Source organism: Carassius carassius, chromosome 13 (genome assembly GCF_963082965.1).
Source record: "Carassius carassius chromosome 13, fCarCar2.1, whole genome shotgun sequence".
Classification (NCBI taxonomy): domain Eukaryota; kingdom Metazoa; phylum Chordata; class Actinopteri; order Cypriniformes; family Cyprinidae; genus Carassius; species Carassius carassius.
In genome coordinates, this window is record NC_081767.1 from 28,924,238 (window position 1) to 29,212,595 (window position 288,358).

At 37.0% G+C, this 288,358-nt stretch overlaps 3 protein-coding genes across 5 annotated transcripts; 1 reads left to right on the forward strand and 2 right to left on the reverse strand.

Annotated features, from left to right (window-relative positions):
• Positions 1-14,070: 14,070 nt before the first annotated feature.
• LOC132156291 (tetratricopeptide repeat protein 38) lies at positions 14,071-22,394 on the reverse strand. Its single transcript, XM_059565231.1, has 14 exons — positions 22,264-22,394; positions 21,634-21,711; positions 21,462-21,543; positions 20,992-21,163; positions 20,033-20,206; positions 19,681-19,756; positions 19,105-19,224; positions 18,917-18,976; positions 18,734-18,772; positions 17,867-17,948; positions 16,461-16,626; positions 15,585-15,744; positions 15,430-15,503; positions 14,071-14,249 (listed from the first exon to the last, which is right to left on the reverse strand). The coding sequence occupies exons 1-14, from the start codon at positions 22,291-22,293 to the stop codon at positions 14,162-14,164; spliced, it is 1,401 nt and encodes a 466-aa protein (XP_059421214.1). The 5' UTR covers positions 22,294-22,394; the 3' UTR covers positions 14,071-14,161.
• A 3,088-nt stretch (positions 22,395-25,482) lies between these two features.
• Positions 25,483-132,658, reverse strand: LOC132156292 (protein-methionine sulfoxide oxidase mical3a). Of its 3 annotated transcripts, XM_059565234.1 has the most exons (49): positions 132,558-132,658; positions 112,573-112,799; positions 74,928-75,305; positions 74,576-74,783; positions 74,012-74,128; positions 73,733-73,834; positions 73,373-73,528; positions 72,163-72,263; positions 67,731-67,988; positions 67,202-67,317; positions 66,415-66,541; positions 66,097-66,190; positions 65,933-65,959; positions 65,410-65,557; positions 63,389-63,585; positions 63,126-63,244; positions 62,977-63,048; positions 62,704-62,880; positions 59,857-59,943; positions 58,675-58,758; positions 57,960-58,070; positions 57,345-57,434; positions 57,065-57,184; positions 56,635-56,733; positions 56,319-56,429; positions 55,862-55,960; positions 51,927-52,113; positions 51,428-51,519; positions 51,191-51,281; positions 48,601-48,796; positions 47,208-47,440; positions 45,163-45,252; positions 43,830-44,006; positions 43,088-43,150; positions 41,903-41,980; positions 41,455-41,568; positions 41,155-41,237; positions 39,163-41,038; positions 38,389-38,483; positions 38,084-38,290; positions 37,415-37,465; positions 36,491-36,598; positions 36,272-36,365; positions 34,688-34,738; positions 33,961-34,011; positions 30,321-30,386; positions 27,391-27,490; positions 25,811-25,884; positions 25,483-25,731 (listed from the first exon to the last, which is right to left on the reverse strand). In XM_059565234.1, exons 3-49 carry the CDS (start codon positions 75,201-75,203, stop codon positions 25,547-25,549), a joined length of 7,458 nt encoding a protein of 2,485 aa, XP_059421217.1. In that variant the 5' UTR covers positions 75,204-75,305; positions 112,573-112,799; positions 132,558-132,658; the 3' UTR covers positions 25,483-25,546. The 3 variants fall into 3 exon arrangements, with proteins under 3 accessions (XP_059421217.1, XP_059421215.1, XP_059421218.1); XM_059565232.1 differs by lacking the exons at positions 30,321-30,386; positions 43,088-43,150; positions 43,830-44,006; ... (8 more) ...; positions 59,857-59,943; positions 65,933-65,959 and having other exon boundaries at positions 132,558-132,656; XM_059565235.1 differs by lacking the exons at positions 30,321-30,386; positions 34,688-34,738; positions 38,084-38,290; ... (10 more) ...; positions 59,857-59,943; positions 65,933-65,959 and having other exon boundaries at positions 132,558-132,655.
• A 1,605-nt stretch (positions 132,659-134,263) lies between these two features.
• Positions 134,264-142,952, forward strand: LOC132156294 (RNA-binding protein 28-like). Its single transcript, XM_059565236.1, has 19 exons — positions 134,264-134,605; positions 135,196-135,363; positions 135,446-135,564; positions 135,667-135,742; positions 135,862-135,954; positions 136,130-136,201; positions 136,326-136,404; positions 136,489-136,664; positions 136,905-136,971; positions 137,125-137,234; positions 137,325-137,401; positions 137,484-137,619; positions 137,749-137,813; positions 138,107-138,262; positions 140,777-140,926; positions 141,548-141,622; positions 141,737-141,969; positions 142,050-142,167; positions 142,713-142,952. The coding sequence occupies exons 1-19, from the start codon at positions 134,488-134,490 to the stop codon at positions 142,860-142,862; spliced, it is 2,238 nt and encodes a 745-aa protein (XP_059421219.1). The 5' UTR covers positions 134,264-134,487; the 3' UTR covers positions 142,863-142,952.
• The last annotated feature ends 145,406 nt before the right edge of the window (positions 142,953-288,358 follow it).

Here is a 288,358-nt window from a genome sequence, read left to right on the forward strand (position 1 = left end):
AATCCGTGAGGATGTCATGCAGCGTTTGTAAAGAAAGACAAAACTCAAGGTTCATGTTTTAACTGCATCTTTTAATGATTGTGTAATTTCTTGCATCACTTCTCTCATCTGCCGTAGCTCATCTGCAACCCTGTTGACAGCGTTTATTGTCTCTCGCTGTAACTGCAGGACTGCGTCAGTGAGTACCCGACCACTTTTGGACGTGCCAGACGCAGAAGGGGCACTGCTTTGAGCCGGACGCTGTGCATCTGCATCTGAGAACCCCTCACCCTGAACCTCCTGTTCATTTACAGCTTCAGACTCCGGAAGGACTGGAGGACAAACAATTGGCAACATTTATCCATTTATCACCCCACACACTCAAATGTACAGCGTTAATGATTAAAAATCGGTTTAACCTTGCTCCTCTGTGGTTTCAGTCACGTCAGTGTCTCCCTCCTTTTCCGACACAATACCACACACGCTGACCTCCCCAATTATAGCCGCGATTTTGCTGTCCACTGATGTGAGATCAGCTGTACATGGGCCCCCACCAGTTGCAGCCACGCTCTGGCGGTGGGAGGACAGTTTTCTCTTTGCCTCCACCTTGAATGAATGAGAATCTTTATTTCACATATTTTGCATACTGTAAGCACATGTAAATAAAACTTTTTGAAAATCAATATTGCTATTTATATAGGTATATAGCCTAATAAAACACAAATGTAATATGTTGGTAAAAAAAAAATTTGTATACCTTCAGGTCGGACCATTTTTTCTTTAATTCTGCAACTGTCCGTTCTGTCCCACTGACACAATTGACGGCAGAAGCAATACTTTGCCACTCGCACTGCTTCTTTTTATTAGTGACCCCACTGCTGTGGCCACCAAATAACACAGTTTTCCGAGCCTCCACCTCCCCTACAAGTGTTTCAATCTCAGTATCTGAGAAATTACGTTTTTTTCCTCTTTTCTCACCTGTCGCCATTATTAAAATTAGGCTAACAGAAATGCACGTTTTCACTTTCTTGGATTAATTAATTGGCGGGTCGCATGCCAGTTTTCCAGGTATATATGGGATTCCACTCTCATTTACATGCTGATCAGCAATCATGAGGTGATTTGCATTGACTATTTATGGTTAAAAATGGGCGTGTACAGGGCGGGATATGAGGCTGGTTCACGTACGCACATCTGCGGGTGATCTGTGATTTATAAAGGGAACATTGCTTACAGGTGTGCGTACGCACGGTTTTATAAATCGGAATATTTTTTGGCGTACGCCATTTTTGGCTTTTGGGCGCACGTAAACTTTTAGTAAAGATCCTACGCATAGTTTTATAAATGAGACCCCTGGTCAGAATGAATTCTCCCAGGCACCCCCAACCTGTAGAACCACTCAGTAACCAGTACCTGAGCTACTGTCTCAGCCCGTTGATCCCGGGTAGGAACCGCAATAGTATACTTTGTAAAGACATCCGTCATTACTAGAACATTCTCCAATCCCGAACAGGATACTTCAAGCTGGGTGAAATCGATGGCCACAATTTCATTTGGTCGGGAAGCCAGCAAATGACCCATAAAACTACGGGCACCCGGCTGCAGATCTTTGGCAGCCTGGCACCTCTCGCACTCTTGACACCATTTCGCCACCATGGCCGACATGCCTGGCCAATAACAGCGCTGGCGCACCAGTTCTGTAGTGCGTTCGATACCCTGGTGCCCGTGCTGCTGGTGTAACCCTGTTAAGACCTCCACCTGCAAGGCAGAAGGCAGCACTAATTGAAAGAGCTCCTCGCCACCATCAGAGCGGAAAATGCGACGATATAATACTCCCTCTAACTCCATCAAACGATCCCACTGACGAAGTAAAGTCAAAGCATCCCTAGGGAGCTGCCGACGCTCATCAGGCCCAGGGAACTTACCCCTCCTTAAAAAAAATAAGACCTCCCTAATCACTGGGTCTCCCTCTTGTAGTGAGCTCAAGTCGGTGGGGGAATGCCCAGGCAAGGCCACCACAGAGGCTTGGCTGACAAAAGGGACAGACCTTGGTTTCTCAGCATGCCGTATGGAGGCAGGAACCGCCGCTCCTGGCAGCATGCTGTCCAACACCCCTCTACTTGGGGGCTAGCATCTTGATAGGCCGTCAGCATTTTTATTGACCCTGCCTGGTCGATACTTGACCTCGAAATCAAAGCATGCCAGTTGTGCCGCCCACCGTTGCTCGGTGGCACCAAGCTTCGCCGTCATAAGATGGCTGAGAGGGTTATTGTCGGTGAACACTACACATTTATTGCCCAATAAATACTCTCTGAATTTTTCGGTCATGGCCCATTTGAGCGCTAAAAATTCAAGTTTCATTGAACTATAATTCAGCATATTACGCTCGGGGGGCCTAAGACCGCGACTTGCGTACGCAACAGGTCTCACCTTCCCATCTTGTTCCTGTGAAAGGACTGCCCCCAACCCACTCAGACTGGCGTCTACGTCTAAAATAAACGGTCGGGAGAAATCTGCGTAGGCAAGCACCGGGGCCTTAACAAACATTGCCTTGAGCTCAAAGCTATTTTGACACTGAGCTGTCCAAGCGTCAGCAAAACTCTGCTCCGCTCGCTTCTTGGGCCTAGCACTTCCACACTCCGCCACCACCCTATGCAGAGGGGCCGCCAACTTGGCAAACCCCTCCACAAAGCGACGGTAATAACTAGCGAATCCCAAGAAGGAGCGGAGCTCGGAAACACTGTTTGGCCTCGGCCACCGAGCCACCGCCTCAACCTTTCTTGGGTCAGTTGAAACGCCGTCCGCTGATATTACGTGACCAAGATAGACTACCTCTGGACGAAAGAATGAACACTTCTCTAACCTTGCTTTAAGGCCCTCACGCTTCAGCCTACTCAGGACGACCTCCAGGCGCTCCAGGTGCTGTGCCACAGAAGATGAAAATATTACGATGTCATCTAGGTACAATAATAGTGACTGGCACTGTTGGTCACCGAACAACCGTTGCATGAGGCGTTGGAATGTACCGGGGGCATTGCACAGCCCAAACGGCATCCGGTTCCACTCAAACAGCCCGAATGGTGTACAAAACGCAGTCTTAGATTTATCCCTTTCACTAACAGGAACCTGATTGTACCCGCTGGCTAAATCCATAGTGGAAAACCAGCGGGCACCTGTTAGAGCATCCAAGGACTCCTCGATTCTCGGAAGGGGGAAAGCATCCTTCCTAGTCTTGGAGTTCAGTTGGCGGTAGTCCACACACATGCGCAGACTACCGTCCTTCTTTTTAACCAAGACTATCGGGGAAGCATACGGACTGCAACTTTCCCTTATAACCCGTGACTCCAACAGTGTATCAATGTGGGCCTTCACTACCTCATACTCTGAGGGTGGTATCCGGCGATAACGCTGCCGAACAGGGATGTCATCCAGCAAAGGGATGTCGTGTGACAGTAAACTGGTACACCCCAAATCTCCCTCATGAGCAGAGAACACACCCTGATACTCCAGTAATAAGGCCCTAACCTGGTCCTGATCTTGCAATGACAAAACAGATAGGTCAATAGACCTAATCTGTTCCTCCATAGTGGAAGCAACCTGAGCACTATGGGAGCCAACAGCAGCAATGACAGAGCTAACCTCAGTAACCCCCTTGGGCAAACTCACCACATAAACCCTTGTGAGAGAGCCCAAGAGGGTTCGAGGATATAACACTACGTCCGTAGTCCCCACGTTTACAACTGGTACGGAGACAGTTCCGCGACTCACCCGCACCAACGATGTTGATGCTAACAATCCAGCTGGTAGGCCCGACTCTGCAGGCTCAAATAACACAGTCTCCTTCGTGAATTTCTCAGAACAAGTTGCCAGTACTAGTTTTAACGTACCACCTGGAATACGCCATGCTCGACGGCCTTGCATTCTGACCTGACCTACCCGATCGACATCCAAACGGGCACCCACCTCATGACAGTGTTGAAATGCCTGTGTTACAAAATTGGGGGCCTGCAGTAAGGATGGTAATTCAAATAGAGCAGGACCATGTTGCCCAAAAAGCTCCTGGTAACAACGACTGAGAATATTCATTCCCACAATACCTGGTACTTTAGAACACAAGCCGCCAGGGGGATCCCTGACCACAAGCACCCCACAATTTGACACTAACCTGCCACAGAGTTCTACATCCAATTCTACGTACCCAATATAAGGGATGTCCAAACCATTGGCCGCCCGCAACTGCAACCATTGGCACGAACGAAGGCGATCTTGACCCCATGGCTCGAAATGTTGTACGAAGCAACTCTCAGTAATGGTGGACACCATAGAGCCAGTGTCTAACAGACAAGGCACCTGAACCCCCCCAATAAGAACAACCAAATGCGGGCATGACGACATCAAATGAGGCACCGGACTGTTATTCTGACAAACGTCTAAGCCATTCTTTTCCCCAACCGAGCTGAGGCTCTGCAGCCCGGTGGGAATTAGTTTTCCGACGGCCGCTGAAGATGAGGCTGCCCACTCCCCCCTGCACGAGGAGCCGTAAAGGGAGACTTAGAACGAGAAGGGATACGTTCCCCATCACACTCCCTAGCAAAATGACCCGGCTGCTGACATCTTCTACAGATTACCGGATTAGTATTAGAAAATTTATTCCGTGGATACGAGGAATAACCCACCGGGTGAGGAGATTGACTCCGAGCAGCAGGGGCAGGACCCTGTAATAATACCAAACCCTTAGTGAGCTGATCCAGCTGTACCTGTTGGGATTTTAACATTTCCCTCAACTCACTTAATTCAGAGTTTGGCATCAAACTGGTAGTAGTCGACGATGATCCCCCCTGTACCCCATATTGAATCAAAGGGACTAGTGGAACGGACTGACTTCGCCCACGTGCACCACCCGGCATCCCCTCCCGCTCCCATCTTATTGCTTCTCTACGAACCTCCAGCAAACTAGAAGTAGGTTGGCGGCGTACTAGCTGTTTAAGTTCACGACGCAGAGAACTATCCACTACATGTTCCACAAATTGGTCGCGTAACAGATTCTCAGAATTTGACATTACGTATGGGGACTGTTGCTTAACGCCCTCAAGGAGGCTCATTAGAGCGAGGGAAAACTCCAACAAAGTCTCCCCTTCCCGCTGCTTTCGTGAGAAAAAGGCCTCCTGTAATGCCACATATGATTGAGAGCAACCAAATACCTCTCGCAATGCGGAGAGAATTTTGTATGGGTCCCCTTTTTCAACCGCGGAACGGTGCCGGATCTCCTCCCGTGCCTCCCCCTCCAAATGGTCAAACAAAAAAAATGCCCTATCAGTCACAGAGAGGTGACGCAACTGCATGCACGCTTGTACTTCCTCAATCCACTCCTCAATGCTGATGCCCGTATGGCCATTAAACTTTGGGCACCTTCGATCTCGAGGCACAAAAACAAATCTTTCCGGCTGGGTGGCACCCGTACCCAAGGGTACGGGTGCCCCCACAGGCATTACTGGAGCACTAAATGCTGCACTGGGACCCGGAAATTCAACAGTACGTTCTTGATGGAGCTTTTCATTATCAGTTTTTAGCTGCGCCACCAACTCTCTTAACTGTTGCAACTCTTCCTCCATAATAATGCACTCACCAATCGTAGAGGGAAGCCAACTGACAGGGGAGGTCCAGTTCACACCAACTACGCCGCTGTTTTGCCTCAAAAACAAACAAACAAAAAAAAAAAAAACACAAGATACAAAACACACAAGTATGCAAAAGTATTTCTTTTTTTTTTTTTTTTTTTTTTTTTAAATATACATAGTCACGTCCTCACCCAACACACCCAAAAAAAAAAGTAACCCTGCCGACTACGCCAATTTGTAACGTGGCGGTACAAAAGCAAAGGAGGTCGTAAGGGTGTTTTCTCACACTCTTAACACAAAATATGCATATGTATGACAATGTATGGTCGACTACGCCACCCCAGACCACTGGGGAAATAACAGCCCTAAGGGCACACAGGTTCGTCTTGAATGAGTGGGTGAGGAGACATGAATAATATAAAAAAGTTTATTATGTTTGTCAATATTGACCAATAAATAGCTAAAAACTTCCAAGTGAAAACTCTACATTGGCCATATAATAAACAGGAAGGCACACCATCAATCTGCATCTACACACACACAATAAATCAATTCCCATTAAAGAAAACCAAATGGCCAACAGGAGCGGTAGCTGGGGGTCCGGGGTCGGCTGCCAAATTGTAGAACGAACCCCCCCCCACAATAGTCCACTACAAATACCCAAATGCACACGTGCAAGTTAGATGGCAGCAGGCACACAGCACTATAACGTGAACACACCACACAAATGGCAGCCTCGCCTTCACCCCCCAGAGACCCAGCTCCTATAACAGAAAAAAAAAAGAAGAAAACACAAACTGATAACTACAATCTGACAGAAACTCAAAGAAATAAATAAAACAAAAATAACAAACGTTTATACAATACAATACCCCCAAATAAGTAAAACAAAAAAAACAATGTCACAAAATAAATCAAATAATTCAAGAAATTAAACCACTTAGCACAAACAAAATAGCACAATGTAACAAAAACAGGTTAACAGTTTGAAATAAACCAAGTTCACTCCGGTTTACAGTGCTCAGAGATGAGGCACGGACTGAACGTAAACCAAGGAAAACCAAATAATCAAACAACCACACGGTAGACACGAGATGCTGATTCCAAGTTAGACCAAGGGAATTCCATATGCGGCGGCCCGGGGAGACGTTCAGCCTGCCCTCGAAACCATGCACTACACCCCGATAGCAACGTGAATCAACCGCTGGGTTGCTATCGTGATAAAGGTCGAGGCAAAACAGCGACGCAGTCGCGATCACGGTTCAGTGTTGATGCTCACTTCCCACTAATTAGCCCAAAAAGACTCAGTTATGCAGGAGAGCCCTGCAGAGCATAAGGAAACTATATTAAAACAGGAAAAGAAAACATTACAAATACGCAAACTATAATCCTACATACCACGGGATGATCCTGCACGCAAACCGCTTCGTAGTTGCACACCATATTCAATATAGCGGCTCAATCAGACCATATGAGTGACGTGCTATCAATGCCACTGAGGACAAAACCAATCATAAATAGCCGAGTCGCAGTCAATTACTTGTTATAAACAAAACTATACATACCGGTGAAGAGTGGGCAGCCAGCACAAAGCAGCGGGAAGGAAAAAAAAAAGAGCAACTTACAATCCAAGCCTGACAACAAGAAAAATTCTCATCAACCACCTGCACAGAACGAGACGCACGAGTTCACCCCAAACAACTCACATACCTGTGGCGACCACGGATGACGTCACGAGGGAAATACAAGGACGCATGCCAAGTGGCCATAACATGTCCTTTATATATCTCAAACCAAATAAGGAGGAGGGGTTACTAAACTAAGCACAGGTGGATGACATTCCCTACAGTGGATTCAACCACCCTGCTACATTACTATAAACTTTTTTTTAACAATTTGTTTATACTTTTTTAAAATACTTTTTAATAAAATATATATAAAATAAAAAAGAATAAGAAATAAAATACTGCTGCAAAGTTCTCCACTAAATAAAATACTCTCAGTCTCAAACCAATATCATATAATAAAATATAATGAAAAATATAAATAAATAACTATGATTACAGTGCAGCATTACCAATCCCAGCTTGTAGGTCTGCTCATATTTAAAAAATGTATATAAATTTTCCAAAGTGTAAAGTGCAGCATCAACAGTTTCAGTTTTTAGACCTGCTCAGATTTCGTTATTGCGTTAGACCGATCGGAATTAAGAGCAAAGGTCTGTTTAAATGCCGACTTGAGCTGCGTTTGAATCACGGTTGTTTTTTGCCTAGTTGTAGTGATGTTCACACTCACGTGATGCCTTTTGAAAACCTTAGCCCGGTGACACACTGGAATATTGCACCTGTCAAACATAGTCTATTTTGCCGTCAATACTGGTGACGGTGTCCTTTATCAGTAGGCTTTATATTTATGCTCAACATGAAGTATAGATATTGTTGTCGTGAAGACAAGATTCTGGTCTGTCGGCGGTCTCCCTCTATGTCACCTACAGTAGCAGCAGCGCGCCAGCACCGTGTCAGGCACGATTCTGGTGTGTAAAGACACAGAAAACACGTAGCAGCCGTCACGCAACTGACACGCCACGCAGCCAGTGTGTCACCGGTCTTAGAATCAGCTGCAGGGCGGGATTTGCACTGAACGCGAGACTTCCGCCACTTAATATGTTCGTTTGGAAACACAAAAATGTACCTATGTTCCGCACACAAAATATTGCTTTCGGTCATTCGGTACACACGTGCACCATACTGAAAGCCCTGTACCGAAACTGTCCGGTACGAATACACGTACCGTTACACCCCTAATATATATATATATATATATATATATATATATATGGTGTATGGCGCAGTTTTTTTTTTTAGCTCCTTAAAATAGCAATGCGCCCGAACACACCTCTTTTTTTAGACCAGCACACCCATGAGTGCACTAATGAGCCAAAATGCATTTGCAAATTAAACAACGTGGCGCTGGACGGGAAAATGCGAACGGCGCCGGACTGAAACTAGCAAACACACTTTCGCTGCGCCTTGCGTCGCATTGCGCCGGGTGTATGATAGGATCCTTAGTCTTCTGGGAAACAAGCAGGCCTATCTTCTGTAGCTTCTGAAGGGCAGTACTAAATTAAACAAATATGATATTTTGGCAAAAAAAAAAAATACACAACTTCCTTTTGAAAAATAAAACAAACAAAACAAAACAAAACATAATTTTACCTTCTGGAGCATCAATGAGCATTTGAACTTTTTGAGATCGTTGTGTATGTGTCCCTCAGTTGTTCTCAGGGTTAAGAATCAAGCGTTTTTAAACTTTTGAACTGGGTCAATTTTATAAATTCAACTTTTTTCTCTTGTGGACTATAAGTAAATGTATTTCAGGTTAAATATAGTAGGCAATATTAAATAAAAAATAATATGCATTTTGGATGATCCCTCTTATTTTAGTAAAATAATTAACATTTTGGCGATAATGCAAAGTATTTGTAAAATTTTGACCACAACTGTATGACAACTTCACTAAAATTAAAAAAGGGGAAAAAATATACAAAAATAAATAAATAAATTAATATTTTTTTTTTTTACAAAAGCACATAAAATTACTAGAAATGAATGAACCTAAAATACAAAATTAAAAACTAAACATTAATGAAATATCAGTAGCCATGTAGCCATGACTTTAAAATGTCTAAAACAAATCTGCACAGTGAAATATTCACTGGAGTTCAAAGCGTGACAACTAGCCCCAGTCTTCCCTATACATCACAATGTAACCAATTATATAAATAGCTGTTAAAGACTTTTTTTTTTTTAAATCACTTCCTTGGTTTTCTTTCTTGTTCATCTCTAGTTCTCATTTAGTCTTACCCTGGTCTTTCTAATCCAAATGGTCATTGCGTTCTTGGGCTTCTTCTACTCTGACCAGGTGGGCTTTCACTTCGTGTATAAACTAGACTGGTTTTCTGCAGCACTGATACAGGATATGGGCTATCATATGAAACATATTTCATTGTTATGACTTTCACACACAGCAGGTTGTTACAGATGAATTGAAACATTAGGCTTTGGCTCGGTTAGGGAGGGTTAACCACTTCTAGCAGTCATCTGTCAGTCTCCAGGTTCATCTCATGGGATAACAAGTCAATTTAAAAGCGATCCACCATTCACTTCCACTGTTCATCTTATCCTTAATGTCAGTTCCCGCTATAGAGCTTCCTATTATTCTACAATTACCTCATCCAACCAGTGAACTCATGAAGTTCTACAGTCCAGGAGAAGGTCCCATCGAGTGTATTACATCACATTATACTTCTCCGTCAGAGCGCAACCCACACGGTTAAACAGGGCAGTTTAAGGACGTCGCTACAAGCATCGTCGCTGCTTAATGATTAAAGAGCTTTGCCACATCAAAGTGGAACCAAATGTTTTGTTTCAATGGAGGCTTTCTAGGAGGCTTCCTGTTAATGACATTCAGAGGTTCTTGAACATGCCAGCGTTAGAGGAGCTGACAGGGGAGAAGCAGAGAGCTCAGGGGGCCCCTAGAGTTAATTAGCACATTAAAGCATGTGTTATGAGAGAAGCCATGGTGAATTAGTGCTGTCGACCTGTCTCCTGTAGCACAATTACATATGCGTATACAACCCAGATGTAAGTGTTTGATTTTAGGTACATATGGAAATACACTGCATGAAGTGTCATGTTCACCGTCACGCAATGCTCTGGGGAAATTTGTTTTAAAAGCCATCGTGCACTATCGAGATGACCTGGACCTTCAAAACCTCATGGACTTCATCCAAAAAGAGACAATGTACTAATTTCTTCAGACTGCACACATTTTTCATGCATCAGGCCATGCCATTTGCATTTCTACAACCAAAATTAAAATTAAAACAAAGTCAATAACTAAAACACCCTCATGTATACACGCAATCTTCCTTTTATTCAATTTTTCTTTGTTTTATGTGACAAATATACGTGTAGATTATAATTATATACATACATATTTGCCATGGATTTGTGAAAATGTAATGTTTCGAAAATAAGTTATTATTTTTAACAGAACTGCATTTATTTGACTAAAAATACAGAAACAGTCATCTTTTGAAATATTACAATTTGAAATCGGTTTTCTATTAATTTATTTTTTCAGTAATAGTCTAATTTACTCCAGTCTTCAGTGTCACATGACCCTTCAGCATCATTGGTGCTTAAGAAATATTAAGAATCATTATCAAAGTTGAAAACATTTGTGGTGCTTAATATTGTTTATTTATTTATTTTGATAGTGTTCAAAAGAACAACACTTGTTTGAAATAAAAATCTATCAATATAAAAGACTTTCCTGTCATTTTTGGTCAATTCAATGCATCCTTGCAGAATTAAATGATTATTTATTTTATAAAAATCTTAGCGACCCAACACAAATCCTTTGAACCTACATTATGGTGTTTTTTTTTTGTCATTTTTAGTAGATTGTCTCAGCTTGGACATTCTGAAAACATGTTATTTTGTTCAGATTTGGGTAATGTGAACATGCATGACTCTCTAAATTAGAAAATGTTCTACTCTCCCATACAATACAGTACAGTACAGTATTTTCTCTTGCCCTTGTCCTTCTTACAATTAAAAATCTTATGGGTCCAGCAGACAGAAGGTGAATATGTCATCTGAGAGACAGTGTCTAAAAATACTATCTCCCTCTCCCTTCCTTCCACGCTTCTCTTTACAGTTCAAATGCTGTGGCTGGAACAACTACACCGACTGGTCCTGGAACCTGTACTTCAACTGCACCCCATCAAACCCCAGCACTGAGAGATGTGCGGTTCCCTTCTCATGCTGCACTCCTCAACCAGAAGAGGTGAGAGCCAAGCACTAACTGGTTTAATCTAGTAACTTTTTAAATATTGTTTTATATTTCCCCAGTTTCACCGCTTCAAATTTAAAACATTCTCTCAAATGTTCTTAGTGGCAACACATGTACAGTAACTGTATTATATATAATCGTCTTTGCATAATTGCCTCGGAAATCCATATATTGGGAGAATAAAAATAGCACTTCAAAGTTTGGAGTCAGTAAGAGTGTTGATGTTATTGAAAGACGTCTCTTATGCTCATCAAATCTGCAGTTACTTCACCAAAAATACAGTAAAACTATTATTGTGAAATATTATTACAATTGAAATATAACCCATTATATTTGAATACATATAATTTATTCCTGTGATGCAAAGCACCCATTACTCAAGTCTTTAGTGTCACATGATCCTTCAGAAATCTTTGTAATGATTTGGTGCTCAAGAAACATTGTTGTGCATTGGTGGCAACCATGAAACATTTTTTCAGGATTTTTTTCTTCTGATGAAGAGAAAGTTCAAAATAACAGCGTTTACTTGAAATATAAATATATTATAACATATATTGTTACTGTCACTTTTGATCAATTTAAAGTGTCCTTGTGGAATAGAATCTATATTTGATTGATTGAGTCAAACTGGAGACATAAAGCATATGTGAGATTAATTTGTGGTGCTAGATACAGAAAGTATACAGTAACTAGTATTACTATATCTCATAGCTCAGTCTTTGTTAATACTTTAAACTTACTTGTTTAATATATAACGTATATTATATGAATCATAACATAATTCAGAAGTTTAAAGTCTTTTCTAAGAGATCAGAATCAATTTTCACCTAGTGGATGATGAAATGAGTTTAAAACAAAAATGCCACCAGGACAATATAACACATATTGGATGAGGAACATCATAGAGACTTACTGGTCCATGTTCAAGAAACCATTCAGAATACCCTAGCAGCCACCTTTATCCACTGCAAAACCCTTACAACCACCTGAAAGACTCTAGCAAACACTGTAAGGCCTTTCAGAAATGTACAATTTGAGTTCAGTTATACAGTGATCCTTCATTTTGATCCTTTATTTGAACACAATCCCTCCCCTTTTGTTCTCAGTCTTTGTAGTTCTCAGACTTTGCAAAAGTAAAGTTGTATTATTTTTCATCTAATCACCTCAACAAAACGGTATGTCGTCATTGGTTTATTGCACTCTGCAACAAAGTGCCACGAAAGACGGATTTAAAATGTCAAGTCAGCGTTTGCCTTTCCTCTGTGCCTTTATCTTTAACGATGAAGGCCTGTGCCGCTAACTACCCCAGTTATAATCACATCAGTAAGAGCTTTGTGAAGACTGGGTTTACCAAATATATCAGTAATACAAAGATTCAATTTCAACACAGTTGCCACAGCAGCAACTCGAGGAGAATTTATGAGTTCTGAATTGCTTTCTTGCCTCTCAAGACAGTGAATGACCGCTGCTTGGCTGAAATGCTAAATCTGTGAAACGTGTCTAAATGCTGATAAGATACTCAAACTGAACATAGATCAGTGATTTAGAGCGACTCCTTGGCAGACCTAAATATTATGATCTCTGTTCCCTTGGCAAATGTCTACGGTGATTGCTGGATAAACACTCTCTAAACAGGACAGAGCGGATGAAATGCAATTCTTTAAACAAAAACAGAAGAAAATATGTCACATTTAAGAATGAAAAGCTGTGTGGTTTATGAGCTTAATTATTTTCCAGTATTCAGATGTATTGTTTGACGTGAAAGGAATGGCAGAAAATTCTGTGATTTCATCCAAACAGATGTTCACATGGAGATGATGGCACTGTACATATTCTGTTGAAGGTGTCAGAAAAGCTTAAAGTCACAACAAATAAACCTCAAGAAAAGTGTTTGCAACAGTGTCTGTAATAAATCATGAATCAACATTGCATAGCATAGCAACACATTTGCTGTTCACTGACTAGGTTCACAAAACTGTTTATATTAGTAACAGGGTCAATTTCTAAACAGCCAAGCCAAGTTATATAGTTATAACTGTTTCACCTTATCTGATAAGAAACACAATCATTATGACTAGTGTCAGCATTGCCAAACCTTTGTACATTTATTTTAACAATTGTTGTCAAAACAGCAGTGGCTTATACTTGCTCAGCAGTGCGGCTCACATCATCAGATTCATCTGTGCAAAACAGCGGCGCCAAAGCACAACTCAAGTAATGACCACACAATGTTCATCAACAAGTAACTAGTAGTTTTATGCTCAATCTACTAGGATGCACATTGTGTATCAACCAAAAAAAAATTGTCTTTGAGCAAGTTTTTCAATCGTTCTTTAAACCATTCAGAATCAGTGATTCATTCAGAAAGGAAAAAAAGTATTTTCTTGCCGTTTGCAGTGAGTTGCACTAGTCCATTCTGCTGCGGATTGGTTATAAACTATTCTCATTGGTGGAGCAGAAACTGACAAAGTAACTGGCCATATTGTGTCTGTTATTACAACTCAGTGAAGCATATCTGTGTGTGACCTTTTCAATAATTCATGTGGAAGGGTTAGTTGTTAGACAACGTTGGGCAAAAACTGAAATTATGATCCTCTCTCCATATACACGGCTCTCTGATCTGATGTCTATAGTCAAATGTGCTAGGAAAGTGGCCTGTAATTAAACTGACAGAGAACAGGCTGTGTAGGGAATGGGGTCTGAATTTAAACATGTAAGGAGTGGGCTCTCTGGATCAGCCGGTCTGTGAGCGGGGAGTTTGGCCGCACTGCGTCTCTCTCGATCAGCATGGATCTAGGGACAAAAACACACAACACCTGCTTCCTCAGAAAGTGTCCAAGGAAGTTCCTGCAGGAGAACATTTCTGTCTGAATGAAGCATTTGAAAAATATTCACATGCACTTCATTTTATGCACGACCTGTGAAGAACAGGTGGGATTTTTGCAGTTTAGAAGGGTTTCGATTTATGAGCACTGCATACTGATGAAATGCATCATGTAAATTTCTGTTTGAATCTGAATTACACAGAAATACCTGGCATCTGCGGACAGTTTGGTTATAATTAGCACATCAACTAACATGACAATTCATCTTTAATGGGAACCCTGTGGGCTAGTATGGGAGTTTTTACTAATTTCTACATGAAAATTAATGTTGTGTGCCTTTGTTCACAACCAGTTCAAAGGATGCAGCGCATTTTCACAGATTTATTCTTTTTTGAAAGGCCACGGCCTTTTGATCTATTATTTTGATCTTCAGTTAACTAAAGTGTATATTTTTTTGCTTGGAAATGCATCTGTGTTAATAACACTGATTCGTTGATAGCGACTAGAAGGGGAAAAAATTTATCAGTTCCCTTAAAACTCCCAAGTTAAAAAACCCAGGTAACCCAGGTAAGAAACATTCTCATAACAAAACTCAAACTCTATCAAATGCAATTTCAAATTCGATTTTTTCCACCCACAACAAACAAAAAAATGCATGAAGTATATTTATAATTTCTTTTACAAATTAATATTAATTTTTATTTTAATTTCTATTTCACTGTGAAAACTAAAACATAAATATATATTTTTTTATTGCTGCTGAAGCTGTTTGACAAATACATTCATATATTTAACCAGACAAATAATATTAACCGAACTGAATGATTTGTTTATTTTTTATTAATTTAATTTATTAATATAATTTTTTTATTGTTACTTCGTGGAACACATGAACACACCTATTATGTCAAATAAAATTATTATTATTTTTATTATTATTATTATTTTTGATCTCACTTCTATTTTCAAAATGTTTTAAGTATCTTCTAGATTCTGCCAGAGGTATGTAAACTTAACATTCTTTCTACATAAGGACAATGTGTCTCAAACTTAAACTGTGAGCTTAACAACTCCTTTAAAGTGCAGCATAAAAGCACAAAAGACAACAAATTAGTTATTTGAAAACCATTTTCCACTGTCATGTTTACCTGGCAAACCGTTGGTGTTCTTTGTCTCCTGACTTCATGGCAGCATGAATAAGGATCTGACTGAAAACATCTCTCTGCAGAAGAACAAATGAAGAGGTTGTTTAGAATGGAAAAACTGCTTATCTTATATGTATTGTAGTGAAGCGGTGGAAGACCTGAGCGTCACTGCCCCCTATCTCTACAAAGCGGTCTTTGATGGGTTTGAGCAGCTCCACGGCCTGACTGTAGTTTCCCTGCTCATACTCCAGCAGAGCCTGACACATGGGCAGCCCCACACGCTCGGTTATCTGGAGCTGATGGTTCTCTGCCGGGTCTCTGGAGGAGGGAAAATGTTAAAATAGACATTTCACAGAATGGGTATTTGTGCACAGATTTCGCAGTGACTTTCAAAAACGTGACATGCAGGACACAGAAATAATATTTTTTATTTTTTTTAAAGACACTGCAAAAGATTGGAGTTTAGTTTGTTGATTTTCTTCAGGTTTATTCATTTATCCAAACATTACTCCAATGGTGAGTAGAAATAAAATACAGTGTCAACCCAAAGGTCTTATTTTATTTTATTTTTTTTATTTTTTTGAGTGTGTGTGTCAGATTGTTACCAAAAGACTAAATATAAAGAGGGGGTAATGAAAAACCTTGTGCTATTAGTGAAAACACTGCCTTCTTTGAACAGGTGCTTTACTGAAAATACAGCTCCCAGAGGATTCCTCTCCATCATGTCATCTTATAAACCAAAGCATGCTGACATGGAATGTATTTTTGTGCTTGGTTATACTTTCGATACACTCGGTGTTCATTCGGTTCAACTTTTACCAAACGTTTGTTTTGGCTGCTATGACAAATTGGAATAAATATGCATGCAGTGCATCAGCCTAGAAAACCCTAGTCTTCCCCGGAGCAGGGAAATTTCTAAGAAATCAAGACACGCTACATTCATCCACAACTCATCCTCCACAAACTCCCACCCGTGAGCAGAACCTGGCTGTAATGTAATCTCTTGAGTGGGTTATGTAATGTTTGCAGCTCACTTAGCTAGTTCCTGGAGACTCTCCAGCAGGCGCTGAGTGGTGGTGGTCTCCTTGCTACCCAGGGAAACCATGAGGAAGTGAAGGTCATTGAAAAGTAACGTGTGGTCCTCGGTATGTGGCTGGGTCACCTGCAGCAGCTCTCGGTAGCGGTCCTTCACGCTCACACCTGAAATGAAAAACATTTTATACACACAGCTGCACAACTTTTGATGCATTTCAGCCCGATTATTCCTCTTATCAACCAACCACATTCAGTTTCTGAACCATGCCCACCAGCAGCAAAACCAGCAAGACAGCGAGGGACGCTTCACTGGCTGCTAAATGTATTCATAGAACACACAAACTAAAAAGCTTCATGGTTTGCAGGGTAATTGGCATGCTTTAAAAGTCTTCAGATGCTACTTCATTAATAACAAAATAAATAATTGCACTATTTTTTCTAAATTAGCATTATGACTAAATACTGATTAGTATTTCTAGTTCATGTTTCTGTAAAGTTGTTTTAAAAATGTTTTGTGAAAAGCTTTATAAAACCTGACTACACGCTTTTACCAAAGACCTTAAATGCATCCTTGAAAACAGATCATGATGTCAGTACTTCGACTGTGCCCAAAAAGAGGCTTAATAAAATGGAGCAAGAGCAGTTTTATGTAACGTAAGCCATTTTTCAAATCAGAAGATCAAGGGCGGAAAGGTGGAACTTCCCTTTATCTTCTCTGTGGAACGTCACAAATCCTCATGTCCCAAAGGATAAAACATCTTCTAGATGACCTGAACTTTACAGATTGCATAATGCATGCATCTTCGTTCAAGAAACATGAAGAGAAACATGTTTTCTCAAGCCTTTCCAAGGAACTTGATAGCAAAAATGTTCTTAATCAGTACTTTTGCATCGTCTAAACTTGAGATAGTTTTAAATAGTTTTTCATTTTTCAGAGAATGTATCACTTTTTTCTTACAAGGCAAAATTATTTTAATCTTTTTTTTAAGCATAAATCAGGATTTTTTACATATAAATTACATAAAGATTAGTGTATCTTTTATATTATCATTATTATACAAAATCAAACGAATTCCGTTGTCTTTTCTGTTTAGATTTAGCCCAGTCCTGTTATTTACAGTACAAGCCATGCCCACATTTTCTTTACCAAAAATACACTGCTTCAGAAACATGCCTAACAATATTCATATATTTATATACTATTATTTAGATTTATTATATTCTCGCACAAACTTTAGACAACCTGCACTGATTAAACGCTCAAATGCTAATGTGTTCAGCATGCCCTGGCTATTGATGGATTCCAAACAGAAATGGACTCAACAGAAAGATATCTCTGCTCCTGCTCAGAGACCGTGAGGTGGATTCTTTTCCATCTCTATTTTGAGTTGGGATGATATCTCACCCTCCAGCTCTAGTCTGTAGAGCAGTGAACAAGAGTCTACAATGTCCAGCATGGCTCCAGACTTCACACAGCGCTGAGAAACCTGGAGAAAGGTTTAAATGTCACATTACCACTAACTTCAATTGCACATTCATCTCAAAGTTCTTTAACATTATCACATAATCTTATGAGTCTGACAGGTCATGAAATCAATTCATACACCACAGGATGTATATGGACACTCCTTTATAATCAAAAGGTTTGACAGTTTCAGCTAAGTCCATTGTTAACAGGGGCAAAAAATCAAGCCATACCAGATAAAGATTTTGAAAAATAAAGAATTATCAGTTATTAAATGAAAAACGTCAGACTTCAAGATTCTAATCATTTACATTCTACCATTTACAGATGGTCTGTTTACAGGGTGTCCCTACAGTAAATGAGTGAATGATTCCTATAAAATGTTTTGCACTGACACCCATATACTCTTGTATAAATCAGTTCAACTTTTACCAGCCTGAATCTGTCACAATTCGTACTGAACACATGACATGATTTACACTTCTCATCTGGTATGACTAATTACATTCACTCTCTGCCTGCAACATTTATCCTACTCTTGAAACAAAAAGTGTTGTAGTGGTACCATCAGTATTATTAGATGGCACTATCTTTGATATACACTGAATGTTGTAACATATTCAAGTACCTTGGTACTGACATGGTACTCCAATGCATTTTAAAGAATACCATGCTATTACCATGATACACAGAAGAAAAAAACAAACAAAAAACATGGTATTAAATTGGAAACCACTGTAGTATTATGCCACTTCTTTGTTAGTAAGTATAATGTTAGTAGCATGTGCACAGTAGTAGTGCACTAACCTGCTCATCAAAAATCTTCAAAGCGTCTTCATAATTCCCCTGTGGAAGAAAGAGAATAAATCGCATATATGTAAAAAGAAACATATTTAATGGGTTTATGAATTGATTGAACATAAATAAACAAACAAATGGATAAAAGTACTTTTTGTAGTGGTTATAATTTTGTTGCCTTTTCAAAATTACCTTTTCGATGTGATATAGAGCCCAGTGCCAGTAATTATGACATGCCAACATGTCACACACCTTTAAAGGAGATAAGAAATCACATGACCTGGAATTGATATAATACACTATTTGCTACACAGTGTGCTTCTACATGGTCTTCTACATGTTAATCTTTCTATGTTCTCTGCAGTATTTCTGAGACTGACCATCCAGTCTTTTTCTGTAGAGGCCATGAACTTCAGTCCCTTGTCCATCTCTGCCTTCATCTCATGGACATGAGCCACAGCGTGGACACTCCAACCATCCTCAGGGGTCAGAGCCAGGGCCTGCAGGCATAATGCATTACAATAATGGTGCATTCAATTAATAAGGAATTATAAAGTTATTTTATATAGCAGATAATACTTTAATAACTACTTTAAATGTAATTGTATTCACTTATTTGCTGGTTTAATATTTTAAGTAAAAAAAAAAAATATATATATATATATAAGACATTTTTTCTGTGTGGGGAACTATAAAATATTCATTGTCCAGTAGACAGGACTTAATTGGAGTTGAGAAAATGGTTATTATTATTCTGTTTGTTTTCACTTTTGCAAGACAAGCACAGCAAATTTACTCTGTCTACTGTATGAAAAATGTTTATCAGATAAAATATTAATACAATTATAATCAATACTGCATGTTTAATAGCCTAATAAGTCATTTATTTACATTATAGTGTCATAACATTAAAAAGTAGTGAGCAATACTAATAAACAACAGTTAAACAAAACTACCTCTTTTGCCATTTTTTCAGCTTCATCATACAAACGAGTCTCAAGAAGCCCAAAGGAATACATTCCTTTAAGATAACTGGAGAAAAACATCCAATAAAAACAACATTTTATATAGAAAAAAGTATATAGTTAAACATTTCATTTTAAATTTTACATTTACAGGATATTATAAAATAGTTTTAGTCACGTAGACCAATGTTGACTTTTGAAAGGTATAAAGAAATTAACCTAGTAAAATGAAAAATAAACAAAATAATTATTAATAATTATCAAAGTATTAAAAATCATCACATGGTAAAAAACACATCTAAAGCCAGCATTTAGATTGGTTGAGCACTGGCCAGGCACCTACCTGTAAAACGGCATATGTGGTTTCCAGTGCGGCAGAACCCTGGCCACAGAGTCTCTCATGTTGGTCTGTTCACCAAGGTAGAAGAATCCGTCATGGGCAAACTTGAGTGCCAGCATGTCTGTGGGGTGATCCACCAGAATCCCCTCCCAAACCTCACAGGCCTTGTGCAGGGCTCTGAAACACACCATTCCGTCTACTGTACTTCATTCATAACAATTCATTTGACATTTACACTACAATGTTTTTTATATACTATTATAGTATTTATACATATTTGAATTAGCTTTTATTCTTAAATTTTCATTTATTCGTTTTTTTTTTTATATTCTTAAATACTTCTATTTACCATTGTAATTTTAGTAATTCAGCTTAAACTTACTTATTTCAGCACTACTAAGTTTTTTTTTTTTTTTTTTGGTTTTTCATTTAATATTTATATTTTATTTCACCTTTATTTCAGCTAATGAATATGATTTTAATAGCTTTATTTTATAACACTGCATTACAGTCAAAAGTATCACAAATCGCTTTCAAACCTGACATTTATTTTTTTTACCGGCTAAAATGTATAAAATATGTTAGTCACCTCCAAACCCTCTTTTAAACGTGATTTTTTGACTTTTGGTTTTACTAAATTAGTGCTGAGAATTGAAATTATGGGAAAACTTCTGTAAGAAAGGCTTCTTTATTCAAGAACTTTAATCAGACCTAAACTTTCACACGACAGTCACACTTTTTATTGCCCAAGGATACAGTGAAGATGAATCTCAAAAGAACCAATTCATAACTGCTTGTGAGCCAAAGGCAGCTTGGCTTAAAAAGAGTCAGAAATAACTCCATTTATTACATTTGCTTCAAAATCTTCATACCATCCACCTCCTGTGTGGGCGGATGTGAAATGTTTGTTATGTCACCAGTGGAGTGCTCTTGTACACTCGGTCTGCTTTGTGTAAACTCACCCTTTAGAGAAGAGCTCCACGGCTTTCACATGGCTCCTCTCTCTGGACGTGAGCTCCTGAGAGTTCGCCAACTCCACGGTCCTCCTCACTGCGCTGGCCAATCTCTCATCTCGCAGGACTGAACTTCCTGTTCCCACCAGCTCCAGCCCAGTAGAGATCACATGACCCATCACTGCAGCACAGATAAGAGACTAATGAGGACTTAAGAAAGCCGTGAATGGCTTGTATAACCGTGAAGGAGCATATCTTGCAATAATAATCAGATGAATGTACATCATCACTTATTAAAAGGCTCCTGAATAAATAAATAAATGGACATTATTGATTTCTGAGATAAAATTACTTAAAATATTATATGGGAAATCACTGTGGAGTAATATATAAAAACATTTTTACAGGACACTACCATTTAAATCCAGAGGCCATTTACAACATTTTTACAGTGACTGTTAAGTGTTGCAATCACATACCAAAGTCCGGGTCTGCAGCTTTGACGGATGTAATACAGCCTTCTATTCCTCCCAGTGTCTCATTGTTACGCCAGGTCACATACTGATCACCAGAGACAGTAATATTCAGGTTATTATATATGCAGCAGCAAAAGCACTCAGTTATCACAGTATCAGTATACAGTATATGTACCTGAGAGAGTATAGCATCATATAGTTTACAGGCCTCATTACTGCTGGTGGACAACGGCAGACCTTCAGATTTCCATGCCTGACAACACATGCACAACACAGATGATATTCTGTATGAAGGGTAATTGAAAATGTTGGCCATGTAAGATTGCTTGAGTTCGTTTTGTGCCCCCAAAGCAATATTTAATACAATATCTGTTGCAATATACAGTGCAGAACAACATGCAAAACACATTAACTCTACTTCTTCTACCAAGGAGGAATTGATCTATTGTGATAAAGAAACTGCTGACAATCCGAAACCCTTACAGTGTGCATTACGTTTGTTTTCTTTTCTTTTCTTTTGCATTTATTCTTTGCATTGTTTACAACGCTAAGTTAGTAGGTGGTATTTTATACAAAGTTTTTGTCCTGTCTGTAAAGTGCACTGCAGACATGGTGAAATAACATTTCGTTTCAAATTTCGAGTGTTTAATAAATCAAAACAAGCAAACGCTTACGAGATATTTGTAACGAATTTGGATTTGCAGCTTGCTACTTTTATCTCGATTTAACCCATAAAAAGTTGCTTGCGAAAGCGTTAAACATGAATTGCGAAATACAATATTTTGTAAACAAATTCCTAACTTACCTTGCAGTCTCTGAAACTCGCGACGCTCATTCTCACAGCCAGAGGTTTCCTTCAGCGATGAAAGTCTCGTGACGTGAGTCCTTTAGCTTCAGCGTTTGAAGTTGGACTCGGATCACCCTGATGAATCATTTGGATCGGTTCACAAAAACGGTCTGAATGATTAATTTAGGAATCGGACCGAGTTGGTGCGAGCGGATCTCGAGTAAATATGCTCTCTTTTGAACACGGAAAAAAGTTCTGAAATAGCATTGTGAATCGAAATGGGACATATAAAATCACAACAAACACAATTTAACAATAAAACGTAATCAAAAATGTGGTACTGGACCATTGTAGAGCATATAATATGCCAAAATATCAAGAAAAGTGATCAAATAATTCACCGAATCGTTTACTAAAACCGTTCTTTGAACTGTGTAAAGGTGAAATGAACTGTTTGAAGGAACCGATTCGAGAAATGAGTCAGATTTCCCACCGCCATTATGAATGCACAGGGTTAATGTTAAAACTGGAAATCGAAAGTTGGTTTTTGTGCTGCATAAGAATTTTTAAACGTTACCTACTTCCAAAGGTCAGGATTTACAAAAGTTTCCCTCTTATATGCATTTTATCGTTTAAGTCTAAAAATATTGGCTTGATTTTTAAAAGATTTGAATAGCCTTTCCCTTTCCTCAAACACTAGTACTTGCAAAGGTGCAAATGAACAGTGGCAAGAGGTAAGTTTCAGGTTAAAATGTATACTATATGTTCCTTTGTCTCAAGTTGTAGAGCATTGCGTTAGCAACGCAAGGTTGTGGGTTTGATTCCCAGGGAACACAGGTTAGGTAAAAAAATGTTAGCCTGAATGCACTGTAAGTGGCTTTGGATAAAAGCGTCTGCTAAACGCATAAATGTATTTATTTAATTTAATTATGTATGTATATATATATATATATATATATATATAGTCAAACATTGAAATGCTTGATGGATAGTTACGTAAAATAATAATAAACGCCACAATTACCTATGCAAATAGATATTTAATAAATATTAATATTATATATATATATATATATATATATATATATATATATATATATATATATATATATACACACACACACACACACACACACACAGTACAGGCCAAAAGTTTGGACACACCTTCTCATTCAAATAGTTTTCTTTATTTTCATGACTATGAAAATTGTAGATTCACACTGAAGGCATCAAAACTATGAATTAACACATGTGGAATTATATACATAACAAAAAAAGTGTGAAACAACTGAAAATATGTCATATTCTAGGTTCTTCAAAGTAGCCACCTTTTGCTTTGATTACTGCTTTGCACACTCTTGGCATTCTCTTGATGAGCTTCAAGAGGTAGTCACCTGAAGTGGTCTTCCAACAGTCTTGAAGTTCCCAGAGAGATGCTTAGCACTTGTTGGCCTTTTTGCCTTCTGTCTGCGGTCCAGCTCACCCCTAAACCATCTCGATTGGGTTCAGGTCCGGTGACTGTGGAGGCCAGGTCATCTGGCGCAGCACCCCATCACTCTCCTTCTTTGTCAAATAGCCCATGATGCCTTCAGTGTGACTCTACAATTTTCATAGTGATGAAAATAAAGAAAACTCTTTAAATGAGAAGGTGTGTCCAAACTATTGTTCTGTACTGTATATATATATATATATATATATATATAAAATGTATTAAAATATTCATATGCAGATATCACAATCTTAATGGGTTAAATCTTGAAAGCTGACCAACATTGCAAAAAAAGCACACCAAGGTAGAATACATCTGAATAAAGTCCGCACATTAAGTTGGAAGTTAATTCGCAAAAAAAAGTGTGAAAAAAAAAACTTTCAAGCACTGTAGTCATTTGTAACTGCATTGTTTTATTGCCTCTGCATACATCCAATACCCAATATGCAAATTAGCAACATGAAGCTTTTTCAAGAGCCAACAACATTTTTAAAAATTAGGATTCATTTACTTTACATATAATACATTTTTTCACATGTTAATAAATACCATAAAATCTGTCAAACATTTTAGTCTAAATAACTCTTTGACCATGTGTATGTTTTCATTCACAGTTATCTGTACTTAAAAACAACAACAAAAAAAATCTGTGCCCATCTATACAGCATAACGGTGACTAAAATGAAATGTACACTTAGGAAAAAGGCATGTTCATTTGCAATATTGATGTTACGAGCATGACAACGTGCTCCCGCTGTTAATCAGCACCGGTGTCTGTTGACAGTGCTGAAACGATTTCTCGTGGTATAAAACTTTACAAAGACAATTATAAATAACACACTCTGCAAACATAAGAAAACTCTGTGGATGTGTAAAGCTGTTGCATGAGAAGTTAAAAAAGGCATGTTGCTCCAAGCCTGGAGAAAGTGGAATATGACACCAAACCTTGGTGGTAGATAATTAAATGTGAAAATGGGCACCAATTCTTCATCTGCTCTGATACCAAATAAAGTCAGAAAAGCAGTGGGTGCCTTAACTGTTCATAAATCCAATTACCAACCAATAAATGCACAACGCACTTGATTGTACATCAATGCATATTGTGTGTAGATAGATATTCTTATGAATTATCTGCATTGAGGAAGTTTACATACTAATATATACTTCACTGCTTTTTGTAAACTATAATACAAGTATCAGGTATTCATGGATTATAAATGATTGTAAACTGATTTTAGGATATATGTGTGGCAACGCTGCTCGAGACAAATGGAAACAACAGTGAAGTGCGTAATATTGAGATCGTTGCGTTCCCTGCAAACACCAGTATCTCTAATATCAGGTGGCTACTGACAGATTTGAAAATTGTGCAATTGTTGATGCTACAAACACAACGTGTCGGTCGCTGAGGATGTCTGTGACAATTACAGAAGTCTACCACATGCTTATCTGTGAACCACACCTAAAGACTTCATTCATCTGTTTCATGGAGGTCTGTTGCTTATACGTTTATCCAAAAACCTTTAGTCCATGAAAACGTAACCGGTGATTAAACCAGACGTTGTCTGAAAAACAAGACTGGCTTTTCGTAAGATCATTAGTCTCAGACTTCCTCAACATCAGCAGGATTGATATGTCCCTTTTCAAAACCAAAAAAAAAAAAATCATTCTGAATGAGAGAACGTCTTGCACAAAACCAACGCCCTGAGTCGTGCCAGGAGAACTCGTAAACATCCCAAACAGCATTTTTTTACACTCCCTGCAGTGAAACTGGGAACGTCTGGCAGTCAGAAGCGTTTCGCCATTGTTATGCTAAGCCCAGTTGAGGCTGAATCCCTTAGAGAGCACCACCGCCTCCAGGTCTTTATCCTCTTCTTTCTCCCGGAGTCTCTGCTCCTCCAACAGGGCCACCAGAGAATCTCTTTGCTCGACTACCTCCAACATTTCATTCAGAATCTGTTTCTCCTCTGCAAGTTCCTCCTCGGTCTTCAGATGGTCTGCAGAGAGTGAAAAATTTATTGTATCACTTTTTTTGGTTTAATAGTATGATCAGGCCTATACTGGAGCACAAAGTACCATCTACTGCCATGCGTTCTCGGAGTTCCTGCTGCAGTCGACTCTGTCTGTCCTCCAACTCCAGCTCACGAGCACTGCGGAGAGGAAGGAAGAAGTAGAATTGAATGGAAGAAGGGAAAAAATGTCTATTAAGCTACAGAGATCTTTGATGTTCAAAGATATTGGATTCCTTGATGAAACATGGAAATTAAGGAACCATCTGCCATTAAAGCCTCTTGATGTTTGGTTTAAGCTTGACGGTCCAGACAAACACGAGGGTCTGGATGAGCAGATGTACTTTTAAGTCATGTACTTTGAGAAGAACTAAAGCAAACGTTAAAAGCACTGTTGGATCTTCTTTTATTTGGTTGATCAGTTTTATTGTTAAACTTCTTGCACTGTTATTAAAATTCTATTTAATAATTACATACTATTTAATAATTACATACTAGCAAATTCTCTCTAATAATTATATTCATATTAAGGTAGCTTCACTACCTTAAAATGTACATTGTAAAAATGGATATTCATTTTGAGATTTGCTAAAGATTAAATTTAAGTCTTATAAAGTTATAAATGCATTTAATATTAACTCTTAAGTGAGCACTTCTACATTCTGGAAAATCTAAATGTAAAAGCAGGGGAAACAAGCACACGTAGTTACATATCCAATACTGTCCGACTGAACTTAAGAGTTGATGACAAATGTGATGCAGCCAAGAACTGCAAAACTGTTAATATCTCCCTATGGAAATTCCACAAACATGGTTTTTCTTTTCTTGATGAAAAACACTTCGTAATTTGGGTTTTGTTGATGAAACTGTCCTTTCGCCTGAACGTATGGGCCATTTGGTGCTCATCTTTGAGTCACAGTTGATTACATCTGTGGCACAGTCACTATGTAATTGGATCTCGTATCCACACAATGTAAACAGAACAAAACAGATTTAAATAAATGCATCTGGTATAATATTTCAGCACCATCTTGTTGCCTATGGCGAATCTGCCTTTTAGAGACCATAAGTTCTTGTTTAGAAAGACTAAGCATTTGTTCCTTTTGTCGAATAAAAACATCCAGACAACTTCAGACAATACACTAGAGTTTGTTAATATTACATAGGAAAAATAATAATAATAAATTAATGAAAATTAATAAATAAATAAACAAACAAATAATTAAGATTCACATACATTAAAATGCTTATTCTTAATTTTTAACTTAAAGGTTTTGGCTTATTTAATACAGTTAAAAAAAAACAATGTCAGAAAATTATCACAAATGTAAATGTGAAAACACCCTTCTCCTAAAAACATCAAGCTGGTTCAGCAGATATTTTTTCCCACTTTTGGCTGTTGTTTTGGAGAACAGTGTAATGGAAAATCTGTTGATTATATACATTTTTTTTATTCTCTGAGAAACATTAACATACAAGAATATGAGTTTCTTTTTAATGAATAAATAAATAAAGCTCTGATTTATTTTTATAGTTTGAAAAAAGTTATGTGAATAGAAATGTGGACAGAATAAAAAATTTAGTTAAAATTAAGAGTATTGAGCCATGGGAAATGGGCAATGAATCCTAAATTGGGTGTCTACTCACAATATCATCAGCTCCGATTCATAGCGCACCAAGGCATTCTTCTCCTGGACCAGTTTAAACCATTCCTGCATCAGCTTTGGATCGTCCTTTTTACCCATTCCTGCAAGAAGCAAAATGTAGAAGCATGAGGAACCTGGCAGTTAACCACTCGCTGACACCCACACAGCAAATGCGATGACAGCCAAGCCAGGATGTCTTTTTCAGGACAAGAGTAGGGTGGGAATGTGGAAGACCATGATGAGGTCGAGCCTGCCGGGTTCACAGAGGATGGCGTGGAGGTACGGCTTCTGATTGGACAGCATATCATGATCAATGCTGATCAGACTGGACTTCTGAGGCATTTGGTCTTTTTCAAGGCAGTGGATATTGCTTCAAACTTTGAAACCCTTTTTTGTAGGACTACATCTATTAATCATGAAAGCTACCCAATAATCCAAGGCAATGTCACAGGTATATGTCAAAAAGTGTGAACATCTAAATTCATCTAAACTTGGTTTTATCTTTGTGGGTAGTTTGCTCCAAGGAGGTTTACTCCACAAATTAAGTTACTCAACTGTATACAATTTTAGCCCAATGGCATGGCAATAATTACAGCCTATCATAAAGAAATGTTTCAGTTTCTTTACAAGTTCAGCTCTGACTGAATAAGTCAACAGCTGACTGTATTGGTGGCAAAGTGTTAGAAATAATTTGGACTCTTATAAACAATATTATTATTATTATTTACAACCTGGAACATTCCTTTAAAAAGGGCTATGGGTTAAACTTGTGACTCAGTTTTCTTCACCTGCAGTGCAGTTAGACGTTCCTCTAACATACTGCATGAGGTAAAAAGCCTCATGCCATGTGCTGAAGTCCATGATCAATGCAGAACACTGTCAACCGGCTGTATGTGGGAACAACTGTACATGTCAGCCCATGCTAGTACAGTCCCAGAGATCTATAAAAATCCCATCCTTACACTCACATACATAAACACACTAGTGAAGCCAAGCACTGAGATGAGCCATCACACGGCAAACCTGGATGCAACATGACGTACTTATAGCTGACGGAGAGCAACACAAAAGGGAAAAAGACAGTACACACATAAATCGAAAAGGCTGTGCTCGCGGTTGCTGGCCTTGATTGTTTTAAACACACAGAGGCAAAGTAGAGGTCCTCAGACATAAGAACAGTGAGAGACAGGGACAACGGAGGACAGGGAGGCTAAACTTATCCAGAGGGACGCACTGTGAGTGGCCTCCCCCACACTCAGCCCCATGCTTTTCCCAAGAGGAACAGAGAAAGAAGAACCACAGTTAGAACAGTCATAGAACAGCCACGCTAATGTCGTGCCAAAAGAGCAGTTTTATACAGGCATAGTTGCGGTATTTTTCGGACTATAAGTCGCACCTGAGTATAAGTTGCATCAGTCGGAAAATACGTCATGATGAGGAAAAAAACATATATAAGTCGCATTGGACTATAAGTCGCATTTATTTAGAACCAAGAATCAAGAGAAAACATTACCGTTTGCAGTCGCAGTACCAGCCAAACTATGAAAAAAAGTGTGACTTATAGTCCGGAAAATACGGTACACACATCAGATTACAAACTGACAAAAACACAATGTTGCCAAACTTTTGCGCTACAGCATGTAAAGTCAACATGAAATGTAAAAAGCTTATTTATTGTGATATTTCAACCAGAAATGTACTGAGAACAGAATATATGTAATAATATCAGAATATATATAAAACACAAATTTATAAAATAAAATGTCAGTCAGTTCTAATTAAGTTCGTGTTGACTTAAAATTTGAATGTAATGGTAAGACAAAGACATAAAAATTACTACAAAGTTTGGAGACCTCACTTTCCTATTGTGTTCCCCTTACACATGCTATCCTTCATAACAAATTAACAGTGTTATGGAAGCATATGAACACACAGTGAATATATATTCGATGGATTACCACAATACAGCTCTGTAAAGGTGCTGTGAGGTTGGGACAGTTTTAGAACTTGGTTTGAGCTGATGACAATCATGCTGTTAATTAAATTCACACTTACAGTCAGCAAAGCAGTTTCCCCCAAAATAGACACTAATGATCTGTGTCATCATATTACTGTAGGTCTGCTCTAATGTACTAATTAAAACTCCATATATGCTCATCCTCTTTAGAAAGTCTTAAGTGTATATAAAATAAAAGTAGAAACTTGATCAATTAGGGAACCTAAATATAGGCCTAACTTAAGCAGCTACTGCTGAGGGCTGGGCGATATACCAAACATTTACCACATATTCGATTTTTTGTTGGTGATATAGAGTTTTAATAACATCTAATCTCAAAAACTAATTCTTTAAAATTTCCTGATTCATTAGTCAATTTGGGGCAGATGTTCATGAAGATCCTTGAATAGGACACTACATGTTTTAAAATATAATAAATAGCATTCCTGATTATTACAATGTATTATTTCTTTAGATATGAATGATTTTAATTATAAATGCCACTAAATAATAATGACTTTGTGATACCAAATCAAATAAAAAACTGAAAAATAAATTATATAAAATATATTTATATATTAAAAAACATCAAAAGTTAAATTAAAAAAATATATATATAGATAGATAGATAACATATTTCACAACAGAAGCATCAATTGACTCATGGAATCGAATATTGGCAAAAGACTGAAAAATATCGTCCAGCCAGCCAGTTGTTCACCTGCTACAAATTTCTATTTGTACATCAGAAGCACTGACGCAATCTGCTGGGGGAAATCCACTAAGCCTGGACACACATGGGCAGGGGAGAGGACTTTGTAGTTGAAGGGAAAAAGCTGTACTCCACTGGTCCAGTGGGTTGTCAAAGTAACGCTGCTGGCCATGTTTTAATGGTAACAGCTTGCCGGTGGAAAACATGATGGGGTTTACGTTACCTTCAGGGGCACAGCAGGGGCAGAGGTACAGGGCTCTTCGGCGAGGGGTCCCGACATAGGGCTCAACTTCCACAAGAGAGGAAAGTTATGTAAGAGAGAGAGAAAGAGAAAGAGAGTGCAATAGCAGAGAGAGAGAGAGTGAGCAGAGCGTTGGAGGTGACCAGGATGAAATCAAGAAAGAGGAGAGAAAGAAAGAGATGTGGAAGAGAAATAAAAGTGAGGAGCGAAATCAAAAAGAGAAAGAACTATTGGGAGAAACTGAAAGCAGCAGTGTGATGTGACGTATTGGAAGGAAATGACACAGGACAGAGCGCATGAATGAACATGAATGAACTGAGAAAGAGACGTGAAATATCATGCTACTCTTTGAACTTTTCCTTCTGTGCACTACTGAGGGCAAATAAGTGGCAACTCAAGAGCAGACCTAATGACTTCACGGGCTACATCAAAGAAGTACAGTATGTAACTGCAGCTCTCCTAAAAGCTAAGGTTGAATTATTATATCATCTTTGGGGATATTCGTGGGTGCAAAATATATTTCTCAATCCTCTCACTACGTCTGATGTGGAAATCAGCAATCTATACGACGGGTGTCAATTCAGCCACAAGAGGAAAAAGAGCTCTAGACAAAAAATGCATCAAATGAACGTTAGAAGAATGATTGGCACCAGAGTAAATGATTTTGCCAGTGATGCATGGGAGCAAATTAAAAGCCTGATCCTTGTACAATGCTTTATGCTCTGCAAAGCTAGGGATGACGGAATGGTCTTTAAAATGCTGAAACAATTAGATGTCTGGCAATTTACAACAAGGGGCCATCACAGAGGAGTTTGTTAACGCAACCCTTGAATGCTCAAATTCGACATTGTTTGCATTCAGAAGTGGCTGAAACTAATCAGCACTAATGTAACAGTCTTATGTGAAGGCTGGTTTAGTTTCCTATTCTATGCAAGTGAGCACTAGTCTGACCCTATCAACATGTAAAAAGCAAATAGACATTAAAAGGGGTATTTCATTCAAAGGTTTTGCATCTAATATGCACTGAGTACTCATCTCATTTTGCTGGCTCATTCTCTGCAGTTATGGGAAGAATTGGTAACAACTTATCCATGAAAAGCAACAAGCTCACATTCTTTTGCAGACATGCATGGAAACAACCCACGGGAAACAAGCCACAAACTAATGTACACCCATGCAAAGTTACACAGAAATCAACAAAATCTTTCTAGGTTTGTTTTTAATTTTTTTTAAATCGACTACAAAATGGGGACAACTTTATTGTTTCGAATATGACGACCAAGTTTTCCCGCTATGCCCGAGTGTGTTTTTGAGCTAGGATTACAAGAAATCCACCAACTGTTAGCAGGTCCACCACCAACTAGGTTGTGATGAAAAACCTCGCTTTTACAGGAAAATCAGTCCAAGCAAACAGCACATATATTAGCCATTTAATCTATGTGCAACATTTACAAAAATTAAAGAAAACGTAGCCACAAGAAGCAATTATGGGGTTGCAGCATTAAAACACCAAACAGAAGTCTTATCAACTTTAGTAAATTTTGCTTGCTTTAGGATTTCATATGCTGTTTCCATCAAAATCTTCATATAATTTACCAGAACATTATAAAATGTGAATATGTTGTACTTACCTGGGTTTTCTAATTAAACAATTGTTGATATATACTCTTAGCATGTGTAAAGACCCATAAACTAATGCCTAAAATAACCCTTATTACCTTGCAACATCTTGTTGCATTGAAAAAGATTCAGAAGATGGTTTAAAGGTCCCCTTTTTTGCGCTTTTTTGAAGCTTTGATTGTGTTTACAGTGTGCAATATAACACACAATTCACCTATCTGTATACCGCTGTTTTCACTGTCATAAAAACGGCTGATGACTTCCTTGTTCTATAAAGTCCCTCCTTCAGAAATACGTAACGAGTTCTGATTGGGCCAGCGGTTCCTCTGTGTTGTGATTCAACAGCAGCTTAGAGCACGCTGCCCTCCTGGAAACGCGCGATTGGGCTAGTTTTGAGAAGAAAGTGGGCAGGAACATGTGCTGGAGATGTACTTATAATCACAGGAGCGTTTTTACTGACGAGATGCGCATGAAAATCGCATTCGTTTTTTTGCACAGCCCTAACATCTAGTTAACAAAGCTAAACAGCGTTGCCCTTTGTGTAATAAGTTACAGAAACTGTTACACGCAACTTAAATAATAAAATACACTTACCGGTTGTGGTCCATAAACAACGCCTTCTCCAGACAAAGAGGGAACTGCTCCATCTTTCAAGAATAATCTTTGTGCGAATCCGGCATCAAACTGATTGAGATTGAGGAAGCTGTCCTCAGCAAAATGTGCTGCACATAGTTTTACATGTGGATTATAATTTTCGGGAACATAAATTGTAACCATTAATCTCCAAGTACAGCGTCCCTGGGAAGCCCAAACAAAGATGATTGGACTCCATGATGAAAATAACAGCGTTTCAACGACATGGCAAACACAAACGCAGCTCTTCCTCTTCTCCATCGGAGCGCAACAAGACCATGCCCCCCTTTTTGTGAATTCATGTGGATGGAGGTTAGTCAAAAAACGGTTCTAGTGACGTCATTACTGCAGGAACTAGAGGGCTGTAGTCCAAACGGGTCATTTTTTGAAGGGGATTTCTGTTAAATAAAATCTCGCTTGGCATTGAACTTTGAGCTTTAGAATTTTACAGATATTATTTATACTCTAACAAGAACATTGCACACTAACTCAAGTTTAAAACATGGGATCACGAAGAAGGGGACCTTTAAACAATGCCTCAATGTCCTTTGAAAACAATGGGTAATTTATACACCATCACAAACAGCGCTCCACGCTATCTTCTGTCTGCGTGGATGATCTTGGCATGGCTTGCCTGTAACTTCACAGTGTGATCAACAAAACACCACAAGACAATACAGTCATTCAAACAAGCACTCAACAGATCCACAGCATGAGATATAAGGTTAGGGAACACAGTGAAGACGAGCCACACGATTAGATCAATTGCAATCAGAAATGATGCACTGAACACTGGGATCTCTCGGGGTCTCTATGCAACTGAGCAGGTATGGGAGGAAAATATGAAAGCTAAAGTGCTGGCGGCTAAAACAAACAGCCATAGGCAGCTACAGAAGACTAGAGGGGAGGGGCTTAATCAGGATTGCAAGCTAGCTACATTTATTTGATTGTTTAAGCATTTTGGATTTCAGATGCTGCTATATACTAATGGCACATTTTTAGTTTGCAAACTTTGATTAAAACTAAAAACAAGCAAGTATAATGCCAGAGCCATTTGCAAGCGACCAATTTTTGGTTAAAATAATAAATAATAAATGTTTGGTTTAATAAATAGTTTATAAAAATGATACAATCCTTAAAACTGAAACATGTGTATATATGTGTGTATATATATATATATATATATATATATATATGTGTGTGTGTGTGTGTGTGTGTGTATATATACATAGTATATATTAAGTGAATTAACATTACATTTTGCAGGGCATGTGACAGTATTTAGGCAGAGGGAAGACTCAGTAAGTACAGGGGGAAAAAAGGGCATCAGATGTTAGTCCATCTCAAGCAACAGATTTGAAATACATACCGCCCAGATGCAAATCCAGGATCTCACTGTAATTAGACTCTCCCCAATAGTCTATAATAAGGATATATTAGAAACATGTTACTGCACACACAGGCACAGCCAGTAGCTTCAAGTGATGCATATGTTGCACACAAACACACACACGCTCACACAGTAAGGTATGCTGAATACACACATCACACTTGTTATTTGGCATGTGAACACATGTAGTTACTTGCATTTATATTGCATGTCCTGTAATGGTAGATGAGCTCATGGATTTGTTGCATTGCTGTGTTCCGCCACAAGAAAAAAACTAATACGTTTTTCTATCTAAAACCCTTGTTTTAATTAAACACCCTTCTACCTATTTATCTAGAATCTATCTAAAACTCGTTATTCAATCTATATCAGGCATTTTAACTCTAAATATTACAGATAATCTGTACAGTTTGTGAATATATGATATACTAAAGAACAAAACATGAATATAGCATTTAACAGATGACTTACAACGATAGGATCCACAAAACAGAATGATATAGATTAAAAACTGAAGAAACAGACTATTTATCATTTATAGTGGCTCACATCCAGTGAGGCAGCATGCAAATCTATGTTTGGCATGACCGGACTGACGGGGCATGCAGTTGAGACACACATGAGGAGAGACCAGGATGTTTGTCTTGAGAATGGCATGATATGCAGAGATGACTACAACAACTACTAAAGTTATGACCATGGATACCTGAGCGCCTCTTACGCTGTTTTGGACTAACACTAGTACCTTTATACAACCCTTAGAGAGAGTAAAGAATAAAAAGAGATTAAGAAACACTAGATAATAAAGATGTGATGGAGGGGAGAGAGGAGGCAAAATTGATCATTTTTCTTCTACTGCCTATAATTACCCTACTGCCAGAGAATCACAAATCACAGATCCATACATTTTAATTTGTTACAGCTACAGCTACTTGATTTTGAATCCAATAATGGAAGAGATTTGAGCAATTCTCTCAGATGTTACTGTAGTACATATCAAAAGGAAAATCCAAATTTGTGATAGCTTGTCATGTGCAATTAAATGCAGAAAACACATGAAATATAATAAGAACAGCCATTTAATTATTTTACAGAGATTTCAGATATACAGCCAATCGTGTGTCAGGTACAACACCTTGGACTAAGTAGTTTTAAATATATATATATACAGTACAGACCAAAAGTTTGGACACACCTTCTCATTCAAAGAGTTTTCTTTATTTTCATGACTATGAAAATTGTAGAGTCACACTGAAGGCATCAAGGGCTATTTGACCAAGAAGGAGAGTGATGGGGTGCTGCGCCAGATGACCTGGCCTCCACAGTCACCGGACCTGAACCCAATCGAGATGGTTTAGGGGTGAGCTGGACCGCAGACAGAAGGCAAAAGGGCCAACAAGTGCTAAGCATCTCTCTGGGAACTCCTTCAAGACTGTTGAAAGACCATTTCAGGTGACTACCTCTTGAAGCTCATCAAGAGAATGCCAAGAGTGTGCAGGCAGTAATCAAAGCAAAAGGTGGCTACTTTGAAGAACATAGAATATGACATATTTTCAGTTGTTTCACACTTTTTTGTTATGTATATAATTCCATATATAATTCCACATGTGTTAATTCATAGTTTTGATGCCTTCAGTTTGAATCTACAATTTTCATAGTCATGAAAATAAAGAAAACTCTTTGAATGAGAAGGTGTGTCCAAACTTTTGGTCTGTACTGTATATATATATATATAAAACAAAAATAAACTATATTGAGATTCACTGGCAGCTCAACTGGAAAGCTCAAAAAGCAAGTTTGACAAATAATTTAGAAAAAAAAAAAGATATCCACTACAAAAAAAAAAGTCTATGAATTTCAAGGTTTTAATAACTGTCATTGCCTATTCCAGGCCTGATAATCACAATTCCGTGACATTTCCAGGTTTTCTGTAACCATATGAATGTAATGGAAATGTTATGTCTATGTTGAGCCTGGTGTCACAAATTTAGTGATTAAATAAAACCTACTAGCAAGGTTTGTATATGAAAAAAAGGCATCACATTACTATGCATCAGAATACTTATCCTAGTTAATCATAAGGCAAATAATGCAAAAACATCATTTTAAGCCTGCACTGTAGTTTGAAGCTTGAATCTAGAAACAACAGCAAGCAGCGCTCTGACCTAAAGACCAAAGTATTACTACAAAGAAAAGCATGAGATATGAAGATCTGCTCCAAGGCTTTAACCCTTCAGCAGCACATCTGAGGAAACATTCAGATTGAAGTGAGACTTAAAGAGAGAAATACCTGCTTCCCCTCGCAACGCCTTTTCCACAGCAACACCTCTCTCCTCTAACTGCCGCTGTTTCTCTTCCACTTGCTCCAGCTGCCTCTGAATGATCTGAGGAATCAAAAAGCAGCTTCTTGTTAATTTTTTAATTTTACACTCTTTTCTTCTGCATAGCTATGGCTGAAATTCAACTTTCTGACAACCTCATGGAAAAAAAGTCATTAGTATGCTTTCACCTGGGCTCTGTGGAGTCTCTTGAGCTCCTCTTGCTTGGCCTGCCTCCGAGCAGCTTTCTGTACTCTTCTTGTTAACTTGGCATTAAGTTCCTCCTCCGTGTATGTTTTCTGCAATAGGAAATTAAAAATCAGATCCTGCGCTCTTGTAACCAGTGTCCAGTTGCAGATGGATCCTTGCCTGGCATCTCATAGATGTCTAAGGCAGGGATTTGTGGAATAGAAGACTACAGCAGAGTCTAAAACAGAGCCTAATGTCAAAGCTAGGAACTGCTACAACATACTAAATACTTTTGACTGACATTTCTAAAGCACCTCTAGATGCGATTTTAGCATTATAATCAAGTCACAGAAATTAAATATAACTTTTTATCACAATAATGGTACTGTTTATGTATTATTTGCTGGAAATTCAACAAATAATTAAAAACACTTAAGTATGTTAAGTACTCCATAAAAAAAAATGACTACACCTTACATAAGCACAAAAAAGACTCAAAACAATACAAACAAAAAAGACTTAACTCAAACTTTAAATTTGCAGACTGACAGATAGATAGATAGATAGATAGATAGATAGATAGATAGATAGATAGATAGATAGATTTCTTTGTGTATTTCATTGGTATATTGCACAGAGCCAATAAATTGTAACAGTGTAAGACAGACATAGACTGAAAAATTATTGACTGGAGTTTCTTCAAGAAAGTTTAGTAGAAGCTATGAAACAAGAAAAACGAGTTGGTACACAGTATAGAAAACATCCTCCAACAGAAAGGGGGCGCTTTAGCCTTCGCCATGCTGCAGAAAATGGTTAGTAAAATAAAGCAAACATTGACCAACAATAACAGATGGGGGGTTAGGCATGACGGTGTGATATGGCAAACGTAAAACGGGTAGACCAATGGGAATGAATGAACACACTACCTTTGTGGCATACGATCTCTTGAACGCCAGTGCATGAGGTACATAAACAGACTTAAATAAATTAAAGAAAACAAACAAAACAAAAATTATGTGATTAGATGGGTTAATGTACAATTAAACAAAATCAGGATTCTATGACAACAAACAAAAACAAGAGTTAACATTTAAGGATGCTGGGATGAGTGCAAAAGTACAAATTAATGCGACCGTGTTTTGTGCAACACAATTAAACTAAGGGTCCAAAATTAACCCCCGGTAACTAAACTGAATATTTCACAGACAGAATGTGAAATATTCATCACATTAACCAACAAAACTAGTAAGAAATATATATATAAGTTATGATAGTCAGATGAACACTGCACTCTAAAAGTGCCTAAATATATATGTCAAATTATTTTTGGTGGACACCAGAATATGATTTTTTTTTGTCCTTCTACACATCTAGCCCCAATCTGTCTATTCACCTTCAGACAAACACAGCAAGGCTGAAGAAACTTGATTTCTTACAGGTTACGAATGAAATACAATACAGAAATACAAAATAGAAAAATATTTTTTACATGTGCTTATCTAAAATATTTACTGGTTTGTTGCCATAGTGTTGCAATCATGTTCTGTCTGAAACCAAGTAGCTTCTAGCTGCTGTGCAATACATCACTGAAATACCTCCTCCTCTTTTCCTTTCTCTTTCTCCACATCCTTCATTTTCACAATCTTTTCTTTGACTCTTCGTTCGTTCTCCCTCTCTTTTGACCTTTCCTTGCCCTTCTTTGTTACTCTTTTTCCTTTTTCCTTTGCCCTGTCCTTATCCTTCTCTTTGGATTTCTCATCTTTTTTCAAATCTGATACCAAGTCAAACAGGTCCATATGACGCTGAGAAGAGTAAAAGATTTCATTAAAATCGGAGACTCTGCAGAGAGAAAACATTTGACTCAAATGAGGAAAAACAGCCATTTATATTATATACTTACATCACCCTTGGACTTCTGAGAGGATCTTTCCAGTACATCATCACAGGAGAGATCAGAGTCCTCAGAAAAGCTCAGATTTCTCCTCAGACGTAAATCTACATCAGTAAATTAGAGAGAAATTTGCATAAGAAAATCACCAGATAAAAGAGTCTTTGAGAAAACATGTGTAAGTCAAAATATACTCATTAATATTCTGCAAGATTTTAACACAACACATGAGGGTCTGACGTGAGCCTGAATGAGAACTGGTCGGCATTTTCACAGGCATGCTTCAGGCATGAAGGTATGGAATTTAATGATGCCTCTTAATATACTGTACCTTGCATTGACCAAATTCTAAGGTACATATTACTTTTTTTTTAAAGGGGAAACCCAGAATGCACTGCAACAATTACAGGAAACAAATACATCCAAATATGTGGATTAGGAAAGATGTCGATTAAAGACCAACAAATCTTTCAAGCAACACCATGAAGTATTAATAGCTCAATGTGTGTGTGTGTGTGTATATATATACACACACACACACACACACACACACACACATGTTGTGCAATGCACTTTTGCTTATTATAGGTACCACAAAATTATTTTAGCAATATGTTAACAGTAGAGTCTGCTGGAATCATCTGAGAGTCAAATCGAAGGTTTTGATGCTGTTTTGGAAAGGAGCTGCCTATTTAGGATTTATACTAGATTTTGGAATAGAGCTGGTATAGACAATGATGAATTCTGACAAAGGGGAGTTATTCAAATGAAAAAATTCTAGCTGACCTGAGGACCTGTCCAGTGGTGATTCTTTCTTCTTCCCAGAGTCTTCAGTTGTAGAGCTGGAGGATGTGCTTAGGCATGACTTGTCGTCTTTTTTCTTTTTGTCCTTCTTGTAACCAGAGAACACCGCCTTCCACAGGGACTTGTGTTTGGGTGGGGTCTCTTCTGTGCCAGAGAGCCTTTCATTTTTGGCTTTCTTTTCTTTTTTGTTCTTGCGCGGAGAAAACAGTGAACTGCGCTTCTTGCTTTTGCCCCCTGTTGAGCTTTCTGAAGATGTGACAGAACTGTCCAAGGTCTTACTGGTCGGTGTGGTGAAGAAACGGTCAGGTAGTGTGTCTGTCTGCTTTTTGGACTCCAAAGCCTTCACTGCAGAGTCCTTGGGTGTGTTTGATTGCTTTTTGCTTTTCCCTGTTGTCTCAGGAACATTCCATGCTACTTTTGCCACAGCACCCTTGGCAGCATCTGATTCTTTCATCTTCGTAAGCTGCTTGGACATGGCGTCTTTCAGAGCTTGGCTCTTCACAGACTTTTCCCGCGCCCGCATTCGCTCTTCTGCAATCTCCTTGGCTTCAGGAGAAAAACGTTGGGGACCCTTTGCTGTCCGGGAAACACTACCAGGTATGTTGGGCTTGCCATTCTCCATTGCCAGTGCCAGGTGCAAAGGCGGCTTCTCACGGTTGACCTTGCTGGTTGGCGGGGTGTAAAATTTTTCCAGAACACTTGTGTCCGGAGTGCGGTCATCATACGTGTCTTCAACGTCGTCAGCAAATGGTATTTCTTCTACACACTCCACAAAAGACTTTCTCACTTCTTCACGTCGTGGTTTATTCGGTTCCTTAACTCTCATAACAACAGGTGGGTTATTTCCAGGGACTGGAACTGGAGCCACAAGTGGTTTTGGTTGAGGAGGACTAACTGGAGTCTTAGGTTTAGGGGGTGTAGTCTCAGGTTTAGGCTCCTCTGTGACTTCAAGAAGGTTATCCCAGGACACCTGGGACCTTTTGTTTTGGAAAGAAGCTGGTTCCTCATTAGGTGGAGGTGGTGGGGGACTGGAAGGAGGGGTAAGCATGGTAGAATCAGAGTTGTTGTAGCTGTCACTAGCTACTGTCTGACTTGTAGTCACGCTTCCATTAAGACCCAACCCTGAACTGCTGCTCAAGTCCTTCTTTTCAGAACCGCTACTCTTAGGTTCCACCGGAGATATAACCTGACCCTCCAAAGTAATGTTAATCCTGCGTATGACAGAACGGCCTGTGAAAGAAGGCTTCTGATCTTCAGACAAGTCCTCTGGGGTGTAAGACTTTGGAGATGGTGATCCAGGCGTTGGAGTTTTCACAAAGCTCTTCTCCACTGATGGTTTGCTTCGATCCAGAGGAGAGAGTCCTAAACTCTTTCTGATCTCTGCACTCTTCAACCAGAACTCCTCAATGAGGTCCGTTTTCTTGACGGGGGTTTCCTCAGGCACTGAATCTTTCAAGGGTTCATTGGTTCTCTTCTCAGAAGCAGGTTTAGCCAAAGGAGTGGAAGTGATAGCTGGGACTGGCTGAGTCCTGACAGGGGAGCTTGTGGAGAGGGGTGAGGGTGGCTCGTTGCAGGGTTGTGACTGAGTACATATTGGAGACAAAGGATTACCTGTTGGAGAGCAGGCACAAGGCTCATGCTGTACAGGAGATTTAAGAGACGTTGTTTCTGGTTGTGGAACAGGTTGGGAGCAGATGGGTGACAGTGCAATAATTTGAGCAGCAGGTGAATACGGACTTTTAGCATCAGGGCTAGGAGGCAAGGGAATGTTCGGTTTGACATCATCAAGAAGATAGGGCTCAGGAAAAAAACGTGCACCAGGAGATTTAACTAATACTACAGGAGAAATGTCTTTTACCTGTAGAAAGAGAAAATTAATGGTAAAATTTTATAGTATGAAGAGGCTTTTATCATTTTTAAATACCCAGCATACAAGTCAGACAAAGACATTTAGATCCCAGAGCCCTGTATCACCTCTTCAAATGGTAATGCAGGTTTTTGGATTGGGGACAGCACAACATCCACAATCAATTCCCTTGGATTTGCAGACGGTTTCTCTGCAAGGATAAATAAAACTGGCTCAAATATTGATGGACATTGAAAATCCCCTTGTGTTGAGATTTTAATCATCAAAGCCTGCGTAATTATGAAGCAATTGATTTAATGTGTTCAGAGACACAAGTTATGCAAGTGCATGAACATTTGCAATCATCAGTCTCAAACAGAAATGGAAAAGGCATGTAATTTATTTGATTATGATTAGGTTATGAATACCAGTGTTGGAAACGTGTCCCTGGATCTCTGCTTTGCCATTATCCACTGGAAGCATCACCACTTCATCTATGCAATGTGAGCGAGCTTCAGCCTCTGCATCTGAGGGAATGTCCTCTGTGATATTATAGAATTTAAAACATACATTTTTAAAGCAAACATTTTGTCCGCATGAATTTACAAAATGTATAAATAATATAAATTTAATAAATTACAAAAAGAGATAGTAACACAATCTTTTCAAAGACCAATGAAAGTAACTAACTTACTGTATGTAAAACAACATTATCTTATGTTTTTCAGTAGGCGACGATCTTTAAATGTAAAGACTGTTAACCTAATTTTATGTAGCAAAGTAGTGAAGGGGCTTTCAATTAATTAAATTCTAACAGTTAACTTTCTAAAGGCATAATGATATATCACCATAAAATGGCACATGGATTTGACAAACCTTGATCTATTTCAGTGCCTGGCTCAAAGTCAGGACTGCCGGCTTCTGCTTCTGGGTCATTATCCTCTTCACAGGGCTCTGGGATCACAGGAGAAGAAAAATAAGATGAATACAATGGTCAAAAGTCTAAAAGAAAAGGTAAAAACTATTAGCTATACTCAGGAATATTAGAAGTCCTTCAACATGCAGAAGGTGTTAGCAACACAGAACAGAGAAGGAATGAAGAATGTGTGCAAAAAACTAAAACAAGCACAGAATGTATCAATCATTTAGCTAACAAATGATGGTCTTGAGGGAACATTAAGTAAACACACAATGAGTGCACATGACAAAATGTAGAAATAAACAAACTGTATTAGCAGTTAAAAGCATGCAGGTCCATTTACACACAGTCAAATGAATGGGGCTCAAAACCAGCAGCTGTTGAGAAGGGGTGAGTAAAGAGTATGAAATGCAATGACACCAAACTGACCATTACAAACATAAATAAAGAGGGAAATTTAGCTGAGAGACCCCCTTCCACACACCACCACTTTTTTTGCATACATTAACTGTGTTATTTGAACTTCAGCAGAGATTATTTGCAAGCTTTGGAATCATTTGCAACCATTTTCAGTCTAATTCTTTCCTGCACTTCTGTGACATGCTCAAGGCTGTTGTATTCAAGCGTTTTGTGTGTGTCTGCTCTCTGAGCCAAAAAATACTCCGAAATGTTTTTAGTTCATTTTGGTTATGACCTCTCTGTGGCCTTGCACAGTACAGATATAGTGCCTTGTAATTATGTCACAACAAGCTCTTTGCATCCTCCACAGATGCACCACATGCATCCTGGGACAAAATAGATTTACACCTAAGATAATTTTATAATTTATACTATTTCAGAAGGAATATGTCAGATCAGATGCAGTGTGTGTTTGGATTAATATGAAGGATCTAAACACACCCTGCATGTCAGATGCAGTCTGTGTTTGGATTGAGCTGTAGGATAATAGCTATCACACCAGACATGGTTTCGCCACTCCAGCATGCAGTAGCGTCAACTTGTTTTTGCATGTTATGTTTCAACATGCAATCAATGTTCAACAATGATTGCAGTGGTGTTACATGTTCAGTAGTATTGTCATGCACTGATGTGTGTATGTATTAGCACTAATATAATGTGCTGGACTTGTTTTTCTTCTCTACCTCCAGACATCGAGTCCAACCAGGCTCTGACAGACTCATGACACATGGATTTGTGGGAGGGGGCTACAATTAAACCAATGGAAAATGAGAATGGGAACAGATACATGAAATACACAGACACAGCAAAACATAAAAACACATACATTCAAGAATAAATCAAAGAGATCCACAGAAAAAGGGGCATGTACTTAGTGTGCAATAATAATGCAATGTCACAACAATGACAAAGTGTGATATAGAAAAAATATTAAAGATGAAAGATTGCAGAAAGTATGATAAGCAAGCAAAACGGTATAGTAGATGAAACCTGATAAATTTACATCAACAAGCAATCACACACACACAAAAACCTCCTTTACACCTGGCAACATTCATCTCGATTGATCCAGCTAAAAGTGAACAGCGGAAAACACTAGGAGGAATTTTAAATTCTGTCAGATTCTGATAATTATTTGTATGCCAAATTTTTAATTCTGTACTATTTTGTCTAAAGAAATGCAATTGGGGATTAGGCATTATGAGACTATAATGTACAAAATTAAAAATAAATTAGTTTTTAAAGAGTAACTTTAAGTAAGTGCCACAGCAGATGATGGCAAAGGTAATCAAAATAGTGAAAAGGAGCAATGCATATTTAACATAAGATATCTATTGATGCATGTTAATACCAGGTTTAAACTGCACCATCTACTACCCCCTAAAAGCCACAGGCCACAGGCATGACTCCTCCACATGGGGTTACCTGTGGAGGAGGTGGGCTGTGTGAGCTTGGTGTTGTTCAGCGAGGGCTGAGAGCCTAAAGGTGACAGCAAGGGGACCCCAACCAGTCCTTCAGCGGGTTTGGATGTCCAGTGGTTGTCCATCTGGATGGCCAGAGGGTCTACTGGATGTATGGCTTGCTGGATGTGCAGGTTCCTAGCTGCATGGTGGCATTACGGGTAGCCATTAAGGTGACAGTCATTTTGTAGGATAAATTGGTGAGTCCATTAGCACGTCAAGAACAGAAATCCAATTTGTTTAAAAAGTAAAAAGGGTCCAGGTCACAAAAAGTTCCCATAGGCAGCAATGTGAGCAGAGAGTGAGATTCAGCAGCCATAAATGGTCAGACAGACACATTGAAGAAGACAAAAAGAGAGGAAAACATTATAGTTTAGAATAGACTGCGCCAATTTAGTATATACTTTAGAAAAGTAGCATGCATTAGAAAAGGCTCCTTCAAATATGACAGCAATTTTTTAAAAGCAACAATCAACTCTGTGGGTGCTTTCACACTTGAGCTTTTGTATCAATTTTAGTACACTTGATGTCAGGATTCAGTTCATTTATCTGGCGTGAAACCACAAACCATGTCTGAGTCAGCTTGAAACTGTAATCTGGGATATGGTTCACAAATGGATCACAGCCAGGCCAGATTAGTGAACTGCTAATGATAACAATTTGATCATTATACTAGGTCTATAATTCATTTCTCACACCTTCGCTGCAGAAATTTCATGCATTCTTGCATGCATTATTTTTAATAGACTCGAGCAGACCTTAACGCTGTTCTCTGTGTGTTAAATGAGTTTACCCAAAAATGAAACTTCATTTACTCACTCTCATGTCATTCCAAACCTCTACGACTTGTATGGCTTTATTCCATGAAACAAAAAAACAAAAAAAATCTATTTTTCTGTTGTGACCATATAACATAATCAATGGTAACAATAATGGTTTGGTAACCAACATTCTTCAAAATATCTTTAGCCTATGTTACACAGAAGTCAAGTTTGGATAATCAAAGCAAGTGTGGAAACACCCTGAAAAATCTCATTCAAAACACCACGGTGGTGTGAATGCATGCCACTTTAACCACAAACAGCATTACTGCAGAAAAAAAAGAGCAATTAACAATTATGTTCATGGTAAAAGCTCCATAGCCTTGTTAATTTAAAACAACTCAATAGCTAATAAGAAAAGAGAAGAAAAGCAGGAAAAAAAGGTTAATTGTGTTAGCTAAATAACTTTTCAGTTATTGCTGAAGTTATGAGGTATCGCCATGTGCTAAAGCCAAACGCATCCACAGGCATCACTACCTTTAAATACACCCATATCCTCTTCATTTGTGAGATTTTCCAACCAAAGACCTGACTGAAGCTCCCTGTCCCAGGGGAAATACTCTCCCGCTGTCATCCCATACAATTACCCCAGCACACACACATACACACAGACACACAGTGATGGAAAAGACAGAGCAGAGGATCAAGAAAAAAGTGGCAGGCAAAAGATGAGGGGAAAAATGATAGTCACAATACAGTAATGACACACAGAACGAGAAACCTCCAATAACATTCAGAGACCAAAGTACTGAGGACTTCAACCGTAGTATCAGATACAGTATAGACTTTTGGCAGTATACTGATTGAATAATTTGGGTAATGAGTTACTTATTTTGGGGATTTAATTATTATTTTTTTTTTTGAGTTAAAATAATCAACAGACAAAATATGGCAACTCTTTGGAATGATGTAGTACAAGCAGGGGTGCACATAAGTGGTCCGCAGGTCTGCATGCGCGACCAAAATAAAAAATGTGCTGTATAAATATGTTCTGACAGCGCATTTGCGTACCGACATGGTTGACAGCGGTTAATATACAATTACCATTTTAGATGACAAACTGTACTATATAAGTTTTATTTTCAACCTGAAAGCATAAATCTAGGCTATGCCATGCCGTTTTCAAAGCACAATACAAAACTGTGACATTCATCCACTGACGCTCTTTAATCAGCAGTGCTAAATCCGGAAGCGCGTATACTTATTGCCGGCAACATGCCAAAATAAAAGCCTGCTGATTTTAAGTTTGAATATGATGAAAACGCTTTTATTTATTTATTTGTAGACGCTTTCATCCAAAGCGACTTAAAATTGGGAAATACATAAAGCGATTCTTCTTAAAGAGGCAAACAAAGAAAGCAGTAGTAAATATTAGCATTTTATTTTTAAGTTTACTATAAAATAAATGTATTTGTATTTAATACTAGGACTGCCTTTTATTTTTAATAATATTATCACACACTATTATTTAGTTTATTTACTATTATTTTATTAAAAAAAAAAATAAAGTGCAATAATATTATTATAACTATTATTAATTCGTTTTTTATAGTTATATTTAATGGGTCACGGTATATGCAGTGTGAGGACCAAACCAAATCTCCAGGTTTTTTTATGAGAACCAGGCTGAAAAAATTATGTGCAGCCCTGAGTAAAAGAGTATAATACAAGTACCAAAAAGATCTATATATATTGTTGTCTAAAAATATTAAACCATGGTATTGTACTGTCCTGATTCTGATTGGGTGACAGATGTTCAAAAATTTCAACATTTCAAAAGTTCTTCACAAACTCTTCCTCAGCTATTTGATAGATTTTACCCTGTACAATAGCTTTGACTCTTGTTAAAAAGTTTGTCAAAGAAAGTTAAAAAAGGTTATTTTTACAAAGGAGAAATACAAAAGACAGAGTTTAAAAAGGAAAACTGGTTGATTTGCCAGAGATGCCGCAAACATCTGAAAATGCCGAAAGGTTGAAAAGGCGAGTAACAGTAGCACATTAGTATAAACAAGTTTAGAATCGCTGAATGATTCAGCGTCTCGCTGATGACACATATCACTGTTAAAAAATTATATACTGTATCAGGGACTGAAGCTCTGGGCTTCGAGCAATCTCTTGGGAAATCTTTTGTCTTACATTTTTCATCAGAAAAAGTCTTACTCAAAGAGAAAATGTAATTTCAGAAGTTCTCTGTGAATATGAGACAGCAGACAACCCTGGTGAACGTATAATATCTAATCAGGGGAGCAAGACACCACATACATAAAGATGATATGAAGTGGACAGAGCAAATGAGAGTCTGCAGAGCAAACACATTACAGTCTTTCCATTCCTTTAAAATTATCTTCTAAAAAGAAAGAGAATATAAGCTACTTCAAGTTTGCCTTCTATAATCAAATGAACCGCCATCAAATAGGCCATTCTGTCCAGGACATCCATCTACATCCATTATTCATTGTGGCGAGACACTTTGATCACCCTCACAAGCACAATGAAGCCACCAGCACTGAGGCGATGCTTACCATCACTCGACTCCTCTTCTTCCTCCTCCTCGTCTTCATCTTCCTCCTCCTCTTCCTCCTCGTCCATCTCTCCATCATGAAGGCCATCTTCGTATTCAGCTGCACCGGGGTCACTTTCTCCTTTTAGTTTAGCGTGGAGCTCCACCGCCTCTTTCCAGGGAACCCCACCCAGATCGGATGGGCCGGCTGCTTCCGGTTCTTCATCCTCTTCCTCCATATCAGACTCTGAGCTGCTGTAGGGATGGAGAAGTGTGTACAAATCACCAAATGACCCCTGGTTGCTCTTTTTAGTCCCAAATAAACACTCTAAGCAAGTTACCTTTTTACGTGCTTTTGAAATAAGTCTCGTCTCCTAATCTCACCAAGGTTTGATTTATTGTTTTTAAAAAATACAGAAAGTCCATAATATTGTGAAATACTATTAAAATAGAAGTGTCATTTAAATTAATAGAAAGCTGAATTTTCAGCATCATTATTCCAGTCTTCAGTGTCACATGATCTTCAGAAATCATTCTGATGCTGATTTCGTGCTCAAGAAACATTTCTTATTATCAGTATTGACAAGTCATTGTGCTGCTTAATATTTTTGCGGAAACTGTTAAGCCATTTTTCAGAGGTTCTGTAATGAATAGAAAGTTAAGATAAATGATTTTTTGTTTTTTAATGTAAATGTTTTTAATGTTCACATTTGATCAATTTACTGCATCTTTGCTAAATAACACAATTAATTGCTTCCAAAAAAAAAAAAAAAAAAGAAATCTAACAAAAGTTTGAAATAACAAGATCACTGTATATAATTATAGAGTGGAATGATAAGTGTTGTATAAGAAGTTTGTTAAATAAGACCAGGAATGAGAATTTAGAAAACTATTTTGATTTCATGTTCACTTTAGGACACTTGCCTGCATATTTAAAAGTTGTGATTCCAAGCCAGAACATTTGAAATTCAATAAAGATCAAATGCAATGGCAACACTGTGTCCTCAAATTATGAGATTCAAAGTAGAAAAGGACGCCAGTCCTTGTTACTTCAAAACACTTTTCTTGAACAAAATTACCATATGACACATGAAAATTAATTTTGGCTTCCGCATTTAAAAAAAAAAATTCCTAACTCATTTCTATCATGTGAAACGGGAACAAAAGAGTGTGGAAAATGCTAACATTGTAACATTTTAATTACAGCAGAACTATATTAGTAAAGTACTACTAAGTGATACTAATAAACAAGCACAGATTTCATTATATATATATAATTACATTATTATTAATTAATTAGTAAACAAATTAATGGTTGAAAATTAAATGATAATTAGTGGAGCTCGCATGATAGAAACTGCATAGCAACACCCTAGAACAGCGTAACCAATATGATATAAAGATGAGAGCGATACCTGGATCCCTCCTCGATGTCGGTGGCTTTGTCCAGCACACTGCTGAGGTTGTGCTCGGCCAGCGTCTCCTCGGGCACCTCCTGCAGCTCCTCCTCTCTCATCATAGAGAGACGGTAGTTCTCCAGCTCAATCCTCTCAGGAGTCCCTTTAAGACGTTTGGCCACGCTGGGCTCTGTCACCCCGTTCACCTCTGTGACTGTGACGGACAGAAAGGGAGGAGTAAAGAGAATGTCATACATGTAAATAGTTCATATGTAACAGACAGAAGGTGGCTCACAAGTGTTATGCATGGCTGCCATGGTAGCATACTTTTTGCATTATAATCATAACTCATAAATTCTTGATTTAAAGCAAAAAAGCATCAGGTGTCAATACAGAGATTTATAAAGTATTATTATAATAAATATTTCATATAATTAATATCTACAGTCCACACACCCTACCTTCTTTTAAGGCTGTTTTTGAAGGTAACAAATCACTGCATATGGATTCATTTCCACTCAGACAAATGAGACAAACACAGTCAAAGTGATAACTCTAACTTTATTTACACAAGCAGTATTTGTCCTTCATGACTACACATATATTCTAGATTTAAATAGATTTAAATACCAAGTTGTCAGTAAAATACTCAATAATAAATAATATATCCTTCGATAATAAATACAAGTTATGGTTACCTTGCCTTTTTCCCTTCCTATTAAAGCATATCAGATAAAGAATTTAGTTTAAATATTAATGAACTTTTTTTAACATTAATGAACAGGTGGACATGTAAATGACTAATACGTCTATCCAGTGCAAAGTCACAAATCAAGCCAGTGAGAACTTTTTGTGGATGTAATTAAACATGACTATGGTGGTGGAAATGGTTAGAGGAATGAAGCAAGCAATCCGCTCAAAAAAAAAAAAAATTGATTGAAAAAAAAAACCTCATCAACTGTAACCAAATTTCAGAGCTCACTGAATAACGAATATGCCTCATATAGTGATTATAAAGTGACAGACCCCATGAATAAAATAGTGTGTCATGTTCACTTGATGCATATCAATGATTTTAGAGTAATCTGATCTTATCACCCAAATGCTAAAGGAATACTAAAAATAAAGGAAATAAATTACATAATATTTTTATTCTCACACATTGTACTAGTCTAGAGCCTTCATATTTTACATTTTTCAGCCATATTTACCCCAAAATCTAAAAGTATGAAATAAATGATTTTTGCATGAAGAAATTTAAGTCTGTTTTTAGACCAACTATATGAAGTCTAAGTCTGTAACACATAATGATTTATAACTTTTAGCACTGCAATGAAAAATATAAATAAACAGGTCAGATGATACAATAATAATAATGCTATTTTCTTATTTTTTTAGGCATAACATTTATACAAGTTATATATATATATATATTTTGCATTAAATAAAAGCTAAGAAAACAATGCCACAATGCAACACATCTTTACAGTCCTAAAAATAAGCTTTTATTTTCTTTGTCATTGTTATTTTTAGGTGAAATGTAGCTAAAAAAAACAATTATTAATGAGATTAAAACCTCTAAAATTTCTATGACTAGCTCTATGATTAATATATTAATATTGCTAAAACTTCCCCCCAAAAATAAATAAAATCAATAGTGTAAAAGTGTAAAATCATTCACACTTTATATTTTTCACCCTAGCTGTTTTGCATTGTAAATCATTCTCCATGATACACACGAGCAGTGGTGTTAGTACTATGCAGAGGAGAATTAAGAGGTGAACAAACACCTGGTACAGAGATGCAAGGACTTATGGGAGTGTAAACCAATCAGAGGCACAGATGCAGGCACTAACTCAACAACAAGCTGCTCTGATAGGAGAGGGGAAAGGTAAAGCTTACAGAGTGCACCAATCACAAGCACCGATATGAGCACTATGTTACAAAAGGTGCACAGATCAGAAATTACAAATCACAAACTTAAAGGCACTCATCACAGATCTATACAGTGGAAGGACGGAAAGGAGAGTAACAAAAACAGGCAATGCAGGCAAAAAAGGTTCATTATTATTACACTTAATGTTATTTGAAATAACTTAAGATATTTCTAAGCCACCATTTGAGCCACTTCAAACATTTTAAAAGCTGTACATTATGTATTTGATTAATTAACAATAGCTAACACTTAAATGATATGCGTTTTAGCCTGGATGGTTTACTCATAATCAAAAGAAGAAATTTAATTAGGCTGCACCACTCAGAATAATATTCTATCCATCCAATTGATTTACAATGAGTTAATAATTTGTGACATCATCAGGGATACACAAAACAAGCACATATTTCTCTATATCACAGCATGTGAGAGCAGGAGGTGCTCCGATTAGCTCAGAGGCTGGAAGGGGGTCATGCTAGAGAATATTGAGCATGATGTTGAGAGTAAAGCAGGAGAGCAGATAAACGCAGTATGCAAGGAGGAAAGGAGAATCTAAGGGATTGTGCGCCACCTGGTGGCGGGTCCAAGACATTGCTCGCCGCAATGAGTGGAGGGTGCCCCCTGCTCCCCGAAAGAGGCACAGAACGGGGCCTAAAGAGGAAAGGCGGGTACCTGAGGGCCGGCGTTCCACAGTGGCCTGAGAAGTTACGGCTTGGCCTGGGGCATCCACTGTGTTGGGGGTTAATGCCAACACCTGGGGCTCCTATGACCACAAAAAAAAATGTCTGAATATATTATAACTTTTTGTTATCAAAAAAAAAAAAATCATCCTGGGAATACAGTGTCAAAAGAAAAACCCACTGATATAAACATGGATTTTTCCCCAAACTCAGAGACAAAAGTCAGAACCTTGGCATTTACGGGAGCAGGAGCAGCAGGCCGCTTTCTTTGTGCCAGACCAGAAAGTCGGTAGCAGTAGTGTGGTTTACAGTAAAACTTCCCTACAAGAGTGAAAACACACACAAATGTGCTCCATTAGCATCTGTTTCAGGACATAAATCTGAGAAAAAACCCAAATGAGGCGATTTATCAAATGCAAAATGCAACAAATGTGGTTGATTTCCGCCTAACATGCATATCTGTAACTACGCAATGTGGGAGGTTACAGAACAGCTCACAGTTAATAAAAAATGGTTGATGATGAAGAGAAAAGATCCCTCTGTCATAAACAACAATATCCCACTGTGTTGGTAACAAAGCACATCTCATGACAGAAAACTATGAGCAAACAGGAAATTAAAGAGACAGTTAATAATTAAACGTAGAATAAAAACAAAGGTAACTTATAAGTAGCTACAGTATGAATAATATAATCAGGAGGGATTTTAATTCTGCTTGGATTTCATACCGTCCTCAACATCGAAGGCGTAGGAGGACAGGCGGAGGGTGGTGCCACAGTAGTCGCACTTGAAGCAGCTGCGATGGAAAAACTTTCCCTCTGCGCTGAGACGCTCCATCACGTAGACACGCTTCCGACAGAAAAAACACACATCACTGCCTCCAATGTTCTGAGGGAACTCCTTCCGCAAGGAACCCTGCAGAGAGGAAGATATAGAAGAAAAAGACACATGTCTTTTTTTAAATGAGAGCACGGAGTGGCACCTTAACAGCTCTTGTGTAAAGTCTGGTACATGGCAGCGTCAATAATTACCAAAGACAAAATAAAACTAATCAAATCTGTGTAAATCAACACTAATATATTTACTTATTTTTCAACATTGACACTTAAAAATTCAATTATATAAATTAAGCACATTTAGAAATTATAAAAATAAAAGATTTAGAAACAATTTAGAAATTATAAAAATTATTTACCAATTATCAAACTATTCTAAATAAATAACGATAACGTACTATAGTATCTTACAGACGAGAAAAAAAGTCCAGTTCACAGTTTCATCTGTAGCTCAGCATTCTCACATCCTTTCACTTGGAACAAAAACTGTTGCCGTATAAGGCTATGTTTATACGACAATGATGTAGTCAAAAACGGAAACGTTTTTCCCTTGCGTTTTTAAAAGGTTTCATGTATACACGACAACATTTTCAAAACTATTCACGTTTACACATATCTGCAAAAACGGCCAAAAACTCTGTATTACAATGCCAGGCCAGTAGTTGGTGCTGTCACCTTGTTAGTAAACAGTACCTGTGGGGAAATGACGATTATATGTTATGATTATTCTGAAGAAGCGTTAGCAAATACTTGAGCAGCAACAACAGTATCATGTACCGTATTTTCCGGACTATAAGTCGCACTTTTTCCATAGTTTGGCTGGTCCTGCGACTTATAGTCAGGTGCGACTTATTTATCAAAATTAATTTGACATGAACCGAGAGAAATGAACTAAGAGAAATGAACCAAGTGAAAACATTACCGTCTCCAGCCGCCAGAGGGCGCTCTATGCTGCTCACTGCTCCTGTAGTCTACAACTGAACAACATAGAGCGCCCTCTCGCGGCTGGAGATGGTAATGTTTTCTCTTGGTTCTAAATAAATGCGACAGTCCAGTGCGACTAATATATGTTTTTTTCCTCATAATTACGTATTTTTGGACGGATGCGACTTATACTCAGATGTGACTTATAGTCCGAAAAATACAGTACTCCGCCTTTGTTGTGTTTACACTTGCCTTTAAAATCGACACGTACTCCGCATGTCTACATACCTAACATGTACTACACATGCGCATGATATGATGTCACCATTTTCAAAGATTCCTGTATTGGGTGTTTACACGGAAACAATAATGATGGCATTTTCAAAAACTTGCACTTTGAAACCTGTTTTGTAAAACATGGTTTTTCAGTCCCCAAAACGCCGTCAGACGTTGCTGCCGCTGTGTCTTGATCCAGTTATCAGTGCACTGAATCATGGTATAGGCATTGTGATCAAAGTGTTAGTGATACCCAATACTTCAAGTTAGCCATGTACCAAAACAAAATGAGCTATGCAGTCTCATTTGTGTACGCCAATACCACAATACACTCCTAATTCTTACCAAATCCCTTTTCTCAAGCAAGGGCCTAGGGTCGTCCTTATCCTGAAGCTGATTGGCTATTTGCTCAGCCAATGAGCTTACACCCCCTGTGTACATCTTTACATAGTTCTACAGGTGGTGAACAGAACAAAGAATGTTTTTAAAAGCATAAATGGTTGAAAGCTGAGTGAGATGCTGTGGCAATTTTCAAGACTATGTAAAATGTAAATAAATAAAAGTTCAATTCAAATGTTCTTGCGTGGTTATTTGTGTAGATGATAGAAGGCACAAGGTGTAATCCATTATGGTTTACACACCAATATTTAACATTACAACCATTTTTCTACACTGATAATAAGAAATTATTCTAAAGCACCAAATCAGAACATGAGAATGATTTCTGAAGGATCATGTGACACTGAAAACTGGATAATTGCCTGCTGAAAATTCAGTTTTGAAATGACTGAAAAATTAATTAAAAGTTAAAATATATAAAAAATATAAATTATTCTATTTAAAGATATTATTGTTATTTTAAATTGTAATAATATTTCATAATATTACTGTATTATGGTTTTGGCCAAATAACAGCAGCCTAAGAGAGCATAGGGACATCTTACTAACCCCAAAATTTTGAATGGTAGAATAAGTGTTTCAGGGTAGAATAAGTTAAATGCAGATATTCTTGCATGATTATTTGTGTAAATGAGAGAAGGCACAAAGTATAATTCAGCTCAAAGCAATGCATAACGAAGCAGTCAATTTGTACCAAGAGAAACTGTTAATTAAAATAAAACCCTTCAACATAAAATTATACTTTTAAACAGACTTGAAGATGCAAACATTTTATCAGCACCTCCTGAAAAACTCACCCTGGGATTTAACTATCATGTTTGAAGCATGTTAAATTCAAATTAAATTAAAAATGTCAATGTTGCATGAACATGCAGATAAGTTAGTATGCAGCTCATGAATATAGGTCACATCCAGCTTACAGCGGTGTTGACCGTATTTTCCGGACTATAAGTCGCACATTTTTCATAGTTTGGCTGGTCCTGCGACTTATAGTCAGGTGCGACTTATTTATCAGAATTAATTTGACATGAACCGAGAGAAATGAACTAAGAGAAATGAACCAAGTGAAAACATTACCGTCTCCAGCCGCCAGAGGGCGCTCTATGCTGCTCACTGCTCCTGTAGTCTACAACTGAACAACATAGAGCGCCCTCTCGCGGCTGGAGATGGTAATGTTTTCTCTTGGTTCTAAATAAATGCGACATAGTCCAGTGCGACTTATATATGTTTAATTGGCTGGTCCTGCGACTTATAGTCAGGTCCGACTTATTTATCAAAATTAATTTGACATGAACGGAGAGAAATGAACCAAGAGATATGAACCAATAGAAAACATGACCATCTCTAGCCGCGAGAGGGTGATCTATGCTGCTCAGTGCTCCTGTAGTCTACACTGAAGACATAGACGGTAATGTTTTCTCTTAGTTCTTGGTTTCTAAATAAATGCGACTTTTAGTCCAGTGCGACTTATATATGTTTTTTTCCTCATCATGACGTATTTTTGGACTGATGCGACTTATACTCAGGTGCGACTTATAGTCCGAAAAATACGGTAAGTGTTTGGCAACATACAGTACTAGTCCATTTTTTGTTGTATTTCAACATTCTCAGCTTCACACACTGATACATACATCTGGTTACACACGTTAGACTGGAGAGAGACACCTTTGAAAAAAGGTTCTCTTCGTTTGCACAAAATGTCCTCTCTATTAAAGGCTGCACAAATTGGAATAGTATACCAACGGTAATTAGAGAGAGCCCCACTTTTGTTTCATTTAAGAAACATCTTAAAAGATGGCTGAATAATAATAAAAAATGTAATCATTAAGTATGCAGGTAAAATTTGATAGGTAGTTTTATTTATATATTTATAATATAATTTATAATTCTAATTATATATTTATAATAAGGTATAGGAACTTTTATTGTTTATTTAGCTATATATGTATTTTTGTTGATATGTATATTGTCTGTTTGTTTTTTGGTTTGTATTTGTTTAGGTTTGGGACTACGGATAGAAATTAGCATTGTGCTAAATCCCGCGTATTTACGTTCAACTTTGATTGTACGTTCATGAATATGCACTGTCCCATTTAAATAAATAAATTGAAATTGAAAACGGCAGCTCTCCACCATTAACAGTGTATGTTTGATAGTGTTACAGAAACACATCCATGCACACACACACGACTCAAGAACACAGCAGTCATTAGATGCATCACTGCTACCTGCCGGAAAGAGCTGGGAGAGTGCAGAGGGCTAAAAGAGCTGGCATCACGTGTTCTGTACCACTGCTCTGTGAAGAAGTCTGGGGCCTTTTTCTTAGACTTTGAAATATGTAAAGACATAGAGAAAGATGAGAGATGCAAAGGAAAGATGACGGGAACAGCAGGTAGGCAGGCAGAAAGAAAACTAGAAGTCAAATGATTGATTCGTTATAAAAGCAATACGCCACGAGAGGCCATGTTACATTGATTTTACCACACTTAAGGAGTGCTTTACCTATGAACACAACATGAATAGGAGCTTTATTTAAGCCAGAATATTCCTTGAAAAGAATTTCCCCTCCAGCTTTGCTAAATCTGTGTTGTGATAAGGCCAAAAGACTGCTTAACTGCTAAAATGCAACAACGGATTAAGGCTGTGCATGGATGTTTTTTCAAGGACAGCCAGTGCGGAGTTCACCTTTGGCTTTGCTGGTTTGTCTTTAAACTGAGAGGCTAACCTCTCGGCTCTCTCCTGAATACTGGGGATGTGTAAAGGCAGGTGATCCTCAGAACGCAAAACCTCCCTCTTCTGTGAGAGAGATGCAGTCTTAATTCATGATGCTAGGACAAGAAAGATTTCTTCAAGACTGTGAATAAAATCCATTAGGAAAAACCTTTTTAGTTGTGTAGGGTTACGTATAAAGCATTCAAACCATCATAGGTTAAAGGAACTGTGTGTTTAAAGGTACAGACGAGACGTCCATGCATATCTCTCCATGCCCAGGCAAGGCTACCTGATGCTGGGGGTCAGAAGGGTAAAAGGGTTGCTCGGGACTGAGGCGGTGGGTCAAAAGCCACTGCTCAATAAAGAATCGTGATGGCTTTTTCAGAACCTTCACAAAGGAAGATGTGAGGACAAAAAAATAATAATAATAATTTTGATATGTTTGGAAAAAGGAAGAGCATAAATGTTCAATATAAGACTAGTCAAGGCCACGACTCAAGACATGGTGTCCTTATTGTCTTAAACCTGGTCTTGACTAAGCTGTCTGATATTGTCCATCATCTGTTAGTTAAAGAGATAGTACTCCCAAAAATGACAAATCTGTCATTTACTTCACCAGCAACAGTTTGAATCAACTTGAGATTAAATGAAGACTGAATTTTCATTTTTGGGTGTACTATCCCTTTAAGAGGATGCTGTTTTGTCTTGAATTGCTCTACCTGTGGCTTGTCCTTTCTGTCAGGCTTGCCTTTAAACCTAGCCACTAGAGTGTCCACTCGCTCTTGAATACTAGGGATATGTATGGGCTCTGGCTTGTCCACATTAGGCTGGTTATCTTCCTGTAAACGGAAAGGCTGATGAAACTATTGTTTGGGTTAGAAATCTCTTCTGGATGTCGTATTGTAGAGCGCAGCAGCTGTGACGTCAAAACTCAGATGACTAATTCGTTTTGTGGGTTCCCTTGAATGGAGCAAAGCCCCATGCAGTTGTCATGGTTACCCTGTAATAGATTGAAGGGTCCTGTATCTCATTCTCTTCATCACCACCACCACCATTACACGTGTTTATCGCTGACTGGTTAACATAATGCTGTAGAGAACAGACATGAATCAGTTCAACCCTATCATTAGCTAGAAGATCTCAGACTAAACTAACAATCAAAACTAGAAGGGTAACAGCCCCATATTTCTGAAACCAAAATACAACAAAGGCATGGTGGTCCATTCCAGTATTTTCATTAAAATGATGCTAACCAAATACCATTTCAACTTTATCAAACACTATAAAACACAAATTTCTGGTTTCCAGAACTGCATGAAATACATGTACTTGTAAAGGTATTTGAAGCTTAAAAATTGTTTCCTATGTGGTTTTTGTACAATTGTTGGCAGAATTCAAACCATTGAAGTATAAAAAAAATAAAAAAAATTATTGCTGATTTACATGGACGTTGCCATAAATATGCCAGGATACATTGATCAAGACAAACAGCTCTGCACCATAAAGTCTAAAAACATACAAAAACCTCATCTCAAGAGACTGCAAGGAAGTTCTATTATAACCAACCCATGAGAGAGATGCTGAGGCTAGTACAGGAAGACAGGAGAGTGTCACCTGTGCATGTGGAGGAAACGATGAAGAGAATGAGGAAGATGAGGGTGAGGAAGCAGAAAGGAGAATGGTTTTCTTAGGGCAGCACCTCAAGACCTCAGTCCCACTGCTGGCCTTCAGAGAGACAAGAGAGGAGAAACCAGTTCACATAAAATTAACACAAGTACAAAAATCTCTCACACACACTCCTCAGATTTAAAAAAAAAAAAAAAAAAAAACTGATAATACCATCCAAACATTCAATCACCTACTACACACAAACACAACTGTAGTGATGACAGACAAAAGCGTTGTGTTAGAGAACAAACAGCGTCCCATTAGAAGCAAAAAAACACAGCTGATAATCAAACCCAGTGACTTAGTGACACTTAACACACACAAACAGACCTCCCATGCACAAGGAATGTCTAACAAAGCTATCAAAACCACATCTGAACCTCTACAATCTGAGAATGAGGAATATCAAAGCACCAGAACAATAAGCAAAGCGTTCGGCTCATTCGTCTCAATCAAACAGGAAACGCAAGCAAAGAACACCGAAGCACAGTTTCTCCAGTGCATGAACACGTCAAACAGGAAACTAACAACAACAACAGACAAATACACAGGGGACTAAATGAACACCTCGTGGGACTATCTTCTCGTTTACTACACAAAGAAGGTCAAAGGAGACACTAAATTGTAGTAATATAAGCAGGGCTTTTCTACAGCTGTGTACCTGCTCCTGTTTGATGGGGAGAGTTTGACACTTCAGTCTTTCCTTATAGCGGAAACTCATCTGCTCCTGTAATTGTGTGCGCCTCTGAACACACACATAAAGCATGAATTCAAGTGCCATGCATTCCTCTCACACACCACAAGCCTTCATGTTCATAACAGTCGTCTAATTAAAACAAACAGAAATAGACTATTCTCGCTAACTCATATTAATAAACCCATTAATAGACCTTAGAGAAGAGTAAAAGCTGCATTACCAGGTCAGGTAAGGTTTGGGGTCAGTATTGAATTTATTTATTTTATAGATGACCTGTAATCAGCAAGGATGCATTTACTTGATGAAACGAGACGGTAAAGACATTTATAATGTTACATGTTTCTGTTTCAAATAAATGCTTTTTTTTTTTACTTTCGATTGTGGTGTTACTTTCGATTCATCTCTCTTTTTCTCTCACTTTATTAATTAGTGGCTTATTATCATGAATATTACTAGAATATTAGCCATTTATTTGTACTAATTAAGCAGATATTAATGCCTTATTTAAACTTAAAAACTACATTACTAACTATTAATAAGCAGCCAATTAGGAATTTATTGAGGGAAAAGTTGTAGTTAATAGTGAATAAGTGTTCCCTATTCTAAAGTGTTACCTACAATACTTACTGACATAAAACTTTGGAACCGTAGCATATATTTATTTTGCAAAAGAAAACAAGGAGGGAAGGACGCATATTCTGTTCAGTCTCTTGTGGTATATAGGGAAGATATATTTTGATGCCTGAAAGGCATACAATAATTCATGACACATGAGCAGAATGAATTTCGTTGTAAATCGTTCAGAAAACTACCTTTGGTAGGCCAATTTAGTATGTTAATTTACATTAAGAAATGGTTTCATGCAAAATCCACTTCTTTTAGACCTTAATTCCATATTTTTTAACAGAATTTTGTCAAATATATATCTATAAATGTTATATGTCAAATATAACATGTGTAAGGCTACTTCACCTCAAACAAGAAACAGCATTAAGACTAAATGCTAAAAACAATTAACATGTAAAACCCAGTTCATTTAGTCACAAAGACAATGATAAATATGGATGAGTAGAGAGGTAAGTAGGTACTTAGAGTATTAATGGTTGATGTGAATCTGGGAACATGGGATTGTGCTACACTCTTTACCTTCCTCCATGCAGGGACTGGAGCCAGCCGCACTGACTCTTTCAGAGAGGGGGTCAGTATGAGCCCCAGATCGGGCATGGAGTTCCCCTGTAACCAGTGGCACGTGCATGATGGGTGAAGTGACCAATGAAAAGTGAGGAAGTGCCAAAGCCATTATCATCCATTGGAGTGAGAAAGAACGGAAAAGGGGGGAAAAGATAAATAAGGATAGGCATGCAGAGAGAAACTGAAAGTAAATGACTGAACTGACTGCAGAAAAAAAGACCTGTAATGTGCCATGCATGAATAAAACAATCTACTAAAAACATGTGACCAGAGAGTGAGTTTGAAACTACTTCATGCAGAGAGCAGAAGGAAACGGATGAATGAGCATACATCCAAATGAGCCAGTCAATGAACACTTGAACAAAAACACCACCATTCAAAAGTTTGGGGTCAGATTTTTTTTTAAATGTTTTTGAGAGCAGTCTTTTATGCTCACCAAGGCTGCATTTATTTAAAAAAAATACAGTAAAACAAATATTTTTTAAATATTATTACACTGAAAAACAAACCTTTTATATTTTAATATATATTAAAAAAGTATTCCTGTGATGGAAAAGCTGAATTTCCAGCGGCCGTTATTTCAGTCTTCAGGAAACATTCCCTATTATCGTCACAGCTGAATACTCCTTAAAGGTACAATTTGTAAGATATTTGCAGTAAAATATCCTAAAACCACTAGGCTAGTGTTATATATTTTGTCCAGCTGATTACAAACAATATCTCTAATGTTTTCAAAGAATTGTAAATCATGAGAAAATTCCCAATATAAACAGTGACACGGGGCAGTGCAGTCACCTGTCAATGACGTTAGTTACCCTTTGTTACCACCTTTACTGACGTAGAAACAACATGACAACAGTGTCATGGACAAATGCGAAAGTAGTGTCTAGCGTCCAGCAAACCACTAGCTTGCTTCAAGCAGTTCCTTATTTACTTCTTCTTTTATTTAATTTATGGAACATAATTACTGTTTACCATCTGTCGCTGGTTCTGTCGACAAGGACAGCTTCCGTAAACGTAAGCGTATGGGCCAACCAAATGACCCAAGAAGAGTTTGGGACAAGAGGAGAGAAAGAGCGAGGATCAATATCAGTGACAAACTTCAACTAGAAAGAGATGCCTATCTCGATTGTGTTTTACTCCAATGGTCCCCAACCCCCGGGCTGCGGACCGGTACCGGTCCGTGTGTCATTTGGTACCGGGCCGCACAAGAAGGAATAAATAATTTACATTAAAGCTGCAGTTGGTAACTTTTGGTGCTCGCATCTGGCAGAAGAACAATGTAGCCGGAGCTACTTCTCTCTGTTTACTTCTATTGCGAGTCACGCAGGTACTGTGCCACTCTGCAGCATTGCCGACCCCAACCAGACTAAAATAGTCTGAATATAAACACTTATTATAGGTGTACCGTAGTGATTCAGGATAAGAAAAAAACGGTTTGGAAAATGGATTCATGATGTACTCGCTCATTATATATATTTTTACATTTTCAACCAACTGTGGCACAGCCCTGCGCTGACTGGACCAGAAGAGCCGTGAGCGGTGGATTTTTGCAAAACAAATAACAGGTGGAGGTAGAAGTGCGCTGAGCCATAACGATCTTTTATTTTGGAAAAAGGCCCAGTGCTCTGTGTTATTTTCATGGATTTTATATCCGTTTTTGTGGTGCATCTTATTTTTTAGGCATGTTTAAACGTCACCATAGTGACCATATTCAGTGAAAAAAAGTGGGTTGGGGGCAGAGAGGATGTTATTCATGTTATGTTGTTGGCACGATGTTAAGAGGACGCTGCTAATAAAGTTTTATACGAATACACAGTGGATTAATGTTTATTGTTATATTTACAATATACCATAGTTTTTATGCCAGTCGTATCATTTTATTTTGTATTTATCCATCACACCTTAAAGCCCGGTCCGTGAAAATTTTGTACCTGTACCTTAAAGTTGTACCGCTTAAAATTTTTGTGGAAAGCAAGATACATTTCACTCAGGTTTCTTATATTAATAGAACAAATGTATTCATTTTGAACAGGAGTGTAAAGATGCATGGCTCCAGTAGGTAACGGTGTCAAACACATCAGCCTCACACTGATGCAGAGCATCAGGAAGGGTTTAGCTTTCTATAAAAAGCTCCCAAATCCTCTCTCATGCCAGTCATTCTTTCTGGCTACTCCATTAGAATGGATCAGCATTATTCGGAGTCAATTATCCTGTTGAAAACTGATCATATCAAACAACCCCTGAATGCTGTGCACTTTTAGCAGTAAGTAACAGCAGTTTAAAAGTTTACATAAAACTTGGTTAACTTGGTTAAACAAACCTTAACAAACCCTAAACAAAACTATGCTTCTCACATAAGTCAATTTGTACAGACTTAAGGGATAAAGTACAAAAAACAAAATAAGTTGATGTACTAAACTTATTTAAAAATTAAGTAAAAACAAAAAAACAATAATAATAAAAACGACAAAAGAACATAAAATTAAAAAATTAAAAATACAATAAAATTAAATTAAATAAAAACAGAAAATATAAATAAAGCCAATTCTAAATATTATAATTGTATATACATCATAACAAAATAACACTGGTACAGTTAGTCAGGCATTATTGCAGAACAACAATCATTTTGTTGTTTTGTAAACTTTTCTTACAAAATTAATATATTCCAACAAAGCAGTTTAGCCCATTGTTGATGAAGACTCTTCATTAAACGTGTTACTTTAAGAATCCACAAATGTCATAGAAAGTCCAGGCATTTTAGTGAGCAACTGTACAAAAACACACATTCTAACCCACCTGTCGCTTGAGTCCGGTGGACTGCGTGGGGGCGTTCTCCTCAAACTTCGCTAGCAGCTGTGTGGCCATCACCTTCACTTTATTGTTGTTCACTGCTGCAGCAGAGTCAATTTTACGCTCTGCCAGAGCTGCAGCTATAGAGGGCCTGTCGTCTCGATTAACCCTCTGCAGCTCTTCCTGTGATGTTGGAGAACAGGAATAAATGGATTTAGACAAGTACATACACAAAGCAGTATGTTACACATCCACTGATCCAAGAAGATATGGCCTTACATCCTCTGATTGTCCAGCCTGGCTGGTCTTTCGTCTTTTTCCCAGTCCATCCAGCTCCTTTTCTTTTTTATCCTATACAAAATTTGTCTAGGATAAGTTAAGATCACAATAATCAATAGTTTTGCAGTATCCAAAAGAAACTTGACTACCTTGGGATTTCGTTTGCGGGAGATGGCGATGCTTTGACCCAGTTTACTGAAGAACGAGATGGGTGATTTAGTGCTGGCAATCAACGCAGCCTTCTCCTCAGGGCTCAGATTGTGGTTTTCTGAAACACAAATTTATTGAATAATAACTACTACAATCTTTGAATGAACTGCATGCTAGGGAATAGCATAAACACTCTTATATTGGCTTGACATTCCTGCTCTGTTTTGCAGTTTTCATTCATTTTTGTAGAGCTACGACTCACCACCAGGTGGCACGGTGTCCTTGAACATCTCGTAGAACTGGCTGAGGTACATCACCATGGAGAGCTTGTCAGGCTCCACCACAACAGACATCTCCTTCCCAGTCATGATGGGAGAAATCCCAAACTCTTTTTCGGCCACGTCAAAACCCAACTGGTTGTTCTTCTCCACATCTTTCTCATCCAGTGAGTCAAAGTCACTACAGTTATAAGATATTGCAACATCAGAAACATCTTCATAAACAATAATCATGTTATTCAGCAAGTTAGACAACCATAGGGACGTGTTAAAAAGTGACGCCAGAGAACATCAATCATAAGAGCATAATCAAGAAAGCAGTTTAACATATCTTTAAATCATAAGTGTCTCAAGAGCTTCTGCTGAATATAGTTTTCAAGAGCTGTTCACACTGACAGTTATTCAAGTTGTTGTTTTGTTGGTTGCTAGCAGCAGTTATTACTCTGTTTCTGCATCCAACTGCATAAGGTTGTGGATCACACAAGCTTCACTGTCTGGACTCCAACTGCTGGGCACTGCATTGCATTAAACTTTAAAGTTGAATTTTGCTGCATTCCCAAGTTAGTGAGTATCGCTCATATTGTGTTAAGCTGGCAAACGTCATTGAAGGTTGCTTTAATGATGCAATTCTGTTAGTTTCATTCCGTTTCAGCATCAAACATTTTAGTGTATTTTAAATGATTTAAAAATATCCACATCAAACAGTGACAATATCATTCAAAATTTGGTGTCAGGTCTTTTTTTTTTTACAATAAATTGATCAAAAGTTATATTAAAGACATTTATGTTGCAAAAGATTTTTTGTTTCAAATAAAAACGCTATCATGAACTTTACATAGCCTGTTATGTAGTATACTGTACATATTATAATTGTATGAAATATATTTTGGTTCACACATAAATTTTAAGCTGCACAACAATTGTCAACATTGACAATAAGAAATGTTTCTTGAGCACTGAATCCGCATATTAGAATGATTTCTGAAAAATATGAGTAATGGCTACTTAAAATGTAACTTGCCACCAAAGGAAAAAAATTGTATTTAGAAATATAATAAAATAGAAAACATTAATACTAATTCTCAATACTACGGTTTTACTAAATTTTTGATCAAATAAATGCAGCCTTGGTAAGCATAAGACTTTCTAAAACATAAAAAAAAAATATTTCCGACCCACAACTTTTGAATGGCACTGTACAATGTATGCTAAATGGGACTACGTTGATTGGGTTAATTCACAGTCTATTTTATATGCATTATTAGTAATATACTTCCTATAGTAAATATATGAAAACTGAAGTAATACACTGCATAAGTGTCTGGACAGAGATACAGTTGTTGGCCTGGTATCCTCCTCAGAGACGCACACTAATGCTGCCTTACAATCACAAATGCAGTCTAGTTTAGCTGACAATAACAAACAACTAAGCAAAAGCTTTTAAAGGTCACTCAGCATCTGCTCTAATTGAGAGTTATGATAATGCTAATGTACGCTCAAAAGCTAATGGGGCTTTCAGCTGATCTACGTAAAAGAACCCAGTGTAAGAAGAACTAAAATGTAATGAGGTGAGGACAAATTAACTACCACAGCTGAAGAAACATTTGAGTAATATTAGCAATGACATTATCGCTTAAAGGGGCACTCAAATTTTTACTGACTCCTATTCCACAGCTTAAAGGAACAGTTCACACAAAAAAAACTTTCTGATCCCAAACTTTTGAGCAGAAATTTAACTTATTTGTCTACATCCACCACCAAAACCTTAAAACTCTCTTAAAATGTCAAAACTTTTTTTTTTAACTATGCTTGATCTCCGGTCTTCTCACACTGCGTGGGCACATGACTTACACGTCCTTTCCAATTCAACTTTTCTTATTCTTTGCATGAATTGAATCTCTGATTCTCTGCGGCAGAATTTGTGCTCTAGTCCTGCGTCTCTAAATATAGCACTGTAACAACACAGCTCTTTTGTTGGGATCAGCATGTGGCATACTGCACTTACATGAGGTCTGGTCTGTAACAGTGGATGAGCGCACACAGAGCTAGGCCGCTCTTCCAGCACGTGGTGAGATCAGACACGCTGACACCTCTGTATCCCTCCGTCTGCCTTTGACACCAGTTCAGCAGCTTACTGGAGCGCACGATGGATTCTGATGAGGGCAAGCAAAGTCAAGTGGTGCCTAAGCAAGAATGTACATATTCAGAAATGGAATGCGCCAACATCCAATCGGAGTTAGTCACATGACCAGAGCGGCGTCTGAAGAACTTTCATGGTGCATTGAAATCCTTTTTGAGAGGTTATGGAACATTCAAGACATCGACGGCATTGATAACAGTTCTCAGTTTGTGAAAATCCACAAATATTTGTTAGTGCATAGTTGCATTTAATTCTAAAGCGCCCAAAGACAACTTTTCATTCCAGGTCAAAGTTACACTTTTCATACAATAAACTGCACAATGCTTGTTGAAACGTAGAAGCCTGTCGAACATCATGCATTAGGATTAGAGTCGCCCACAAAATTTACCTTGCAATTGCTTCTCAAGCAGAATTTCTAGGATGAGAATAAATCAAGTTATACACATTTACATTTAAGTTGTGTAGAAAAACGCCTAAATAAATATATGGCAAACTAATGCATCCACAGCTGATGTGCAATAATAAAAATAATGTGATACTAAATCTACCAACCATTTTTTGTGAGTTTAGGAGTTGAAGAGTTGACCACATTCTCCATGTCGACACGCAAATCCCTGATTTCTCCGGTGTCTAACAGATGCCGTACCTGCAGACAATTATGTTGTAAAGTTTTTAGAACTCATGTTTATTCCTTAGGAGGGTCACCATTATCCAAAATAACTAGTTGTCACACATTTTTTCTGATGCCAATATCTTGAAAGAAGGCAGAAGGCAGATAAAATGGCTATATGTGAATAAAGTGACCGCAAATGAAATTTAGACAAAACTTGCAGCTAGGTTTTCTGATGGGTCAGCTGTGTGTAATCCCACCTGGTTGGGTCTGACTTGGTGAAGGCTAATGTTGGGGTACCGTGTAGTCGGGTCCACGCTGTACTGACTAAAGTTCTTGCTCACATTCTCTGGTGTCGTCTGAGGCAGCAGTCGATAGATGCTTTCCCTGAAACCCAAGGGCTCATGATTACTACACACCATGATTTCAGACCCAAATTCCCTTCGTTTTGGCGTTCCATCACATTAGTGATGTCTCAATATGAGACCCTAGAGACATTATGCAAGCTACTTGCTCGTAAAACACTTTTGCTTCCCCACAAACACGCTGCTTATTGCATGCAAGTTGAAAAGTGCTTTGACACTGTGAATCACCCTGCAGTATGCAGCAAAATAGCATTGCAGGAAGAAAACAAGTGCCACAGTAAGTGACAGCCTGCAGGGACTTGAGCTGTTTACTGCTTAGTTTAAAGACACAATCACTGTCAACCTCATCAGAAGTCGTATTACTCTGGGTGTGTTTGGAATAGCATAACACTATATTACTCACACTATTTTGACAGTATGCAATAAGTTTACATTTTCAGAGACAAATTGGATCAAAATGCATAATAATTGCATTGTTTTCATTATCATAGCTTTCCATTTCCTGAACAAGCAACATAGTGAGAATCAGCCAAAACATCTGAAAGTCTTATTGCAGACTGTATATTATGCACTATTTTTAAAAACAATTAAATGGTTGGAATATACAGTATATACTGCACAGTATACTGTAAGCAGCACACTAGCATTCCATTCAGTACATAGTATTATTTTATTTTCTTACCGTTCAGCCAGCACCTCCAAAGGGGAGCTTCCTTGAGCCCAACTCCGCACCATCCACGCTGCATCCATGCCTGCCAAGAAACCTCTTGCTATACCAGTGCCCATCGGCCAGAACGGCTATACTCACACAAAAGAAATCACATATCCATCACTTAACTTGTTCCTCATACACGAAAACTGATAAATGAACAGCTGTACAGTTCATATTAGAAATCAGTCACCTTCTGTTTGGAAAAAGATGGAAAAACTGCCCTTACAATCGTGGTTAGCTAGTGTAACGCTGTGTGGTGTTTTAACTTAATGCTTTCATTACCACAGCTTCTGAAGTGGTGGTTTCAGATTTATGTGAGAAAATGTATTTTCAGAAGTTGAAATTTGTCAAAGGAAGAGGTTGGAGAAGAACAAAAGCCAATTTTGTGGTACTTCATGGAAAACCATCTGGTTCTATTTAATTAGGTTATAACAAATAACATACTCCCTTACATGAGCATGAGTCTCATTTCCCTCCTCCATATCGGTTTTCCACTCACCTCTAGAAGACTGTCCCCCACCAGGGATACTAGCAGCTTATGGGCGTTGCGCTGGCGGACGAGTGCTGCGTTCTCTGAGGCGTACATACAGGTGAAGTCAAACATGGCGACATCAGGTTGGCCGTAATGGTTGATGGCAAAGTCCAGCTTTGGAAGCTGATGATTGGTAGAAAAATCTGCTGCTTCTCTGGCGTAGGACAGCAGAGCCATCTGGTCAACATTGGCCCTGGACAGCAGCATTTCTGTGTCAGCATAGTCCTGTACAAGAGCGAAATGTTTTTTTTTTTTTTTTTTTAAGAAATAACATGTATTTGTAATTCTATGAAGTCTCATAACAATAAAAAAAAAAATGATCGTCGGTGAAACCATAACAATTAACAATTTTATTTTATTACAATAGTGATGTCATTATAACGTTAGCCTAAAACGTTAGCAGTTAATGTTCTGCATTTCTGTTTTGAGCTGCGCGTGCTGAAGATGACCAGTAGAGTGACGTATTTGATAGCAAGTTTTTAATCAATGGGATTCAACCATAGGCGTCGATTTTGGGGGGGATGGGGGGGACGCGAAATACCAGATTTCGTCATGAGTCATTTTGTACCCACCACTATTTTTTTTTTTTTTTTAAACCTCGAGTTCAATTTAGCCGTTCTGCTGCTGCGCTGGCTACACGCTTTTCTGTTCATTAAAACTGCAACAACTGTAACATTATTTTCTCTATATGACTATCACGCTTCTTTTTTTTAAAGAATGTTTTTCAAATGAGTTGACAGTTTGGAATGGACAGTGAACGAGCGGGAACGAGGCTACCTAGTCTTTGCTGGGATTGGCCAGAATTTTTGGCGAATGTATCATAGACGAGCAAGTCATTTAGCCTTCATACAATATCACAAGGTTGCATCCTAGTGCCATGGACTATAACATATCAAAGTGATAACCTGTAGAACAAATGGATGTTGTTGTACACACAGCATGGGTCTGCAGACCATTGACACAAAGGTAAGACGCGATAACTTATGTTTATTAAGATTTGCTGGTATTATGGCTAGGTCTTGTGCATTTGCACACAAGGGATCGGCTGTTTTAATTCTTCTCTTGCAATTAATGTGACGTTAGACTTCCTTAGCCACCAACTTAATTAGCTAGTTACGGTTTGCGTTCATACAGCAAGTATTGGGGGAGATGATTGTTGAGTAGTCAGTATCTTGTTTAATTATTGCTTGAATCTATTGCTGAATTCTGGAATAGTTGTGATGATGATGATGATGAGGAATGGATCAAGTTTTAGTCAAAATGCCTGATGTAGATTGGATGGATGCATGTTGTTGTGAATTGAGAGCAGTCAGATCATGGTGTGATAGTCAATAGTGTTCATGATAGTCAATAGTGTTCATCTGTGCTACACGTATTTTTGCTTTTTCAATCTTGATAAAATTTGTAGTGCTTAAGTTGTGTTGTGTGTAGATATGGTAAATTGTACTGGGAATTAAATCAAATTATTACATGGCTTGGTTGAATTCCACTGTAGAATGAAATCTGTTATTTCTTGATAATAACACCGTTGCCATGAAAAACAGAGCGTTGCTATGGACGCGGCAGGATTCTAATCTAGAGAATTCTAATAAGAGACAGAACTATTTTCTTTAGCGGAAAGCAATACAATCGTGTTTAAATCAAACTCTTTTTTAAATCAATATTTTGTGTCAAATTATTGATTTATTTGGTGGGTAGCCATGTAATAAGCGGGATAATGTAGAGTGAGGCCCGATTTTGGGTTAGATTTTTTTCCCCGTTTTCAGTGGTTATAACAAAGCAACATGAAAGAGAAATTTGGTAATCATTGTTTAGGTACATTAAACCACGTCATGGCCATGTCATATTGTCAACATGGTACTTATATGATGATATGAAGCAGATTAGTGGGTCATATATCATATGTCTAATGCTTTGTACGGCTTTCTTCTTCATAAAACGAGTCGGACATCATCACATTTTTGTATACAATTTTTATTATTTACATTAATAAGATACAGGACGTCTTTCAAAACATGACCTGCGCGAAAGAGAAAAAAAATGCATCATTGTACCCAGCACTTCTGAAAATGCACTTCTGAATGCGTCTCTGTCCCCACCACATTTCAAACCAAACTGACGCCCATGGATTCAACTCATAATTTCATAAAGAATACGCTTCGTTATTTATACAACGTTAATATTAAGTCCTATAGGCTATTTGCAAAAAGGGCCCGAATGCACATGAACATATCTGCGGTGCTCTGAATGCGAACTCCTTTTGTGGACGCGTTCTTCATGAAACAATGTGCAGAAACACAGCAGCCAAACTCTAAAAATTCATAGCATTTTAGTATAATGGTCTTCTCATTATAATAGTACGTATATAACAGTCCCAGTCATAGTTATTAATATTCTGCATTGTAGTTTGACCTGGTCGAGCTGTGTGCTAAAGTGATATCACCGTAATACTACAAGAGCTTGACTCAAAACCAAATGCATCTTATATCAGGTAAATAATATATCCACGATATATATACACCGGCTGAAATGTCATGTCATGTCATGTCAATCACTTGTACCCTACCTGTTCAAAAAAATCCAGTCTCTGTCTGTGTCAGTTTGAGTCTTGGTAAAGTTTTAAATCCCTGCCGCCAAGATGCTCCTCTGGCGGTCACGGATTATGGAAAGTGAAACATAAATCTTTAGGGGTGGTTGGATTTATTCACGCACTTTAAAATATAATTTGAAGCTTCTTTCTTTTCAGATTCTTACAGCTTTATCACAATAGGCTGTATATTAACTTATCGGGAGAAAACCGGTAGTTCTATGTGAAATCAGTGAATATTCGACTGTTAGATTGGTAGTCAAATTAGGCTCCTCAAATCAAAGCATCGATTCGTCGACTATTCGGGGTTACCCCTAATATACATATATACATAAACACACACACACACACACACACACACATATACATATATATATACATATACATATACATATACATACATATATATACATACATATATATATATACATATACATATATATATACATATACATACATATATATATATATACATTTTTTTTTTTTTTTTTTTTTTTTTTTTAAGACAATGTTGTATATATTGTAATTTATGTAAATAAAAAAATATATTATGACCCATAGTAATGTTTGTGGCATCTTTTCGATCAAGTCAAAAAAAAATTAATCATTAAAATTTTGTAAGGTTGTTTCGATTTTTTTAAACTACGCTCAGTTTTCTGCAACTGAAGAGCACCACAAGGCATATAATTCATTCGTGAGTGGCTGTGGGTGTGGTAATGGGATATTTGAGAGGTCTTTTCCTCTCGGATTCATGTTGCTAGGAGCGAGCAGTGTTTGTTTCTGCTAACAGTCAGGCTCTTTAAAACAGATGAGGACTCTCAGCACTGAGACTCATTTAAAATGGTTTTATTCTGAGCACCATTACACTTAAGGCATAATCCTACATATTAAAACAAGTGTTTTGTCCAGTGGGATTTTGTTATTTATCCTGAAAAATACAAAGTAAGCATCCCTCTCTCTCAACCTATCGGGCTACATTAATTGGTGTCATTACTGTGCATCATTATATCAGGTGTATTATGCAAGAGTTTATGTGTGAGTGAAATGGCTGGGACTGAGACTCCCTGTTAATGATTCAACAAACTTGGCAGTACTGGGATCAGAACAGAAGAGCTCATTGTGAATAAAAGATAACAGACTGACCAAAAGTAATAATTATTTACACTCCTATTGCCAAAAGCCTTACAGAATTGTAAATTGTATCATGAAGATTTGGTACTAAATAAACTTTTCTTCTAGTTATCAATGTTGAAAACATTGAGTTATGCTACTCAATTTATTATTATTATTATTTTGTGGGAAATGTGATGGGTTATTCTGAGGATTCTTTGATGAACAGAAAGTTTAGAAAGAACACTATATTCTGTTGCAATATTATACTGTAAATGCCTTTACTATAACTTTTGATAAAAGCAATGCTTTGGCATGCAACACCCCAAACCCCAAATGTCTTAAACGAGATGTTTCTGCTAGTTTAAGATAGTTTAAGGTCCTCCAGCCTCACAAAGCTGGTTGATCAGCTGGTTTCCCTGCCTAACCAGTTGAAAAGTTTAAAAAAACATTTTAAACAGACAAACCAGAATAAAAATTAAAAACAGCTTCATCTGTTCAAGCCTTTTTTAAATTATTTTTTATTCATGCTTGTGCTGCATCTCAAATCATCTGCCTTGAGCAGAGGTGCGGTAGTACTTTTCTAAGGGACAGAGATAGGCAAACAGGAAGAGACAAAGATAACGAGGGAGGGAGAATTGCAAATAAAATTGTGCTGACTAGTTAGAAAACTGGCAGCAGACAAATTCTTTGATCACTTACATGTAGAATGACGCCCTTCTCCAGCAGGCTCTGCTTTTTGGCAGTCATTACAAAGTAGTGTGTGTCATCCTTATAGTAGACAATGTTTTCCAGGTCAATTCCTGTGGAGGCAAACCAAAAGAGAAAAAGACAAAATGAGCGAGAGGGAGGAAGAGATGTGGGAGATGTGACAGACAGCTTGTCGAAGGAGGAAAAAAAACGGGGACAGAAATAGAAAGAGGAAGTTGATTGCATTCGTTTACAGATGTATTTAAAGGGTTTGTTCACCCGAGAATGAAAATTCTACTCAACCTTGAAGCATCCTAGGTGTATGGGACTTTCTTCTTTCAGAATAATGCAATCGGAGTTATATTAAAAATTGTCCTTGCTCTTCCAAATCTTTTCAATGGGGTAAGGGGTGTTTGATGTCAACAGTTCAGAAGTCGTGAAATACGGTGCACGCATCTGTAATAAAAATGTCCCTCACACGGCTCCGGTGGGTGAATCAAGGCCCCCGGTAGCGAATCCATGCATTTTTTGTAAGATAAAATATCCAGATTTCAAACATAACACTTTTTTCTCACTTCTGCTGACTGTTGGGAAACGAAAACCGTGCAGGTGGATGTCGTAGTATGTCAGCTCTGCGTGGTTAGTGACGAGCGCGGAGAGAGAACAAAACAAAACGCTAGTCACGAATTAGAAGCACAAAATGAGGATTTGTAAAGAAAAATGTTAGAGGATTTCGAAATAAGTCAAGAGGAGACTGGTTTTCCTTTGCTAAAGTAAGGAAATTTTGCTTCCTTTGCTACTACATATCCCATACGTCTTCCGCATCCCACAGTCAGCACATGTTAGAAAAAAAGTGTTTATTACATTTGAAATCTGGATATTTGTCTTACAAAAACCCATGGATTCGCTGCAGGGGGCCTTTATTCACCCCCCTGGAGCCGTGTGAGGGACGTTTTACTACAGATGTACGCACTTTATTTTACGTCTTCTGAGCTGTTGACAACAAACACCTGCTTACCCCATTGAAAGCCTTGGAAGAGCAAAGACAATTTTTAATATAACTCCGATTGGATTATTCTAAAAGAAGAAAGTCACATACACCTAGGATGCTTTGAGGGTGAGTAGAAGATGTACGAATTATCATTCTCTGGTGAAATAACCCTTTAAGTTCCATCTGGAACATCAAGATCTGACATATATTGAACAAGAGTGCTTGTTATACCTGTGGCTTCTCTAAGGTCTTGGAAAAACTTCTGGTTGAAGATGAAGGCTACTCCACTGATCTCCTCTACCTTCGCTTCTGCAGTCGTGTTGCGGTTAATGAAGTTAGCTGTGATAGCGATAGCCAGTTTGCCCCTGAACTCCTTCCTCTTAAAACCTAAAGAGATAGAATTAATTTATTTATTTATGATTTAACACCATGTCAGCAGCAGTGACAATAGGAAACATTTCAATTTCACAATTCAGTCATATATATCATGTCAAAACAATTATATAACAATTTTTGAAGAGACAGAATAAACATTAATGAGATAGACAGACAGACATACACACACACATTTATGTAGTGTTAGATTCTTACCTGACAGTGTATTTCTCCTCCCATCTGCCCCAATTATGACATCAAACTCTAGCTCATTGACTGGATGTGTTCTGGGGTGGACCTCAGCTCTCCACCCAATTCCTGGAAAAACCAACAACATGTTCAGCAATGACAGACAAGTCATTTCTCCGCAAGACTTGGTAATTGTTAGGGATATGCCTAGGCTCTTAAGAACGACTGGTATTTATGTGGAAATTAAAACAAACAAATGGAACAGCTGAACTTTCGCGTGGAAAGGACATGAGAAAGTGATCTTACTCTCATTCTCTTGGTCTTCTGGTGGCTCAATGAGGCCTCTGAACTCCACGTTGACGTGAATCTCAATGCCAAGGAGAAGAGCTACCTTCAAAAGCATCAGCTGCAACTGGCGAATACCTGCAGTAAGAGAGATTGCAAAAACAGAAACCACATCTGAGACCCCATTTACACATGGTATTAAAATCTGACTCAAGACATGGACAAGATATTCTAGAGTAGTTTCTCTGATTATCTACATCCCTTGCACAAGTCTAACTGTTCTATCTTGCTGGCAAAGTTTAAAGGCCTTGTTTTGTCAGGTTTTCCCCAACACATCCCACAATGATTACATGCGTAAGCAGCCAATCAATGTCTGGGATGAATCAGTATGCATTAATATTTACACTACACTTGTTGGGAGTCCGTGAACACCTCTGAAGGTGGTCTGAGTAATTGAAAGTCTCAAATGTGCCTCGTAACCCATTTACATCTATGTTTAGAGCTGTCCACTTGTACTGGGATCTGTAATGAATGTCTGTACTGGAATGGTTCATTTCTCTCTATAAGAAAAAAATGTTTACTCACTGATATGGTCGATGGCTCCAGCACAAAACTTGCCATAGAACTTCTTGGCTCCAAGACCCCTCAGATCGTGAATGGTGAAAGGCCAAAGATGGAGCACATTGTTTCGGGAGAATGCATCCCTCTTCTCTAGCAAAATCACCTTGGCTCCAAGGAAGCCCAGCTCTATGGCTGTTCGTAAACCACATGGTCCAGCGCCAATGATCAGACACTGAGAAACACAATTCATGAGGAGTAAAAACAATCATCAAGCCACAAAGTCCACAAAGAATCTATTTCAAGCAACACCAGAACATTGCAAGTTTGAGAACTAATAACCAAAACTCTCTCTTTCACCCCAGGGAAACTTTCATACCTTGGTGTTGGCACAGGCCCTTCCTTTTTTGTATTCTTTGTGGCTGGCACGCTTGTCTAACTTGGCCCAGAGAGCTTTGGCTTTCCAGTAGTTGAGCTTGGACTTGAGTTTGTGGTAGAACACACGGTATTCATTGGGCTTGAGTTCCAGGAAGTCACAAAGCTCTTGAAAAGCCTTGAGAGTGCCTTTGCAGGTGGTGGCCTGGACAAAGCGGTCAAAGAGCACGTGAGACTGATTCATCCCTTCTCCCACCGCATTGACGACTCCATCTCCCATGGTCCCTTGACCCGACTAGCAGGGATTATGGGACAGGCACTGTCCAGCTTACTCAGAGTCTCTCTGTTTGTGATTCAACTTCCGCCATAGGTCATTTTCACCCTGAATGAAGCAAGAAAAAAAGATTTATCAAATATTTTAGATATACAATGCATAACTGTGGAAACGTGGAAATGCACAAAAATGAGCAGATGTAAAAATAATCATTTATTCAATATTTTGGCTAATTTTGGAGAAGTGTTGTTAATTATCAATGAGCATGCATCACTTTTCAGACAAACATTTCAGACAACTTTTTTTTGAATAAAGGGTTTGTTTTTTTATTTCACTCATAACAACCTAATGTGTGATTAAGGATATTCTGCCAATGCCATCAAACTGACGTCTTCGGAGAAGAATGCCATTCCAGACAAGACAATATATATATTTTTTTCATGGATTAACTTGCATGGATAAATCGTTCACCTCATGTTTAGCAATGTGAGCTAACAAAAGAAAAGAGTCCATTTTGATTTCATGAGGCCTTCAAGATATCACTTTATGCTTCTACAGGGCTAGAGCATTACATAATGCAGCTATGTAAAACATGCTGTGTAAAACTGGTCTATAAAATGGGTTTTAAAAGTTAACACCTATCAACAACACAGAGTGATCTGCCAAAACTTTCATATCGCCTAAAGGACCTAGAAGCTTTAATAAAGTCAATGACCACAGGAAGTCTGATGAATGCACAGAAACCCAAACAGGAAATTTTGCATTTAAATGGTAAGAAAGAGTCTCACAAATTTATCGCTACAAAATGCTGCATTCTTCTATGCAGACTGACAAAAACAAGATATCACTGACACTGGCCAAAAAAAAAATATATTTTTGATTACATTTCAGTAACAGTGCGCAGGAAACCTTTCAGAAAGATCATTTTTAAAGCAAGGTTTTCAAAGATGTGGTGGAAAAAATAGCTGAGCAATGAAAAAAAAAAGATACATAATACAGACCCATCAAAAGAAACACATTTAGACTGTTTTTCAATCGGGCCACTGAAAGTGACCACACAACTAGCTGTCAGCCTCTGAAATAGAACATCTAAAATCTCACAAATTAGCAGTTTGTCAGGTCCAAGGACATGCACATGCACACACTCCCTTCTAAACGAATTCAGACTCACACACTGCTAAGGTGTGGTCTAGAGATGAAGGAAATCTCCACCTCACAGAAAGCCGATGAAAGGGAAGGTAGGTGAAGGGTTAGTGTGAGGGCCCTTTCACTCGGTTCCAGCTCTAGTGTGCTGTCAAAACACGCTCCGGACCTCACCGTTCTGAAACTGCAGCGCCAGCAATCGGCTCAACACGGCAGCCAGCCACTAAAAGCCTCAGTATCACAAAGCCACAAGACATGATGTAATGATATCAGCCTTACACGTAGGGCTGTCACTACAATGAAATATTATCTGACAAATGATTGCAATACAAATAATTAAAATTTAAAATTAGAAAGCCCTTGGAGTGTAACCCTAACAAACAAACAAACAAGACATTTAATGCCAAAAATTATTATTATTATTTTTTTCACAAATATTTTTAAAAATACTTTTAAAATTCCTTGATTGTACAGAAATATTTAATCGAAAATGTATAAATCACAGTTATCCCCATCAGGTGATTATGAAATAACAGCCAACTTCCATTTGAAGTGCACAAAGACCTCATGTTTTCATATTAAAACATGGATTTTATGGTCATGAAGTATTTCGTCCTTTAGCTTTCTCTACACGTGTCGCATTGGCTTTGAATATTGGAAAGGACTGTGAATGCACTGCTGAGGGCAGATGGATCTGGTTACCCGTTTCCTCTATCCATTACTCTATTAAACAAAACGAATGCTTCAAATGGTAGAACTTTTTTGCAAGGCAGTGGTCGGATAAACAAATACGACACTGAAATACACCGACATTCAAGGTACAGCACATTTAACAAAGGTTGCAGAATCAAGGAAATAAAAACTGTTTTCTGTTGCAAGGTATGCAAAAATTGACCCTCGTAGGACAAATATAGAATTTTTCTGGTTGTCCTCATGCGGCTTTAATTCTGTTAGCCCCTGAAAGCCGAGAACCTCAGCACATATATGATATTAGAGCACCTAAGCGGTGAAGCTTGGGTTACACTGAATATCATGTGAAACCAGCTGTGTTATGTATCAGTGCTGACTAACCTGTTTAAAGCCTTCAAGTAGTAGAACTGCGGACACTGACTACTAAAGAGCATGAGAAAGAAGCTGGTTTCACATATACAAACACCACATGGTCAGCCATAAGATCTACACAGAATATTTTCTCTGCTGATTGTGGGGGACAAATCTGCAGAATTATGTGGAATGGATTTAAATGAATTTGAAGTTGATCCCAAAGAAAAAAGAAAAAAAAAGAAGAAAAAAAAGAAGGAATGGGGATGCACTGAACTTTTAAAACATGAAAATCATGAAGTCTGCTGAGGTTTTTATGGTATTCTGTGGATTTCATCCATGACATGGAACTACAACCGTCCAAATACTGTGAAACAAGGGGTTTAATTCTACGGAGATCATTTTGTGGAGAATATTGCCAAATTTATTTTGGCACTAGCCTAATGTTGAAGCACTGTCAATTAGAGGTGGGCAATATATCGTTTAGACGATAATATCCAAATTGTTGTCTGGCCGATATGCAAAATTGGGATATAGAATTTATCATAATTTGTATAATCCGACCCCCCAAACATGAAAAGAGCTGAAGGAAGTTAAAGAGAAAACAAATAACGCACACTATAACCTTCTAAATAATTATAATTAGCAATTTTAATAATGTAAGGGTTTGTTTGACTGTATTTTATCTTTTATTTTAAAAAATTTTTTTTACAAAATCACGATCATTCCTCAATTGCACAAGAGTAAGCTGCTACTAATTTGCAATACAACTACGGAGTTCTTACCTATGTGTTATGAAGTTTCTTAGGTTGAAGCAACAATCCAAAAACGTAAAGAGTAAAGCTGATGTACGATTAATGAAATAGCTGCTAGAAAAGGTAAAATATGCGTTGTTTGCAGACAACTGAAGTCTGAAGTTAAAAAGTTTTTCTTAAATGTCTGTGGCATCCTCGAGTGGCGAGCTTCGTGATTGCATCGTTAGAAAATTTCGTTGTATAATGATGAGTCCAAAAGATGAAATACGTTTTCCCAAGAGATCCACAGGAATAGCCTCTGAACACAAACAGGGCTTCTTTTAACTTCTAGCTTTACTTCTAGGTTTAACTTTTAACCAGTGCCAGAAGATCTAACCGCGAGACATGGATCAGCTTCTTTAGCCTGGAGATGGTTTGGTTTTGACGAAAAAGATGAGCAACAAACGCCGCGCATCTGTAGAATTTGTCGCAAGCAGATCGCTGTAAAGCAGAGCGCCACAACAAACCTCTTCCATCATCTCCGTACCACGCACAGTTTGAAGAGTATGAAAGGCTTCTTGCTGAACAAAAACAGCACTACTGCTACAAACACGGTAAAAATAAAAACAGACACAACAGTCCTTGGTGGAAACATTCTCAAAGAAAACATCATTGTGTTCTAATGTTTACATTTTGCAAAACACAACTTTTTTTAAAGAGGTAGTCACATTGTTGTTAGTCTATTACTAATAGAGTAGGCCTACTGTTTGTAAAGCACAAAGTTAATTTATTATGTACATATATTGTATGAAAAAGCACTGTTCTTGTATTAAAATAAATATTTAGTACAGTGACTTGGTTCATGTTTAAATCAATAATGTCTCATATCTTTATGTACTAGTAATTCCATACAATAATAGGTCAAATGCAGCAAGTCAAAAGACCAACTGGACCTTCTTTGCCAGTTTGCACAAATTTCTTTGAAGGATTGCAAAAATATCGTCCGAATATCAATATCGAGATATTGAAAAAAAAAAAAAAAAATCGAGATATTCATTTTTGTCAATATCTCCCACCCCTACTGTCAATAGCATTAAGTCAGTTATGATTTCTATTCTATTCTAAAATAAAATATTCCCTGATATTACAATTTCAGTTATCCATGACTGTAAAAACTGTGAATATTTCCCCTTAAATCTTTATCCACCTCTATATTTATTTATAACTTCTAATACAACATATTGGTGAAGAAACTCAGAACTTGGATTCAGTCATAAAAATGAATTCTTAAAAACTACTCCGGATAAGAGAGACTTTGATCATTCCAACAAACCAACACTAAACCGCCTCACAGCACTGAATCATGAGAAGATGAAGAGGCAGGTTATGTAACGCTGCAATGCCCTATAGCCACGTTAAAGCTACAGCATAACATAATACGAACTCCCATCATGCCTGAACATTTCCAAAACAACGCCTGCTATAATTGAATCCAGGTCTATATCCAGAGCCTCTTCACAGAGGAAACGCTGCACATTCCTGCCATGGTGTGACCTGTCACTATAGGTATATTACATTTCAGACACAGCAATCTGTGCCTCGTCACTCAGCAGTGTGGTTTTAGTTATATAGCAGCTTATAAATATGCACTTAACTTAGTATGGCATGAGAGAAACAGAAGACAGTCATTATGGACATGCTGATAAACATGACATACGGAAAAAAATAAACCGCAAACTGTTCAAATCCATTCAACATTACAGCAATGACCTGAATAACTAATCAGATAAATATACAACCCCCCTTCACTCACCTGTGAGGAGTCCGAACAGACGGTTTCAATTCAGAACACACTTTCTAAAAACACATACACAGAGCAAGCATTTTTTTACTTTATGGAGAGATTGTCACACTCTGGGCTATAAATAGACCACACTGCATGTCTGAATGGACCGCACAAAAGCTCTCTCCACACTTGGACCTCATATATTTTCTGTACGCTTCCTGTATGGACATGCGGAAAGGAGACACGTGAGAGTTTTAGCGTAAAGAGAAAAGACTTGACTCAGGAAGACTCTCTTTAATGACAAATAATAACTTAAGAAATGAAAGTCCATTTTGTGTTAGTGAGTGGTTAATAATCTCTTCATACAGGGCTCACGCATCTTTTAAATGCCCATGTATTTTTAAGTCAACTGAAAACGCCTGGATTTAAAAAAATTAAATAATTAAATTCACAAAAAAGCAATTTCTAGCCAACATAGCTCAGTATAATGAGAAAAAAAGATATTATATTCACAAAAATATTTTCCATGAAACATGGAAAGTGTTCCATGGCCATCAAAAACATAAATATATAATTGATACAATGTATAAAATAAATCCACTGATTACAAACAACCTCAAGATAATGGCATCTTTTGTTAAAGAAAAAAGATATATATTTTTCAATAAAAGATGCAAATATGTAGATGTTTATAATCAATGGCTTTATTTGATAGATTTTATCATTTATACTTTAAATTTAAATATTTACATTTTTCCTCCATGTAATTCCACTTGTTTTCTTAAATACACACACTAATCTTTTCATGTTTTATTAAGCATTCTCAGTGTGTGTGGAAAAGAACAATCAAAATTTGCACCAAACGGGTCCCATAAATGCATGATCAGATGTTTTTGCGGCACAGTTATCTGCCAATTCTGATCATCTTTAGGGCAAATATCTGCTGATCAGAATTTAGGGCTGCAGATATCTGAACCGAAATGCAAGTCATGGTGCAGTACACATTTACCACTGACACAATTTAGATAAACCTTCTCTATCTAAATTCAGTCGAATGATAAAGCTTATCATAGCCTATTGTTCTTGTTTAAAACTGAAAGTTATGTTTCCCAGGAACTCACCAGATCACATGCAACATTCAGAAAACATAAATAAAATCACTTTCACATGACAAGGCTGTGAGGGGAAAGATCACATATTTTAAGACTACTAGCCTGTGGGACATAAAGCACATAACTCATATCTCAAGATTTTAATAAACAGAACATGTCTACTCGCAACCTCCTTGTGCTAGATCAGAACTCAAAATGAGAACTTAAAATATCTCCATTCATTCGTCTCACAGTAAGAATCAGCACAGTCTCTTTAATCTTTGTTTGGCTGTGATTTTCCCAAGAGTGAAAGGGCTTGCTTTAGCACCGCATAAAACATTTGGCTGTGCCGCCATCTATTAAACAGCTGTGATGTCTCCTCCTCCTACTGTGTCTGTCCCTCCAGACGATCAGGTGAGAAGGAGTGCTGTCACTATGGAAACATCATCAAAGGAGCATGACATCATTACACACATGCTGTAATAGAGGAGGGCGACAAGTCAACAGAGCCGCATGTGGGCAGGTAAACAGCACAATGATATGGGTGAGGCAAACTGGGCCATTATCCACCTCAAATAAGCTGCTTTTCTCTCTTCTTTTAAAATAATTATTTAAAAAGTAGCCAATCCTTCCAAACTGACTTACAAAAATGCCAGTGTTAATATTACCATAATCATCATCAGAACACTATCCACCACACCTCAGTGATTGTGAACAATAGTTTGATTTATTCTTGGAGTATCACCGTTTCAATTGCAAGTTTGAGTCACGCCAAGTAAACTACAAATACATAATGTTACTAAAACAAAGATAAAATCCATTTTAAAATGGAATAGCTGAAGAAACATTGTTCACGAATACAATGATATTAAACATTTGAGAATTCTGCAATACAGAGCTTGAGAAATTAATTAAAAACCAAAAATCCAAAACGAACATGTGTGGTTATTTTTTTTTCTTCTGTGAAACAGAAAAGCAGAGTCATTGTATGGAAAAGAAAGAACTTCTGCTTTTATGTTTGACCGCAGGGTTTGGAACAACATGACAGATTTTTTTTATGTTTGGGTGAACTATTCCTTTAAGAAAATTACAATTTAAATGTATGTCTATTCAATCGATCAAGGTGAGCACATAGACTTGTTTTCTCATCAATCAGCTTTCCATAGTTTATCATTTTCCAATTTCCATTCCAGCAAGAACAGGATTAAAGGTTTTTTTTTTTCTTTTTTTTTTTCATTATGAAAATATGCCACCACAAAAATGCTGTGCCAAGAAAACAGATGACAGAAAACAGATTCCCGAGACTGAACTGAAAAATTCTAAATTGTTGTCTGGAGTGCTGATATTTTATGAGACAAATATATGAACATTATGACCCAGTTATTTGTGAGTCATCTGAAATATCATGTCTACTCTGTGAATCACAGTATCTAAGAGTCCTATAAAATAAGTAATTTTATTATATTGCTCTCAAAATTGCATGATGCAATGGAGACACATTGAAAAAGTTTATAACTGACAATATATATATTTTTTATAATGGAATTCTAACTGGTTATTACCTTTTAATTATTTTTATATATTTTTCATGAAGCAACAATAAATGCAGTCACTTATGCCCTTATGTAGCCTTACTCTTCATTCAAATAGACATGCTCATATTTGCATGGCTTTCCATAAATAGAAATGTGTAGTTGATAACAGATGTTGGCAAACAAAATTACACCAATAATCAAAACCACAAGGATTCATTCAACAAAACATTGTTTGAATTCTATCCAACAAAAGATTTGCTTGAAGTTTTAGCTAGTTCAAATACTTTAAGCATCTTACTCCAATTAACCCAGCAAAAGATGGAAACTTGTTCAGTTGATCCACAGAGAGTGCATCCAATAATAGACCTCAATATAGAACAAATCCCAACAATTTTGCATTTTGGCAACAATTTTGCAAAAAAAAAAAAAAAAAAAAAGAAATTTTGCAACACACTGATTACCACACACACTCACATACACACCACACATTACAATTAAGCAGCAATCATTGCTCAACTTGTGCAGATTGGTAGAATTCCACAACACAACACAAATTTTACAATAAATTTCAAGACAAAGGAAACAGTGAGCATTATATCCCCACTGCTCCATTTTGTCATGTGCCTTAGGGTTAATAATGGTTTAGTAGGGCCCTATGATTTCCGTGATGTGGAAAACGCAGACGGAATCACGGAATCCAGTCATAAAAACAGAATTCACAGTTTAACACGAAATGTCACGGAATTTGTCAAATTTTGAATGAATTAAAAGTAGGTCATTACGCTTAAATCAAATCGCGATATGGACTAGTATCTTTAAATATTAAGCCGCAAAAGTTGATTTAAAAATTAATTCTGCACGTTCTAATCTGTATTTCTCTATTAATGAATGGAGCAGACGTGCGGTTTCATTTACTACACACATACTAAGGCCGGGTTCACACCGCAAGCTGCAGCAGAGCGAAAGCAGCGCGTTAGCAGCAGGTAGGCAGAGCGGAAGCAGTGCGCGCCTATTTTGCTTTCACACTGGCAGCGGAGGCAGTGTGCAACTGAACAGCGGATTTTGGACAGAGTACTCTCTAATGGGTAAGTTCGCATTGCTTTATTTCCAATTAAAATACATTTAAATAAAAAGACTTGGCAAGAAGCTTTTTTAATTAATAATTTCATTGTAACTTTTGTTGCATCTTTGTTTTACTGTCTTTGTTTTCCGTGCAGTATGTGTTGTTGATAGAAGAAAGGCCATCGCGCTATATTTGTTATTAAGGAGACTATGAAAAAGACGCAGACTTTGGGTTCATCCCATTAACCGACATAGATGAGAACATGGTGCATATTACCATCTTGTAACTGGGTTTGTTTGCAAGCAAAATTACCAAAGGACACCCTGAAAACCAATTTAATACACGGTTTTAAATTCTGTGTATTGTAAATGGTTCACAGCCTTGACTTCCTGCTCATCTTGAAATCAGCATTTACTTGTTTATTATATATGCATGTATCACCTGCTTTTGTTATTTGTGTGCTTGTGTAATTTAGAAATTGTAAATAAATGTTTCCAATTGAATCAGTTTTGAATCAAATATTGATTTATTTGCTCGTGTGCCAGCGAAAGCGTCAAAAACACTATAAAATTACTTAACATCTGCAATAAGAGCCGCTGCAACTTCATCCCATGCTTTTTCCTTCTCAATGAGACGAGTGACGTCCATTATTGTCTTTCCAGGTGCACTCTGAAGACCACCGCCTGTGACACCACGTGCTGTTGTTTATGATTGTCAGCATGATGTCAGCACGGCATCCGTTCTTCTGCCAATACATAGGCCTATTTATAAGAATGCGACTACTACTAATAATAATAAATAAATCTCTAAGGCTAAACTAGCAGTATAAATTATTTAAAGGTCCCATGACATGGATTATTTCCTTTTCTTTAAATGCTTTTTAATGTTTCCTTAGGTGTACTTATATTGTTAGTATAATTTTTACATTTAAAATTTAGAAATAAAAAGCATTTTTTATATCCTGATATTAGCCCTCTGGCTTGAATGCTCTGTTTGAAGGGGCGTGTCTGCTGTGAGACTCCGAGTAAACGACAACTGTTGTGATTGGCTGACATCTTTGCATTCGAAATGGGTATGTGGAACCCCTCTCAAATAAATAAATATATAAATAAATAAATAAATATATAAATAAATAAATATATACATATATATATATATATATATATATATATTACTAGGGCTGTCACGAAATTTCCCCTGCGGTTATTATGGGTGGCTCAAAAGCGCGATATGCGGTATTACCGCAGTCTTTTTTTTTTTTACATACCTAATTTATCCTGATTTTGCTGCATACAAAGCTTTATCGTTGAGTTATGTAGCATATATTGTTGCTTTTTTAACTGACAGAGACATTTTTGTTTATTGTTAAATGCCAAACAGCAACAAGAACATGGGTTTTCCAATAAAAAAAATTTAAGAAATCAAAGAGTTCTAACACGTATTACACGTATTTGCGCGCGACTTTGGACAGCAGCGGAAATCTAGACTGATTATCGCGTCACCACTGGCCCACCAGGACAGTGGATTCGCGTTGGAGATGGAGATGCACTCCTCAAGCAGATAGCGTGTGTGAGCTCATTATCTGCTCACGCTCTCTTGGATATGGGCACTGACGCGGAGGTTGTCCGTGACTTCAGCAGGTATGCCTGTTACTTTCACGGCTGTATTTTACAGATTTCGCAAAGGCTTCAGCTACTCCTAACTGTCGGCCGGTCTCAGCTGTTCTTTTTGATGTTGCTCCACGACCTGATGCTTGAGGGGGCAGCTGCGCTGGATGACAGGGGACACTCTACGCTTAACATGGCTTAATGTACTAAGACAGTGATATTAACAGACCAAACTCACTTAAAATCATACTAATAAAGTATACTATCTATAAAAAAAATCAGATGAGCCCTGAATATGAATGCAACTCGTTAAATAACACGTTAAGCCTTTTCCTACCATAGAAAACCGTTATAAGAAAACGCTTAATGTACTAAGACAGTGATTTTTAAAAACCAAACTCACTAAACATTATACTAATAAAGTATACTATGTACAAAAAAAAAAACCCTGTGTGAGTCCTGAATATGAATGCAAGTCGTCTAATAACACGTTAAGCCTTATAACGGTTTTCTGTGGGAGGAAAAGGCTTAACGTGTTATTAAACGCGTTGAATTCATATTCAGGGATCATCTGATTTTTTTGTAGATAGTATACTTTATTAATATGATGTTTAGTGAGTTTGGTCTGTTGATATCACTGTAGGGCTGGACGATTAATCGAAAAATAATCAAAACCGAAATTCATAACCTCTAACCGACGTAATTTTCCCATGTCGGTTATTTCGGTTTTTTAATCCTGTTAACACTTCCCCCTTAAAAGCATCCTAGCGCATGTGTAGCCACATGACTCTGCTCTCCAGTCAGTGGCATAAAAGCAAAGCGGTCTGAGCGGTGAGCTTTGCGTCTTCACTAAACTTTGTCAGTTGTATTTGTTTTATGGTTTGGACATTCAAGCGATTAGATGAACGGATGTGTATTCTTATATCGAGCTACCATGTTCGCGCAGCTGCATTGTGGCACGAACACATATAAACACTAACATCAGTATATCATCATAAACGCAGCCGTTTTTGTCTTACGTGAACGTAAACAGATGAGAAAGAAAACACACATGTACAGTATTTTTGCTTAAAGAGACAACAGCCTAATAAACGCGCTGCCTGTCATTAATGTTAATCAAAGAACAAAAGAAAATCATTCACTGATCTTGACTGAATATATTTAATAACTTTACTTGATTCATCTTTTTTTATTTATAAAAAGAAAACAATGCAGTGTTTTTAAAGTTTTAATTACAGTTTCTGTATACCTGAAATTTAGTTTAGTTGTATTTATGATATTGCTAACTGATTTGTTTGTTCCTTTCTTATTACTGACCTATCTTTTTACTTGTCTTTAACATTTTAATATTTGAAATTTATATAAATCTAGTTTATGTAAATCTAGTTATTTTTGCTCATGTTATTCAGCTGCAACAGAATGCTTTGTAAAAATAATTAATTTTTTTTATATTGGATTTTTTTATCTTATTGGAATTGAAACTAGGAATCGATAAGAAACGGAATCGATAAAATTCAAACGATACCCAACCCTAGTAAGAAATGTTACGGACATAGATAAAATAACTGCTGATAGTACAAACCTTGTCAGTGAACTATGAGGGCAAAAAAAACAAAACCAAAAACCAAATAATCGTTCAATACTCGTAATCGAGGCAAAATGTTCAATTAATCGAGGTTTTGATTTTAGGCCATAATCGTCCAGCCCTATATCACTGTATTGGTACATTAAACCACGTTAAGCATTTTTCACGTTAAGCGTTTTAGAATGCCCCGATGACCTCAAATTAGATGTATTGCTGCGTCACAGGAACCTTTTTGCAGCAAATTTTGCATATCGGCTCATCTATATTCGCTGGCTCGCCCTTTTCATTGGGTTGAAAGCCAAAATGTTCCCAAACTGGCGACGTGACATTAGGTTTTGGGACGAGATCGAGCGCCTCCCATCGTTTCAGCCGGCCTATTCAAAACAAACGAAGCACCATAAAGCTACAACGGCTCGTGAGGAAATTACAGTCGGAACCATATTGTATCATTAATTTATTTAACATTAAACGCACAGTGACAAATTGAAAAAACAAGAAGGCCACAGCCTCATAAAAAAAAAAAAAAAAAACCTGAACACTGCAGTTGCCGCAGTTTCTGCGGTTGCTATCTTTCTTCTGCGGTTTGCTTGTCAATAGTGCGGTATTACAATATTGCGGTTATCGCGACAGCCTTATATACTACAGCTGTCGAGATTAACGAATCGTGGATTTGTTGATTATATAATTATTTTTTCGATCTTTTCCCATCACATGAAAGGCTGCAGTGATGAGTATTGAATAGACAGAGTCTGTTTATCGCGTGAATGCAGTGATCTCGTCATTATTGCAACACGTTTTCTCTCACAAAATGCTTTCACCACAACTAACAGCAAACACATGAATACAGTAAGAGCTTTGTTGTGCAGCATAACAGCGTCATTCATTGTAACGGCAGTTTGGGCAAGTGTGCAGATATACTCGTGATGTGTGAGAGCTCCGAAAAAAAGGGAGCGTTCTTTGATCGCTCTCTGTAGTTAAATCACAATTTAAATAACAGATTTGTTTCATGCTACTAAGAGAAACAACGTGAAGTTGATCGTTTAGTCACTGGCTTGATTCACTGATGCATAAACAGTATTAAACGATTTAGAAAGAAAGTCTGTGTGAACTTGAATGATTAACTACACATCAGAAATCACTGATCACAGATCAGGCATTAATGAACAGGGTTACTCACTGTTTGTGCCGGTGCTGTCGAATCCATATCATAAAAGTCTGTTTGTAACGCCTGTCCTGACATTGCGACTGAATTATATGTAAATATTTGGGTGGGCAAAGCAGAGAAAGGGGAGGTAACATTTCTCTTTACAACGTCACAAAGAGGAGATTCCAGATCAGCCCGTTTGAGTTTCCATTTTCTCAAAGGCAGAGAAAGATAGCAAAATCTCGATTTACACCGATTCAAATTTTTTGAAACTTGGGGACCACATACATGCTAGGGGAAGTCATATTAATGTTAAAAAACCTCAGAAAGTGAAATTTTCATGTCATAGGACATTTAAAGTTGTTTTTGTATTTCGGCAAAAAAGTACATTTTTGGACAGAACTGTAAGTACTTTGACAGATTTTGTAAAAAAAAAAAATTATAATAAAAAATAGAAAAATATGTGAATTTAAATATCATACACTTTTAATGTAATTAGCTAAAAACACAGATATCATTAATGCAAATTTTGGACAAAATTACTTTTTCGTTTCAGTACATGTGTATTTTGGCCATGATCATTGTCACTTTATCTTCTATACATATTTTTTTATATTAATTTTCTTTCCTAACATACTCCAGTTCTTGTTAAAACACCCTAGATGTGCTTATTTTGTGCATTTAGAGCACTTTTTGTGTGAAATCATATTTATTTTGTCCATCAAGGGTGTACTTTCACTTTAACTGAGCGTCAGCAGCGCAGCAAAAATAGACCTAGTGGCGAAACGATCACTTTTTAAAAAAAAAGAAAAAGGGTCGGTAGGTCGGCCTCTTTTTTTTTCAAGTTTCAATGTAAAAAAAAAAAAAAAAGTACATTTTGGTGATGCTGATGACGTAGGTATGAATTTAAACAAATTTGCATATCGTGACGTCACTGACTGGGTCTTCAACCCGTGCCTTCGGGCGCATTTTGATGTAGGCTATATAGACCACAAACAAATTTAAATCTTTGTCAAAAACATGTTTATTGAATGAATTTCAGGTGAGAAGAAAAAAAATGAGGTACTGTAATACTGTTTTACTTGCATCCACCGCTAGGTCTCAATGCAACCTACAAATGAGAGACCGTTTACTTTGCTTTCTTGGGTTGTCACTTCTGTGAAAAAAATCCTGTTTGATATGAGTGACAAGTGTTCATTGAATCGATTGTAAAATCGATTTTGCATGTCTAAAGTTTTATAAGGCAAATAACACCAAATATAGGTAAATCCACGGACAACAGGCAGGACGAATGTAAAGACCAATATTTCTGGAGGACATAATGCAGATAGTGTGCGGACGGCCGAAGTATACTTGATCTTTATCAGTGGCGCACGAGATGCGATGACGATGTATGTAGCACTGCATTATAAGGTTATGTTAGCCTATCCAGTTGAAGCCACTACAAAAAAAAAAAAAAAAAAAAGAACAATGTTCATCAAGAAGATCTTGTTTACATCAAAACTGAAACCAAGCCGTTCACACAGAACGCATATTTCGCGCATTTTCTAGAGGGACACCGTTGGACTCACGTCTCGCACAAGTGAGCCGCATGTTTAGAAAGACATGTAAAATTAATGTATTTAATTTAATCTTCTAAAAATATCTCGAGACTTTATGTTGGGTTTTTGTTCCCCATCCCACTGCATCTCATGTTTTTAAATGAAAACAATTTATTCTGTGTGACTGGATTTCCGCCCTTTTTATTTATTTAACAATGCATGCATACATGACGCTGTTTTGTTTATAGTTCTTTAAGCAACTTAATAATAATTGCTTCATAAACATTTTAAATATGTTGTTTTTTCACAGTCATGTATTCTAATGCTTTCAATAAACGTGCAGTAATATTTTGCTCTTGAGGCCTCAGAAGAGAAGCAAAAAGCTTTTCTTCACCCTAACTGAAATTATGCATTTTAAATTCGAATACAATTCGCATTTTGATCATATTTAAGTAAAAAATTCGAATTTAGTTTTTCAGCTATTTTGACAGCCCTAGGCGATTCTGTAGCCCGAATCTGTATGAGACTGTCTGACTACCAGCAGAATACACATTTCTGTTGTAAAAAGAGAAACATTTTGCAGAAGTATTATTTGCTGTCATGCGTGTGTGTCCGAAGCTGCAGCTGCTGTGTGATGCGTGTTCCAAAAAAAAAAAAAATTAAAAAAAAAATTAAAAAAAATAAATAAAAAAAAACCTAGACGCGCTCCGAGAGAAGGTCGTTAAAATCATTTTCCTATTTTAGTTTTCGAAACTTGTGTTGGTTGATTCGTGCAATAGATTTTCGAACATAAAGTGACAGTCGACACAGTCACGGTTTTAGACAAGATGGGAGAAGGGATGGGAAAATATCTGGGCACAGTTTTTCCAGAACTTTGTGTCAAGTTAAAGAGGTGTAGAGCTGTTTTAATGATTTTTTTTAGATGTATTATGGTGCCCGAACCCGTATGACTTGTGAACAGTGACCGCAAACATTTTGACAAAAAACATAGATGACGTCACAGGTTTTTTTTTTTAAAGAAAGAACGTAGTCTTCGTTTGTTGTGTAGGCCTAGGCAATTTATATATTTACAATACTTACTTAAATATAATTAATATTATTTTATTGCTTTTGTATTAGTTGTTTGAAGAGTAAAAAAAAAATTGGTCGGTCTTAATGCAAATTTACAAGTGGCAAGTTGGTCGGACTAAAAGCAAAAAAAAAAAAAAAAAAAAGTCTGTTCTAAATTGACAGGGTCGGTCGGGTTACGGCAAACAAGAATATTTTTAAGGATGGCCTAAACATGTAATTTTTGTTAAACTTGTAATAAATTGATGTGAAAATGATTCATGATTTTTATTAATTATACATGCTTTTTGATTAATTAAATTAAATTAAATTTAACAATTAAAAATGAGTTGAGGAAAAAAAACTGAATCCAGAAAAATGTAAACGGTAAAAACTGAATTTGGAAAAAATAACATAAAATGGAATTTAGGAAAATATACAATGGATTTCATAGGGCCCTAGTTTAGAGATGCTGAAATTCCTGCTCCAGTAGTTATTTTAGTATGCCAACTTTTTGAAAAGAAGCATGATATCCAAAATCTTATATCATATCATCTAAAACTCTAACAGTAACATCACATGGATGTTTTGGGCATGCTCAGCCAGGTGCAAAAACTTTTCATGCCCTAGTAAAACTTAAATTGATGATTCAGGTGTTGTTCATCATTACTTAAGAATTTTATTCATGAAATCCAGACGCCCAAATGGAAAACATTTGTTTAATGCAGAAAGGGCAACAATTTCTGTTTAAGACTCTTTAACTCTGCAATTTCATTCAATTGCAATAAAACATGTTTACTCTGTTAGGTTTCATTAGAAATGTAAATTACACCAGACACACCTTACAGACTGAAACTGGCTGTGGAAACAACCGCGTGTCATCTTACATATTATCTCCTACTTCAGCAAAGTAAACAGATGTGGTTGTTACTGTACGTGACTGTGCACAGTTGCCTGGTCTCAGAAAGAGACAACAAGACTGTAATCCGGTGGGTACGGCATGCTGATCTAATTCCACGTGCTGTGGGTGGGGTTAACTCGGACTCGCAAAGTAAACAAGCCTCCAGACAGCAAGGCTGTGACTGACGCTGACCTAGACCTGCCAAAGCTTTAGCTTTACCTACGTTAATCAAAGACAGCACACACAGCGCCAGACAGCTGTGACCCTGATATGAGATCAACCAAACCAATGACAGTGGTAAATTACTGATTGCATGGCGAGAACCAAAGACAACTTAAAGGAACAGTACACTCAAAATTGAAAATTGCCATTATTTACTCATTTGGATTTAACCAATTTGACTTTCTTTTGTGCAACATTTTTATTGTGCAACATTATTGTTATGGTATTAACAAATGAATAGGGACTGAAGTCATCAAACTCTCAAAAAGATAAAATATAAATAAAGATATAACATGATATTTAAGTATATTAAGTTAAGTATATTTAAAATTAACTACTTTTAAATATAATTATTACTTTAACCAAGTACTTAAAGGTAATACAAAAGGGAAGAACTTTACCAATCAAACTTCATGTACTTTCATTTAAACAAATAGTCCCAAATAAATATATCTGAAAACATTGCAACATCAAAATGAACCGCTTTTATTATTTACTTTCGGTCTTTTGCCGCTTTCATCTCATAAGAATTAACGTAATAACTAGTTTCCAGACTTACGAATTAGAAACTATTAAAATGATTTCTCTCACTTGACCACAGCAAAGCTATGTGAGAAAAAAACAACAACAAAATTGCAGACATTTCATTGATAACATTTTTATTGCCGGTGTAACTTAGTGCACATTTAAAATTTTGCAAGATAATACAGGAGATATTTTTTTTTTCTCTGTCATTTCCAACAAAGATTTCCACACATCCATTTAGCTGTTTGCAGTAGGACAGACATAAATAATTTCAAAGGGTGTAAATAGCACCGAGTACTGCTAATCTCAAGGTATACACTTATGCTAGTATGCATAATAATTCTTGTAATTCCAACAGGACATGAATACATCCTGACGTACCTGAGATTAACACCTTGATTCCACACTGCTCAATGTGTACCCAACTACTTCAAACAGAAAAGCTGGACAGCAGTTCAATAGAAAGAACTGTCGTACTGGTTTGACAGCTCATCTTCAGCAATCATACAGGCAGAAAGCTGCCGAAAACTCTACAGAATTCCAAATGCCGAAATTACTCCCATTGCTTGCATATTTGTTTATTCTTTACCTACCAATAAGTATGTACTGTAGTACTCTCTGCATTTTTTTTAAACAAATCATGTTTAAATCCATTCAACAAATATGTTCCTCAATTCAGTTAGCGGATTCTATCTTGAGCCTAATATGTAGGCTATTACTAGTGCAACAGTTGTTATTAATTTCCAGAAAATAACAACATGAAAAATAAATATGAGGAGCTTATGAGCAACTATTGAGAACTTAAATTTTTTTGGCCAGGCTTCTGCAGTCTTATACCTTTCCTACTTCGATGTGCATCTTACTCCAACATCTGTGATCTCTCGCCACCTTTAACTACGCCAAGAGGCCGGGGATAGATTTCTCCTGAAGTACTGCTTGAGGACCAACCTCCATGGTTCAAATCCTAACCTCAAACATTGTAAGGGAGGAAAAATGCTAAACTGGCCTGAAGTCAGGGGCTTGGGCCAACCAAGCAGAGGAAAAGTGTGGACTCCAAGTGTGTGAATGGAATACAAAATGATCTTCAATAGGCCTGTAACCCAAAACTCTCAAACAGATGCTAAGCACTTCAATGGACTTTCATTAGAAAGGAAAATAGACACATACTGAATTACATTACAATCCGACAGCAATTGTGCAAACTATAGGTGACGGGTGGAATAAAATCTTCTTTTGTGGAGTCAACGAGAGGACAGCTGCAAAAATAATGTAAACTGATCTTAAAAGGAAGACTGGCTCATTACTTTTATCCCAAAAAGCACTCACAATAACAAAAAGCCGAAATACAAACAACAAACGTGACGTCAAACAGGAATGTTGTTCATCACCCAAAGGATGAAGATTCAGTCAAAGAAAAATAAATAAATAAATACACCCTTTTGAGATAAGATACTTCTGAAGTCCATATTAAATTATATTCATTAAGATTACTGCAATGCCAAAAGCAAGTCTAAATATAATAGAACATTTTATCTGGCATAACATTAAAACAGAATTATGGGTGCTTAAAGGTATGATCATTTTTGGTAAAAAGAGCTATAAACTATGAAAACATACAGTAATTTAGACAGCTAAGTACTTTAGTCCAAAAAGACTTTTACTGAAATTAAACCCCAAATATGGATTGCACATCAGTTCCAGTTAAAATACACTCTTAAAAATAAAGGTGCTTCAAAAAGTTCCTCACGGTGATGCTATAGAAGAACCATTTTTGGTTCCACAAAGAACCATTCAGTCAAAGGTTTTTTAAAGAATAATTTCTTTCTTACCTTTTTATAATCTGAAGAACCTTCATTCGCAACAAGGAACCTATTGTGAAACAGAAAGATTCTTCAGATGTTAAAGGTTCTTTATGGAACCATTTAGACAAAAACGTTCTTCTATGGCATCATGAAAGACCTTTATTTTTAAGAGTGTATATAATATACTATATCAATAAGTGTGACTGGTTTTGGCAAACAACAAACGTACACATATGAATGACATCATTCCATTAAGCTGACTCAACAAATCAAGCAAATCAAAATAAACTCCTCCAAAATGCATGGCAAAAGTAGTGGCAAAGAAAGCAAAGCCTTTAGCCAAAGCCAACAGAATGATGTCTGCATTACTTGGTCCTGTAGGAAATCACCATTGTGTCTCTAGATTCTTCCAAATAAACAGCATGTGTGGAGACGGTTGCTTAGGAAGTGGAGATGAGGCGGCAGCAGAGAGAGGAAGGAAGAATCCTTCGCCAGTCGCTAAGAAGTGAATGTGGGCAGAGCGTGGCGGCACCCTGGCACTATAACATCTTATTTGAGTGAGACACGCAGGCATGCTGGGAAATAGACTGACCGATCAGTCGTGACACTGTCAGGAAAAGTTTTTCTCAGTTTCTGAGATAAGGGCAAAACAGGGTCACAGGGAACCTGTCTCACCCTAATGTCATTGTGAAACCTGTTTGATTTTCTTTCTTTCTTTTTCGCAGAACAGAACAGTATAGAAGCTTTTGTTCGCCATGGGATTATTATATATATATATATATATATATATATATATATATATATATATATATATATATACAGAGGTGGGTAGTAACGAGTTACATTTACTTCGTTACATTTACTTGAGTAATTTTTTGGGGTAACTAATACTTTTCGGATTATATTTAAAGATGGGTACTTTATACTCTTACTTGAGTACATTTTTGGGGAAAAATCTCTACTTTTACTCCGTTACTGTGGGCGACGCTCCTCTCGTTACTTTATCTTAATGCAATAAATATGTTATAAATAGTGATGTGCGGATCAATACTAAAATATCGATATCTCCGATACCAGCTCTGTATGTTCTAGAATCGATTATCTTATCAAAATATCGATATTTCAGTAATTTGGAGCAGATATGTAGTTTATTGGAAATAGAAAGACAGCGGAAAGTAACCACAATTACCCTCGTTTATCTGAATAATGCCAACTTAGTCGGAACTACTTGTTCTTCCGCCTGCCAAGTCATGAGCATAATATGGCACTGTACAACTGGCTGCAGTGCAGAGCACGCGTCGCTAGCAGCCACTCACACTCAGTCCGCTGCTGGCACATGTTGTTGTTCAGTCACGCTGTGTCAGTCCGGCGGATTGGACATGGCTGAACGCAAGCGAAGTTACGTGTGGAGCTACTTCACTTCCATAAACTCAAACGATGCGGTTTGTGACACGTGTAACAAAACAGTGAGGTACTGTGGTAATACCACAAACCTAATCAAACATCTACATATAAATCACAAGACAGAATATGACGACGTCATGACGAGCCGATCAGAGGAGGAGGAAAGGAGAGGTACAGGTGCTGCTAGGGCGAGACAGACATCGCTTTCAGAGTCCTTTGGTGCAGCAGGCAGGCCCTATCCAGGTACAGACTAGGGAGAAAATGAGGCGATGTGGCTGTATTTTGGGGGCTTGGGTTTTAGTGGCAATGATAAAACAACGGCAGTTCCCTGAATTCTTAAAACAAATTTGTTTTAGAACTTTGGTTATACATACAGTTTCTATTTTATAAAAAAAATGCTGTGACTCAAATTGAAATGGCTAGTACAATACATAATTAGAGAAGTACCATAATAACTTCATAATTGTCAGAACCCAGATTTTGAAATTTCTATTTAACCATCAGTCAAAACAAATGAGACGAAGAATAATACAACTGAGTATTATTCTACTGATACAATATTATCTGTCTTCTTACCTATCAAATACTTTTCCTGGCAAACGTACTGTAAAGTCCAATGCAGCCTTGTCAATGTAATTTAAATGATCTACTCTGCAGATAACCTTACCTAACTAAATGTGGGCCGGCTGAATTGATGTGCGATTATCTCAGGGACACATTTTACTAAAATAAAGTAAATAAATAAGTAATGAAATAATTAAATGACCAAAATGTCTGCAATAGTTCAGCTTGGAGTAAAATGTGAATCTTTTCAAAGGCAGGCGAGGTTGTGAGCAAAAAAAGGAGCAGACTCAAAGGAAAAACTGTTAATATGTTGTTGTTCCTAAACAAAAACCTGTGAATGAGAGAAATTTTGAGGGAAGGTTAAAAATCTTCAAGGGGACCGGATTAACATGTCACTAAACCATAAAGTGTGAATGTTTATTGTTTTATGTTAAGATGTTCAAGCAGGCGTTTTAAGATATACATGCTGCTCAGATGCTGTCAATAAATATGTAAGTTGGCTCTTTTTGTGTATGATAATTCTTCATCAATAAACAAGAAGAACCCATAATATGTCTCGTATTCAGTATGAAGTGACACTTTTGAGTACACTAACGTTACTTGTTACTTTAATTTCCCAAACAGTAATTTTTGGGCAAAGTATCGGTATCGGTATCGGATCGGTATCGCCGATACTCGCCTTGATTTTACTTGGTATCGGATCGGATAGGAAACCAGTGGTATCGCACATCACTAGTTATAAATGCTTCAGTTTATTCCAAACGCGCCGTCTACTTTTCTCTGGGCAATGAGCGATGCCCATTCGCGAATGATTCATTCTTTTGAGTCAATTCTGTTCAAATGCTTGATCAAACCAATTGGCAAACGAGTGAATTGGTTCATGAATCAGTTTGAATGAGTCGTTCAGTTCCCTGCCGCACGCGCTGAGCGTCTGAAGCGGTTCACTCGGAGTTGTAACGTTTAACATCAGCAGCGTTGAAAACATGGCTGGAACTGCACTGAATTGAAATCTGCAAAGGCTATTATTTGCTAGCGATGGAGATCCTTATTAGATGAACACCGCGTGTGCTGTCTACTGTTTAACAGGTAATAACTTGGGCTACATTCGATTACAGTACACGATACCACTGTGACATTAGTTTGTTGTACGTGTGTCGCTTATAACAGAGGGGAGTCAAGTTGAATGCAGCTTCCAAAAGACAAAAAATAGCCGATTAAGATTTTATTAATTTTAATACAATCACACCGGCGTGAGTACGTTCAGCAAGTCATATCATCATCAGCTGCTAAATTCAGATCTGTGATTTCTTGCTGGCGCTGAGCCAGAGATAGATGCGTTTATACAGCGCTGCACATTATAACCAATCACACATGATTCTTTTGAGCTTATTAAAGCATTGGCCAATCAGAGGCGCTCAGATGAGTCATCGCTAAAATGCCGGTGCTTCCTTCACTCGCTCACTGACTGAATACCTCTTTCTGGCGAATTCTCTCGTCAGAAACAACAAAGTGCAGATGTGTGTACGAATCTTTAATTAAGATATTGATTTCAAAGTGTTAACAGTTTCAGTGATTTTAATGGGAGTTTCTGAGAGTGATTGAAATCTAGACTGTCTTTAAAATTATCTTTATCTTTAATAATGTAAATGTTATTTGCTCTCTTTCTGAACAATGAAAGATTAGTAGCAATATTTATATCACATTAACTTTCAATGTTAAATTCACATTTAATATAAAGTCAGTCGTATTAAAAATATGTTATGGCATGACACCTATATCTGTTACTTAAGTAAACAGACAGGGTTTTATAATAAATTACATAAATTGGAGTAAAGGCTGATGAAATATATACATTTATACACGCACACATACATTACATACATTTTATCTATATATCTAAATAAAAATAGGCTCAGTATATATGACCCAAAGTAACTAGTAACTAACTACTTGAGTAGATTTTTTATCCGATACTCTTTTACTCTTACTCAAGTAACTATTCAAGACTAGTACTTTTACTTGAGTAAATATTTCTAGAAGTACTTTTACTTTTACTTGAGTACAGTTTTTGGGTACTCTACCCACCTCTGTGTATATATATATATATATATATATATATATATATATATATATATATATATATATGGGGCTGCTCGATTATGGCAAAAATCATAATCACGATTATTTTGGTCAATATTGTAATTACGATCATTTAACACGATTTTGAGGGGGCCATATGACCAAAACTTTGTGATTTATTGATTAAGTGAATTATTTAAAGATAGTGATGCATATCAAATATGTATTTCCTGTAAATAAGATTGCTATGACATCTACATTGTAGCAACCAGCGGAATTTCAAACAAACTAACGAAAAGTCCTCAAAATTAATAAACTAAGGAAAAATTCAATAAAAAAAGATACAAATAAAACAAACTGTGCTTTATTGTCTCATTTCAGTTTGGCTCTAATTTTGTATTTATTGTAGTTTACATCAAAAAAATTTAAATCAAGCATAGTACAGAAATGTATAATCAAATGTAAAATAAAACATAGCCCACTGTCACTTTAAGTGCCGCACGGATCCAAATTACTGTTACTGGACAATTACTCAATTGCAAGTTATGAATTCATAATTGAGAGTTTCTCTTCTCAAAATTTTAAGATAAAAGTCGCCGTTACCTTTATTTTTTATTCCATGGTGGAAACAGGTTTATACAAAAAAAAGAGCAAGTTGGATAAAGATAACTTTATAGGTTCCATGAAAGTAAATGTCATATGGGTTTTGAATGTCAATGTCATGATTGTGATTAAGCACTATCCATTTAAAAGACAAATGGCAAGCTAGTTAGAGAACTATAAGGAAGCAAAAGGACATTGGGACAAGTAAAATTGGACGCTGAGCTGGTAAACAAGGACATTTATTCTAATGTTGGCATTTGGGAACCACCTGAGACCTAATGCAGTGTATAGACAATGAGCAGCATGAAGCTAATGAACAGCTAATGTCTTGTCTGAAATAAGCTGTGTGTGCATGTATGCATTAAATCGTCTTTCCCAAACTTATGATAACAGCATTAGACATCCAATCTAGAATGGAACTCCTGATCTCATTGGATTCTACACAGGTCAGAGAGTTAAGGAGTTAATAATCACCTGCTATTTGAGAGTATCATCGAACACACTTCACCACCTGATCTTAAAGCAGTACAGCAGTGCTTCCCAAACCTGTCCTGGAGGCCCCACTGCCCTGCACTTTTTGTATGTCTCCCTTATCTAACACACCTGATTCCACTCATTAGCTCGCTAGTAGAGACTGTAAGAACTAAATTGGGTGTGTCTGATTAGGGAGACAGGTTTGGGAAGCACTGCAGTACAGCATAATCAGATGATGTCATTGAAGACGGAGTCAAGGTTATAGTAGCAGTGTAATAAGAATGATTTCCAAACAGGTTCTTCAAACACTGCCATTGATTGGACAGACAGAGTTTAGTCTACACTCAAGCCACTGGTTGAGAATAATTGCTATGTGGAGCTGGCCTGGATAAAAAAAAAAGCTTGGTGATTTCGGTGACACTGATTGATTATCACTGCTTCAGAGGACTTTTGAAAAACAAGCACACATTCCTCATTTCTGAACAAACATCCTTTTCAAATAAATCTGACATTTCAGTAGGAACTACTTCACTTTTTTATTATCTATTTCTCACAGGCTTTTGCTCATAATAACACAAGCATTAGGTCATAAAGCAAAATGCTTCCATGTTTCCCACTATTCCAACAGTATGCAGGCAAACATTTTCAAACTGATCTCAAACAGTCACAGGAAAACATGCCGGACTAACGTCTCTGGCACATTACGTGACTCATTAGATTCCAGCGATGTTCAAAAGTCAACATTGTTGAGCAGTGAGCTAGAGGAAGTGCTTGAAAAATTCTCCTAATTTAAAACAAATGTTATTAAATAAGCTGCTGCAGAGGCTGTTCTCTTCATAAGTAGGGATGGGTATCGTTAAGGTTTTAACGGTATTAGTACTCTTACCGATACTGCTTAACGGTCCGGTACTTTAAAGGTATTCGTATCGGTACTTTGTGTTGTGTTACTTTGTGTTGTGTTAGGCAGTCGAAAACTTTGCATTTCTCTGTCTGCACAAAATGCACTTTTGAAAGATGCTTTGACAGATTGCTTGTGTTTCCGCCCTTACATGCAAAAATTTATGACAACCAGCGTTGTCTGCATCAACTCTAGTGAAGTTTAACCACACTTTGGAACGTTTTGCTGTCTCCGTTATCGTCACTCTTTGTATGAACTGTAAGGGGCCGTTCACACATCGCGTCTAAAAACGCGTGGAAAAACGGCAGTTGCGCTCCTGAGGTGTCTGCCGTTGCTAAGCAACCATGACCTGCTCTCTCCATGAAGACGCGGAAATTTCAGCAATGGATAAATGGATTTGCAGCACTAAAAACTGCTTGCAGTAGCTCTGCTACTAAATTAATTTAAAAATACACATACAGCTATCAGCTGTTCCTTCATCTTGGCTGAGCTTTCAACATTGCTACGGAAAAGGTGAGGAAGTTAAATGACCTGCGGTGCGCTTGTGGCATTCTGAAAAGTTGAGATGTTTTTAACTAGATGCGGTGCGGACGCGTCTGAAAAAAACGAGCTCATCGCACTGCGTGCGCGTCGCAACCGTGTCGCTTCCATTATGAGCGCGCATACCACGCGCCTACATTTGAAATAAGGCGCGATATGTGACCGGCCCACTGATCTATATATATGACTGGATCGCTCATCGCGTTCGAAACTGCCAACAGAAAGTGAAGCCACCGGAAGTGTTCGATCCGCCATCTTACTAATCCCTACCAGCAGAGAGCACCATTGAGTCACATTCAAACCGCTGTCCTAAAATAACTCAATTTGAAGCAAATCATTCAAACGGGACTCGTTTTTAATGTTACGTGTATGTAAATTAATGTTTACTTCAGATGTTATATGCCGTGTTTACGGTCTTTGGCGGCAGGATAAGCGATACATTTAAACCGTTAAGGTGGGTGTGTCTGCTGCGCACTGACAACAGAGGTAACTGATCAAACAAAAAATGGCTTATTTCTTTATGAACAATTATTCAGGAATTATAAAACATGAATGTATAAGTATCAGAAATTGATTTGAATATATTACAATGAATAATAGAATTATGTTGTTAATATTGCTCTATACATGAAAAGCTTAACTTACTATCTTGGAAATAAAGCTTTATAAAGTTTATGTCTTTAAATCCGTACTGTATATAGTCAGTTATTTCTCTGAATAAATTCAGATTTCAGAATAAGCAGTTTGTAGTTTGTTAAATATGTTGAACTTGAGGTCGTGTCTGTCTGATGTTTATCGTGTTCATGATGCTCAGTACTGTAATTAACATAGCTTTTTAATAAGTAGGGGAAATTCGCGACATTTAAAAAAATAACCGTTTACATGCCTAGGGTGTTTGCATTGTAATAATGTACAGAAATACTTTAGATTTATAAACGCTGACTTGTTAGGTGATGTTTTCTAATTAAAATCATACAATTCCCTATTAATTCAATACACCCAGAACCGTGAATCACATTTGTTCAGAAGCATGGTTTGATGCAGACTAGTGCTGCAACGACACATCGATGTCATCGATTACGTCGATTACAAAAATACGTCGACGTGCGTGAAATGTGTCGATGCGTCACACTGTTTACATCTCGCGTAATGGCATACTGGGAATGGAGAAAGTTGCATTCTATCACAAAAACAGAGACCACTTTTATCAAATAAAAATGGCCCTTTGTTCTCTTTGCAAAAACGATATGGTGTACCACGGCAGCACAAATGCGATGCACGAGCACCTCAGAGGAAAACATCCTGGCGCTCTCCGGTGTTACGGTTTAACTGGTTACCGTGTGATCTGGTGACCAACTTACTGGTTCAGGTCTCTGCTGCAGATGTGATGGAACGACCGCAGCAGATTCAGCGATTCTAAAAGCACAAACTGATGTGATATTATTAAGTGTCTAATAAACGCAGACTTGCTCATTGCATGATTCTGATATTTAAAATGATATTTAAAATAAAAACTCTTTAAATGGTTTTGTGGTGCTCGTTGTTGTATTTTAAAACACAATTGCAATGTTTTCAAATGACACTATAGTATTAAAAATAAAATGATCCCAAACGTAACTGTGGCGCTTGTGGCTGTGCTGCGCAGTCAGTGAACCGCTTTTTCACATCAAACATTTTATGCAAGTATTATGACCAGTCCTTTTTTTGTTTGATCCTGTTCTGCAAAATATTCGATTTAGAATTTTTGCGTTCCGCTAGGCCTATTTGTTTTAAAAAATCCTGCATTTACAGAGCATTAGATCGAGACGCATGAGTGCGTGCATGCGTGCGTGCATACGAGGACGAGCGAGTGCGGGTTTGACTAGATGTATTTGGAGGTTATTGCACAGGTCTCGTTCTTCACATATCAAATGTTTGCACATTCGCAATGTATCTGAATGTTAAACTATAATATATTATATATATATATATATATATATATACAGTACAGACCAAAAGTTTGGATACACCTTCTCATTCAAAGAGTTTTCTTTATTTTCATGACTATGAAAATTGTAGAGTCACAATGAAGGCATCAAGGGCTATTTGACCAAGAAGGAGAGTGATGGGGTGCTGCGCCAGATGACCTGGCCTCCACAGTCCCACACTCCACAACCCAATCGAGATGGTTTAGGAGTGAGCTGGACCGCAGACAGAAGGCAAAAGGGCCAACAAGTGCTAAGCATCTCTCGGGGAACTCCTTCAAGACTGTTGGAAGACCATTTCAGGTGACTACCTCTTGAAGCTCATCAAGAGAATGCCAAGAGTGTGCAAAGCAGTAATCAAAGCAAAAGGTGGTTACTTTGAAGAACCTAGAATATGACATATTTTCTGTTGTTTCACACTTTTTTGTTATGTATATAATTCCATATAGTTTTGATGCCTTCAGTGTGAATCTACAATTTTCATAGTCATGAAAATAAAGAAAACTCTTTGAATGAGAAGGTGTGTCCAAACTTTTGGTCTGTACTATATATATATAATATATACATATATATATATTTTTTTTTTTATGTAAACTAGACGGAAAAGATCATCCTCTTCACATGAGCAAAAACGTCTTTGGCATAACAGCAGAGTGGACTGGTATACTACGGTCTATTTAAACTGCCCAGTGTAACCTTTTAAATGTTTGGTTGACTGTACTTTATTTTAATAATGAACAGACTGCGATGTAAGTTTGAAATTAGAATGCACTTTAGATGTTCTGTGTCATTTATACCAAACACAACCAAAAGGCTGACTCTGAACTCTAAACATTGGCATCGGCTATAGAAAAACCCATATCGGTCGATCTCTCAACCACTTTCACCTTCCCACACCCATATGAATATAAAATCTATAACAACACATTAGGCCATGTGCTACGTGATCCAGATTTACATGAGTTAAAAAAAAGCATGAGCACATTGTTTGCATCCATTAAAAGCGATAAGAGCTGCACTAAGCTATCTATGATAGCACATATATGAAATGAAGTTAACAAGAAAGAAATAGAAGAAAATATGCCTGATCAACTCTACATCCCAAATTCTGTATATAACCATACCAAATTCACAACTTTGAAAACAATATTGAAGGAAAAAAAGAAGTATTTAAGCACACTGTACATCAAGAGCAAAAGATGTTACTTTTTTTAGCACCAAATGATTCTGATTATTTTTATAGCTGACAAATTGTAAACAATTTTCGCTTGACTATCAGTTTCTATCTATCTATCTATCTATCAATAATAATAAAAAAACAATTGATAAATAAAATCTTTCTTAATCACCTTCATAAATTATCTCAAAACCACTTTCTAAATTAATTGAAGACAATTCAAATGAATAGAAAACATTCAAATATAAGACATGAACAGACATAAACAGAACTTACTTGCACTGTCTCTACATTCACGAGGACGTGTGCTTTCCCTGGAGTAAACCAATCACTTTACTTCCACTTTTCGTGACATTTCCGTTAAAACCTCAGGCAAAGCCGGTGCACTGTTTGAAAATCAAAAATGTTGGCAATAAATCCCTGCAGGTCCGCTGCCTAAACAATATAGCCAAAAGTTGCAGACATCTCCTTTTAAGGCCAGCTTAGTGCCCACAGCATGATCTTTCACTGTCTGCAAGCTTGCAAAGGAGAGCTCCATTTTAAATAAGTCACGCTGGACCTATGAAAACTATTGGGTCTTCTTACTGGTAAATGTCACTTAACTTTCAGTTAACCTGTCACAGTTGAATAGATCTACCCCACGGTCTTTTTCATGTCTGGTTTCCAGGTCAAAAAAACAAGCCGCCTCTCTCTCTCTCTCTCCCCCACTGATAGCTGTTGTTAGAAAGTAAAACATCTAATCTAATCTAAGCCTGGCGTACATGCCAAAATAATCAACTGGCTTGAGCTGAGTCAGCAAAAAGAGTCTTCCTCGCTCTGGTTTTTCACTGACCTGATAGGAACAAAGAAACAAGGATGGTTTATGGCACAAAAAGGATCCTTCAGGATAATATCTGCAACATTATGATCTTCCCAATAACATTAAGCCATTATAATGTTACGATAAGACAAATCATATTGAAATAGTAAATCAGTCAAAAGAACTAACTTCTTTATTACTTGCACATAAACAGCATGCCTGCAATGAGTCTGTGTTAAACATCCAAGATCAAATCACTAAAAAACTAATTTGCTACATAGAGGGTCTTCGAGGTATGGGAAAAGGCCCCAATATGGAAATAGAGGTCAGATTTACAGTTTTACATTATTTTTTGATTAGTCATGGGCAAACATCACAGCGTGAGGAGATTATCAGAAACACAGGCAATGATGCAACCGTAACCTTCACTAACGGGTTAGTTCATCAAGGACATAAGGACCAGAGGAATCCTGCATGGAATGCAGAAGTCTATATAAACATATAACTCACTAAATAAATATCATATTTCAAATTTCACAAGCAGTAAACCATCGTTTGTTGTTTTTGTATATCTGTTTGGTAGGGAGAAATAAATATGTCCAACTTGCACAAGCAATAAACCACCATTTTTTGCTTTTTATATTATTTGGTGACACTAACAAATGTTATACAGATGAGTTAATGTGCACTGAAATAGTTCCGCATACACAAACAGATGACTAATTACTTATCAAAGAAATATAGTTCACAGAAAACTGTACATCCCCCATTGACTCACTCGCTTCATGTTGATTCAAGCCATACATTCTTTTGTTAACAAGATATGCCAGACATAATGACGTTCATCTTCACTCTATGGAAAAGATCCAATGGATGTGAAAGGTGAATCAGGCTGTCACAAAGCGTACTTTTTTAGGTTCCAAATGAAAAATAAATATGTATACATATATTTGCAACAACGTGAAGGCGAATAAAGTTAAATTAAGAAAGCATTTGTATTTATGGGTGTATTACGTCAATATGAACATTATCATAAAATGTAAACAAACAGGCGTCTAGGTTCGCAGGAATGTGTGCGTTATGCGAGTCATTTCAAACCTAGTTCTAAAACGAAACGCTCATCAGCCGTTGAAGCTTAATAAATCACCACAGGTTTTTGCATTTTAATGTTGGTCAGTGTGTCAGAAGATTTGACTTTTTATCTCCGTAAAAGAGTTTGACAAAGCATAAGAAACGTACGCGATGTTTGCGATCTGTTTGTGAGCGATAGCGAAGTTTGTCAGTTCTTTTGGGTCGGATCTTTTAAATGAATCCGTCGAACCACTACAAAACCGGTCTGAAGGATTCGCTCACGAATCGGACTGAATTGGACCAGTCAACAACTCACTAAATCAATGAACCGAGAAGAGTTCATTTCAAACATGCCCCATTCGTAACGAACCGACAACTGGTTACTGGTCTGATGCTATGAGCATGTGGGTGAACCGAGGATTTGACAGATGGGACGAAATTACTATAACAGCTGAATCGCAGACACGTTAATAAAACGTCATCGGAACATGTTTTGTCCTCATATATAAGAAACAGTTGCTTTTAGTGAATAAATGTTAATTAAAACGTGCAAAAACTTTTTTTTTGCCATAGAAAAACATGAATTTAGTTTAATGCAAGTGCAAAATATGATTTTAGGTTCTAAATCACTTTGTTATTATGAGCTGAATCATGGCTTAACTGAGACACATGATTACAATAAACACACTTATTAATAAAACGTAATCGACAGCCATATACATTTCTGAGCCCGTTCTTTAAAACGAACTGTTCAGAAGAACCGGTTCGCTGAGTCGGACTTCAGCACCAGTCAACAAACTATCCGTTTCTGAACAACAATCACCGCAGTCGGTGCTTACCTTTATTTCATGGGTCCACTAATAAAGAAGGACACGCTTTGCTTGTTCACTTCCCCGGAGCTAATCTCAAATCAATGACATTATTTATTATTACACGTGTCCGTCTTGAGGTCGTTCCCAAAATCCCAAACCAGCGGAAAACATTTTAACCGAAATACGCATGTACTAGATCAGTCCGTTCATACTGCAGCAGCAGAAAGGCGCTAATGCGAGAAGGACGGAGGATCCCATCATCCCACAATATGGAGCAACAGAGGGGGGAGTAAACCAAATCCAACGTGAATATTTCTCTTACGAGTAAACAGTTACGTATCAGATGAGAATAATCCACAAGGCAATAAAGTAAAACTTTCCGTTTATGTTGAATTTATTCCTCTGCATTTCAATCTAAGCAGAGCGGTTAAGAAAGAACAGTAGTTGTCTTTACATCCCCCTACTTTTGGTAGCAATGGGCGGTACATTACCACAGTTTAATCTGATTGGCTTTCTACATGACGTCACCAGGGAAGGTCGTTCACAGGTTTAAAAATGATTTGGGACTCCAAAATGTTGTTTGTAATCTGTTCTGCTTCTCACTTCATTTCTGTCGTTTGTTTTAGGGTCAGTGACAAATAACTGAAATAAAGGATCATTTTTAAAAATCGGCTTGTTATTAGAAAAAAAGATATATTATTTTTTAAGTTGGTTTATATTTATTTATTTAGATTTTTTATCTAAGTTTTCAACCTTTTTCATTTATTTAATTTTTTTCCACCTTAGGCAAATTTAACCATCCCCATACTTCCCTAAATGACTAATTCACAGTATATTAAGGCATTATTTTTTTTTTGGCATTTCAAGTGTTCTGAAATGGCATATTTAAATGTGCAATTATTTAATATATTTAAGTGTGCATTTTGCATACCCTAACCCTAGTGTTTCATTATGTTGACATATTAGAGTTAAAGGTTTTACAGAGGGCATTTTTAATATCTTATTTTATCACTTCATAAATCTGTCAACAGCCTGAAAGAAAGTTTTTCAGTGTGTTTTTAGGAATAAAATGTTATCTAAATCATTGCTAAATGAATAGATACCCTACTTCAACAGTATAATGTGTCATTCAGTAAAGCATGCTCTGTCCGGACAGGGAGCAGCCTGTGTTGTCTGTGGGAATTTAAAAAGCAGTGGTTACAATCAACCACTAGGACCTCTGGTGATTCTGCCCAGTCTTATGGAGTAATAAATGCCAACTGGTTGAGAAAATCCAGTGTCCTTTCATCCAAACCGGTCTGGCAAAATGAAAATGTCTTGGTTCCTTGGTCATCCCTTTATAGTTTTCTAAACCAAATACAGGCCCAGAAAAGGCGAGGACATCTTATAAAAGTTGTATTTATCTTTCTGACAGACTTAAAGCAAGGATTCATTGTATTGAAAGACTTCAAGCAAAGATCTGGAAATCAAAAAAAAAAAAAAAAAGACGACTTTTTTTTCTTCACAAAACCAAAAAATGTCAGATGATAGAAAAGGCTGGGAAAGACTGTTGGGAAATCATAGCTCACAGGAAGCAACTGAAGAAAACAAATGTTGTGAACTACAAACATGTTTTGCTCTGAAATAAGCAATCAAAATAAAAATAAAAAAATTATGTAATAGGCCTCCTAATAAGGTGAAGGGAGGGCATGGTGAACGCTCTTGAATATGACTCAAAGGACAAATACAAAGATAGCATTATAAATATACTCACTTATCTGTTGATGTACACCTGTTCGAGGTGTTTCTGAGTATGTGGTGTACAGCTTTAAATGGAAAACTGTTCCTCTCTTTCAGTGTTGAGTTTTTATAATCGTATCGGCTAAACACCAACACTCACTGAACACCCACTTTAAAAAGTACATTGATTGCACGGGGTTGCTCCGTGACACAGAGTTTCACTTTTTAAAATAATTTCTATTTTAAATTACTCTTTAAATCTACCATTATGCCTTGAAAGATGCAGAGTATATTGGATTCAGGTTGCTATGAAAATCAGTAACATACTGATCTGTGACAAAGCGCAGTGCAGATACTTTTAGTTTATCTCTCTATGTTGAGCAAGAACATCACCTGCAGCTTTATCCTGCCTCTGTTATGCCATACTTAATCTAACATCCATTAACACAAGTTTTTCTGAACAAGTTAAACGACAAGGAAGTCTATATATATATATATATATATATATATATATATATATATATATAGTACAGACCAAAAGTTTGGACACACCTTTTCATTCAAAGAGTTTTCTTTATTTTCATGACTATGAAAATTGTAGAGTCACACTGAAGGCATCAAGGGCTATTTGAGCAAGAAGGAGAGTGATGGGGTACTGCACCAGATGACCTGGCCTCCACAGTCACCGGACCTCAACCCAATCGAGATGGTTTAGGGGTGAGCTGTACCACAGACTGAAGGAAAAAGGGCCAACAAGTGCTAAGCATCTCTCGGGGAACTCCTTCAAGACTGTTGAAAGACCATTTCAGGTGACTACCTCTTGAAGCTCATCAAGAGAATGCCAAGAGTGTGCAAAGCAGTAATCAAAGCAAAAGGCTACTTTGAAGAACCTAGAATATGACATATTTTCAGTTGTTTCACACTTTTTTGTTATGTATATAATTCCATATATAATTCCACATGTGTTAATTCATAGTTTTGATGCCTTCAGTGTGAATCTACAATTTTCATAGTCATGAAAATAAAGAAAACTCTTTGAATGAGAAGGTGTGTCCAAACTTTTGGTCTGTACTGTATATACATAATTTTTTTTTTTTTTTTTTTAGAAATTAGTATACATCAAGGACTCATTAAAATGATCAAAAATAATCAAATACATATTTAAAATGAATTTAATAATAACAATAATATGTATATCAAATCAGCATATTAGAATAATTTCTGAATGATCATGTGACACTGAAGCCCGAATTAAAGGCAGGGTAGGTAATGCATGTGTAAACAACTTTCTTCCAAATTTGTTTAAACTTTCTATATATATCAATGCATAATTAAAATGTAAGTACTCTGATAAAAAGAGAATAAAAATGGAGTGACTCTAGACCGTTTAATCTGTATTAAACACAGCTCATTATTTCCATTCGGGACGAAACATAGGATTGGTTTAGGCGTCACTCTCTCGCAACCATGGCAACCACCCTTTTGCCACACATGACCTGCCCACTTGCTCGCGCACGTTTGATTTGAGGAATTCAAGAGGCACGGATCCTAGGAATACCAAAACAATGGCAGAGAAACAGCAAGCAAAATTCACAGTACCGGCCTATGCAGTTAGTGAAGGCAAACCAGGCAAAAAAAGGAAGACAGTAACAGTACAAGAAAAGGCAATGAACAAAAAGTCTTTGGATAAACAAAGAAATAAAACGCGAGTTAATATCGGCGTGGCTTTCCAGCGATGGCGAGAACCGAGGGAACTCAAGGGGCTGAAAAGTGACTCCTTGATGGCTTTATTTCTGCTGGACAGGTAAATCTTTCTTTTTGTATTTTGATCATACATATTTTTTTGTTTATTTTTTCATGAAGCATGTGTCATTAGCACACGTAGCTGCATAATATAGCTAACATAACATTACTTTGCGAGCCGTAGTAGAGACGATAAATAATCTATAGGAGCCCAGAAGGGAGGGGGTGGAGTGAATGGAAATAATGAGCTGTCTTTAAAACAGTCGTGAGAGGTCTACAGACACTCGATTTTTATACTTTCTTTTTCAGAGTACTTACATTTTAATTATGTATTGATATATAAATAAAGTTTAAACAAATTTGGAAAAAAAGTTTTTTATAAATTTTTTACCTACCCTGCCTTTAATGACTGCTAATTTTATTTTTTTATAATCACATAAATAAATTACATTTTAGAATACATACAAATAGAGAACTTTCATTTTAAACTGAATTTTTTTTTTCAGAATATTACTGTTTTACTGTATTTTTGATCAAATAAATGCAGCCTTGGTGAGCATAAGACACTTCTTTAAAAAAAAAAAACCCAACATTTTGAAAAGTGTGCATACAGTATATAGCTATATTTAATATCTCCATAATCTATAAGTCCTGTTTACAAATCTGAAGCCCCACATCTTCAAATACAGCTGCATATTAACACAGTTTTTATCTCTACAGTAATAGATTTACAATCACACTTATATTGTCCCAACTAAATTTTAGAATGTCTAGATTGATTTAAGGAGCACTCCTAGATCCTGCATGCCAGATAGCAGATTTCACAGCTTAACTAATGTGAAAAGCACATTCTTTGGTAGTGAAGTCATTTAGAAAGAAAGCAGTATTCTCTAGAATCACTAGCACAGCCCTGTGCTTCTGCTCTAAATGCATTACGGTCCAGGTTTTAGAAAGTCAGATTTAACTAGATTTTATTTAGATCAAAATCTTTATCATCTAGAATGATGCTTGTATGTACAAAATAGCTTGCCTGGATGCTGTTTTGGGGGACTGCTTACTTACTGGACCAAGTTGAAACAAATATAGGTCTCTGATCCAATCAGTCTATTTGATTTTGCAAGTTTTCACTCATATGTACAGCACAAACAATGCAGGGAAGATTTAGTTCCCAAAACTGAATAAATGAAGTTTGCTAAAATCCCAAACCCTAAGGATGAGTATTAGTAATAGTGATACTGTTGTCAGCACTAATTAGGTTATTATTGCTTGTAGATGTATAATTTGAGGGCTTTCAACCTAAAATCTAAATTAAGTACGAGCAAGGCTAGAAACATAATTCATCTAGTGATGCTCTACATCTGTTTGGTCTTACTGCACAAAGAAAATAATTTACGGGAGAGAATCTAAACAGCATTCCACAATGAAATTACTTAATCTACAGTTCAGATTAAAAGAAATGCCTGTGCTCCTGTAAAACAAAGAAGCACAACACATCCAAAAACAAAGGCTCTTTCTTTTAAGATGAAAAGATGGACCAACAGCTGCTGCAAGATTTACAGATGCAACAGATATAAAGCTTACTGTTTTATGTGATTTACTGAGAAGTCAGAAATCAACAGAACATTACTGGCTATACTGTTATCAATCATATCCCATTACATACAATGATAAAATAGCATTTTAAATCATAGGCCTGCATCAAGTAGTATCAAGACACAAACTGACATCTTATAACATCTTAGAAGATAACAATAACTCCCTTCAATGTAGTGACAAACTTTGCTTTGTGTATGTGAAATGACTGACATCAGAATGCATATTAATACATACAGTGCCAGGATAAATGAACCCCACTCCATATATAAATAAATGATCTGTAACATTATATGTTTGTGCTTTGACCTTGTGTTTGAATATTTCATATGTGATATTTGAAGACTGAAGAGTTATATATGAGTGAATCTAACAAAACCTATCAAGAGCATGTCCATGTCATAAAAATAATAATAATAATTATTATAATAATAATAAAATTAATTGTATTTTTGTATAAATTATATAGACTGTTTGACTTTATTTTATACAAAAATGTCTGCATTCTTTAATAACAAAACAAAGATATTTTAATATTAACATTCTTAAATTAATTCAATATAATATCTTATGTTTCATTCTTCATATCTTATGTTTTACGATTTCAAATAATCAGATTCTCCAGTCTGCTGATACTTCATGCCTCAAACGATAACTATATTCAGATTTCTCTGCAATTTAACAACACTGCATCCCCCTGCATCCAGCACCACAAGGACGTTCCACATATGGATGCTCTACAGCAGAAAAGGGTGACCCAGAATTTTGCTTGTATTTGGCACAGTTTGCTAATTAAACAGCGCACAAAAGGCCCAGTCCCTCCATCACAACTTAAGAAACCGTGCTGGCAGAGAGCCGTCTTAAAAAGCTAATGGGAAGCACACATCCCACTGAGACTTCATCCCAGGTTATAAAAACGCAGTTGCAGAAATCCACCCATAATATTCCAGATAGGGATCCTAATGTCTCTTTGACAATCGTCTATGTATGCAGCCCTGTTTAACTAGCATCCCACACCAGCGCCTGCAGAATCTCATATTTAATTTAATATGTAATGATGTCATCCATCACAACAAAGCAGCCAGTAAGGATGCCTTTTATTTATTCACCAGCATGCACACTAAGCAGTACACAGTCAAAGCAAAGAAGCCAAGTGAAGGGCACTTACTGCGATCTCTGACAGCTGCTGGGACGAGTGTGTTTATTTTGGGCTGTCTCTCCTCTCTTTTTCTTTCTCTCTTCCTCCCCTGCTCATAACAGCAAGATACAGGCTGGACCAGTGCTGGTTGCCATAGTTACTGGAAGGGGAATGTGTCACATGACCAAGAGGGAAAGGAAAAGCAGGCGGTGGCCCCTCCTCCCTTCAATGTCACTGGTTTACAAAGAAAACCCTCCCTGCAAAGACACAATGGGCTTCTTGAGAAGGTGGGTGTGGCGATCTGAGGAAAGGTAAAGCTTTGACTGACTCGACTGTGTGCGCGCGCCTTGTGTGTACGAAATGTACCGGCAGCAGGCTGCCAGGATACAGAAATAACACACAAGACAGCCAAGCATTCCTGCACCCTCACAAGTGCTGCAGCTTGACCCACTGTTCTAAGCAGGCACTCCTGCCAAGAGAGGTTATTTAAATCACTACAGAAAATGGACAGATGCAGTGACAATTATACAAATATAAATACAATACAGCAATGAGAATTAACCCATTTGTGCCCAAATTTTTCTGAATGGTTTCATGCATATAGTCATGTTAATAGGATCCTATGTGAACATGTTCTGCATTTATTTTCCCCAGGTTTTAGTTTATTTTCTTGAAAATCGTATTTGAATGTGCGGCAACTACAGTTGCCGGTGGGCAAATATGTTGTATTCACCCCTTCAATGTCAAATTTGAATAGGAGGACAGCATTTGGCATCTAACTCAAAATAACTGCTTTCAAAAGATCAATCTTTAATCATAAACAAATTAATTATGCATAAAATTCGAAGAACATTCAATGCAACTCCCCAAAAAGTTGCTTCTAGCTTATAATCTCTTGAATATAAAAACACAATAAATCCATTTGTCTTAAAATCGTGGAACATAGTACAGAACAAAGAGCATCCATTAAGTTGACCCAACAGGGTACTGTGTATCAATAAATGAATTAAAAATAAATAAATAAAAATAATTAGAATGAAGGAAATCTATATAATAAAAAGGGTATACCTGAAAGAAAATTACGCATTTAACTGTTTGGTTACCAACCTTCTGCAAAATATCTTCTTTTGTGCTCAACAGAAGAAAGAAACTATGAAACAATGAAACTATGAATAGGCACATATTGATAAGGTCAAATGAATTAGCCTTGACAAAAATCCTTGATATTCATGAAATTAATGATATTCTTTTTAAATATATGATTATTTAAATAAGTATCATTTGTAGGCTACACACATGATTGTTTGTTTATTTATTTACTTATTATTGAACATGCAGGTATTTTCATTCTTAGAAGTGTGTTAAATGAAAATAAATAAATAAAAATAAATAGTATGAAGAAAATAATATAATCTATATAATAAAAAAGGTATACCTGAAAGAAAATTATGCATTTTTTTAGGCCCATAGTATTCAGTGGCTTACTGTAATAGGTGATTTCATATAATAATGTAAATTCATTACTTGGTTGAATTTCAGCATTACAATGGAATCATAAGCCACTAGTCATAAAATTAATTAGGGTCCTTGACAAATTGGAATGAACGCATCCAAACTGGATAAAGGGGCCTCAATATTTTGCCCCTTACGAGACATAATGTCATTAAAGGGTGAAAAACATGATCTACATCAATTAATCCCATGTGTTAGCTCTTTATCTTTCCAATCTTCCTTTTGTGTGACTGCCTGAAGTTAGTAAACTGCTGCTGTCACCCCCCATGGCAAAAGCAGACACGGAAGAGGGGCAGTAGAGCTGTGGAAAGATTGCTCTCCCATCTCCTCCTTTTGACAGATTTATTCCCAATTAAATTAAGGTCTACTGTACAGTAGATATGTCAGTTAAAGGGTTAAGATCTCCTGGAAGATTTGTTATGTTTGGATGATTCTAGAGACCTTCATGATTATATTGATATATATACATGTCAAAAAGAAAAACTTAGTAATATGAAAATTACATTTCTTTGGGAAGGTTTGCCTTCGCCATGCTTCCTGGAGGGGTAGGAAGTTGACAGCCTCATGTGACAGGAAGGAAGTGGATACCTTTATTTTTTCTTGAAATCCTTTATTTGGTTGTTTACTTGCATGTCAATGAGAAATATAACATGGATAACATCTAGAAAACTTACTTACAAAAAGAAAATGACAACTATAAACTGCGGCAACTATAGTTGCCGGTGGGCTTAAATGGGTTTTAATGTGCTTGATTGCCTTGAAAAACTGCTAATCTTAATAATCCTAAAGATAAACCAGAAATGTATACATTTATAACAAATATTAATAAATAAAAATGTACAAAAATCAATACTGTACATTATCAGATTATATATGATTTGATATATTAATTATAATTTGATATCATTTTGAAATTTGATGCAAAATTTAACCTGGGCATGATTTAAAAACATTCAACCTGCAAAGCAAAACCTAGCTAGACAAGATTCACCCTTTCAGTATGTCCAGCAGGCAAGATGAACTGACTGGATTGGGAAGTGAAACCCACATAGCCTACTCAAAATAGACTGAGGTGCAGAGTCTCATGTCTGGTTTAGTCTGAGATTTAAGTCTGGTCATCGTTTGTGTAATCTGTGTGCAGCATGGGAACTGAAAGAATAACAATTAAGAAGCCATGATATGCCTATCTAGTATTTTTTTTTTTTGTGTGTGTTTAGCAGTTTGAGACTGATACCATGATCTGTTCCTGTGTGACTTGTAGCAAAGTAGGGCCTGCAACAACAAATCAGTGATTATTGTTTTATCAGATGATGGTAAGTGGGAGTTTTACACAGAAATACCTGTAGTCCATCTGAATGAGCTCTTTAACACAGAAATGTTGCCTTTTTATCCTAAGATAATGCCAAAAGTTTCTTGCCACTGTTTGAGAGAAGATAAGAAACATTACACAGGATAAAATGCCAAAAAACAGGCACATGAAGTTAATGTGCTGCAATTACATGATAAGAAACAGCCACAGATTTGTGGTAATTTTACAGGCAGGAAAACTGACCTGCAGTCAGAAAGCAGAGCTGTTAAAGTCATTTAAATGCCTTGCTGAAAACAGAAAAAAAGGCATTACACACTGTGGAACTGTTTGCTTCACACTTGTTTTGAAAAAGCTTGAGTGTGTTTGTAGGAAGTGGCTTTTTGACTACACAGTAGTCACATTGGGACCGTTGTGGGTTGTGATCGGTCCAGGGTTGTGAAACAGCAAGGAAATATTGTATTCCAAATACAGTGCGAGATCCAGATCACCCTGTCAGGATTTAAAATGGATTTATTTGAGTACTCGCCAAACAAATAAATAAATGGACACAAAGGATGATTTATTTGAGTTGAAATTTTTTAGAATATTGGAAAAATGTGAAAAGAAACCATAGAAAGATACGAGACAGAGACTAGTTAATTCATTTAGATGTTTGGGGCTATATGGTCATTATACAAATATGTCTGTCAAAACCAGACAATCAGAATCAAGTATTCTAGAAAGCCATAATAAATGAAGCTGTTGAAGTCTACTTACGTTTGTGTTCACATGGTAAACTTCATTAAATAGTGCTTGGTATGCAGGTCCATGGAACCCGTGGAAGTAAATGAGGCCATTAACTTATCGCTCCACCTAAGTGCGTGTGGTTAAGATAATATTCATTCCAACATACCTTTACATTTCACTCTTCATAAAACACATTGGACTTTTTCCCTTAAATATATGCAACTATTTAAGGAAATCGCAAAAGAGATTAGGTAAAATGTGATTCAAAATGGTGGAAAACGATTTAATTCGGTCAAATCCACCTAAAATAAACACTTGTTTTTTTTAACAATAATAATAACAATTTTTCTGAACAGTTTCTTGAGCAGATAAGAGTAACTATTTTGAAGGATCATCAGAAATATGTTAGATTAGATTACTCAGATTACACTGGATATCATTTATAATAATCATTAACACAAATAAAGTCACTTTTTAAACAAAGACATTTGATAATGAATAAAAAAATAGACATCCATCAATGTCATCCATGCAAATCTATAAATCCTGCACACATTAAACACATATTTGTTTTCTTTCTCCAAGAATGAGCAATTGTAACAGTAACCACAAGAAGATCTCTCGCATTGAGAAAACACAATAGGTTGGAATGAACCTGCTTAAGTTCTTTGTTCTCTCTCTGTCCTCCACACCATGCATCACTCCTCATTAGACTAAATCTCCTGCTTCAAAAGGTCACCGTCAAGATGACCTTGCACTTGCCCCAATTTAGCGCATACTCAGACTGCAATGTATACTTTTTGTCCTTCTTGAAGTAAGCAGTACATCTGTGTGTGTGTGTGTGTGTCTTAGTGCCTTTCTCTGCCTTTTCTCACACTCAAGGCTGCATTGTGTTTAACTGTCCGTGACTCATGATGGTGCATGTTTAAGTCACCGCACTTATCATCATGGCTCCCATTTCCGAGTTTATTGAGCGGTGTGTGGGGCTAGATACATATATCAAACTAACAGAGCAGAACCCTGGACCTGTCAGGCCTCAGAACAGTGCACTTCAGAGAGACAATGAGAATATCTACCAACATCATACTGTATATAATACACTTAGTGTATTATCATTGCATATAGACTAATAGCATAAGTTTAAAGAAATATATAGCACAAACTGGAAAACAATTCACAAAATGACCTTTGTTAGGTTTCAGAATATAAAGTAAGAGATATATTGTTCAAAATGAAGACAATAAGTCTTGGATGCATTTTACCTTGCAAACTTTATGTAACATGTTCATATGTTAATATGATGAGCTACTCCGGTGGTTATTCTGCAGTGTCACTTGTGAGAACTTGAGAGGAACCGACTCCTTAAATATACAAAAAATCGCAAGATTGACTGGTTAAAATAATAAAAAATTATTGCTCAAAAAAAGTGTTTGTTCTGGGAAAGCTCTAGCGTAATTTTGTTTAATATTTTGTATCTAATGTAGGGTTTCCCAAACTTGGGTTCGGAAGGTAACTGCAGGAAATGTGGGAGTTGATCAAGCCAATAAGTCAAGCTTTTTCTTCATTTTTGTCTAAATAGGCAAATGTGACATTATCTAATTAAATATGCACTAATACATTTTCAGAGCTGAAATCTGATTCATTGGATAAAGCCAGGTTCCATTTTTTTTATTAATTTGACTGACATTACAGTTATGGGGTTTTATAGGGGGGGGATTTTGGATATCTTTTTTTCATCACACCATTAATCAGAAATTAACCATTAAGGCAAATTATATATGAATGTAGCCCTCTATAAAAACCTTCAGAATATAGATAGGAATAAAATTGTATAGTTTGAAGAAGATTTCTGGCCTAGTGCATGATAATTTTTTTTTTTTGTTGAGAAGACTAACTTTAAAGATATATTGTAATTGACATCTACAGACACAAACAGATAGAAATTCAAAAAATAAATAAATAATAAACATTTAAAAGTGTATTTTGAATGTTTTCCCCACTAGTCTGAAACAACACATTATGAAAAGCCAAAAATTGACCAGTGCATGATAAAACAAATATTATTATAATTTTTTGCCTGTATAGTGTCTTGTCTTGTCAAAATCGTACCTGCACAAAGATCTCCTAATCAGTTTCAATGTAACAGTACAGACTTTTTCGAACAGATCAGCATTACAGTCTGAGGATATATATCTGCCATATATGGATATGTCTTCCTACACACTTCCCCTGAGTTCCTTGAAACCGAACATCATTGCAAATGTTTTTGGGTCAGCCAAAGAAATAATACTCTCTCTACTCAGACATTATAATGCCCTCAAGCTGATAACTTGATAGCTCATTTAACCACATTTTTCTAGGACAGAGCAGTTCCTAAAGTAATCTAGAGGAGATTTCCAGGTTCCCAGGGGCTGTGCATGGGTCAAATGTCATTACTTATAAGTGACTGCCCTACATCAAAGTCAGAGTCAGAGAGTATTAATAGTGACACTGAAACTGAAAGTCTCAGAGTCCTTCTGTTATGTTAACTGTAACAACAAATGAGCCATTTCATTCAGACCACATGCAGGACTGGTAAATATTGATCAGGGTGTGTCAGTCTAGAAAGACTGCGAGGACAGGAACTGATTTAAAGCCGTTTGGATCATGGTTGCAGATCAATGTCAGATTGACAGAACTGTCCTGCTAAGATCTGGGCTCACAAGGGCTTACAGTCAATCAAGTCATCAATCTGTAAATTTGTTTCTAAACAGAGAGTCTACCAACCAACTAAATGCTATAATAGTTCATGGAACTATCAGATTTTGAGTAGCAGGTTTTTGAGTAATTAAATATAATGCAAATTACAATACAGTATTTTATCTTTAAATTATATATTTAATTTATTTTTACTAGACACCTTCAAATGTACATACACAACATAGCACTGGATCTCAAATGGTTCACTTAGAAAACATATCGTTTTATTTTGATGCAAAATGTGCTGCAAAGCACAGTCACTTTAACTATGCTCTGTCAGAAAACATGCTATAATTGGATGGATCTTTACTTTGTGTGGCCAACCGAATTGATGATTTATGTCATGCCTATGCAAGCACAAAAACATATTTGCCTGTATTCGGATGCAAATTGCATTTCTTAAATAATGTCCCTCTTGGGAATGTGTTCTTTATTTGATCATTCACAGCATTCACAATGCACTTCAATTCACTGCTGAATGAGTTGAGAGACTCTCACCCTCTTATCCACCCTCCCAGTAGCCAGCATTCCCGTTGACTCACTCTTACATAAATAGTACACTGTCAATCGCTGTCACTCCATTTCAACACAAGTGGTATTTTAACTGCCACTCAGCCATCAAATGTTACAAAATGAACCTTAATCACAGTTTATGGTCAAGTGAAGTATTCTATATGAAAGTTACAGCTAGATTGCAAACACTCATTTCTTGTAAACAAATGACAGGGTTAATAATATAACACAATATTTTGCATAGCCATTTTGCTTATTTTTACTAATTCTAAGCTTCTAAGTTCTGATGAATAGAACCGGACTGCATTGCAACATTTGGGTGAGCCCTCTTTGCCTGCTCTCAGTAGACTGATGTAACAATTTAAATATGTTCTGTTTAAAAAATGATCTCAAGCCTCCAAGACAAATGAGTCAACAGAAAAAAAAGAAACAAAGAAAAGAAAAATAAAACCTTAAAAGTGTGGACAAATAAGAAACTGCATAAAGCTTTTTATCATGCATTGAGAATTTTTCATCTTTCTTTCATGGAATACAATTTTTAGGCAGGAGGAGGTCTAGGATAAAAAAATAAATAATAATAAAAATAAAATAAAAAAATTAAATGATTCAACCATATGTGCAATATTTGATTGAATATAACATTAAGTTATATTACCTTGTGTGAAGAGCATACTGAAATTATGATTTAAATATTGATCATTTTCTCAATCTATCAAATGTTTCCAAAAGACTTTCAAAAATAGTGCGAACAGAGATCAGAACATAGAGGTGTATAGTCTACTTTTATGTTGCTTTTCATAATTTTAAGTGATGCCATTTCAGCAATGCAAGTGATGCAAGTTCAACTTCTAAAAATGCAAAAAACTAAAAATAAAAAGTTGGAGTCTCGGGCTAGTGGGAATTGTAGGTGGGGGGAGTGAATGTACAGCGCTCTCTTCACCTTCAGTACCACGACTGAGGTGCCCTTGAGCAAGGCACCGAGCCCCCAACTGCTGCCCGGGCGCCGCAGCATGAATGGCTACCCACTGCTCTGGTTGTGTGTTCACAGTGTGTGTGTGTGCACTTTGGATGGGTTAAATGCAGAGCACAAATTTGGAGTATGGGTCACCATACTTGGCTGTATGTCAAAAGAAGCACAGTGAAATACAAAAACATTTTCCGTGTAAATGGCCCCTTACTGGTCAGAATATACAGTAACTGTACATTCCATTACTCAAGTCAAAGTTTATTCATCAAATGCTCAACAGGCAAATTAAGCATGAAGAAATAATTGCAGGCATAGAAATGATTACTTGATTATAAAAGTATGCTAACATCATGTATACACTCAGGAAACATAAGCCTATCAGTCTTACATAAAACATAAAAAGAAAAAAAAACAAAGACATAAGATATGTTGGGCTAAACTTATACATCTGTAAAGTTGTACATGCAGTGTTCTACTGTACACAATCTCCACATCACACCCACTAACACACACTGCAGCTGTTCAAATATTGTGACATGTGATCTCAACTGGACACAAAGGGCCATTTAACCAAGAATTGAGAGACAAAAGGGAGAAGGAGAGAACAAGTCTACCATTAGACTGTCCTCTATCTTGGGAGAGAATAGGAAGCATTGTGCAGCATGCAGCACAGAAGTACACTAAAGTTAGACACACACAAACAAACAAACTGCTGTTCATCCAACTGCACAAGATTACACACATAACCGTGCTCAACACACACACACCATGACATCAGTTCATCCATAGGGAATACTGGGACACACCATTTGTTTCAGATGTTCAGCTTTTTGTTTGACAGAGAAAAAAAAGGTATTCCAGTGACATATAATTTGACATACTGTTTGCTAGCAAAGTTTACAACTAAGAATGTCTTTCCTTAAAGAAACAGTTCACCTAAAACTGAGCATTTGCCCAAATTTTACTCACCATCAGGTCATCCAAGATGTACTGTAGATAAGTTTCTTCACTGAAACAGATTTGGTGAAATTTATCATTACATCATTTTTTCACCAGTGGATCCTCTGCAGTGAATGGGTGCCGTCAGAATGAGAGTCCAATAAATGTGATGATAAAAACATCATAATAATCCACATGACTATTAAGTAAGAAGCTGTGTTTTTGTAATAAAGGGGGTGGGTGGGGGGGGGGGTACAACGGTGTCTCATGTATTCAGAGTTGTTCACAGTGTTAAAGAGATGGATTCTCATGCTAAACATGGCCAAAGTTGAAAAAAAATTATTTAGAAGGATGACTGAGAATATCTTTGCCGAAAATCTTACTTCCGGGTTGGTACAAGTTTCGTTTGTTTTTTTCCATCATGAATCTAATGACGTAGATGAAAGCGGAACTCCTTATATGAGCATTTCTTCCGGAAAAGCGTGCCCGCGCACACATTGACCAGAGGAGAGTTCAAAATCGTCGCAAGCGCTGCATAAGATTTGTTTGAGAATGCCTACAAATAAGTGTGTTTTTGGATGTGAGGGAAAGATTACCTTGTTCAGCTTTCCCAAGAACCCAGCGTTACATGAACAGTGGATGCAGTTTGTTTTTCCGGGGCAGCAACGGAGTGTATCAAGTGCATTTGTGTGTTCTGGTCATTTGAGTGACGGATGTTTTATAAACAAGGCCGAAGTCGACGCTGGATTTGCACATCATTTGCTATTAAAACATGGAGCCGTCCCTGTGATAAAAGACCCCATTCATGTAAGTACAATTGCATAAGATTTCTGTATTTTGTTGGAAATCAGCACATAAGTGAATATATGTTAATGGAAACAACACGAAACATCAGTATTATAGCTCCGCCCATGGCACGCCTCCAGGAGCTCGGCTTTTTATGGAAAGAATCGGAAAGCTGTATATTTCTTTTATAAATATGATAAAACTAAAGACTTTTTGGATATATGAAGGATGCAGTACTACTCTATAGGTATTCAAGATTAACACGAGATTAGGTGAAACTGTGTATGTTATGTACCCTTTGATGAACATATGATCATGTATGTATGTATATAAGTATACATACTTAAATGCATACTGTTTATTTAATTAATAAATTGCGCTCTGTTGTATATTTTATGTATAATTACATAGCTTTTTATTTGGCCATGATACAACTGCAGCCTTATGAGTGTGCATGGAGTGAAAACCACATATTTTATATATAATTACATAGCTTTTTATTTGGCCATGATACAACTGCAGCCTTATGAGTGTGCATGGAGTGAAAACCACATAAAAATAACCATGACACACTACTAAAAGGTCAACAGAGGCAAGTGTGCCAGTTGCTTAGAGCTGTGACACACCACCTCAAAATATTACGTTGACATGCTAATGAAAACAGCAAACCTGCATGCAACAGGTTCTTAATGAAGCAATTCGCTTTCCTCTAGACCTCGGATAGAATATGTGAATTAGAGACTATTACTTCCAAATGGATTACATTTGGAAAATTAGAAGCACATTTGAACGGGATATCCACGTTATGCTACAGTAACATGAAAACAGATGATGTCACGATCAAAATACACAGCTAAATAGATATGAGTCATGATGACAGCCAGCTAAGGAGTCCTTAAAATGTCATTCCTAATTTTGTTAATAACTCTTAGATTTAACAGAGGACAGATCTCTCATTATGGGTTCATAATATTATTCAAACAATATTTGATGTCTTAAACACTATAAAAAGACTGGAGCAATCTGCACAAACAGTGCTCTAGTTGGCTAAAACATTTGGCAGAAGAAACAGACATTTTTAATAAGTGTCTGTTTATTATAAAATATAGACAGAACTCTCCCACTCAACACACTGCCAGCGTGGGTTCATACAATATCTCACTGTCCACTGTCCCATTTTGCAGACCTATGAGAAGGTCATTCGGTAACACTGCCTTAGTCTACATTCAAAAGATAGATAGATAGATAGATAGATAGATAGATAGATAGATAGATAAATATGAATATAATATCAATCAGTTGTAGCTCAATGGAGACAATTATCAGTTAATAATGGCCTTATTTTGGTCTGCTTCTCACACAAAGGTATCATATCACTTCAGAAGACTTATAATATAATGCATGCACAGAATGTATGGTCCACTTTTTGATGCTATTATTGGGTATTCACCTCCTTTCTATGGAACAAAGTGATCAAAAAATGCAAAAAAAAATTCACCTTTTGATTTTTTGATTGTACGGGTCTGGAACAACATGAGTTAATGACAGAAATGTCTTTTTTCCCATGATTTCAGTGGTTTGTGAGGTGACTAGATCATTCTGTATGAATCACTCTTGGCACTCAGCATGGTATATGACATCAGTCTCAATGTCCTGTTCCAAAAAATATTCATCCCCGCCCTCCTCATAGAAAAGTAGAAAAGAGATGTGTTATTACTTCCAAACAAAGATGTCTTTTTCACAAGACTGTACAGCGCTGTGAGGATTCATCATTACGCGAGGCAAAGCTAACTTTCTCAGACAGGAAGATTTATGACAATCAAATTTATATCACATCATCTATGTAGAGTGAAGGTCATCTACACACAAGCAATCTGGTTTGTCTCTAAATTATTTATCATATAATAGCCATATCACCCTGGAGCCCAAGACCGGTTTCCCACTGAAGCTAAGCAGGGCTGAGCCTGGTCAGTACCTGGATGGGAGACCTCCTGAGAAAACTAGGTTGCTGCTGGAAGAGGTGCTAGTGAGGCCATTAGGGGGTGCTCACCCTGTGATCTGTGTGGGTCCTAGCGCCCCAGTGTAGTGATGGGGACACTATACTGTCAACAAGCACCGTCCTTCGGATGAGACGTTAAACCGAGGTCCTGACTCTCTGTGGTCAGTAAAAATCCCAGGATGTCTTTCGAAAAGAGTAGAGGTGTAACCTTGGCATCCTGGCTAAATTCGCCCATTGGCCTCTGACCATCATGGCCTCCTAACAATCCCCATATCTGCTGATTGGCTTCATCACTCTGTCTCGTCTCCACCAGTAAGCTGGTGTGTGGTGGGCGTTCTGGTGCACTATGGCTGCCGTCGCATCATCCAGGTGGATGCTGCACACTGGTGGTGGATGAGGAGATACCCCCAGACTATGTAAGCGCTTTGAGTGCCTATGAATTATTATTATTATTTATTTTATTCAGACAGTCAGAAATGGAATCTGCCAAATAAAAAGCTCATCTTAACCTAGAGCACCCACTGAGAGAGCAGAACAACTCACAGACTCGTCAGCACAACCAGATGATCTTTCTTATGTGAGCAATCATGGATTAAAGAAGGGATATTTTAGTTATTGGATGTTAGAGTAATCCAATTAGAATATTTGTAAAGAACCCATGAATGTTCAGTGTTGAATCAGTGTTACATGTAATTTTCATGAAGCTATATTGTCTCAAGTATATGAGAGGACATTTTTCATTTGCATCCTTTATACTGTATAGTGACAGATTTTTTTTTTTTTTTTTTAAAGCAAACATAAATTGTAGCATGCAACACCATCTGTAATGTGACACAATGTAGGGCGGTACCTTATTTTACTCATCAGGTATTTGTGGGATGGTGAAAGTGGAGTGATTTTTGCCAGAATACGAGTTTGCTAAAAGCAAACAAATAAACAAACAACAACAACAACAAAACCTGCTTGTTTAACATGTTTAAGTAAATTACATGGTTGATGGCAACGGAAAACAAATGGTGTTTCAGAGGGAGACCAAGCAATTATATTTTGAATGATTATGAAGCCAAATATTTTTATTATGCATGAATAATTTGTTCATTCTAAAATGAAATTACTCATCATTTACTCACCATATGCGCACCACACACACGTTTGTTTTTGTGAAAAGTGGGGAGATCCCATAGGCGTAATGGTTTTTATACTGTACAAACTGCATATTCTAAGGCCCTACACCAACCCTACACCTAACCCTAACCTTCACAGGAAACTATGTGCATTTTTACTTTCTCAAAAAAAAAAAAAAAACTCATTCTGTATGGTTTATAAGCGTTTTGAAAAATGGGGACATGTTTTATGTCCTCATAAGTCACCCTCTCCTTGTAATACCTGTGTCATACCCATGTCATTATGAGTTGTGTCCTGATATGTCACAAAAACAAGAGCACACACACACACACACACACACACACACACACACACACACACACACACACACACAGCTATTTTGTTTATATAATGAATTTGACCCCATTGACTTTCATTGTATAACTAAATAAATAAATAAATTACCATTACCTGCCTGCATGCCACCAATCCTCCGTCGTCTGATCTTATTGTACGTTGCATGACTGCTGAAACTTAGCACGATACAATATGTAAAGATGTCTGGGTGGAGTGGCTCTGGTATCCCGACATGTATGTGGGTGGAGAGTGGAGTCTATTCAAGTCTGTGTATCTATTCAAGCGAGGACCCTTCTTAATCATCTGTGTTTGCACTCCACCAAGGAATGTACTGCATAAAAACGAAGTGCATATATGCGTGCATACTGTACATAAAAGTAAGACTGGTTCGATAATGCAGAGAACACACACATGTGAAATGTGAAATGTGATCTTGGGATTGGAGAACAACAAATTTGCTGCCTGTAGCTCCAGTCCTGCTCTTTCTGCTAAACCAATTACAAAACTCTTTCTAGTTGTTTTACGATTCAAAATACCTTTCAGTATGTTCTGTGGCCATGGATTTGCTGATGTTGTTTTTTTCTCCTACAGATGACTTGAAGGACCTGTACATTACGGTGCAATTATTATTATTATTATTATTATTATTTATATGTTTAACTACCACAGTATCTTATCTCCGATTTGTGCCACACAAATTTGTGTTGATTGCGAGTGACGTCACATGCACAGGTGTCTGAGAATGAAAGTGCATGTCTGCAGCCAATCCCTATTGACCAAGGCACTCAGGATAATAATTTATGAGTTAATGGCCATGCATTAAGTAGAATGTAGTCATTAACTTGTAAAGATTACAGGCTCAGAGTGTCAGACTTTGATCAAACTGAATGTTTTTGATTCAGTTAAAGAATCAGCTCATAGTCATTCATTTAGTAATTAGACTACATTGTTGCCGATTTATGCTTCTGATTGACTTAGAAGAACCAGCTCATGAAGAATCCTTCGTTTCTGAATCAGACTACACTGGTTGTGCTTTAGTGTTTTTGAATTACTAAAAAGAACCAGCTCATGAGTCGTTTGTTCTTAAACAGAACTACACTGGTTGCGTTGTTGTTTTTACCTCCTTGAAAACTCAATAGAAATACTTGTTTTTTTTTTTGTAGTAGTGTTTTTTAAAGCACATGGTATACTAATTATACACTCCACTGAAAATAAATGTAATTATTTATTAATAAATAAGAATTTTCAGTCCGAATTGCTAAATTTAGCAATGATATATCAAGGTATATAAATATAAATAAACGTGCACTTGCATGCAATTATAATGAACTGTCTCTCAAATATTTCTCTTTACGATACTAAATCCACCTTCACCCGACCTTATCTTAAGGTAATGTCAACATGACTCACTCCTCTCTGTTGTGTGCAAAAGCAGAGTCAAAGGTATGTCAACGTCACAAAACTCCTGAGAGTCATTTTATGGAGGAAAAAAAGCACAGGCATTTAGTATTTCATAACGCTATGGTATACGCTGTATACACAGAGTGAGTGCTGCTTTGTCCCGCCAGAGAATGAGGCTGACAGCACTGGGTCTGGAGTTGTTTTTGGCTGAGAAAGTGCCCACTGTCTAAGGCTTTCAATGGTGGAAGTAAGTTTCTGGCCTAGACTCACAAGTTCAACAGCTATCCAATGCCACTTGACTAAACACGGACAGAAACACAAGTCATGTGTGGCAATAAAAGGCAGTAAAAAGGTAGAATAAAGTCATTTTAGTGCTCTCTTAAGTCTCTTATGATTGCATTTATTTTATCGATAATTTTATCAACCAGTCTTCAGTGTCACATCATCCTTCAGAAATCATTTAAATATGGTAAATGTGCTCAAGAAATAGTTTTTTTATTATTATAACAGTTAAAACAGTTGTGCTGTTTAATATTTTTGTGGAAACTGCTAATTTAGTTTAAAGATTCTTTGATAAATTGAGTTCAAGAAGAACATTATTTATTTTTTAATATTATTATAAAATATTTTATAAATAGTGACAGTGTAAACATCTATACCGTCAATGTTGATGCTTTTATGCATCCTTGCTGAATAAAAGTCTTTTCAATGGCTAAACATGTCAAATAAAGCTAAAACGTCACACTGGCAGCAATGTTCAGCAACATACTGTAGAAAGCAGAAGTTATTCATTTTCTTTGAGGGTTGGCAATTTAATGCCGTCTGAATGTCCCTTTACATAACCAAGTGCAAAAACAAACACTATTGATTGGGGATCGGGAACAGGGCTTATTCTGGATTGCATTAAACCACCGTAAACAAACATTCTGTCTACTTTAAGCCAGTCTAAATCTTTTCCACAGACGATCAGTTTACACTCTGAATTTTATTTTAATTTTTTTGATGCTCCAGACATCATCATAAACAGACAAAACCTTTCCAACCCAATGAGACTGAAAGACTTGGACCATATTAAACTGTCCCTCTCCAAAGCTGTCTGATTCAATTTCCTCAAAAACTTTATAATAGGGGTGAATCAGACTGATTTTGATTTAAACTTCAAGTCACGATCCAGCCTGACATGCCCACAATTCATCAGGTTTATAATTTAATCCCATGATTATGGCCTTGTAATATGATAACAGCCCCAATCTGCTGCTTAATTCATAACGATTAGCTATAAGAGATGGCTTTGGTTTCTATCAAGCTCCTACAAGCTGATTTTGAACCCAAGCACACTGCTACAGCTCTGGATAAATGGCTTCAGCCACAGAGACACAACCAAGCCAGTGATTCACAATCATTCACTACAGACGAAAATGGCCCTGAATTGGGTCCATGTGGGCTGTAGGGCTTTGCACTGGCATCTGAAGCTGACCCACAAAGGAATCGGCCTCATGGAATGATTAATGCTATTGGGTTGTGGAGGATACGGCCACAGATGGGGTTACAGCAGGGTAATTGGGGGGTTTGTGAGAATGAGTGCTGACGCAAAGAAAGGTCTGTAGGCAAGGAAAGAATATGTCTGACTGGTTAGTGCAGGGATGAGGATGAAATATGAATGGTCCACGTCATCAGGCAATCTGAAATAGCAGCCTTACAGAGTTAAGTCCCATCTGTGTTGACAATCAAAACATAAATCTGAAAACTGCATAGTGCATAGCACACACAGCACAACAGAAACAAATGGAATGAAACTGTTCTCTTTATAGACGGTTTCATCGGGCGCACGCGCCTGGACCTAAGTTAACTTTCGGTCGGTATTGTGTATATCGGTCTGGCTGCGGTGCCTTCTACAAACGCAGTTAAAGTCAAGGTGATGAGTAGACTGAAGTTGGGCTCAGGTGGTTGTGTTGCGGGATGTGTTTCCCATACATTTATTTATTTTTGGAGACTCGCCACAATTTTAAAACTGATCGATTTTCAAAAAGGCTTCGTTGAATAAACATGAGTAACGTTATGTACTGCACATTTAATAATAATAATTCCTTACATTTATATGTTTAAATGTCAAAACGAGGCACAGGTGTTTTTATATCGCTGTATTTCTGAAGGAAGACTTGCATGTTATATGTCTGATAAAGCAGCGTGTGAGCATACGAGCTCTGCTTTGTTTACAGCTGTTACTGGGGAAACCTCTATTTCTCGCGCTTTATGTCTATGCTTTAAAACATCTACTGCTGGAAAAGAATGATTTTGCATTTTCATTAAGTCCGCCTGATCCACGCAGCAAACATATTTTGTTTGTTATCAAAAAATATCTACTCTAGAGGGACTTGGCTGTTGTTATTGATTCCATATATCTATGATTGATTCTATTTGGAAGTCTACCGGAAGTTAACTTAGGTCCACAAAAGCGCGCATGCACAGTAACGTTTGTTTATGTTGTTGCCGTTGAAACCGTCTATAGGCTATAACTTATAACATTTATAATTATAATTTATATAACATGTAACTTACATTAGAGCTCTAACACACATAGACCTCCACAATTAGTTATTACTATGAACTTTATTTTTTTATTCTAAATTTGTAAGATTTTAAATGCATTTAATTACGAAGAAATAATAATAATAATAATAATAATTCAGTTTAGACTGTTGCTGGTGTATATGCTTTTTATTTAATAAAAAACCGGCTCACAAAGTGTCATTCATTCAGGAATCAGACTATACAGGTTGCACTGTATGTTTTTGAATCACTAAAAGAACCACCTCATAAGAGTCACTCGTTTAGGAATGAGAGTACATTTTTGCTGATTTGTGCTTTCGATTGCCTAAAAAAAAAAACGCTCATGAAAAAACAGTAAACAGACTACACGGGTTGCACTGTGTTTTTGATTTACTTAATAAAACAAGCTCAAAAGAATAATTTGTTCCAAAATCAGACACTGGGTACACTGTTTGTTTTTGATTCACCAAAAGAGCCAGTCATTCGTTTGGGAATCAGAGAACATTGTTACTGATTCTGCTTTTGATTGACTTTAAAAACCAGCTCATGGAGAATCATTAGTTTTGGAATCACTCTACACTGGTTACACTGTATGTTTTTGATTCACTAAAAAGAACCAGCTCATATGAATTGTTTGTGAATCAAACTATAGTGGTTATATTTTGTTTTTATGTGAGCCCATTACACCTCAACAGAAAGACTTTTCTTGAAATTGTGTTTATATATATATATATATATATATATATATATATATATATATATATATATATATATATACACACATATATATATATATATATATATATATATACATATATATATATATATATATATATATATATATATATATATATATATATATAAATATAACAGAGGCAGCAAACTCACATTCACAACTTTAGAATTAGATTTATTTTTCTACGGCCCTGAAAATTCAAGCGGTGCAGGAAACATAAATGGATAGAACATAGTGATTATTCTCAAATATGATATGTCTTTGACGTTGTTCAATAACAATTTGATGTTTCTATATACTCACAAAAACCTTCACTTTTCCATCTTGTTTTGATCTTGCTGACACCGCCCATTTAAAGGATCAAGCATGCGGCTTCTGGGAATGCGGGTCATTCGGTTTAGGACGAGATTCTTTCCTATCATCCACAGTGATTTCTCATTAGTCATTATAGCAAGTTGTGAGTTGTTGATGCTAATAGCATTATGCAGATTTATGTTGGATGACCCATAAGACCCTTGTGTAAACATCCACCCACCCTCCCTTACACCCCCACTGAGACCCTCCATATGGTCTGTGTCCCAGGAAACGGCCACTCAATAATGAACAATCATCAAGGTATTATGAGACTATGGGAGTGAATTAATGGCTTATTTTCTGTGTATCATAGGTTTTTTTTGGTATAAATGGTTTGGCAGCTGCGTATCCCCTCTTTGTAATGATTTGTGATGATTATACACACACACACACACACACACACACACACACACACACACACACACACACACACACTGTATCTTATGAGGCTCATAATAGTGTACATCAGTCAAGATGCTATCACCATTTTTGTGTCTTAATTTAAAACAGTGTATAAATAATCTACATTTCATTGTAGTCATAAACAACTATCTGACGCACATGTGTCCCTCAGATGTGTTCATTATGCAATACTGTAGACATGATTGTTCTTCAGCCCCAGAGCATTACAGCACAGCTGTCATTAGAGAGACAGCACTGATGCTCATATCACCAGTATTGTAAGTCATTGCACCCGTGACCCACATTCAATACAAACAATAAGTTGTCAATCAAACACTATGACAATTTAATTCATTTTACTATAAAGAACTATTAGAATGCATAACAAAAATCCAATCATTATGATTATTAAATAAGGTACTATAAAACCTTTTTGTAACTATCCATATTTCTAATTGTAAAATAAATTTCAGTTTTAGAAAGTCACTATTATATATTACATTAGCATTATATAGGCCCTCATCTACCCATTTTCCATACATAAAGTACAGATAAAGTAACTAGGGCAGCTTAGTAAGCATTTTCTGTCTAACAACATTGGCAACAAAAATGCTCTGCTGTGGTGGGTTGATTCAGTCAGTGAAAAGAAATCATTTGTATTCATCAGTCCCTCATCACATGAGTCTGAACTCTCCCACTCAACACACTGCCAGCGTGGGTTCCTACAATATCCCACTGTCCACTGTCCCACTTTGCTGACCTCTGACAAGGTCATTCGGTAACACTGCTTTAGTCTACATTCAGAAGATAGATAGATAGATAGATAGATAGATAGATAGATAGATAGATAGATATGTTCCACATCAGTGTGTGTTCTTTGTGTTTTTCATCTGTGTTTAGTGCTGTTGTGTTTGGCTCTGCAATGCGGCGTCCTGTCATTCAAATCAGCGCAAGAAAAATATCTTTCATAACTTCCCCTCCTACAACCTTATTTTAAAGCACCACCAGAGAGAGAGAAATGTATGACCCATTTACAGAATCTGCGTCAACACCAGGAGCATGACAGTATCCTGCTGTGATCATAAATGTACCTCACTATCAAATGAATATGATATATTAATTTTTTTTTTTGCATGTACACGTTCAAAAGGTTTCTATCCAATTGTAGGTTTTTTAAAACCTAAACCTGTTTTGCCAACATTGCAGTTTTATCTGATTTTGTTTGCATTACACCAAAACGTTACAGTAATGTTTTAAGGCTAATTAAAGAAAACCTGTCATTTTCAGTATATTTTCGCAACATGTTATTCTGGTTATACTGTAAAAACATTTTGTGACAGTTCACCCTCAGTCTTCTCTAAACACCAACTGCACCTGGACCATTATGACTTGATTTGGTCTTTCTCATCACAGCCTAAAAAGCATATGATATCAGTATGAACTACAAACATTAAGTGGACGCCCCCACATGTAGGAGAGTATCTTGATTTAAACAGATGAAATACAATAACCCAATCCACAGCATTACCACTGTGTCATTTGTGGCCTTTTAGATTCCAAATAAATAATGCACACTGTCTATATGCAAACTGTATGATAAGAAAATTGTGCTGATACTTACAGAAGGATGTGTCCAAAGTGCTAAAGCAAAGAAAACAGAAACACACTCATCATACAGGGTGATGTAAGATCATTTCTGCTGGGCACCAGTCTCTGCTATCCCACTGTTGTCTCTCGGTCTCTCTCACTCTCTTTAATTCCTGCGACACATGAACGTTTGCTCTGCTGGTGAGCTCTCTGTCACACACTATACTCACATCTTGGTAACTGTCCTTCAGAGGTAGATTAACTTACACTTTGGGCTAAGACACTTAAGACACACAGACGGGATTACAGGAAAGGGTGACAAAGGAGAACCAGAGGACAAAGCATGATGTCTGTCTGATGATCAGGTATACCATCAAGAGCAAAATCAAGATATCTGAAAATCATCACTTTCATTTTGAGCTAAATAACAGTGTATTTGTGTTTAGTTAAACATTTTGACTTGGTCATGTCTGAAACAATTAACCAATGCGTACTAATCTTGCAGACAATTCCAAGATTTCTACTTCAGAGCATACTTACATTTTAGCCTGTGCCATACTGTCATTGAGCAAAGCTTAATGGAAATAGAATAAGTTATTTAAACATTTACAAAAATGATATTTACATTTATATATTAAGATTTAAATTACATTTTATATTTTAAATTATTATTATAATTATTTATTATTTATCATTACTGATTACTTTTTTTCCTTTTGACTTTTTGTTGCATTCTACAACGTGCAAAATCATGCCAATAAGATATTATAAAATTGAGTGGATGGTGTCGCCCTCTAGTGACCAAGAGTAGAAAGACATTGAAATACATACTATTGGCAAAGATTTGACGATAAAAGCTTATTATTCTTTAAAATAGAACTTGTTTCTGTGACGCAGCAATGAATTTTCAGCATCATTACTCTAGTCTTCAGTGTCACATGATCCTTCAGAAATCATTCTAATATGCTGATTTATATGCTGAACCTGTGTTCCATAAATAAAATAAAATAAATGGAAAATAATTTTTTTTATTCAAAATAGAAATAATTTCTAACAATATCACTTTTTATCCATTTAACTTCTTAATCCTTGCTGAATAAAAGTATTCTAAAAGTAAAAAAAAAAAAAAGGAAAAAAGAAAAAATATCACAGGTCCCAAAAATAATAGCCAGCACAACTGTTTCCAGCACTGATAATAAAATCAGCGTATTAAATTGATTTCTGAAGAACATTCGACACTGAAGACTGATGCTGAAAATTCAGCTTTGCTTCACAGGAATAAATTATATTTTAAAGTATAAAATGGTTATGTTAAATTGCAATAATAGGCTATTTCACAAAATTATAAATGCAGCCTTGATGAGCATAAGAACTTTCTTTAAAAAAACGGACTTTTGAAAGGCAGTGTATAGGTTATAGGCACTATAATGAACAGTTAAATGTTCTCCCTTTGTGCAATCAAAATATGTGCAATAACCTTATACTATTTATCACCCTACATCCTAGTAGCCAACACCCCTGCAACTTTTTTTTTTTTTTTTTTTTACTATATGAATAGAATAAAAAAAAAGAAAAGTATTAGGGATGTTGGCTACTATGATGTAGGGTGATAAATAGTTACAGCACAAGCATGCGAGTCGTTTGGACTACTTTATTGTGATTGTGTGTCCTGTTTGGGCTGGACTCAAAAAAGACATACTTCTCCAGACCAGCAGGTGTCAGTGGTGTTCCTCAGCGCGCAAACAAACACAAACAGAGAATCTCCAGCATGACAACTTCCTGTGGAGCAGAAACACGCGAGAAAACGTGTCTTATTACTACTTCACTGTTTACAGGCTTTCATATGACAAGATCCTTAATGTTATCGCGACTTGTATATAACAATATCTGCCATAGTCTGTTACCAATAGTGCTGTTTTAGAGACGTTTGCTGGCAGTGAAGAACAGGTGAGCTCGTGTTGAAAATGCCTGCAGTCACACTATTTGTCAGGAGATTACCTGCAACAGCCACCAACGAACAGCTGACAGAGGTGTTCTCAGAAATAGGACCGCTGAAGAATTGCTTTGTTGTCAGGGACAGAGGTAAGAGTTAACCATTTAAACCATTACGTTATAAAATGACTTCTCTCTCTCTCTTTCTCTCTCTCTCTCTCTCTCTCTCTCTCTCTCACTCTCACTCACTCACTCACTCACTCTTTTAAGTTCAGTTAAGCTTTATTAACATGACTGTGTAACCCAGTGTTGCCAAAGCATTAACATATGTATAAATAATAATAATAATAACATATATAATCAATAAAATCTATCTAAATCAATGAAAATATAAAGTGAGTCAGTTTAGACTTAACCATGCTTAACACCTAACATTGTGAATAGCTAACACAAATTTAGCATTTTTATGTAAACCTTGATATATTTTTTTCTATTCTTTGATAAATAGTAAGTTCAATGAACAGGGTTTATTTGAAATATAAATATTTCTGAACATTATAAATGCCTTTGTCTTTTTGGATCAAGTTAATGCTAACTTTTGTATGTTAGGGTACATCAACTATTTTTCAACTCAAAAAAAAAAAAAAATTAAGAATGTAACTTTGTAAAATTACATGTATAGGTCTGCATTTCCTGCAGTCTCTAGGTTTGAAAGAAACATTAATGTGTGCTGTTCGCAGAGACCGAAAAATGTCGTGGCTTTGGATATGTTACATTCTCAATGGAAGAGGATGCTCAGCGGGCCATTAAAGAAGTCAAAGTGTATGAAAGCGAGAAGATATTTGTAACTGTGGCCAAGAAGAAGCCAGATAATAAGAAAAAGAAGAAGAAAGTGAAAACAGAAGAAGGTTAGGCTTACTTGTATTTTTTATTCATGGATTATTCACTCTTTTGTGGTCTGCAAGAAATGAGTCTGAACTGTTCATGCAGATTCAGAAGATACAAAGAAACCTGAGGAACCAACAGAAAGCAAAAGTCCTCCAAAGAGTACAGGCGTAAAGAAGATCAAACTGAAAGCTCGACTGATCATCAGAAATCTCAGTTTTAAGGCAAGTCAAGTTAATACTGTTGTTGTATAAAGGACAAATGTGTAGTTTTGACTGTTGACATCGTGTGATACTGGCTCATGCACTGATTTGGTTTATGTGCAGTGTGAAGAAGACGATTTGAGACAGATCTTCTCCAAGTTTGGAACAGTGATTGAGGCCAAGATTCCCTTAAAACCAGGTAAATGTTTGACCAACAAATGCATCGGACTGTTTATAAGCATCTCTTAAGTCCTTTTTTTACATGATGATATTTCATACGGCCGTCCACCTTATTTTCATGGCAACATGTTTGTGCAGATGGGAAGAAGCGAGGTTTTGCATTTGTGCAGTTTAAGAACATGGCAGAAGCTGGAAAAGCTCTGGCTGCGATGAACCTGAAGGAGATCAAAGGTGAGTCTTCCCTTAACACTGAAGACTGCTGAAAGTTCAGCTCTGCCATCACAGAAATCAATTACGTTTTAAAACGTATTCAAATAGAAAACAGATTTTTTTAATTGTAATTTAATTGAAACTTCTAGTTTCACTTTTTTACCATCATAAAATGTGTTTTATTTCCTTCTCACAGACAGACAGGTGGCTGTGGACTGGGCCATTGCAAAAGACAAGTATCTCGCCACCCAGTCAGCTGGAGCGGCTGGTAATGTGGATTTTCATCTGAACTCCATCAGCAGCATTCATTTATGTGGATGTTCTTGTAAAAAGCTTTGAAAGTGCATCTACACTCTAGGTTTTGTTGTGATGTGTATCTGGATATCTTGTAGGATCTGTCAAGGAAGAGAAAGTGAATTTGAATTCTAAAGGTGCAGGTGCTGATGGGAATGAAAAAGAGGCCGAGAAAAAGTAAGTACAGGAAGTGCAACAGATCTGATGATGTGTGTGAATTTGATTTCCTTGAATTTAACATAAGGTCTGTCTTGTGTTAAGGCCCACAAAACAGGAAGAAAAGGACGACTCCGAGTCAGAAGAAGAAGAGGCATCTGAGGATGATGATGAAGCTGATAGTAGTGAAGAGGAAGGGGACTCTGAATCTCAGCAGACAGACAGTGATGCCAGTGAATCTGAGGACGATGATGATGATGATGACGACACTGAGGGAAAAAGTAATTGTATTATACTTTTATTTATATCAATGTTATTTTAGTAAGAATGATAAACCTTATCGTGTTGTTTTAGTATGTTTGAATGTATTATAACTTGTATGTATTATAGTTTTCATTTATATTTAGAATTAGTTTGTACACATTTTGTTCTCACTTAAATTTAAAGGTTTTGCAAATATGCAAATTTTATGCAATTTTTTTAATGTCTGTAAATGACTCTCTATAAATCTCTCTTCTCAGCTCCTCCAAAGAAGAAGAGAGACCCTCTTCCTACAGATGTGAATGAGGGAAGAACCATCTTCATCAGGTGAGAATCATATAAATAAATAAATAAGGCACTTGTCTTTGTTTTACAGTTAGTCAAACATTTTACCTGTCACTAAGCAGCAGCCCTGTCTATAAGCAGTTGTTTTAAAAAGGAGTTCATGTTTTTATTGTCATTTTGGGTTAATGTTATCAGAAATCTGGCCTTTGACACAGACGAAGAGGGTTTGGAAGAAGTGTTGTTGCAGTTTGGTGAGCTAAAATACGTCCGTGTGGTGATGAACGCAGACACAGGATGTTCAAAAGGTAGTTTCAGTCAGCTAAATCCAGGCCTTTATGCAATCAGAGTTCTTTCTTCAAAGTAATTTCTCTCTTTTTTCATGACTGTCTGTTTAGGTTGTGCTTTTGCTCAGTTCAAAAGTAAAGAAGCGGCAGAGAAATGCATCGCTGCTGCTGCTCAAGATGAAAAAGAGGTAAGTCCACTGTCCTGCAACTCTAGAAAGAATTATACCAGTAAACACAGGATTATTGTGCTGACATGTACATGCATTTCAGTTTGGTGGCATTAGAGTTGATGGCAGGAGACTGAACATTTTGCCTGCCGTGAACAGAGAAGATGCCGCCAAATTTAAGGACAAGAAAGTGAAAACTCACACAGGCTCCAGGAACCTTTACCTCGCCAGAGAGGGCTGTGAGTAAAGCCAGTCACAAAACACTGCCAAGTCAGCTGGGCAGTAACAGAGCTTACATTGAGTTAGCCAATAGCAATGAAGCGTACATGTGCACCTAGATGAACTTGTTACCTCTTGAACTTTTCCAGTGATTCGTCCTGGATCCAAGGCTGCAGAGGGAGTTTCAGAAGCTGATATGGCCAAGAGGACAAGAGTGAGTATGGAGAGGGTGATGGGCATCCTTTATTTATTAGCTCATGGATTTGATTGACCAGTATTATATATATATATATATATATATATACATATCCACACACACTACTTTAATTTCTTTAATTGTATTTATGTGGATTACTTAACTAATTACTAAATTTTGGTTCAAAAGTAATTTTGTAAATTAGTGTGTTTTATATTAGCTTAGTAAAAAAAAAAAATGTCAAGTGCTTTATTATGATGCCAGGTGTAAAGGAGGGCAAAGTTTAACATGTTGTTTGTTTGTGTTGTCAGTTTGAGGAGCTGAAGAGGGCAAAGTTAAAGGACATTAGTATTTATGTGTCTAAAACACGGCTGTGTGTTCATAACCTGCCTAAGAGTGTCGATCAACAGAAACTTCAGAAGCTGTGCCTCTCTGCTGTCAGTGGTAAAGGGGTCCGCATTACTGAGGTAACACACTAAACACACACTTAATCTGCAGAAAGTAGTGCTCTTCTCTTCCAAATGCTGTAACCAACTAATAGAAAACCAAAATTTAAAACAGTGTTGATTTAAAAATAAATTATATAAAGTAGGATTCTCACAACACTAGAGGGCAGGACTATGTTATTTGGGGATGATCAGGAGGTGTCACGCTCTACAGTAGTTTTATTAATTGGTCATTTAGCTGACAGGAACAGTTCTTCAAGAAACCCTTTCTCTGCCTATCAGTCATTTTGCATGATGGAAAAAGATATACGTTAAAAACATGTATAATATAATTTATCATTTCGTCTGTTTTTCTTAGAAATCTTCTTAATTGTAAATAAATAAAATACACCTGTAAAGTCAAAGCATTGAATGTTTCATGCACTGCAAAAAAAAAAAAAAACTCCCTCAGTATGTTCTTTTTCCAAAAAAAAATCTAAACATCCTTAAATCAAGGTACATTTACTTGAAATGTGATTTAATCATATGAAGTGTTGTTTTCTGAGAAATTGAACAACATTAAGTGAGTTTATGCTTAAAACAATAACAGATTGGTCAATGGTGTCTGAAAAGTAGATTCTTTGAGCTAATTGGCAGTTTTTTTGTTGTTTTTGTTTTAATCAAAATTATAAAAATGTAATTCATAAAATAAAAATGTATTTAAGCATAATTAAAAATTTTGATCAGTTTCTCAAAAACAAGACTTTTAGACTTGATTTGTCATTTTGCTTTTCAAGTATATATCTTGTAAGAATTTATTTCACTGGAAAACAGTATGAATTAGGGATGTCCCGATCAGGTTTTTTTGTCCTCGAGTCCGAGTCATTTGATTTTGAGTATCTGCCGATACCGAGTCCCGATCCGATACTTCTATAATACATAAAAAAAGAATAAAGAAGAGCGAAAAAACAGATCCAGGATCTTCAATAAATTACATTTTGAAATATATTCAAATATAAAACAGCTATTTTAAATAGGCTAGTAAAACTATTTCAAAATCTTACTGTTTTGCTGTAATTTGGATCAAATAAATGCAGGCTTGGTGAATAGAAGGGACTTCTTAAAAACAAACAAAAAAAAACCTTAACAAGCTTACTGTTCAAAAACTTCTGACTGGTAGTATAGGCAACTTTATTTTTTCTCTAATTTCTAGCTTTTAATTGGCTTAGAAATCTATAAATGCTGGACAATAACAAATAATAATGATTTGTTTATATACTACAAACACTGTTTATCACATAATAATGCAGAATAGTTTCTATACTGTAATAAATACTATGTCAATCAGCACTGCATTGTTCATACTTTATTTATCGCCTGCTGGAGATGACTTGAAGAACAATTTATTGTCGTGATCGTATATTAATGTCTTCATGTTTGCATAAGTTTCTGTTTTCCTGTGAGCACCACAGCATAGCTGGACGCTTTTGTCCATATTAGGAATATCTTGATATCAGCGCGAGAGCGTGCTCCGGCTTCGAGTATGAATGAAACACACACTGCATGAGAGTTTAGCGCTCTGTGATGTTCATCTCGCTGTATCCTGGGTCCGAATGAAATATCAGGTCATGTGCAAACTATCACGTCTCTTTGAGTTTGAATCTATATTTATTCACACCAGCTCTTGAAAACAAAGTGATGTAATGCCGCACGCATTGCTGTTTCTGTGTAGAGTCAAAAGGGTCTAACTCTGTGCCACCGCATAACAAAAGATGTGTTCAAAATTAATGAGAATATATATATATATATCCGAGTCCTGATCGGGAGGTAACGTCCGATTCCGATCGAGTCTGAAACCACGCGATCGGGCCCGATTTCCGATCACGTGATCGGATCTGGACATCCCTAGTATGAATAGAAGGTACAGAAAGTTATTTCCATATGTTAGCTGTTTCTGGTGAAATAAAATTCTTAAATAGAGATCTATACCCAAGTTGTATTTTCAAACCTTGAAGCTTTGCTATTACAAAACATTTACCAGTTTAAAGACCATAGGCTACTGACTTACTGTGTTCCATTCAATTTATTCCTTAAACTTTCTTTACTTTAATCATACAAAGATCTTAGAGTCTTTCCACTCATAAAACCTGCAGAAACCCTGTGTTACCTAAATGACCGAAAATGCCTACATCACCTTTAACTGCATAACTTACAACAGTGCTTTTGATAGCATAAACTAATTATGGTATACTTGTCATATATAACAAGACTTAAGGTCTTTGCATACAAAAGTCCGAAATTTTTGCATGCGTTTTTCCGTATTCACCATCCTTTCATATCAAAATGCATGCGATGCATACGGATTCCAAAATGCAGAAAATCAAACCTGATCCGAATTTTTTTTTATGTCGGACGAAAGTTTCGGAGGCACTGTGTAAACATGATTGACACAATGTGAGGTCGTATTTATTTTTCATCATGCGAAAATTTCAGACTTACTGTGCAAAGACCTTACTGTTCCTGATTGTCTCTTTCGCTGTATATATGTACCTACAGTGTCGTGTGATGTATGACAAGAAGCCTATTCGTGGTCAGGTGATCGGCAAGTCTCTAGGATATGGCTTTGTGGAGTTTAAAGAGCATGAACATGCTCTACAAACCCTACGTCACCTCAACAACAACCCAGACATCTTTGAACCCCAAAAGGTAGACCACCTTAAATTAGTTGTTGTTTAAATTCCAAAATGAGGCCTTATTTGAAAACTTATTCTCTCTGTTTGCTTAGAGCATTGGTAAAAAAGGGATATTTGATAACCTGTTTGTTGTTCTATAAAGTTGAATTATTCCTAGAAAGACAACTAGACCACCGAGGCGACTGTTTTAATTCCTAGAAGTATGTTCAGTGCCATTGCATTAGGGAATGGTATTAGAAGATATTAGCTTTAGCATGCTGGTGTGGAAAACACACTTTGAGGGCCTTTTATTAAAGGCTTTAGTGCCAGCTTTACAGCAGTGGCATTTCAGTGTTTTACAGAAAAGGTCAAAGGAACGCACTTTAGAACAAATCACGCCACATGTGTGTCTGTCAATCTTTCCACACATCCTATAAACACTCATTTATTTGACACTCAATGGAATGTGTTTTGGTCTTTATTGAATTTAACTTCTCAAAAACAAGATGAATCGTTCTATTCCCAAGAGTCGTGGCTGTTTCACTTAATATAAATTAGAAAAAGATTCAGCATTGAGCAATAGCTGAAGATTGTGAAAGACCAGTGGTGAAGTATTAATGTTTGATGGTGTCATTTCCTGTGTTGTTCCCGTCAGAGACCCATAGTGGAGTTCTCTCTGGAGGATGAAAGGAAGCTGAAACTTAAAGCCATTCGTTTGGAAAACAGCAAGGTGAGGCTCAGCTGCATCTCAGCTCCCTGTCAATGTAATGTTTTGGAAATGTCAAAATTAAATCGCTTAAATTAAATTGTCAAAATAAAATGTCCTTGATGTCTTTTTCCATAGAAGCAACTTAAAAAAACCAGTAGCCAAAAAGGAGAGCAGCCACCACAGCAGCATTCAGAGAAGAAAGGACCCTTGAGGAAAGAAAATACAGCTAATGTTGTTAAACAGAAGGACCAAGGAAGCCAGTACAGTGGCTTTATTACCAAACCAGAGGTGGAGCATGTAGAACTGAAGGATGGCAAAAAACGGGCCAAGGTTCTGCACATGCCTTCACACAGAGGCCCAAAAATCAGGTACTGCACAAGTGAAACGTGCACCATTAATTCATTAATAAAAAACTATAACATACAATGACCCCTGCACTATTCCTCAGGAAACGCGATAAAGGGAAACAACCCATGGTACAACCCAAGAAACAGAGCAAAGGGCCCAGCAGGAAAGAGAGAAAGATGTCTACTTTCACTGAGAAATCCAACATGAACAGGAAACAGGTAAGCCAAAGAGATTATATAAATAGAATATTATATAAACGATATACTAAGTTGAAATATTATAATAATAATAATAATTATTATTATTAATAAAATTAAGTTTTTCTAATATATATTTTATAATAATAAATATAGATTTATTACATTTATATATATTCATATTAATATATTTGAAAATTAAAATTGTAATAAAAATGTATTCCTGTGATGGCAAATCTGAATTATGATCACTCTACAGCAGGGGGCTCCCACCCTGCTCATGGAAAGCTACTGTCCAGCAGATTTCAGCTTCCAGCCCAATCAAACACAGTTGAACCAGCTAATATAGGTGATCAGAGCTACTTGATCATTTCAGATGAGTGTGTTTTAGCACGGGTTGGAACTGAAGTCTGCAGGAAGGTAGCTCTTGGAGACCCCCCTGCCTTAGTGTTGCATGATTTCTTTTTCTGAGGAAAAAATCTTGCAGTGATGAGTAGTATTAGGTGAATACTTTTTGGTTCTTCCACCAGTTTAACCCATTTTTATTCTGTTGTAATTATTTCAAGGTAAGTCCCCAGAATGGCAAACCTGCAAAAAGAAAGTTCCAGAACAGAGAGGATGTCCGCTTTGACACACTGGTCAACCAGTACAAAAAGAAACTGATGGGAACATCAAACACGAAGACTGCAGTCAAAAAGAGCAAATGGTTCATTTGAACACGTGAGCTTGAAAGAACATGTAAAAATGTTGAAAACCTTTCAGAGAAGGACTACATTTAATACATTGAGTTTTTAAAAAATGAAAAAGTCAGTTTTTCATTGTGATGTTGGTTTGCTTCAGAAATTTATTTCCATTACAGATAGAACAGAATGCAGAGACTGTTCCAATACGTTACAGACTGTGTTTTGTGGGGACATCTCTTGATTATCAAGAGCTCAACGCCACGTTTCATGTGTCCTGCCGTTTGGCACAGGGAGTTTTTTTTTAACATTACCAAGTTAATGTTTTGTAAACCAGATGATTGGTCAACTGTTGTCAATATGAACTTTGCCTACATAGCTTAGCTGTCGTTTTTTAATTGCTTTTCTCAAACCTTGAAAGCAGGTGGACTTGTTTTAAATGCCAACAGGCAATTCCTGTCATCCCATGTTGAATTATGTAAAGCACCTCGTTGATAAAGTCTGAAAAACAAACAAAAAAAAAAACCTTTTTTATTGCTGTATACAAAATAAATTATACCGATATCCAACCACAGATTGTGTTTTTTTAATGACTAAAATGTCTGGAGCAGGGTTGCTTATGGCCAATATGAATAATTTAGTCTCCACAGATAAGATGTGCACACAGTTTCTGAACCGTTGTTTGATGCAATATTTAAAATTCACCAAAAGATGCTTTCTGTTGAATAAAGCTTTAGAATTTGACCTTACAAAAGCCAAATAAACATGATATTCAACTGCAGATGTCAAAATGGTTGTGTTGATTTTATTGATTTTGCTTATTACTTACAGTTAAGTCATAAGTTGTATGGTGAAAGAAAGCCTGTTGTTGATGGTTGTGTAAAAAGAACAAAACAAAAAAAAAAACATTCCAATGCTCCATTTGTCATTGGGTTTCTCTGGGAAATTATACAATGACCGACCATAAACGTGCAAATTGTGTAGGCAAACACAGAGCCACAATAAATTGCAAAAGTGTCTATGTAACTTAGACATTTAATTTATTGGTAACCTATATATATATATATATATATATATATATACACAAAATACAAAACTAGTAAAAATAATCAGGATATTCAAAGTGCATAGATTCATACTGTATAGGAAAATAAGTTTTCTTCTCTCCCATGTGGGTTGGAACTAAACTCTGCAGGGCACTCGGCAAGTGTACAATGCTGGTGTTGAGGCAAGAAGAAAAATGGGAACATGATTCCAGCTTCCAAGCAGAGTCTGACCTCGTTGCTTCTGGTAAACACAGTGACATCATTGAGCACGCTCAGCAAATGCTGATGTCATCCTGCAAACAGCATGAAGTATGACTTGGCAACGCGTGCAGGTATCAGATTGCTAGTGTTTACATAGCAAGGACAGATTGTTTGGCATGCCATCATGTCACGACAGTGTTTTAAGCTTACCGTTTAACGTAAGGGAAGTTCATACATATCAAAATGTGGCAAAATGCTGCTTTGGTCTATAAATATACAGGGTTTTAAATAAATATAATAAATAGTATATTTATAATGCTACAATCATTTCAAATTAGCAGCTTTTCAACTGGTCCAGATTAACTATCAGCTTTTGCATGAACTGTTTCAGTCTGTCTAAAGCCAAGTACCCAAGAGTAATGTGGTGGGTGGCGTTGTCCTCCAAGAATGCATCCAGTGACCTCCCATTAGCTGGCTCCTTGAGTGTGCAATGCATAGATGTCATTCTTTCCTTAAGGTAACCCAGAAGGGTGGACAAATCGCTGCGTATCTGGCTCACATGCCCCTTGGGCAGCCTTTGGAGAACCTTCTGGAAAGTAGTTAGGGTGTCCATAATAGACCCTAGTCCTTGGATGTGTCTATCAGCAGGAACCTCGGGGTAAAGTTCTGGATCCCCAATGAGGAGCTTTGGATATAGTTTCAACTGAGAGAGAAGACACAAATGAGCATGGCAATATGAATCATTATCACTTTAATAGAACAGAAGACTTGCAAAAAATGTTAACCCATTACCTTCTCATTGTGATCTTTGATTCTGAGGATGATGGTGTCTGCCTGCAGTTTGACCATGTTTTTCTACCTATCTGGATGAACGGGAATGCCATGAACCAGACTGAGCATGCCCAAAATGCAAGGGTAGAGAAGAGCTGGAAAATACATGCTTCCTGTGTTGAGTGGTCTTAAACTTTGCAACAGTGCAGCAAGACCTGCTGAAATAAAATAATGAGCATTATTTTGAATCTCTGTCAAAATGTTTCAATATATATGAAAGAAGTCTTGTATGCCCACCAAGGCTGCATTTATTAAAACTAATAATGGAGTAAAAACCGTAATCTAGTGAAATATTACAATTTGAAATAATTTTATAAAATATTTTTAAACCTAATTTATTCCTGTGACTGAAAAGCTGAATTTTCAGCAGCCAATACTCCAGTCACCAGTGTCACAGGAGATCGAAATCATTGTAAAATACTGATTTGGTGCTCAAGAAATATATATTATTATCAACGGTTAAATATGAAATATTTAATACTAAATATTTCTATGGAAACCAAGGTTTTTTTCTTCCTTTTTTTCCCCTTTTCTTCAAGATTATAATGAATTGACTAAATTTGCATCCCTAAATACAAATTATTGGCAAAATGCTTACTTCAAAATGCGCCCCCCCCCCCCCCCCCCCCAAAACGCATTCTTCTACACTGGATTAAGAAATCTTTTTTAGTAAAATTCTGTTACAAAAGGGTATTTTCTATCAAATGATAAAGTCCTGAAGCTGTGCCTAATCATTGAGCAATCCTGACTGGATGCTTCAGTTGATTTGGATTGTACAAGACACTTAATCTCTGATAGCAGCAAATCAAATTAAGACAAAGTGTCCTATAAAATTACACAACATAACACAACACAAAAGTGAGTTCCTTGCACATGAAAGAACATCTCTAATGTGAAGTTGCCTGTAGCCCTCACAATGAGCATGTCATTGAACCCCAGGCCTCTTCGGTCTGTAAAGTCAAGCAATTAAGCATTCAGCTATGTTCAGTCTCACTTCCAAATTAACTAAACGACCTGGCCTCTGTGCCAGAGTTGGGATTTCAATATCTAGTAAATTCCCCAAAGAACATGTTGCCCTTGTATAATCAATGGTTGCTTCATTCCAAAAGTCATCTTTTTTAATCCCTGTGTGGAATATTAAACTTATTTTCTTCATAATGTGAATGATACAAATAGCAATTTAAAGGCTATAAATGTAGAGTTAGATGATAAAATCATCAGTGCTCATAGGAGTATCAGAGCTGCAGATAGTGTGAGAGTGGAGAGTGAGAGAGCGAAGGGAACTTACCTTTGAGATATGAGGAGTGTATGACGCCCAGGCTCCATGAGTGGTCAGGCTTATATAGCTGATAGCTGTTGACTCATGTGTGAATCACCTCAGCCTTTCCTTCCCTGCTTCTTCCAGTGCAGAAAAGCATGAGGGGGGACATCACCCCTGCTGGCACCTCAAGCATAACACAAACCCATCTCACGCACACATTAACTACAAATATTTGTCATTGTAATATGTACTAATCATGTGGAGACTGTGGTGGGATTTTTTACAATTCTGCATGGATCTGTAGCTCATTAAACAACAAGCCTGTCTTACAACAGAATTGTCCCCATGTCATGTAATTGATGAGGAACTTGCCAAACTGAGTAAAACAATTTCACACCCACTTATTGAGCAGATCCCGATACAAATACATAATGTGGGTATCCAGAAAATATTTGTATTTGTAGTATTATTAGTTTAAATAGTGGAATAAAGAGCAAATATGTTCTCTGCTGAAATTACCAGCATGAATTTCCTGCTGCTCTTTTGCCAGTTGACGGTAGTTGAACAACATTGAAAGTCAGGGCCAGCCACTACGGTGTTTGTCTGGTGTGTGGTTTAATAAAGCAATGAATGCTGAACGGATGGAGAGGAGAATATCTAGGGAAAAATATACATATTCAAAAAATGCAAAGCTACAGTAATATGAATGAATCACAAAAGGTTCCAACCAACAGACTACCTCTGGTGCCAGTTACACTCTTTCAAAAAGAAGGTTCCCTTTCAAGGGAACTTTAAACTGCGTCCTCTAGGGGTAACTATGGGGAACACCTCATTGAGACCCATGTCTGAAGTAGAGGTCTTCACCGTTGACTGTCGACCCGACCCGGGTCATCTATATTTTAAATGATCAGCCGGGTCCGGTCCGAATTTATTACTTCGGGTCCAGGATCTGTTTAACATTGTGTGTAATACCCTTGCAATCGGAGTCATCAGACTCATAGAACACCCGGCCATGATCAGACACTGTTTGTGTTTTTTGTAACTTGCAACTTGTAAAATTAGGAAAAGAAAAGAGTGAGGCAAAAAAAAAAGCGATCTCTCTCTCTCTCTCTGCCGTTAGAAGCAGAGCGCGCGGTCTCGGAGTTAAAGCAAGTGCACGCACGGGAATAATGCTTGCACACTTGACACACTCATATTTAATATATTTCAAATCAGAAACAAGATCTGAGGTGAACTGTCACATGAATGTTTTCTATGACGCTCACATTGCGTTAAAAAGCATATTTTAGGATATAGGTTGATCCAGCTAGCACGCATGTGCAGTCTCAAGTGCGTGTCATGTTTCTCTGGCAACCAATGAGGGACACAATGACTTCGATCGCCAAACCGCACTTAATATTTTCTCCCATTTTTATAATAATATAAAAGAACCGTTTAATCTTAAAGTTTTAGTGGTCAGATTCAGACTCGACGCAGAGCAGAGACCACAGAGATGATAGCAAATAAATAATGTCAGCGGCCATGGCACTGCACAAGTGATTGTTATTACAGTTCAAAAGGGCAAACAGTCAAAGTTATTATGCAAGTTAACTCGAGTCAGAATGTACATGTGCACAGTTATATTTGTCATCCGTCACCGTGACATCAAGTGGACTTTTGAAGCTGAAATAATGAGTGGATTAAGCTTGGACTTGGAATAACGAGAAGAATAACGGATAACTTTCTTGTTTGAGGATTGTAATGCATCACAGGCAGTCAGGTACAAGGAAGAGAGACTACGGCTCCTTAAAGGTACAATTTGTAAGATATTTGCAGTAAAATATCCAAAAACCACTAGGCTAGTGTTATATATTTTGTCCAGCTGATTGCTAACAATATCTCTAATGTTTTCAACTAATTGTAAATTATGAGAAAATTCCCATTATAAACAGTGACACGGGGCAGTGCAGTCACCTGTCAATGACGTTAGTTACCCTTTGTTACCGCCTTTACTGACGTAGAAACAACATGAAAACAGTGTTGTGGACAAATGCGGAAGTAGTGTTTAGCATCCAGCAAAACACTAGCTTGCTTCAAGCAGTTACTTATTTACTACTTCTTGCACGTTTTATGGTGGATTGTGTTACTTATTTATGGAACATAATTACTGTTTACTGTCTGCCACTGGTTCTGTCGACAAAGACAAAAACGTAAGCGTACGGGCCAACCGAACGAACCAAGAAGAGTTTGGGACAAGAGGAGAGAAAGAGCGAGGATTAATATCGGTGTTGCATTTTATAGATGGAGAGAGCTTCACGACAAACTTCAACTAGAAAGAGATGCCGATCTCGCTTGTTTTTTACTCTACAGGTGAGTTGTTTTGATTCGTATCTTTACATAAAACGTATGCTATTATAATGATCAACAAGATTAGTATTATCAAAGTCCTTTTAGGCAAGTCGTGCCACTCGGCCACCATCTTGGCAATGCCTCCGGACAGCTATTTCAGACTAACAAGACCAGGCTCCTATCTAAATGAATGGGCATAGAGTCAGAACTGTATTTTCACTGGTCACCGGGACATAAAAACTGCATGTATAGAAACAGCAGTAAAATATGATAAAAAATTGCTGAAAATTTTTGATGACTGCCCCAAAATAAGGTTTAAAACGTCTTTTTCCCCACATGTTATACTTTTACTACGCATGCGCAAGGGTTTCTCAACTGTGCGCATACGTCAATGGAACCAGACGATAGGCTTAAATGATTCCCGGCTTGTCTGTTACCACTTTCTAAAATCCACACTGTGGTAAGTTTGCAGACTAGTATTCGGTGTTCTTTTCTAAAATCCTATTGGGCCCTTTCTTGAGTTGGGAAAAGCCCTGTTTATCTTGGGCACCACACCACCTATGTATCTTCAGGATACCTATTTAAACAGGGTGTTGCTACTAGGGAACTGTTGAGACAGTTCCTTCAGCAAGCTTATGTGAGAGTAAGCGGTAGCCCCTGTGTCACAGGCCAAGTCATATCCCCTTAAATAATCTATTCTTGATTCCAAGCCTTGAGCTCTACCCTGGGCCCAGGAGTTTGGGTATGTAGCCTAGCCCTTTGGCCATAAGGAATAATGTCACGGACAGCCATCTAACGTCCCATGGCCTGCACTCCACTCAGCATGGTAGTGTGGGTATACCGTTCCCCATAGTGACTCATAAAGGACGCGGTTCGAAGTTCCCTTGAAACGGAATGACTCAGGTTACTTATGTAACCATGGTTTCCTGAGTAGGGAATCACACACTCAATCCTCTAGCTTCCTGCTATGCTTTGGACGCAAGCTTCAGATGAAGAAGTGGATGACATGTTCTCCCGTTGCCTATTTATAATATATTCGAACCGGTAGTGACATCATGGGCTGTCGCCGGCCAACGTGTTGTTGTTGTTTTTCAATGTATGCTTCAGACACTGGTCACGATGAGGCGTTTCCCCTAGAAACCCCTAGAGGAAGCAGTGTCTCATTCCCTACTAAAGGGACCATGGATACATAAGTAACCTGAGATGTTTTTTTATTGGCATATGGTTCCATGAAGAACACTGTACATCAATAAAAATGCCATTCCACAAAGGTTCTTTAAACTGGAATTTTTTTTTTATTTTAAATATTCTTCACACTTAGAGAAAAATTGTTCTTCATTCACAACTCTGTGAAACCATCTTCTCAAGATGAACTGGTTTAATTGTTATATTTCCCTTACACTATAAAAATGAAGGTAAATAAAATAAAGAACCTGCAATTATTTTTATTTACCTGCAATCTTATTTTTCTAGGAATCAAATGTTATGACTCATACTGAAGCTGGTTGAATTGGTTTTCAGACTAAAATTCCAAAAAAAAAAGAAAAGAAAAGCACTTCAGAAAAGCAGTCTGCTGCATAAGTGAGAGGTAATTTCATGTTGCCAACTATGATGTGGCAGTGAGATTTGCAGTGGGATGTTTGTTCACATTAATAAAACTTCCTGTCCATTATCATTTGGTTCGTTTCCCATTTATTTTACACAGCCAATTCACTTTTAATGAGCTTATCAGTAGATTCAGGTGTGTCAAGTAAGAGAAACATCTGTTGAGTCTTCCAGGATCAGGTTTCATAAACATTACACTAATCTACAGTAGAGTATTGAGCAGTCGGACGGCCCAAATGTGGGTGGTCAGGTTGCTGTTATGGACAGGTCTTACGGTGTCTCCTGCAAGGGAGTTCACAGAGCCCCCATAATGAACACACTGTGACTGAGTTTTGCAAAGACACACCTACAGTTTTGGATTACTTCATGCAATGGAACGCCAAAATCAATTTAAAAAAGGATTAATAAAGTTTTGCTTCAAACTAATTTAATTACTCACTGTCAGATATTTGAAATATAACCTCTAATCTCAAATGAACAACAGACAAGAACAGAAAATGTTATTGGTGATAGAATAATAGATAAAATAATAGAACAAATGACTCTGACAGACAGACAGACAGACAGACAGATAGATAGCGATGAACTTTGTATTGCCAAGTACTTAATTATTATTATTTTTTCAGAAATGTATTTATTACCTGTATTCACATAATTGTGGCCATGAGTGACGGGAGGAAGATTCAAAGATTTATTATAGGAGTTGCTGGAATGTGAACATACTGCTGGGAAATGTCCTCACTAGTATGTATTATTTAACACAACATCCAGCAGCACAAAGCAAATCTCTGGAGGATCAGCCACATGCGTCCAGCTAAACCTGTGCAGCCGCATGTGCATTTAGCATTTGAGACTCTTGTTTCGCATTAGCATTATAATTAACCAGATGTTGCCTCACATCTGCTCTGTTGCACTAATTATTTTAAACCTCACACCTGGTTTCCACCATTTGCAATTAGAGTGATTCTTCATGCACTGCCAAAGTTACGGGAATCCAGAGAACAGGACCTCAGAGGAAATGTTTCCATTCCTGTAGTGTGCACTATTTCTGGTATTTCAGGGGGTTTAACTGTACATATGTTTCTATTCCTGGAGCTGGAATTTTCTTTAGGTCTCCAGAGACTGAGAGTGAGAGGAACATAGATTGTTCAGGAATTCTGCTATGAATCCTTGTGTCAGTCAAACTTTAAAACCCAATAATTGTGTATTTTTACATGCCGTGGCTCAGAAGACAATGTAAAGAGGGAAGAAGAGTAAATTTCCTGTGGACAGGGCTGGACTGGGACAAAAAATCGGCCCGGGCATTTTTGCCCAGACCGGCCCACTATATGATCATAAACACCACCCATCTTTGCACGCCCTTAATTATATGCATACCAACTCCTATTCATTAAAACCACTAATGCCATGTAATGAGTGAGTATAGGAACGAGTGAGAGTTAACAGATGAAATAGGTCAAAATTTTATATTTATTAATACAGTTGAACTATACTCCACAGCTATAAGCGGCTCTGGCATAGCAATACCAGTGTTTCTTACAGGATTTTTGTTAAAACTATGGTGGTGTGTCCTCGGTCCTTCTAGGGGGGTTTGGGGGCATGCCCCCCCGTGAGAAATTTTTGTGCATTTTAATGTTAAATTCATTAATCTGGTGCACTTTGAGAGTTTAAAAGCTAAAAGTTCGAAATTAAAAGCTCCAACCCATATTCAGTGTGCAAATTAAACAAAGAAAAATTCAAACCTCTTTTAGTTACAGTGTCTATTTACATTACACCTATAAATAGTTATAATATTAATCCAATGACAGTAATAGCCATATTTTGTAAAACAAATGCACAAAAAAATAAAGGAAACTTTCTTAATTAGTTGTACCAATTTCTATACTTGAAAGGGATAAGCACATGATCTTTTATTTTGACGCAAACTGCATCATGCTTTTATTTTGGCGGAAAACATGGTTTACAAACGCCTCTTATTAAATTTCTAGTGAATTGCGGTAATCGTCAACTATGCAGATGTGGAAATAATCTACACTCATGACATGGCCTAAGTGTTTTGAAAGTAGTTATGCTTACCGCAGGCTCTACACTTTCTCATCTCTCTCCTGATCCTCCGTCCTCACTATCATCATCTGCCACAGGAGCTGATGAAGGTCAGAAAACATATATTTTGACACAGTTTACAGTGTCTGCTTTAAGGGCCTGGTTCTATTTTTTCACGCTATTTATCTGCACATTCCTTGCGTTTCTTCTCCATCTTTTTTTACAGATACACACTGACACTGCTCGCTCACTCGTTTAAAGTTGTGATTGGGCCAGCCCAGTGTCAATCAAGAAAAGAGCCAATGGGCCGCTGATCTATTTGTTTCATGGGCTGGTCTGTCAGAAAAAAAACCTAACACTGACTTTGACCAATGCATTACACCGGCACAAACCCAGCGCCGCCAATTAAGCAAAACAAAACGAATGGGCCACCGATGTACAAATTTTATGGGCCGTTAAAAGAAAAAAAAAAAAAGTATGAGTAAGAGATATATCGGCCCAAAAAGCACGTCGGCCCACCGGGCAAATGCCCGGTATGCCCAATGGCCAGTCCAGCCATGGTATGGTACAGAATGAATACCATATAAATTATTTTTTTAATAAGCATATAATAATATTTTAGTAATACCTTAATTTAGTAATAGCTTAATTCATGATTGTATGTTACAATAAAATTCACATAACCAAACTAGTATAATTAACAATTAAAAATGCTCAAAGAAATGTAAAAGGGAAAACCATTTCTGCAACAAAATAAAAACATACATAAACAAACAAATAAATAATGTAATTATAACTTTTTATCTCACAGTTTTGAGATTCAATTCACTTTCAAATTCAAAATTTTATTTTCCAGAATAATTTATATATATATATATTAGGGGTGTAACGATACGCGTATTCGTATTGAACCGTTCGGTACGAGGCTTTCGGTTCGGTAAGCGGTACGCATTATGGACCGAACGGTTCGTTGGACTAATTAATTATATTTGGAAAATAAAAAAAAATTGTGAAATATAATGATATGCGTTCAACAAGGCAGCCCAATAACCCAAACGACATAACAGGCAACGCCCCTGACACCCCCGAAGAAGAAAAAAACACCAACTTATATGTTTATGTTAGGCTACTCAGTCAGGCGCTCGCTCACTCAGCAATACAGGCTGAAGGCGCGTTGCAAAATGGCCAATGCGTTTAACAGGGAATCCAAAGTGCACCCAAACACCAGACCTGTTGGTTATTGGAGGATCTTCTATTTCTGGTCTGTTAAACGCATAAGCCATTTTGCAACGAGCCTTCAGCGCGTACTGAGTGAGCGAGCGCCTTACTCTGTAGTGCAGTGATCCTCACTATTTTTTTCACAAGAGCCACATTGGCAGAGCAAAATCAAAAGGCGAGCCACTTTTACGACAACATACTAAGTCACCTTTGCAAATGTGCATTTCTACATATAAATTGGACATCCCACAAAAAAGAAATAACACGACCAATACATTTTCGTTTAAGAACAGATTTAATTTAATAGTGGGATGAGCAAAAGCTGGCATGCATGTCAAACAAAATGCCCCCAAAAGAAAAAAAAAATCTCTATGTTTTCAGTGCTGATGCATTCATGTAACATTTAAGGGCACCTAAAAGCTGTCACAACGAACCGGCAAAATTAATTATTATGAATAGCCTATGTAAAATATAGCAGAAGACATTTAATTGTTTTTTATGTCTGTCGGCTAGAAAGATGCTGACTCGTGATCTTCGCAGTAGCCTAGTGAACTCGCCTGAGAGAAATGCACATTTCATACGGGAGGGAGAGCAGTCTGTTTTCTTTCGTTTTGAATTGTTTTGTTTAAAAGTAGACATTTCAAGCTTTATATATAGCCTATTTGTCGGGTCTGTGAGGCAAGTAGGCTATACGCTGAGTTTCGGTTCATTCATGAGACAAACTCCAGGTTCACACCGGCTCCTTTGTATCGTGGTTATCTATTTTCTATTTACTTCTTATTAAATCCAGACAATTGGTTGATGAAACCTTGATTAAAATTAAGATACAATTAATACAAAACGAAATCAAATTTAAAGACAGGCTTTGTGCTTTCTGTTTGAGGTCTCAGTGAAAGTTTTAAAGCAGTCTTAGTGCCGCTGTCAGAGCGCTCACGTCCGTAACGGAGAACTGTGCCGTCCATAAGATTATTTATTTATTTATTTATTTTTTTATACATTTCTAAATAAATGCGATTTATAGTCCAGTGCGAGGCTAGGCCTATATGTTTTTTCTTCTTCATGGCGCATTTTTTTGACTGATGCGCCTTATAGGCTACTCAGGAGCGACTTATATTGATAGGCTACACCTGTATGAATTCTCATTTTACTTTTTGAACTCCATTATTGAGCCGAGTTTTGCTTGAAAATAGTCTACTGTTGATGACTGTGCAAGACTAATGGATTCAGGGTCAGGCTTGAATGAGCATGCTTCAGACTCGTGGTGTGAGCAGAGCGAAATTGGAGCGGGAAATGCGAAGCTCCGTCCACCGTCCTTTTGAAATTGCCGCTCTGCGCTCTGTCCAAGATCCGCCCGCTCGCTTCCCGCTCGCTCCCGCCTCACATGCTCTGAAGGCAAGTGGCAGTGTGATACTGTAAGCTACTATGCGAGCCGCCAGTTATAGCTTGACGAGCCGCATGCGGCTCGCGAGCCGCGCAATGAGTAACTGTGCTGTAGTGGAAAACGTAGGTTTTAAGAACATGCTTAATGTAATTGAGCCCTGTTACAATATTCCTTCACGAGCCCATTTCAGACAGACCGTAATTCCTGCTTTGTTCCAAAAAACATAAGCCCTATAGAGAACCAATTGAGTAAAAACACACTCAATATAAAGAGTTATAGAGTTCCATATAAAAAGTTACATCTTTGTATTTGTTCATAACTAATATAACATTTTCATTTTTTTTTTTATAAGGAGCTGTTTTTGTTTTATACAGTATGCTGCTAAGAAAACACTATAGAAGATGGGTAAAGAATAGCTCCATCATTGTTCAATGTAAAAAAAAAACATACTTTGTTAGTTTTAATAAATAAAACATTTTTATAAAAATCAAGGAAATTTATCTGCTAATTTTTTCTTTTTGCTGTATCTAAAACGTACCGAACCGTACCAAACCGAACCGTGAGACCAGTGTATTGTATCGAACCGAACCATGAATTTTGTGAACCGTTACACCCCTAATATATATATATATATATACAGTACTGTGTAAAAATCATTTAGTCTGTCTGAAGTAACATGAAGAATCAGAACAACCTGAAATACACTAAATCCAGATGAAGTGAAAAAACAAATGATAAACAAAGGTTAGTGTGACTTTTTATCTCAAAATTGTAAGTTTATATCTCACATTTTGGACTTTTCTTTGGATTTAAGATCTTGCAATTCTGAATTGTGAAATAAAAAGACTATTCTATTCTATTCTATTCTATTCTATTCTATTCTATTCTATTCTATGGCGGAATTGGGCTTCCACAAATGCAGTACTGTATGAAATAATAATAATAAAAAAACGTCTCAGGTAACGAATGTAACCATGGTTCCCTGAGTAGGGAACAAGACACTGCGTCCTCTAGGGGGCACTATGGGGAACACCTCATCATGACCCATGTCTGAAGCATACATTGAAAAAACACCAACAAGTTGGTCGGCAACAGCCTTTGATGTCACTACCGGCGCGACTATAAACAAGCACCGGGAGAACCGGTCATTCACTTCTTTGTCTGAAGCTTGCATCCAAAGCATGGCATGAAGCTAGAGGACACAGTGTCTCATTCCCTACTCAGGGAACCATGGTTATATTCATAACCTGAGACGTTCCCTTTCAAGGGAACTTTGAACTGCGTCTTCTAGGGGGCGCTATGGGGAACAGTATACCCACGCCGCCATGCTGAGGGGAGTGCAGGCCAGAATCATGGCGAGCACTAAGTACCAACTCTACCATTTCCATGGGAGTTGCCCCTGGGACGTTAGATGGCTGTCCGTGACATCATCCCTTATGGTCAAAGGCCTAGACTATATACCCAACTTACCTGTTAGGGCCTTGACCCAGGATAGAGCTCAAGGCCTGGAATCATAAAACATTTTTTTAAAGGGATACGGCAAAGAGCCTAGCATTTTATAATTTTTTTTTATAATTTTAAGTCTTGCCTGTCACACAGGGGCTACTGCTTGCTTTTGCATAAGCTTGCTGAAGGAACTGTCTCAACAGATCCTAGTAGCAACACCCTGTTTAGATAGGTATCCAAAGATACATAGGTGCAACCAGGGCCGCATTAAGACTATAAGGGGCCCCTGAGCTTTACCTCTTGAGGGGCCCTTCCAGGGCTCGACAATAAGGACTGCCTGATTACCCGAGGCTAGTGTGAATGACACTCGGGAAAGTAGACGGAACGGTCACTTGCCCTATCGGGCCAGTGCTGTAGGGTGTGCGTTATATGTAGTCTATGATATCGTAATTGTTGATTTAATGATCTGATATTATCGAGTTTGCATCTCACTTTACAAAAAACAAACAAAAACACACCCATTCTGTGCACGCATGCACTACGTGACATAGTCTAGTAGGTTATACTTGTGCACGTGATTTAGTCTTAATGCCTCAGAATTCAAATATGCCCCTGTATATATTTCATATTTATATAATTTAATATCTATGTTAACCAATATTACACAAAGAGTGCCGTTTTTCTCCAAATATTAGCATGATTACAAATGTGATGATTTTATTCAGCGTACAGTTTAATAAACAAGAACTTAATATCAAGTGACTTACATTTTAGACACCAAATCGTCTGTTTCGCTGTATTTCGCCAATTTAATTTAATTTTTTCATTTTTCTTTCATTGGATTAACATTACAGCAACAGCAACAACAACAACAACAACAGCTAGTAGCTAAATTAGGCGCGGTCACTTTAAGAGACAATGAAGGCATCCAATATAATATATATAAGATTTTTTTTCTCAACTGTTTACTTTCACTTAAGACATAACCGACAGTTTTTTCGAACATATTATCCAAGACGGGTATTTTCACAAAAAAAATTTTTTTCATGTATGTCATACAAGAGCAAAAACAGACAAATTTGGCTTTCAAGTGTTTTGAAACGACTCTCTCTGCGTGAGCCTGAACAACAGAACACTGTGGTGCTGAATTGGGCTCTTACACATGCTTTTCTGTTTGTTATACTGCGATTTTTTCGTTCAGGTGCAGGAGGAACTTAAAGGAGAACTTCACAAAGGAGAGCTCGGTTCAGTGTTGCTCTCTGTGAGATGAGTATTGAGTATGAGGCTCCGATGAGTATTTAGCAAACACTGTGATTGAGCTCTGCAAAGAAACTCACACACATAACCACAAGAAATTTAATACACACACACACACACACACACACACACACACACACACACACACACACACACATATATATATAAGTATATATAGAATGGATCATACTCACCCACCCGCGCTGGAGCCCCGCTCAAGAGGAGACCGTAATGCAGGAAGTTCCCACCTAACCTCGGTTAGGGGGAGAGCTGGTGGTTATAGGGGAATTAGAAAGGGGAAGATGTAAAAACCCCAAAGGGAGCGAGCAGATACTCAAGAATCACTCAGATCTGGACAAAAGTGATGACACCCTGTCTGGATCACCTCCCTCCCATCCTTCTTTGACCAGCGATTCCTCCTACACCTACCCGCAGGTGGGGGAGGATCACGAGCCATGACACTAGACTTCTGTGCCCGTCTCTGATCCTCAGACCGAGACGGACCAGGACCCCTATGTTGTTCGGGCAGTCAGACCTGGTTGTTCATGAAGGATTGAAGGCAGCTGAGCATGCTTTTCCTTCCCTGAATGTCTCAACCATCGTCTCAAAGGAGGTACCAAAAAATTTGGAAGGCGAGACCGGAGCATCAAGAAGAAAGCCTTATTTTCTTCCAAATATCTGCCTGGGCAGCGCAACTCTGTTACCTCATCCTGAAACTGTTTCTGCGCATCACCTCATTATTGCATACTCATATGCTAGAATCGTTGGACATGCAAGAAAAACTGCCTCTTTCATTTATACTTGATCTCTGTAAGGATATCAGGAATAAATGGAAGGCTCACCTGAGCTGGAGGGCTATGGCCAGAAAGATAACGCTCATTGAGACGACCTCGCGGCGTTACCTTCTTCGCACATTTCCATTGCAAGTCCAACCTTGCCACTGAGTGTTCCATAACCTCAGCAGCTCGAGGGAAGCAGATGTCTGCCCCTTTTTCCTCGAAAAGAGAGACAATGTGTGCCATGTGAGAGAGACAATGTGTGTCATGTGAACTGCAAGTAAAAGAGCAAAGCCTCTGGAGAGAAACATGCACTACTAGACGCTGTACACATCAATCTAAACAGTCAATGAAGACAAGGAAGAGGATGACATGTTCTCCCAGTGCTTATTTATAGTCGCACCAGTAGTGACGTCAGAGGCTGTCGCCAGCCAACTTGTTGGTGTTTTTTCAATGTATGCTTCAGACACGGGTCACGACGAGGTGTTCCCTATAGTGCTCCCTAGAGGACGCAGTTCGAAGTTCCCTTGAAAGGGAACCTTCAGATTTGTACTATTTTTATACATCCGACTCCAATATTTTAATATTTACAAAACAAATATGAGTGATAGTGTTTATATGAAATGTCATCATGATATTTGAACTGTTATAGTATCGTGAGAGACATGATTAAGGTATTGTGACAACCATATTTCATAGCATTAGAAAGAATAAAATGGTACCCCCATTGTATAAGGTAAGAAAAAACACTTATTTTTATTTTAAGTTAGCCTATATGTAAATATAAATATACTGAAATTGAAAGCGCTCCATTCAGTTAAGATGTGCAGAGAACATTTCTATACATATTTAATTTATACAGAGGCACCAAGTGCTTACATGCTAAAGTGTGGTACAGCTGTGCCAATTAATGTTTTTCAGCCTCCCACACAAAAAAATTCTTTCTTCTGAATCAACACACTGAACTCATTAAAACAGAACAATTGTTAATAAAAATTGGTCTAAGCACCAGCTAAAAATTCCAGAGACAATTTAGCTCAGAGATTTGTTCAGTGTTGATTCCGGAAATGCATAAGATGTTTTTTTTTTTGGGATTGGCCAAGCATTTCTCAGAACTGCTCATGAGATATCCATAATGTAGACTTACAAGAAAGAGAGAGTGCTGCGGAAAGTGTGACAAAAAAAAAAGTTGAGTCATGAGACCCATTATAAAGGCCCATGACTGGCCGATGATTTCTGCGATCTGCATCATTGCCGATCTCTGCTCGGTCTTTTTAGGTCACACACGACAGGAAATTATTTATTTTACTTACCTTTGCAGTCTCCTGTGAACAAAAGTCATGTGTTGCAAAATAATTGCTTTGTAATATAAACAGTAGTCCACAAAATAATCCATGATGAAGAAGCACTGGCTGAATGTTGCTTTTACAGTAAGCAACTAGTCATTAGGATGATTTTATACAAAGTGAGTGTTCTCAAACTTGACAAACAATCAGGGTTAAGTTATCTTTGATATGCATAAAAGAGGTTTATAGTATTTAGAGGTTTTAAGTATTCCAGTTCATTCAAAAAATCAGTATAAGTGTACATTGTCTCACTGCACAGGCAGACTTTTTACACTTATTTTATGTATAAAAATGTATGCATAAAATGTATGTGTTGTGTTGCTTCTCAAGTGAATTTATCTGGAATTTTTTAAATATATGTATAAAATAACTAATTAGTGAAAACTAATTTTAAAATATTTACTTTTATGCATTTAGCAGATGCTTTTATTAAACTGACTTACAACAGAGGAATATAATATAAGCAGTTTGAAACAAATCCTACAACATTTACACCAGGCTACAAAGCTTACACACACACACACACACACACACACACACACACACACACACAAATGCCTTTTGTGTCGTTACAGAATTTACCAGCAGGGGTCAATGGGGTATACTACACTCTCAGGAAATAAGGAACAAAAGTTGTCACTGGGGTGGTACCTTTTTAAAAGGTACACCTTTGTACCAAAAGAAGAGTCCATAATGGTACCTTAGAGGTACATATTAGCACATAAAGTGTACATATTAGTACCTAAAAGGTACAAAAACATAAATTTTGAAAAGGTACAACCCCACTGACAACTGTTGTCCCTTTTTTTTCGGAGAGTGAAATACATTAGTTTGGGAATACATTAGCTTTTATGCTGCTTTTCAAAGCCACTGCATAAGAGTGTAGTAATAAAAAGATGAGCAGCTGAGTTTAACTGGAGCATAATAAATGAAGTCTTATAAATGCATGCTATCTTCTTTCATATTCAGTTTGGTTCTAGCAACCACACGCATTATTCCAGCGGAACCATGTGAGCATTCTGAAATCATTACCATAACTCACAATGTTTATGCTATTTCTTTAGAAATGTCATAATCATTATTACCAAGTTTGACGTGGCAGAACTCAGACACACTAACTCGATGAAATCATCATGGATTGTAAACATGCTTGAAAAGTTATGGCACAATGCAGAAAAAACAAACTGTTACAACAATATTAGTGTGGAATTGTTTATTAATTAAAATACAAAATAAACAATAATGATCATTCAAACAACCTAATTTTCATGAAGCACCTGAGGATAACACTTCCTATGTTAATCCTTTTAGATGTAATACACTTACACATGCATACACACACAGAACACACAGTGTGGTCTATTATCCAAAATGGGACAAGCTATTAAATTATGACTTTTTTTTTTTTACTAATTACTGTAAGGACAGTAGCACCACCCTGTGGCTGATTTTGTCATGACATACAGAGACATGCTCCTAACCAGCAAAGGCAACAAGTTAGTTTTGATGTATACATACATATCATAAGTGTACAGTACATACTGCAGAAATATCTCATATGACAGACAGACAGACAGACAGACAGACAGACAGACATACAGACAGGCAGATAGACAGACAGACAGACAGACAGACAGACAGAGAGACAGACAGACAGACAGACAGACAGACAGACAGACAGAGAGACAGAGAGACAGACAGACAGATAGATAGATAGATAGATAGATAGATAGATAGACAGATAGATAGATAGATAGATAGATAGATAGATAGATAGATAGATAGATAGATAGATAGATATATAGATAGATAGATAGATAGCATTATTATGCATTTAAATGTCCAGAGGAGAGATCCAGTGTCAGAAAGAGCAAACCCTCATTCCCAAGCAAAAGAAGACATGAAATCCCATCCCCAGTGGTTAGGACCCCACACAGATACTTTTTGGGGTAAGGGCTTCCTGACTAGTGAGTTATGGAACAGCAAGCCCAGACCGCAAAAAGACCCGTGAAGGACAAGTGAGAGAGACAGAAAGTGGAGGAAGAAAGGGAAAGGAGCGGGCAACAGATGTGAAACTAGTCTTCAATGCCTCTGAAACACATAAAGCACAAATTATTAATGTGTAATAATTCTATCATACTAAGCAGCTCTATTGCAATGAAACACATGCAGTGTTGGTGTGTAACTCGTTGAGAGAACATCCGCTTGTGAAACATGGTATGTATTTTGCTAATCAATAACTTGGTTAAATACCACTAATTCTACAGGTCTTTGTGTAGGAGGTGTAATCTGTGTTGTAATCAAACTGAAAACAGCAGGCCTACATGATTATAGGAATGTTTCTGATAATATTAAAAACCAGAAAAAGTATTTATACATTAAATATCGTCATCATTACTGCTAGTCACCTATGAGTGCACAAAGATGAGAAAATTGGGACATTTATACTACAAACACTAGGATATTTACACAACATAATATAAAAACAGAACAAACCATGAGAATAAGGGGCTTTTCCAAACAATTCATAAATAATTACTAGAATACAGCAGGGTTTCACAATATTTGTATCTGAAGTGCTGACTGTAATCAAGGAACAACAGTGTAACCTGCTTACATTATTAAAAATATAGGTTCTTTATTGGCATGGATGGTTCCATGAAGAAGAAATAGAAAATGTCCATCACACAAAAGGTTCTTTATAGTGTTAAAATATTCTTCCCACTAAGAAAAAATGGTTCTTCTATGGCATCGCTCTGAAACCCCCCCCCCTTTCGAAAGTGTTATTTTAAGAGCATAGGCCAAAAAGAAAAAAAAAAAAACTGAGTACCTTGAATGAAATTTACATCACTTTGGATAAAAGCATCTGCCATATGCATAAATGTAAACTGCTTTTTTATTATGGTTCTTGCTGTCTCTATTCGTTTTCTGAACATTATTACTCCAAAATAATGAGAAGTGATACTCTAGATGCAGTATCTCGCTGTGCAATGATGATATTTCTTACATATTTACAGTATGCACATTCAGTGCTTTTCAGTTGTTTTATAACAAACACATTAAAAAACTGTGCACACTATCTCCATTTTCCAGTATTAAAATTTACATTCATGAAATTTCCAAATATTTCCAGATCAAAGTGGGTCTCCAAAAAGTAACGATCCCATAAGCTTAGAGTTACTGATCCAACACATCTTTGAGTTACACAACACTGAAACATGTTGGTAGTGTGAACACTTGTATAATTAAAAAGCTTCCAATGATACTTTGTCTGTTTGAAACATATATTTTCTTTAAAAAAATAATAAAAAAAATAGGTTTTCTTAAATACCTGATGAAGACTACATTAAAACTGGTTGTTTAGCTGATTTTCCAGGTGTGGTGTACACTAACAGAAGTGTGTGAATCTAGCTCTGCTGAGAAATACTATTACTGTAAATCAGGCCTTATTAGAAGGAAAAGCTGTGATTTGATGATTAAAATCATTTTGTCAATTTGCACCTATGACTAGATGGTCTTTGAAAGTGCAGTAATGTGTGTTTGTGCATATTCTCTCCTCATTTATTTCTTTCTTTATTTTACAATCACGCTATGGCCTTAGATACACAGATGCATTATAGTACATTACATGTGTACATGTTATATAATGCACACTGTACTTTTTCATGCATTATATATACACATTATGTACTCTATTATGTAAATACACATTTAACTTGTCACAATAATTTATTTCATTTTGATTACATTTTATGAGTTTTCAGAGTTTCAACTATTTTTTTGTTCATCAGTTATAAATCAATAAAAAACTTAAAATCAATAGCCAAAAACATGCAGTAAACTTTGGCATTTAAAATGTATGCAGGTTTTCTGTTTTAAAGGTTGTAATTTCACTACTCTGTAAATGGTCAAATATCTCCATATTTTCTTTTGTGATTACAATAACACAAAGTGATAATAAATAGATGATTGGTTTTGACATCGAACAGCATTTGCAAGAATATAGCAGGACTACTTTTAATTTAAGAGTTTACTGAAAGCTGTAAAATTACATTACTATTTTATTTCACCAAGGTTTACACAAGTTAATCATTTTAATATACATTTGAAGTCTGTATATAGATTTTTGGATGATTGGGAAGCAATGCTTGACTGTTTGACTTTGCCTTTAGTCAGTAGCCTACTACAGCATATGAACAGGCAAATCAAAGCAATATCTTTTCAATCTAGTTTAAACCAGGAAAGTGTTAGGTAATGAGAATTACTCACTCTGTGTCAGCGTGTGTGACTGATGGAGTGTGTGTATGTGCGTGTGGGCCCGGAGTGGCAGGGAACTGTCCGTGGTACTGAACCCGTCGGTAACGCCCTACACATGAGAACGAACAAGGAAAATAACGCAAAACCCCTGTTTTCCAGCAACCACATCTAAATGACAGCAACAAATAATATTACACGCCTCCAAAACGTATCTAAAGCCATGCACACGATAGTGCTCAAATTTCCAAACAAAATGTCTCGTGCGTGCACAAGCATCTGTTGGCTGCTCCTTCAGTGTCAGATGATTATTATACTTCATCATAGTAAGAATACAATATTACCATGCTGTAGATGAATTAAATGTGCATTGATTGGTATTCTGCACGCATGCTTAATGAAATGTTCAAAAATAAATTTGTACAGGCATCAGATACTTATGTATCACTATACATGTTTGTATACTTGTCTGTGTTCTCATCATTCGCATCACGTGCACTCACATTCCAGTTTGAGTTTTCAACTCATATTCTGTCATGCATTACGATGAGTTTACCAGAGTAGCATACCTTATGAATATGAATATGGGATTACACTACTAACTAATATTGGATAATCATCCCTGGTTATGATTTATGAAAAATTAAATGACCTTTTACCGATCGTAGACGCCTTCTGATTGTTCTCAGAAAAAAAACAAAAACAAACCTTCTGCATTGATGCCATCAGAACAGTAAATCTCACCTATTGAATCCCATCAGTCAATGCATGGGCAGTATGTGAGCTTTAAGATGGAGAAAAACCCAAAAGCCGCCTGGTCTTCTTCCCATAGACACCATTACTCCACATTACAGTCCAGTAGAAGGAGAAAAAGCGTCGCACTGCTTGTGCGCGTGCATTACTATAGCCGTGGTGACGCTGCTGTACATTATGCGTTTAAGTTTTATGATGTCGACGTGTATAATGTATCAAAAATCCCTCTATGTTTCAGAAGATACTGCAAAATCTAACGGAAGCGCTCAATTCCTCCAGTCAGCTATTGACCTGCATTGACGTCATTGCGTCATTAGGTTTCCCCTGGAAACACTGGCGTTCTAAAAATAGTAACACATCAATTCAGCGCGCGCGACTATTTGTATCAGTCCATAATGCCGTGTGGTTTTCATTTTTTGAACACATCAGTCTGAGTAATACAGAGCTCGTGCAATCATTATGAGATTCCCCTCTCATAATTCAAGTCTCTCATTCATGATTTTGTCATTAAAACCGTTTTGTCCATACGTGCAAATATGTTTAAATTGGAATAAAAATACATAGCATACTGGGTTGAGAGCACGGACATCCATATATATACTGGGGTCCAGACGATGTCTGATCTGGGATTCAAATATTTGAATTGGATATTGGGAAACAACAGGAGGTTGTGTGTTTGATATACTATACAATAACATAATTTTGTAATGAAAAAAATTCGAACTATTTCCATCAGTGGTTTAAGACATAAAAATATTAATTTCCCGTAATTTATCATTGGTCAGATGCGTTCACATACAGGTTTTCATGGTAATGTGTGTCTCTTTGCAATAGTATGGTTTGAGTGACTTTATTTCCTGAACCATGGACTATAGAATAGAATAGAATAGAATAGAATAGAATAGAATAGAATAGAATAGAATAGAATAGAAAAGGTATTACGCATGCCATTCCGTCCCCATCCCTAATAAAATTCATATCAAAATATTATATATATTTTTTGGTGGAGTTCAAACACATCTTTTACATTTATATTCACATTTACACATTTATATTCACAAAAAGATAATTATATACATTATATCAGATCATAATCAACTGTCCCAATAAACATGATATACACTATGTGTACATTAAATATAGTTTATGCATTTAAATCATTATATAGAATATTTTTTTTTCAGGTTATATGTAATTTCTGCGTTTTGAACATATTTTATATTTGATTATATTTTTTCTTAAAAGATAAAAATATCTGACTTAATAATAATAAATACATAGGATACTTACCTTGACACAGTCATGAGGGCCTACAGAGGTCTTCTTAGTGATTTCAAATCCTGTTAGTTTCCTTTTCCAAGAATAAAAAATGGCTCCCTACATGTTGGAATTTGTCATATAGAGGTCTTTTAAATCAAAAACCAAATTGATTAGTTGTTAAAGAAAAATCGCTTTCCTTTTAGTTACATATATATATTTACAACAATCCAACAATCTCTCTGACACATATCTCATATCCAGGTACATATATAAAGAGACCAAGTAAAAATATGAGCCATGTTGATTTTTCTATTTTATTAACATTAGTTAATATTCATTTAGAGCTTGGAAACTCTTAAACCATTGATCTGACTGACAGACGAGACTGTCTCTCCACTACTGTATGCAGTGACTGTCACACTGGGAGAATGAAGAGTCACGACTTATCTTCTGCTGCCATCTGCTGGCGGTCTGATGCAACTACACACTGTCGTAATGACTAGTTTTGTCAATAACCATTTGATCATCCATGGCTTCATCTATTATTTATCAGTTAATGCATAACACCTATTTATTTGTGTACACAAACACAGGCTAGATCTAGTAAAATCTGTCTAATGCCAAAACATAACAGAATAGCTGCATGCTGAAAAATTAGGCCATTTATACTTTGTGTATTGCAGTAACCGCAGGATCTGGTATAAGCTGAAACATTCATCTACTTATAATACTTGAAATGAAAGCAAAATGTAATACTTGGCATAATAATATTTTATTATACAATTACGTGGTTGTAAAAACAAGGATAACAAGGATGGAGAGTCTGGATCTGGATAAGAGGGAATGTGACATGTAGAGAAACAAAGAGCTTGGCAATTGGTAATGACGGATCATAGCAGCCTGGCAGGGTGAGTGTGGTTTGATGAGGGCAGTGGAAGTCCAGCACTGTATGCCAAGAATGAGTGTGTTTTGAATTTTATTCGGAGTTACTTGCAGCTACTGTAGAGACCCAAGCCGAAGTGCATTCAGGAGACCAAAAAAAGTCAAGCAGCAGTGTTTGGAAGTGCTCGAGGCAAAATATGACAGATGCAGGTGGACAGAGGAGGAAGTTACAGCGTGAAATAACCAGAGAAGACTAGAGTAGAGAAGATACCTAATTTCCTTGTGGAGCATGAAGCAGCAGAACGGGCCAGCTGTTGAATTTCTGGTCGAAAAATTGATTTCTTGCTATATTTTATGGCATTTAGAGAACATCCTAAAAGTCCTCATAACTCTTGAGTTGCTTATAAGCTGATTTGAGAGCCGAATATAGTGCTGCCTGGCCCTGGGCATCTGCAGTGTGGCAAGAGCTTGACTGGATAAACAATATAGCAGTAATGGATCTGCTTTGTGAGTAAAGAAACAGAGAAGCTGGACAAGCTGGCACAGATACTTTCTAAGAGAAACTTAAAATTACCTCCATGTCCAATGGGATCTCACAATCTACACATGTAGTTAGAAAACTCAGCTTGAGCTATAGAGTATGAAATGAGAAAAAAGTATTACTACTAGTAAAAATAAATAATTAAAAAAAAAAAAAGTTTAGGCTTATAAAGAAATTCATACTTAAACACAGTTTATATTATTATGCACAACTAATTTAGTATAAGCATAAGCCTTTTTATTGAAAAGTTATTAGAGACCAATTCAGTACAATTATGTCCTAACTTTGTCTACACTACCATTAAAAAGCCTCTTTTGCTCCAAGAGCATGCATTTGTTTAAAAAAAAAAAAGTAAATATTTTTTAAAATGTCATTTACTTCTGTGATTGCAAAGCTTAATTGTCACATGAAATTTTTGTGGGAACTGTGATACATTTGTTTCAAGATCCTTTGATGAATAGAAAGTTCAGAAGAGGAGAGTTTATCATATGTCATCTAACTGACCCTAAACTTAAAATGTATGCACTTAAAACTAAAAATAATAATTATTAATAGTAAAAACTGTTGTGTAACAGTCACTTTTGTGATTATAATAATAGCAATAATAAGTTAAGCATAATAATATAAATAAATAATTCAATATCAAATGTTGTCAAATGTTTAAGCAAGCTTGATTTCTCCCTTAATTTCATGACATAAATAATTAACTAAGATTACACTTATTTTTTAAATGAAAATGAATCACACTCAAAAGTAAAATTTGTACCAAAATGATTTGATTGGAAAATATAAATTTTATGCATAACAGATTTTACTTATATAATATTTTTTTCTCGGTTTTGCAGCATCCAATCCCACATTCACATAAAAAGGAATGCATCATCATTTCCTGCAGTAGAAAGCACAGCCTACAGCATCTCTTCAACACTAAATCACACACACTGCAGGCAGCAGGTTGAAATGTTCTCATATTATGTTCTGTCTCTCTGATTTATTATGAGGAACATTATCTAATCTCACATCCACCTGCAGGTGAAATATTGTGTTTTTGTTTGTTTGTTTGTTTATCTTCCTGAACTTAAATTACATTTTAAAACAGTGAGTGTGTCTATATTACTAGGAAAACTGTTCTTTTTCCTTCAACTTTCCTTTTTCTGAAACATGATGAGCTCCACAATACAGTGTATGCCATAAATACCATTCATGCTCACAGTATAACTATAAGACATTAGTACTTTAGTGTATTGCACTAATGCATCGACAATAGATCTTTAAGCTTATCCTATTAAGATACAACATAAGTGTAACTTTAAACAAACTACAATGTAAGTCAATGGCAGTATATCTGTTCCATTTTGGCTGTTTAACACAAAGTGCTGAATCTATATGATAGCAGCCTACTACACTTCATTAGGTGTGAGAAAGACTCTAATGGCCATCTAATGGAGGAGCTGCACTGTAACGGCCTCTGTTCACCTGCACAGGGCTCTTTGAAAGGATGCTTCATAAATCTGCTGTTTAGCCAAGCAGAGAGGTCTTTCCCCTCTGCCGGCCTGAAGGGCCCATCATCATCACAGCACCTAATCATAATGTGTCCACCTCGCTGCTTCTCAGAAATATGAGAACTATTTGTGCGATCAAAACGAGCTCTGTAGAGCACGAAGACACTTCACAGCATCACAAATAAAACAGGAAATTTTACAACACTGATGTTTTAGGTTAAAAAGAGGCAATTGTTGACAGTTAAAGATTACCATAGGCATTTTAGTTTGAATTCCTGTTATGTGGTACCAATTTCAGTCTTTTATTTATTAATTTTTTTTGTAAATGAATATTCCCTTTTATTTTTTGTAATTTAAGGATATGTTTCTGTTAAAAGGTATAACAGACCGTTAGAAATGTTCTCTTGTCAATATTATAGACCAGATATTATATTAAGATATTATATTAACCAACTTACCTTTTAAATAACTCCTTTTTGTATTTATAAAAAGATTCCCGAAAAATATGGTTCATTTGAAACATTAGCGAAAACAGTTGAAATAATAAAATGACCCCTGTAAGCGGCTCAGCACATGCTGTAAGCACACGTCCAGGAATGCCGTCTGGGCCAGCAGCCTTGCATGCATTGATCCGGCTCAATGAACTGTAGACATCTGTGGAGGAGAGTTTGAGGGGATGGTGGTCTGCTGAGAGTGTGTTCTTGCTGAAGTGAACATAAAAGTAATTTAGCTCGTTAAGGAAAGAGACATCTGTGACTGTTGGAGTGGAGTTGCTTGGCTTGTAGTCACTGATGATCTGGATGCCCTGCCACATGCGTCAGGGGTCAGAGTCGGAAAAGTGTTCCTCTACCTTTAGCTTGTAGCAGTACTTGGCCTTTTTGATGCCCCTCCTCAGGTTAGCCATGGATTTGCTGTAGACCTGAGCATCATCTGATCTGAATCAGTGTTGAGGGCTTTCAGCAGGAGTTGCACACCCTTGTTCATCCATGGCTTCTGATTAGGGTACGATGTGTCTGCTCCAGTTGGTCACTCTTTGATGGACCTCACTGATGGCTTCACATGGTTGATGAGGGGTGAATACTTAGGGGTGAGAAACAATGAAAGGTGATCAGACTGTCCGAGGTGGGGGAGTGCGGTCGCAATGTAAGCTCCATCAATGTTTGTGTAAACATTACAATAATATATAATAATAAAAGTAATTCTACATTTTAGTATGTTATTCCAAACATAGCATCAGTATTACTAAAAGTGGTGTATTATACAACATACCTTTAAAAAAAGTATTCAATACACAGTGGACTATTTTATTTTTTATTTTATGTGAAAAATAAATGTTATAAACATTTTTATATTTATAATAAAAAAATCTGATTAGTGAAGACAATTAAAATAAAACAATAAAATAAAACAAAATAAAACGAATAAGAACAAACATTAAAATGATAAAATAAAACAAAATAAAATGAATAATAACAAACATTTAAATAATAAAATAATACAAGTGATACAAAGGGAATAAATATTATAATAATATTTCCATTTTTAAAACTCAACAATATCTTTCATAAAAGACAGGAACATTAAAATGTACCCTATAGCATCAACAATCTTTTAAGTTTTTATTTAGAGCAATGTGTTGGCACATATGCTCTCATTATACCATGTGTTTCAAAAACAGTAGACGCTTGTACCTAAATCCATATTATCACACAGCTGGGAATAATGCAATATCTGTAGCGCAACCCAATCTGTTTTGTTGCCCATTAATTGGCTTGGTCTAATTTTCTCAGGTTGGCTAATAAGCAACATGCCTGATCTGTTTCTTTTCCAAACATGCATAATTACACCGTGGTGTAAAGTGGCGCTTAATTATCAATTAGCAACTTACATTAAGGAAGGGAAGGAAAAGGAGGCAAATTGAACTCCCAAAGCAAACCGGCTGTGAACTACAGATTTTGAATCAGCAAAAATCAACAGAAGCGGACCCACTTAAACACTTTCGCTGATCAGCGATTGTAAAACCTTTAGAGGGGAAAGGAACATATAGATCTAGGGTGATACATGTGAGAAAAATAGAGGTAAAAAAACAAAAAAAAAACAAGGAAAACACCAAATCGTACATAAGAAAAGAAAAGAAAAGAAAAAAAAACACTCAAATTGAGGGTAAAACCCTAAACGATGTATTTATAAAGTGTTATTCAACCATTGATTAAATTGGTTAGTATGTGCATTTATGCACATTAATTCCCAACATTTTAGGCTTTAAAACAATGCAGTTATAAAGTAAATGTAAAGTGAGGCTGAGTCCACTGAATTATGGGAAACATTATTCCACATTATACAGTGTTCTCTGCTGTGCTCAGTATGTAATATTATACAACACACCTGTAGAGAAAGTATTCAATACACGATGGACTTTTTCCATTTCTTTAAGTGAAATTCAATGTTGAATGTTTCCTATGTGTATTTGTGTTTGCCGTGCCTACGTGTTATTCCTTTGCCTGCTGTGATTCGGCAAGGGTACAACACACACACACACACACACACACACACACACACACACACACACACACACACACACACACACACACACACACACACACACACACACACACACACACACACACACACACACACACACACACACACACACATTGCTATATGTGGTGATCGAATGCGAGTTCATGGTGAGCTCCTCCTGCTTATGCATTCATTTTAATTCAAACCAAATCCAGAGGGTATTTGGGAGGTTTGCTAGGCATGTCATTAGGATTCACACAGCCTGTTTGTGCAGCAGATAGTGTGAAACTGTCAGCAGAATCATTTCAATGTTAATTCTCCCCAACAGTCCAGATCACTAGAAGCAAACTTCCCGTCAGAGAAGAATAGCGGGAGCTGCATTTTTGCTGCTGCATCAGAATCATGGAGAGCAGCCAGACACACACTTGATTTATAATCACCCTGAGTGTGTGTGTGTGTGTGTGTCTAATCGGCTGCCTTTTCTATAGTCTACTTGTTTTTCTCCCTCTGTTAGCTAGAAAAACACACAAATCTGACCCATCTGTTCTTACTCTCCCCTATAGGTTATGCGGAGACATTTCTTTATCTTTTTGCTGGTGTTTTCATCTGCACATTTGATCCCTGGATGTTTAGTGCATATTGGAGTTATCCATCAAAATGTGTTCCCCTCATCTGTCTCTTAGAAGCAGAGCTCCTTTAACTCTTCGAACACTTTTTATCAAAGCCATTGGGGTATGATTTTAAGAGGACGAAAATACTGATATGTACCAAAAATGCATTCTGAGGGAATCCATAATCCACTCACTTTGTAGTTTTTCTCCGCAGTCTGTTTATGCGAGTTCCTTACAAGAACTTATAAATATACCAATTTTTCCATTTCAAATACTTTTTAATAATATGTTTGCCCTAGTCTACTACTTGGTTAGTAATATGCATTATTTATGGTGCTTACTAAGCCTAACATGCACTTTTACAGTCAGCTGTTTAGACTCTCATTCTGACGGCACCCATTCACTGCAAAGGATCCAATTGGCGCGCAAGTGAATTCATGCTAAATTTCTCCAAATCTGTTTTGATTAAGAAACAAACTCATCTACATCCAGGATGGCCTGAGAGGTAGTATTTTCAGCAAATGTTTATATTTGGATGAAACTATTCTATTAAGATTATTTTCATTTTGGTAAACTTTTACTTCAATATTATGTTTCACAAAAGCATTTTCCTCCTTAGAATAAAGCACTATATGTTGACCAATTCCTGAACAAATCATTTAGTCGATTCTCTTCTGTAAATCAGTTTACAAACTGATGCACAAATCACACTGAATGATTCATTTGTGACTTCGACTCTTCTGATTGCTGCAGGTAATGACTCACTGATTCAATGATCCGGTCATTACGCCTTGTTTTTGCCTCAAGCAGAACTTTCTACTGGAATAATATTTTATCATGATAACTGTACAATTGAAGCAACCTATGTACATGATAACATACTAAAAAAAGTATAAAACAGCTGTGTACAATCTGACGTGAACCAATATAGTCCAAACTTAAACTAATAAAATTTTAAGGCAAGCTTTAAGATTTCATTATGATTTGCTGTTTAGCCCTCTGAGTCCATAAGTGGATTTGTGCGTTGCAGGTATATGGGTATATATATATACAGTATGTGTGTGCTTTTGTGTGTGAATGATTGATTCCCTCCTAGAGTACCACAGTCTGATATAACCCACTTACTCTGAACAGACAGACATGATTTACTGACCATAAAGAGACATTCTGAGTCATATTCTGAATATACCCACACACACAAATGAGAGAGGGACAGAGAAGGGGGTTAAGTAACAAAAAAAAAAAAACCTTGCAGTTGCAGCTTCTGTCCTGTGAGGGGCAGCAGAGATACAGAAGCTCAGACAATCACCTCTCTGTATTAATAGTCGCCCAGTCAAAACCACAGCACTGACACATACATGACGTTTTAAAACAAAACAAGACACAAGAAAGGAAATAACAATGGAAAATCCCTCAAGGAGGATTGAGAAAAGGTCATAGAAACTTCTTCGACTTTAGACGGAATGCCCCACGGCCCATTTGCCTTAAATCCAGATGAAAAATTCTCACTATGAAGCTCTTATCGCTCTCACGTTAATAAATATCTAACTGGAATGAAAGTTAATGGAATAACATAAAGAGATAATGTTGAATTCTCCTGCCCCGTGACCCCTCGGCATTTCATCAAAGAACTCAGGCGAAAGTCCTTCTTTCATCCCGAGCTTTAATAAAATGGAACGCCTGGGAAAAAGCTCAGCAGACGTGTGTGTAACTGATTAATAGCCAGTTTGGTGTTAGCCTGGGGAAACGGAACAGGTTCATATCAAAGGAACCTTTTTTATTGCTGGATGGGGTAAAAACAGAGGTATATTTGAACATATTATTTCAACAGGATTTTAGCATAAAGCGAAGAACATTTCAGAGGGTGTTAGAAGCTGAATGCTGATTATACAAATGTATTTTCCAATCCTTATTTAGAATGACTGACATCCTGTCATTCTGTCAGTTAAGCGAACAATAAAATTAGACCCTTCACGAGTAAACTACAGTCTGCGTCCTTCAAGGCCAGTCTAATTGAAGCTCAGCTTTAAGATCCTGTCTATGATGCTGATCTCTCTAAATAAAGGTTTAATGGTCTACACAACTGATTAATGGTCTATCAGCTGCAGCCACAGACAGTGGAGGCATTTATATAAATATTTCCTTTACCTTAATTCCCTTAATTAATTATATTGGGAGATGTGTTGGTTGAGCCTAGCCGTGGTCATATATTAGAAAGGATTGGTTGGTTTTTGACAGTTGTGTTGCCCAGGCGTTTATGGGCCAGTTCTCTCTCAGCTGCAGGTGACTCATCTTGCACATTATTAATGACTGACCCAGAGGGACAAACCACTGTCCGCAATATGAGAGGGAGAGGATCGCACCATTTGCTTCTAGTCAAGGGGAGTAAATGCGATCAGTCGAACCTACTGGGACAGTAGAGGAAATCAAGTCTGGGATGGAAGTTATTCATGGCACTGCAGTTGAAAGTGGTAAACAGTCTACCCCAAAACAAAGCAAATGGTACAGCTTAATATATGCACCTATTTTAATTCTGACATTCAACCAAACCAACAAATAAGAAACACTTAAATCTAAAATGTACATGCTGGGCAACCCAGACACAACATTTTATTTGTCAGATGTTTCTCCTTAAATTCCTTAAAAAGTAATAAAAACAGGCACAAGTGAGACTACTGTTGATATATATATATATATATATATATATAAACTATAATAATAATCATATATTTTATTTTTTATTATTGTTGTTATTATTAAAATTGTCATCTTTGATTTTTCCCCAGGATCTCAAATTCTATTATTTCCTTTTTAAACCAACAGAGACACCATAAAAAAAATAAAATAAAATAATAATAATAAAAAAAAACACAATCTAATTCATATGTATTTGAATAATAGAAAGAGAACACAGAAGAGAATGAATGAATTATACACTTATATTATCTAAAGCAAGGTGAACAGGAGCCGTTATTGAAGACACCATAATTAAAAGCACTTTCTTCTCTTAGGGAACACTGTTGCTCTCCACCCACCAGCTGAGCTAAATCAGGGTTTCCTCTGCTCTGAATCCAATAAAACATCCTCACGGGGAGCGATGCGGCAGCCATGTTCAGGTGGGCTCTCCACAGGGATGTGGGACAGAGTTTAGCAGCTTGTAAGAGGCACGAGGGAGCTGGGGTGGTTGACAGCGCAGTGGGAAAGTTATGCAGAAAAGCGGTGCTAAATAGTGACTGGCCTGCTGAGCCGTTTTCCCATCATCCACCGCTGCATCCTACCCTGAGCATGTTTCAGGGGAAGACGGAACAAGACACAGAGACAGAAGCGGAATTAGAGGGAATGATGGATGGGCAGGAGAGTTTCTCAGCTGGAGTATTAATTGTGAGGCTGGCAGATGGAATCAAGGTGTGGCAAACATTCTAAATATGCTCAGACTTAAAGGGATAGTCCACCCAAAAATAAAATATTCTCTCATCATTTACTCACCCTCATGTCATTCCAAAACTGTATGACTTCCAAAGGAAAGTAAGTCATACAGATTTGGAACAACGTGAGTGACATGGGATGTAAATGGCAGAATTTCATTTTTGGATGGACATTATTTAAAATGAAGATTAGTGATGTTGATACATACAAAAATCATGAACATTAAAGTAGCATCAATCATTTTTCTTTTTAAAGTGGATTTCAAGGTCATACAATGATTAAAGTTTTCTAATGTTTCACATAGATGACGAATAAACAGACAACGTTAGCCCTTGGTGTTTGATTAAAATGTCAGACTTTTATGAATCGGTAACATCACCACTTCCCTTGAGGTGTGTGATTTGGCTCTAAATTCTTTTGTGTGTGTGTGTGGGTGGGTTATATTACATAACAGGGTGTGATGGAGAGGAATATTAGCTTAATTTTTTCTCACCATTTTTCCATCTTGCTGGTTTTGAGGCATTAGCAGCTTATGTCACTCTCACGTCATGTGAGGCCACAAGCAGTTGATATAAATAAAGCATCTGAGAATATTGCCTCCCAGGGGAGTCCAATGCCTTGAACACAGCGGGAGCGACACGCTCTTCATCTATCATATCTTATTTTTAGGTGTCAGTTATACTGTTCCGTTCAAAAATCTGCAGTAACTATATTCCCATTTTAATTTTAGTGCACAAACCACAGCAAATCCCTTGGTGATCTTAGATGTTTTCATACAAAAACAATTTTCAACATTTGAAAAGACAATGAAATGTACAATATTAACATACTGACAGCATTTAAATGTAAAGCCTTCTCATGCACAACTTCAGGAACATATACTTTACCATCACATGAATAAATTACAGTTTAAAATGACAGATTTAATTTTTGTAACATTTAAATAATAAATATTACTGTTTTTATTGTTTTTAATCAAATAAATGCAGTCTAACAGAAATGAAAACGTCATGTCTCGTCGCAAAATCTAAATTAAATGATTTCTGACTCATACACGCTCTTTGATTGCAAAGCCAATGTCAAATATAATTCTTTTGTTTTCCCAAAGAAAATCTTCTAAGCAGGGGGCACATTTCTTGTGAGCTGGGCCAGGCTTCTGAAAAATGTTGTTTTCCCGACAGCCCAAGCAATAAAGCTTCCTGAACTCTTCCCCAGGATCACATCAAAAACATAGTGAACCACAGCCAAGCCCCAGCTCATGAGGGATCATCCCATTCTTCTAACCCTGCTCCCGTGTGCAATGGCCGTGTTCTCATCATTTTAAAGCTATGTGTATATGTGTATTTCATCGGGCAGCTGTGTATCTGTGTAAAAGAAGATGATAAAGTAATTTGTCGAGTTTTTAAAGGTATAGTTCACAGTAAATTACCACAACACAGCAATACAACAATAGCAGAATATTATATACAGTTTTATGTATATTTATAAGAACAATTGCTCGTTTTTTGAAGAATTAATGTAATAATTAGTAGAATAATGAAATAATACTTTTTTTTCCCACAAAATACAATTTTTCTTTATTAACAGCCTCTAAATTAAATTAAATTAAATTAAATTAAATTAAATTAAATTAAATTAAATTAAATTAAATTAAATTAAATTAAATTAAATTAAATTAAATTAAATTAAATTAAATTAAATTAAATTAAATTTTAAAAATTATAATCATGTTTCATTATTATTTAACAATTTCAGTTATCTCAACCTCATGTTGTTCCACAAATATAAAATAAAATAAAATTAAATAGCATTTTAGATTGAATTAAATAATTTGTTTATTCAAGTCATTAATACTAAAAATTCTGTCATTATTTACATCTCATGTTGCTCTGAACCTGAATGACTTTCTTTCTTCTGTGGAACTCAAATGTGTATTCTGATGAATGTTTCGCCCATTCTTTTTTAATATAATGTATGTAAAGGAAACCTGGGGCTGCCAGGGCTCCAAAATAACCAAAGATCACTCATGCACTATATATCAAGTCTTCCTAAACCATACTTTGTGGCTTTGTGTCAGAAACAGACTGAAATTTTCATTATTTACTAAAAACTTCTTGAGGCTGTTAAATGTGTGCTGCTGTGGAACTTGCATCAGCCCAACATGCTGTAGCTGCTTCACTTAAGCAAAAGATTGTGTTGACAGAGGTTTACGGGGGAATTTATCCACATGCAGTTATACTATTAATACAATTAGGAACATAAAAGAATCACTTGATCAGTGGTTAAAAAAAGAATAATAATAAAACTGATATATGTTGGGCATGTGGTAAAAAGATGAAATAGTGAACAAAAGAAAAAGAGAGAGTGAATAGAGAGAAAGCTAGATTTCCTCTGAGCATGAAAGTTGTTCATGCAACGTGGGCATTTTTTTGTAGCAGAGTGCATACATTGCACTTGTTTATATTAGTTGATTTATCCATCTATGAGGTCCAGTGATGCACTGCTGCTCTTGCATTTTAATGCAGCTGATGGTGAACTCAGCAGCACTACAGTGTTTCCTGGCTCAAGTGCCTGTCGCAGACTCTTAATGAACTTTAGGTTGTTTCTGTCTCAGGAGAATAATAATAAACAGCTTTAGGTCACCTTTCTTCTCTATTGCCAATGCACACTAAAAAAACTGTACTGTTATATCAGTGAGATTCATTTGATCTTTTAGTGATTACTTTTCATCCGACAGGGTTTAGCCTCATGAATAAGAAATTTTAGTTCTAAATGTTTCATGCTTCATTGTTTTATTGCAGATCAATCTGATGTAATAGGAACATTTAACTGTCTCACCTCGTACAGTTGTAAGCAGTAAAATCTGTCATGTTCTTTAAGATGCTCTGTAATGTAATGACATCAGATGCACAGTTCCATGTTTTATGTTCCATAAGCTTTTAAAAATCAATAAAGTGTTGTTGTTTTTTAGTGTTGTTCTTTTTTAAGGAAATGAATAAATTCAATACATAATGATTTTTCAGAATTTACATTATTATTTAAAAATGTTGTCATTATTAACTCAACCTCATGTTTAATAATAATAATAATAATAATACATCATATTAATACAATTGTTCTATTTTTAATGACATAAATACATTTAATAAATAATGATTTTTTGCAATTTGTATTATTATTTTAAAAAAGGTCATTGCTAATAACCTCACATTGCTAAATAATAATTACAATAATAATAATTAATTGTATTGTAATATTTACAAGAACAATTCTGTCATTATTAACTCAACCTCCTGTTGTTAAAACATTAAAAAGAAAATAAAGAAAATAAAACAACAAAAATAAAAGAAAATAATTTGTTGTTTCAAGTCACAAAAACTGGTCTGAATTCATTCACAGGATTGTACTGATCTGAAATCGGTCTTGAAGTTAGAAAACGTCAGTCCACATTTATTATAACTGCATAGAAAACAGCAACAATATCTCATTCATCTTTAGTCTAACTAATTTTACAAAAGCAATGGGGCTAGTCTGAATCAGAATATCAGTGATTTACAAAGCACAAATGACTCTCTGCAAGCAGACTTTGGCTTCTGTTAGATATGTTGTTCTCACAAACACTAGTATTCAGATACACATGGGCCAGAAGTAATGCTTCCCAGTTCTTTTGTAATCTCCTTGGGGCCAAGTTATTTTCTAATGCAAATGCACTATTATGGACTGTATCAGTCTGGACAGTCTGCCCTGTATTAAAGCTGACTACTGCAAATCAGGCCAGAGAGATAAAAAAGAGTTTTGACATCCGCACAGAAAATCAATCAGAAACTCTGACACAAAGACACCGATCATACCGATATCCATTTCCACCACCTGTCACGCCAGTCAGCTCCTCTATAGAATTGCACAAAACAAAGCAAATAAAAATTGAATGATGGAGAATGATGGTGCCAGTGAGTAAACATTATATTATTCTCACTTCTGGAGTTTTGCCTGTCCAGTTGTTCAGCGCTTTCTGAAACTCAACCCTTATGAACCCGCTGCATTTGGCCAGTGTAATCCCATAAGAGACGCATACTATATAAGACAGATAGCCAAAAGACATCCTGACAGTTTTTACTGTATGATCTCACAAAATGTGGTAAATCAAAATATGATGCCTAGTGTTTCTCTCTATACACACTGAAAAAATAGGTTGACTCAGAAATTGCTATAAATTTCACAAATAATTACAAAAAAGCAACACTTTGAATTAAATGTGAAGTTTGAAGTAGAAAGACCGAAATAGCGAAATTCTTGTAAAACGTACAAGTCCAGGGGTCTCATTTATAAACTCTCCGTAGATTACATGCTAAAAGTGTACTTGGGCACAAAAGCTAGATTTCGCATAATCACAAAAGTTTTCGGATTTTATAAAACCATGCGTACGCCAGAACCTGCGCAAAAATCTCCCCATAATCACCATATATGAAGCTTACAACACCTAGTTTTACTATGCATAACCTCATCTGCAAATCATTTCCATGCAAATTTCCATGCACGTGACACAATGTGTAACACAGAGACATTAAAGAAATATGAGATACGGACTATATTGCCATTTGTGCCAGTATCCATGTTATGTAGTTTTCTACCCTAACTGGCAACCTGTGATGCCGAAATACAAGTGGAAAAATTGGCAGTGGCGGGTTTCATAAAAAAAAAAAAACACAAAGACCGACACTCCGGCCCAGAACGCACATTTTCAAAGGAGAATAACTGACTGTAGCATTATTTTTCAGATAAACAAGTATGCTAACTTTGCATGTTTCTTAAATATCTGCAAACATATTATGCTATTTTTATGTTTTAATAGAGTCAAAACCTTACATACAGCACCTTTAACTTTTCACTTCTTAAACAATTTATAATGATATTGTAAGGTCCACGCACACGGCCCAAGGAAGGTATCCGGTGCTGGATGGTTTCCTGCGGGTCTTTCAGCGCGTAGAGTTATTCAATTTAGGTTAAACTCAAATCTGACTCCATTTTCTAGTAAAAGTACTGGTCATAACCACTGGTTATTGTCTCAGCTTTAATTAAGATGTACATAGTTATATAACTGTCGGGGGTTAGACAGAACGTGCTAGCAGAACCGCTGATTATTGTTTTGAGCTTTAACTAAGTTGTACATGGGTAGCTGAGGGGGACTAAACGGAAATACTATTTAAAATATGGTAAGTATGGGTAACCTATTAAATAGTATTAGTCATAACCTCTGACTACTGTTGAGACTGGCGAGTTTGTGTTCGTGGGGCACACGTGAAGAACGGCCGTCGTGGGGCACCCTGAGCGACATAGATTCCTAATGAACGAGTGGAAATAAATGTGAAAGTCAAACAGGATTGTCAAATATACACTTAAATTTAATATATATCAAACATCTCTTCTAACCCTTTTCATTTTTGGAGTCAGATGAATAAAAGAGGTAAACATATAAGAAAAATGTATTTAATCTGATATCATTGCATTGTATAAAAGGAAAGACAGCAACGCGCAAGAATCCTTCTGCCGGATCATTGGCTACCGTCATTGGACCAGTGGGCGGACCTTACAATATAAATTAAGTTGAATGTGTCTATCCCCAAATAAATAAAAATATATAGATAAATACAAACAAAATCTATGGAAGTCTGTTTCTTTTTATCTCACAAAAAGTTTTTTCTTATAATTCAGATAAAATGGAAGATATAAAAACAGAATTGCACAATATAAGTTGATTTTGCAAAAAAATCGTGATTACCTTACAATAATAAAAAAATAAAACCTTAAGAGATGAAATCTTAGAATTGAGATAACTAAAGCTTTGTAAAAGAGAGAGATATAGAATATAGCGAGATATATAAACTTGAAATTGACATGTAAATAAGGTCAAAATATTGACTTTTTGTTTTCTCAGAATTGTGAGAAAAAAGGTCTCAATTACCTTTCTAACTCTGTTTTGGAAACTGGCTTATTCAAAAATCACTATTAACTAGTGACAAGATAAATTTTGCTATAACCTCAAAACTCTGTGATGATGATGAACTCTGTAATGATGATGTTCAGATGAAGAGTCACATTCAGTAAGAGCAGTCATTCAAGTAAATGTCTGAGACTTACACAGTTGCAGCTCATGCACAAGCTTAGATATACAGAATCTTTACTAACCGTATTTTCCGGACTATAAGTCACACTTTTTTTCATAGTTTGGCTGGTCCTGCGACTTATAGTCAGGTGCGACTTATTGTGACGGTGGGTGAAAGGACAGTCTGGAAGCAAATGCGAGTTAACAAGTTTAATGAGATGATATGAATCTGAGTACACAAACAAACAGGGACGATGAGACAACGATAATCCGTGGTGATGGTGAAGAGGTGAGGAATCCAGTTGAGGGCGGAGAGAAGGTGAGTAATCCGGATGACGTCGCGTGTAGGCAGCACAGGAACTGCGGTGAACAGAGCCGAAGGTAAGTGTCCGTGGCTGAGTGAACGTGCGGAGAGTGGATGAGGTTCTAGGGAAAATACAGACATCCAAACGCAAAACAACACTGAGAGCCAAACGAACAGCGGAACCACGTCGAACATTAGACAACGATCTCACAAACACAAGACGTGAGACAAGCCATTATATAGTGGATGAGTAATGAGTGGCAGCTGTTGCTGATACAATTAACGGAGACGCCCACAACTAATCAGTGCAGACGCAGAACACACAGAATTCACCACAAAGTGTAAACACCCCGAGATCACGGTTTACCAACCGTGACACTTATTTATCAAAATGAATTTGAAATGAACCGAGAGACATGAACCAAGTGAAAACATTACCGTCTACAGCCAAGAGAGGGCGCTCTATGCTGCTCATTGCTCCTGTAGTCTACCACTGAACAGCTGAACAGTATAGAGCGCCCTCTCGCGGCTGTAGACGGTAATGTTTTCTCTTGGTTCTTGGTTCTAAATAAATGCGACTTATAGTCCAGTTGACTTATATATGTTTTTTTCCTCGTCATGACGTATTTTTGGACTGATGCGACTTATACTTAGGTGTGACATAAGCCCTATTCGGACAGGATTAGTTTAACATAGGGACGTGGGGTAAAGCAATTTTTATCAGAGCTTCTCGGTGATTTTAGTCCCGTCCGAATGCTCCATGTCAGTAATCATTACGGACAATGTCAGTAAAGATTACGGCGACTTTTACCTTCTGTAAAAAGGTCCGGAGAAATAACCTCAGGTAATACTAGTCCCGTGTGAATAGACCATCTGAAAAAATACACGGTAGTATTTCATCATTGCCTGTAATTTTGCGCGTTTTTTTAAATATGGAAGCGCTTGAAGAAGCATTCACTTGCTTTCTAGGCGGTGGAACAAATCAATGGCGAACCTCAAGTTTATCCTGCATACGACGACACAGACCATTAAAGAAAAGGTCACAAGCAGTTCTCAGAAGCACGGAACTTCTGTTTGTATTAAGTTAATTTCCAATTACCAACAGAATCCAGTCATCAGAATGTAATGAATTGCATTAATAAATCATTTAACTGGACCCAAATCTTTGTTTATATATCTTTATTAATATTATATAATATATATATATCTATTATTATTATTATTATATAATGTATAAGGTACGTGTGTGTGTTATATATATATATATATATAGTCAAACTTAAAAAAAATCAGACACCACCATCAGGGGCGTCGCTAGGCACGTGCAAGTTTAAATTTTAACAATTTACTGTAATTTTTGGTGTATTCATTTACATTGATTGAATGTGTATGCATTGCAGCGTAGTATTAACATTAGAAAAATTTTGCTGAGAACACAAAACTGACGGAGAAATCAATGTCGCACGCGACTGTGTGTTGCCAGGTCCGCGGCCTTCTGGCGGAGTTAATAATTGGGCTACTTTAAAACGACTTTTTGTGACTTTATTTTTTCAGTCGATTAAAGATGGAAGGATTTCGCTCATTATTTGTTGGTATTTGGGCTGTGGGTGGCCATTAAGTGGATAAAAGTGTAAAATTTCTCAGTTTAAACATTTGCTACGTTATCTATGTTCTATTGTGAATTAAATATTGGCTCATGTGATTTGAAAGTCTTTTAGTTTTCATTTTATTAAAATTTAAAAAACGTCCCAACTTTTCCGGAATTTGGGTTGTAGTTTTTAATGACCATTGGGCTGGTTTGGTTACGCGGATCTGGCAACCAAAGCAGCGCACACAAGTGTAGGTGCGTGTTTGAAACGAGGGAGGTGACTGCGCTGCGTAATCGTGTTACCCCTCCCACTTCTGACTGTTTTACTGAGACTTTCTAATCCAGTCCGAATAGGACATCAATATTACAGACGTCCTGTGGTAAAGTTATATTACTCCATCTACCCCCGTAAAACTAATCCCGTCCGAATAGGGCTTTATAGTCCGAAAAATACGGTACATATTTAATATACTGTAATATTATATTTTGCATTAATCCAATAAGACACGCAGCTTTCCTTTTACAACTATGATTTTAAGACAAAGCAAAATCCATCAGCAATTAACTGAATAAACATGCTAGTCAGTAAGCTATACTATATTATATTTTGATGAATACAAGTACACATTGACAATAAAGGCATTCCGTTCTATAGCTAGTGTCTGCTTTCTTGACTTCTAACTGGCCAAATGCCTTATCACCTAATGCCTTATGCCTATCACTCAAGCTGATGAGGTTTATAATATGACCTGATCAACACAAAAAGTTCAAAGGTTGCCTAATTAGCACCCAGAGTTGTTCTCCTTTGTTTTTATGATATGACATGTAGCCTACAGCTAAATAGAGCAGATCCGTTTTTTTTGCCACAGCTGTGCTTTGAGCTTGAACTTTCTGAAAGCTAATTCAAGTCGAGCGTTGTGGCAGGCAGTCATGGAGGATGAGGGGTTAAACTAAAGCAAACACCATGGCAAATGTTGACTGAGGGCCATGCAGAATCTCGCCTGTGAACGTCAGGCTAATCAGCACTACACAAGCTGGCTTCCTCCAACAGTCAATTTGTTTTGACAATGTGCAGAGAGAACACACACTTCAGCTAACACTTTGATGTTTCAGACATATGGCCTCATCCATTGATCACTTGCCCTGTTGGCTCCTTTGGATCAACTGGCATCATTTTATTTCCTGATTAAAGGTACTGAGACCACGTTGTGGTCTAACCAAGATTTCTGTTTAACTGGTGAGCTGCTCCACATGACATCTCAGTACAAACATTGTAAGTACTGTGTGTGACTACAATGATAATTGGCTTAAAATTAATTAGTCATGTTCTTCAAACAATCATCTCACAGTATTCATTAAATGCACTGCTAACAGTGACATATGTCTGTGCTGCTGTTTTCCTGCCAAATATGGTCACTTCTTGGAGAATGATAATTCTAAATAGTTTTTTAAAGACATCACAAAAGACTGGAGAGATGAAAGTAATATGAAGACACAAGTGAAATTAAATGGCATTTAAAATATTTTGTCTCCTAAATAATTTAACATTTTGTTAGAGTGAGAGAGGGAGAAAAAATTATGAAAACACACCTTGAATACTTTTAAACAAATGGCCAATTAATAATTTATCACTTAGTTGTGATATTGTGATAAAAAGAAAAAATAACTAATTTGATTTTCATCCTGTAATTTTATATTTTATTCAATATGTTAACTAAAAGTTTAGGGTGAGCAAGAATTAATTCAAGATTTTTATTCAGCCAGGACACATTTAATTGATCAAAATAAAAATAAAAAAATCCTATTTAACATAAATGCTTTTATTGTACATTCGTTTAGCAGACACTTTTATCCAAAGTGACTTACAAATGAGGAGTACTTTTTCAGGATTCTCTGAATCCTTGAAAGTTAAAAAGTATAATAATAATAATAAAAAATAAAAAATAAAAAAAGCAGAACAGCCATTTTCCACGAAAATTTTTTCTGCTGAAAATTCAGCTTTGCATCACAGGAATAAATTCCATTTTAAAATATATTTAAATAGTAAACAGTTAATTTAATTTGTTATAATATTTCACATTATTACTCTTGATTACTTTTGATTAAATAAATGCAGCCTTGATGAGCATAAAATACTTCTTCCTTCAAAACACACACACACACACACACACACACACACACACACACACACACACACACACATATATATAAATTGTACTGAACTCAAACTTTTAAACGGTAGTGTATATAATAGGAAAATTTGAATGTACTGCATAACAAGAATGACCCAGCCATCAAAATTATTGTTATTCTTGTCTTAGACAATTTAAATATATCATAAAATGTCTGGACATGTTTTGATGATTTAAATCAGCTTTAACACAATCATATCTGATAACCATCTGAGTCACACTCAATTAGGTCATTCATGGGGAAGAGTGTTACAATAACACCTAAAGCTATTCTCAGCATCCTAATAACTAACCTGCTCGCACTGTTTTTATAATTCTTTGCAAAGGTCAAAGCAATTAATGATTTATTTCCTGTCAATTAAGTGATGGTTTATGGGTGAAAGAAAGGAAAAGTAGACGAAAATAAAGAAAAGAGGACTTCGGCTAATCCCCTGTTCTGTAGACGTATTTAAACCAGCGTTGTCAGCTCATATTTATTCATGTCATTGTGTTGTACAATTACACTGACAAATGCTTGACTGATTTTCTGCCGCACTTTCATTAAAATAAACTTCCTAAAGAGAGGACGAAGATAGTAGAATAAATCGTCGTTCTATATCTCAGCCTGTACTCATAAATATTGTAATTGTCCACTGACAGAGAGTGAGAGAAATGGTAGATTACCCAAATTGATAACTTTCAGCACAGCTTGGAGCTTTTGTCTTGCCAAGCATGTAGCACTCCACACAGTAAGTGCTTGAGGATATTTATGTCAACACCTGTGGTGCATAATGGACTATATATAAGGTTTTCTCAGTTGAAATAGCTTAGCCTTACAAAAAAGTAAGTGGCACTAGCAAGGTAAAGTGATGGTGTTAGTTGGTAAAACTGTGTAACACTACAGTTAGAAAATGAAACTCTGTTTAAAATAAACTTGCTCTCAGGCCATCCAAGATGTAGATGAGTTTGTTTAATCATCAGAACAGATTTGGAGAAATTTAGCATCACTAATGGATCCTCTGCAGTGAATGGGTGCCTTCGGAATGAGAGTCCAAACAGCTGATAAAATCATCACAATAATCCAAATGACTCAAGGCAACCAATGGATGTCTTATGACATTAAAAGTCACAAGTGTGTAATAAACAAATCCATAATTAAGAATTTTTTTTCTTTATCCGTAACATTGCTTTCTCCAGAGAAAAAGTCATTTTATCTGAATCAGGAGAGAAATATGCACAGATCAAGTACAGAGAAATCAGTCCAAAACATTTCTCACGGCACTCATTTACTGCAGAAGATCTATTGGTGAGCAAGTGTTGTAATGCTAAATTTCTCCAAATCTTTTGCAATGAAGAAACAAGCTCATCTACATTTTCATCAAATTCCATTTTTGGGTGAACTATCCATTGCAGTGTAGACACAGAGCATGCTATGTAATCAGCAACAGGCCAGTTATTGAATTATCAGTAACACTGCATTGTCAACAAAGATTGAAACACAAAAAACTAAATGTTCACAGATATATTCAATCAAAAGTGCAGACCTTGTGATTTCCTTAGGCTGCTTTCATTAACTTTCAGCTCAACAAAATAGAACTGGTATATTAAAGAAATTTGGCCTCCCAACGGCTTTAATTCATCAGTGACATTGCAGACTGATCGCTAATTCAACAAAACAAGGCATCATTACCAGCAGAGAATACAAAACAATCATTTTCAGAGCTGAATCTTGTTTTGCAAGCTAAGTGCTTTGGCCATTCACAAGATGAATGTGTCTGGTGAAAATGGAAATGTTTTGTCGATGCAGTTTTGACAGCTGATTTGTTAATCTTACTCATGACTGCCCACAAAATTGTTTGCTTGTACTATTTAAGCATATTGCACTATTTGTCGGATAGACAATTAATAGGGAAACTCTTACTAAATTATGGTTTTATTTGTGCCATGAAAAATTACACTTTTGGTGATGTTAAAACAGGGACTTTAATCTTTATATCTCTCATTACAGTTTACATTTCAAAATACATCCAAGCAGAAGTGAGCTATTTGACATTTTTTAATATATATATAACTACATAAATAATATCAAGCCTGGATTGCAAGATTGCTCAGTGATTATGAACAGTTTCATGGTCTTAAAGTTTTACATAGAGATCCCTTCTTTTTGATATTGTAAATTTACTGTTGGTAAAATGTTTCAATTTTTCTGAATGAAGTCACTAATGATCAAGGCTGCATTTGTTTGATAAGAAGTACAGTAAAAACAGTAATATTGTGAAATAGTAATACAGTTTAAAATAAGTGTCTTCTATTTTAATATATTTTACAATATTATTTATTCCTGTGATGCAAAACTGACTTTTCAGCAGCCATAACTCCAGTCTTCAGTGTTATGTGATCTTTCAGAAATCATACTAATGGGTTGATTTGGTGTTTAAGAAACATTTCTTAAGATGGATTATTATCAGTGTTGTAATCATTTAAATTTATATATGAGACCATGAAAAAGTGAATCATAGTTTCCAGTGAGAAAAACAAAACAAAAAACGTAAGTATGTTCTATCTCAGGGTCACATTTCCATCTGAGTACACATTCAGAGTATTTGTGCAGTATGTCGAAAGTGCAGATACTGACCTAATTAAGAGAAGAAATTCACTGAAATACTGAAGACATGGCAAAAATACCGTATCAGTAAATGGTAATTGGGCAATGAGAGGAATTTCCATCACTTGAGCATAATGCTTTATGGATTTCCAGCCAAAGAACCTTTATCAGGAGCTACTGAAGCTGGTGAACATCAGAGAGACAGATTGAAGATCCCTTTCGGGAGCTAGATCTCAAGCATCAAAGGCTTCTGTGTATCACCTCAAAGCTCTAGAGGCTAACAGCTAACCGACACACACAGAATACAGAATCTTCCTCACATATGAAATATTCCTCATCCAGCTGATCCAGATTTTAATCATCAGAGACTTGCAATTCACTGCTGCATCTGGCCACCACTGTTGTGAGTTTTGAAACAAAGTCCTGTTTTACATCGCACAATTATTTATGTAAGCCTGTTTCTGTGATTGGAGATTTTTTTTTTTTTTTTATTAATAGCAACTTTTTATTTCATAATTCTGAGTTTGTCTTGAAATTCTGTTCTTCTTTAGAATTGTGATGTTAACAATAAAATGAATTGAGATATAAATTGCGAGATATAACAGAATTAAATATATGTAATATATAACAGAACTACCATACATATAAAAGTATTGCGAGGTATAAACTCTGAATTGAGAGATATATACTCAAAATTGCAAGATATAAACTCGCAATTCTGAGTAATAATAGTCTGAACTGTGATTTTTTTATTTTTATTTTTTTTTTACATCTAGCAATTTTGTTATTATATATCACAATTAAAAAAATTGGCTATGAATTTTGAGTTTACACCTTGCAATTCTGTCTTTCTGGTTTTTGCCATGAAATAAAACAAATTTAAAGGCAATTGTGACTTTTTATCTTCCAATTCTGCTTCTTTTCTTGCAATTGCGAGTTTCTATTTCACAATTCTGACTTTAGTACTGTTGTTTTTGATTCACCAAAGTGATTTGGATCTTTTTCATCTATTCATCAGTCAATAACTGTTGCATAAAAATGTTCTGATTTGAAAAATCATACAGGCACATAATGAGAGACAGTAAATGATGATAATATAATCATTTTTATGTGAGAACTCCCTTATTAACTTTTCTCACCAGCTTTATTTTGGTGCATATTTAGACGTTACAGTGGGAACACCTGTCACACCAATTCACCCAACAATCAAAGTCTCTCGTGCATCATTGCAGAACACCTGTCCTTTTAGAGCTGATCAGCTACGTTTTCTCTCTCTTGTGAATGCATACTCTGAATAAAGTGGGCTATGTCACAGCGTCAAGTCCCTGTTCCTGTTAGACACGCTTGACTGCTGCTTGCCGAACAGGCAGCAGCATCTAGAGAACACCGCTCTCTTGTGGGACCTGCACAGCATCTGCACGTGCCTCCCGTGACCTTCTCCTGCGCTGGAGAACAGCGAGGCAGGAAAATGGATGTGACAGGAGCAACTGTTACAATGCAAATATGAAATTTTGTGGAAAAAGACTAGCACAATGCAAATAAATAATGTAACTTACAAAAAAAATTTCAATATCAAAAACATTCTTAAAAACCAATAAGGTTTAGCATAGAAATGATCTGCATTTCCGAATAGAACTAAAAGTAGTAACACTAACCAACTTCACTAGATTTTTAAGGAGCTCAAATGTGTTCAAAACATTTGTTCAATTAGCTTTTCTGTTCTGAAAAAATAGAAAATACATCTGTATTTTTTTTTTCCATATTGTATTAAATAGCACACATAAATAGCTTTGCAGCCAAGTTAATTGGAGTAGAAATCAAACATGCTCCCTTAAACGGTGCTCTCTCATAATAAATGTTTAGGAGGTCATTAAAGTTAGTTGGTTTGTTTGCCCTGGATAGAAATGAACAGTTTTAGATGAAGGTTTTTAGATGAAGTCCTTAAGTCCTTGTTTGCAGCAAAAATTAATAAATAAAGAAAATCTCTCTCTCTCTCTCTCTCTCTCTCTCTCTCTCTCTCTCTCTCTCTATATATATGTATATATATATATGCTGGTAAACACTATGTTGACTTTAGTGACTGATAACACTGATAATATTTAATTTAATTGTGAGTTCAGCAGGCATTCATTAACCCATACCCATATTAGGTGTTGCAAATATGGCTGCCGAGTGAAGAGACTTTTCTTGAAACGGACTTTGGCCCACATCTGGTCCCAAGTTTTTTTGTTTTTTCTCCCCGAAATAACAAAACATAATAAATACATACGTACATACAACAAAAGGGTTTCCTGATAACACACATACATCACAGAAACATCAATTTGATGTCTGCATTTACATCTGCATGGTGTATTTTTTTATAGTGTTTTATCATCTGTAATACGTCTCTAAGATGTTTCCTGTCAGATGTCATGTAAACATTTAGAAGATACAGTATTCATGATTTAGAATGCATGTAAAACTGCTTTTTATATGATGTTTATCTGATGTTTTTAGTCACATGTCACATAAAACCACTTACATTTCTCATTGTCTTAATTTCTGATGAAGGTTATATGCTACTGCATACTGCTAACCTATTACAATTAATTTTAGTTAAACTACTAGTTTAACTAAAATTAATTGTAATAGGTTTTAAAGTGTAAAAAACACAAATCTAAAAACTCATCGATCTATCCTCTACAAATGCTTTCATCAACATTTTTGATTATGCTGAGAACTCAACATGAGTAAAAAAAAAAATCGCTGGTAAGCACATGAAAACCTTAAACTCTGGTCATAAAGGGCTGCAAAGCTGCTCTTGTTTGTGGGATGTAAAAGCTGCTTGCCAAGAGGCTTCAGGCTGTTATTGATGCACGTGGCTTTTGCCAGGTTTCTTGAAATAAAAGTCTCAAGTCAATTTCCCCTACCTGCTCTGAAAGCCCATAGGAACTCCAAGCTGAATTACTCACTTAATTAACCCAGCTGGTAACACAGAGAGGGGGGTAGAGACAACAAGAGAGAATGAGCTGTTATACAGGTCAGAGAGGTAGAAGAGTTTAATAATGACTTAAGAACTGGATCACCAGGATTCAGGTGCCACATACTACAGCACTTCATTTACACCCTCCTGATGGTGTTTAAGAAAAAAGCAGAGGCAGCATAGAGCACATCAAAGAACCACTGTGGCCAAACTCGAGGCTGCCACAGATATACAGCTGTCCAGCTCTTTTATGAGAGCCACTTGTTCCTGGAAATCTGCTCATTAAGAAGATTCTCATAAAAAGTAATTACCAGTAATTACCATTAATTTGGATCCAAAAGTCTTCCTGGGTCCAATAAAGCAAACCCATTTAGTTACCAACCAAATAAGCAAAAATTGCAAGCATGCAAATATTTAAACACTTATGTGGGTGTTCAGCATAGGAATAAAGGATGATATAATTTTTTTCAATATTAAAAACTTATCGCAGTTTAATATGCAGGGACAGTAAGTAAGAAATTTTTAGGTTGATTCTCAATAAAAGTCTAAACAATGTAGCTCTGTGACCCAGAAACACTGCTGAAGCTCATATTTGTCTGTTGAAGTGTTTGAGAAACCTGTCTGAAAACAGTTATTGCTTCACTGTTATTACTCAGTGCAATTCTATTTGGTGGTGTGTAATTTTTAAGCCTCAAACATTAAGTATACACATCAAAAGTGAATTGATCATTTTATAAAATGACACAACACATTTATTTTTCTTTCTTTCTCTTTCTTTCTATTTTTTTTTAAATTAACCTTAATTGAAAATTACAGTCTAATTCATTTTAACAGATCTACAAGTAAGAAACGACTGGTCACTGGAATGCCATTAACAAAAAATAAATAAAAAATATAAATAAATAAATAATTTTATTAATTTCTTTATTTTTTCCTCCAACAAATACATTTAGCATTTGGTGTAAAAGTACTTCGGTATAATATTAGTAGAAAAAAAATGCATAAATGAATGAATGAATGAATACATACATGGATGGGTAAAATTGGGCTTTTACATTGGGCTTTTTTTCTTGACTTGCATATGGTGTGGCGTCAAAATATGCACATTTTATTTGAAAAATTCTCAAGAAGTTATTATGTAGATTTGAGCCTATAATGAATTGTAAGTAGACAGTAAATGGCAACTATAGTACAGGTTAGATACATGTGTTTGTTAAACACGAATGTCATGGTTACCACTGAGACCCGGTTCACTGAGCTTTATCTGTGTGACATTGTCTGTGAAAAATTTGGTCTGATAGTTGTTTCCTTGCTGTAAGCACTTTTGGATAGACACCAATCCCCAGTTCTGTCTGTGTTCAGTGGGTCTGTCTTCCCCAGAGTGCAGCAGAAACTAGGGCATGTGAAAAATTAAAGCTCCTCTCATACCAACATATGTTTTTCCCAGGCAAAAGAATTCCTGCCCAAAACTGAGACACAAAATGTTTACTTGAAAGCCAGAGTGAGTCAGCGCATGTTTTCTGTCATGCTCCTTTCACTGGTGTGTATTTTGCTTCTTGTAATTACTTGGACTGGCTCTTTGTAGTGACCCACATCAGTTAATACGCTTGCTCGGTTTATAATTAGCTGCCTAATTTAAGAAAAAGGGGACGTCTGAATGAACTGTAAAAGCTTTTTGTATTGAGCTGGTCAGTGGATAATTGCACAGCACCTTTCAACAAAGTTTGATGGAAAAAAATAACAAACAGGAAGATGTTTAAACTGCAGAATTCTCTCAAATGCATTGCCAAGTTGCAACAAAGCAAAACACCTGCTTGTTTCCAGCCCACTTTACCTAAAGAGACTTTTCCTACAGTACCCACAATGCCAAGCAAGGTCACATGGGGACAAGCTGTGATGGGAAGACTTTAAAGGAATTGTTCACCCAAAATTTTGAATTTGCTGACAGTTTGCTTACCCTCAGGGCATCCAAGATGTAGATGCGGTTGTTTCTACCTAGGAACAGATTTGGAGAAATTGGTTACTTCATTTGCTCACCAATGGATCCTCTGCAGTGAAAGGGTGCTATCAGAATGAGAGTTTAAAAAGATGCTAAAAAATATCACAATAATTTACAAGTAATCCACATGATTACAGACTATTAATTAATGCTTGTGAAGCAAAAAGCTGTGAGTTTGTAAGAAACAAATCCATCAATAAGATATTTTACCTTTAAACTGTCATTTCTGGCCAAAGAGACTTCCTCCAGTTGAAAAAAATCCACATTACAATCCACCAACATAATTGTTTGGAACTGTTTTGGACTATTTTCACTTGTAAACGGTGCCTGATGTTATGGTGCATATTTCTTGCCTGATTCAGACTAGATGAACTTTTCAAACAACATTATGGAAAGAGGACACAGTTTAAAGTAAAAAACATCTTGATGTATATGTTTCTCGCAAACATGCAGCTTTTCACTTAATTGATGGACTGGATTCATGTGAATTACTTGTATTGTTTTCATCAGCTGTTTAGACTCTCATTCTGATGGCACCCATTCACTGGAGAGAATCCATTGGTGAGCGAGTGATGTAATGCTTGATTTCACCAAATCTGTTCTGCTAAAGAAACAAACTCAACTACATCTTGGAAGGCCAGAGTACATTTTCAGCAAATTTTCATTTCTGGGTGAGCTATTCCAAAAAACTTTGTCTATTCTGACATCTTAGGACTTTTAGGTGACATCAGATGTTGTTTATTTGACAGAAACTGATAGAGATGTGATTATCTCCTCTGGCACCTGCCAGAAGAGCATCAGATGAGAAAAATAAGCCTAATGCAAATAGGACATTAGCTGTCCAAATTAGCTTATGAGAGGAAATCTATCCAGTGAACCAATGACTAATGATATTTTTAGCCTCTATGTCCATGGGAACATTTCCTCAAACCCGTGTTACAATGGAGTACAAACATAAGCCAAAGCATTCTGCACGTTTATAAAAGCGATCTCGATTTAATCTGGCATTTGAGGGCCAGAAATGTGAGTACAAAAGGTGGGACTGTAAAAAACACAGAATGTGCACGGTCCCATGAAACATGACCCAAATTTCCTGGCTACACACAGCTCTCTTGATATGCTAATTTGCTTGAGTTATTGTTTCGGGGTGGCATGCAGGACTGAGGAATGTGTGCTGATGTAACGTGCAGACCATCCCTGAGGAGATTCCTGGAAAACAATAAAAGAGAGAGATAGGCCATTAATGCCATTTGAGAGATAGGCTGGGAGAAGAGCCAGCTCTTTTTAAATCGATGTTTAGTGGTAAACAGCAGCACAAGCTTTGTACTCTCCTATTTTCTTTCTGACCTGTGGGCTTTGATTAGAAGAATATGACATGCACAAACTCTGGCGGCGGGTTTTTATCTGTTAGCCACTAAGTGATTTGTAAATGGCAGGTTGTTTGCGAAATGTTTATGGCGTGAGCTGTCAAGCTGTAGGAAAAATAACTGTGTGCGAGTAGTTCCTTGCACCTTGGTGATGACAAAAGAGCACAGCCTGTTTTCTAGTTATTATGCTCACTGAAGTCATTGCAAAACAGGAAAACTTCAACTTTCTTGCTTAAAGGATTCATTTGGAGATATAGCAAGAGAAACCCCACTAGCATGTCAAGAGCTTTTGGCTTCTCACTACAAACTTGATGTTACCCATCCTTAAAGAAGACAAACCTCCCATCTCTTTTCCTATAACTGCTTTTTGTCATCTCACATATTGTATATGCTGAAGTTTAAACAATAAACATGGACTATGAAAAAGATGATGTTGTTTTTCCCTCCCAGCAGGCTGATTGCAGCGAGAAAGCTGGCCAGAACACACAATCTAAATCCTCCAGAGAAAACAGGGCATCTATCTTTGAGTCCTCCAGCTCAGCTCCAAAAGAGGCCCTCATCTCAACTACTGCATACTGGCCTTGGAGCTTGATTTCTTTTCCTGTATGTACAGACATTGTCTAACTAACCATGCCCTGTCTGACAGTCATGCTTTCTTCCTCTGCTCCTCATTCCTCCTTCCCTTCACACTCTATTTGGTCCTCACTCTCCTGTGAAGGCTAGGCTGCTCTCTGAGGCGGCCAGTGTATTTCCAGGTTAACTACCCTCTTTGCCACAATTGCTTCAGGTACACTTGTAACGCTCTTTTCTGGACCTTCAGATTGAAAATAAGGCCATTTTTAGACACTTGCATCCTTAAGACCCATGAAATGGCTTGACAGTCAGAGTTTTCATTCCTGTATTGATGGATTTCCTATTTCTATATTTCTATATTTCTATATATATATATATATATATATTTTTTTTTTACTTTATCATTATAATTTTTTTATATAATAAGAAATGTATCTTGAGCACCAAATCAGCATTAGAATGATTTCTGAAGGATCACGTGACACTGAAGACTGGAGTAATGACTTTGCTTTGTCTTTGTCTAGAGGAATAAAGTACTTTTAAAATGCATAAAAACAGAAACAATTATTTTAAATTGTAAAAATATTTCACAATATTACATTTTTACTTGAGCCTTGGTGAGCATAATAGACTTATTTCAAGAACATTAAAACATCTTATCAACTAAAGTTTTTAATGGTTGTTTGTAGAAACCATTCCGCTTGTGTGAATTGGAATAAAATGAAAGTGAATATTTGCTAATAATGTTAAGAAACTAGGTTGGGGCAAATACAAATCTCTTTAATGCTGGTGACAGGTTGATTTACAACCTTTACGCTGCTGCAACTATTTATCTCATTAGTCACAGTCATTGCTAAATGTCAGGCCTCTCAGAGCCTGTCTATTATTATGCTACGAAACCCTCTGCTAAAACAGTAGCACATGGCTACGTCCTCTCTGCTGGAATGCAGTAACATGGACATGTAGGGTAGTTGTTCCAATCCACTTGATGTGGACTGAGCTGGCCCGCTGACCCATGCTAACAGTAGTGTTTTCTACAAATATGAAGATATGTAAGAGGAACTACTAATTTTAATTAGGTAGTCTATTTGGAGCTGTGGTCTATCGGTTAGCGGTCATGTGTGCAATGAAATTTAAATTATGCCTATTTATCTATACAGAACCTACCTGTATAAAAATAAGCAGCAAAAAGGCCAACAATAACTAATTCAGGATGTCATTAGTAGAGATATCTTGTACCGTGGTTGTTATTCCTTATTTTTATAAAAATGTATCAGCATCAGTTGATGTTGAATATTTAATTTTGCATGCTCATCTGAATCCGAGGTTCTAGTAGAACCTCGGATTCAGGAGGAACAGTGTGGTTTTCGTCCAGGCCGTGGAACACTGGACCAGCTCTATACCCTCTACAGGGTGCTGGAGGGTTCATGGGAGTTTGCCCAACCAGTCCACATGTGCTTTGTGGATTTGGAGAAGGCATTCGACTGTGTCCCTCGCGGCGGCCTGTGGAGGGTGCTCCGGGAGTATGGGGTCCGGGGCCCTTTGCTAAGGGCTATCCGGTCACTGTACGACCGGAGCAGGAGCTTGGTTCGTATTGCCAGCAGTAAGTCAGACATGTTCCCGGTGAGTGTTGGACTCCGGCAGGGCTGCCCTTTGTCGCCGGTTCTGTTCATGATTTTTATGGACAGAATTTCTAGGCGCAGCCAGGGGCCGGAGGGGGTCAGGTTTGGTGACAACACAATTTCATCTCTGCTCTTTGCGGATGATGTTGTCGTGTTGGCCTCATCAAGCCAGGACCTTCAGCATGCACTGGGACGATATGCAGCCGAGTGTGAAGCAGCTGGGATGAGAATCAGCACCTCCAAATCCGAGGCCATGGTCCTCAGTCGGAAAAGGGTGGCTTGCCCACTTCAGGTTGGTGGAGAGTTCCTGCCTCAAGTGGAGGAGTTTAAGTATCTTGGGGTCTTGTTCACGAGTGAGGGAAGGATGGAACGGGAGATTGACAGATGGATCGGTGCAGCTTCTGCAGTAATGCGGTCGATGTACCGGTCTGTCGTGGTGAAGAAAGAGCTGAGCCGCAAGGCGAAGCTCTCGATTTACCGGTCAATCTACGTTCCTACTCTCACCTATGATCATGAGCTTTGGGTAATGACCAAAAGGACAAGATCCCGGATACAGGCGGCCGAAATGAGCTTTCTCCGCAGGGTGGCTGGGCGATCCCTTAGAGATAGGGTGAGAAGCTCAGTCACCCGGGAGGAGCTCAGAGTAGAGCCGCTGCTCCTCCACATCGAGAGGGGTCAGTTGAGGTGGCTCGGGCATCTGTTCCGGATGCCTCCTGGACACCTTCCCGGGAAGGTGTTCCGGGCGCGTCCCAAGGAAGGAGACCCCAGGGAAGACCTAGGACACGCTGGAGAGACTATGTCTCCCGGCTGGCCTGGGAACGCCTCGGTGTCCCCCCAGAAGAGCTGGAGGAAGTGTCTAGGGAGAGGGAAGTCTGGGGTTCTCTGCTTAGACTGCTGCCCCCGCGACCCGGCCCCGGATAAGCGGAAGAAGATGGATGGATGCTCATCTGCCCTATCTAGGGATGTAATGATTAACCATGAGCCGGTTGAAAATCGATTAAAATGTGACGATTCAAATCGGTTGAGATGCTAAACAAATTATGATTAATTTAGGGGTAGGAGTTTATATGAATGCATGTCTGAGGGGAACTTACCATCTTTTGAAAAGTTTGATGGTATTTTTTCTTTTCATCTTGCCTCTGTATAATGCATATTTAAGTTCATAAGTGCACCGCTGCTTCATTTACAGCAGAAACCAAGGAAACGTTTTATGGCGCATGCTGGCAGAGAGTGAATCTGTGTTGTATTGTCAAATCTGAGTGAATTTTTACATATAGTTTCATAAAACTGAAGTCAAACCATTCCGTTTTTGCTTCAAAATGTCAAAATTTAATTATTTAAACTGCTCATGTAGCAGGTATGCAGCATCTTTGTTTGGATCATGATTAAAATGCAGTGGTGGCCTCTAATTTTAAATGAAAAGAGCACATACAAAAGCCTTATTTTGTTTATATGAAGATATTTATTTTATTAGTGTTACTTTTTTTATTTGATTTGGGGCTTGTTTTAAAATTTCTATTTAGTTTTGTTATTTACATTTACATTCTATTTAAATTTTGTCATTTAGCAGACTCCTTTATCCAAAGCGACTTACAAATGAGGACAAATGAAGCAATTAAAACCAACAAAAGGCCAATAATATGCAAGTGCTATATCAGTATATTATTATAGTTAAATTTCAGTTTCACAAAGAAATGTACAACATTTTGGGCCAAGCAATAATAAAATATTTAATTCATAATTTGTCTTAAATATAATTTTGTAAAAAAAAAAATTGAATTGAATTGAATTGAATCGAATCGTGAAATATTGTGAATCGAATCGAATCATCAGTTGAGTGAATCATTACAGCATTTTCTTTAATATAACCTTTACAACACTTTAATATAATAATATCCATTTTTTATGTACATTAAAATGTTGTGATGTCTAATAAATACAAATGTAAAACTTAAAAAAAAAATTCACATTTAAAAAATAGATTAATTTAAAATTTCAAAACATTTACTTAAAATTGTAATATCTACCTTTTATCAGTTACCAGTCAGAATTTTATTATCAGTGCATCCTTAGTTGTGACAAATGTGATCATATGATATTCATCCGTATTTGGGAGGAATTACAAAACTATACCATTAAAGGAATATTTCACCCAATTATTATAATTTTCAGAAAATGTATTTACCTTTTGGCCACCCGAAATGTAAGTGAGTTTGTTTCCACAATAATACACAACTCCAGTTAATCAATTAATGTCTTGTGAAGTGAAAATACGCATGTTTGTAAGATACAATCTTCTGGCCAAAATACCAGTCCATAATCCATAATAACACTTCCTTCAGTGAAAAACTCCATCCCCTGTTGCCCTCTTTCATTAAAATCCACCAAAACAGGATTTGTTTCTTACAAACATGCAGCTTTTCACTGCACAAGTCATTAACTGATAAACTGGAGTCGTTGGACTTCTTGTGGATTATTGAAATGTGTTCATCAGCTGTTTGGACTCTCATTCTGACGGCACCCATTCACTGCAGGTGATCCCCGGGACAAGCAAATGATGTAATGCTACATTTCTCTAAATCTGTTCATATGAATAAACAAACTAATATACATCCAGGGTCACATGTATGGAAATTCAATAGATTCTCTAAATCATTGCCAGGTGACATTGAAAAGACAGCTATGGCTTAAAGTGGCAAAATTCAAGACAAGCTAAGCAGCAACTAAACAAAGCAGTTAAACCCATAAAAACTTTACTCTGGACCATTGTTGACACTGCAGTTCAGACAATTATGTGAAAATGAAAACAAGGCCCTGTGGCACTCAAAGTAGCAGCCACTGGAGAGGCCATACTGTTTCAATAAGAGTTTTTGGGACTCTGATTCAAAGTTAGATTTCCCTAAAGTGCAAGTTGGCAGTGTGAAGCAGAGAAAGCTGACTGTGGGTAGTGAGTTTGAGCTGAGAGTTTTAGGCTCAGAGGATCAGACATTGGCTCTTTATGACACCACACACCAGCACAGACGCACACACACGCTCCATCCGACCCCCCACTACAGAACTGCATCCTGGGAGGGCAGCTTCAGTCTGCTGCTGTCAGCCTAGCGGAAGGCTGACAGAACTGGGGTGGCATCCATCACCCGGTGACACACACAAACACCAGTGCACACACACTTGTCTGTCCCTGAAAAGCGTTCCGCCACCATCGCTCATGGGGTGGGACATATGGACAATGTGGTCAGGATGTGGCTGATTCTTCAGCTGAAAAAAGCAGTCAGGAATAAAATGAATGCAAAGATGAAGAGCCACAACATGGCTCATTTGAAGGACGAAACGGTCACTAGTCAAACATTTTGAATAAATAAGTAATTTTAATGTATTTTATGCTCACAAAGACTGCATTTATTTAATTTAAAAAAAATGTAAAATAATTATATTACAGTTTAAAATAGTTGTTTTCTATTTAATGTATTTCAAAATGTAATTTATTCCTATGGCAAAGTTGAATTTTCAGCATCAATACTCCAGTCTTCAGTCTTCAGAATCCATGATACACTTCCATTTACAAAAAAATAAAATAAATAATAATAATTAGAATAATAATTCAGCATCAAAGAAATGTAGCTAGTAGGAAACATTTTAAGGGAAGTCGTGGCCTAATGGTTAGAGAGTCGGACTCCCAATCGAAAGGTTGTGAGTTTGAGTCCTGGGCCAGCAGGAATTGTGGGTGGTGGGAGTGCATGTACAGTTCTCTCTCCACCTTCAATACCACGACTTAGGTGCCCTTGAGCAAGGCATCGAACCCCCAACTGCTCCCTGGGCGCCACAGCATAAAAATGGCTGCCCACTGCTCTGGGTGTGTGCTCACAGTGTGTGTGTGTGTTCACTGCTCTGTGTGTGTGCATTTCGGATGGGTTAAATGCAGAGCACAAATTCTGAGTATGGGTCACCATACTTGGCTGAATGTCACTTCACTTTCACTTTCATTTCTTTTAGATTGTAATAATATTTCACAATATTACTACAAAATGGAATCTGTAACTGCTACTAATATTATGCTATGACACACGCTGATACTCTACTTTTCCTAATACTATAATATTTTAAATGACGTTGCCACCTGCATCTGCTTATTAAAGAATGAATGTTAGGGGAAGTTGTTCCCTAATGAGCAGGGCATCACTGTTAACACTCTGGTAATTATGGGTAGGAGTTGACTGGGACCTTTCAGCATAGGGGGAGATTGATGCCCTGTGTGCCTCTGCTGATCAGAGATCAGTCTTTGGCGGTCTTCTCCTGACAGAAGCCGGCAGACTACAAATTCATCACAACTACTTAACATGCTGGAGCGTGAGAGAGCAAAACAGCAGCTATAGGAGTGAACATACCGCTCTCACAAATATCTGTCAAAATATCTATTAAACAATTATTTGCATACACTGAATTTATACTCACACAAATACACTAATCCCAAACCATCACTGTCACAAAAAAATAAAAATAGGGCCCATTATCTCTTTGTGTGATAGCAACCAAGTTAGAATATCGTCCATAATCCCCCCCCCCCCCCAAAAAATATATATACACATACAAAAAAAGGACATTCTCCAGCACAGGACAAAGGCATTGCAATATCACTGGGGCCAAACAAAGTGCTGAGTATTTCTGTGCATGTGGCCAGGTTTGCAAAGACAAAAATAATCTCTAAAACTTAGATTCTAAAAATAAATGCTGACACAGTGTTTGTAGGTACAAAGTCTGTTGGCTTTTTAAATTAGCCCCTGGTATGGGACTACATAGTCACATTCAGTCCACTTTCATTGGTAGTCAAGAAAAGAGAGTTTGCTCTTTTAAAAATTCATCGTCATGAATTTTCCACACTTTGAAACATCTGTCAGACTACTGCTGTTTTTCGGTTTGCTTGTCTTGATTGTTTTATTTTTCATTATATATTTTCCTCCTCATTTCTATGTAGGCCAGCCTACATTCTTCAAAACAAACACTTGGTGGAAGCTAAATATAACCTGGCATCCTTTAAACTTGTCCTCTATAAAACCTGGAGTTAAGCGGAGTTGCACGGTGATATTCATCTACTTTAGTGTCAAATGCTCACACATTTTTGTATTTTATTTAATTTTTTTACTAGGCAAAGTGCTGCTCATGTTTCACAAAGTGAAATGTCAACCATGTTTGTATGCTTCACCCATTCATACTAACATGTGAATAAGAGAAAATGACAGAGTTTCCAAAACAAACACTGTTGCCATTCAGTGCCAAGCAGTGAAAATCAACAAGGAAGAATCACAGTTCACTGACCCAAAACAAACCTCACACCATCTCGCGTATGACAGGATGTGTATATGTGCATAACATTGGAGAAAATATCTATTTTGAGTGAGAGACAAGTATTCAGGTGGCATCTTTTTCATTTCTAAATCAGGAATATGACTCCTCTCTGAATAAATTATGCAATCTGTGTGTATATGTGCTACTGCTTAAAATGATTATGATGACACCTGTGGCCCTGTTGCAATGGAGACGCGCATACACACACACACACACACACACACACACACACACACACACACACACACACACACACACACACACACTGAGAGTGAATCTCAAACTCTTAAAATGTGCATTTTGTTTGTGGTCTTGAGTTTCTGTTAAGCAGCCCATTGCAATTTTTCTTAGCATTCTCACAGACCAAACTAACCAGCATCCTTCATATTAATTCACTTCCTTTTGCATGCTGGTTTGCATTCTGGATGCTGTTTACAGCTTCAAAAATTAAACACCTTAAATTCCTGCTAGACATGGCTAGCATAAAGAATGTCATGAAACCTGTATCATAGACATTTTTAATGGATGCTTTCATGAGATTAATGGAACAAGCAAACAAAAGCCATACAAAAATAATGCAACGTAGGGATGAGCTAAGCCAGAGCTAAGCCACAAACAGCAAAAACAAAGCAAAACAAATAAAAAGATACAAAAGCAAAGCAAAGAAAAACTACACAAAGTTGAAGAAAAACAAGATAAATGAAAAGATTTGACCACATCTCGATACAGTACATTCTGTCTCCTGGCTACATTTTAATTTGATCACAGACTACCATATTATTATAAATATTAGTGTTAAGAGAATTTGATGTTCCGTGTGAATGAATTATGAATGAATTATGTTTCTGATGCTTTTTAAAAAAAAAACCCAAACAAACATATTTTTAACATGCTGACAGAACTAAATTGAAACTAGCTTGTTAGTCATTATTCTAACTGCACCCTTTGAAAAATGAAAAATACAGAGAGATAGGAAGTGGAAAGGCAAAGAGAAAAACAGATTAAGCGAGAGAGACTGCAAAGTCATAAAAGGAAGGCAGTGAGAGAGAGACACCACATCCTTCTTTGTCCTTCTCCTCTTCCTCATCTGCTGGTGCTGTATGCACTCTGAGACCCCCTATAGGTGACATGAACATCTGCAAGTCTCCTGCCAGTGTGGAACTGTCTGTGTTTCTGCCCGCAGCTCCAATACACCCCCCACCAGCATCATAATGCTCACCCCTCCCAAAGTCCCCCCACTGAGCCCCACAGGGAGGAACACTGTGTGTCACACATGACTGCTGGTTGGTACCTCCACACTCTTTGACAGGCCTCTATTGCTCTTTTGCCTCCACAGGAAACCCATTTTCCCTCACAGATCTTTTCAGCTGTTCTGGTGGCATGAAATCAGTTCATTTAATTTAAATCAATATGCTTATTTCTTTTTAATGCATTCAGATGAATATGTTATCCTTTCTTATATTTAACGTAATGAATTAGAACACAGTGCCTTTGTTCTCCATTTGGTCTATTTTTTTCTTTCTCTCTCTTTTCAGTTATTACATTTTCTCACATTAGAGAAATCCAAAGGTCTTCTAGGTAACCCGGAGATCAATACAAAAATGACTATTTTCAGCATAAATTGATTATTCTGCATAACTGGTCTAATTTACCACATAATTGGCCTATTAGGAACAACATCCAATAAAAGACAGGAAAGCCCTCTCCCTTACAAGGTGTAATGAATGCAAACAGACAATGAATCACTGATCCACTGAATCAAAATTTCCAATACACTGGAGCTTTTCTACAACCCGAATTCCGGAAAAGTTGGGACGTTTTTTACATTTTAATAAAATGAAAACTAAAGGAATTTCAAATCACATGAGCCAATATTTTATTCACAATAGAACATAGATAACGTAGCAAATGTTTAAACTGAGAAATTTTACACTTTTATCCACTTAATTAGCTCATTTAAAATTTAATGCCTGCTACAGGTCTCAAAAAAGTTGGCACGGGGGCAACAAATGGCTAAAAAAGCAAGCAGTTTTGAAAAGATTCAGCTGGGAGAACATCTAGTGATTAATTAAGTTAATTGATATCAGGTCTGTAACATGATTAGCTATAAAAGCTTTGTCTTAGAGAAGCAGAGTCTCTCAGAAGTAAAGATGGGCAGAGGCTCTCCAATTTGTGAAAGACTGCGTAAAAAAATTGTGGAAAACTTTAAAAACAATGTTCCTCAACGTCAAATTGCAAAGGCTTTGCAAATCTCATCATCTACAGTGCATAACATCATCAAAAGATTCAGAGAAACTGGAGAAATCTCTGTGCGTAAGGGACAAGGCCGGAGACCTTTATTGGATGCCCGTGGTCTTCGGGCTCTCAGACGACACTGCATCACTCATCGGCATGATTGTGTCAATGACATTACTAAATGGGCCCAGGAATACTTTCAGAAACCACTGTCGGTAAACACAATCCGCCGTGCCATCAGCAGATGCCAACTAAAGCTCTATCATGCAAAAAGGAAGCCATATGTGAACATGGTCCAGAAGCGCCGTCGTGTCCTGTGGGCCAAGGCTCATTTAAAATGGACTATTTCAAAGTGGAATAGTGTTTTATGGTCAGACGAGTCCAAATTTGACATTCTTGTTGGAAATCACGGACGCCGTGTCCTCCGGGCTAAAGAGGAGGGAGACCTTCCAGCATTTTATCAGCGTTCAGTTCAAAAGCCAGCATCTCTGATGGTATGGGGGTGCATAAGTGCATACGGTATGGGCAGCTTGCATGTTTTGGAAGGCTCTGTGAATGCTGAAAGGTATATAAAGGTTTTAGAGCAACATATGCTTCCCTCCAAACAACGTCTATTTCAGGGAAGGCCTTGTTTATTTCAGCAGGACAATGCAAAACCACATACTGCAGCTATAACAACAGCATGGCTTCGTCGTAGAAGAGTCCGGGTGCTAACCTGGCCTGCCTGCAGTCCAGATCTTTCACCTATAGAGAACATTTGGCGCATCATTAAACGAAAAATACGTCAAAGATGACCACGAACTCTTCAGCAGCTGGAAATCTATATAAGGCAAGAATGGGACCAAATTCCAACAGCAAAACTCCAGCAACTCATAGCCTCAATGCCCAGACGTCTTCAAACTGTTTTGAAAAGAAAAGGAGATGCTACACCATGGTAAACATGCCCGGTCCCAACTATTTTGAGACCTGTAGCAGAAATCAAAATTGAAATGAGCTCATTTTGTGCATAAAATTGTAAACTTTCTCAGTTTAAACATTTGCTATGTTATCTATGTTTTATTGTGAATAAAATATTGGCTCATGTGATTTGAAAGTCTTTTAGTTTTCATTTTATTAAAATTTAAAAAACGTCCCAACTTTTCCGGAATTCGGGTTGTATCAGTGAAACATATATACTGTTCTTTATTTCCTCTAGCTCAAATAGTAGAGCATGGCACTAGCAATGTTTGATTCACAGGGAAAGCAAGAATGCAATATTCTACAATACATTAAATCAGGGTTATGGCCATCTTTTCAGAAGTGAGGGGGACAAAAATTTCAAATAAAATACCCTTTTTTCACTGCATTATTCATTTAATTTAATTATTTCCAGGAGATGACTTGGAAAAACACACATAACCAATATATTGTTGCAGCTGTGTATTTATTGTATTTTCATCAGTCAAAAGGTTTCTGCTTTTTATTCAGCTTAGCTACAGGATAGCTGTATGCCTTTGTCCATATAAGGAATTTCCTGGGATGTCATAAGTTATTACTTCTATGAATCTGTTTTGGACTTTCTGCAGTAGAGCGTCCTTCGGCTTTGAGTATGAATAAAACATACACTGCATGAGAGTGTTCAGCTGGGAATGTTCACATTACCTCATTTTGGATATGAATGAACAAGGATGTTGATCCAGGAACATGTTGTACTTGGTCAAATCACACTCGCCGCTAGTGTTGTCAAAAAACCCGGTACTTCGGTACCAAGTAGGTACTAAAAAATTGAAAATGTGACGGTACCAGGTTTCTTTAAGTACTGGTGGTACCGAGTACCCCCTCAACCCGGTTCTTGACACATGCAGCGCTATGATTTCCGCGAAGCAGAAAACGCAGACGGAATCTCAAAATCCATTCTTGATAATGAAACTTACATTTTAATATGGACAGTCACGGAATTTCTCAAAGTTAGCATAAATTAATCAAATCAAATCTCTGTATGGACCAGTATCTGTAAATGTTAAGCTGCAAAAGTGGGTTGAAATATGAATCCTGCATGTTCTGCGCGTCTCTGTGTGAATGAATGAATGGTTTGTTTACTACATAGACTGAAGCGCGTGACGCTTGCTGTAATTTCAGCATCTGCGGTCTCAATGAGGACATAAATACATAAACTACATCACCAGAACTGTTCTGAGTCACTTCACAAGCATTTTACCATTTCATCTGAGTAAAACAAGTGTCAAAATAAAAGTAGGCCGTCAAAATAAAAGTTCATTTTTACATAAAGGCATTGTGCTAGAAATATTACTATTATTTAGTATAATGTATGTGATACTGCTACTTCTGTTGAAAAAATGTATAAAACGTTATTTTTTAAAGAAATAAATCACACAATATTTCTTCCATGTTTAAATTTTAATAGCAAATCCCCTTTATTTATCAAAAAAAATTAAATGTTTACATTTAATTAATTAAAAGACAAAATAAATTTGGGTGAAACTTGTTTTTCATAATTATATTTCTTGTAGAAAAACTTGAAACATAATTGTAAATAAGTATAAAGAATGTTATTGGTTTTATTTTTAGTGATAAAAAGTTTTTTTTTTTTTAATTAGAAAATTTTTGTGTTTTGCTTTGGTACCGAAATTTGGTACCAAAATATAGTGGTGAGGACTTGATTCTATCTATCGGTTGTACCAGAGGAATTGTGTTGTTTCACTGGAATATCAAGTTATGACTTTTGATTAAGAATTAAAAGGTCGAAAAAAGAGAAAACAGATAAAGAAAAAAAGAGAACAGTATTGCATTTAATAGAATTATTTTATGCATACATTCCTTAAGAAACCTGTGGTTTGTAAACTCTAACACTGCTCTATGTGGAGTAGGATTTACTTGAAAAAAGCTTTTTTCCCTCAAAAAAAGGATAGTTAATTTACAAAAATTTTACAAGTAAAAGCTTACACATAATTATTAGTAGCTTTCAATATAAATGTTTAATTTTAAGTTTACTTGGAACTTCCCAGTAAATTTGGTTGACTCTTTGTTTGTAAATTTTACTTAAATAATGTTAAAAAAATAAACAGTAATTTAATGCACTGAAAAAAAGTAAGATTCACTTCTTTTGCAAGGTTTGCACATATATTTTAAGTAAAATTTGAGTATTAAATAAAACCTGTAAGTAAGCAAATAGACAAATTGTTATCATTTTAAGATAATATGTCCACTCAAATATAATTATTATCCAAATGAACACAGAGACCTCAATACTTGGTATATCATAGACAATGACGGTATAACAATCAGTGAATAGTGTTTGAGTATGAATGGGTAATTTTGAGTAGAAAATTAACCTCCAGATGTCACAATACGTACAGTAAGTTACTAAACCTAACATCAAAAGCAACCACAAAGCAGTGTAAATACAACTCGAAAACAATGAAAAATGTAAAATTTTTTATTATTTGTGAAATATTTTCTTAAAGAATCCTCGTAAACATAACAAACGGTTCCAAGTAATATATACTTGAAATTTCCAACTTTAATTTCTACAAGCTTAAATTGGGTACTAACATATAATTTACTTTATTGTTATTATTATTTTTTTTAATTCTTGCCTTAACTAAATTATTTAATGTAGAAATTACATGTGTATTTATGTAGTACTTACTTCACTACAAAATCAATTTTATCGGTTTATTGTGACAACAAAAGAATTTCTACACCATGTACAAACCATGAAACTTAATAAACAAGATAATACAGCCTGAAACCATCTGCCGTGCAGGACATCTTACAGGGATGAAGTAAATGAGCACAGGTGGACCATGAGATTGGATCAATTGATTAAGCTTGTTCAAATGCAGGCAACTTGGGCTCATTCCTGGTTGGAGAGAAACAACGTTGGTGACCTTGACGTCTCAGTGGAATATCTCCTCCCTCTACTGTTGACAATTAATTAGAACTGCTAATTATTCAGCATCAACCAATTACAAGGTTGAAAGAATCTTAGTGATAGGGTGTTCACTTTCACAATAAACTCAGATTTGAGAAGAAAAAAAGAGATAGTTTATATACTTTCATTAAGTTTGTGGTAGGGTCAATGTCATGCACTGATTTTTACTCACTCATGAATGCAAAAGTGTCTGTTTCGGATCTAGCATGTAATACACTGAAAAAAAAAGTGGTGTAGAAGAATTTTTCACAAAGAATTTGCTAGTAAATTTCAGAGTTGATAACAAAAACACTGAGTTAAACAAAATCATATACATAACTAATGCATGTCTCCAAAACCTGAAATATGTTGCCATGTTGGTACATTTCACTGCACTTTTCAGATAAGACGTCCACAAAAGGTGCCATAAGCTATATAATTTTTCTCCATTGGAGATGTGGATTTATTAAACAGCACAGAATATTTTCGTGTCATGATAAACATGCCTGTGAGTAGAAAATTATATTGCATTGCTTGAAAACAAGTTTCACAGCTGTTTCAAAGTGAAAAGTCTAGCTTTTGCAGCTGGATAGCATGCTTAATTTTCTCCGAAAAAGATAAAACATGACTGTAGCATCGTTTTATTAGGCTGTTTGTTATACATATCTCAAGAGTGATACATGAGTGGTGTTTAAAGGTACATACCACCTACACTAAATAGGTTGGCCAATCATGCCATTTTCGCAAGACACGACCTGGCTAGGAATTTTATATTGCCAAAAATATCCACGTTTTGGCTTTGTTTGCACTGCACAGACCAATGGCTTCTTGTGCTTTTGAATCGCTTTCACATTACTTTGATGTCATACACCGATCAGTCTGCTCAGTGCTGCTTTCCAGTCCAACAATAAAATGTACACGTATTTGCATCGCTTTGACCGTTCTCTGTTGATCCCACCTTTTCACGCACCACGATTGGTCGATTTACGTACAATGTCTGCAGGTTATTGGTCAAGTGATCATTACCGTCATTAAGTATGGAAACAGGAAACCAAAGCCAAGACCTGAATGTTTTAGGCAATTTAGAAATCCTGGCCAGGACGTGTCCTGCGAAAATGGCACGAATGGCCACCCTAACACTAAACCCTACCCTAAACCTAACCGATAGTGTTAACAAAAGCAAAAGTGAGATAAAAATGCATTTTTGAAGCAACCAAACCATTTTAGCTTGCTTCTATGAGTCTTCTACTCTTTTGTGTGTCAAGATTTGTTTCACAGGACTTGTACCTGAGCGCTAACAAGCACAAGTGCAACACTGCTACCGGGCAAGTTTGCTACATCAAAAAAGCCCTACACATGGGACCAATTATGTGATGCAAATGTTGAAAAGTATAATTTTACAAATGCACTATGCACTATGGTAAAAGTATGTTGAGGTCATAACAGAGTATTGTAAAAGGAACTGTGTAAAAAAATGTATTCATTCATCGATAATCTGCCCCTGTGATCATGATTTGTGTATACAAATTTGTGTAAACAAATACAAAGTAATGTACATATAGCTACATATTTTGGAGAAATGTAGGCAGAATCCTGTATTTCCATTGAGCCTGGGCTGGAAGTGAATGCAAGATTTTGAAGTTAAAGAATGAAATACTATTTTCTTGTACAGCATACGCCAATAATTTCAGTTTAATCTTTTATTTATAATGAAAAAAAAAATAGTTTTACAGTGTAGTCAGCTTGAGCACCAAGCAGTTACTTAAAATATTCCAGTTTCTGTTTGAACAATCAATCATGACTCGGCTGCATTATTATGTTCAACATACTACCATCATTATACAGAAATCTCCATGTTTATATTTTGATTAAGTATTGTATAAAGTGGTCCAGTTTTGCAGAAGATTGCTTATATAAGCAGGCATCATTAGTCATTTTTCTTTCTGTATTCTTTCCTAGTTTGTTTGGATCTCCAAGCCGTTCCACACACATGGGTTCTGCTTCCTTGGCCTATTTGTTTGCCTGAAATTACCAAGCATAAACAAAACACCCCATTTATTTCCCCAAAGAATATCAGAACAAATGCATTTTTTTTGTTCATTGTTTATTGTTTTGTTGTGAACTACTCAGCTTAATAGCTCTCCTCTAGAATCTAAAAAACACAGCATTTTTAAAAAATAGCCTTTGCTTTCCCCATCAAGTCCCTGCACTGGGATTTGAATTACTGTATAAAATAAGTTCTTGTCTCACTCTGTCCACTCACATACAGAGAAAAGGAGCCGTCTCTGAAGTCACCATACAGCTAGACTGCTCCTCAACTTTTCAAATTCTGACTCAGCAGTAACTGTGGACTTTGCGCTGTGGACCTCGATTTACAGCGTCCTCATTAGGCTGGAGTCTCTGTAAGTATGCTTGTAATTGCTGCCTTCTCGTCTGGCAGATACAGCTCAGGTTTCTCATTGTGGTAAGGTCTGCCCTCAGAGGAGGCTAGAGTCTGATGAGCTGGGCTCTCAGTAATCTCTGTTTTAATTGGGCAGCGCGTGCCCTGAGCGTGGAGTAATCTCAGCTTGAACTGGTGCTCTCAGGCCCAGGGTGGCAGAGTGAAGCCGAGCGAGTAGAACAGTCACACAGACACTGGCACACATTCCGTGCATGCTCAGTGCAAATGAACCAAGGCTGTGTCTCAGTCAGAAACTAAATAAAAATGCCTTTGAATTGAATTTGAACTGATGAAACAAGGATGGAGAAATATAATTTGAATTTAAGGAAGCATGGCACTGCACCGAATGTGTGTTCACGGTGTGTGTGTGTGTGTTCACTGATGTGTGTGTGCACTTTGGATGGGTTAAATGCAGAGCACGAATTCTGAGTATGGGTCACCATACTTGGCTGTATGTCATGTCACTTTTTTCTTTTTTTTAGAATGGAATGCAATTCAAACTAATTAATATATACCTGCTGCAAGTGTCCTTTTTAATGTGCAATAATTATGTATATAATTATACTTTCCCACTTTATGGGAAAAAAGTCATATGCTACATTTGAGGTATTATCAGAAACATGAGATGACATCAGTTTTAAATCGATCCACCTTATTTTTCAGTGTAGGGAAATAATGAGAAGAATAACAAAGTGCAGTGAATGGTAAAACTGTTTGCACTACAAACAAGTGTGTTTATATTTAAGAAAATACATTCAAATAATATGGTAAGACATACCAGTTTGCAGTATCAAGCAGCATAACGTGATCAGAAAGAAGCTGGTCGAGGTAAGGCTGCTCTTTGCGGGTTCATGAGCATTAAACGCCCGCTGACGCCCGGAGCTCACACTTTATTCACACTCGTACTTTATTAATAAACCTCACATTTAAGTCTAAACATAACATACTCACCTAAAATCACTTAAAACTACATTCCGTGAACAAAAACTGCATTATTTATAAAAATGATAGTGGACCTGCTATCACACTTACTGTGAGAAATAACACAAGTGAAGTGATACAAATGGTGAAACAGCTGGAGCTCTGTTAACACTAGAATATTGCACACCTGCAGAAGGCTCTCAGCCAATCAGCTTCGTTAAACAATTAAATTATAATGATTATAATGATTTCTGAAGGATTTTGTGACACTATATGCTACAATCTATCTATCATCTGGGAACTGTTTCTATTTGTAGTCTAGTTTGACACATTTACAGACATTTAATGATGACACAATTGCCACATACAGTACCGCTCAGGCCAAAGACAGGAGCCAAGTTAGCACAGATGTATACATAAATGACACTATGCCATGAAACCAGAAAACAAAACATCTACACACTTACTCGTACTGCTAGATGAATGTTTACATTGACACATTCAGCGATAATAAAGAACCTCATGCCAGCGTGTAGGGTGAGGGGGTGCAAGGTGTTTAACAGTGCGAGAAAACACTACATCACAAACTTCACACAATATTAGATTCTTTTCAACCCACTTTAGCAATGAACAACACAAACCTCTTTAATACAATGTTAGGGGCTATGTGGCTGTATTTGAAATCTGTTCAGCTGCATGGCTATGCCACCCGTGTGCTTGTTCAGACCTGTTGGGTACCTGTTCCATTTATAGCAGCTGATCTGGTCAGCGATGCAGGAGCCATCTGTCACTGCAAAACCTTTAACTGTTGGGCTGTCCAGCCACTTTGATATGTTCTCCCATCCATAAAATCTTTTTTAATATCATTGCATACATGTTCAAGTATCACTGCTTTCTCTGGTATTTTCTCTTGTAACATTTCTTTCCCTCCCGGAATCTTCATATTGTCAGATGTTTATGGCTGTGTGCCCTCTCCATCCTGATAATTTCAAAATCAGATTGTAATACTGTGTTAGAATGTAATAAAAGCATCTGCCAAATAAATAATACTACCATAATAACGAATACTGAATACCACAAGGACACATTAACCTGATCATAGAAGACAATAAAGACATTTATAGAAAGAGGAATTAGCATTTTTTCTTATTATTATTTATTATCACTATTATGTTGAAAACAGTTATGCTGCTTAATATTTTTTTCTGAAAACCTTGATACACTACCATACGAAAGTTTAGGGTAAGTAATTAATTATATAAACAGTATATTAGTTTACAGTTTTTTACAATCACTTTGTTACTATTTTCAGAACCTTGATGTCATTTTTCACAACTCTAGACACAAAACTCACAACCAATGATCAAAATGCACATTTTTCAAAACTCTAACCCTTTTCTCAATTGCTTGGATACAATACACATAAAACTTAGATCATTTGTTCATTCAACAAAAATCACCTGTTCAATATGACACAACTTAACATCAAAGTGCTACTATTTCAAAAGGCAATCCACACATTACATTTCAAATGAGTGTCTATTCATTTCCTTACAATGATCTAACTATCAATTGATACAACTGCTCAAAATGATAAGTAACTGTAGCATTACTCTTAGTATGGAAACACACAAACAATTTTCCATGTTTACTGTAAATCATGAACGTTTCAAGATAACGAGATTCATTGTCACCAATTAGCGTGGAGCATGAACCAATTAGACTAAAATATCCATGGATGTAGCCTAATATTTTATCATAATGCTTCATCAGACATTGTGTCTATGGCCCCAAATACTGTACCACCTTTTCAGACTATTTACAGTATTGACAGTACTTTTGTGACCAGGCCAAATAGTGGAGGCAGAGGCAGAATTCTAACTGACCAACAAGAGCAGGCTGTGGTCGATTTGGTTCGGGCCAGAAATGATATTCGCCTTACAGAAATTCGCCAGCATATCTTGGACAATGAAGACATGTTCAACAATGTGGGATCCATAAGTTTGCCGACTATTGCACGCATACTGAAAAGGCACCAGGTGTCTATAAAACAACTATACCGTGTGCCTTTCGAAAGAAATGCAGACCGAGTGAAGCAAATGAGGACTGAGTATGTTCAGGTAAGTTCAGTTTCAAGATGGCTGTTGTAAAAACATTCCCAAAAACTCTACATTGTACAGTAATCTCTAAATCTCTTTCTAAAATGTATTTTTAGAGGGTAACGGAGCTGGATGCTGTTGATGACCATCACAAATTCATATATTTGGATGAGGCAGGTTTTAATCTGGCCAAGATAAGGAGGAGAGGTCGGAATTTCATTGGCCAGCGGGAAACCATCCAAGTACCTGGACAACGTGGGGCTAACATTACCATGTGTGCAGCTATATCAGAAGATGGTGTGGTGGGTTTCAATTTCATAGCTAATTATTTTTGCTTTGATTCAAATAAACCTATGTTGTAATTGTACAGTACTGTAGTGTTTTGCATCAATATATTACAAACTTTGCTCAATGATTCCACCGTGTCTGTAGTATTCTCTCTACTACTGCAGTACTTTTACAGAGATGTATTTACTGTACATGTAGTACCATAATGAAACCTGTATCACCTATTTTGTTCTACAATATTTAATGATTGTACGAACAATGACGCAGTGAAACTATCGGTTGCTTGTGTGTGGGTGATCTATAGTTATGTTTCAATGGTATTTCACAGTAAAGTTGTGTTTTGAACCAATGATTGTGCAAGTGCAAGATTTCTTTAAAGATGTGAATGCGCAAGGCAGTGTTTTGAACATTAGACAGCCTGTGTTACAAGTGATAACCGTTTTGAGTTTTGTGTCTAGAGTTGTGAACAATGACATCAAGGTTCTGAAAATAGTAGCAAAGTGACTGTAAAAAACTGTAAATATATTTATTATATAAATAATTAATTACTACTTTTAGTCAGCAAGGATTAAATAAATTGATCAAAAGTGTCAGTAAAGACATTTAGAATGTCACTAAACAAACAAACAAACAAACAAATAAATGTAGTTAATCAACTTTCTAATCATCAAAAAATCCTGGTTAAGCAAATAAAATAAATAAATAAATATCAAGCAGCAAAAACTGTTTTCAAAATTGAAAATAATAAGAACCATTATTAATAACTGACCACTAAAAATAATTGAGCAACAAATAAGGATGAAGGATCTGAAAGGATCATGTGTGACTGAAGACTGGAGTAATGATGCTGAAAATGCAGCTTTGTATCATAGGAATAAATGACATTTAAATTATATTAAAATAGAAATGTTATAATAAATTGCAATAATATGTCATAATATTACTGATATTACTATTTTTTTTATAAATAAATAAATAAATAAATTAAAATAAAAAAAGCGACCTTTGTAATAATTAAAGACTTCGTTCAAAAACATTTGTATGAATATTTTTAACTATATATGGTATGCTATTCTGAACATGCCATGTCTGCTTGCCATTTTCTTATTTTTGTCTTGCCCAAACTCTCCACCCCTCCTTGTGCTGATTCCATTGACCACTCTGTGTCCTTCCCTCCATTTTTCTGACCTTCCCTACAGAGCCCGTGTATCTTGTATCTTGCTCTGTATATTAAGGAGATGAGCTCCCTTATTCAATCTACTTTTGTGTTAGCCCTTAATAAGCCCTTTCAGAATGGGATGCCATCTGTGTCACCCACTTTCCGGGCTGTGTGTTCGCATACACACCTGTTTCCTTCATTTACATTACTTTACTTTACTGTTGTTTTTCCTCCAGAGTCCGGTCAGTGACACATTCGTGACTGCAGTTATCTCCATCTGAGCACACTGAAGTGTCGAAGGCACTGTACTGCATTTATAATGTTCAGCTGTGTTGTTTTTCCTGCTTGGGAAAATAATGCAGCCGGATGTTTTTAATAGGTCATATGCTAGGATGTCTTTTGACAGTCTGCTTTCAAGGTTATCTCTAACTCGTGCCCAAAGGGAGTTTAGGTCTTGTCAGAATAACTGCAGGCTTTCTCCTACATTGCTTGGCCTGTGGCATGTGCTTGACACTATGAAAGCAAACCTTGACAGTATCACTACAAAAGGTCTATGCACATAAAATTAAGCTGACAGGGACCTGACAAGCAGGAGGCTGGATGTTAACATATTAAAAGGTAGGTGAGCTAGGACTTGCATGGCTTCTTTGTTTCCATAAATACTCTAACAGCCTCTTTAGCGTTTGAAGGAATAGTTGATCTGAAAATTCGAATTATACAGCAATTACGATGCTGGCCAAAAGTTTTAAATATTTAAATGAATTTTTTTTCAAGGCTGCATTTATTTGGTAATAAATACAGTGAAACAGTAATATTGTGAAATATTTTTAAAATTTTGACATGATGCTTCAGAAATCACTCTAATATGCTGATTTGGTGGAGACCATAACACATTACAATACTATATATAAATAAATATATATATATATATATATATATTAGATTTTATTTTTTAGATTAAAAAATACTACTTTTATTCAGCAATGATGCATTAAATTTATCAAAAGTGACAGTAAAGGTGACGTAAAATTATATTAAATTTAAAAATGCAAGCTCATCATATCATCAAATAATCCTAAAAAAAGTATCACAGTTTCTTCAAAAATATTAATCAATACTGATTTTCAACACTGAAAATAGTAAGAAACATTATTAATGGCTGAGCACCAAATCAGCATATCAGAATAATTTCTGATATAGTTTCATGTGATACTGAAGACTGGACTAATTACTAAAATTCAGCATTGCCATCACAGGAATAATTAATCATTTTAAATATATATTTATATTTAACAATAATACTGTTTTACTTTTTATTTGATCAAATGCAAACTACTTGTACAAGTAGTACAAATTACTTTTATGACATTTTTAAAGTGCATTTTGGAGCTCAAAAGTATGTAAGGAAAAGTCATACGGTTGTGTAACAACATGAGGGGGAGTAAACAATGACAGTAATTAAATTTTTGGGTGAAATACATTTTTAAGGTCACCATGTAACTTCTTGAGGAAAAGCAGCGGTATTAAAATTGCTGACAGCCTAGTGCAACATGCCCGGCTTGACATTTGAAAAAAAAAAAGACAGTTCTATGGATTAGTGCAGCTGCAACACTAGTCCAAGCTGTCCATTATGTAGGATTTATGTTAAAACAAACTCAAACATATGCTAAATCTGTGGTTGTTAGGTCTTGCTGAGAATCTAGTGCTGCTGTTTTGCTGGCATGTCCATTTACAAGACCATTAATAATCATTCAGATGTATCTTGTAAAATATGAATCTGCAAACTCAGTTTCCCTACACAGCAGAATGGATGCTGCATGGTTCACTGCGAAATAAACCTTTTCATAATAAAGTTAGAAGAATGGTTTGGTATGTAAGCAAGTCATGATAAACAACAGTCACATGTGTGATTTTCATTTGCATCCATTAAACAACCAAAAGTCAAAAAAGTCTAGACACACTGGACAGAATTTTCATGATCTTATCTTAAAAATAGCTTTGAAAGATTATAAATTGTTCCAACAATTAAATGATACAAAATCTATTCAATTGATTTCTTTATTATTATTATTATTATTATTATTATTATTTACACTTGCATATTATAACTTTTAATATACATTGATCAAAAGTCTTTTTTATTATTATTTATTTGTTTATTTATAAAATAAGTACTTATTTTCAACAAGGCTGTATTTATTTGATCAAAAATAAAAAATATTAACAGAATAGAAAAGTAATTATTATAATATAATAGCTATTATAATAGCTATTGTTATACATTTTAAAATGTAATTTATTCCTGTGATGCTGATTTGGTGCTCAAAAACATTTCTTATTATTATCAATATTGTAAGCATTGTTTTTGTTGTTTAATATGTACACTTTGATACAATACCTTACAATAAAATATTTATTTATTTATTTATTTAAAAAAATAATAATAATGTGACACTGAAGACTGAAGTAATGGCTACTGAAAATTCAGCTTTACCATCACAAGAATATTAAAATAGAACTTTAAAAATAAAACATATTCTAATTATAAAAAATATTTCACAAAATTGGTTTTACTACATTTCTGATTAAATAAATGCAGCCTTTGGATAATAATAGAGTAAGATATGAGACCTCTTACAAAATCATTAATGAATGAATGAATAAATAAATGTAAACATCTGGTCATTAGTGTATAATACTGACAATATGTGCGTGTGAGAGATGTATAAACAAACACAAGGTCATGTGGGCTACTATTCTGTCACGGTTCGCGAATGCACCGTCTCCAGCTGTAGTCATGTTATGTCATGTTGATTGGTTCTTGTGGGTGTTGCCACTGATCGCCTGATCAGCGGCAGGTGCATCTCATTCCACCGCCTATTTAACGCCCTGTCTTTCTTCTCCTGTTTGTCAGATCGTTGTTTGAGGTCCTCGTGTCGATGTCTGTTGGTGCTCCTGTGTTCCTGTCTTTGCTCTGTGTCCTGCTTCAGTCTTCATCGGATATTCACAGTCATTCACGGATTATCACCGCCGATCACCGATCTACCATCACCGCCATCGCTACCAACGCACTCCAACCACCTACCCACCTGTCTGTGCTGCCATCGTGGTTCCTGCGTCACTCACCAGCATTCATCCATCATACTTCTGTCAATAAACTACCTTTACTTGCATCTGCCTCCTGTCCTCCATTGTTAGCGTCACAGAACGATCTGACCAACATGGAGGCAGCGAGTAATCAACCCTCCTCTCTCGAAGCTTTCCTCAGCGCCAGTGTTCGGAGGATGGACTCCCAGGAGCGGACTCTTAACGACACTGGTCGCGCGGTTCAGGCTTTAGTGACGCAGGTGTCCGAGCTCACCCAACAGTTCCAGCTATTACGAGCTCCCACTGCGCCACTCACACCGCCTGTTCCACCAGCACCATCGGAGGCCCCCTCCCAGCCGGAACCACGCCTCCCGATTCCGGAGGCTTACTCAGGTGAACCCGATTATTGTAGAGCTTTCCTTAACCGTTGTGATATGCATTTTGCCCTCCAGCCTAGAACGTTCGCCACTGAGAGGGCCAAGGTGGCGTTCGTCCTGACCCTGCTCTCTGGGAGGGCGGCACTGTGGGGAACAGCGGTGTGGGAGAACCAGGACCCATGCTGCGCCTCGTTCCAGGCCCTCTCCGCCGAGATGAGACGGGTCTTTGATCGGGCCGCCGCAGGACGGGAGGCGGCCAGGAGGCTGGCGGAGTTGCGCCAGCACGAGAGATCCGTCTCGGACTACTCCATCGAGTTCCGGACCCTGGCGGCGGAGTGCCATTGGAACGAGGAGGCGCAGTGGGACATGTTCCTGCATGGGCTGGCTGACCGCGTCCAGAGGGAGATCTAAGCCCTGGACCTTCCCCCGTCGTTCAATGGACTCATTGAGCTGGCCCTTCGGGTCGACGCACGTCTGGCACGGATGGAGAGGAGGGGGCTACTCAACACCCCATCCAGGGGACCGGCAGACGTGCGGTTCAGCGGCGGGGACGTGGCCAGCCCCGTCTACGATCACGAGCCCATGCAGGTAGGGCGAGCTCGGCTTTCCCGGGAGGAGGTGGAGAGGCGGAGGTCCCTGGGCCTTTGCCTTTACTGCGGGGGAGCCGGACATCAAGCCCACGCCTGTCCGGTAAAAGGCCAGGCCCGGTAGTACGTACGCCTCCTGGCGTCCCCAGAATCTCTTACCTGTCGATTGTAATCATCGATAAGGGAGTGATCCAGGATGTCCCTAGCAGGTACCCAACTTCCCTCCCCCGCCGCGTCTCGTAGATGGGGAGACCACCTATTTGGTAAATCGTATTCTGGACTCTAGAAGGAGGGGACGCGGATTTCAGTACTTGGTGGACTGGGAGGGTTACGGTCCGGAGGAGAGAAGTTGGGTACCTGCTAGGGACATCCTGGATCACTCCCTTATCGATGATTACAATCGACAGGTAAGAGATTCTGGGGACGCCAGGAGGCGTCCTTAGGAGGAGGGGTACTGTCACGGTTCGCGAATGCACCGTCTCCAGCTGTAGTCATGTTATGTCATGTTGATTGGTTCTTGTGGGTGTTGCCACTGATCGCCTGATCAGCGGCAGGTGCATCTCATTCCACCGCCTATTTAACGCCCTGTCTTTCGTCTCCTGTTTGTCAGATCGTTGTTTGTTGTTTCCATTGTTAGCGTCACACTATTCTATACCTGTTCTATACCTTACACTCTGTGTTTTGCTCCAAGGGCAACATATGAGATAAGAGCATCCCTGTATGAACACAGGTGGCCATTTTCATTATGGATGCTTTGTGAATGTCCATCACCACGACAGTACTGACTGTGTTCAACAATCGAATTAGCATTTTTCCTGTCTATGGTCTCGTCTCACAATTCACATTAAATGCAAAGCAGTGATTAATAGCAGAGCAAAACTGTGAGGACACCTCTAGCTCCGAGTGGAATATGAATTACAGACCTCTCTGGTTTAATTCGGTGTGCCTGTTATCTTGCTCAAAAGAATTTCAAATTATTGTAAAAAAGCTGTCAACTTAAAACAAATATGCCTGCAGTAGCAGGGAACGTTTTGCTTGTGTGTTGGGTGGCAGAGAAAAATTGAACCGTTTGTTGCATAATCATATTTAGAACGATGTTGTCTGGAACATTTATTTATTTTTGTTCTCATCTTGAATAAATCCCAGGAGCGCCTTGCATTCCTGAAGCATTTTTCGAGGTACTGAACTGCTTGCTTTGTGGATTTTTGGACAGGCTTTAAGTTCTTTGAAGACTTCAGAACTGAATAATGCAGGTCTGCAGGAGAGCGGTGGATATGCACAGGGTTTCTCTCCGCCTGTCTGTGATGTTACAGAAACTAAACCACCGATAGACTCATCAAAGACCGGCTGCCTGCAGATTCAACTACAGGCGAGCAACTGGACCTCAAGATTAATATTATTTGACACAATATTCGCAACTCGAGGGGGATTAAACAAGAATTTCCACTGTCCGTAGTCTGAAAGTCATTTCATCTCACACATATGTGATTCTGCACAAAACACAACTGCTTTGTTCTAAAACCTAGTGTGCAGCTTTTAAGAGATCACAGGCTCGTCTCAAGGCATGAAGCTAGGGAACTTAATTATGCCGCCTCCTGAGACACCTTGTTTTGGCCAAATTCTAAGGCAGCCTTACATGTATCCTTCAGGTAGAAATACATTTTTTAATGCACTGTGATAAGCCAGTGGTAAGAAAAAAAATAAAAAATAAAAATAAATAAAACCTAATCCAAGATGACAGATGTAGAAAGAGAAATGCTGATTGCAGGTGTACTCATAATTCTGTGTTTAAAAGTACTGATAAAAATAATTAATTAAACAATTATTTAATACTCTAAAAACTATGACAATTTTTTTTTTTTATGTGTCATTTCAATTTATGGTTATTAAAGTATCACATCTTCCCTCTTGCATTCCAAATCAGTCACATGAGAGGTTTCATAAACTTTACAATGTTGCCTTAGAAGGCAGCTGCCTATGTAGGCAGTTCACTAGGGTTTGAAGCATTTCTAATATCTGAAGAAATATACAGATGCTGCCAACAGGGTTTAAAATCTTGTATCAGAATATGGGACATTTTAAAAGAATGGTTCATCCAAAAATATAAATTATTTCATCATTTACTCTTTCTCATGTCATTTTAAGAAAAAAAAAAAGTTAATCCATTTAATTAAATCACTACTTAAAGAAATAGTTCACTCCCCAAAAATTTAAATCTGCAAAATTTTGAAGAAACAAACGTATCTACATCTTGGATGACCTGAGGGTGAGTACATTTTCAGGCTATCCAAAATGTAGATGAGTTTGATTTTCAACGGATCAGATTTGAAGAAATGTAGCATTACATTACTTGCTCACCAGTGGATCCTCTGCAGTGAATGGGTGCCGTCAGAATGACTGACCAAACAGCTGATAAAAACATGATAATAAGTAATCCACACAAATCCAGTCCATCAGTTAATGCAGGAGTTAATGTCATATAAGAAACAATTCCATCATTAAGGCATTTTAGACATTCTGACGGCACCCATTCACTGCAGAGGATCCATTGGTGAGCAAGTGATGTAATGCTAAATTTCCACAAACAAACTCAACTACATCTTGGATGGCCTGCAGGGTGAACACTTTCTCAGCAAATTTTCATTTTTGGATGAACTATTCCTTTAAATGTAATCATATTCAGAACAGAACCGGAATGAAAAATATAAATAAAACCAACAAATTATAGTAACATTTATTATACACATAATTTTCTCATAAACGCCAGGCCCAAACTAATTTATTTAAAGCAATACTGATAGTATCTGTGTTTGGGAAATAAGCTATACAAAGAAACCCCTGGAAATAATCTGAAAAACTATACTAAGTACTTACTCAGCTGTATAAAGATTGGGATGCTTCCCTTTTATATTCATATTACTCCATGTGTTTTTTTCTCTCACCTGTACATAGCAAAGTAGTTATGTGCATTATGGTTACAAAGATATTAACCAAGCTCAGAATACTATGAAGAAATCTCTTCTGGCTGGCATATATTTATCATAGCATGGAATACAGCTGCATACCACAGTGTGTAGAGTTAAACATACAGGACTCATGAGCTGCATTGGCCCACACCCATGTTGACAGGATGAGTTACATCCTAAATAAAGAGCAACTCATGTGTGCTTCCCTTCAGTTGACAAGAGGGGAGACAGCGCAGGAAGAAAAGTCATGAGACAGCATCTCTTTCAGTTAATATAGCTTTTTCTCTCTCTGCACTCCTCTGAGACTCCCAGAATCCTCTCTACTTATCTGCTGCCTCAATATTTGCCTATTAAAAGGCAGAGCCCGAGTTTCTGGTGAATAATTTAAGGCTGCTGCTGGTCTCTGGTCAGAGAAGCCTGCTGATCAGAGAGTCTTAAAGGAGTTTTGACAGCAGCTGATGGGAGTGAAAGGGCACTGAAAAAAGCCACCTCTTTAAATAAACTTTTTTAATGAGGGGGATTCTGTCAGTGGACCACCTAATTTGAGGAATATTCACAAAATCTGTCAAGGACATGTCCGGGTCTGCCTTTTTTATGCTCAAGGGCAAGACATTAGCTATAAGTATTCATGTACAATGATCATAGGTGGATATTTTCATTATGGATGCATGTGAATGTCCATCATCACAGACAGGAATGACACACAACAATCTTTATATCTTATTAGTCTATGGTCTCCTCCCACGTATCATATCCAAGGCAATACTTAACAGTACAGCAAAACTGTAAGGACACCTCTACCCTCAAGACTAATTTTAACTGAAAATTGAAAGAAAGAAGATTGAAATACAGTACATTGTGGTTAAAGAAAATGAACTCCTTTAAGGACCATTAAGATTCTCATTATCGTACTTTTGAAATGCAGTGTGTATATATTGAAAGATTTTTTAGTTTTTTTCACCAAGTAAGTATTTAATAATATTAATAATGATATTAGCTGTTCTTTTGAACTTTCTAATCACCAAATACCCCTGAAAAAGTGGAAAAATCATGTTTCCCACAAATGTGTGTGTTATAAACATAAAAAATAAAATAAATAGAGCATGAAATCAGCATATTAGAATGACTTCTGAAATTTCCTCCAAAAATTCAGATTTCCATCACAGGAATAAATACAATTTTAATTAATTTTTTATTTTATTAATTTTAAAATGTAATAATGCTTTACAATAATGCCCCAAACTATAAATACCTATTCATTTTAAACAAGCATAAATAAAATAAAGTAAAATAAAATAAAATAAAAATTATACATTTAAATCTAGAAATATCTATTTATTCAATATTTTGTATAATAATATTAAAAAACAGCTTAAAATAAAGGAAAATAAAGATATTTAAATTTAAAGTATTAATCAGTTTACTGTAGAAAAAAAGTCTTACCTAACGATCATCACTGAGAATAAAAAAATGTATTACTGCATTATGGTAATGAGAATTTGGGTGACAAAAATGTGCTCAATGGTCATAAAGATAATGTCTCACTTCAAACATCCTTATGGTCTTAAAATGGGTTTCTGTTATGAAACTATAATTATTTTTTTTTTGCTAAATGTGACCTGGACAGGTTCTCATCAGTCTCACCTGTCTTTCTCAGTGCACAATCTGGAACACAATTACAGAGCAGAAAGTCATTTATGTTGGCATAGAAACACATGCAGTCAGATGGGTTACATGCACATGCATTCTTAAAATTCAAAAGTACATTTTCTTACACATTTCCTCACACATTCACACTGGCAGATCCCTAATTGGTGGAGGAAGGTTTGGACTTGGGGCTCAGTGGCATATTAGCTGTGCCCCTCATATTTCTACCTGCCTAATGAGTCTCTCTCTGTCTCGATCTCCAAGAATAACCAGTGCTGGGCCCTGCTCTCCATCTCAGGGGCGTGCTACTGTTTTCCTCATGAGCAGACTCGTAAACATAACGATTAAATGACCATGGTCAGAATCACCATCTGGGCTGATTAACTAGAAATCTGGAGACCAGGGGAGTGTCTGTTCCGGTACGTGCTAGCGATATTAGTGTGCACGAAAATACCAAATAATCTGAGGGTTAATGCAACAGATGCATGAGCTAAATAGGAGACAGACAGTGATTTATGACACCAGTCTTGCTACACCAGGCATGCAGATCTCTCAGCATATCAAGTATATCAAAATCTGAATAACAACAAATCTGACTTTTTATAGTTAGTTATGGTCGCCCACTCATTTAGATCTGGAGAATGCGTTAGTTATTCCCCGTAGCATTTTTAGAAGGAATGGAAATCTCCTGAACATACGAAACTCTTGTTTGCTATCGGGGGAGACTGTGGCTTTGAACAGCTCTCTCTCTCTCTTTCGACATGTGTGAGTCATCAGGGTTCCAGAGAAGATGATCCCCTGACACTGTCACACAGAACCTTCTCCGTATAAGATATTTCTTTTGGCAAATGGAACACCGTCTCGGGTAGTCACAGCGTGATATCAAGTAGATTTTAAAGCTAAAAATAACAATCATGGTTGCCATGGATGTGTTTGATGTGTTACTTTTTGAATTTAAAACATATTTCACTAGAGTTCAAATGATAGCATGTTTCACCAAACAAACTAAAATGAACATTATTAATAATATTAATAATAATAATAAACAGTGAAAGACCAGTATAACCACAAGGCTTATTAATTGGCTGATATTTGTTATAAGTTTTATAAATTTTTAACAAAATTAGTTATTAATAATAAATGATATAAAGTAATACTAAATAATATAATTAAAATATAGTAAAATAAAATAAAAATGTATAAATGTAAAATACTCCTCCTCCTCCTACTACTACTAATAATAATTCTTATTATTATAGGTTACAAAATCAATTATTAATAATAAATAATATAATTAAAATAAAATAAAATAATAAATAAAATATAATAGAAATGTATAATAAAAATAATAATAATAATTCTTATTATGGGTTACACAATCAGTTATTAATAATAAATAATATAATTTAAATACAATTAAATAAAATAAATTATATAAATGTAAAATAATAATAATCAGAAGCTGTCATTATTTAAAAAAAAAAAAAAAAACCTTCACAAGTTCCTAAAATACAGTAATGGGTTATTAAACAATATTGTTGTAATTAGAATATATAGAAATTACTGGTAACACTTTATAATAAGGTTTCATTTGTTAAAATTAACATTATTGTTCATTTCAAAAGGTTATAATAATTTTCTTTTTATATCACAGAAAAAGTTGTATGTGTTAACACTGCACTGTGAACTAAATACACAAAAATGTATTTTTTTAAAAATAACATTAACAAAAACTAATAAATGCCGTAAAAATAATTTGCTTATTTTTAGTTCATGTTTGCTAATGCATTAACTAATGTTAACAAAAGACACCTTATTGTAAAGAGGTACCAAATTACAGTATGCTAATGACTAAATGCATTGTGAAAATAAGAATTTTAAGGGAAACATGCTTAATCTAAATAAGATAGTTTTAACTTTAAAATATATAGATCTTTAATACATTTTATTTATTTATTTTTTAAATTTTCCATAGATCTTGATAAAACCAGAAAAGAAGCATTCAAAAACTGAATTTTACCATGTACGATATGATGTGTCATATTAATTGAAGGAAGAAGCGATACTACTCCCTGTTGTGGCTTAGTGATGCCGCCTGCAGGGATCTAGTACTTTTAACCATAAAATATTAACCGGAGGAACTACTGAACTACAGGAAACCACTGCAAACATGATGATGACCTAGACTAGTTCTCTCTGAATGATCTACTGTATAGTGAATAATGCATCACCATTACGCAGTGATATCAGTTGCATTTATTCTAGTCAGAGTCAGACACAGTTAGAGTGAACCTTGAGGCTGAGCTTGTAGCAGCTCTACTGGGTAATTTCAGACTGATGGCACACAAGATCATAATGCTGTAGAATGCTGTCACAGGGTGTGCGTTATATGAAATATGCATGTGTGCCCCAAAAACATCTTTAAGACAAGTAAATTCTTTGTAATTATATATATATATATATATATATGGTATGAGTATTTCAAAAACTACTGATCTACTGGGATTTTCATGCACAACCATCTCTAGGGTTCACAGAGAATGTTCAGAAAAAGAAAAAAATATCCAGTAAGCGAAAATGCCTTGTTGATGTAAGAGGAGATTGGGCAGACTGGTTGGAGATGATAGAAAGGCAACAGTAACTCAAATGAGTCCACTTTACTGAAATGGCCTCCAGAGTCACCAGATCTCAATCCAATAGAGCAGCTTTTGGATGTGGTGAAATGGGAGATTCGCGTCATGGATGTGCATCTGACAAATCCGCAGCAACTGCATTATGCCATCATGTCAATATGGACCAAAATCTCTTAGGAATGTTTCCAACACCTTGTTGAATCTATGCAACAAAGAATTAAGGCAGTTCTGATGGCAAAAGGGGATCCAACCCGGTACTAGCAAGGTGTACATAATAAAGTGGCCAGTGTGTGTGTGTGTGTGTGTGTGTGTGTGTGTGTGTGTGTGTGTGTGTGTGTGTGTGTGTGTGTGTGTGTGTGTATGTATGTATGAAGGTGGACACACCTTCTCATTCAAAGAGTTTTCTTTATTTTCATGACCATGAAAATTGTAGATTCACACTGAAGGCATCAAAACTATGAATTAACACATGTGGAATTATATATGGAATTATATACATAACAAAAAAGTGTGAAACAACTGAAAATATGTCATATTCTAGGTTCTTCAAAGTAGCCTTTTGCTTTGATTACTGCTTTGCACACTCTTGGCATTCTCTTGATGAGATTCAAGAGGTAGTCACCTGAAATGGTCTTCCAACAGTCTTGAAGGAGTTCCCCAAGAGATGCTTAGCACTTGTTGGCCCTTTTGCCTTCTGTCTGCGGTCCAGCTCACCCCTAAACCATCTCGATTGGGTTCAGGTCCGGTGACTGTGGAGGCCAGGTCATCTGGTGCAGCACCCCATCACTCTCCTTCTTGGTCAAATAGCCCTTGATGCCTTCAGTGTGACTCTACAATTTTAATAGTCATGAAAATAAAGAAAACTCTTTGAATGAGAACGTGTGTCCAAACTTTTGGTCTGTACTATATATATATATATATACATACTGTATATACACACACATAGAAAAATTGAAAAGCATATATTTCCATATATTTCAATCCAATAAAATATATTCACATATGCCACATTTGAAGACAAACATATCTTGTCTATTAATGTGTGGAAATATGACACATTTGAATAAAAATCAGGAACAAACATTATAATATATAACCAAATAATTTTTTCTTGCCCCTAAAATATATTCTCAAATATATTTTGAAATATGATTGAAACTAAATATATAAAAAAATAACAAACAAACAAATAAATAAAGAAAATTATATTTTATATTATTATATATTTTTAGCTGTATTGGTCAAGTCATACATTTTACAGGAGAGTTGGAGAATACAGAGAACAGGAAGGAAAGGAAGAACTCCAGCTCAAATGCACATTTTAATCATTGCTAATCAATTGGAGTAAAAATAACCTCTATAAAACAGTACGCAGTGTAACTACAGAAAACACTGATAATCCCCATCTTTTATGCTAACAGAACATTCCGCACAGCCCTGCTGAGGTAGATTGGAACAGGGTAATTACCAAGATTTAAACTGTGGAAATCTTTAGAGCTATCATCATAATCTTAGTTTATCATGAACAACATTTTATGTGCAAAATAATCACTCCAATTCCATTTGCTAATTAGGTCAATACATTGGATCCTTGGGGACAGTTCTAATCAGCCATCCTGCAGGCTGTCTGAAAAGATTAGCAAAGCTAATAGCTACATCAACTTCTGGCTAAAACCAAATCACTGTGCTGTGATAAGTGATAACTGTGATAACTCAATATAAAATGTGGAACATAATATACTGTATATGTATGTATGTATATATATATATATATATATATATATATATATACACACCTGTACATATACAGTACACAGTAAGTATAGAAAATAATTACTCCCGTTTAAAATAATCACATTTTGTTGACCCTGAAATGAAGATGGACACAGTTTTTCTTTTATCCAGCTGTATTTACTCAGTGCAACTTAAAACATCCAAGTGAAAGGAACAGATACACTGTTCATCTCAGAATGATTATCATTATATCTCTTTATATCTGACCCACTGATACAATACACCTATAAAGCTGTGAACAGTCTTTCTTTGGATTTATCAGTACATCAAGTACACCAGGGCATAAGGGTTAGAATGACTGCCTCTTCCACCCTTGGGGAAATAAAAATCCTGGATCACACTGGTGTAACAAACACTTATTTCTCTTAAGATCCCCTATCCTGGGCTTTCTTGCTCAGGATCCCCCATGGAGCAGGACCGTCATGGAAAATCCAGTCGGAGAGAACCTATGATCAAAGGCTGGTGGAGGCAGCAATCAAGCCCATCCAATCTCCCGAGGACACGGAGGAGCAGGAATTGGAGCCTTGCAGAAATATGCTGCAGCATTGTAGTTATTCACTTCTGGATGAGAAACAAGGTCAGTTTAGAACAGCCAAAACATGGAGGTTGTCAGTGAAGGGACATATTGCAAGAGTGTTTTTGGAAAGTGCTTTAGTTAAAATCTAAATCAAATGTAATTGAATGTATAATATGGATAGAAATGAATAAAATGAAAATGCACAAAGTAGAGGCCAAGAACCACACTGTAAAAAAAGAAAAGTATACTTAACTTAAAATTACAAGGTAATTTGCTGCACAGCTTTATTGAGTTTACTCAACTTTTAAACAAATTAGTTCACTTAACTCAATTCACTGAGTAAGGTCACATGTCTCCCAACTTAAGATATTTTGTTCAGCTGATTGAGTTTTTATAGTTAAAAGAACTTTTGTTATGTAATTTCAACTTTTAATGTTATTTTCACTTGACTTAATAAAGTACGTTCAGTTGACTAAAAATGTGTTTTTAAACAGCATCACAAGGTTAAAAAAACTACTACATGCTTGATATTTTGGTCCAGGGTTTATTTCAAACCAGCAGCAAAACATTGGTAACTTTAGCCATACTCATTCTTAAAAAAAGTAATTAAATGAGTAGGCAGAAAAAAAAAAAAGAAAAAAAACATTCAAAGTGCTATCTCATTCAATCGGTCCTAAATACTTTAAATGTTCTATGTTTAACATTTTAAATTGTTAACATAAAACATGTTACATAAGCAATATAAGTGCAAGTTAAAGGAATACGCTGACTTTTTGGGGCTTTAGCCTATTCACTGTATCTACCACAGTGAGGGTGAGGCTCCTTTGTCTGTTCGGTGTTGGCGTGCTTCATTGCACATGCACCAGTTTCATGGTCGTTACAGTGTGCATGCTCCAACCTCCAACCCAACTTGTAGGCCTGTTAACTTTAATTTACAAATTGAAATTACAATCAATTCTAGGTTGGTCCAGCGATTGTTGAACCAACGTCTTTTCACTAGTTATGCCAACATTTTTGCACTTAATTGTCCAGTTAACTAAAATATAATCATAACTTTTTGTGAGTTGTATTTTTTACAGTGCACCTGACACGAAGCAGAGTGCTGTTTAATGCACAGCTAGCTGTGTACTACCCCGCTTAGACCATGGTCATTTGCCAGCACTGAAAAGTTAAAGCTGTTAATTATGTTTGCAGCACAATATTTGAATGGAAGGATAAAAATGACAGTTACAGCTCATTAGTTCTAGCATACTGCCTGTTTCAAAATAGTGTGGAAAGACCACATTTATTTGAATGAGGGAGAGAGATGACAGTTGTTTGTATGAGTTACCTGTGTCTGCGCATCTCTCTCTAAACAATAAAGCTGTGTTTAAATACTTCAAAAACAGTGATTTTACACCCTTGTTGCTGAGACTTATAATGTAGCAATCCAGTATCTAGGATATTTTATTAATAAAAGTTGTGGGGATGTTTCATTGTGTGCGCAGATGGATAAAAATAAATCCCTGGCCCTGTTTTTTTTTCTTTTCTTTGTTTTTTTTTTTCATGTATAGCATAACATTAGTAACATGGCTTGTGAACAGCAGTACACTTTAACTTTAAACGAAGATTTGAATAAATTATGCTTTTTAAACAATCATTTGAATACACTAACACAATCAATGCTCCAATTTTCACTTATATACATACTAACTCAGGTCACAAAGATTAAGCTATGAACTCCCTTTCGCAAATTACTGCTTTCAAGTGCTTATGCAAAACTTTCCTTCACTTTGCCATTATTTACCTAAAATCCATTATAGGCCATGCTGTTGTTCTGCAGCTTTGTATTATAATAAATGTGATTCTCTGCCTGATAAAAATGCTCAAATGACAACACAACCACATTAAAAGCGAGACACTAAAGCTAATTTTAGCCCCTCACTGTTCAGTCGCCGTCTCTGCTGAGAACCTGATGAGCATTTTATGGTTCCCATAATAAGCCAAGAATGTCAAGGGTGACAACAGACACCGAAACTTGCCGAAGACAGATCTGTCATCCTCCTCAACTGACTCTTATGCAGATGGATTAGACTCAGTCACATAAAAAATAATTGTCCTTGAAACATATTGCCGGACCCCTGTGATAGATATTTCCTGCTTCTGGGTTGGGTAATTGAAGCTGACCTTAATAAATTAGTAACACAGGTTGTTTTCTCGACAGCAGTGCTGATGATTAAGCTGACGTCCTGAAGGGAAGATTCAGTGAATTAATAGCATTTATTCTGCCAGTAACACATATGCGCAGACACACACAGACACATGAAAAGACAGGTTCTCTACAAGAAAGAGCATAACTATGACCATCAGAAATGTATTTCACGTGTTTGTAAGGGAAAACGAGTGCATGATAATGAGTGCATGCAATTTCATTACAAAGCTATAAAAATCCATAGAAAATGAATAATCACTAGCTTTAGTTGAGCTCCATGATATGCAGATGGGAGAAACTTTAATGAACGAAACACCTAAAGGACTCTCAGACTGGGCATGAAAGGCAGATGTGCAAAGCTTGCCGCATCATACCCAGAAAGATTTGAGACTGTAAAGGTGCTTCAGCTAAGTACAGAGTTAAGGGTATGAATACATGTGCAATGTGTTTATTTTAGTTTTTCCTTTTTAATAGAAAAAAAAGAAGAACAATTGAAGGGGTATGAATACAGTACTTCCACAAGACACTGTATCCATCTCAGTTTTTTCTCCATAAAATCAAAGTCAATAGGATCCAGCTTTTCAACACCAAATTTCATTATATGGATAAAATTATAATTTATATATATATATATAATTTTTTTTGTTTTTTATTTATATATTATTATTTCTTTTTAAAGAAAGTCATACAGATTTGGAATCCTTTTCATTCTACCAGTTAAAGAGAGTGTTTAAATGGTGATGTGACACTTAATTATTACTGTTTGGGCTGCAAGGGACCTTGACTTACATTATAAATGGACTTTGAAAAAAAATGCTACAAAGTCTGTATGACTCACTTTAAATGTATGTAATCTACTCACATTACTTGATTTAAGAAACCACTGTGACTTCATGGCATCTGTACATACAAAATAATACTTTTTTTTTTTTTAAACAGCTGGGGCAAAATATCTGGGTCTCACCTGTTTTCAGACAGAAATATGTGGAGAAAAATAAATGTCTAAATCTATTTTAAAGCCCAGCATTCTTTCACCCACTCACACAAATGATGTCAAACTGAATTACATGAAGCGAAGGAGGTTTCAGAGGCACAGTGTAGGATCTGGCAGTGTGATTTGTACATTTGATGTGGTAAACAGATGAATAGGGCCCTTGCATAATACTATAGGAACACACTATTTTTCAGTGCTGTACCTATTTAAGACTGCAGACCTGCAATGAGTAATCTGAGAGTCTAAGCTTTGAGAGGTCTGCGGGTGAGCACGCTCACTCAAGCATTCCCAAGGTATCGTTAGGAAACACAATGAAGTATCAACAGTTATGAATACCCAAAATAGCATAGCTTTATAGTGAGTGGTATCACTGTACAAAAGTCACTTAAGGATGCCTGCACTGCAACACTTGAAAATACAAAGAAAAAAGGGAGATGGAAGGAAATATGTATTTATTTATTTAGATTAACCCATTTTTAGGTCACTGCATGTATGCAACATTCAGTTTTGATGAGGCTTAATCAAGTTAATTAGTACAAAAAAAGGCAATTATCAAGTAACTAACTATCTGGAGGTCAGTAAAATCAAGAACATTGTATTTTTAATATACTTTAATTCAGCGAGGACATGTTAATTTGATCAAATTGATTATAAAAGACTTTTATATTGTTCAACATGAATAATAATAAAATTTTCTTCAGTGCCAAATCAGCATATTAGAATAATTTATGAAGGATCACGTAATTGTGAAGGCTGGAGTAATGGCAATAAATTACATAAAATATAGTAAAATGTAAAATATTTGAATAGATTTTAAAATGAAATGTATTTCTTATATATATATATATATATATATAATCTTAAATAGACCTGAGTTTATCTAAGTATGCACAAATGACTTCTTGAGCTGTCTGTGAATTGAAAAGTTAAAGACGATGTCTCTGATTTGAGCATATTGTTAAAAGAGCTTGCTAAGCAAAATGCCTAATGCTGAGACAAGGAATGAAGAGGAGTATGCACACAGCAGAAGTTTCCTGCAGGCTTTTCAGAGAAATTAGAGTACATCAGCTTCACAGTTTTTGTGCGATGTAACAGCATATGGTTCAGTATGTGAGATCACAGCTGGTTGGGTGATGTGCTGCTTTCTCAAGTGAAGCTAAAGCAAGGCTAAAACTAAATTAAACTGGCCAGCAGGGTGAGGCCGTCCTCAAACTTAATTATCTAAGACAAAACAATGCAAATTTTTCACAGACTGGGAATTCAGGAGGCACAAGCTCAGACTCACATTATTGGTATTGAATAGGGGTGGGACGGTTCGCTGAAAAAAAATCAAACCGTTCGGTTCTCCACACACGGTTCAGCACGCGCTGGGAATGCTGTTCAACTTAAATCTGACAAAGCATCTGTAATATGGTTTGTTGTAAATAACACATTAAACAAACAGGGTTCAGCAAATACAATATATGTTTCTGTTGATGCGCATTCTGGCTTCCTAGACATTACAACAAAAACGAAAAAAAAAAGTGGACAAACCATTTACTCTTGTTCAATGCGAATGCCGTTTGCTGGAATATGAGCAGTCATTTATTCCGTCATCACCCGGGTGCTGATAGCGCGCGCACACAGGTCAGACCTGAACAGCACACGTTGATATCTGTTTAAACTAAACTCATTTAAGCTTTGCCAGTTTAAACACTCAATAGCCAAAGGAGGCAAGCTCACATGCGCAGTGAGAAGATTTGTGATATAAGATATATACTGTATATATACATATATACATACATACACATGTGTGACCGATCAGCACCCGCGAAGACTGCACAGACGAGCACCCAGCACCGGGAGACTCGCACGGAGAGTACGAGAACACTCAGCACGCCCACTACTCACCTTGACTGCACACTTGTGAATAAATCCACCCTCCGGGGTATTATATATATATATATATATATATATATATATATATATATATATATATATATATTTATCAGTATGTGTGTTCCCTGGGAACTGAACCCACAACCTTTTGCACTACTAATGCAATGCTCTACCACTGAGCCACTGGAACACTTAAATGAATAGCTCACCCCAGACCTGGCATTAAAACCACAGCATTTGTGGTTAAAAAGTATATACAGTTTTATTTATTTATTTATTTTTCTAGAAAATGACAGATCACTTTGCTAGATAATACCCACATTCTTCGGCTGGGATCGTGTGGAGCCTTTTGAAGCTGCACTGAAACTGCAAGTTGGATCTTCAGCTCATTGAGCACCACTGAAGTCAACTAAATGGAGAAAAATCTTGGAATGTTTTCTGTAAAAGCCTTAATTTCCTTGCAACTGAAGACAGAAAGACATGAACATCTTGGATGACATGGGGGTGGAAGTGAACTAATTCTTTAAATGTCAAACGTACCAGATTTCTTCTGCTTTCTTTAAATAAAGCGAGTCTCTGACCTTGACTCTCAGCCAGAGGTAAGAAGGCCCTTGCAGCAAACAACATCATACTGAAAGTGTCTTAGTTTTTTCCTCTCATCCCACCCAAGCTGTCAAGTTGGAGTGCTTTAGTAAATCCTACATCTCCTGGAGTAGCGATCTCATTTACAATCTGTGTGAATAATGCTCTTCAAATTAGCCAACAAACAAACTAGTGCCAATCATGAGAGTATGTCTGTCAATCTAACACACAAAAGACCGGGTGTCCTGATGCAAATCATAACGGTACATGAAGAAAACATTGATGATGGAAGATTGTCAATAATTGCAAAAAGCACTTCATTAACAGATGTGGCATGTATAAACAACAATTTGTGACCAGGTTTAACAGCACAGCCAGAAAGCGCAGTCATGTGGGGTTGCATTTCAACCGTGTAATCATGGGAAAAATAAGTATTGTTATTCCACAAGGGCTAATAACTGACTAAGTTCTGGCCCTGTGGCGTGTTAATGTGAGTTATAGTGCTGCCATATGCAATATTCATCCCGCAAATGATTCTGTTTATTAAAGAAAACTACTGAAAATGAAATATTGATCTCGTGTTCAGTAGAGATATCGATCGGCAGTCCTTCAGATGCCCACTGGTGTCTCAGGAGGTGGAGAGGAGGAGTTTTTAGTTTGGAGGAAAGTTCTCTATTCTCTTGTTTCACATGCCTACATTGCAGCAGATGAAGCTCTTTTACAAGAGCTGCAGACCTGGTTTAGCAGAAAGCAATTACCTAGACTGTGTCACTGCAGTGTCCTCTGGAGAGATTACTTGGTTTATTAAATTATTACCTTTTTGTATTTTAAGTGTCCTGCGTTGTCTCATCATTATCAAGTCATGTTCAGAGTCCCTTTCATGTTGCTTGGATACACAAATTAGATAGCAAATTATAGCATTTGTTAGGGTAAACCCAGTGTTTCCTGCAATGCTTTTAAAGAACAGAGCTCCCCTGCTGCTGAATTTTCAGTGCCATGAAAAAACTAATAAAATGTTGGATGTGAATGTCAATTTGTGTAAAAAAAACCCCCTGCAATGTGCACTATAAAATAATGATAAGAAATGTCTCTCTTTTACATTTAATAAATAAATAAAACGAGTTTCCAGTTTAAATCAGTTTGTCAAACCATTGTGAACTGAAAATATCAGAGCGGTTATCGATTCTATAATGACTTACTGATGTGCAAGTTAAGATTATTTTCTGTGATGTCGGTAACACCATTACTGTCTGATTGTCAATATGGCCAGCTGAAAACAACAACAAAAACAGCTTAGCTGGTCTTAGATGGTTTCCCAGCCCAACCAAGCAGGTTTTAAGATGGTTTTAGCTGGTCTCCCAAACTGATCAACTAACAAAAAAAGTTGTCAAAACCACTCTAAAACCAGCCTGCTAAATCAACTTGAGAGACCAGCTTAGACCAGCCACCCAGCTTGATCTGGTTTCAGCCATTTTGTGTTTATATAGAAAATGTGCTAGAAATAGAGGTTTGAGTACTGCACTTTTATTTTGCAGGAATAAAATTATAAAAAAATAAAAAAATAAACAGACAATAGGTGCACATTTCATGAAGAACAGGCATTCTGACTCTGTAAAAAAAAAAAAAATAATAAATAAAAAAAAAAAAAAAAATATATATATATATAGAGTATATATACAGTATATATATATATAAATATTTGAATGAAAAGGTGTGTCCAAACTTTTGTTCTGTACTGTATATATATATATATATATATATATATATATATATATATATATATATATATATACAGTACAGAACAAAAGTTTGGACACACCTTTTCATTCAAAGAGTTTTCTTTATTTTCATGACTATGAAAATTGTAAATTCACACTGAAGGCATCAAAACTTTGAATTAACACATGTGGAATTATATATGGAATTATATACATAACAAAAAAGTGTGAAACCACTGAAAATATGTCATATTCTAGGTTCTTCAAAAAAGCCACCTTTTGCTTTGATTACTGCTTTGCACACTCTTGGCATTCTCTTGATGAGTTTCAAGAGGTAGTCACCTGAAATGGTCTTCCAACAGTCTTGAAGGAGTTCCCCGAGAGATGCTTAGCACTTGTTGGCCCTTTTTCCTTCAGTCTGTGGTCCAGCTCACCCCTAAACCATCTCGATTGGGTTGAGGTCCGGTGACTGTGGAGGCCAGGTCATCTGGTGCAGCACCCCATCACTCTCCTTCTTGGTCAAATAGACCTTGATGCCTTCAGTGTGAATCTACAATTTTCATAGTCACGAAAATAAAGAAAACTCTTTGAATGAGAAGGTGTGTCCAAACTTTTGGTCTGTACTATATATATATATATATATATATATATATATATATATATATATATATATATATATATATATATATATATATATATATATATACAAAAATGGTGCTTTCTGTGCAGTTCTGTGTGGGCCTGCTGATAACGAAATCTCATCATGGAACACATCGATGGCATTACGGTTATCAAACATACAGTATGTCAGGACTGATATGAAATTCAGTCTTGGTTATTGTATTTCCCCCAGATAAGTGTTTTACTTCTATTATCAACTTTAGACAGTTACCAAAAATTTGGGATGAAAATTGATTGACTATTCAATCTGTTCCTTCCCAAAGACACAACACAATGGTGTGAAGGCAGATATGATTTTACATAGATGTTGAGGAGTATAATGAGTGTTTAGCGGCCCTCTTTGTTTCTAATAGAGTTTCACCCTATTTTTTCCCCCTACAATGTAGTATATGTGAGAGAGAAAGAGAGATGAACTGTACAAAATAGAGCCTCCATTGTGATGAGAATTATTCAGAAAGTTCTTATGGTTGCTATTGTACAGACAATTTTGTGTGTGTGTGTGTGGAGCCAAAGACAAAGTCAGAAAAGACATTCAATATTTCAAGTGCCTAAATACCTAAACAAAGACCAAAAAGGCTATTAGGGAGTAACAAATAATTTGGGATGAAAATTGATTGGCTATTCAACCAAAATAGCTATCAGTGAGCAGAATGATATGTAAAATATTCATAAAAAAAAAAAAAAAAAATTGGGTTTAGTTGTTTAGAACATTTGTTTGAGATCATATGCCTTAACAATTATGCAAAAAAAAAAAAAAAAAATTAAGGTTTAATATCTGTTGCAGAACAGTGCTGGACGTGTTACTTACTGTATACTTAATATATACAATTGTAATAATGAAATACTGATACATAAAGGACATCAAATAAACTCTGGAAAGCCCCACACTTATGGATGCAAAATGAACCTCTTTGTATTATTCTTTCATCCACACACACTCACACCCAACAAACCCAAGGAGGCATTTGGAGACTATGGTCCTCTGTAATGGGGGTAATTACAGAAGACATGACCCTGTTTCTTCTTCCCTTGTGAGTGTGATTCATAAGCGACTGCGGAATCAGAGTAATGTGGGTCAGCACAAACAAAAGCTGCCTTTGCGATACAAGCCATCTAAGCTCAATGTTGCTCTTTGGAGGTGTAAAATAGGACAAAAATGTGGCTATAGCATTGACAAAGCTGGCACACTTTAAACCACCAACTATTAAAGCTGATGAATTGTTACATAAGTGAGTGAGTGAAGTGACATTCAGCCAAGTATGGTGACCCATACTCAGAATTTGTGCTCTGCATTTAACCCATCCGAAATGCACACACACAGAGCAGTGAACACACACACACACACACACACTGTGAGCACACACCCGGAGCAGTGGGCAGCCATTTATGCTGCAGCGCCCGGGGAGCAGTTGGGGGTTCGATGCCTTGCTCAAGGGCACCTAAGTCGTGGTATTGAAGGTGGAGAGAGAACTGTACATGCACTCCCCCCACCCACAATTCCTGCCGGCCCAGGACTCGAACTCACAACCTTTCGATTGGGAGTCCGACTCTCTAACCATTGGGCCACGACTTCCCCTGAATAATGGCTGACTTTGCCATTTAATGGGAGAGCGACTTAATCGGTGCCCCTAAAAAAGGACAAAATGCCACCATGCTGTAGTGTTCAGCGAATAAACCACACTCCCATTCCCTTTTGCTTATAACACTTATCTGCTTTTATTGAAAACTGAAACTAGGCGATTTAGGGCAAAGACAATTCAGCCTGCAAATGCAAATATGTCCAGTCTAACGAACTGAGCTAATGTTAAAATTTGGCTGTTTATGGCTGATTCGAGGACTTCCACATCTAAAAGTATCAGTTTTTTGAAAGATGTGGGAGGTCTCTCTGCTGTACTTGTAACACTTTATCTGCACAGTTTCAAGAGCAATGGACATACACTTTCATAAGGTCAAGTGGACATTTACTTCACTTGGATATTTAATTCACAAAAGCTTAACAAGCTCCCTCTTTTGCTCATCCTCAGTCCCTGCTATTGAAACTTTTTTATTATTATTGGCATTGTGTTACGTTTGGCTATGTATGAATCCTTGGATTTTACCCCTTTTTGTGTACTGCAATCTATGTTCTGTATTCAGTAATTGGTTATAATATATAAATACACAAAAACACCAGATAAAGCATAGTTAATAAATTAACCATGCAGCAGCTAGGATGTTACTAGATATGGGTCAGGTTACTTCTTCAATGTAAATCTACAAGATTTTTACAAAATTTATCTGACTGTCACCCATACATTTGTCTCGTTTTAACATCATTTTTTTTTTCTTTTTTTAAAGTACTACATTGAAGCATAAAGGTAAAACACAAGCAGAGAAAAAAAAACAGATTAGTATTGGTTTTGCTTATAACATAGGTTTGTGACATATCAGCAGCTAATAACTTGTTTGATTTACTAAATAGTAAGTACTGCCTGTAGCAGTCGGCCAATACTGAATACACACCATCTCCAAATGTGCACAATGAGTAAATCATAATGCACTAGCAGTCCATCGGCTATATTTATGCCATCCTGACCAAAAAAAACACTGATACACATTGGTAAATACACACCCACATGCACACACAATATCTCTACCCTTACTGAATTCCTCATCCCGACTTGACCAGAAAGGAGGGTTATTTATGCTGGTTCGGTGAGGCAGGCTGCTGGGATAGAGGATTGCTCTGTAAAGCCTTCACTAAGTCCCTTTATGATTTGGACACAGTGGTGCATATTAGACACAGAGTCTTATCACCGAGGCCCATGGAGGAATAACTCCTCCTTCCCTGAATGTCCTCACACAGCAAAACCCTCCAGACCTGCTCTCTTCCCCCCCGCTGACAGATCCATTTCAAAGAGTATTTACACACACACACACAAAAAATAAATAATAATAATAATAAACACAATGATAAAGATGAAAATAGCACAATGTACTGAATTTTTCTTTCTGAAGTTAGGCCACAAAAATACTTTCAAGTTTAGCTGATCATAGTCATAATTCTTTCTCTGCATGCTGCTGAACAATAAATTGAGATATATGTATGTGTGTGTGTGTGTGTGTGTTTGTTTATATATAATTTTGACATAAATCAAATTTTTACATTATATATATATATATTATATATATATATATATATATAATTTTTATTATATTTTTATAATAGTACATTTACATATATTAGAATTACAGGAAATTATATTTAAATAAATAAATAAATAAATAAATAATTTAAGAGTGGGATTTTACTAAGTGAGAGCTTAGTTGTAATTGAGATTTGCTTAAATGTCATGACAATAAAAAACCAAAAAAAATTATATTACTGTGTTTTATGGTCTCTATGGATGGAGCATTTAATCCTAGGTGATTTGATATTGCTGATTCTACCAGGGTCAAAGGCCAGTTCAAACTCGTGTGGCTCATGCGGTGCTTTCATCACCTGCAATCCCTATAGTGCCAAAGGCAACTAGTGCTAGTCTCCATGGCGACGGCAGCATCAGCAGTGGCGTGCAGTGTCCTTGATGTGGAGATGGAGGAGAGATATGAACACAAATTGTTCCTCGCTTCTCTCCCTCTCCCTCTCTTTCTCCTTCCTTCACTCCCTCAGGTCAACCTACCACACACAGACAGGATGAAGAAAGAATGAATAAAAGGGAAAAGTGTTTACATAAGCTAGAGATCAGAGCCAGAGCACTCTGAGGCTACTGTACTCCACCACATTCCTTAAGGAGCAGTTGTGGGTGTGTACTTATTTGGCAACACAACACTGTGTTGATCTCAGTGAGTTTTATTTTTCATCATGTGCAGCAGTACGTAGTGCTGTGATTCAGCATGGAGCAGCTTGAGCTTGTGTAAAATGCCACGTCTGTGCTACACAGCCTTGTCTGAAGTTGCTGTACAGTTTTGCAGTATGATCTTAAGTATGTGTGGTACATTTAATCATGTATTATCACAATGAAATGTAGTCTTTAATTTAAAAAAAAAAGGTTAAAGAATGAAGCATTGCAAATGATATTGCACCAGAGCACAAATGTGCAACCTATTAATATGCATTATAGATCAAAGAGGGTGCTATACAGGCATCTTTAAGACAAAGCATTCAAAACTGGAATGCTTTCTTTCCAAGGGTCTGAGAGAGGGTTAAAAACTGCCTCATAAAACTAAATCACTGTTTTGAATGCACAATGTCCCTGTGATGGTCTCCAACAAGAGTAGATGGCTCTGTTTCAGAGCTCTGTTTGCCCTTCCAAGTGTATCAGCTATGACACATCTGCTCAATGTCAGTCAAACTAAAACTACAGAAACCCAGAGAAAGGAAAAGCTGCTAGCCAGAGCCCTTTTTCTGTCTGTAGGACAATAAAGAATTCAGAAAATTGAGTTACAGTAAATCAGCATTAGAAGAATCCAATCTGTTGGTGTCAGGGACCAGAAGATTAGTATTCTGTTAATTAAAGTTTTGCAAACTACTAACATTTTTTAGAAACCAACAAACTGTATTCAATACCAAGGGCGTAGCAGACATAGTTGACCCTCAAAGCTGTGGCACTTTCCATGCCTGATTTCAAACTAATCCATACTAAAATTATGGAATATTTCTTGGGTAATGAAATTGTAAAAATCTATTACTTTCCATAATGCCAAATAACTTATGTCCAAGATGCATACTGACCACCAGTTTAAAATGAAGCTTCACTGAAAGTTTATTATAAAGATTTAAGTATACTTAAGTACAATTATGGTTTACTTTTACTAGTTTGAGGGAATCTCTTCTGTTTAATTGAATGTAAAAATTAATGTAAAAATTAATTTCCAAAAACACTCTAATTCTGTCAAAATCTTGATATGTCTGTTTATGTTTATTTATTTTAATTTATTATTATTTATTTATTTTTTAAATCCTATGTGACCCTGACCCTAACTTTGAATATATAAGAATATATAAATAAAGAATTTAAAGAAGCAAAGAGAAAAGCCTTGAACACACAAGAGTTTCCACCCACCGGTTGAATTCTCTATCTTATTTTATTAGGATGCAACATGCCTTATGAGTTTTCCTCTAAACCCCACCCTGGCAGGAGGAAAGAACGTGAAATCTTCCGGTCTTAACAAATAAACACAGGAAGTGCAGTGACAGGTAACCAACCTGCATTTATTACTAGTAGTCTAACATCTGAATCAATCGAAAAAGGCACTAGCTCTACAGGATACAGCACTTAATAAATACCATTTGGCACAACAATTCAAAACTTAGAATGTTAATATAGCTTCAAATTATGGTTCAAACAGACAGTGTCAAATATAAATGAAGAAAAAACAGAAGAAATATTAGATAAGAAAATAAATGTTTAAATATTAATTGTTTATGTTATATAAATAATGAATTATAATAATTATTTATATATTATATAAATCGGGATGTCGTGGCCTAATGGTTAGAGTGTCTGACTCGTAACCGAAATCTATCTATCCATCCATCCATCCATCCACTATCTACTGTATGAAACATACTATAATAAGCAGATGGTAATGCACTGCTGTGCAGAAGAACTGAACAGCACCTTCATACAGATGCGTGTGGTGTACCCTAATCTCTGTTCCACTGAGCATCAGAGGAAACGCTGTAAAAATCTATTTGCCATATGTGAGAATCAAATGAACAGGCACCATGTCATGCAAAGAAAAAAAAAAGAAAGAAAGAAAGAAAAAAAAAAAAAAACCTGAGGCATCATTAAGTGCGGTCATTTGCATTCTCACGGTACAATCTCAAAATCCACAGACATTTCCAAACAATTTCCTCACAAACAACTAAAGATTATGAAAATAAAGTTAATTTTAAGTGTTTGCTTGCCATGTATTAGTTTGCTGCTTCTTTTCTGTGGAGGAGTTTGAGTTGGTGTTGTCCTGGCAAGTGAAAATCCACACCTACAGGACGCTAACACAGTGAGATTTGATCTCACAACAGTTGGAATGAAAGATGGGCTCTCTAGCCTGTGAGCCAGGAGGCCAAACTTTCAGATCACAAATCAGAGTAATACTTGTCAAGGAGCACTGGAACATGCAAAAGCCAACAAACTGTCAAGTGCAAACTGAATTCTCCTTCATCTGAGAGCACAAGTTCACGTACTTATTTCAAAGCGCTGGTTAGCATTTCTCATTTTCCCGACACATATATGAGACTCTTAAAGCTTTAACCCAGGGGGAATTACAATTGGCAGAAATCTATTTTTTTATTAGCTAATTATTAAAGAGGACATTTATATAATAGGACTGATTTTTGATTGTAAACCTGAAAATGTGACCTACGGTTACAAAAACTAACTGGAGTGGAATCTTAAGATTATCAGTGAATAACGGTTTAAACTTTCCATTTGTTTGTCACAAATTCACAAAGAGAAGCAAAAAATACACAAACTATAACAGGATATTGTTATGGTGATATAAAATGAGTCATACCATGATATCGGTCATAGCACCCACACATATTATCTATGAATGTGCTTGCCATGCGAGAGAGCAAGAACAACATGCTACCATTTCATTGCATTCACATGCCCAGTCAATTCTGATCAACCCATAGCCTGAGGATGAATAAGGTAATCGCTTATGAACCGTAATGGACACGGAGTAATATCACACTGCATGCACTTAATTCCCTAGTTCACTAGTTCCTCCGACCTCATCCTTCAGAATGCCATATCATAGCATGCATATGAATGCACACAAACATATATGTAACATCAGATGCTTTGAGTGAGATGACGTGTTTTGGTGTCCCATTTTGATTTTTGTTCTAACATGAAGCTTAGAAGTGTACGCAACCTGTTTAGATGGATTAATGGTTCAGTGAGAGAACTAGCTTTCTTTATGTAATAGCATCATCTAGGTCACCATACCTAGAGGAACTGAAATCATTAGAGATGCAAAGCAGCACTGTTGGGGCTGTCTGTTCCCATTTAAGGTGTTAACCAGGCTTGGGGAGTGACAGAATATTTGGAATGATATACTATAGGATACTAAAAGAAAACTATTGTCTTAAAATGTCATTGTAAAATGACTTGATCATGTATGAGTTAATAAAAACTACAATTTGAAGCAGGATTCTACTTTGTGCATTTTACAAATGCAATATATATATTTAAATCAAGTGTCCAGTGTGGTCCAACTATTACTAGTTGCAAAGCTGCAATGATGACTAATGATTTTAATTGACATGGCACAATTAAATAATACACCTGGGTAAACTGACCAAGAACCAACTCAAGCATCGTTCAATATCCAAAAAGAGAGTAAAAAAGAATAAATGAATAACAATCTCCCATCCGAGTTATCATTGGCTCTGTGCACAACTGGGCATTCATGAGACTCTATTAGTGCCACATTTCACTCCAACACACCCAGGAAAAACACATAAGGAAAAGCAGGAAAAATTTCTGGATTAAGAAAAAACATGTAATGAAAGAAAAAAGTATCTATGTGCTTTATTCACCAAGTTAAACATCTCAGGTCTGGAACTCCGGTTGTCAGAAAGACAATATAAAGACGTGAACATGATAACTTCTTGTTACGGCAAACCCAACAGATATATTCACCTCAGTGAAACAGAACATGGATCTTATTTCAGACAGATTCTCCTGAATGTTCACAGAAACCAATGGTCAAGATCAGAATTTTTGTTAAATATTACTTGAAATTTCAGTTTGTTTTATGCTAAACCTTATCATATTCCCCAGAACACTTGGAATATAAAACAAAAAAAAAGAAAGTACACATAAGGCATTAGAACAACACCAAGGTGAGAAAATGATCACTTAATTTTCATTTTCGGGTGAACTATCCCTTTAACAAAATGCTTCTCTCTGAAACCTACAAGGTATTTTTATTTAATTTCATTCTTTTTTATTTTTATTATTTGATATTCACACTTGATTTAAACTGTATTTTGTTATATTGTGCAGCCCTAATGTAGAATCTTTGCCATCGTTTTCTAGATCTAAGAAAAACAACAAAACAGCTATTTTTTTACTTTACAATTTTTTTATACAGTCTATTTAATCTAGTTACTTTTCCCCCTAACTACCTTAGTTATGTTACTTTTTTTGACAGGTAATTAGTCATTTGAATCAGAATACAATAAAGATATCACAATAATAAAGCAAAACAATTTTAATACAGCAGTTGTTTATATTTCCAAATTAAAAGTGGCGGCTCTGCACATTCTGATATGCCCTGGGTCCTTCAGCCTCCATCTCTGGAATAAATGAGTCGCCTGACTCTCTCTCTATCTCACACACACGTGGTTTTACTGTTGATCTGCTTCACGTTTTAGCAGCTGAGCCCTCTCAGACTCTTGTTCTCAACAGCAGGGTTCAGTTCTTGCTCTTTGGTAGTGGAAGTATGGATGCAGGGGAGGGTTGCGAGAGGAAGTCTAGCGACTGGCACGGCAGTGTGTGTCTAAGCTGGTCTCGCCCTTTGGAGCACGTTGGGTTTTATGGAATGCTCCTCACTGTGCATTCTACAACTACGGCTCCCGTTGGCTCATTAAACATTCATAAAGCAAAATCTGTTTTGCCTTTCTTTTCCTAAACACCGGACCGGCTTCAAAGAGAAAGTGTGAAGGAGACCTTTCTATATTTTTAAGTCCTTATACAAATCCCCCTTCTGCTTGAGCAATGGAGATATGAACCATATGGGGCCAGTAGGACTTTTGCTCTGATGAAGACCCTTTGCGCACATTAAAATATAAAATGGAACCAGGCATCTTGTTTTATTCCCAACCAGATTTCCAGACAAAGGCTTCGTTCTGCATTCTCCGCCTGTCGTCCTAAATTGTCCCCAACACCAGTAACTGGCACACCAAACATGTGTAGGCACAACATGTATGAAAATGACCTAGCTTGAAATCCAGACTTTGCGATCACAGTATAATACAACCTGCTGCTAAGGATTATAGAGTGTGCATCTGATATATTTCTTTGAATTGAAAACTTTATTTTATTCCTACTATTTATGAAACATTAAAACATATGATAATAATAATAATAATAATAATAATAATAATAATAATTTTGCTTTTCTAAATGTACTACAGATGTCTGTATCAGCAGCTTTGTGCCAGCTAATGGTTGTGCAATGATTAGGGCATTTGTCATCATTTTTCTTTTGCGATTTTTCACAATTATGTGTCATTAGTGATAGCCCTAGCAACACCAAGGTCATAAGTTTGATTCCAGACAATACATGTACTGAATCTTGTATCTTGAATTAAAGTCATTTTGAATGTCAAATGCATGAATATTTACAATGTGAACACAAATCCTAATGATGATCAATGACGAACAGTAACTTCAAAATCTTGGAAAAAAAAGAATACATATATATATATATATATATATACATATAACTACATTGGTGAGGGACAACACAAACTATGAAACCATATTTAATGAAATACAAATATGTCTGAATTCAGAACATAGACAGTCTTGTTGTAAAATCTCTTGAATCAAGCTGGTCTAAGGCTGTCTTGGCACTTGAGACCATCTTAAACCATCTAAGACTAGCCAAAACAACTAATGCTGATTACTAATGCTGGTTTTTCATCAACTCTGCTATATAGGAAATTCTTTACTCAACAGATTAATATAATATTGCCATCACAGCTGAAAGAAATTATTATTACTGCTCTTTGATTAAATTTGTGTTACTTTAATTCACTTATACCTTGAAATCATATAGATTTATGCTGATATTGTACAAAAGTCCACTTTAAAATCTAAGGCATACCAAAGTTTTGGAGGGCAAAAAGTATTTTCTGTATATATTTTTAAGGCTACAGCTAAACATCCTGAAGGCATTCAATGTTCGTGCGTGAATTGGGTATGTAAGCAATAGTTACTAAGCAATAGTAGCATCTGTGTTTCAGTTCACTTAACCAACTTTCCTATAGCTTTTAACATAACACACATATTGATATATAAAGAAAGAATAATTCACAGTAACACATCCACAGTGTTTTTTTGTATGCATAATTCAGAAGCTTATATTTTCTATTTGAAAAAGACACAGTAGTGCACCTGACAAATTCTGAAGCATCTATACTTCTATTATCGCAACTCGCAAATTGTAATCATGTACATTACATTTAACAATGCACATAAACCTGCAGGCAGGTGGTTAGAGTGTGAATGTTCACATATGGTTTGCCATGCTAAACTCAATCTAAAACAGCATGAGCTAATTATTTTATGAACACACAAAAAATGCCCATTTAACAATCCTACATAATGAGCTAAGTGGAATAAATTCAATATGCAAAATTCAGAAGCTTATATTTTCTATTTGAAAAAGACACAGTAGTGCACCTGACACATTCTGAAGCATCTATACTTCTATTATCCTTAAACCAATAACCTTCTGTTTTTTATTTCTGCGATCAATCTATATTCAGAAGCCAGTCATTCTCCTCTAGGGAGCATTCAGGATTGTGTGGCAATTTCCTCTTAGAATAGAGTGAGATGTGAGAAAGACAAATGTAGATCTAAAGTGCTGCACTATAACACAATATATCATTGCATGTCTGAATACGACATTAATTTATGAAGTTTAGACCCACAGTCTTAAAGCTGGCTCCATGTGAATCGGAGTGCAGGTAGAAGATGGACACTCGCAAATTGTAATCATGTACATTACATTTAACAATGCACATAAACCTGCAGGCAGGTGGTTAGAGTGTGAATGTTCACATATGGTTTGCCTTGCTAAACTCAATCTAAAACAGCATGAGCTAATTATTTTATTATGAACACACAAAAAATGCCCATTTAACAATTCTACATAATGAGCTAAGTGGAATAAATTCAATATGCACAACATACTGTCACGGCTTACGCTGCTGGAAGGAACACGGAGCCGAGGGATAAACGAAACAAGGATTTATTAAATTATACATAGGCAAGGTAAGTAACAAATAACAGGTGGCAAGTGGCAAGTAACAAGTGGACAAGTAGACAGGTTGACAAGTAGACGAGTGACTAGTAACGAGTAGACCCGACAAAACAGAACTGAAAGGACAAGGCATTTATACAAGGGATAATGGGGAAACACAGGTGGATGGCATGACTAAATTAACAGGGACATGGAACACATGCGGAAAAGACTAGACACACCTGGGAACTAATCAAACCACACACGGAAGACAGAAACTGGGTCACAGGGGCAAAAACACACAAAATGAGTCCAGGTGTGTGACAGTACTCCCCCCTCCCGGTAGGTGCGTCCTCGCACCGTAGAAACAACAAAGGGAGGCGTGGGTGGGAACTTGGGAGGAGGTTCCGGTGGAGGACAGCCTCCCAGGAGGGGGCCAGCAGACAGGGACCACAGAGGAAGGAGCCAGGGAGGAGATGACGGAGGGAGGAGCCAGGGAGGAGACAGGAAGGATCTGAAGCAGGAGGCACCCAGCAGGACCCAGGCCACAGCCATAACGGCCCAAGGTGGGGCCGACGGTGGAAGGAGCCATGGAGGAGGAATGGTCACCGACTCCAGGGACTCGACCCACGGCAACGGAGCAAGTGGAGGAGGAGCCTGATGCGGAGACGGAGAGCCGAAGAGCCAGGGTGACGGGGAGGAGCCGGAGGTCCTAGGCGGAACTGATGGCTCTGGTGACTGACGCGGCGATGTGGATCCGGAAGGCCGCGGTGAGGCCAGAGTGACCGAGGACTGAGGTGTAGCCGAAGGGATGAAGGAGCCTGACGGAGCCGGAGGGACGGAGGGATGAGGCGAAGCCGGAGGAGTGGAGTCCCGAGGCATAGGACGGACAACGCCAGACCAAGGCGGAGCCGGAGGAACGAGGGAGCCAGGCAGAGCCTGCGGACTGCCGGGCCACGGCGGAGAGGAAGGAGCCATGGTGGAGCCGACGGGTCAACGGGCCGAGGCGGAGTCCAGGCCTCAGAGGCTGGAGGCGGAGGTGAGGGAGACGCCGACCAAGGCGTCGCTGGAGGATGGCGGTCCCGCTGAGCTCGCACCACAATGATAGTAGGCTGAGGGCGAGCAGAGGGGCAGCCAGACGACAGCGGAGGAGGAGGCAGGAGTGGGTGGGAATTTTGGAGGAACAGGCATTGGAGTAAGCTCTGGGGCTGGAACCCTTCCTGGGCTTAACGGAGGATCAGGAGCCCGTCCTGGGCTTAACGGAGGATCAGGAGCCCGTCCTGGGCTTAACGGGGGTTCAGGAGCCCGTCCTGGGCTTAACGGGGGTTCAGGAGCCCGTCCTGGGCTTAACGGGGGTTCAGGAGCCCGTCCTGGGCTTAACGGGGGTTCAGGAGCCCGTCCTGGGCTTAACGGGGGTTCAGGAGCCCGTCCTCGGCTTAACGGGGGATCAGGAGCCCGTCCTGGGCTTAACGGAAGATCAGGAGCCCTTCCTGGGCTTAACGGGGGTTCAGGAGCCCGTCCTGGGCTTAACGGGGGATCAGGAGCCCATCCTGGGCTTAACGGGGGATCAGGAGCCCGTCCTGGGCTTAACGGGGGATCAGGGGCCCGTCCTGGGCTTAACGGAAGATCAGGAGCCCGTCCTGGGCTTACAGGAGGATCAGGAGCCCGTCCTGGGCTTACAGGAGGATCAGGAGCCCGTCCTGGGCTTACAGGAGGATCAGGAGCCCGTCCTGGGCTTACAGGAGGATCAGGAGCTCGTCCTGGGCTTACAGGAGGATCAGGAGCCCGTCCTGGGCTTAACGGAAGATCAGGAGCCCTTCCTGGGCTTAACGGAAGATCAGGAGCCCGTCCTGGGCTTAACGGAAGATCAGGAGCCTGTCCTGGGCTTAACGGGGGTTCAGGAGCCCGTCCTGGGCTTAACGGGGGTTCAGGAGCCCGTCCTGGGCTTAACGGGGGTTCAGGAGCCCGTCCTGGGCTTAACGGGGGTTCAGGAGCCCGTCCTGGGCTTAAAGGAGGATCAGGAGCCCGTCCTGGGCTTAACGGAAGATCAGGAGCCCTTCCTGGGCTTAACGGAGGATCAGGAGCCCTTCCTGGGCTTAACGGAAGATCAGGAGCCCGTCCTGGGCTTAACGGAGGATCAGGAGCCCGTCCTGGGCTTAACGGAGGATCAGGAGCCCGTCCTGGGCTTAAAGGAGGATCAGGAGCCCGTCCTGGGCTTAACGGAGGATCAGGAGCCCGTCCTGGGCTTAAAGGAGGATCAGGAGCCCGTCCTGGGCTTAACGGGGGAACAGGAGCCCGTCCTGGGCTTAACGGGGAATCAGGAGCCCTTCCTGGGCTTAACAGAGGATCAGGAGCCCGTCCTGGGCTTACAGGAGGATCAGGAGCCCGTCCTGGGCTTAACGGAAGATCAGGAGCCCTTCCTGGGCTTAACAGAGGATCTGGCATAGGTGAATTGGAAACCCCCTCATTTTGACCCATTTGGCGCTCCACATTTTGCTCCCTCGTGGTGGGCAGTGTCGCCGGCTCTCGCACCTGGTCTGACGGGTTGCTCTCTGGCTCTCCGTCATCGGTGGGCTCGGGCTTATGCCTCGTACCGTGGGGAGATTGTAGGCTGGGCTCTGGGTCCAGAGTGGACCTGGCGAGATCCTCCATTGGGCCGACCGTGAGAGGTGACCCATTTCTCACCAGATTCCACTCTATGAATGCGGCGAAATCCTCCCGAGGACCATCTTCGGGCAACAACGCTCAGTCGGGTCTTCTGTCACGGCTTACGCTGCTGGAAGGAACACGGAGCCGAGGGATAAACGAAACAAGGATTTATTAAATTATACATAGGCAAGGTAAGTAACAAATAACAGGTGGCAAGTGGCAAGTAACAAGTGGACAAGTAGACAGGTTGACAAGTAGACGAGTTGACGAGTGACTAGTAACGAGTAGACCCGACAAAACAGAACTGAAAGGACAAGGCATTTATACAAGGGATAATGGGGAAACACAGGTGGATGGCATGACTAAATTAACAGGGACATGGAACACATGCGGAAAAGACTAGACACACCTGGGAACTAATCAAACCACACACGGAAGACAGAAACTGGGTCACAGGGGCAAAAACACACAAAATGAGTCCAGGTGTGTGACACATACTGTACATGCAATATACATTTTTTTTTTTTTCATTTTAAGTGTATGTCTCAAAAACATATTTGTTTTAGAATTTCCAATGCATACAACCATTGACAATAATTATTTTAATATAAATATAAACTAGAGTCCCCCCCACCCAAATGGCAAATTAATGTCTTACTAACAATTTATTTTATTAGTGAATTATTATTATTATTATTATTATTAGTTAAATTTACTGGTAATTTCTGAGTGAAAGTTGTTTCAAAGCCTAATTTTTTAAGTGTAGCTGAGGGATAATTAAATTAAATTAAATTAAATTAAATTAAATTAAATTAAATTAAATTAAATTAAATTAAATTAAATTAAATTAAATTAAATTAAATTAAATTAAATTTAACCTCTATCTTATTTCTCCTGGCCTAAAAGACAACTTTAAAAAAGTGTCACAGCTTACCCCACACTTTCCTATATACCTTCCTGTATAAAGTATATTCATATGAGAATTAACCTAAAAAATAAAATAAAATATAGGAAATTCCACAGACACATTTTACATCAGCTGCCCAGGTGCAGTTGCTTCAAATAGCTCAGGTCATGTTTGTGTGCGGTTTGTGTTGAACCTCTGCTAGTTTTTTTGCGAATCCCAGGGAAGAGAGAAAGCTTAATAATTGATGAACCCCCACGGAGGAAACCAAGGCTGACTTCTTTGCATCCTGCCATCCTAGAATTGGAACAGCAGTATGCTGAGAAATCCTCAAACATGAAATCCTAGTCAGCTCAGAAGAAGATACTGTAGTAGGGGAAAGGGATGAGAGGATACTAGACAAAAAAAAAAAAAAATAGAGCTGTTTGCATGCTTAATCTAATAAGTAGCTTTTCATGATATTTTTTATTAAACCTGAACAAATATCATCATAAAAACTATGCAGCTGACACCTGGATCATCCCCTCCCACAACTCACCTTCCCCTGCAGAACTTTGAAAAGATGAAATTACACAGTCGTGTGGTTGTGGTGCTGGTTCACGTCTCCCAGAACTGTACTTCACAGTGTCAGGATAACTGCTGCATACTAAGCACTCAAAACAAAGAGCTGTCAAGCATTCAAGACAGACTTTGCCTGAAATCCAAAACAGCAATACAGCACAAATGAGAAGAGAGAGACGATTTTGCTTTCCCTTACTTTAGTGTGTGTGTGGTTGTGTGTGTGTGTGTGTTTGTGTGTGTGTGTGTGTGAGACTGTGAAAAAGGGGAAAAAGGGAAAATCGGTGGGAAGAAATGAAAAAGAGACACAGAGACAAAGAGATGCAGAAACAGTCAAGAGTAACAAAAGAGAAACAGTCGATGATAGTTTCAAACAAGCAGCATTCCAGCAGCACCTTGTTTAGGTTTAGAAAACTAGGAGCAAGCTAGTAGATCAAAGCCATTTAGAGGCAGCTGTTTGGAATTACAGCAGAAATAGAGTAGCTGGTGCAAAGTGCCTAATTCATTACCGAACTATAATGCATATGTCAGTGCTAGACGCTGCCGCCACCTGCCCACAGAAACAGAACAGTGAGAGGCGAACGGAAATGACACTTGCAAATCTCAACTAAACCATGGCTAAGAAAATGAGAGATACAAAGAAGGAGACTCCCACCCCAAATTCCTGTTGGATTTGAATCTGTTCTGATAGCTCTGCGTGAAGGCAGACATCATCTAGGCACAGACAGGAATTAAGGTCTCAACTGAGGGCTCTGCTGTCCTTCCTTTTCAGTGACAGTTTCTGCAAAAGAGATTATGGCTCTGTCTCCTTGGATGGAGTCTATTAAATACACAGCACTCCCGTGCCCCAAGAATTCATTTCCAAATCATATCAACTGCACTCAACCCAAAAATTACACTCTGTGTAATTAAATCTGACTAATTAAAGAGAAGGAAAAAGTATGATTCCCATGACACTTGCTTAAGAATATTTATGAGAGATTATTAGATAGAACCAGAGATGAAACAACAAATAGAATGTAAGAATTATAGAATAGAATGCTGATAGCTGGAACCCTGGACTGTGGACAGATATATTATCTGAATTGTAAATAAAACTTCAAGTATAGACAGAATGCTATTACCTGACTTTATAAAATGAAAGACAGCTATAACCATAGATATAGATGATACAAATGAATAGAGCTAAAGAACTGTAGATAAGAACGAGAGATATTAACATATAGAATTATAGATACATATAAACAACCACAGATAGAACAATAGTTAGCATGATAGATAGAATCACAGATGGAACCACAGAAGGAACCATAAATAGAACAGCATAATAATAATTATAATGAACATATACCATACGAAACCATAGAAAGTACAGCAGAACAATAGTTAGAAAGATACATAATACCATTGATGGAACCATAAAGAGAATGGTAGAGCCACAAATAGAATAAAAGATCAGGGGCGTTTCCTCTGAGTAGTCAAGGGAGGCAGTGTCTCCTCAAAATATTGAATGAAAAAAAGTATAGATCACTTGTTTTTCTAAAGAAACATTGTCCAACAGCAACACCAGAAGGTAAAGTAACAGCTGGATTCCGCATATCTCTCGCTTCGAGTTTTGGGGGGTAATTTAGCATGAATGGTGAAAAATCATGTGAGAGGAGGCAATGCCTCCATCGCGATATGATTTGATATGACTGGTTATGTTCAACTGTGATTGGTACATGTAATAAATCCTGCCTCTTGTTCGTGTTCATGCTTATTCTGCGTTCGCGGATCAGTCTGAAAGAACAATATAATGGCATTAATGGGAAGACTCATTTAAAAAAAGTAAGTAAACTACTTACACAGATCTAATCACTTTGTTACTTCAAAAGACTTAAAATGCCGTAAAAACATGATTTGTGAGAGTTTTTAGTGAGTACTCAGCTTGGTCAAATTTAAAGTAGGCATAAATCTCTGTGTCTGTGATCAGTATTTACTGAGCTTTGATGACTGATGAACTGATCGAATAATTCAAAGATAGTTAAAAGTAAACCATTAAAAAGAATATCTGAACATAAGTTCGTCTAGATAGAATGACAGAACCGAAGAAAGAGTAACGGAACAACAGTACCTGAAAGTCATACTCAAGTAAAAGTACAGATAGATATCTTGAAGTTGAAGTCACAGTTTAGAATATTACTTGATTAAAAATCTTAAAGTATGTTGCTGTTGCTGTTGGACAATGTTTCTTTAGAATGTTTCTTTACAATGTTTCTTTAGAAAAACAAGTGATCTATACTTTTTTTCATTCAATATTTTGAGGAGACACTGCCTCCCTTGACTACTCAGAGGAAACGCCCCTGATCTTTTATTCTATTTGTGGCTCTACCATTCTCTTTATGGTTCCATCAATAGTATTATTATCTCTCTAACTATTGTTCTGCTGTACTTTCTATGGTTTCGTATGGTATATGTTTCATAATACTAATAACGAAGTATTATTAATATATATATATATATATATATATATATATATATATATATATATATATATATTTATATATATATATATATATATATATATATATATATATATATATATATATATATATATATATATATATATATATATATATAAATTTCATACATAGCTTGATTAACAAGACTGTGTTCAGTTTTAACCCTTTCTTCCATTTTGTATTTTTGGGTAAGAATAAGAAGCACTTCATCCGGTACTTAGTGTCTTTCATTCCAACATAAGAAAACATTTCTGGAATCTGAATCTGAAATAGCATTTAGATGTGTTTACATAGTTTATGTATCTCAGCAACCTGATCTCATGGCAATTCTTACATTTTTAAGAGGTGGCTAATTCGTATGAATTTGTACGACCTCATTCGTACAAATTCATACTATTTTTGTTAAAATCGAGTTGCACAATTCATATGATTTTGTACGAATGACCTACACCTAACCCCGCCTCTAAATCTACCCATCACTGGGGTCTAGACAAATCGTACAAAATCGTATGAGTGAAGCCTTTTTTTGTTATTATTTTTTTTTTTTTACATAAAAGTTAAATACTGATATTTGAAATAATTTAAAACATGAAACAAATGATAAAAATGTAAAATTTGGAAGTTAGAGTTTTAATAGATTTAATAAATAGTTTTAATAAATCAATGTGCGTGCACTCTGTGTGTGATTTGGTGAAATATACTTGATAATGTCCGATCGCACATCATTACAACAACACTTAACATATTGGAGACGATGCTGTATCGCACACCCCTTACTCGACTTGAGTGGAAAATGAAATTAACAGCAGTTGTGCACACACTTGTTTGCAAATGAGCATGAGTCTAACTTGCAAAAGCCAGACCACTAATTCGTCAAACCTGCTTTCCTGCAGTCAGTGTTCTTCTGACTTCTATTTTTTTTTTTAATAAGTAACGAATATGCTCCGGGAAATGTATCAGAGTAAAAGTATACATTTTAATTAGGAAATGCAGTGGAGTGAAAGTAAAAGTTGGCAAAAAAAGTAAGTACAGTAACGAAGTATTATTAATTTGTTACATTACACCACCATGTGGTGTAACAGAAATGTTTACATGGATTATTTCTGGTTAATAAATGAGGAAGTAGGAATTTCAGCTCACACACACACACACACACACACACACACACACACACACACACACACACACACACACACACACACACACACACACACACAGAGGCAGGCATCAAAAGTGTTCCATCTGCTGCTCCTCTGCCTGCGGTTATGCTCTTGACAACTTTTTATAGGATTGTTATGCTTGCAGGCACACAAGCTTGATTAGTTTGAAATGAATGCAAATTAATTAATTATCATATTAAGACAAAACAAGATTGAAAGTCAATTTTATGGCCCCAGGAGTTCAAAGGGAATTGACAGCCTTGTCAACACAGGAAGGAAAAACAGATGAACAGGTGAGCAGCCGTATTTGTTCTTTAGTAACTCATCTCATCCTTCCTCAAAAACAAATCGAGTGACATTTTGCTGAACTTTGAACAGTAACGGCCACTGTGTACTAATGAATGTCACACGGACTGGCCATGGCATTTAACCACTGTCTGTAGCATTAGTGCTTAGCTGTTCTTAGAACTTACAGTAATTTCTCACCTTAAATCAACCTTTTCAGTGATCCATCACCATAAGTGTTACTTTTCTCGTTACGTTTCTGCCACAGAATAAACGAACAAATAAATAAATAAAAGGTACTTTAAACATTTTTTTTCAATTCTTTGTAAAAAAAATAAAATGAAAATTTCCTCTCAATTCTTTGTAAAAAAAAAAAAAAAATTACCTAATATATAAAAATAAACCTAATATGTAAAAACCAAATTAAACAGACTTGTGAGATTCTGACTTTTCTTCTCACAATTCCAAATTGAGATCTTATACTATTCTGATTCATGTCAATTCTGACATGTTTTGACATGAGTTTAAATATCCCTCTTTTCGCCACCATTGAATAAAAAGTAAAAAAAAAAAAAAAAAAAAAAAAATCGTGCCTCTCAATTCTGACTTTAAATGTTCTCCCCACAGTTAATATAACTGAAGTATTTATTTAAAATATTTCAGTTCAGACTTACCATTTACAGTGACTGAAGTTTCATTAGATATCCTCTCTGAATAAGAGTGCAGAAAGTAGCTCAGGTAATTCAAAGGATAGTGAGGACCCTAACCATCTGAGGTAATGCTTAATATAGCAGCTTCATTTGAATGTAGATAACCGACCATTGTTATGCTTGGCTCCTCTTGGTTACTGGCACCATGATTAACAAAGCTAGTGTTGAAATGTCAAATGAGGAATTTAGCCCAGTTTGTTGACATTTTACTATTCTATAGATTAGCACTCCAGGCTTCTGAAATACTGTAAAAAAAAAAAAAACAAAAAAAAAAGTGAGGTGACATTCAGCCAAGTATGGTGACCCATACTCAGAATTTGTGCTCTGCATTTAACCCATGCACACACACAGAGCAGTGAACACACACACACACACACTGTGAGCACACACCCAGACTAGTGGGCAGCCATTTATGCTGCGGCGCCCGGGGAGCAGTTGGGGGTTCAATGCCTTGCTCAAGGGCACCTAAGTCGTGGTATTGAAGGTGGAGAGAGAACTGTACATGCACTCCCCCCACCCACAATTCCTGCCGGCCCAGGACTCGAACTCACAACCTTTCGATTGGGAGTCCGACTCTCTAACCATTAGGCCACGACTTCCCTAAACATCAGTATTCTAATAGATTCTAATAGATTCTAATAGATTCTAATACATCAGTATTCTAATAGAAGTGAACTGACTGATTCAACTCAGATTTTAAATGACCTACCTTTAAAATTTTTGTTGCACATTAAATGTTTGTAACCCTTATAAATTCAAATATGAATTGGTTTTAATAGAGTGTCAACCATTGAGTAAAATACATTATTCTATTCAACATTATCTTCCAGTTATCAGGGGTTTGACAGTAGTCTACTGGAGATTATAAAGGATCAATATTATTCCAGATACAGTGAAAGCATGTGTGCTTCTGACATGTGCAATATCCACATCTTAACGTATTGGGTATTCATAACAAAATTGTGATGCTAACCAAAGTGTTATGTGCATGCAAACTGAGAGCCATGAGCCAATTTAAGATAATTTGTAATGTAGATTTGAAAAAATGTAAGACTATTAAAATATATGGTGATCAATCAGGAGAAAAATGATACTAATACTTAAAATGTATGTGTGTTTGTTATTAATTTTGTTTTCTTCTAAAATAATAAAAACACTTTTACTATGACTATTATTAAAAGTATGCTTTTTAAAACTGTTTTCATTTATTAATGTAATTTATTCACTAATATTAATATCACATGATAATAATGATAATAATGATTATTTAAAATAATTATTGAATTGTGTGCAAAGTATGCATATTGCATAGTGACAAAAAAAAAAAAATAATAAAAAAAACATCAATGCAAGGCATTTGATATTTAGCAATGCATCTTATAATCAAGATGCATGTTCGTTCACAAGTAGAGAAGGATCTAACACTTAACGTGGATAATATCTGTTTGAAATGTTAAGTTGTGTCTGTATTGTAATGGTTGTCTGATAATAAACCACTCTTTTTATCCACCTATGTGTGTTTAGCATCTCTGAAGATCAATGAATCACAGTGCACACAAACACCCTTTCACAGAGGGATATTAATTTGGCTAAAGGACCTCATTACACGGGTGACTAGGTCATCGAGTTTCTCTCCTCCTATTGGTGGAGAATGAAGATGAAGAAAGCGAATCACTTTTTCTCCTTCACTCTCATTTCAGGAATTTGACACTTTGTATCTCATGTATCCAACCAAAACTTTCTCTTTTTCATCTAAACTGAATTCAAAACACTTCGCTGTCCACATTGAACAAACGAAACATGCTGAAAGCTGAACAAGGCCAGGCTTTGGCTATTAACACGTCCCTGCAAAGACTTGCAGGTCCAAAATGGCAATATAATTAAAATCTCTGCTAATACATTAACATCACTATCACTAACATCAGTAGCATCTAAAACTCTCCTTAACACAAACAATGCAACTTTTCAAACAAGCATGGATTTAGTGGAAACCTTTTTACCCCAGTGAGTTTACCCCAGTCTCTTCACAGTATATGCACATAGTTTAAAATCTTGGAATTTCCACTATTATTGCTCAAGGTAAAATATACACTGCCATTCAAAAGTTTGGGATCAGTATGTTTCTTTTTCTTTTCTTTTCTTTTCTTTTCTTTTTTTTAAAGAAATGAACGTTTTTATTTAGCAATGCTGCATTAAATTGAGACTAACAACATGTACAGTATACTGTTCTTCTGAACTTTCTATTCATCAATAAATGCAAAGAACAACTAAAACAACAACAAAAAACATGATTTCTACAGAAATAGTATGCTTCAAAACTGTTTTCAAATGTCACAATAATAAGAAATGTTTACTTAGCAGCAAATCAGCATATTCAAATAATTTCTGAAGGATTTTGTGACACTGAAGACTGGAGTGATGGCTGTGGAAATCCAGCTTTGCCATCACATGAAATAAATTGCATTTTAGATTTTCAAATTAAAATATACAACAGTTCTTCTAAAAGGTAATTTATATTTCACAATGTTGCAGTAATTCATATCAAATAAATGGCCATGGTGAGCATAAGGGACTCCAAAACTATAAAAAAAAATTGAAGGGTACTGTTCATTTAACACGTTGACCCAATGCATGATGTCACACTATATTGGGGTATGTTGTCACAAACCGAACCTGCCACTAAATAGCATGTTATAAGTGATTTAATCGTTTTTCATTAAAGTCTAATCTGTAAAATATTGAAAAAAAACAAAAAAAACAACAACAACAAGTAGCAGTAGTAATATATCTTACGAATATCACAACGTTGATTTGGGTAGTAAATGCTGTAATTCACTGATTGAAAACCAGTTTGCTTCCAATACAATCCTTTCATAAAAAAAGCTACTTAAAAAAAAAAAAAAAAAAAAAAAAAAAAATATATATATATATATATATATATATATATATATATATATATATATATATATATATATATTTGATACAGTATATATATATATATATATATATATATATATATATATATATATATATATATATTTTTTTTTTTTTTTTTGTATTTAAGACCATGCATATTTTAACAATATATTTTAAATCTACACACAAAACCTGTGTTAGAGAAAACACAAATTTGAGCTATTGAATTTCTGATTACCAACCTAATGACTTCCCTGTGAGACAACTATTGCCCAATCTGATCTTCCTGAAGAGGAAGAATGGTGTTACGTTCCCTTATGATGCAAACATGATGTTAAACCTTAAAAGACATTGCAAAAAGACATATTACTAGATAAGATCATAACATGGACAAAAGTTATACAAGGACATGAGAGGAACCAACTTGTCGTGTTGTTCCTCAGTGGTGAAGATGGCTTGCATTTGCAAAACAGGCTAATTATCTCTGAGCCAGAGTGTCTATATTTGGCTTGTACAGCAAAATGTTTACTTGCATGAGTTAAAATCAAAAGTAAATATTTAGGCTTTCAGAGCCTTGGAGGCTTCAGGTCCTTAGAGAGAAAATGTAAGAACAACTGTCTGCTTTTGTAAACATTCTGTTCTGTTCTTCTCGGCAGGCCGACCCATTGTGTACCCATTTATTTTATATATATATATATGGCTTAGAATGTTCAGGACATTCTGTAATATCTGATGAAATTTCATGGTCAAGAATATATGTAAAGATGAGATGTCAGTGTGACAAAGCAGTTATTGACTTGGTGTATTAACTAAAGGCCAGGCTGTGAACGGTTTCAGCTGGATTGTGTGTCAAAACAAAGACAAACGCAGACTGGACTGACACAGCTGTTATTTTTATGGTAATTGTGTTTGTGACTGTCAATCTCCACCTGTATGATATTCAGACATCTCTACATCATGGACAGCCATGCACATCTGGATCTATGTCAGAGTTTTTATTACACAGATAAACACACTGACACAAAGACATCAGTGAAGGACAGAATTCTTAGTTGAACCAAATACAAATATCACAGAATGTCCACCATCTCCTTCATCCCTTTTATAAAAGCAGATGTTGTATGGATGTTTAGGGGTCACTGATTCAATAACCAGCCGTAGTGAGCTGATATCATCAAGCATTGAACACATTAATAATGTGCCCTTGAGCGAGGCACTTTACCACACTTTGGTCTAAGGTCATCATAGTACATACTTCTAAATACTAACTATATGTAAAAAAACACATCATTGGTACGTGGCTCATGAGGGTGTAAAAGTACTGAACGCATTAGTAGAATTTAAGTTTCTACTTAGCCACGTTTAAATGGAAGAAACTCAGTTGGACAGAGTTGACCATCTATCCGGCTTTAGGTCAGACAGTCCGGTTTTGAAATACCTAGTCCATCTACTGGCGCTAACTCGAGCCGGACACTTACTTGTATTTCTTTTAAGACTGCTCTTTTTTACTTTAGTATAGACAGAGAATGTGAAAAATAGAAAAGTAAAAATACTTGTGCCTTCATAATCTTTTGCTTATCAGTTGTTTACCAGTATCTGGTTGCCATTAAGTGTACATTTTGTATGCAACAGTGAGATTCACTAGTTAAGAGAGATAAATAAAACAATAAAACAATTATAATAATAATAAAAACAATAATTCGACTGTTAGCATTATTATTATTATTGCAAGATTTCTATAGATATTGTGATATATTGTTATTGTGAATTTATTTAGCCATGATAATTGTGCAGTGAAAAGTATAATATTGGCAGCCCTACTTTATAAAATTGTATATAAAAATAATTATAAAAAATGTGTTGATCAAGTTATTTTAAGTGACATATATTTTAGACACATTGCATCTCTGACCAACAGAGTAGTGTTTTTTTTTTTTTTTAATGATTTAAGTCAATGATTCAGTAAGCCATTAAATTAAGGAATTACATCCTTAGAATACTGCCTTTTTTCCTTTTCTGTTTTTTTTGTTGTTGCAGAAATAGTAATAGTAGAGTTTAATGCTAGTTAGTAAATAGCAAATCCATCATGGCACGAGCGCAACTGGCTCTTAACATGAACTAACAGTAAAAAATAATTCACATTATTTTGTGTTATTTCGTGGTAACTAATGCAGTTAGCAAGCTAACAAAAATGTTCTAAGGAAATTTTGAAAAACTTTCCATGAATGGAAACAATGTTTAACGAATATTACTAAAGAACAGAACATTATATGAAAGAATGTTTGTTCAGAACTTCTTGCCAAAGTTCTGAGAAGTTCTCTGTTAGTTGGGTAAGTAGTGTTAACAAATGGAACTGTTTTGTAAAGTGAAAGGGAATCCCAGAATGCATTGTGACAATGTATATGAATAAGAGAGAAATGTTGCTTATAATTATGTCTATAATTAATACACATTAAAATATGCCAATAAAACATAAAAGCAGACTATTTTACTAAAAATATGTTTTTGGTATGTAATAAATCAGCTATGAATCATATATGAGTGCTATTTGTATGGGAGTTGATGTCGGTGTAGAGTGTTCTACTTATAAGCAGCTGCCTATGTAGAGCATGGCTAGTGTAAGTTCAGTGTTCAAGACTGAATGGAGTTGAGATGTTAGTCTTCACCACATCAAGAGATCTCAATGTGTTTGTCCAACTGTCGTTGTCCTTTACTGAACTGATTAGAACTGTGAGAGGTGTTCGACTTCACTTTATTCCCAGAAATGTGAGTGAACACTTGATATGTGAGAAGACATTCTATTGCTGTGCCCTCAGAAATCTCCAAATTCCATCTACTCTTTTACACTCCACTATCTTTCTGAACACATGGCAGAGTTATTAGCTCTCTTCCCCTGCCTGTGAATCTTTGCTGTTTTCTGAATCTCTTGCATGTTGAACTGCAGATCAGCAGAGACCATAAGCCACAGTTGAGATTGTCAGCTGTACCAATGTCCTGGATGTGGTAGGTTTATTTTTACGCTGCCTTTCAAATATTCTGTTAGGGTTGAAAAGATACTTTTATTCACTAAGCATGAATTAAATTAATAAAAATAACAGCCTAGACTATATATATATATATATATATATTTGTTCGTTTCATTGTTCAGTTTCTTTTACAAACATAAAAATGTCTTGTTGATAAACATTTGAATAATAGTGTATAGAAGAGTTGTTGGTGGGTTTTTTTGTTTTGTTTGTTTTTTGTTTTGTTTTTTTGCTGTCAGTGGAAGGCTGAATTTGGACAGCTTTGCAGTGAAGTACCACAAGGATTTGTTGTAAGGCCCCTGATGCTTTCTCTCTGTCCATGCCCCAAGGACATGTTGAGTTCGATGCTGGTTCTGCAGTGTTGTTGTGCTTTTCTTCAGGAGTTTGTGACAACACAATGAACTATGCAGTTTGCACAGACGCTAATATGTTAAAGGAAAGCCCCAGGCAAAATAGTGTGTCTGTGCAAAATATGCATCAAACTGATACTGACGTAGAGTTTGCGTTGTATTATGTGTGTGTGTCACCACAGCATGCATGACAAGAGGCTAGCCAAAGCATCTCTGAGTCATAATTCCAGCCAATGGGATATGCAGCTTAAAATTAAGAACACAATCACATCTCTATATCGTTGCTGCTTGAGGCATAAGGCATAAAATAAGCCCTCAAACATCATCCACTCTTGCCTTGGGGTGTCTTAGGAAAGTCTTGTGTGATTCTACAAAGAGTCAAAGCATGACAAGAGACTTTTTTCAGAGTTTTTGATCATTTTCAGACTGCACAGAAAGTGAAACAATGTAAAAAAAAAAAAAGATAAACCAAAAACGCGAAACAAATATGAATTGCAATGATTTCATTTTTGATTGAGTATAATTTTAAATACATGTATATATAAAATTGGTAACTATTTGCAAATTATCTGGACCCCGGTGCTGCAAAAATTACATTGTTTGAGTTTCATTGATGAATATGTAATGTTTATATAACACGTGGTTTTGATTTTGGTGGCTGATGATACACAGGGCAACTTTTTGAGCAATGTTGCCAGTTAATGGCCAACAAGGTGAGACACAGGGCCCACGACTGATCTAAAGTATGCAGATAGAAATGTGTTACCCATTCTCAATGGGAAAGTGCCCAAGCAACATTGACTGTATCATCAGACTTAGGCCTTAAGTTGCTTTAATGGTAGTTTGAGAAGCTTCTGTGTTTCCCCTAACTTGAAAGGCCCCAGCCACCATGTACCCTCTTACCAAACGAAGATTAACCCTTTCCCTCAAAAACATATGTTCTTCATTTTCTTTTTGAATGATGCAGCAAAAACTAGTGCCATTCCCTTGACTGACAGCTGCAAAGCTGGCGTATCATTAGTCAGAACAGCTGCCTGTTCTGAACCAGGCGACAGTCTCAAACACTTTTTTTTCAGCATAATCTCACCGCTGTTTGATTAAGCTGTCGGAGGCACAAAGAGGTTGCTTATGCTTTAAGACGACGCTGAGAGACAAATGTTAAGATGGAGAAACATCTGTTGATTGTGGTCGAGGGCTGTGAGGAGAGTCTTTGCTGACGATGATGCGTAAATTCCCAGCTGCTTGCACAACTCCCTTTTTCCACCTGTGCCGTTTTAATGCATAATTTACTGCTAAAGTGTCTGTCCCCGTCTGAATTACGGGTCCAATTTGAATGCTTCTTAAGTTGCTTTTGAAAATGAACCATGTTCAGGCCCTCTGGCTCAGAATGGGCAGCCCACCTTGCTAAGTGCTGGGATGCATTAGCAAAGCTCACTAAATATGCTCTCATTCACTGTCTGCAATCTAAGTGTATTAAAAAAGGGAAACTTGTTTACTTGAATCATTGCAATTTCATATTGTCGGACTCATTCAATTAAAAATGTAACATTAACTTTTAATCAAAAATCATTTAGATGGCTGTAAATTAGAATAATAAGGCCCATTTAAAAAATCAGTTATTTTAATGAACTTTGGGCATGTGGGAATGCTCAGTGCTACCATTTGCAATTCTGAAAACTATCATATCTAGTGAGGAAGGAGACCATGTCGTGCTGTGGCATTAATTATTGGCGTTTAATTGCTCAGACGATTTCAGTAGTTCAAATGAAAACATTTATACTTTAGGCCTGTCTATCATTGCCACTACTGCATCATTCAGTAGCCGGGTGACCATACATCCTCTTTTTCCTGGACATAACTTGGCCAGGATTTCCAAATTGCATAAAATTAATGATTTATGGCTTTGTTTTCCTATTTACATTCTATCTACAGTCCTCATATACTACATGTCTGTGTATTTGCAATGCTTTGGCAGCTCTCTGTAGATCCCGCTTTCTCACATGCCATGATTGGTCACAGTGCCTGCATGCTACTGGTCAAACTACTTTTCCAGCTACTATGGGCCCTATTTTAACAATCTAAACGCAAAGTGTAAAGGGCACAGCGCAGGTGCAGTCAGGGCGTGTCCAAATCCACTTTTGTTATTTTAACGATGGAAAAACGGTTGGCGTGCCCGGGCACATGGTCTAAACGGGTTGTCCCTATTCTCTTAATGAGTAATGGGTGTTTTTTGGGCGTAACATGTAATAAACCAATCAATTTTTTTTATTTTTCTTATTATTCTTATTTTTCTTACTCAAATTATTCTTATTGTATTTTTCTAGTGCTCAAATAAATCATTTATATGATGTCTAAGTTTCTGTCTAGTGTTTTATAATTGAAAAAAAAACTATGCAGTGATATGTTTACTGACTAAATAGTTTGTAGAAGCCTTCAATACTATTGGGAAATATATTTTCTTATATTTGGGGGGTGGGGGGTGTAGACATAGTCTCATAAAAATATTTGCAGGAGTCTCATTTTTCATTATATTTTATTCAGATTTGAAATAGAAACTCATGAGACATGTGGCTTTCAACCCATTACTTTTCTAGATTGCTCCAGGACTCATTTCATGTATTTTTATATCAAATAAAAAAATATTTAAGAGTGGTAAAAAAAATTCAAGGCACTTCAGTGTCTATAACTTTTAATATTGTTGAGTATTATCAAATCTGGTTGATAAAAAGTGAAGCCCAAAGGGTCTTCTTTCTAAAGACACCACAATTATGTTTGTAACACACTAAAGTAGGAAACTATTACAATTATAAGTTAGTTAGAGCACTTTCAGCTGTGAGTCCCATAATGGGGGGTGCTGGCTAACAGGTTAATTAATGTTAATTTCAATATTTACTAATAAATTACTGAAACAAATGTTTTTCATGGATCTGAGCTAACATGAGCTAATAAGGAATAGAATTGTGACAGTATTCAGAACTATGAAAAAAAAAAATTTGGGGTGCACTATATATATATATATATATATATATATATATATATATATATATATATATATAATTGCATTGCACCTGCTGCCCTCTTATACTCACGCAGTGATCAGCGGCAGCTGGGTGCATGCAATTATTGCATCCAGCAGCCGCTGATCACTGCGTGAGTATAAGAGGGCAGCAGGTGCAATGCATACCAGCTTTTCGCTTCGGATCCGAGCGTTAGTATCGCTCTGCTCAACTGTGTCTGCTGTGAACTACGAGTTCAGTACGCTCTCGGAAGTTTCTTGTTTTGGCGAGACGGCGCTTCAGCGGCGGTCGTTCCTGTGTCGAGTGGATTGCACACTTCAGGCTGCACTACCCCTGTCGTGTTGCAAACGGCCAATTCCCCTGTGCGCCTCAGCACTAAAAGAGCATTTCCTAAATAGCAAATTTCTCTAAAAGAGCTTCACGGGTGCGTCTTTGTAAAGACGACGGATCGTCCTTGTAAGGATGCCGTTTCACCCGTGCGTTTCTGGGTGCGGTCGTTACCTGGCAACGGGTGATGGTCACGATCGCTGCCTCACGTGTCTGGGCGTCGAGCACGCTGAGGTGGCTTTTGTGGATGAGTCATGTTCTCACTGCGGGAATATGACCATCTCGGAGCTGGTCACCGCGAGTTCCCTGGGTCGTACGATGTCCACATTAGTGGTCCAGGAGCGCCATCTCTGGCTGGGTCTGGCAGACATGAGGGGCACCGACAAGGTCCAGTTTCTCAATGTCCCTGTGTCCCAGACCGGCCTCTTTGGCGACGCAGTCGAGAACTTGGCCCAGCAAGTCTCGGCTGCCCAGAAGCAGACTGAGGCGATCCGACACATCCTGCCCTGGCGGGCAGCTGCTGCCTCTACCCGCCCGCCGGCCGCAGTGCCCCAGCCTGCTCGTCGCCGAGGGCAGCCCCCTGCATCCGCCCCCGCTCACGCGCCGCATCTGCAGCAGCCTCCAAGTGGTGCCGTGGAGCTGGGCGCAGGCAGGCTGCCCCTCCCGTCCCGGCCCCCGTCAAACTTGGCGGTGAGCAGAAGAGCAAGAGGCCCCGGGACGGGTGACCCGGAGAGAGGTAGCTGCTTTCTGGGGGATGGTGAAGGCACCTCTCCCTCCCCTGGAGGAGGGCCAGGTGGAGAATCTGGAAATCTCGACAGGCTAGCAGTTTTCTTCCTCTCTGGGTCCCAGGAGGGCACGGAGAGTTGCGGACAGCCAAGCTCCGTACCTCACTCATCCTCCTCCTTCGCCAGATGGCAGCAGCGGGCGGTTCGAGAGCGTCAACAAAGGCCCTACTCATGCACCCTCTGCCAACCCCGTGGAACCAGGTGAGCCCTGCACCCCACACTCGCACCACACTCCGGCCTGCTCACAAGCCGCCCGAGTTGGGTCCCTGTGTTCCACCTCGCTGCCCCACTGCGGGTACGGCTGTGGTTCCGCTGGTCCCGCTTGTACGGTTTTTAAGCGCCTGGTCAGCACTACCCAGCCCGTCTCGCTGGCTTCTGCGAACCATCAGCCTCGGCTATGCGATTCAGATCGCCCGGCTCCCCCCCAAGCTCTGCGGTGTCCGCTCCACTACAGTGAAAGCATCCGATGCCCCTGTCCTGCGGGAAGGGATCGCAGTCCTACTGGCGAAGGACGCGATAGAGCCGGTCCCTCCAGCCGATATGAGGATGGGGTATTACAGCCCGTTCCTCATTGTACCCAAGAAAGGCGGTGGGTTAAGACCGATCTTGGATCTGCGAGTTTTGAATCGGGCCCTCCATCGGCTACCATTCAAAATGTTGACACAGAAACGCATTTTCGGGTGCGTCCGTCCCCAAAATTGGTTTGCAGCGATCGACCTGAAGGAAGTGTACTTTCATTTGTCCATCCTTCCGTGCCACAGACCTTTTCTGCGGTTTGCGTTCGAAGGACTGGCATATCAGTACAAGATCCTGCCCCGAAGGCTGTCCCGGTCTCCCCGTGTCTTTACGAAAGTCACGGAGAAAGCTCTCGTTCCTCTCAGAGAGCAGGGTGTTCGCATTCACGACTACTTAGATGATTGGCTGATACTAGCACAGTCTCGAGATCAGTTGTGCGAGCACAGGGATGTGGTGCTCCGGCACCTGAGCCTGTTGGGCCTTCAGGTCAGCTCGGAAAAGAGCAAACTCCCGTGGAGGATCTCTTTTCTCGATATGGAGTTGGATTCGGTCGAACAGACAGCACGCCTCACAGAGGAACGTGCGCGGTCGGTGCTAGCCTGCTTGAATACGTTCAAGAGCAGGACAGTGGTCCCACTGAAACACTTTCAGAGGCTCCTGGGGCATATGGCGGCCGCGGCAGCACTTACACCGCTCGGCCTAATACATATGAGACCGCTCCAGCACTGGCTTTATGGCCGAGTCCCGAGGTGGGCGTGGAAGCGCGGCACTCACCGGGTCCAAGTTACACCGGCCTGTCGCCAAACCCTCACTCCGTGGTCAGATCTTGCATTTCTCCGGGCAGGGGTGCCCCTAGAGCAGATCTCCAGGCATGCTGTGGTTTACACGGATGCCTCCACCACTGACTGGGGGGCCACGTACAACGGGCATGCAGTCTCAGGGGTTTGGACGGGCCCGCAGCTGCAGTGGCGCATCAATTGCCTAGAGTTGCTAGCAGTACACCTTGCCTTGAACCGCCTCAAAGGTCTCCCCTTCAGGGAACGAGGGTTACCATACGTAACTGAGACGTTATCTAATTAGCAGTAAATACCATCAGGTGCGTGATTTCAGATCAGCTGTTACTACATGGACCTGTTGTTAACTGACAAGCTGCGCGAATCCAAGCTCATAATGAATGTCGATATATATTGTGCACTCCTAAAAAAAATTTAAAGTTAAGTCTTCATTCATTTTAAAATCATCACACTGATATACAGTACAGACCAAAAGTTTGGACACACCTTCTCATTCAAAGAGTTTTCTTTATTTTCATGACTTTGAAAATTGTAGATTCACACTGAAGGCATCAAAACTATGAATTAACACATGTGGAATTATATATGGAATTATATACATAACAAAAAAGTGTGAAACAACTGAAAATATGTCATATTCTAGGTTCTTCAGAGTAGCCACCCTTTGCTTCGATTACTGCCTGCACACTCTTGGCATTCTCTTGATGAGCTTCAAGAGGTAGTCACCTGAAACGGTCTTCCAACAGTCTTGAAGGAGTTCCCCGAGAGATGCTTAGCACTTGTTGGCCCTTTTTTCCTTCAGTCTGCGGTCCAGCTCACCCCTTAACCATCTTGATTGGGTTCAGGTCCGGTGACTGTGAACGGGCCAGGTCATCTGGCGCAGCACCCCATCACTCTCCTTCTTGGTCAAATAGCCCATGATATATATATCATTTGTTTTTTTACTGAAGCACTTTTTTATGAAGCACAAGATCAAAAGGTACTTTTGGCACACCCTAAAATACAAATAATTTTATATTTTTTCCATTATTCGCTTTGATAGACTGTTATTGTTTTAATGCTATGAAGTCTTTGATATGTGATAGAGATGCATTTTGGGGCAAAGGCCCTAAATAATAATAAGTGATACAAATTCCTTTGTTGCCAGAGTGAGAGTTTTTAAATCTTAATTTTGTCACCTCACACTGTGCGGTGCTCAGTCAGAAATTTTTTGTCTAAACAAAGATATATTTACTTTCCCCTTGGATATGATAATGAATTTTCACTCTCTGAATTCCATTTAAAGAGAGAGTGCTAGAGATGGACTAATCAATATGCTGACAAAAGAGAATTTCAGTGTCTATCACGCATTCCACTGTGGCTCCCATATCAAGGGCCAAAAATGGACTAGCTGTCAATAAGTGTCAGCTTTTGATCTTCAGGGCCCTCTCTGTCCATAAAAAAAGGCATTTTATTGAACAGACCCTCACAATTACCTTTATATGAAGGACAATTAGGCAGTCACCTCTGCTAATTGCACAAGCTGTCACTAGAGATGCTTGTTTAGGCATTTTACACACAAAAACACACTAATGGAATTGTGGGTAATATAAAAGAAGCTGTGAAGCTCGTAAAGCTGTGAAAACCTATTAAAGCAGAATAAGCTTCAAGAAGCTGTTCTCACTGAAGAGAAAATCTTTTAGGGCAAATAGTCAAAAAATAGAAGAGATTTTAAGAAAGTGTGTTCCTTTGCCCAAAAATAGATTTACTGCATGAGCTGAACACAGGGATAAAAATAGCAGGATGTGATGCCATGCGTTTTACAGGGAGCTGTAAAATGAATAGATGAGACATTTTTCACAGTGGGCTTCTACCCAACTCTGATTCATGGTACTAAAGTTCCCTGCAGCTCTGCTGCGTCAGCAGAAACATCAACAGTGGTCAACATAGAAAGCTGCTTAAATGCACAGCGCTGACAAACAATGACAGGCACATATTGAGCGTGCAAATAAACAAACATTCAAACAGGCAATTATGCTTCATGTATATGCTCGGATGGACTATGCAATGCAATTATGGAGAGAAAAAAAGCAACGATCAAATCTGATTTTGTGCCACAGTTTAGGCGCACATGACTCTCACATGACTGTGTCTGTATTGAGGATATCACAGCTCATTGGAGTCAGAGAGGACTCCACGTTGGGACACCAATGGCAAAACATATGTAAGAGTTTCTGCGATGGTGAGATTCCATGGGGTTGGAAACTGAACCCACTGAGGATTAAGTGTGTATCCTAGAGATTAATCTTTAGTGTACTGATACTCACTGTACTAGACATGGATTCTGTGCTGACATGCCAAGCCTTGATCAGTATTGGCAGGCTGTGGTTTGGAGCTTATTGCATGTAATTCAGATGTCAATCTCTTCCAAGCAGGTAGTAGACAGACACACACACACACACACACACACACACACACACACACACACACACACACACACACACACACACTGTATAGAGCAATGCAAAAAATGATACTATATTTATAATGCTGCAAGAATAATAACACTGTCTACAATTACAGTACAGACATTTAGTGTATATATATTCAGCTATATTCAGGAGCCTAAAAACCTTTTGATTTTTAAATCTGTGTTTAGTTTGGTTATCTATCGACAGTGCTGTGTAGATTACTTATAAATTGTAGTTTGTTACTGACTCCAGATGACATATTCCATTACATCACATATTTTAAGTAATTGACTATTTTTTGATTATTTTAAGATTACTTTTGACAACTCATTTATCACATCTTGTACCATATTGATAAAAAAATACAAAGAGAAAGAAAATAAATCACGTTCGTTAATTTATAATAACATGCAGTGCATTAAACCTTGCATTAGCCACTGAGTGATAATTGAAATAAAAACTAAATGTGTTTATCAGTAGCTGATGAGATGTTAAAATGTTAAGACAGCACTTCTTAAATTTGAATAGATTTTTTGTAATTCCTCTCAATTTTCTGTATAATTATATCCACCTGACTGGTGACAGATGTTTGTGTGAATTTCCACAAGACTTTCTGAATGTATATAAGCATCATGCTATTTTAGAAAGGAACACTTAAATGATGAAAATGGAATTAGGGACAATCAATAAATTATGAATAGTGTTCATAATATGTGATCATGTAATCAATAAAAAAGTAACTGTAGTCAGATTACCACTACAGTTATATAATCAGTCATGACAGACATGTCAGACAGCTCAAAGAAACAGCACTACAGTATTTAAAATCTTTCTGAATGGCTTACTTCTACATTAAACTGGGAAAGAAAGAAAGATTAGAGCATTGGGTGCAGTTATTGGTTCTGCTCTAACGTGGAGTAAATTACTGCAGAGAAAATGGTGGAATAAGTGGCAGATCCACACCACTTGCAGTCCAATTGTGCTTATGTTGCAACTTAATCAATGGACTGCAGCAGGTAGAAAATTATAGTGAGATGGAGATTCATGAGAGGTAAAGGGGAAAAAAGGAAGCAGGAGAGCTTGTTTGAGAGTGAACCTCAGCAGGCTGACTCTGTATGGAGAATTGTGCTTGCAATCATAGGAAATAAGACATGTACTGCACCAGCCAATAGGGACTAGAACTGGTAAAAATAAATAAATAAATAAATAAGTGGGTGGTTAATTACGGGGAAAAGACAAGCGCGAGTTATGCTACAAGTGATTTTGGTGAGGGCTGAGTTTGGGGAAAATAAATGTAAGTGTGTTTGCACAGCATTGAATGAAAGCACAATGGCAGTACTTAACTGACTGGACATCACCAACTGCATAAACCTTCAGAGACAAATGGCAAAAGAGAGGGAAAGGAAATGACAGCGGCATGCAAACTAAACAAGAACTCAAACAGGTACAAAATGAGATCTGGCTGCTGTACCAGCGGTAGATAGAATAATAGATAAAACTGTAGAGATTTATTGAGATTTAACAGTTGAATGGCTGCTCCCCAAGTGTAATGACTTATGCAGATTTGCTGATGCACGGGAAAAACTGCTTTGTAATGGTATAAACCAAATGTTGATTTGATTTGGTCTATAACTGATTTGGATGGTTACACCTGCTTAGATCCCAACTGAAAAGTTTCTGCTTGATTAGATGAGTGACTTTACAGATTGAGTTTTTAAGGGGCTGTACAGCTAGCACGATTTTTACAACAAATTATATTCAGAACTGAATATTATAGAGATGGAAATGGCTAAATATAAACCTGTTAAATATGAAATTATAAGACTTGAGGTTCAGAAATATTTTAATCAGGAGCTTTGGAATATGATCTAATTAGACACTGTGTCAGAATGTGAAGAGGAGGCGATATTAATTATGCCTGAACAACATTTCAGAGTTTATCTGAAATAATTTCTGGAAGTTTTTAGGGAGGTTTAGGTGAGGTAATGGACGCAAGAGTGTAAAAACATGCAGGCACATGCAGTTGCCAATTTGTCTAGGATAGTTTTTAATTGGATAATTTGGGTCATCTTGAAGGGTCAATAAAGAACTATGGGAAGTATAGGAAGATTATTTCATGCCCTTCTTTTTAAACACAATGTGAGTTGTGGTGTCAGTATCTTGAAACAGAATTTTACAGTGGCTAAACCAGAAATGGCATGTATATGAAATATACATATACTGCAGTGTACCTGTTTCATACAGAGTGTGTGTGCATGAATAATCAAGTAGATGAGATACTCAAAAAAGAAAGAAGGAGGGAAGATGAGAGAGAACATACATTGTGGATACAGAGACGATGGACTGTGCAGCTGGAAAAAGAGATCTATCTGTTCACAGGATGTGCACAGACACTTTTCACAAACAGGATACAGTTGTGAGAAATATTAGATATTCTGATAATCTATTAAACATAAAATTAATTTAGTATGGAAACACATTATATGTCTGTATCTCTGACTGCGTCTGTATTCCATTTTTTTTCTTTACTAATGTATTTTTTGTTCAAGTGTACTAATAATCACTTTAATTGACCATTTTATTTACCAATTTATATGACACAAACATATGAAATCCCGTTTCCACCACAAAAATAAATAAATAAATAATCTAACAATTCATATCTCACAATTCTAACTTTTTTTCACACTATTTTTCTTCTTCTCAGAAGTGCAAGATGTGAAGTCAGAATTAAAAGGGTGCAAAAGTCAGAATTGTGAGGCAACTCAAAATTACATTTCCTTTCTTTCTTTGTGGAAATAGGATTCCATACAAGCATATTTCTGCATTATTTTACCTAATTGTTATTATTAATAATAATAATAATAATAATAATAATAATAATAATTAATAATCTCACTACACTTCTTACACATATGACTGTTTAATATTTATTTTAGAATTGAATAATTTACGAATTTTGTAGATTTGATCTAAATTTGATTCTAAATCTTTTGAAAATAGCATCAACAACAAATATCTGTATTGCCCTTATTTTGGGCAATATTTGCTAGCCCCATACTAAATGAACACACTTAACTCCTTTCCCGTCTCACAGAAACAGGCTTACAAAAATGAATTAAACTTTCCTCAGACAGCTTGAAAAGTGCTCTTGTGTTTGTGAATTCATAAATATAAATGGTCAGGGATTCTCATGTGCAGGATGGTGGAAGAAACCTTGCTGTTGTGCACTGGTTGTCGCTCAAGTGTGTAATATCTTAAGTGAATGAGTGCCAGGGGAAATATAGACTTCTATGGAGAGTGAGAGCTGCTTGGGAGAACAAGTCAACACATTAGCCTTAATATTGATTACGGCACAAGGGCAAGATGACAATTTTACACATAGTAGGCCAACCGAGAGGTCATGAGGGAATCTAACAGCTAAATGAGACTGGTAGAGATGCTCCCTTCAAAAGAGTTCAGTTTTGATGTGCTTTAAAGTAGATTCACTTGTGAAATCACAGCTCACTCAGAGACTTCTATATACTGGAAGATATCTTTTGATATGTATTATACTTTTATTCAGCAAAGATTCATTAAATTGACCAAAAGTGACAGTAAAGACTTTTATAATGTTACACAAGATTTTAAATGCTGTTTCTTCCGTTCAATAAAGAACCCTGACAAAATGTACTTTATTATGGTTTCCACAAAAATATTAAGCAATGTTTCTTGAACATCAAATCAACATATAAGAATGATTTCTGAAGGATCATCTGACACCAAAAACTGAAGTAATGGCTGCTGAAATATCAGCTTCGCCATCCCAGGAATAAATTAAATGTAAAAATATATTCAAATATAAAATGTTTATTTTAACTTGTAATAACATTCCACAAATTATTATTATTATTATTATTATTTTTACTGTAGTTTTGATCAAATCATTCCAGCTTTGGTTTGAAAAGCACTTCGGTTTTGGTTTGAAAGCACTACTTTCAAAAGCATTTTAATGTTTGTTTAAGGGTAAATATATATTCAAAATTTAAAATTGCGCCAACCAACTTTGGTGTAATTGTTGCAAAAGATCATGCTTTCTGCAAGTCTTGCATTCCAGTGGAAATTTCACTTTTCTTTTTTTTTTCTGTAGCATTCATGATGGATTGGGTTGTTCTATGCTGCTTTGTGAACATTTTAAATGTTTAAATATATGCACGGTTCTACTGAATAATTAATTTGAGCTCTAACGTGACTGATATAGGAAATATCTTCTAAATTTCAATAAAATAAATCTTTAATCTTGAAAGACACAATGACTGATTGAAGATCCTTTGTTCATTGTGAATCATTATTTTAATATAGTCACCCTATAACACATAGCTAAAATATAACCCCTACAAAGCATATGGGTACAATTGGGTATTCTTTATAAAACTACTTTTCAATGAACATAAAATGAATGATGATATATAGTGTGTGTGGGAAGATCCCACAAGGACATTTGGTAATTCATGAAACCACCCATGTTGAGACTGCTGGCTGGAAAATGGTTTATTAAAAATACGAAATAATTAAAAATATATAAAAAAAAAAAGAATTTGAGTTTATTGAAAATATCTGTCACTGTAATAAATATATTATACATTGCTTTGGACAAATGCTAAATGACAGCATGCTATTTCTCTTCGTACTAAATGTGACCATGTAAAGACATAGGCAATGCATGGATCAAAAAGCATAATGTGGAAAATCTGATAAAATGATTGAAGACACACTAACTGAAGAATTCCTGAAATGAAAAGAACACTTCATGTAAAAAAAATTATAATAAAAATATATATTTTTAATATTTAAAATAAATATATATTTTTTAGATTAGTTTTATGGTTGCACGTTCATGTTTATTTTTAAGCCCAAATCATTTAGGACCAATTATGAAGCCCCGCCATCCTTTTTACATTCCAGTAATCCCTGTTCTCTCGCTGGCAGGGTGTAATGTGTGGGATGCAATTCATCCTGTTGAGTAGAGACTTAAGACCAGTACAAGAGCCACTTCTGTTTACTCTGTACAAACTCAAATGGCCTCTAATGAGACAAAGCCAGAGAAAGACAGAAAAGAAGACTAGGAGAGGAAGAAAGACATGCACTCTGAATGTCAAACTATAGTAAGTGTCTAACTCCATTACTTGCTACGGTAATTGTTCCCCTCTCACAAAATACCAGTTCATTAACTTATTTTATCCAGTCATTCTAGTGCTTATGTTCTCACCTCAAATAACAGGACACAAATTTATCAGTAACTAGAAAATGGCATTTTTATTTTTATTATTTTTTGTTCTTTACACAGATTATGTATTTGTTTGTTTGTTTATGTGTTTATTATTTATTTATTTACTTATTATTGTATTAATTTAAGTGTAAATAGTACTAAATAAGACTGCAAGTGTCACAAATGAGTTTCTATAGTCAGTCTCTGGTTACTACATGATTTCTGTTGTATGGAAAATATGTCAAAAGTTTTTTGGGAGAGAACTGCAGAGCCTAACACTGATAGACTAGAATGGTTTGTGCAATCTAATTCTAACCTATGTGTGACCATAAAAAGTGTCTGACGATAAAACTGTCAGGACTATGATTACGTAAGTTCTCCAGCAAGGTGTGTACTTAGAGAAGCTTTAGGACATTTTCGGTCTCCCAAGCAGCAAAAAAGAGGTCAGCACAACTTATGTGGCAGGGTATTCTGCTCCAGCCTGGTCTCACAGATATGCTTTTTTAAAAAAGAGTAATTTGCAAGATGTGCCACCAAAGTAATTCTCATCTCCCATCATACATCACTCTAGGCAGCCTGCAGCAGCCCATATGGCCCTGCACTGCATCAGCTAAGAAATGAGCTGCTTCAAACATTTACCCATAAGCTGTAGGTCTTAACAGAGTTCTCTTCTTGGCCTCTCCTAATGCAGTGATATGAGGACGGGGTGATGTAGTACATTTCAAGAGTTCTTTCATTAGAAAGAGTGCTATAAAAGAGTCCCAGCACCAAACCACATCCATTAGCTGCTTAGAGTCTCTCTGCAGCTAAAACAATGCAATGATACATGTGATTTTTCACTAAAATTTGGTGACAGCAAGGTATCTTAGAAGGCATCATACTCAGATTTTTGAATAAGGCTTTCTGTTTGGATTCTGCATCCATTGGCAGTTTGCTAGATAATTGTAACAGAGCAATAGAAACCGGCTGGCATTTTTAAATTGAAACAGCTAATGTGTGGGAAAAAATGCAGTGTTTGTCTTTCATGACACTGATATTTCAGTTTATGGATGAATATATGCAATTCAAATCCAATACATTATATAAAATCAGAGTCATCTCCACACAGTCTAATAAACTTGACAGCTTAAGATGTAGGTGTATGTGTGGACTTTTCTATCTTTAAAACATTAAACGAACAGTTTTGGATAAATTTAGCAATGTATCACTTGCTCATTAATAGATCTTCAGTGAATGGGTTCTATTAAAATGAAAATTCAAACAGCTGATAAAAACATCACAATGATCCACAAGTAATTCACAGGACTCCATATTTTTCAGCAAAAAGCTGTGTGTTTGTTAGAAACAAAACCATCATCAAGACGTTTTTAAACTTCAAAACACTGTTCATTCTTCACACAAAGTTCTTTGTCCATAACACTGCCGTCTCCAGTGATAAAGTCATCTCGTCTGAATCAGAAGTTTTAGTTTGTGGGCGAATATATATGAAGTGGAAATACAATAAATTATATACAGTACATTCACAGCCATATCCGCACAGGATAATAAACTCAACATCTTATAATAGACAGGAAATTGTTGAATGTAAGTGTGTATGTGTGTACATTGGCTGGGTAGCCAGCACTGGAGGAGGATGAGGACAACAGACAAAGATATAAAAAAACTGTTTAAAATGAAATTGCTTAAGACGAGTAAAAACACTCCAATACATTTTAGATTCTACTCTACAGCAGATAGCCAAGGTTTGATACTGAGAGACATTAGTTACCCGAAAACCTCCAGAGACACTTTCATCACCTAAATATGGAAGAGGTTTCCCTTTCGCTCATGTCCTCAAAGAAGAACAGCATGAAGTCAAAATGAAAGAGGGGAAGAGATAAAGGACACATGTCGACATAGAAGAGAATGAACAAAGTTGGCTTTTTAGTCTATAGTGTACTGCATACGTAAGTCTGTATAGTGTGAAACTAGCATTTTGCATCATAAAAATAAACTCATTTTTAACTATCAGAAGCATATTGCCCATTCAAACTCATATTTTAAGCCAATATTTGTATCTTCTATTTGTTGGACTTTAAACCGTTGTGTCAGGTTTGAAATTACCAGACCTATATTAAAAATATTGTTGTCTTGTAGGGGCGGCAGTGGCTCAGTGGTTCATGTAGGTTGTCTACAAACCGGAAGGTTGGTGGTTCAATCCCTGGCTCCACCTGACCAAGTGTCGAGGTGTCCTTGAGCAAGACACCTTACCCCAGCTGCTCCCGACGAGCTGGATGGCGCCTTGAATGGCTGACACCACAGTCGGTGTGTGAATGAGTGTGTGAATGGGTGAATGTGAGGCAACTTGTAAAGCGCTTTGGATGGCCATGTGGTCTGTTGAAAGCGCTATATAAATGCAGTCCATTTACCATTTTGTCTGAATCAGGAGATAATTATGCTCAGACCAAGCACTGTTTCCAAGCAAAAGTAGTCCAGTACACTTCTAAGCAAACATGTCGGTGGATTTTGATAGGAGAGGATGACAGAGGGTGGACTTTTTTAATGGAAGCAATGTTATTATGGATTATGGACTGGTATTTTGGACAGAAAAAAATTTACTTGATTATTGTACATAATAAATAAGTTGTCATGCCTTCCATATATAATTTTCTGACAAACTGAATGTCACAACAAATATAAATAAATTCAGAAATATAAATATATAACTGTGAAAATGTACATTATACCACCATATTAAGAATAAGCACTAATCAAGATTTCCAGCTACCAGAACTTTTCGTTCATTCTGACTGATTAAAAAATTGCAAAGAGCACAATTCCAGAGACTGTACATGGACAGTAGTTTTGTAACACTGCCAGGATAACAGATGCATAAAAATATATATTAAACAGAGAGGCCATAAGTCCCCTGTTCACACTCAGTACCAAAACAAACTTTTTTTGTATTCCTGTCAAGAAAGAAACAGCTCTGTCGCCAATAGAAGCAGTCGCAGCCAAAAGAGAAAGAGAGAAATAAAGCGTTACTTTGCCACACATCATTCCCAGGAAGCCATTAAACTGAATGAAATTATGAGAGAAGATTGGAAGATTATTCAAAGTGACAGTATTCCCTGAGCCCCATAATATAAGTTTCAAGCAAGCTGAAGATCATTTCCAGAATAGTTTTCAGGGAGAATTCAAGCTCATGCCCTACTTTTGAAAATTATTATTATTTTCTTTTTTTTTTTTTGTCAGTCCAACTCATTCAGAAGCTTTTGTCGGTGATTTTCAATTACTAGTTTCTTCAGTCCAAAAAGTCTCTTTATGGTTTACATATCAGTATATCTCAGTGATTTGCTTCTGCTCCAAATCTGGGGAATATTTGGACTGCTATAAAATATGGAAAGAAAGCAGACATCCAGAGGCCAATGGTATATTCCACGTGACATGGAATGCTTGTCATCAATTAGTTCAGGGGTATTGTCATGTGCTACTATAAACTATTTGTTCTATAACTTTTAATGAGCTTTGGTTTAGTAAATTTCCCTTATGTACTTGTGGGTGAATAGTAACTTATGCCTAATTTATGCTGGTTGACACAAACACTTGCAGCTATAAAAAATGTTGCTTTCACTTGAAGTGGAAGGGGTGAAATATTCCATTTCAGGGGACCTATTTGCTAATAGCATGTTATAAAAAAAATGAAAACAGCTATTAAAGAAAATAATGCAAAAAGCAGAGAGGAAAAAATCTCTCTTCATTTTATCTGTCTTTTTTGTGACAGGACATATAATTACAGCAAAGTTGTCGCAACTATAAAATTCATGTTTTATTGTTCTTTGCGTCTCAAATTAGGAAGTTTGATACATATGCTAATAAAACGCACTAACCTGCACACATGCAATTAGTTTTCAATCTTTTAAGTGCATAGTTTGCTAGTCCCAAAGAAAGAGTGACCACGGAAAACTAAGGGGAAGTCTCATAAAAGAAAAAGAAGAAAAAAAAGATTACCATTTTTTTTTCTTTGAAAAGAAAAAGCCCTGCTGTTTTTAACAAAACATTATATTTGCAATGTACAAGACAACAGAACAGAAGCTTAACCCAAATTCAAGTTCTCACACTTCTTGAACCTTTTTAGACATTTATGATTAATATAAGATTATAGGCTGTACTATATATATATATATATATATATATATATATATATATATATATATATATATATATATATATATATATAGTGTAAAAAAGCATACTTGCTTTAGGTCTTATTATTATTAAATTATTAAATACTTAATTATAAATAAATAAATAAATAAATAAAAAGAAAGAAAGAAAGAAAGAAAGAAAGAAAGAAAGAAAGAAAGAAAGAAAGAGACTGTTGTAAACACTGAATCTCTAAATATCCAATCAATCCATAAGAAATCAGATTTATCTGTTTGGTTATCAGTGGATTCATTACATGTGTCTTGAAGTGAGATTATGTTTCTGGAGGACCAGGCAAAAGAACAGAACCATTTGATGATTCTCTCTGATATAGACCGGGCTGAAAGTGGTGGACTTAAGACTATATACTATATCAAAGGGTCTGATTGATCAAGAGAGAGAAAGAGAGATGATCAATAGAGGAGTCAGAGAAGACATTCACATAATCCATCTATCTTGACTTACACTGCATCCAAGCAAAAGAGCATCAGTCTTAAAGGAGGGGAACTCATTTTGGTAGGATTTGGTGATGGGAAAGTGTGTACATGGAAGATCACGCTATTAGATCTGACCATTCTTTTATGTGTATTACACATGTAACCTGCCAACATGACTGATTTTTTTTGTGCAATCTCTAGAGGCAGCACAATGGAAACATGAGGCCGCTGCTGTTTATAGGTAAAGACATCAACAGATATCGATAAAATCGAATCAGTCGAAGTGTGAAAAATAAATAAATAAATCAAGAGGAGAAAAAAATATGCCAAAATTATGATTCCTCATGATTCTGTTAATGAGGTGAGCAGTTACACCAGTACAAACCTATATAATGTGCCTTCATGGCTTTGATAGAATCATAAAGAATGCAAGACTTTATTTATCACATTTAAATAATTAGATGTGTACTATTTAAAAGGAACATTATACAACCACTATTGAGTGATTTCACAATGATGATGGATTAAATACTCATCACAATAAACTAGTGGATTTCAGAATGAGAAAGCAACCGGAAACAGATACACACACAGAAAGACATAAGAAATGCTGGAGAAAAAGATGATGGGGCTTCTCCGGTCCAAAAGAAAGCTGGCACATAAGCTTAACCCCAGCAGGAGTCCATGGACAGGACAAGGTCTTCCCTCACTCGTAATGAGCTAAGCTTAGCTTTTAAAAGGGACAGAGAGATTATGTCTGGTCCTAGAGGAGAAGGGGATTTGAGAGCGGACTTGTCCGCCTATGTGAGGGGTTAAGAGGGATCAAACGCCTTGGGCAGGTGCCTGTAGGACCCAGACTACACCTCAGTGCCCTGTAATGAACACTCATCAGGAAACTAATCTCCACTGCCACCGCAGGCTCCTTAATTAGATTAGCACAACATCAAAGAAGGAAAACATACACTGGTCATTTGGAGGATTCCAAATAATTTGATTGATATCTTTGCAGTTAGCTACTGTTGTATTTAGATTGATTACATTAAGACTTCAAGGGACCTGGGATGGTTTTTAAAAGGCTGCTGTTAAATGTTCTCTGTTATATTGTGGTTTTAATGTCCTCTGATATTAACTGCTAATGATATTATTTTTCAGGATCAGGACTCATTTCACCTTCGCTCAGTCGCAAAAGCAAAAACACTAACACTGGAATAGAACTTGTTTTGTAAGTTAATATATATATATATATAACTATAACTATATTATACTGCAACTATATAATATAATATAATATAATAATTCTGGTTTTCTCCCATCCCCTTAACTCATTTATTCATTGAGATTATCAAGAACCATGTCTCTTTAGGTTGAGCAGGAAATCACATCTCAATCCTTCACTGCAGCTTCACCTCTAGTTCATTTCATTCTCTCCTTTCAAATGAATGTGCTTGCTGCCTCTCCATCCGCTGGTTCTGTACTGTCTTCATATCCCTCAATTCTGAAAAAGGAATAGAAATGACTGCAGGAACATGCTCACAAGCTGCAAAGGTGAATCGCATTAGGTCGGTTGCCATTCATCAGTTATTAAAAAGATTTGAGATTTGGCACCTTGGCATTAGGGTTTTCAAAGCAACGAGAGGCAGTTGGAGCACAAACGGACAGTCACCACTTATAAGCTACTACTAAATATCTTAGAAACATAATTTTCTGTAAAGTTGCTTTGTAAAGATTTGTATTGTAAAAAGCACTATACAAATAAACTTGAATTTAATTGAATTGAATTGAGTTGGCGGTGTTTGAGTTTGGCCTGCAATTTTTTTATCAAATTTTAGCCCCCAAAGTGAAGCAACTGATGGAGTTGGAAACAGGTGTTATCGTATTAGAAATACTGTATACTTTTGGATTTCTTTCATTCATTTTTGAGACATAAAACAAAACACACCCTGCAACTGCCATTCGTTTTCAAAATATTTCCATTTAGAAATACATCCGAAATGATCACTAGAAGGTACTAAGTATATTTTATTTTCCAGTTGTTTTGATTTTGTCTTTTATTTATTCACTTGCCCTAAAAAACACCTGCACATTTCAAATTTAAATATTTTACAACAGTTCTATTTTTATTGTATTTTGATTAATTAAATGCAGCCTTGGTGAGCATACAAGATTTTTTTTTTTTAAATATATCTTTATATGTCCATTTATTGCATGGAAAAGTTTTCTGCTGATGGTGGTGACAGTTTTTTAGATGGATTTGAACATTTGTTTTGAGCCATTAATGTTAAATATAATGTCAAATAACATTTATTTTCACTTTTGTATTGTATTTCACTTTTGTACTATCATTGCATCTATTTTCTGTTTATCTTTGTAAGTTATTTCCCCTTGTTGTTGTTTTTTTCTTCTACCATCCCTCTCAGCGTCCACGTACACACTTGCACTTACACTCACAGAGACGCTGTAGTTTGTGATGTGCCAGAACCAACCATTTAAAAAAAAAAACACACTATGGCACTCCACTACTGCTGAAGAGCATATAAGAGGAACAAGCGAATGGAGGTATATTAATACAAATTTTGGGGGGACACTGTCAAGCTAATGGTTTTCTTGGCACTGGCACATTTTGGCATGGAGGAGAGGAAACTAAGGAAAGAACTGCTCTCTTCTGACATGCTCTGAATATCAACACAATAGACCTCGAAAAAAACATGGGAGAGATGGAAAAATGGAAGATAGTGTATTGTACTGCAAGCAAAATGCAACGATGGCAGGCTGTACTCTTATCTAGGACAACAGAAGAGGAAAGTCTAGACATCCATCACATGTGTACCAGTTCTGAATGCTAATTTCAAGCACAAATTAAAACAAAACTAAGAGAAGAACTGAGAATACATGTTCTATGGTTAAATCTTTGCTATTTCTCTAGCTTTATCACATAGTGGAAGCGCTGGCTGTGCATAGAGTCTCTCAGTAAATTACAGGGGCTCGTAAAACTGAAGCAAACATCTTCTCACACATTATTTCCACTTCAGTTGTAATGGGTTGACACCAGAATCGCAAAGTAAGTCCTGTGGAAAGTAGCATATGCAACATTTCGCATGCTAATGATTAACTGTGGGGCGGGTGCTAAAACACAGATATTAGATATTATATAAATTAAAATGATTATTATATAAATTATCATTTATCTCATGTTTGTCTCTCTGATAAATATCTGACATGATGGTAAGTTTGCTAAATGGATGTGAATATTTCAAGTCTGTTAATGTTGACTGCCTCTCCACCAACTGTTGCTGCATTTGAACTTTAATGTTGATAGTTTTAAATCAAACAACACACTGTAATCTACCCAACTATTCTCAAAGCCGAGGGTATCTTTCAAAACAACTTACCAAATAAAATATGTGGATGTGAAATATTGATTTGGTCTTGCTAACATATTAGAGTTTCTGCTAAGAAAATATTCCATTATAATGTGAAAACAACAAGATGATAATGGTTCGACAACAAGATGAATATTGCAAATATATGTATGTTATTGTTGTTCAGAAGTGATTTCTTAGCTTCCAGTTATCCATCAAATGTTTAATCCAATATTATTACAGTAAAGGTCCTCTAAGCAGTGTTGTGTAATGACTGGGTGAAGGAGTGGCAGGAAGCAAGTGCGAGATTAATGAGATTTAATGAAGACAATGAGACAATACAAAACTGAGACACAAATAACGCTGGGAGGAATGCACAATCCAAGATGTTGGTGAGGAATGAAGAATCTGGAAGGCGGAGGTGAGTTGGCAGCAGGAGAGGGTGACACAGGAACTGCGGGGAAGCGAGCCGAAGGTAAGTGGTGATGCTTGGAGGTGGGTTGCGTAGAGTGGACGGGGTTCCGGGGAGACACGGACATCCAACGCAGAAACACACAAGAAAGCAAGGCATAGGTTACAAACATGAAACAACGCTCTCACGAACACAAGATGCTAGACAAGCCAATATATAGGGATGAGTAATGAGTGACAGCCGTTGCTGATGACAATTAATGGAGACGCCCACAAACTAATCAGTGCTGACGCGAAACACACAGACTTCACCCACAAAGTGCAAAACCCAGAGATGTTGTTATCGTAAAAAAAAAACAAACAACAAAAAAAAAAAAACCTTCAACCCTACTAAAAATGGTTTTTGGAGTAAAGCTGAAATAATATTAGATTATTATAGATAAAAAAAAATAAGAAACTTAAAAAACGAAAAAAAAAACGAAAAAAAAAAAACAGAAAAACGTTAAAATTACCTTTTAGATTATTAATTGATTAAATAATACTGAAAATGAAAATTACAAAGGATACTTCGGCAATTAACTGAAATAAGTTTAAATACTAAAATGTAACTAAAGTACAAAAACTGAAATGAAAACGAAAATAAAAAGACAAAATTGCAGATTACTAAAACAAATTAAAACAAAAATGTACAAACTAATTCAAATCTTTAATACTAAATGTATAAATAATACTAAAATAAAACTGCTTCTATGTTTACAGCAGTTTTTAGCTGAAAATTACTCTGGCAAGAAAAGATACAGATATGAAAGAAAGATAGGAAAACATTTTATACATTTTGTGGTGATTATACAAATATAACTGCTGAATTAATGCAACTACATTTAAATATATATTTATGCATTTAGCAGAAGCTTTTATCCAAAGTGACTTACAGTGCATTCAGGATATACCTTTTTTTTTTTTTTTTTTTTTTTTTTACAGAATTGAGTATTCCTGAAACCCCCCCAAAAAATAAAAAAATAAAACATAAATACTTGACCATCAAACTTTCTATATCTGCACTTAATGGATCCTGAATGTAACTCTCTATTTCTCAGACTATGCTTTTCTTTTTTCTTTTTTGTATTCAGCTTCATAAAGACACTTGCACATGCCCTCAAAAGTTCCACCGATTTCTGTTTTCCCCATCAGTACTTCTCCTTGGGTTTCTTTTGCTATTTATATTCCCTGATTGCTCATCATACCTCTCTGTCTGATCTCTGATGGATCACCCCCTTTACAACGCATACAGTGAACCACTGACCCTGTCCCACAACGCTTTTATCATTCAAATGTCAAGTAGGAACTGAAGAAGAGAACAAACAGATAAAGAGACCGAGAGATGTAAAAAGAAAGAGATGGTAGAGAAGAAGAAAGACAATCCATCATTTAAGAAACAGAGTGAAGGCATGGCTGAACTAGGAGTCTCCTGACATTGAAAAAGGGCTCACGGTGATTATGATGACAAATGACCTCTACAGTCTATTACTCATGAGCAATGTAAAACCAGCAGAACCCCTGTGCAAATACATTTACATTTACATTTAATCATTTAGCAGACGCTTTTATCCAAAGCGACTTACAAATGAGAACAATAGAAGCAGTCAGGTCAACAAGAAAACAACTACAGTATACAAGAGCCATGACAAGTCTCAGTTAGTCTAGTATAGAACGCATAGCTGCTTTTTTTTTTCTTTTTTTTTCTTTTTTATAAATGAAAAGACAAGAAAAGGAAAAAGTGCTAGTATTAGTTGGTTAAGTGCATGCGAAAAAGATGAGTCTTTAGATGTTTCTTGAAAATGAGTAAAGACTCATTGAGATTGGGAGGTCATTCCACCAGCTGGCCACAGTCCAGGAAAAGAAAAATACACATCCATATTAAAAGACAGGAAGAGTCTGTATGTAAATTATCATTAATATGGTGTTCTGTTTATTAGTTTACTCTTTGCAGGACCTAGTGAACACGGCTCAAACTTGCAGATCTTTCAGTATGTAGAACCCGAGTGTAATGATAAACATAACCAAGTTTCAAAGCACCCAAAAGGTGTTGGAAAGTGAACGTAATTTTTGCAAATGCTGTATTGCAATCAACAAACAAATGCAAACATAGCATGGAAAAGATAACACGACTTACTGTTCTTAAATAACTAGATAAATGACGAGTACAGAAGCAAAGATAAATCTAATTAATCAACTGAAAATGAGCTGTATGCACCAGTTAGACATTTTACACATTAAAATATGGATTTTTAAAGCAAACATTGGGGAACCGGTAGAGTTCCAGATCAAAAACTTTGCAACCGCACAAAGTACATCACGTGCTTCCATTTAGAAGCCATTTATCCAATAGCATTAAACCTGGGCCCCAAAAGCAGTAGTGTCTGGATCCTACATTCAGTTGAGTTTAAATAGGGAGAAAGTGAAAAGATACCCTCAACACAATGTCCTTTACCAACTGTCATAATATAATGAGAAATCCATAATGGCATGTCCCGCCATCTCATGGGAGTCATTAAGCCCGATGACTGTGCTCAGTGGATTCCTTGCATTATATACAGTTATATTTAACCAGGCGTGTGCACATCTTATGGTGCAAATATCCATCAAGATATTCCAGTGCGATATGGATACACCTAATTGACAATTCAAAAGAGGTCACCATATTTTAAACTCACGTCTCCATTGTTTAACAGATTTCCATGGAAGAATTAACACTGAACGCCTAGTGAAGTTTGCAACAGTATGAGCTGTTGACTATCCGAGTCTTTTGTTCCTCGGTGTCAGCTCATTGCCTCTGTAAAACAAATTTACAGTGTCAATAAAAAGATTTCTAATGATTCCCAAAGCAATTTTATTTACAGTGCTCAGGGTCCCATAGCAAGCGCATTTTTCTTCTGTAATTGACTCCAGTGTTGCCTTAAAAGCCTTTTCCATTTATTTAGCTAGAAAAGATAAATACATTTTGTGTGAAATGCTCCAGCAAGTCATAAAGGATAGGCAGAGAGCGGCAGTATTTTAAATAATTGTATTTAAAATACGAACCCAGCCATTAGGGAGGCACAAGCCAGTGCACTCTTAGTGCCGGTCCCAAGCCCGGATAAATGGGGAGGGTTGCGTTAGGAAGGGCATCCAGCGTAAAACATGTGCCAAATCAAATATGCGGGTCACGAATAAGAATTTCATACCGGATCGGTCGAGGCCCGGGTTAACAACGACCGCCTCAGGTATCGTTAGCCAACAGGGTACCAGTGGAAATTGGGCTACTGTCGGCCGAAGGAGGAGGAGGAGAGGAGGAAGACGTCTACAGAGGCGACGGGGAAAGGAGATGTGTAGGAGAGTGGAGGTTCGGGTTGGTACTTTAAATGTTGGCACTATGACTGGTAAAGGGAGAGAGTTAGCTGATATGATGGAGAGGAGAAGGGTAGATATGTTGTGTGTTCAGGAGACCAAGTGGAAAGGGAGTAAGGCCAGAAACATTGGAGGTGGGTTTAAACTGTTCTATCATGGTGTGGATGGAAAGAGAAATGGTGTAGGGGTGATTATGAAGGAAGAGTACAGTAAGAGTGTAGTGGAGGTGAAGAGAGTTTCTGATAGGGTGATGATCGTGAAGGTGGAAGTTGAAGGGATGATGATAAATGTCATCAGTGCCTATGCTCCACAAGTCGGCTGTGAGATGGAGGAGAAGGAAAGATTCTGGAGTGAATTAGATGAAGTGGTAGATGGTGTACCTAGAAATGAACGATTGGTGATTGGGGCAGACTTTAATGGACATGTAGGTGAGGGGAACAGAGGTGATGAGAAGGTTATGGGTAGGTATGGCCTAAAGGAGAGAAATGTGGAAGGGCAGATGGTGGTAGATTTTGCTAAAAGGATGGAAATGGCAGTGGTGAATACGTATTTTAAGAAGAAGGAGGATCATAGGGTGACCTATAAGAGTGGAGGAAGGTGCACACAGGTGGACTATGTTCTATGTAGGAGATGCAACCTGAAGGAGATTGGAGACTGTAAGGTGTTGGCAGGGGACAGTGTAGCTAGACAGCATCGGATGGTGGTCTGTAGGATGGTTTTAGAGACGAAGAAGAAGAGGAGGAGAGTAAGGACTGAA

Bases quoted from the DNA above. Each gene is read 5' to 3' on its own strand.
- LOC132156294 (XM_059565236.1), top strand. From the start codon at position 134,488: ATGCCTGCAGTCACACTATTTGTCAGGAGATTACCTGCAACAGCCACC. The intron at 137,620-137,748 runs GTGAGTAAAGCC...GAACTTTTCCAG, and splicing joins TTACCTCGCCAGAGAGGGCT to TGATTCGTCCTGGATCCAAG. The intron at 137,814-138,106 runs GTGAGTATGGAG...TTGTGTTGTCAG, and splicing joins ATATGGCCAAGAGGACAAGA to TTTGAGGAGCTGAAGAGGGC.
- LOC132156292 (XM_059565234.1), bottom strand. From the start codon at position 75,203: ATGGGAGATGGAGTCGTCAATGCGGTGGGAGAAGGGATGAATCAGTCT. The intron at 59,944-62,703 runs GTGGGTTAGAAT...CACTGGTTACAG, and splicing joins CCACCGGACTCAAGCGACAG to GGGAACTCCATGCCCGATCT. The intron at 38,484-39,162 runs GTCAGCTAGAAT...TTACTGATGTAG, and splicing joins ACCACTGGACAGGTCCTCAG to ATTTACGTCTGAGGAGAAAT.
- LOC132156291 (XM_059565231.1), bottom strand. From the start codon at position 22,293: ATGAGCGTCGCGAGTTTCAGAGACTGCAAG. The intron at 15,745-16,460 runs GTGAGCTGCAAA...TCCCTCCTCCAG, and splicing joins AGTCTCCAGGAACTAGCTAA to AGACCCGGCAGAGAACCATC. The intron at 15,504-15,584 runs GTCTTCCACCGC...GTTCTTCTGCAG, and splicing joins TAGGGGGCAGTGACGCTCAG to AGAGATGTTTTCAGTCAGAT.